General features: G+C 43.0%; 5 protein-coding genes and 1 long non-coding RNA gene across 24 annotated transcripts; 2 read left to right on the plus strand and 4 right to left on the minus strand.

Annotated features, from left to right (window-relative positions):
- Positions 1-15,611: 15,611 nt before the first annotated feature.
- On the minus strand, positions 15,612-18,867 carry LOC123285784 (uncharacterized). Its single transcript, XR_011503500.1, has 3 exons — positions 18,711-18,867; positions 16,142-16,455; positions 15,612-16,029 (listed from the first exon to the last, which is right to left on the minus strand). It is a non-coding gene; the product is annotated as an uncharacterized lncRNA (long non-coding RNA).
- Positions 18,868-19,933: 1,066 nt separating this feature from the next.
- On the plus strand, positions 19,934-35,582 carry SYNC (syncoilin, intermediate filament protein). Of its 3 annotated transcripts, none has more exons than XM_070510429.1 (5): positions 19,934-20,135; positions 24,119-25,301; positions 33,006-33,130; positions 33,305-33,390; positions 34,520-35,582. In XM_070510429.1, exons 1-5 carry the CDS (start codon positions 20,083-20,085, stop codon positions 34,528-34,530), a joined length of 1,458 nt encoding a protein of 485 aa, XP_070366530.1. In that variant the 5' UTR covers positions 19,934-20,082; the 3' UTR covers positions 34,531-35,582. The 3 variants fall into 3 exon arrangements, with proteins under 3 accessions (XP_070366530.1, XP_070366531.1, XP_044626202.2); XM_070510430.1 differs by having other exon boundaries at positions 33,305-33,381; XM_044770267.2 differs by lacking the exon at positions 34,520-35,582 and having other exon boundaries at positions 33,305-33,591.
- A 140-nt stretch (positions 35,583-35,722) lies between these two features.
- RBBP4 (RB binding protein 4, chromatin remodeling factor) lies at positions 35,723-54,444 on the minus strand. The gene is made up of 12 exons (XM_014837899.3): positions 54,108-54,444; positions 53,380-53,527; positions 49,666-49,811; positions 43,819-43,992; positions 43,358-43,473; positions 43,080-43,240; positions 42,851-42,977; positions 42,642-42,719; positions 41,314-41,390; positions 41,145-41,202; positions 40,945-41,055; positions 35,723-36,698 (listed from the first exon to the last, which is right to left on the minus strand). The coding sequence occupies exons 1-12, from the start codon at positions 54,121-54,123 to the stop codon at positions 36,633-36,635; spliced, it is 1,278 nt and encodes a 425-aa protein (XP_014693385.1). The 5' UTR covers positions 54,124-54,444; the 3' UTR covers positions 35,723-36,632.
- Positions 54,445-54,812: 368 nt separating this feature from the next.
- ZBTB8OS (zinc finger and BTB domain containing 8 opposite strand) lies at positions 54,813-89,708 on the plus strand. Of its 13 annotated transcripts, none has more exons than XR_011503499.1 (9): positions 54,813-55,011; positions 65,753-65,777; positions 66,046-66,167; positions 66,386-66,468; positions 67,025-67,084; positions 67,374-67,426; positions 68,812-68,848; positions 78,047-78,203; positions 89,418-89,708. XR_011503499.1 is itself a non-coding variant. In XM_044770274.2 (8 exons), the coding sequence occupies exons 1-8, from the start codon at positions 54,879-54,881 to the stop codon at positions 78,083-78,085; spliced, it is 552 nt and encodes a 183-aa protein (XP_044626209.1). In that variant the 5' UTR covers positions 54,813-54,878; the 3' UTR covers positions 78,086-79,661. The 13 variants fall into 13 exon arrangements, 11 of the variants coding, with proteins under 11 accessions (XP_044626209.1, XP_070366537.1, XP_044626208.1 ...); XR_011503498.1 differs by having other exon boundaries at positions 89,422-89,708; XM_044770274.2 differs by lacking the exon at positions 89,418-89,708 and having other exon boundaries at positions 78,047-79,661.
- Positions 80,020-141,828, minus strand: ZBTB8A (zinc finger and BTB domain containing 8A). 5 transcript variants are annotated; one of them, XM_070510432.1, is made up of 6 exons: positions 141,768-141,828; positions 141,409-141,507; positions 129,872-129,974; positions 92,701-93,524; positions 89,179-89,348; positions 80,020-84,187 (listed from the first exon to the last, which is right to left on the minus strand). In XM_070510432.1, exons 4-6 carry the CDS (start codon positions 93,521-93,523, stop codon positions 83,855-83,857), a joined length of 1,326 nt encoding a protein of 441 aa, XP_070366533.1. In that variant the 5' UTR covers position 93,524; positions 129,872-129,974; positions 141,409-141,507; positions 141,768-141,828; the 3' UTR covers positions 80,020-83,854. The 5 variants fall into 5 exon arrangements, with proteins under 5 accessions (XP_070366533.1, XP_014693389.1, XP_070366536.1 ...); XM_014837903.3 differs by lacking the exon at positions 141,768-141,828 and having other exon boundaries at positions 141,409-141,767; XM_070510435.1 differs by lacking the exons at positions 141,409-141,507; positions 141,768-141,828 and adding an exon at positions 139,980-140,214.
- A 24,912-nt stretch (positions 141,829-166,740) lies between these two features.
- On the minus strand, positions 166,741-195,980 carry ZBTB8B (zinc finger and BTB domain containing 8B). The gene is made up of 4 exons (XM_014837905.3): positions 195,894-195,980; positions 189,853-190,874; positions 181,244-181,422; positions 166,741-178,210 (listed from the first exon to the last, which is right to left on the minus strand). The coding sequence occupies exons 1-4, from the start codon at positions 195,953-195,955 to the stop codon at positions 177,893-177,895; spliced, it is 1,581 nt and encodes a 526-aa protein (XP_014693391.2). The 5' UTR covers positions 195,956-195,980; the 3' UTR covers positions 166,741-177,892.
- Between the last annotated feature and the right edge of the window lie 18,256 nt (positions 195,981-214,236).

Below are 214,236 nucleotides of genomic sequence, written 5' to 3' on the forward strand. Positions count from 1 at the left end.
AGGTGGGTTGCCATGGAGACATGCTTTATTTCCCAACTGTCTGGCCACATCTGACAAGCACAAAAAGTCAGGCCAGATGGACACTGACCTGGGCTGAGAGAGCGGGGACTTCCTGACCCCATGATCCGCAGGGCTCACTGCTCTCCAAGGAGGGGGTTTCGTTCTGTTTTCACTCCCCAACCAGGAGGAGCACCAGCCTGGCCCGCCAGCTGATAAGGTTCGTGTAGGGGGCTGCTGGGTAGGGCCCTCAACGTGTTTGCAGACACCCACTCCACCAGCCCTGGGCAGTAAGACTGGCCCTGTGCCCAAGGGCAGGGCTAGGAGGAAAACACCCACACTCAGGGCCTTCTGGAAGCTGGGGGAGAGGTCAAGGTGTCTGGGCAGAGCTCCCTGCCCATGATCAGTGGGAAACAGCTGGATGTGGCTTCTCAGAGACTCCCTCCCCCCATCCACACAGGGGCCTACACAAACACACTGAGACACACACACGAGTTGACACACCCACATGCACACCAGTTCACACTGGCATACCCAGATACATGGATACACACACCAAAACACAAATCCAGATACACATTGACACAGCTAGCCTAGATACCCATAAACACTCAGGTACACTAAGACTGACATCTAAACACACATAAATACACACAGATATGGAACCACAAACTCGTATACACATGTACCATACACACACACACACTGAACACACCCAAACACATACTCAGTTATACACAGATATGCTGATCCACAGACACACATAGATACACAAATGCACACATTCCTGGATGCACAGACCCTCAGGCACGGATATCCATTGATACAAAAACAGGACACAAGCTGATACTCACCAGCCGGTAGACCAGAGAGAGAGACACAGAAGGCCCTGTTACATAAATATAGATATAAAGACACAAACAGTTACAAGTAGAAACACAGATACACAAACACCCCACCCAGATGCAGGCAAGGAGAAGAGAAGAGAAGGGAACTCACACCTGGTGAGGGTCAATTCTGCACCGGCAGCATGAAAGGGGCTTTATCTGTAGGATCTTTTTAAAATCCTTCCAACAATCTGTGAAGCTGGTAGCATTATCCTCGCTTTTTACAAATGCGATAATGTAGAATATACCTGCCTATGAAAGGCCCAAACAATGAAGTAAATAGAGGAAAATGTGCAAGTCCCTCTCCACACACGGGTTCCCCACCCCACCCCACCCCACCCCAGCCTCTGTGAATGTTAGTGGGCAGGATATGCTTTTTCTATGCGTTTGCATGCAAGCTTTCAAAGATACTACAAGTTTGAACAAAGCTGACTCAGAGAGGTTAAGAAATTTGACCAAGGGCTTACAGCTAGTTAGTAGCCAAAGCAGGAGTTGGATTGAGCTCTGGCTCGCTCCAAAATGCTCTTTCTGCTGCCTCAGCCCACAGACAACCACAGAGACACAAATTCACAAAGGGGAGGCCCAGGGGCAGGGGGAGGGGCCGCACCTCTGGGCTGGCGAGGAAGGCAGGCCCAGCAGGCTCTCTGCCTGATTGCTCTGGGTCCCTTGGGTGGCTCCTTGGCTGAAGGCGTTGTCCCTGTAAATTCCTGTTAAGGGGCAGATGTATTCCTGGGACTGAAACCTTTGAATCATTGACCCCAGGTGAGCACCCGGCAGGTGACTAAGTGATAAACACTGAGCTCCAACCCCCAGGACTACCACACCAGCTTCCCCCAGTCTCCTAACCTCTCCCTCCTCAATCTCTTAGCCACACACCCCACAGGGACCTTTTCTCAGGCTAAATCTAGACCTTGTGCTTCCGCTGCTGAAATCCCTTCCTGTTGTCTCCAGGATAAACCTCTTGGACACACAGAGCTCTGCGTTCTCCACCCGGCGACCTGCCTCTCCCCACTTTTCCTTTTAGCAAAGCACTTCTCCCCCTCTAAGGCCAGCGCAAATACTCCTCTTGCGGAACCTACAGGAACACACTGACCACCTCCGAGGTCCTGCCCTGAGTGCCTTCCATAATCACCTCCCTTAATCTTTACAACAGCCCTAAAGAGATAAGAAGTATTGGCCCTATTTTACAGATGGTTAAGTGGAGGCCCAGAGAGGTTAAGTCCCTTCTTCACGGTCTGATTTGTTTCTCAAAAGTCAGTCCTTGCGGGCCGGCCCGGTGGCGCAGTGGTTAAGCGCACACGTTCTGCTTCAGCGGCCCGGGGTTCGCCAGTTTGGATCCTGGGTGTGGACATGGCACCGCTTGGCAAGCCATGCTGTGGTAGGTGTCCCATGTATAAAGTAGAGGAAGATGGGCACGGATGTTAGCTCAGGGCCAGTCTTCCTCAGCAAAAAAAGGAGGATTGGCAGCAGTTAGCTCAGGGCTAATCTTCCTCAAAAAAAAAAAAAAAAAAGTCAGTCCTTGATCAAGCCACATACAACCACATAATAGCAAACATGTTTTCATCACCCTCCCAGCTAGACTAGAAGCCTGGAGAGTGGGACTGGCCCTCTTCATCTCTGAATCTCTGGTGCCAGCACAGGTTTGGCACAGTGGGGAGAGGCCCAGGGAATGGTTGTTGAATGGGGTACCCATCCATTTGCTGTCTCCCTGAGTGACAGAATAAGAGAGAATAGGAGAGACAGGTTGGGACCGTGGGGTACCCTGGGAGGACCCCTGCTAGCTGGGATCCCCCAGGAAGTCGCTGAAGGCAAGCGATCCCTCAAGATCTGGCTGTGGCTGCCCCTGGACCCCAGGGACATCTGTGCAGACCCTGCCGGGGGAGCAGGTGTCCTCTGGCTCCTCCACATGTCCCTTCAGTCAGGAGCTCTCAGCCAATCTTATTAAATATTTACTGTTCCCCACTCTTCTCAGCTTGGTGCCAGGCCCTGGTGGAGGGGACCAGAGAGCAGGGGACAGGGAATGGTTTACAGTTAATGATCACCTACCAGGTGCCATGGAATCCTCCCAACACCCTGCAGGTTGGGTTCTCAGCCCTGTTTTTGCAGCTGGAGAAATGGAGCTCAGAGAGAGGAAGACACTGGTCTCAGGTCACACAGCCAGTGAGCCAGGATCCAGAGTCAGGGGTGTGCGCATTGTCTCCCTGCATCCTGCACCCCCACCCCCGAGCCGGGGAGGATGTGGGCCGACTTGGAGGAGACTCGAGGAGGCCATTTTTGAGGTGGGGCTGCGGCTGGAACACAGCCTGCCCTGGTGGATTTTCTACAATAACAACAGCTTGTGTTTGTGCAGCACTTTCCCTTCCATTAGCTCATTCAGCCCTCCCCAACATCCCCTCGGGTGCCTATTATTATCTCCATTTGACAGATGAGGGATGGAAGCTCAGTGAGGTCAAGTGACTTTCCCAAGGTTGCACAGCCCGTGCACGGCAAAGCAGGAGTAAACTTTTGAACCCAAATCCTCCTTCTGGGTCTCCCTGCTGCCTCCACTTCTGCCCCCTCCCAGCAGTCCTCCATGGTTCCCCAAGGGAACTCTCTAAAACACAAACGTGAGCTCCCAGCTCTAAGAGCCCAGCCAGTCTCTGCGTCTCACACCTCACACTGCCGCAGCTTTGCCCGTGGTTGCTCTTGCCCTTGAGGAGTTCACAGTCTGGTTAGGGACACAGAAAAACAATTAAGTATAATAAGATAATTGCTCTGTTAGAGGTGTGTATGGAGGAAGCCAATCCAGGAAGCCTTCCTAGAGAAGGAAAGTGCCTGACAAGTGACAAGTGCCAACTCAAATGCCACCTTCTCTAGGAAGCCTTCCTGGATTGGCCTCCTCCATGCAAACCTCTAACAGAGCAATTATCTTATTGTATTTAATTGTTTTCCTGTCTCCCTCACCAGACTGTGAGCTCCTTAAGGGCAAAGACAATGATTGTTCAAGTCTGTCTTCCCTGCACACAGCTTTGCGTTCTCAGTAAGTGCTTGTTGAAGGGTTGAACGACATGCCTGAGGGCTGGACCTGGTGGAAGATGGTGGGGCATTAACAGAAATTGGGGCATCAAGAAGAGAAGCTGGGGGGCCAGCCCGGTGGTGCAGCAGTTAAGTTTGCACATTCCGCTTCGGCAGCCCAGGGTTTGCCAGTTTGGATCCAAGGTGTGGACATGGCACTGCTTGGCAGGCCATGCTGTGGTAGGCGTCCCACATAAAATAGAGGAAGATGGGCATGGATGTTAGCTCAGGGCCAGTCTTTCTCAGCAAAAAGGGGAGGATTAGCGGCAGATGTTAGCTCAGGGCTAATTTTCCTAAAAAAAAAAAAAGGAGAGAGAGAGAGAAGCTGGTGTTTGAGGAAGAAAAAGAAGGGATGAGATTTTGCTTTTGGCCACTTAGAGTCTGAGATGCCTCTAGACATCCAACTGGACATGCCCAGTAGGTGGGAGTTGGGGGTTGGACAGGAAGGAAAACTGACCAGGAAGAAAGGATATTAACAGCAACCACCAGTAACTGAATCCTTACCTTGTGCCAGACTCAGTGCTGAATGCTTTATGTGCATTATCCTTTTTGATCCCCAGGAAGTAGGAGATGTCATTTGATGGAGGAGGAAGTTGAGGCTCAGAGAAATAAACTAATTTATCCAAAATTACACAGCCAGTAAAAGATAGAGTCAGGACTTGAACCCAGGTCCACGTGATGCCAAAGTCCACGTGCTTAATCCCTCCTTCATATGATAGACCAGGAAGGACTGAGTTTATAGAACACATATCTTTATCAGGGAGAGTAGGAAGCTGAGATCAGAGAGGGAGCTGTCCAAGAGATAGAAGGGAAACCAGCAGGGTGGTATTTGAGGCCAAGAAAAGAGCTCCAAGCAGGGCCAGGTCAGCAGCCCCTACTGTCCCTGAGCGATGAGGCTGGGTTGGGTGAGGGATTTGGCAACTCAGAGGCAACCTTGCTTCCGTGTGCTTCGAGGAGTCAGTACCAGGACCTGCCGAGTGGGAGGTGAGGAAGTGGAGGTGGTTGGCTGGTAAGAGAGGGAGAGAACAGGGAAGGCAGGGAGCACCCTGTGGGTACGTGGGCCTGGGAGGGCGGGGCGAACAGGTTTGGACTAGCCTGGAAATATTGAGGATAGCAATACAAGCAGGTGGGAGGAGGACGGGGTGAGTATGTGAGCCTTTCAGGGTGAGTCAGCGACTCGACTCGAGGACACCCTCAATCTCTTCCTTGAAAGCCCCGGCATCATCCCTCCGCCTCCTTTCCTGTCCTTCCCCCGACTCCCCTGAGGTTGTTCAGGACCAGCTACCCCCCATGTCCGATCTGCTGTCTCACCCTCCCGCCCCGCCTGGGGAGGCAGGCAGGGAGGAGTTTCCAGGCAGGAAAGGGCTGAGTCACTTGGCCACACATCTGCTCTCAGATCTTGATACCCAGCTGGAAGGGGCAGGAAGGAAGGGAGCTCCTCCCCCACAAGCTCCCCTGGCCGGTGCTCACATTGCCAGCTGCATGGGACAGGCTGGGAGAGGAGAGCCCCTGTCATAAAACAACCAGTGTTGGCCGGGCTGCTTCACCCACTCCAGCTGGGGTCCTTTGCTTCTGTGATTGCCTTTAATGCCCAGCACAGCCCTGAGAAGTAGGGTTTGTCACCTCCCTTTCACAGGTGAGGAAGCTCAGAGAGACGAAGTGGCTTGGGCAAGGTCACACAGATTTGGAGTGCTGGTCCATTGTCCCCATCCCATGCTCTAGACACACAGGAGGGGGTGGTGTTTGGAGACAGTGGACAAAGGGGTAGAGGGGTTCAGGCGTGCCAGTGGGTGATGACTGCAAAAGCTGGGTACGGGGAGCATGGGTGGCCTATGCTCCTATCAAAATGGCCCTTTCCCACGTCCCAGTGGAGGGAAGACCCTCCTTCCTCCCCCACCCCCTGCTCTGGCCCTGCTGTTGTTGGCCCGGCTCTGAGCCACCCCTACCTCATTCCTCAGCATTGTCTTTCATCCTCTCCTCGCCCTGCCATGCTGAGAGGAGTAGCAGGGGCCTTGGCAGGCGGCGTCCTGCCATCCTGCACTCTACCAGGGCACAGTGTTCCCATTGTCCTGAGCAAACGGAGGTGTCCAGGTCCTGGGGACAGGCAGGGGGATCGGGCCAGGCCTCTGCTCTCTTCCCAGGCTGCTCAGCAACCTTCTCTGGGGCCCAGGCTGTTTTTTCACACAACCTCCAGAGTGACGTTGGGCAAGTCACTTTTCTCCTCCCAAATGGGGTATCCCACACGTCTTATACAGAGGAGCATGCAAATCAGCGTTCTTCCACAGACCCAGGCCATCCCTGAATTAACTTCTGATTGCTTAATTGTATTTAATGCGGCTAGAATCACAGCTGTGCCACTTGCCGTGTGACCTTCTGGACTTCCCTAAGTCTTGATTTCTTCCTCCTTGAGATGGAAATAGCAATAATAACACCTCCCTCCCAGAGTGGTTGTCAGGGTTGATTTAGATAATGCCTAAAGCAGGTACCACATAGTGTTAAAAAAAAAGAGAGAGCGAGCTAGTATCATTGACGAATTTCTGATTACAAAATGAATTCATGCTCAAGGAGAATCTGGGGGGCCGACCTGGTGGCGTAGTGGTTAAGTTCACACACTCCTCTTCGGTGGCCCAGGATTTGCGGGTTCAGATCCCGGGCACGAATGTACGCACGACTCATCAAGAGATGCTGTGGGGGGACTGGCCACCTGGCCGAGTGGTTAAGTTCGCAGGCTCTGCTGCAGGCGGCCCAGTGTTTCGTTGGTTTGAATCCTGGGCGCGGACATGGCACTGCTCATCAAACCACACTGAGGCAGCGTCCCACATGCCACAACTAGAAGGACCCACAACGAAGAATATACAACTATGTACTGGGGGGCTTTGGGGAGAAAAAGGAAAAAATAAAATCTTTGAAAAAAAAAAGAGATGCTGTGGGGGGCGTCCCATGTACAAAATAGAGGAAGACTGGCACAGATATTAGCTCAGGGCCAGTCTTCCTCGCAAGAAAAAAAAGAGAGAGAATCTGGAAAATGCAGAAAAGCACAATGTCATCAATAAAAACTACTTGTAATTCCACCTAGAAGGCCCTTTTTGTGATGATTTTCTTAACAGAGTAGAACTGCCCTCCCTCACCATCCAGGGGAATGACCATGTGCTTCCAGGCTGGGCAGGTAGTGTTGGGGGTGGATATAATCTGCAGTTTCTGCATCCTCTCTGGGCCTCAGTTTCCCTGTCTGGAAAGGAAAGGGCTGAGCCAAGCAGGGAATATAGATTTCATTTCATGTGCTAACTGCTGCCTCAATGAAGTGGCCCTGGGCTGAGAGTGCCATGATCAATTAGTCATGTCTGCCATGGATGAAGAAATGGGTGGTAGTACTATGTGTATCCTGTGTAGCCACTGTGCAGAGTTTAAGAAATTCCTAAGAACCACTTCAGTTTTTAACATTCTAAGAACCTTTCCTCCTCCTCATTCTCCTCCCTGTTCTAGAGCCCACCTTCCTCTGGGGAATGGGGAGGGAATGCTTGCCTCTTCTCCCACCGCAGGCCTGTCCTCAGCATACTTCTGGGGTCTAGTACTCCAAATAGCTCCTATTTAACATTCTGCATTGTGGTACCTTCTCAGCAGAGCCCACCTAAGGCTTTCCTCCAGTCAGGGGAGCTGGGGAGGGAGGAAGGTTTGAGTGTTCTCCTCACTAAAAAGGAACTATGCACATCATCACATGCATACTAGCACCCATTCCTCACCAGCCCCAGCCTGAATATTTGAATATTAAATAATCCTATGCAAATTGATGCAAATTAGCACCTTCTCTTTCATTAGCAGCCCCTGCAATTCTTTGGGCTATAGGGCCTCAGCCCAGCCTGAGTGCATGGGCCCAGGGTCAAGACAGCTCTCCCTGCAGGTGAGAAAGGACTCAACTGAAAGATTTAAAATTGGCTAGGGTTTGGGGGCCAGCCGGGTGGCACAGCAGTTAAGTTCGCACGTTCTGCTTCTCAGTGGCCCGGGGTTCTCTGGTTTGGATCCAGGGTGCGGACATGGCACCACTTGGCAAAAGCCATGCTGTGGTAGGCGTCCCACGTATAAAGTAGAGGAAGGTGGGTACGGATGTTAGCTCAGGGCCAGTCTTCCTCAGCAAAAAGAGAGGGATTGGCAATAGTTAGCTCAGGGCTAATCTTCCTCAAAAATAAATAAATAAATAGAATAGAATAGAATAAAATAAAATTGGATAAGGCCATCCCATTCTGGAAGCTGCCTCCAGCCTATAGGACTCCAGAGGTGAGAGGAAACTCCTGGGAAATAAGAAAACCTGGGCTCTCTTGCTCCCCATGTCCCTAGGCCAGTCCTCTCTCTCACTGGCCCCCATCCTCTCACTGAGCCCCACCTCTTCACTGAGCCCCCATCCGCTCACTGAGCACCTATCCGTTTACTGAGCCCCCATCCCTTCACTGAGCCCCACCCCCTCACTGAGCCCCACCCTCCTCACTGAGCCCCACCCCTCGGTCATTCCATATCTTCCTAATGAAGCCTTGTTGGTAAACCTCCGGTTCCCAGATGGGGCACTTGAAACTGCAGCTGTGGGACCAGTGTTGTATCCACCCAGTCTCTGGCCATAGCCATACCAGCCACATCCTTGTCTTTGTCATGGCCCAGGGCACAGGCCTTGAGATAGAGGAGCCAGAGGCAAAGGGGTCAGTAATAGCCGAGAAGGAGAGCCCAGCTAAGGGCCTTCTGGATTAGCTTGCACGGCGCTCTGGGCCGGCTCTGCTAGTGGAACGGATATTGTGACGATGCTGCAGGCAGGGAGGCAGCTCACCCTCTGGCCAAGACTCAAGCCAGGGGCTGGAACACAAGAGGAGGCATTGGTCTCACCCTGATCCCCTGAACAAGAGCTGCACTGTGCACACCCCCCCATCCCCCTCCCCCGCCCCTCAGGCCAGGACAGGGTCAGGCAGGGCCACCCATGGAGGCCGGAAACAGAAGGACACCCAGGCAGTGAGGGAGCAAGAAAGAGAGGCTGTGAGATACACAGTCAGACCTGCAGGCAGAGAGAGGCTGTGTGCTCACACCCCTGAGTCTGGAGGGGCAGGGGTGGCCACCAGGCATCTCCAGGACACAGAGAAGCAGACCCATGTGAGGGAGACCCAAGCCCACAGGTTTAGAAGCAGGGAGGTTTGAGGGGATGGTGATCCTGGAGTGCCCTGGACAAGGACACAGCAATTACAGGTCCCATTGCACAGCCACAGACTTCAACAGAGCCCCAAGGCTCCTTGGCTGACTTTATTCACTTGTCCATCAACAGAGTCACTGCAGCTCAACTCTGCCAGCCCTGTGTTGGGCACTGGGGACAGAGAGATGAAGAGGCACTGTCCACAACTTCATGGAAACAGCTGAAATGAAGGTGTGTGTTCAAGGGAGTCGTTTGTACTTGAAGTGCCTGCCTTGCCCACAGTCCCTCTAAGGTTTTCTTAAGTCACCATGCTCTGAACCAAGTGTCCCAACTGCCCGGCCACTGACTGGACCAGAGATGGGCCTGGCCCTCGCTCAGCTGGCTAGCAGCCCATGAAGTGGTCTGGCCGGAAACTGTCCTCCAGGAATCAGATCCGCCGCACCCAGTAGATCCTCTCTTGGGGAGGAAGGGAGTGAGCGACTGAAAGCTGTGAGCAAGATTGTGAGGCTGCAGGAGCCAAGCCCGGCAAGGACCCTGGGCAGGCAGGACGTGCAGGAAGACCAGAGTGAAGACCCAGGATGACCAGGTCTCTGTGACCACTAAAGCATCAGATTGAGCGTTGGGCACCTTCAGCCATGGAAAGACGTCAGGCCAGTGGAGCTGCTCTGCTTCCTGAACACCCACGGAGATGCCGAGGCCTGGAGGTGGGAGCACCCTCCCTGTCTTCCTCGCTTCCCACGTAGCCTCACCACAAGCCCTGTCTCCCTAAGCACTGAGGCGAGCGTTTCTCTGGTCCTCCTCATCCAAAAGAGCCAAGTGAACTCTGCCTCTCACATCCCTGCCTCTTGGCCTCCGCCCAGCGAAGCCGGCCTTGGGACCCGAGCGAGCCACGTATGGTAGCAAAAGCCCTGGACTTGAAGTCGGAAGAAGATGAGATTCAAGTCCTGTTTTCGCCAGGTATCTGCCTCTCAGAGCCTGTTTCCTCAGCAGAAATATGGGAGTGAAGCCGGCTGCCCGGAGGCTGTTGGGAGAATGAAATGCAACAGCAGGGTGAGAAAAGCTGTGCCAGCCTCCCCAGGAGTCCTCCCTTCACACTCCCTCTGGCCCCTTGTCCCATTTTCATTGCTTCCATCCCTATTCCAGAAGGGCATCCAGGACTTCCATCAGTCTGGGACCCTCACTCCAACCGGATTCCCTGAGGCCAGGTTTGGGCTCCAGACGCCTCCCGCGGAGCCTGGGGTTCCCGTCTCAAAGAGGAGCCTCGAAGGGGCAGAGTCAGTGGAATGGTGGAATTGCAAGCTCTTGTGAGCAGCCAGTGGGGAGGTTGCTCAAGCCTGGGCCCTCTTAGTCACGTTTTCCCTCAACCCGGTGCCTCAGTCCAGGGGAGGGGGCCCGAGGACAGGGAGCCCAACTCTGGTTAGAACAGGAAGTCCTGCCAGGCTGCTGGGGCTCACATGAGACTGTGTCACCTCTGCTCCGGGTGTGATATGCACGAGAACCGTCTCAAGCCACCTCTCCTCATTCCTACTCATTGTCTCATCATCTTTCCACCTCTCTCTCGGGGACTAGCAGGATTGACCCCGCACCCCAACTCTGCCCCTAGAAGCATGAGCTCTAGGGCTAGAGAGACCTGGGTTCAAATCCTGCCTCGGCTACTTCCTGACTGTGACCCTGGGCAAGCTGCCTCACCTCTCTGAGCAAGAATGAAGCCAGTGAAATGACAACATGGGAGGAGCCAAGCGAGTGGCTGGGGGGGCGTCCCAGAGTGTCAGTTCCCTTTCTCCTTCCCAGGTCCAGAGCCCTGGGCTGGGGCCATTGATGGGGCTGGAGGAGGCCAGGGATCCTACCTTGAGCTTAAACACTCGTGTCCACTGTGTGACCTGCAGCAGGTCACAGTGCTTTGAGCCTCATGTTTTCATTTGTCAAACGGGAGTACAATGGAACATGCTTAGCTGATGTTAGGTTCCCCTTCGCTGATCACAGAAGGCTGCCTGGAGGGACTGAGACCCACTTCGGGTGGGAAGATGGTAAACTGGGCTAGAGAGGGACTATCCTTGATGGCAGGAGGCTGGGGGAGGGGTGCAGGGTTGGCAGGGAGGTGAGTCACCAGGAAGGGAGTTGGGGCATGGGGGCTGGGCTTTTCTGAAGGGTGGGGCAGGCTTGATGCCTCTGTCAGTCAGAGGTCAGTTGGAGGAGGGCTGCTGGATGCAAGGGCTCAGACCTATTCTGAGAGGACTCTGCTGGTGACACACAGAGTCACACACACACTCGTCCACCCGGTCACACAAAGGCACTCTGGAAACATTCATTCACACGCTCCTGTGCACTCAAGGACATTCACATAGTCACCCAGAGACACAGAGACACACTCAGAGACGTTCAGAAACTCATCCACATGCATTTTTACACTCGAGTGCTCAGATATATCCACACAAAGGCACACATGCAGACATATTCACACAAGCTCCTGTATACCACATCCACACAGACAAGAGGGTAAAAACACTTGTACGACTCAAGTACGTTCACACAGACACCATAGGAACACACTCAGACACAATCATACTCACTTCTGAACACCAGGGACAGCCGCACAGACACAGAGGCACACACAAAGATGTGCTCAGAGACAGTCACACATTCTTGCACACTTGAGGACATCCTCCCAGTCAAAGGCAGTCACTTATTTTGTACACACCCCTGTATACTCTGGAACATTCACAGACGTTGGGTCAGGTATACTCACATGCACAGTGTCTCTCACCCACCCTGCAGCCACCCCCCTGCCCCCACCTTTAGCCAACTAGGCTCCTCTCTTTCTCCCCACCCACTTCCCACCGTCCTCTGGGGCCTCTGGGGCCTCCCTCGGGAGCTGGGGGAAGGGACGGGGCGGGGCTCCCCTTGCTGATGTGGCAGCTCTGCTCACCTGCAGCCCGCGGCCGCACCCTCCACGGAGAGAGGCTTAAAGGAACAGGAGTCCTAAGTGCTGACCTCTCCAGGTCTCTGGTTCTTCCTCAGATGGGGAAAGTGAGGCCCAGAGAGGGGTCAGACGGTGAATGGGACTTGAATCCAAGACTCTAGTGCCAAAAGCCGAGTGGGGATGGGATGCTTGTGCTAGGAACGGGGAAGACTGGGTTCTGGGCACGGCCTGCCTCCTGCCTGCCCCGGCTGGCCGCCTGTGGAACCTCACTGTTCCTGGTCTCCCTAAACAGGCCCTCCCCTCCTCTGGCAGTCTTTGTCTCCTGGCCAGCACACAGGCCTGAGCCAGAAACCTCTGGGGACACAACACACACACACACACACACACACACACACACACAGGAGCAGTCACTGCAACTTGTGGAATCTCTCCCCAGTGTTTCCCAAACCTGGGGGGAAGGCAGCCTTAGGGCAAGTTGCGGCTTTTCTCTGAGCCCTGGTTTCCTAATCTATAAATGGGGTGATGGTCACACCTACCTCCTAGGATTGGATTGGTGAGAGAATTCAACCACATAACAGAGGCGGAGCATTGCAGGGCCAGGCCCAGGGACTCCGGGTGGGTTGCGTGAGTGAATCCAAGATACATGAATGAGTTACCAGGACATATGGAGTCGGGCCAGGCCACCCCCTGCTGAAGCCTCTCTGATCCTGCCATCTCCTAAGGGATCCCCCAGGACCAGCCTCTCGCAGTGTGGTTTGCTGCTGCTTCCAGAGCCCCAGCAGCCCAGCCCAGCCCTAATCGCTGTACCAGGGTGGGAGGAGGCCCTGGCTGGTGCACAGGTGGCAAAGGTGGAGAGGGTCCGGGGGCACAGCCATGCCCTTGGGAGCCACCCGTCTGATGGGGAAGATCCAGCTCAGTTCTGCTCCTGTCATGGGAGCTTAATCAGACCCGTTCTGTCCTTGGACCCCAAGACTACTTAGTGAGAGAGACACAGCCCTGTCCCAAGGGCTCCACGTCCCATGTGGGAGACAGACTAACCCCAGGGCTCCCAGGCTGGGAGGGAAAGCACCCCTGGCCCAGGCCCCCAGACTAGTTGGGGAGACCTAACACTTCCCCTGAGCTTCCCAGGCTGACGGGGGCGAGCCACCCTCTCCTAGGGGCTACGAGGCTGGTAAAGGAGACTCTTTTTTTCTGTTATTATTATTGAGGTAACATTAGTTTATAACATTATATAAATTTCATCATTCTATTTCTGCTTCTGTATCGTCTGCATTTGTTCCCCCACCAAAAGTCTAGTTGCCACCCGTCACTGTACACATGCCCCTTTATCCCTTTTGCCCTCCCCCCGAGGAAACACGACTGTTGTTCTCAGGAATCCCAAGTCACAAAAGAAGAGAGTGAGAACACACTGGGGACACAATGTTACCCAGACACAGAGAAGCAGCAATGAGCACAGATGAATTCAGTTTTGTGCGTGTGCCTCTTGCGTACAACTATTTGTGACTCTGTTCCTGCATGTGACATGGCATGTGACTGTATGCCTCTCTTTCTGTGACTGTGCATGTGCCTCTGAGCTGAGGCTGTTGAGAAGGCTCAGTGAGGGGACCCAGCGGGGTCTGATCCCTCCCGCATTGGACATGCATTTATCGCGCGGTCACTTTGTTCCTGACGCTGGGCTCGGTGCTCAGATACTTGGAGCCCTCCATAGGCAGCGTTTCTGCTTTCGGGGCGTCACGGTGTAAGGGCTGTAGATAAAGCACTAAATAAGCAATCCCCTCTGCTGCGTCGTATTTGGAGGAAGCACAGGGGGCTGCAGGAACATAGGGGAGGAGGACTTCCTGGAATAAGTGGTCTTTAAGCTGTACCCTGAGTAGCAGGCTTTAGGGCTCGGGAAAGGGTATTCCAGGTGGAGAGAACAGCATATGCAAAGGCTGTGGACCTGGGGAGAGAGAGCCCAGGAAAGGTTTTCTGGAGGAGGTGACTGGATGGGGTTTTAGAAGAGGTAGGTAGACAAGAAGAGGGGGACATAGCTTCAGTTTGGGGGGGAGGGGAGCTAGTGGGAATAGCTGGAGGAAGTTTGCTGGCTTGGGGATGGTAGAGCCTGAGGGCCTGCAGGTGACCGGGCATCTCCAGAGAGGAGACGCTGCTGGGTGGTGGGTTTAGGGGGCGAGCTTCTGGACTGGCCTCCGGGCTGTGCTAGGAGAGAGAGACCCAGGAGGCCCCAGGGGCCGGGGAAAGGCCCCCAGTGCATCCTCAGCTGTGAAGGGAATTTATCATAGCTCCCTCACAGGGGAGATGTGGGAATTACAATAAATGCACGTGCCCAGTGGGCTCTCCAGGAGCCTTACTCCCCTCAGGAACGATATGATTATGTTTCCCATTTTAAAGCTGATGGAGCAGGCTCAGAGCGGCCCAGGTTACAGAGCGGAGTGTGAGGGGCAGCGGTCGGGACCGGAACCCGGTCTGAGACTAAGCCGGGCGCCTTCCCTGAGTCCCACAGCCGGCCGGCACGCGAAGACGCCTCCCAAATCGGCAGCAGCGGATTCCCGGAGCATCTGGGTCTATTACTGTTATTATTGTTTATTATCGATTACCACTGTAATCCGAAAACATCCTTGATCCAGCTCGGGCTCTGACCTCCCTGCCGCCCGCGCGCCCTCGGTCCCAGAAAACTCCGGGCCCAGGCGGCCCCGCGCGGCCGCAGCGGGAACAGCCACCCCTGGGGCGCGGGGGTCGGCGTGTGGTGCCCCCTGGGGGCAGCGCTCGGCATTGCCGCGAGGGCCCGACCGCTGAGCGCCGAGTCGTCTGCACCCGCCGGTCCGCAGGCAGGCCGGTGGCCCCCAGACAGCGGCCTCGGCGGGCAGGGAGGAAAGAGGAAATTAAGGGAATACATTCATCAAGCGACTCTTGTATGCTGCGCAAGGCGCTGGGCACTTCCTCCACATTTTCTCATTAACGTTCTCCCAACCTCATTTCCTGGAAGTGGAAGTTGAGGTTCAGAGAGGTTAAGTAACTTGCCCAGAGATGCACACGTGGGGATTTGAACCCAAGTCTGCGGCCATGCCTGGCTCCCTCCCGAGGAAGGCCGTGGAGGAAAAGGCTACCTGACTCTCACTGGACTATAAGATAAGCCTCTGGGGGCCGGCCCGTTGACTCAGCCACTAAGGGCGCATGTTCTGCTTTGGCGGCTTGGGGTTCCCGGGTTCGGGTCCTGGGTGCGGACATAGCACCGCTTGGCAAGCCATGCTGTGGTAGGCGTCCCACATATAAAGTAGAGGAAGATGAGCACCGATATTAGCTCAGGGCCAGTCTTCCTCAGCAAAAAGAGGAGGATTGGCAGCAGATGTTAGCTCCGGGCTAATCGTCCTCAAGGAAAAAAAAAAAAAAGATAAGCCTCTGGAGGTCAGGCATAATGACGACGATGAAGATAAAAAATAATTCAGTCACTGGTGGAGACAGGATACTGAATTGGAGGATACAGGCCTTGTGTGATAGGGCTGTGATTCTGAGGAGTCATTACAACAATGCAGCTACAATGCTGAGCTTAGCACCTGGCATGTAGTAGTTGCTCAAGAAAATAACATCTATTTACTCATTCAGTCACTATTTATTGAAAACCTAGGGGCCAGGGATACAACAACAAAGAAACAGATACTGTTTTGCTTTAATGACTTCCTAGTCTCTGTATTCCTAGGATCTAGCACACTGTTTGGCTTCATAAATATTGAAGTGAATGAATGAATGAAGGGACACACCGCAGTAAGTCAGTCCCCAGTTGCAGATTCAGGGAGAGTAAGAGGGAGAAAAGGGAGTTTTCAAAACAATTGTTAGGGGCCAGCCTGGTGGCACAGTGGTCACATGTGCACGTTCCTCTTCAGTGGCCGGGGATCGTCAGTTCGGATCCCGGGTGTGGACGTGGCACTGCTTGGCAAGCCGTGCTGTGGCAGACATCCCACATATAAAGTAGAGGAAGATGGGCATGGATGTGAGCTCAGGGCCAGTCTCCTCTGCAAAAAGAGGAGGATTGGCAGCAGATGTTAGCTCAGGGCTAATCTTCCTGAAATAAATAAATTAATTTAAAAAAATAAAAATAATCGTTAATATTTCTTGGGCACTTACAGTGCATCAGGTACTCGACTAAATGCTCTGTGTTCTCAGTTCATCCTCACGGCAAACCTGAGGTAAACAGTGCTATCTGATTCGACAGAGAGGAAAACCATCTCTGAGGCAGAGTGACTTTCCTGAGGTCACACGGTGAGTTAGTGCAGAGGCAGGTTTTAGGCCCGCCGCTGCCACAGCTTGGATTTGTCCCCTGGCTCCCTTGAAGCAGTGTGCCGGAGAGCCCTGCTTGGCATCCCTCACCAGCCTCCTTGCCCCTCTAGATCGCTTGCTGGAGCTCTTGACACGCGGAAACTCAGCAGAATGGCTTCCCCCTGCAGCAGGAATAACGGGGAACACGCTCCTCTCAGCTCCGCAGTGAGTGCACTTCGCTCGCTCCTGTGCTGAGCCTCACTGTTGGCTGCGTTTCACCGCGACCCTGTGCAGAGTATTCTCAGAGGGCACCCGCGGCGGCACAATGGAGACGGCTGCCCAGGCCGCGCCTCCGCCGCTGCCCTCTGGTGCCTACTTCCAAACTCATCCCCCCGCCGGGCACCCCCCATTCCTGTTCGCCAAGGATGGAGTTTTCACCTGTTCACAACTTTTCCAATTCTGGTTTTGGGTGGTGATTTGGAAAGAGGGTCTCCCCAAATTCTCTGCCAAGGGCTCATCTTCCCTGGTTTAGTTCTCACTTTAGGGGTCTCAGTGGGAAACAGAACACTCAAAGTGTTTGCCAGAAGAGGGTTTAATGAAGGGACTGTTCAGAGAGGTGTGGGCAGGAATGGTGAAGCACCCTGGGGCTCGCGACCATCGGATGGAGTCACTGCCCCCAGGCCTGAAGGGGCAAAGGGAGGAAGTCTTGTAACCACCCTGGTGAGGGTTGTACCCATGGGTGTAGGCCACTCAATAGGAGCTGTTGCTTTTGGTGGAGGTGTCAAAATCCCGGAGGAGGGCGTATACATATCCTCATCTCACTCTCCTCCCTCCCTCTGATCTCCTGCCAGTGTCTCCTGGGCCAAACTCCACCTGAAGCCATAGGCAAGGGGGCCCAGGTGAGAGTGTCAGCAGGAGTTGGCCCCAGGACACGTGCAGGGCAGAGAAGCAGGGAGAACAGAGGTCAGGTCAGGCAGAGGAGCTGGCCCAGGGGCTTCTCCTTCTCTTCCTGGACTCAGGCTTTGTGGAGGGGCTGAGAGACAGAATGGCCGCATTTTTCTTTCAAAGCAGTCTGTGCCTGACGCCAGAACACCATTTCTCATCCTTCCAGGCCCAGGTTGCTTTGTCCACAAGACTGTTCTAGAATAAATTCCCCCCACCCCCACCCCCTGTTTCCCTGGGTCTCAGTGCCTATCCCATCTCTCTGCTCAGTGATTGGGCATTATTCTCTGCATGGGTTTGTCTCCCCAGGAGACAGTCTAGCATCCTCTACCCCGAGAGCTCTTTGCAGGCAGGGGTCTGGGCCAAGTAATGCTGTTCACTCTGACACAGGGCCCAGCACAGAGCAAGTGCCAATGTTTGCCGAGTGAACTGAGTCCTGTGGCCTCACTTACCTCACTCTGCCCTGGTAGACACAATCTGGGCACAGGTGTATGTCTGTTTCCCTGCGCACACAGGGCTCCTTGGCGGGGAGTGCCCAGGCCTGGCAAACAGCAGGCATCAAACGTTGCCTGAATTGGCTTAGGGAGGAACTTCCTTCTTTCATTCACTCACTCAACAACTTTTTCGAGATCCAGCTGTGTGCCAGGCCCTGTGCTGGGCCCTGAGGACATAGCAGTGAAGGGGACACAGCAGTGAACAAGACATACAAAGTCCATGCCCTCATGGGGCTTCCATTCTAGCGGGGGAAGCAAAGAAGGAATTGAAAATAATATTATTGCAGATTGTAGTAAGTGCTGTACAGAAAATAAACAAGGTGATGTGGTTAACAGCAAATGGGTGGACATTTATGTGGGGGAGTAGGGGACACATCAGGGAAAGCCTTTCTGAGGAGATGACACGTAAGCTGAGACCTGAGGAACAGTAGAAACTGGGATGTGAAGAGCTGGGAAGGGTATTCTAGGCAGAGGGAACAGCAAGAACAAAGGCCTGGAGGTAAAGGAGTCCCAGGGACCCTGAGGGATTCAGGGTTTCAGCCTAAAGAAGGGCTTAGGGGAGGTTAGAAGGGGTGAAGAAATTCAGTCTTGGGGACTGCACAGGGCCAGCTCCTGGGCTAGGGGGTTGGTGGGGAAAGGATGACCCTTCTTAATGCCACCCATGCTGCCGGTTGCCTAGTGCCGTCAGCAAACAGTGCTGCTGGCAGGCCTTACCCTTGCTCCCTCAGCTCCCCTCTGACTGGCAGCAGCTGTCAAATGACCAGCAGCTGAGGCTTTGCCAACCTCCTCCCCTGGAATATTTCAAGAGTAAGTCAGAAAATGACCAGCAGCCTCCAAAATCCAACTTTTTCTCATGCTTACCTTACAAGGGTGTATTTGGCTGCCGTGGGTGTTAATCTCCCACCCCCTTGCTCTAGACAGAGAGATATAAATATACAGCCACAGGCAGCGCACACACATCTGTGGATTAATGAACACTTACTCAGGAGTTAAACACTTACCCAGTTGCCCACAGAGGACACGTCACACATCTGCTTCTGAGCACCCTCCCCACTCACACACATCAACCCCCAGTCACTCAGGCATACACACACAGGACCATGCACACACCCCACAAACACAGTCACAGTCACAGTCAACTACATGCACACACACTCCACAGCGGGCACGATCACCACACTCTTAATCACTGCCTCCAGGATTATACAATCACACATCCACATGCCCACACACAGACATGTACCCCCGCAGTGGGCACACAGTCCCACAATATCCCCTCCACACACCACACACACAACCCTGTGGTGTTCATACAGCCAGCAGTGGGCCCACGGATACAACACACAGTCCGGACACGTTCAGCACAGCCGCACCATTACCCCACCCCGTACTCGGCACCTCCGATTAAACACACAGGCAGCCCCTCGCTTGTTATAGTGCACATTCTTCCGCGATTGAGTCAAAGACCGCTCCAGACGGAGGGGCTCAGTGGAAAAAAGGCATCAGAAGGGAGAATGCTCGAGGCCCGGCAGCTTTTAGCTTCGGGAGAAAGACCTCAGCGTTGAAGCTGGCTCCGACACCGATGAGCTAAAGACTTGGGAGAGGGGCATGCCTTGGAGTGGACGGAAGAAGGGCTGGGTGGGTTGACAGGTGGAGCAAGCAGAGAGACCCCAGGAAACCTCGCAGAGTGGGGGCGGAACGCGAGTTAAATATGGACTCAACCTTACAGGCATAAACCCCTCCCACGCAGTCTTCCCACTGCCCTTTCCTAACCCGGCCACAGGCTCCCAGGCTCCCGACTGTCCCCAAACGCACGGGGTGTGGCCATTAGCCATCCTCCCCCGAGCCCTTCACGACAGCTGCGGGGCACAGTGCTCAGGGCGCGGGGCCCGCTCCTCCCCCTGCGCCGGTGGGGATCTCAAGGCGATGAGCAGCGGCCCGCGGGGGTGCTGGGTCCCTCCTAGTCCCCTACCCCCCACCCCGGCCGGCCAGGCAGGGGAACTGCTCTCCGGGGGCTGCAGAGCCACCCACCTGCCCTGGCCCCCGCAACTGGGACCCCTAGAAGGGAAGGGTGGAGTGAAAGAAGGTTCGGGAAGATCTCGGGGCTGGCTAGTTTTGGAGACGCCGATAAATCACCCCCCATCCCCACCCCCGAGCCTGGTCCCTGGAGGGGCGGCCTCTCCCCGCCCCCGGCCGCGCGGCCCGCTCCCTCCTCCCGCGGGCAGGAGCCCAGGCCAAGTGGGCGCGCCCGGCCCGGGGCGGCCGGGATCCGGTGTCGGCTGCAGCTGGCAGTGCGGCGGGCGCGGGTGCGGAGCGGGCGGCCGGCAAGCCGGCTATTAATAACGCGGCCGCCGAGCCCGGGGTCGCTCAGCCATGGCCAGCCCGGAGCCCCGGCGCGGCGGGGACGGCGCCGCCCAGGCCGCGAGGTAGGACCGTCCAGGGCCCGCGTGGCCGTCCCCGTGGGGAAGGGGCGCTGGAAGAATTCCCTGCCCCCACCCGGGAGAACCTTTCGCTTTGCTGGGGGGGGGGGGGCGGTGGATAGTGGTCCAGCCGGGGTGGGGCACGGGGCGGAGCCACCCTGCGAAGGGCGATAGGGGAGTGCTGGCCCGGGGTCCTTGGCACCTCCTTTTGTCTGTGGCTTTTTATAATATCCCCTCACCCTCTGACGGGCTGTGTGGGATTAACCCTTTCAGACTAGTGGGCATCAGCCGTCACATGCCATTTGGCCCATAGTAGCCAAAGATGGTACTTGTTTTCTTTCATTTCTCACCCCAAATGCAACTGGAGATGGAGGCCTCCAGTTGCTGAACTCGCTGTGTGGAGGATACTTGGTGCAAGGTGGGGCGTCTGCCAGCTTGGAGTTAAGAATCTGTTCAGGCAGGCAGCTTGTCTCCTGTCTGTGGCCTGGGATGAGGGTTGGGGGACAGGGTCTCCTGTCCCAGACCAGCAGGAGGGCCTTGACTGGCCAGGGACTGTGGAGGGGAGGCCATCTCCCATTGGTCCACGCTGTCAGCTTACCTCTGCTTAGGGGAAGGGACCTGTGGCTGAAGGATTTGGGACAAGTAAGGAGTGTGTCCGTCCCAGGTCAGACTGTAGCCCTGGACTTCCCAATGTACCAAGAGGTGGAGATGCAAATACACACACCCTCACACCCATTCACTGTCGCACACCGCACAAAGCTGAGCATAGTTTTAGACATACACTGCCTGTACTGCCATACACACATGCAGGTACACACGAGTCAGACACACACCAGCTCAGGCCTGCACAGTGTCCCAGCCACAGCCCTCAAGGGCAGAGCTGCTGGAGTCCTCTGGGGACAGGGACAGAGTGGCAGAGGCAGGCTGCTGCCTGGGGCCTAAGGAAGCCTGAGGTCAAGGGTCCCAGCCGAGCTGGCTCCCTTGCCCCTAGACCTCCCATAATCTACTTTTTCTCCAGCTCCTTAGAGAGAGGCAGGCGTGTGAGGGCAGCGTCTAGCAGTGGGCTGGCACTGCAGGTGGGGTGACTGAGGCGACATGGTGTGTGGTAACAGCACTGCTTCGAAGCCAGGAGGCCTGGGTTCTACTTCCAGCTTTGTCACTCGACCTTGGGCAAGTTTCCTCCTTGGATCTGCCGGTTTCTGCCTGCCTGCCTTCCACAGAGCCCCACCCTGGAGATAGAGAGAAGAACTATACTTGTCCTTAGGAAATTGGCTGTCAGGGGAGACAGACACATGCACTTGCGTAACACAAAGTGCTATGTGCAAAGATGAGCTGCAAACAAAGTGCCCATGAGAACGCAAGAATAGGTGTTGTCTGGGAAACACTTCTCAGAGGGGGTGGAGTTTGAGGGGGCTTTGAAGGAGGAGTAGAAATTTGCTAGGTAAATAGATATAAATATATTCTGAATGCTATGTGCCCAGCCCTATTATACACGCTGTCGTGCCTCTTTTAGACCTCACACTTACCCTAGGAGGAGAGTGGTAAAAAGGAGCTTGGCTGTGCCAGCCTTCAGGCTCCACCACTTACCAGTCGTGGACACTCGAGTGAGTTCTTTACTCTGTGCTTTGGTTTCCTCATCTATAAAATGAGGATAATAGACCAACATTATATCAATGAGGATCCATGTAAAGTGCTTAGAATATTGCCTTGAACACGGTTACGCTGTTCCAGGGTGGAGGACTCAGCAGGCGCACAATGTGAGAGTCGTCTGCTGGGAAAGCAGGACTCTGTTGACCATCAGGGTGGGTCTGGCTGGCTGGGCAGGTACCTCCTTCCTGGCAGTGGGAACTTTACCTTTCCGGGTGGTGCAGGACTGTTCCCTAGTCAGGAGGTTTACAGTGAGCTGTATTTTCTCAGCTGGATCCTTTAGACGCTGTGGGCTAGGAGTAGGAGATGTAAAAAGTTAACGCACGTTCCAGATTGTCAAACGGTGGCTGGGTTGTGGGGAGTAATGAGAGATGAGGCTGAAAAGGTATGTTGGGGCCACATCTTTAAGGGCCTTGAATCTGCGCTAAGCAGTTGGCTATCTACAGGGGAAGTGGAGCGACGTGGTTTGCTGTATGTTGTACAAGCTGTGGCACTGTAGACAAGAGACCAGGATGAGAAGGAGGAAGGCGCATTAGAAGGCCGGTACGAAAGTGCAGGTGAGAGTAATGACTTGGACTAGGGGCGGCGCCCTGGAATGAAGAGGCGGATGGAGACTGGAGACTTTCTGAGATAGAAAGGCCAGTTCTCAGTGAATTGGCTATATAAGGAGGGAAAAAGCTGTTGAAAAGTTTCTTGCTTCATCAACCTGGTGTAGAGTGATGTGTTTCTCTGAGCTGGAGAACACAAGTGCAGCAAGCTTGGGGAGGATATTTTGGGGGCAGTTGAGTTTGAGGGGCCAGGAGACATCAGGTGAAGATATCTAAAAAACACTTCTTCTCTGGTAAAGTGATGTGAATGGACTAGGTGATTGTTGAGGTTGTCTTCAAGCTTTAAGCTTTGGTGCTCATGCTAGGTTGAGTGAGGCCAGTGATGTCTGGGGCCTGGTGAAGCCACACCTTTGTGGTTTCCAGAGGGCCACCCTGAGACACAGGAAGGGAAGCCTGGGATTCCTGGGGTGTTAGAGACAAGGACAGAGTACATAATGACAGAATAAAAATAATCTTTAGGAATTTAGAGTTGATATAGAGCTTAAAACCTGCACACAAGTAGGCCTTTTCAAGATAGTTAAAGTCTTTGATACGTGGGGGCTTTTCACTTATACTTTATATCTAAAAAAAAAAAAGAAAGTTTCTTGAAAGCTACACTCAAATTGAGTCTGTTATATGACTGGTGCACACTGAGTATCTGAGTAATTGAGAAAATTAACCTCTTTTAACCTCAGATTCCTCATCTGTAAGATGGGGATAATAGATGTAACTACTTCGTAGAATTGTTGAGGATTAAATGAGTTGATACACGTAAAGCATTTAGAACAGGGCCTGGCACATATAACACCTTTATAAGTGTAATTTATTATTATTATTTCCATGGTATTTTATATTTTCAAAGAATTGCTGAGAGACCCAAGGTAGGTAAGATGCATTTGAAACAGGAAAGACCAAAGCCACCTGAATGCCAAAGAAACAGGAGAGCATTCCTTAAGAGGAACTGATTAAGCTAGCAGGCAACAGGCAGCTGGTTAAGGGGCTTCCACGTTAGAATCACAGAATCTGAATTCAAGAGCCTTTTACGGCTCGAAGGATGGGCTGATTCTAACAAGAGGAATGAAGTCTTATTGGAACAAGAGGTGTAGCTCAAAAGCACTTGGTGTGAAAAAGTCTTCAGGATTTTAGTCAAACTCTGCATTTGGCAAGCACATGATGGAGCTGCCCTGTATGCTAAGGGAACCTTGGCTGCATCAATAGGAGTATAGTGTCCAGAGACTGACTGCTCAGAGCACACCTGGGTACTGCTTTCAATAGCCATCCCTAAGAGACAGTGACAATTTGGAGTCTGGTTGAAAGGAATTGACCCAGATGAGGAGGGCACTAGGCATGCATGGAACAATTGAAAGTTAGTTCTCTTTAGGTGTTTAAAGAACTTACATGTCAAAGAAGTTAGATTTGTCTGATTCTAGAAAGAAGAATCAAGTCCAGGTAAGAGCTGCAGGGAAGAAGGCTTTACCACAACACTAGAATTTTCTTATGACAGTGGAACAAATAGTGGTGGCTCAGGTGTGAGTTTCCTGTCCTTGAAGGTATGTAAGCGGAGAGTGACATTGACATCATGGGGATGTTGTCAGGGGATCTAAGCAATGGGCTGTGTGGGGATAGATCGATGGAGGGAAGGGTACAGACAAGTGTTAGAACCTGACGTAATCTAGGCCTGTGGCCCGATGGCTCCAGTCACGAACCATCCTGGGATTGTGGCTACCCTCTCACTTTAGGTCATTTCTCTTGCAGGGAAACAGAAGCAGAGGCCAGTTCTCCTCTTCAGGAGGAGGAGAACTCTGAATCCCTGGATGAGGCGGGGACCTTGAACCCAGAAGTTACTCTATCTTTGGAGGGGACCTTGAGTTTAGAGGACATTCTGTACCTGGGGGACACGGATGACTTTGATGAGACACTGTTCGTGGAAGAGACTGAGAGGCCTGAGGAGACACTGTATATTGAGGAGACCAGACAGCCAGATGAGGCGCTGTATGTGGAAGAGCCTGTGAAGCTGGAGGAGACACTGCACGTGAAGGAGGCTGTGAAGCCAGATGAGATACAGTTTGTAGAAGAGCCCGTGAAGCCAGAAAAGACCACAAGCCCAGAGCAGCTTGTTTATGGGGGCGAGACAGTTACGAGTGAAGAGAAACCTAACCCTGAGGAGAGCCTCAGAGCCGGGCCTACGCCCAGCACAGAGAGCCTCAGCGTCGAGGACCTGGAATTGCTAGAGGGCCGTTTCCAGCAATGTGTCCAAGCTGTGGCCCAGCTGGAAGAGGAGAGGGATCAGCTCATCCATGAGCTTGTGCTGCTCCGGGAACCCGCCCTACAGGAGGTGCAACAAGTCCATGAGGACATCCTGGCTGCCTACAAACTGCATGCCCAAGCAGAGCTGGAGAGGGATGCGCTGAGGGAGGAGATCCGGCTGGTCAAGCAGAAGCTGTTCAAGGTGATGAAGGAGTGTGTGGCCTACCAATACCAGTTGGAGAGCCGCCGGCAGGATGTGGCCCAGTTTGCCGATTTCCGGGAAGTGCTGACTAAACGGGCAGCCCAGCTCTCGGAGGAACTGGCCCAACTCCAGGATGCCTATCAGAAGCAGAAGGAGCAGTTACGGCAGCAACTAGAAGCACCTCCAAGCCAGAGGGACGGGCACTTCCTCCAGGAGAGCCGGCGGCTCTCTGCCCGGTTTGAGAACCTCATAGCAGAAAGCCGCCAGGGCCTGGAGGAGGAGTATGAGCCTCAGCTGCTGCGACTCCTAGAGAGGAAAGAAGCTGCTGCCAAAGCTCTGCAGAAGACGCAGGCCGAGATCCAGGAGATGAAGGAGGCTCTGAGACCCCTGCAAGCGGAGGCCCGGCAGCTCCACCTGCAGAATAAGAACCTGGAGGACCAGATCACGCTTGTGAGGCAAAAGCGAGACGAGGAGGTGCAGCAGTACAGGGTAGGCCCACTGGGCAGGAAAGGAAGCAGGGTCATTTAGCCTGGGGCAGGAAGCGTGACCGGGTCACATGTCTTTTGGGCTAAAGTATACTATCATCCGCAGGAAGAACTTCTTTGGGGCCATTCACTCACTTCTTCACTCCATTCTTCATTTCATTCATTCAGGCTTGGGCTAGGGGCTGAAAATTATCTGTACTTAGTTTACACAGCACTTTTATACCAATGATCTCATTAATCCTCCAGGTCAAATACTGGTGTTTTTTGTGTTTTTTTTTTTGTGGAAGATAAGCCCTGAGCTAACTACTGCCAATCCTCCTCTTTTTGCTGAGGAAGACTGGCCCTGAGCTAACATCCATGCCCATCTTCCTCTACTTTATATGTGGGACGCCTACCACAGCATGGCGTGCCAAGTGGTGCCATGTCCGTACCCGGGATCCAAACCGGCAAACCCAGGGCTGCGGAAGTGGAATGTGTGCACTTAACTGCTGCGCCACCCGGTTGGTCCTAAGTTTTCCAGTCTTAAAACTGGGATGAAACCTATAAATCTCTAGCCCTCATTTTCCTTTTTGGTGCATTTGTCATCATTTCCTTTGTATTCAAGCTATTCCTGATTGTGAGCCAGTTCTAATCCCTTTATAGAACTAAGTGGGATATAAACACTAAGTGAATAAACAATTATGTTTGTTTCTCCCACAGACTGTGAGCTTTCAGAAGTAGGGAGTAAGTTTTACTTCTCTCTGCCACTCAGGCTCAGAGTACACATCAGTTAAGTGCTGATTTACGTGATGCTGGACACTATGAGAAGACTACAATGTGGTGCCTTTCCGAGCAGTATTTGTCTTTTGAAACACATTCCTTTGGATAAACTTAAAAACCCTATGCCTCCCAGAGATTCTGATACATTCCCAAGGGAACATGTCTTCTGTTGAAAATGGCTGCATTCACTTCACTCAAGGTTTTGTCAAGCTTTCTGTAGCCTGTATGATGAAAACAGTGGGTTTTTTGTCATAATATTCAGTGTTTTCAAAGAATGCATGTGTGTACTACCCTCACCCACCCAATTCCCTTCACTGCTTTTTTATTGGTCCACAGTCTAATGAAAGGGCACTTATTATTTTTTTGCATGAATACTATCCTTAACAGCTTATACTCAGACAGACATTACATTAATAATTGTAACCCAGGGGGCCGGCCCCATGGCCAAGTGGGTAAGTTAGCATGCTCTGCTTCAATGGCCTGGGTTTTGCCAGCTTGGATCCTGGGTGTGGACCTACGCACCACTCATCAAGCCATGCTGTGGTGGCATCCCACATAGAAGAACTAGAATGACTTACAAGTGGGATACGTACTGGGACTGTGGGGAGAAAAAAGAAAAAAGAGGAAGATTGGCAACAGATGTTAGCTCAGGGCCAATCTTCCTCACCAAAAGGCATACCTTTAAAAAAAATAGATTAAAAAAATAATTGTAACCCAGGGTAGTAAGTAACATGTGATTTACGAGAGGTGCAGGAAAGAGTGCTATGGATAATGAGATTGTTTTTAGCCATGGGTTAAATCAGAGAACCCTTCGTGGAAGAAATATAATAAAACCATATACATGATTTTAGATTTTCTAATAGCCACATAAAAAAGAGAGATAGGTGTGCGTAACTTAAATATATCTTTTTTTTAAGGATTGGCACCTGGGCTAACAACTGTTGCCAACCTTTTTTTTTTTTTCTGCTTTATTTCCCAACCCCCCGCCCCCCGGTACATAGCTGTATATTTTAGTTGCAGGTCCTTCTAGTTGTGGGATGTGGGACGCCACCTCAACGTGGCCTGACTAGCGGTGCCATGTCCGTGCCCAGGATCCGAACCATGGGCTGCCGCAGCGGAGCGCGCAAACTTAACCACTCGGCCACAGAGCCGGCCCCGAATATATCTATTTTTTATTGCAGCAACACTGGTTTATAACATTATATAAATTTCAGGTGGACGTCATTATATTTTGATTTCTGTGTAGATTACATCATGTTCACCACCCCAAGACTAATTACAATCCATCACCACACACAGGTGCTACACACCCTTTTGCCCTCCTCCCTCCCCCCTTCTCTGGTTACCACCAATCCAATCTCTGTTTCTATGTATTTGTTTGTTGTTGTTTCTATCTTCTACTTGTGAGTGAGATCATCCGGTATTTGACTTTCTCCCTCTGCCTTGTTTCACTTAGCATAATACCCTCAAGGTCCATCCATGTTGTCACAATTGGCTGGATTTCATCGTTTCTTATAGCCAAGTAGTATCGCATTGTGTATATATAGCATGTCTTTATCCATTCATCCCTTGATGGGCACCTAGGTTGCTTCCAAGTCTTGGCTATTGTGAATGGTGCTGCGATGAACATAGGGGTGCATGTATCTTTATGCATTCGTGTTTTCATGTTCTTTGGATAAATACCCAGCAGTGGAATATGGATCATATGGTAGATCTATTCTTAAATTTTTTTGAGGAATCTCCATACTGTTTTTCATAATAGTTGCACCAGTTTGCACTCCCACCAGCAGTGTATGAGTTCTCTTCTCTCCACATCCTCTCCAACACTTGTTTCTTATCTTGTTAATGATAGCCAAACTGATGGGAATGAGGTGATATCTCCTTGTAGTTTTGATTTGCATTTCCCTGATAGTTAATGATGAACATCTTTTCATGTGCCTGCTGGCCATCTGTATGTCTTCTTTGGATAAATGTCTGTTCAGATCTTTTGCCCATTTTTAAAATTTTTTGTTTTTGAGATGTATGAGTTCTTTGTATATTTTGGATATTGACCCCCTTATCAGATATATGGTTTGCAAATATCTTCTCCCAGTTGTTAGGCTATCTTTTTTTTTTTTACTGATGGTTTCCTTTGCTGTGCAGCCGCTTTTTAGTTTGACGTAATCCCATTTATTTTTCCTATTGTTTCCATTGCCCAGTCAGACATGGTACTTGAAAATTATGCCGCTAAGACCAATGTCAAGGAGTGTACTGCTTGTTTTCTCTAGAAGTTTAATGGTTTCAGGTCTTACATTCAAATATTTCATCCATTTTAATTTTTGTATATGGTGTAAGATAATGGTCTACTTTCATTCTTTTGCACATGGCTGTCCAGTTTTCCCAACACCATTTATTGAAGAGACTTTCCCTTCTCCATTGTATGTTCTTGGCTCCCTTGTTGAAAATTAGCTGTCTGTAGATGTGTGGGTTTATTTCTGGGCTCTCGATTCTGTTCCATTAATCTGTGTGTGGTTTTGTGCCAGTACCATGCTGTTTTGGTTACAATAGCTAAGTCAGGGATTGTGATACCTCCAGCTTTGTTCTTTTTTTGTCAGGATTCCTTTGACTATTCGGGGTCTTTCGTTGTTCCATTAATGTATTTTATTTAACCCAACATATCCAAAATATAATTAGTAACTTGGCTGTATGTGAAAGGTGAAAAACTGAAAGGTAAGTTGAACTGAAAAGGTAGGTTGGGGCAGATCACATTGGACTCTGAAATCCACTAGGGATTTTGGACTTTATTCAGTGTTACTTACAGCATTAAAGGTATTTCATCAAGGGAGTAACATGATTCTCTACTTCAAAAAAAAAAAAAAACTGGTGGCAACGTGTAAAATGGTCGAGAGACCCAGAGGCAAGGGACACTAATTATGAAGCTACCGTAGGTAAGAGGAAACAATGGTGTGGGAATAAAAGGAAGGGGGAGGCTGCAAGAACAAATGGGGAATATACTTGGCGATTGAATGGATGGGACAGAGAGGTAAGGAGTCAGAGGATGCTGAGATTTCAGGCAAGGCGAACTAGTATGGTGGTGTCACAAATCAGGAATTCTCTGTACTAGTTTTCTGACACAGTATCAGAGTTGTAGGATTTTTCTCCCCAGTGATTTTCATCACTATACTGGATTTGTTTCTGACTTGATGATCTGCGCCTCCTTCCAAAGATCATTCTATGAAGACGCTCTTGAAGAGTGTCTCCTATCACTGTACCATAATAAAAGTACGAATGAAGGTCTGAAGGAGCTAATTGTTCTTTCTGAAATGGCTTCCTAACTGTGTCTGCCAAAGGTCATTTATGGCATCCCATTACTTTTCAAGGGTACACTTCATTCTTTTTTTTTTTTCAGGAAGATTAGCCCTGAGCTAACATCTGCTGCCAATCCTCCTCTTTTTGCTGAGGAAGACTGGCCCTGAGCTCATATCCGTGCCCATTTTCCTCTATTTTATATGTGGGATGCCTACCACAGCATGGCTTGCCACGTGGTGCCATGTCCAAACCTGGGATCCAAAGTGGCAAACCCCGGGCCGCCAAGTGGAACGTGTGCACTTAACTGCTGCACCACTGGGCCGGCCCCACTCTTAAAATTGTAAACTTTGCCTCTTTGATTGTAAGATGCATCCTGATCTGAGATGATAAAATGTGAAACTCAGAGTCAATGAAATAGTATACTTGAGTATACTTCAAGTGATAATATACTTCAACGTAATAGTTGTAGGAATAAGGCATTGTACCGATGAAGCAGGTATAAACTACCTGTGCCCAGAGCAACAAGGGGGAAGCTTCATAAGAGGATTACCAATAGCTAGCACGTACTTGAAGTTCTTTACCTGTAATTCATTTAATCCTTACCTAAAAGGTACGAACTACTGTCATCATTTGAAAAACGAGCAAGCAGAGGTAAGACAGAAACGTCAAGTCATTTTCCAGCGTTACACACCTAGGAGGTGATGGAAGGATACAACCCTGTGCAACCCACCTCGAGTCCACACTCAACCACTACAAGGTGTCTGAGCTGGGCCTTGAAGAACGAATTCATTGGGTAGACAAGGGAAAGGCATTCCAAGCAGAGGGAACAGCTTATACAAAAGCACGAAAACACAAAGACTTGTTATGGGAAGTGAGCAGCTTAGTGTGGCTGGATTATAAGGAATGTGAGAAGTAGAGTGATGAGGCTGGAGAGGTAGACTGAGACCACACTGTCAAGTTTTATGTATTTTAGGTTGGTGGTTTTCCAAAAAGGTTTTCTCCAAAGCCAGACTCTTTTCCCCAAACAGAGCTTTATGTGAAATGCCAATACATAAAACAGGTAAAAGTGGAGCCCGCTTCCGATGAGAGTGGCAGGGGCACTCCAATTTGGCCTCCTCCTGGGGTTTCATGGGAAACAGTTTGAAGACCACTAAAGAGCCTATATATATATGAAGGCAACAAAGCAGTTAAGAACATGAGCTCTAAGCCAGTAGCAAATCCTGGCTCTATCATTTCCTAGCTGGGAAAACCGTGGACAAACTACTTAACGTCTGTGGCACAGTCCCCTCACATGTAATACTACTACTTAGACTTCATAGGGCTGTTGCAAGGAATGAAGTAGTTATTTGTAAAGCATCTGCAATGGTGCCTGGCACAGAGGTATGCACTCTTGAAAGTGGCAGTGTGGAGGGTGGATTGAAAGAGCCTGGAAAGACCACTTAGACCTTATGAGAGAGAATATGAGGTATGTGAGGTAAATGGGTAGGATTTGATGACTGGTTATGCGGGGGGCGGGGAGGGCAGGGAGTAGGGAGGGGGGGTAGGGGCGTGGCGGAGGAATTTGCTGAGAATGATCTCACAAGTTTGTTAGCTTGAAGTTGGTAGATTGTGAATGCTGAGTATGCTTATTGTCTGCCTGTTTCACATCAATAAGCGTTATGTGTAGGGTGCTGGACATACTAAGAACCAGGAACCTACAATCAGATTGGGAGTTAGACATAAAAAAGATACACAGCAATATAATAAAGCAGATACCGTCTAGGTGACAGAAGTGGCAGGGGTGAAGAAGGCACACCGATCTGTGAGCTGGTCAGGCTAGAGAAGTGCTGTCCAATGGAAGTACAATGCAAGCCATAGATTTTATTTAAAATTTCGAGTAGCCACATTAAAAAAAATTTTAATAGGTGAAATACATTTTTTTAGCCAATCATATAAAAAATATTTCAACATGTAATTAATATCAAAATTTGAGGAATTTTACATTCTTTTGGTGCCAAGTCTTAAAAATCTGCTTATACTTACAGCACATCTCAATTTGGACTAGCCATATTTCAAGTCGCGTCATTAGTGGCTTCCATACTGGACAATGCAGGCGAGAGGAAAAGAGTCACGTGAAAAGTAATGGAGGTTCTAGTTAGAGGTAGGGGTCAAACTAGAGGGGGTCTGAATGCCAGACTAAAGAAAGCAGAAAGCCTTTCAAAGACTGGGACGGTATCAGTTTTTAGAGTTAATCTAGTGGTGCTACATAGGATTAAGACTGGAGATTGTCCTTAATGCCAGTCAATGTAGCAATACTCCCTTTATTCCGTGACACTTCCTGTCAGAGCACGAACAGTGCAGGGTGCCTTCCCCAGCATGTCCTTTTGTGCCTCACCAAAAGAAGAGGTTTTCTAGATAGTGAGGATTGGGAAATTGGGGCACGGAGGTATGCAGATGCTTCCCTTCAGATGACATGCTCTTAGGTGGTGAGGCTGCATCTCTGTGTGGTGCTAAAGCATGGCTAGGCACTAATAAAGGCCTTTTGACAGTGTTGACGAAAGGTGAGATTCAGTCAGAGTATCAAACACTGCAGACTGACGTGCCACAGGTATATCAAGGATGACTCAGAGAACAAAATATTTAGATCCTTCTAATAACAGCATGTTCCCAAACTGGATTCCTATCTTCTTATTCTTCAAAATCTAAGGTGAAGTCATTGCCCCTTTAAAATAGGCCTTCCAACTTCAGCCCTCCCTCCCCTTCCCAACTCCCTCCTGCTTCCTAAGGATCCATGCCAGCTGCGACTAAGCCAGAGACAGATTTGCTGACATCTTCCTTACCTCATCCCTCAGGCATTAATCCTAGGCAGAGACAATTTACAGAAAGCATCCTGCCTGGATCTCGGAGAATGGGAAATGGGACAGTGACCTGAAGGCTCCTGAGGGCCTCCAGGGCATAGCATCTTCACCTTCCAACTTAGCACTTTTGAACAAATTCAGCCTTTTTGTGTAATGAGTTAAAGATACAGGAAATTAACAACCATGAGAGCCAACATCCTAATAAGCCATCTATTCGCATACGATGTTCCAATAAGTACCAGGTGGCTATCTCTGACTTCAAGGAGCTTCAAATACAAAACTGTATTTACTGTTTTCCCTGTAAACTAACAACTCAAATATCTTCTAAACATGGACTTCTGGTAGCTGAACAACTCTCCTAGAATTCTAGTTAATATTTAAAAATAATTGCTTACAGAAAGACTTGGTTTCTTTCAACTTCAATTAAGTTGTAGGATATTATAGACGACTTACTATCTTAGTGGAAACAAACATGCATAAGGAACCAGAGGTCTAGAAAATTCTCAGCTCACTGACTAGAGGATCAAAACCCTCCCCAACACTTCTTAAAATTGTAAAGTTACAAAGTCCCTCTGAGTACCTGTCCACCCTTTGCGGGATTCTGTTAAGAAGCTGTGGTTAACAGACAAGACTCCTTTCAGGCCACCATTCTGAAGAGCAGTATCACTTTGTCAAAACACTACCTCTGTGAATCTCAGTCTCTCAACCTCAGTACTGCTATGAAGACTAAACACTGAACAAGAAAGTGCTTTATAAACGATAATGGACAATGTCAGGTTTTTATTGTTTGGCTCATGAGAAATGTTCTTGGCGCTCTCATGCAGGAACAGCTGGAGGAAATGGAAGAACGACAGAGGCAGTTAAGAAGTGGGGTGCAACTCCAGCAACAGAAGAACAAAGAGATGGAGCAGCTAAGAATCAGCCTTGCTGAAGAGCTCTCAACTTACAGGTCAGTTTTTGCTGCTACCCAAATCTCAACTAACACTGGCTCAGGGGATGATGGGGAGGGCCGATGTTGCTCAGGGGATATTTTACTTAACAGTAAAAAACAACAAAAATGATTTGGGAAATGATTTTCAAATGTGCTCATCCATCAACAGAAAATGGCTCTCTTTTTTTCAAGGGCTATGCTACTCAAGAGCCTGGAACAGGCTAACGCTCCCACTTCTCAGACAGGTGGAATCGAGACACAGTCTCAAGGTGATCCTTGTGGGTACAAGAGTGGTGTTTGCATCATTGCTGCTTTCCTAACAATACTAATGCCTTAAAAAAATTTAAGCGTGTGTCTAATGACAAATAAGTCACTTAAGGATAACACATACCTCCAAATTGCCTGGTTCAAGCATTCAGGGTTCACCTGGAATGTTTCAACTTCTAGTAGGACTCAAAATATGCCCTAATTATCACTAGGAATTCTGTAACAGGATAAAACATCGAGGCTCTGTGCATTCTTACTTTCCTCACCACCCCCAACCCAATGTGCTGTTCATAAATAGTTTCCTTAGAATAGCAGAGAAGGCAGTAATGTTACCTAAGACTTACTCAGACTGTGACAAAGGAGGCCAAGAAAACTGAATTAATCTGTAAGTCATAAAGCTGAACAGGGTGTTGTTTATAGGATGAGGGACAGGATTATTGCTTAATATGTGAAAGCAGCAGCACGCCTATCCATTAATTTCTTTATATACCAATATGTTCTCATATTCTTTATAAAGTCTTAAATTCTCTTGGATAAAGAAACTAAGGATAAAAAAGGTCTGTGTCGAGTAGACAGATGCCCATTAATTTTATTCCTAATTTCCTAGTTAATCTTACATCTTGGATACAAATTCTCAGATAACTATTATAACTGATGCTTTTCCTCTCTTACTAGTATTTTCTTTTACTGTTTTATCCAGGGATAAATGATTACACTTATTGTTTGTGAAATTAGAACCTTGTAATTGAGGAAAATGATCTGCTAAACACCTTTGTGTGGATCAGATTAAAAGCGCAAGAGGGAAAAGGCAATGATTAATCCAAAGAAAAGAAACTACAGAATTTCATGCACTGTAAATTAATACCTGTGTAAAGTTAACCTGGGCAGAGAAGTACTTTAGCTAGCCCCTCCTATCACCATCACATAGCTTACCATTTATTCTATTTTGCAAATAGGAGGCACTCAAATATTTGCTCGGGGAAAGTCATCCCTGATCATACAAAAATCACACTCGAGCAATCTCTCTCCAACACAGCATGCACTAACTAAACTTTAGAAGTTCACTGTTAAAAACTTTACACTGTATTATTTCAAGTTGCAGAAAGTGTAAACTTATTTTTTTTTCTCTCAACCTTACAGGGGCTGTTTAGAAAGGTATGGCCAAATCTGTAACCCAGAAACAAAAAAGACTTCTTAGCAAAGGATCACTGAGTACCCTTTGGACATTTTTTTCCCCCAAACAGAAGGGAGTGCCAGGGACTTGGCAAGCAATTCACCCTGGAAAGTTACAAATACTGCCTGACCTGTTTAAAAAGATTCTAGGCCTGGCTGGATGCAGAACACCATCAGTCAACTCTGAGCTGGATTCCATTTCACAGGCTGCTGGTACTGATCTCAATGCACTGAGGAACGGAAAAATGAGCTTCCTGTCCTCCAGCAGCAACGCTCACATGCAGACTGCGGAAAAGATGAATGTACGGACACATCTTATAGTATTGTGAAGAATCTATCTTGCCTTGTGTTGACCCAAACCAAAAACATTTTTTTGGAGCACAGATGGGGTGAAAAAGGCAGCCGATTTTCATTATATGGGTTCACAATTTGAATTATTTTGTGCAATGAGTGTTAGAATTTAAATGAATTCTTTTACAAAATTTACTTTTCTTTAAGTCTATGCTCACTCATACAGTTTACTCTTAATTGTGTCAAGATAATTCTCACCATACTCTAGAAGAACTACTGACTTGGGAAAAAAGAACCAATCCAGATTTGAACCTAAAGGTTACGGATTTTAAGATTTCTGCAAAGATATTACCTAATGAAAATGATTTGGGGTCCGAGTGATCTACTCAGTTAAACTGAGTGATTAGCAAAGAACCAGGCGTTTTACCTGGTTATGGCACTTGGCGACAAAGGCTATCAAGAGCCTATTATTTCTAACGTCTAAGTACAGGCTCTAGTGAAACACATACTGCGGAGATTCAACCTCTCTAAGAGAAAAGGTTCAAACACCTTTTCCAAATTTAAATTTTGCCTTAAGTTCTTTCTGCCACATTGCCTTTGAGAATATTGAAAGTCCTGGTAGTTCTCTAGGGATGGACTTCAAAAAGATGTTATTTTATCAAAGACTAACCTGAGCACCTCTGATTCAGTGTTTTATGTCTTCCGCTTTCCCCGGGAAGGAGTAAAGCTCTTTTCTATAGCTCTGGGTCTATTATATTTAATTCGGTTCTTGATAGTCGAAGACCACAGAAAATAACTGTCATCTGAGCAACTTTTCTAGAAGCCAGAGACTGCTGTTTGATGGATGTTATATACTAAATAAAACCCATCAGCATGGGGTTATGTAGAAAAGCAATTTATTCCATTATAAGCACTTACACAGTTAGTCATGAAGAGTAACAGGCCTGCTGGTGAAACAGGTCACCCAAAATAGAGATGGTATCAAACTAGTGGTCAAGGACTAACTCCTAAAAAAAAAAAGCAACTCTTATCCAGGATTAATTTAATTTTAAAAACAAATACAAGCTATTGATTCACTCTTCTCAACCTAACTGGACAGCCTACCTGTGCTACAACTGTCAGGTAAACAGACATCTTTACAACTTGGTGGTCCCAAGTTTTTTTTTAAAAAGACCATTTCACAGAAAGGAAAGAAATAATATGAAAACAGCTCAAGAAATACACTAACAAGCAAAAATATATGGGGAAAGAGGAACACGTAGTTTTGACTTAATTGGAGAAACTGAGAGGTCTACATAGGAAAATGTGCATCCTGGAAAGTCAGGTGTGAAGATTTTAGAGTAGGAATTTGTATGACTTGAATCTCCCCTATTTCCTGAATAAAAACAACACCTTGCAGTATTTATATTTCATGGCTCAGACACCTACCTCACTTGGCAATATTCCTTACTCACCCTAGCCTTTACTTAAATGAGTCTGAAAAACTTGGGGATATAGCATTAAGAAGAAAAATAACCACACACAGTGTTCCCCTTTCTGGGGCTACTTTAAACGTTTGTTACTAGAAAATTCCTGAAGAAAATTTAAATATAAGTCTGTGGCTTTGCTGAATCAATTCCCCCAGTTAATATTTAGAAAACACCCTCTGTTTGGGCTAATAGCATTGTTGAGGGTACCTATCAGAGAGGGGTAGCCAAACAAAGTCTGTGTCTCAAAACCAGTGTTATATCAATCTCAGGGTTGAGAGGAAAAAAAGGGGAGTCTAAAATCACAAGAAGTGCAGACATATCTAGGACCCTTGTCCTTCTGGATCCACGCTTCCTTCAGGGTCTTCATCATTATAAATATTCTCTGCCTGCCCAAAAACAAGAAAAAGAGAAAAGAGTATTTAGTAAACATAAAGGCTACTTCTGGAAGTGAAGGTTTCAAACAGATGAGGCCAGAGAGGCAGACTGTGGGCCATACAGTCTCTGCTGCAACTATTCAGCTCTGAAGTTGTCGGATGAAAGCAGCCACAGACAATCTGCAAATGAATGGGTATGGCTGTGCTCCAATAAAAGCGGGCAGCTGGCCCACAGGCCAAGCTCACTGGGGGAGGACATTCCCACAGAACTAAGTATGGTTACTGTTTGTCTTGATAATCAACCTTCTTGAGTTCTTTAACAAGACATTATTCATAATAGTCAAAAAGTAAAAACACAAATATCCATCAACTGATGAATGGATAAATAAAATGATACATCCATATAATACTATATTGTTTGGCAATAAAAAAACGTAGTTACATATTGTATGATTTCATTTATATTAAATGTGCAGAATAGGCAAACCCATAGAGAAAGTAGATTGGTGGCTGCCTACTGCTGGGTGGACTGGAGGAAAATGGGGAGTGGTGGCTAATGGGTATGCAGTTTCTTTTTGGGGTAACTGTGTTGATAGGTGCACAATTCTGTGAGTATATTAAAAATCACTGAATTGTGCATTTAAAAAGAGAGAGAATCCCCTCAAAATTGCATGTTCCAAATCTCAATTTATTATATTTTTTTTGAGGAAGATTAGCCTTGAGCTAACATCTGCTGCCAATCCTCCTCTTTTTGCTGAGGAAGACTGGCCCTGAGCTAACATCCATGCCCATCTTCCTCTACTTTATATGTGGGATGCCTACCACCCAGCATGGCTTGCCAAGCGGTGCCATGTCCGTACCTGGGATCTGAACCAGCGAACCCCGGGCTGCCGAGGTGGAACGTGTGCACTTAACTGCTGCACTGCTGGGCCGGCCCCTATAATAATTTTTAAAGGAAAATTCCTCTTGCATTAAAATAAACTCTACTCCCATCACTTGATGAAATACCTGTCTCCCAAGGCATAATCTTCAACACAGAAATCACTTTTATTTGGGCAAAATTTACTGTTCTTAGCATCTACGATGCACAAATCGCTAGGCTGGTGCTGCAGAGGACAGGATAGTCTTGTCTTCAAAGAGTCTGTGATCTGACTGCAGGGATAATGGATGTATACAAATGTGTGGTATTTTCTGACAATAGATGTATGTTTCTCCCTGCCACCAACTGGGTGCCTAACAATTCAGTTCTGACACTAACTACCCAGAGGCAGCATCAGACCTCATAGGTCTAAGGGCTGTGACTAAGGGTTCAGTCTCATAAGACTGTCCTCACTTTTAGAGATCAGTGTCAAACCCTGAGTGCCCAAGATACCTGCACACTTCTGTCCAACTTGGCTATCAATTTGAGGGTTTCCACAAGCCCCGCTCAGGTTTGATAATTTGCTGGGATGACTCACAGAACTCAGGAAACTGCTTTACTTACTATTACTGGTTTATTATAAAGACTACAACTCAGGAACAGCCAAATGGAAGAGATGTATAAGGCAAGGTGGGGAGGGAGCACAGAGCTTCCATACCCTCTCTGTGTAGCACTGATACATGATGGAGGCTCATCAAATCAAGAGCTTTTTCAAGAGTTTTTTTTTTTTTAAAGATTGGCACCTGAGGGGATGGCACCGTGGCTGAATGGCTAAGTTTGCGCACTCTGGTTTGGCAGCCCAGGGTTTTCGCTGGTTCGGACTCTAGGTGTGGATATGGCACCGCTCATCAGGCCACACTGAGGCAGCGTCCCACATGCCACAACTAGAAGGACCCACAACTGAAATATATAACTATGTACTGGGAAGATTTGGGGAGAAAAAGCTGGGGCAGGGGGGAGAAGACTGGCACTTGAGCTAACAAGTGTTGCCCATCTTCCTTTTCTTCCCCCCTTCTTCTTCTCCCCAAAGGCCCCCAGTACACAGTTGTATATTCTCGTTGTGAGTGCCTCTGGTTGTGCTATGTGGGACGCCGCCTCAGCATGGTCTGATGAGCGGTGCCACGTCCACGCCCAGGATCCGAACCAGCGAAACCCTGGGCAGCTGGAGTGTGCGAACTTAACTACTCAGCCACGGGGCTGGCCCCTCCAAGAGTTTTTGTAGAGCTCAATCCCACCCCAAACCTATGCCTGTGGTGAGTGGGACTGAAAATTCCAACTCTCTAATCAAGTGTTTGGTCTTTCTGGAGACTAGTCCCACCCTGAGCCTGTACAGAGGTCCCTTAAGTCACCTCCCTCAGCCTAAAACTCTGGTGTGACCAAAAGGGGCTCCTTATAAATAGCAATAGAGACTCCTATTGAAAATCCCAATGGTTTTAGGAACTCTGGCAGGAATCCGGACAAAGACCAAATATTTACTTTTTCTTATACCATAATAATTCTTAAAAAATTGAGTAAAATAACAACCTGGCCTGGAGGTAATGGCCTTGAAAGTGGTATAGTTCAACCTCCTACAACATTCCCATGGCCAACTACTAAAATACCTTTAACTGACAGGCTATCCAAGGCAGCCTATTTCACTTTTCTGTCAGAATTCTTAACTTTTTATATTAATTTTGTATGGGTATATCACAAGGAGAAAAGGGTGAGGTGGATTTTCTGTTTACATATGTAACACACCCTTATTATAAAAAATTACAATACAGAAAGGTATAAAGAAGAAATCAAGAACCCCTTAATGTACCAACCACATTTTGGCAAACAGCCTTCTAGATAGACATAATTAAACACAAGATTAGATACACATAATTTTAATATGAAGGATTCAATCACGCTGTTCTGCAATGTTTTCTCCCTACTTAATAAAACTAAGTGTACTTCTTTTTATCCAAATTTTCCAAAGTATGGATGTAGTATGTAATTTGTTAAGCCCGCTGGCGCAGCGGTTAAGTGCACACGTTCCACGTCGGCGGCCCGCAGTTCCCCAGTTCGGATCCCAGGTGCGGACATGGCACCACTTGGCAAGCCATGCTGTGGCAGGCGTCCCACATATAAAGTAGAGGAAGATGGGCACAGATGTTAGCTCAGGGCCAGTCTTCCTCAGCAAAAAGAGGAGGATTGGCAGCAATTAGCTCAGAGCTAATTTTCCTCAAAAAAAAAAAAAAAAACCACCCACAAATATGCTCATTTTACCTTTAATAGTGCCATTCTGTAAGAAAGTTCTGATTATTAAAACGTTTTCCTTCATGTTGAGCCAAACTTTCCCCTGGAGCTTATTCCTGGCTCTAGATCTACCCTGAGACACCACAAGTTTCTTTTGAATTCTTTTTCATTTATCAGGCTACCAGCATTCAAAAGTTATGCAATTATTTTTTTAAAATTGTGTTAAAATACACACAACATAAAACTGACCACCTGAACCACTTTTAAGTGTACAGTTCAGTGGCATTGAGTCCACTGACCTTGTGTGCAACTATCACCACCATCCATCTCTACACAGTGACAGTTTCTTATATTGCTCTATATTAGACATTACTTATTTTTATTAAATTCCAAAAGCTATGAAAATTCAAAAAAGGGCAATCACCTCTAATTGGAGTACTAAAAAGGCAGGGAATGTTTCTAAAGTCTAGTAAAGTTTCATGGAGAAATGGTAGTATTCAATACTGTGACATTGTGGCAGGAATTGTACCAGGCATGTTCACAAGTCATTTCAAGGGAATGACCATTCCTAAAGATTCAACTGCCAGCAAAGAGGGAAAAACAGGAGGCAAGGGAACAGTGAGGAGGCTATTTCAACAGTCCAGCAAGTGGTAATGAGAACCTGACCAGAAAATGAGAGAGTAGAGCAGAAAAAGAAAGTTGGGTATGTACGTTTGTATTTGTAAGATGAGTACAGACTGGAGAAATGAGATAGACGACACAAAATCTGATACTCAAACTAGACCTAGAGGCGAGCAGACAATGGAGGAGAAATCTTGAGTTTTCAAATCTAGCGAGCTGGGAAAACATTGGAGCAATATAGAAAACAGGAAAGGCAGGAGGAAAGGGGAGTAAAGAGACGGGGAAAAGAAGAAAAGTTTGATTTTGTTGAGTTTGAGATACCAGGGGGACAACCAGATAAAAAGCAGGCAGTTGAAAATGATAACGTGCAGACAAGTACTAAAGGCACACTTGGGAATAAACAGAACAGGGATGCCAATTGCATTCATGAAGTATATAAATATGAAATGATACTACATCTCATTTATCTAATCTCCCCCAAATTGACTAAACACTTACCATTTGCCACACCTGCATGATATTGTCTTCTGATACAGAACAAATCACCCAAGGTTCATTGGGATTCCAGGAGAAATCAGATATCTTGGCAGTGTGACCACCATGAATAAACTGAAAGAGAGGAAAACAAAGATATGAAAAGCAGACAGAGGACAATAAGTTACAGGCTATTTCAATACTGCTCAGCGTTTGTAACTTACCAACAACTCTGGTGGCCCATCTTCTGCATCTTCTGGGGACTGTTCCTCTCCAATTTTACTAGCACAAGAAGATTTTTAAAAGTTAAAACAGAGTTATGCTGAGTAACTAATTTTGGAAAGTAAAAATAAACAAAATAACTCCACAAAGAGTAACTAACACAAGACTTACCTTAAATCCCAGACATTCAGCCTGCGATCAGTACCACTGGAAGCCAAAATCGTCTCATTGTGAGGTGACCACTGAACCTACACATAAGAATGAAGGAAACAGAAAGCCATAAATTAGAAAACTGAGGAGAAAAAATACCTAAAATTGTATGTAATTTAAAAAATTTGTAAATAAACGGGAAGAAAAAGTATTTCAGACGTAATTAAAACTGACAGCTAAGTAAGATAATTTCCTGTATGAAAATAACCCACGACTAGACCTAGGCTATCAGCTTTTGTTCTAGTTCATCTTGTATTTTTGGGATCTCATCTTATCTGTTCTTATTGTCTAATTCTGGCCTCTAGGCAAATGTTATCCAATTCTGACCTAAGAAGTGAAGTACAGAACACAAACACACACAAATTATTTTCCCAAGTACTTATTATGAATTCAGTATCACACGTAAGACTGATTAAAAATGACTCCTTCCAACAATGATTTTATAAAAGTTACCTCTACACATGCAACAGTCACATACTGTTACACTGTTTGGTAAGAAAGTCCTAGCTTCACAGTACAGATAAGCGAGCATTAGCGACCAGTATTTAGGGAAGAATCTGGATACCCTCCAGGCAAGAACACCATTACAAGAAAGGACAAAGATAGAGTGAAAACAAAATGTTTGTTGGAGTAGGGTGAAGAGTAGAAAATGAGGTTAAAAAACTAAATGCATATGAGTATGGCTCAAGAGCCCAGTTCAAATGCCACATTCATACACAAAAATTTTGACTACCCTTAGGTTCTTAACACTTGACAAAACAATTTTTTATTATACTGTTTCTAAATGGGCCTTTCCTTACTATAAAATTTTAGGCACTTCGATAGCAAAGACTATAATGTATTCCTCATAGTGCCCTAACAATGAGCTTTGAACACAGTATAACAATTACTTCCTGAATTGAGTCTGAGGGCTTTGTATGTTAAGAAAGGAACTTAAACTGATCAAGCAGAAAACATGGAGCCAGTACTTGAGGCATGAACTGTGAAATCAACAGACATGGCAAGTTATAAAGGATGAAGGAAGAGACAAGTGGCAGGAACAAGGCTGATAAAATAATCAGGCACTAGTTTTCTTAATACCTTAAGAATGTAAGCAGCCAATGACCATTTTGAGAAAGTAAAGAAATAACGCAGAAAAAGTAATCCCAATTCCTAGAGAGATTAGCATAGGCATACAGAAGATTTCCATTATTTATAGTAATAAGATAAAGCACAAATGTGCCCACTCACACATCCAGGCTTTCCTTTAAAAAAAAAAAAAAAACAAAACAGCAGCATTAATTTCTTACCTGAAATATTTCATCCTTATGTGATTCAAAGGAATGCAACTTCAGTTTCAGATTTCTCAGATCCCACAAGGCAACAGTCTATGTACAAAAAGGAAAGCAAGAGCAATCAATTTTTTTAATCAGAAGAAAACACCCATAACTAAAAGATCTCTGCATTCAAAAGAAGCCAGAGAAATTCACTGTTTTCTCTTAAAATAAATCAAACAGACCTTGTCAGCTGATCCTGTGGCAAGAATGAACTCACTATAAGGATTGAAAGAAAGGCAGTTCACTTCAGCTGTGTGAGCATCAACTGAGTGGCTTGGTTTGGAAGTATTGTTTGAACGAGTATCCCAGCTTCAGGAAAAAAAGAAAAAGAGGAAAAAAGCTTGAAAGGAGCAACTAAATATAAATCAGATAATATATGGAGAAAAAAATTAAAAAATGGATTCTACTCACATCATAAGCTTCTGATCATCAGCAACTGACCCAAACAGAGACTCATGGAGCAGATGCCAGGAAACGTCTTCTACTACTGCTGTATGCCCTGTAAAGATGGTCTTCGCATCCACAACTTTTCCCTCCTTTGGAACGGCACTGATGTCCCATAGGCAGATGGTCTTAAATGTAAAATTAACTATTATATAAAAGGAAGATTCTCACTCCCCCACACACCCTAGAAAAGAAACCAACTGATAACCAGGCCAGTTTTGCTTCAAAGTGGGAAGGATACGCACGTGGTCATCTGAAGCACTAAGTAAGTGCCCACTGAGGTTTGGGTTCCAAGAAAGCCCATAGCCTTCCTTCTGATGTCCTCGGAGACGCAAGTCTGGATTGCACTCTCCAGAAGGGTCTGCAAAGTACCACACACATCAAGACTATCCAGTTCACTGCCTCTTTGAGACTACTAAGCATAAAGGAATTTTGATCAGGAAGTCTAAAGCTCTGAATATCTAGCAATACAGACCCATTATGACCAAATATGTAATGGTTAAGCTGCACCATCATTCTGTTCTATGTAAAGAAGCATTTTTCCCCACTTAAGGAAGAATGAAGGAAGAATGTCCACACATATCAATATAGATCATAAAATGTTAAATTATACAAAAAACTAACAAGCAGCTAAACTCGGACTGAGTGGAACAATGTATTCCCATAGTGACTCATTATTTGTATTTGAATTGAAGAGGGCAGGTACCTGGTTTAGAAGGATGTTTCGTATAGTCAAAAACAAGAACGTCACTGGACGGAGTCTTTGTTGCAATGATGCAAGGGTTCTGGGGCATATAACGTGCCCTGTTTACTTCTCCTTCATGGTTGATCTTGATTTCTATTTCAATTTTTCCACTAACGGAGCCAAAACCTCCAAATTCTGTAAATAAGATAAATTGCAAATGAGGACAAAGCAAGAGCTACTCTCTCTATATGTCACTCAAATGTATGACCCAGGCAAGGCTTTTTATCGGTGAACTGGTATAATACTACAAGTAATCTAGACATTTGTTAGCACTATAAAGTGCTTTCATACCCCTTATTTCATTTGATTCTTACCACAACCCTACATAGGAGGGAAGATGGTTATCTCCTCCAAAAACTTTACACTGGAAACCAAAGCTCAGAGTACCTACATTAATTTGTTCATGGTGACACAACTACAGCAGAACCTAAACTGAATCCCTATCTTTCTGACTCCCAGGGAGTTCACTTTCAGCTATACCTACAATGACTCTAGGTAGTTACATAGCTAATAAGAAGTATTATATCACTACCTAAAAGTAAGGAACATGACCAACTCCACTTCAAAAGTAGGTTCTCAATAGGCAGTTTTCAAACCTCATTTAAAGTAACAAAAAAGTGTGCTGAATAAATTAAACCTAAGTTACTATCTTAATGAATATTAAGTACACAGCGTGCTAGGTACTAACCAGTCCCTCTTCCACCATTTATTTGAAGCTCTAGTTTGGAATGACCTCTCCAAAATACCACCACACCCATTCTTCTCCCTACACCATTTCTCTTAGTCAGGTGAGGAAAAACAGAGCTACAACAGCTAGTTCCATTTTCCTGACCTCTCACTTACACTTGCCAACCACAGGCCTTGGTTGAAATAAACCAGGTAGGCAAGGACTAGACAAAAACATTTTCTTATTCACATTTGACTACTGTATGCACTCAGAGGGTTCTCCCAAGTACCATTATAAAATGTATAATATAATTTGTGATTATGTCCATCTTGGCAGAGCAATGTATAAACAAAGGTAGTTAATAATTAGTCCAACACTATAGAAGGTAGCATGATAAGGTACCTAAGAGCCTTGACCTAACTGACTCTGCCACTTATTGTCTTGGTGATTTGGGGAAGGCGTTCCATTTCTCTGAGCCTCAAATACCTTATCCATAAAGCAAAGTTGTGAGAGTAACTTGTAAACGAAAATGCTGTCAAAGGCATTGTTATACAAGGGTTACACTTCGAAGGACAAAAATCTTTTCTAAAAGCAAGGATGTAGATGGGTAATATGGCTGGCATATTAGATAACTTTCAACTTCAAAATAACTTTTATAAGTTGAAAAGCAAATGTTTTAAACAGGCTAAAAACCTAAAAATAAAAAGTTCAAAATAGTCTCTAAAGGAGGAAAAAAACCCCAAACAACCCACATTAAAGGAATTTCTTCCAGAACTCTAGACCATGAGCATCTACAATGTAAAAAAAGAAGGCACAATATGATACGTGATCTCAAGGAACTTTTGGTCCAAGCACAGGGAGAGAAGCACACAACTATAGATGACTTATGACAAAAAAACCTAACTGCCAGAAATGAGACACCAATAACAAGGGAAGCGCAGCAGCCGGCATGGAGCCCACAGACAGGGGGTAATCATTACATAATGTGGGTTATTTCGGTATTGAGTATCTACTAAAGCATACACTCCTTAACTGCAGATAAAGTACAGTAATAAGAAGTCAGCTTACAGAATTCACAACTGAGTTTTTATGAAGATGAGTATTTATTTATGGAAAAAATAATTAAAGGTTCAGAAGCTGACATTCAAAAGGCCAAATCTGAAGTAGGAAAGATTGAGGTATCAATGTACCATAAGGTGAATGACTACCAAGGTCCAACCATATTTCTATTTTGCTTGCTTCTCTCCATTTAAACACTATTTAAAAACTGAGGTATAACAAAACAGTAAAAGTATCCAGCTTGATGAATTTTTACATATGTATACACCAGGGGAAATCACCACCCAGATCAAAATATAGAACATTTCCAGCCCCCCAGAAGGCACCATCATGTCCCTCCCAACCAACATTCCCTCCATAAACTAAGTAACCAGCATTCCAATTTCTACCGAGCCACCGTTTGAGCTCATACACATTTTAGGACTAAGAATAAGTTCTAACATCTTGAGCCAGACATTCAATTATTTCATCACGATTTAATAGTTTATAATTCAGACAAAAGACTAAAGATAGCTTTTTTAAAAAAACATAAAACCATTCCCCCATGTAAGTTGCTAAAAATAAACTTGTTGATATTTGAAGATCTTGGTAACAGAGTCTGAAGTAAAATTTTACATCTAATCTATTTTCAGTGCTTGAAATATAACTACAGCTAGACTGAATCTAATATAAACATACAAATCCTTTAAAATGTCAAAACAGGTCTAAGCCAGTTTTTAGTTCTTTTACTTAGAAAGTTCAATGATCTTTTGAAGCTGTCTGCCACCAATTACCTCAAACCAAGTAGAAGGTCAAGTAGATGGTAATCAATCAATGGCTCAATCTGAGAATTCAGGACATTTTATCTGAGAGCAAGGAAAGACTAGGAAGCCATCTACCTAACAACCACCCCAGAAAGTGAGAGACATCAGGATATATCTACTTCCATCACTGTTGAGATTATATGGAGAGAGCACCCCCGTGCCCCTTTTATTTATTTATTTTTGAGGAAGATTAGCCCTGAGCTAACATCTGCTGCCAATCCTCCTCTTTTTGCTGAGGAAGACTGGTCCTGAGCTAACATCCGTGCCCATCTTCCTCTCCTTTATACGTGGGATGCCTGCCATAGTATGGCGTGCCAAGCCCACACCCGGGATCTGAACTGGCGAACCCCAGGCTGCCGAAGAGGAATGTGCTCACTTAACCACTGTGCCACTGGGCTGGCCCCCCTACCCCTTTTAAGCACCAAACCTACCCAGTAATCTGAAGAATATTTGGGAGGGGGAGGTAAAAGGAAGAGGAAGAAATGGGAGATACACTGTGTAAACCTAGGGAAAGTTACAAAACACCTCTATCAATTTCCTTGTGAAGATTAAACAGGATGACATATAGTTGTACAATATATCACACATATTACTGGTATTTTTAATTATTCCTCTATTATTAAGCATTCGCAAGAGGGATAAAGGTATTATCAGAACATAAAAGCAAACTGGTTTGATGCCACTCAAACAACTTGGTCACCAGAAAAAGTTTTAAATATATATTTAAGATACCATTTCAAAAACCAGTGGAGAAAACGGATTAGTCAGCAAATGGTATTAAAAAAAAAAAACTGCTAACCACTTAGAAAAAAGCTTGGATTCCTATTCCATACCTAACACCATAACAAATACCAGAAAATTAAAGCTTTAATGGTCAAAACAAAAATATGAGAAAACAACAGCTAAATATTTTTAAATCTTGAAATGATAAAGGCCTTTCAAAGAATGACACAAAATCTCAAGGACATCAGAGGACACTTGGACAATTAAAAATTTACAGCTTCTAAATAAGATTTAAGATTATAAGATAAACTGGGAAAAAAATCATCTGCAACCTATTTGTTGGGGATAACTTATACAGAAAGAGATAACCCAAAACAAAAAATGAGCAAAACACATAAATAGGCAGCTAAATGGAGAGGCAGACAAAAGACATATATATATATATATATATATATATATATATATATATATATATTTTTTTTTTTTTTTTGAGGAAGATTAGCCCTGAGCTAACATCTGCTGCCAATCCTCCTCTTTTTGCTGAGGAAGACTGGTCCTGAGCTAACATCCGTGCCCATCTTCCTCTCCTTTATGCGTGGGATGCCTACCACAGCATGGCGTGGCAAGTGGTGCCATGTCCGCATCTGGGATCCGAACCAGCGAACCCTGGGCCACTGAAGCAGAACATGCGCATTTAACCGCTGTGCCACTGGGCTGGCCCGACAAATATTTTAACGTAAGTTCAACACCACAAATAACTTAAAAAGCAAAGTAAAATAAGATTGTAGTATCAAGTCCAATGTTGGCGAGGGCACGGAGAAACAGACACACAGATCTGCTGCTGGTGGGATTGTGAATCTTTTTTGAAGGGCAACTTAGCAGTATCAATTGTACTTGAAAATGTTCTTGCCCTCTGATCAGCCCATTTAGGAAATTATTATACAGCAAAACTATGAAAGATGTATGTACAAGAACGGTTTTGTAGCCAAAAGATTGGAAACCACCTAAATGTCAATAAATAAGGAATGGTTAATTGCAGCACAGTAAATAGCCATCAAAAGGAGCAGATCTCTAAATGCTTACACAGAAAGATATATAAGATACGTCTGGCTGAAAAAGCATATTCCATGCTTTGTCTTCAGTACCAAGAAAAATGCGTGGCATACAATACTTAACATATTTACTGAATGAGTGATTCAGTAAATGGGATAAATCATTCAGAAAACTATTTATCAATTTAATAGTGACCTATAGGGAATTGGTTTATGGGGAGGGGTCATGTTGTTTTATATTTGCTTTGATTTTTTAAAGTAATTTATTACATTACCAATCAGAGTATTTGCTTTGTGCCTAAATAACCAAAAACCTTATTTAAAGACAATTTATCTTCACTTAAAAGGAAACTGAGGCTCAGAGGCTAAATAATTTACCCCAAACCAGACAGCTCGTGAGCGGCACAACAGGGTCTCAAGCCCAGCTCTTCTGACACTTAAGCTCCGCGTTCTTTTTCCTCCATCACTGATGCCTACTTAGAGAATAACTTTCCGGTAACCATATCCTATAGTTACACACTTGGGTCAGCGACACAAAATCATGTTTGCTGACCTTTATCCTAAGACCTTATTTTGCATTCTGCATCATCCTAAGCTAAAAATGGAATGATCAAAAGATTGCCCATTACAATCTTGGCAAATAACTGGAGCCCACAAGAACTTAGATAAAGGAATGGATTCCGCTAATCAGGAGAAATCTAAGATAAACATTAAACAACCATTTTCTGGAGCACAAATCTCAATAATGAAGGCTCATCTTCCACCTCTTGTTAAGAACTTGAGTTTAAGGACAACAACAAATGAAATTCACTCATTTCTACCTCTTCTGAAAGGGATAAAGTATTTCATGAACAGTCAAACCCTTAGGTTACCTCGTAAAAATAGGACATAATTAAACAGTTCATTTAATTTTTTTTTATATACAGCAAGCGTCATGGTTAAGTCATTTCTACCACTTGAAACCTGGAAAGAGTAATTTAGGCCAGTGCTTCTCAATCTTTTTTTCATTATTGCCCCTCTAAGAAACCTTGTAAGACATTTTTTCTGACCCTCCCCCAGACGAAATTTTAATGCCACAGAGAGCCTATGTATGCTGTGTGTATCTGTGCTTTAGACATTCAAAGAGTAAGACTGTAGTCACACACACCCCGCTCCCCCTAAGGACCACTTTTCACTTCCTTAGGGGGAACATATCCCATGTTGAGAATGCCTGCAAGCACAGCAATAATACATGGTGGATCTTTGCTTCTTTCAAGTTTAGAAACTCCCCGCCACCAAATTTAGTAAAGAAAGGTTTATAGAAAAGGTACAGAACCAAGCATGTGTTAAGTATGTCTTCTGACATCTAATACCTATAATTCAAATTCAGGCTTTCCAAACTTTAAAATCTTGTTTCTAACTCGAGAGACTATTTTATTAACCTACACAACGTTTTTACGATAATTCAAAGATATCAAAGACATAACCCATACATCATTCCTTCTTTCACCTTTAAGATTCCTACCTCCTTTCTCACTGTCGTAGTGTGAAGCATCAAACTGAGCATCATCATTAGGGAGCTGCACACTGGCTATCACAAGGTGGTTTTGTTCATCCGACGTGTGTGTCCCCAAGACAAGTCGATGAATGCTGAAATCTTTCCCTTCTGGCCTGTAACAGAGATATACGGTCACCATTCAAATTAGCAACACTAAGAAAGACTACAAAGTCAGTGATATAAATGTATGCAAAAGGCACTATTACAACCAGGTTTTGAGGAGAAAGTCACTAAGAGTCACATTTTCTGCTTTTTGCTGAGGAAGATTCACCCTAACACCTGTTGCCAATCGTCCTTTTTTTTTTTTTTTTTTTTTTTTCCATGAGCCACCACCACAGCATGGCTGGTAACAGACGAGTGGTGCAGGTCTGTGCCTGGGATCTGAAGCTGGGCCGTTGAAGTGGAGCACAGCAAACTTAATCGTTAGGCCACAGGGGCTGGTCCCACATTTTCTACTTTTAATTAATCTTCCACAGAGCACAGTATAAGGAGAACTATATAGCACTTAATTTTCTAAGTATTTCTTGACTATGCCAAAAATTTATGTTTTAGGGAAAAAGTCTAATGTAATAAAATGTGGATTACTCACTCTTTTACAATGAATTGGAATGAAAGAAACAATTGTTAGGTATACTAATACTTTAGGTTACTTCATTAGGTTTACTTCACTAAAAAGGAAAGGAAAGGAAATAACATAGGTAAACTAACTGTTCAAACATTTACTCAGCGCTTAATCAATGGACACATTACTCCAAATTCTAGAGAAGTGCAAGATTAAGATGTGATTCCTGTCATCAAAAAACCAGGGGCAACTTGGCAGTCACATAGAAAAATAACTAAAATACAAGTCAACATATCATTTGAAGACCCTAATAATGCTATGAAGCATTATTCCAGTTTAAAGATGAAGGTACTTGAGGTTTAGGAAAATTAAGCAACTTGCCTAAGATCACACAACTACTAGGTAATAGAACGAGGACTGAAGACCAAATCTGACATTGCATATGGGAAAACACAGCAGGAGAAAAGGCTAGAAAACAGATTAAAATGAGACTCTAGCATACTGAATCCCAGCTTAAGGTATTCTGGACTCTATACTGTAGACAACAAAGGACCATGGAAAATTTCTAAGGGACATAGCATCACTTGAGTTATCTCAGATGGATTAATCTATCAGTGTAAAGCAGCGATTCTTAAAGTGTGGTATCAGGAGCAATAGCGTCAGCATCACCTGGGAAGTTTTACTAGAAATGCATATTCTCAGACCTATTCCAGATCCACCGAATCAGAAACTCAAGGGTGGGCACCTGAGGAGCTTGACAATCTGTTTCACAGTCTCTCTAGCTGATTGTGATGCTACACAAGTAGAATTCATTGGGGCTTATAAATGGACTGTCAAGTGACGAAAGGAAAAAACCTAGGAAATGTCAAACCAAAGTCAGCTATGATAGGGAGAAAGCTGGGGTGGGACCTCCATGAAAAGAAAGAATATACTCAGTTTGGAACATGTCATGTTGGGGAAGCCAGGAAGATACTCCAAAGACACCCAGTAGGCACTTGAAAGTTCGACAGAGCTCAGACGTTGGATCTAGAGACACTAATAGGAATTCCTTTTGGGAGAGGTTTAACAGCCATCTACAGCCTACATAGAAAAAGGAAAGGAGAAAAGTGGGCTGTCAACAGAAAATCGGACACGGCTGCGCTTAGAAGCTTAACGAACCAAAGGAAGTGAGGGAGGGAAGCTGAGTATCATAGATGTACAATTGTGTTTTGTTTTTAAAAAAGATATGAAAAAACACACAAATAAACAAAAAACTAAACACTTGGCATTAGGGATGCTTGTTTATAAGTAATCCTCATCTCAAAAAAGTTAACACCGTTACATGAGAATACCAAAAAAGGAAAGAAAAAATGCAGGGTATCTGACTAACGTCAAACCTCGCAGAAAGGTTTATTTACCCAGATCTGCTAAAGGAGAAAGCTACGAAGATGACAGCACAGATTCCAGCCTTGGGGGCTTCAGTCTAATCCACTGCTTTCCAATCACTACATAATCTGGGCCAATAGCTGGGATCCACTGGTCCAATATACATAATTTAGCACGTGACTACAGTAAATCTGGAATCACCATTCAACCATTGCTCATCAAGGACTCTGCCACAGGTTCCTAAAGTGTTTGAACCCTCACTGAACTCCCGACAGAAATGACTCCCTCCACTTATCCTGAACTCAAGTAATTCTGACGATCAGTTGAAGACGGGAACTCTTGGTCGTGATAAAGAAGCTTCCAACCTTACGTCTAGGTATTTATTGCGGTTGTTTAACACCCTTAGGACAGATTTCTTCTTCTTTCTTAAATGCCACTATGCAAGGAGCAGCCTCATTCTTGAATTAATAAAATTTATATGAAATTTCTATTACTGGGGCCAGCCCAGCAGCGCAGCGGTTAAGTGCGCACGTTCCGCTTTGGCGGCCCAGGGTTCGCTAATTCAGATCCCGGGTGCCGACATGGCACTGCTTGGCATGCCATGCCGAGGTAGACGTCCCACATATAAAGTAGAGGAAGATAGGCACGGATGTTAGCTCAGGGCCAGTCTTCCTCAGCAAAGAGAGGAGGATTGGCAGCAGTTAGCTCAGGGCTAATCTTCCTCGCCAAAAAAAATAAATAAATAAATAAATAAAATCTGTTACTTGTTGAGCTGAAGAATAGCCTAATAACCATATTTTGCAAATACCTTGACTTCTAAAGATCTGAGTTTTGAAGGGATTTAGTTATTTAGTACACAATTTTTAAATGTTAATCTGAATTGAACAGTGAAGCAATTTTATAATTAAAAAATCCATTATTCCGACAGGCACACTGGTTTTGCTAAAACTTCTATTATCCAAACTCACCTTCATCTGTGCATGGTCAGTTCCTCCTGGAAGCCGTTCCTGATATCCCAAGTCGAGGTAATTTTTGTTTCCTCTGATTATTTTATCTGCGCCACTCTTAGACTAATTATTTTTATTGTTATACGCACGAAGTCACGGCAGGGAAGCTGTCTTATGTAAATTTATACATCTAAATTGATACATGGCACCTAGCACACCCTCAATACAACGTAAGGTAAATTAGATAATATTTTCTATTAGAAATAAGCTACCTGTGTGTAAGAAATACACGTGACTGACCTCTCACTAGGTAAATCCCCTTAATCGTAAACCATCCCTCCTTTCAGGTGTGAGTCTAAGCATCTCTCTAAAACTGCTCTGAGCACATCTAACTACAATCACTAGTCTACATCTGCCTTTCCAACTAGACGTGTGTTCCCTGAAGGCGGGTACCACATCTACAGTCATCTGTGTGTTACCCAGCTACTACCAACGAGATTCGCACGTTTTGTCAAAAGAACTGGATTCACCCTTACACTTCGTGAAAGCTGACACGGTTTCCGTTATTATCCGACAGACTACAGTTATAATACGGTTACTCAATTCAGCATCAGAAAAAGCAAACGAGCTTTCTCTTATCAGGTTAATTACAAAATAATTTCACATTTCGCCTAGAAGAGAACGTCACCAATAGGTTGTTTTGATCGCGTGCCTTCGACGGGTGACTGGCGAGAGGAAAACAGGGAAAATCAAGGAGAAATCGACACTGAGGACACCACAAAGTAACGTTCCAGGGATTCCTGTTACCTGGTCACATCTGGAAGCCACTGCGCAGTCAGGCTGGGCCACTCCAGGGCATGGGTCATCACCAAATCGTAAAGAAAAGGGGTGTTCTTTTTCCATATTTTGTACTCTTCGTTGATCACACGTTCTTCCACTGCGTCATCAAAGGCTGCTAAAAAGTTAAAAACAAATGAAGTTAGCGAACACGAATGGAAACCGAGGGAACCCATCCAAAGCTGCCAGCACGGGTCCCGATTCTGAAATGGCAGCATCTGTCTCAAGCCCCTCGAGGCGGAGGCAACGCCGCGCTCCCCACCTTCGCGGGCCCGGAACTCCGCTCCGGGCATCCGGGCCAGACGCTCCGTTAGCCCTTCGGGCGACGGCCCGGGACTCGGGAGCCCGCTCCCTGCACGCCAAGTGTGCGGACCCGGCGAGGAGGCCCGAGCACCGGCCCTTGGGGGAGGCAGCGGGGCGGGCAGCCCCGGGAGACGCGGGGGCACCGACAGGGGAGCGCTGGCAGGAACCAAACCCCGCCGGGGCCCCGCCGCCAGCTTCACGCCGCGGCGACGGGCCTCCGCTCCCTAGGAGGTGGCGCGCCGTTAGCCCGGCCCGCGGGGCGGCGACTCCTCACGCCGTCGATGGTGGGGACCGCACTCAGCCCTGTCGGGCCTGCCATCACTGTTAGGCCGTGTCGAGGCCGCGGCGCAAGCCCGGCACCCCCCGCCGTCCTGGGGCGGCCCTGGCACCCTCACCTTCCTTGTCGGCCATGGCGGGCAGGCGAGCCGGGGCGATCCCGGGGTCGAGCGTTGCGGGAGGGGCGGGGAGGCTGCGGGCGCTCGCTCTGCGCGCGCGGCCTCTATTGTTTCCTGCCGCTCCTGCGTGAGGGCCGACTCGCGCACCTTCGCGCCAACACCGGCCAATCGGAGCGCACCGAACAGCGAAGTGGGCGGGGAAGCCGTGATCGCAGCCTATCCCGACGCGCGGAGTCGCTTTCCGCGGGGCCGAGGCGCGCGCTCCGCCCCTGCCCCCACAGGGCCCGGAGCCGACTTCCTTCGATTGCGCGCGCGCGGGTCTCGGGGTAGTGCGCCTGCCCGGGGTCACGTGAGCGGTTTAGTCCGCACTCTCCTGGGGGCAGCCATTTTCTTAAAGGCTGTTAAGCTAACGACCCTTTCAAAGTACTCAGATACGAAGTCTAGGATGCTTTCAGGTCTAGTTGTCCACTCGGGGTGAGGCGGCGAGAAGAGGCCTCTGTCACTCAAACCTAGAGGTGTCTAATTCAAGCGTCCTCTATTCCTAGGTCCTCCAATTTATTTCCTTAGTCCTTAGAAAAACCATTGTTGAAGCAAGTGCAGAAAATGGGGCCTTCGCCTTTGAAACATGTGTTCCAAGCAGCGGGGCCTAGAACGCAAGCCGCAGGGGATCAAATACGTCGTCCGCGTGAATGGAGTCCTGGTTCTTTAAGAGTGTGTGTCTAGGGGCGGAGTCCAGAGCGGAAGTTGTAAGTCAGGGCCGAAGACAGGCTGATGAAGGGCGGAAGGGGAGTATCCAGTGCCGCAATCATGGCGGAAGAAGGGGAAGATGTTAGAGACTACAATTTGACTGAGGAGCAGAAGGCGATCAAGGCCAAGTATCCTCCAGTCAATCGGAAGTACGAGTGTGAGTAGGTGGCTCGCTTCTCTCATCCCCTCTCCTTGCCCGGGGCTTCCGGCCTCACCTTCTGCTCTGCCCCATAAGGTGCTTCAAGGCACGATCCCATTTCGCCCTGGATTGTAGTCTCTTGTACTTGTCCGGGGGATGCTGATGGAAGAAGCCACCTGGTCTAAGAGTCGGGAAGCTTGGGCTCCCACATTTACAGTCTCTTGAGCTTTTTCCCACATATGCTTAATGACATTTATTTTGTGGGAATTTTGCTAGTGTGTTAATTCTAAAGATAGCCATATTTCCAAGTGTTTGCGGGGTTGTCGCCGCCAGGGATCTCCAAGAGTGGGCTAGTTAAGAGTGTGGGTAGGTTAGAGGACTCGGAGAGCTAAGTGGGGAACTTCTAACCTGGTGTTTTGCCTGGATCGTGTTGTTGGGAAAAAACCATAACCTAGTTTTGCCATTTATTAGCTTAGTAACTGGGCAAATCATATAATCTCTCTTTGCATCCCAGTTCCTTTATCTGAGCAATAAATGAGATAATAATTATGAAAGTATAGCGCAGAGTCTGAAGTTCAATATAAACGGTAGACGACTATCCCTAAAGGTTGCTGTGGTTTGGGAAGCACAAATCGGACTCTTATTTCCCCGCTTAAAATCTTTCATTAATCTCCCGTTATCCTCTGTACAGAGTTCAACTATTTACCATAGCATCCTAGGCTCCGTACTTTGTGGACCCTGCATATCTCCCTAGCTCTCCTTTCTCTCACTTAAAACAATTTTTTAAAATTACTTTTAAGGGTCATATGTATGATTCAAAGTTCAAAAGGTACAACAGGTATGCAGTGAAAAGTCAGTCTTTCAGCTCTGATTCCCCAGCCATGTAGTGTTCCTCTCTAGATCAACCATCCTTACCATTTTCTTATGCGTACATGCACACATGCTATTTCTGTTCTTTTGCTCTTAGAAACAATGCAGCAGGGAATATACTGGTACAGCCATTGTTTTGCACATGTGCAAGCATATCTGTAGAATAAATTTCCAAAAGTTACATTGCTTTGTCAAAGCATTCATGCTTTTTTAACTTCAACAATTATTGCCAAATTGCTCTCGGTTGAGATGCCAACTTATACTCTCCGTAGCATTGTATTGTGCCTCTTTCCTCACACTTGTACTAATTTACTGTTGCCATACTTTTTGGTCTTTTCTAGTTTGTTGTGTCTTGTCATACTAATTACATTTTTGTTATTATAAATGGAATTGAATTTTCTTTTTCTGGAAAAGGTTCACCCTAAGTTAGCATCTGTTGCCAATGTCCCTCTTTTTTTTTTTTCTTCCCTAAGCCTCAGTACATAGTTGTATATTCTAGTTGTTAGTTCTATGTGAGCCACTGCCACAGTGTGGCTACTGACAGACAGGTGGTGGGGTTCTGCCACTGGGGACTGAACCCTGGCCACCAAAGTGGAGAGCCCCTAACTGTAACCACTGGGCCTTTAGGGCTGGCTTGGGTTGAACATATTAGTACGTCTGGAGCTGTTTGTATTTCCCTTCTGGGTTGTGTATATTCATATTCTTTACCCGTTTTTCTGTTGGGTTGTTGGTCTTTTTTACTATGCAGAAATTTGTTTTTATGTAGTTAAATTTATTAACCCTTTTTATGACTTCTGGGATATTATACTTAGGAAAGCCTTGCCCACTCTCAGATTGTAAAGTAATTCTCCTGTGTTTTCTTCTGGGACATTTGAAAATAAAACTTGTATTGAAGTACAATATGAGTATAGAAGAATGCACAAGGGCCAGTCAGGTGGCACAGTGGTTAAGTTCGTGCATTCTGCTTCAGCGGCCTGGAGTTTGCAGGTTAGGATCCCAGGCGTGGACCTACATATTGCTCATCAAGCCATGCTGTGGCGGCATCCCACATACAAAATAGAGGAAGGTTGGCACAGATGTTAGCTCAGTGACAATCTTCCTCAAACAAAAAGAGGAAGATTGGCAACAGATGTTCGCTCAGGGCCAACCTTCCACACCAAAAAAAAAAGAAGAGCGGTGCACATATCCCAAGTGAATTTACACAAACTGAATACATTTTTATAACTAGAAACTAGATCGATAAACAGAATATTACAGCGTCCCAGAAGCCCCTCTCATGCTCCTTTCCAATCACCATCACTCTCCCTGCTTCTCCTGTTAGCCTGACTTCTAACGTCATAGATTTGCTTTGTCTGTTTTTGTACATTATATAAATGGAATCATACAATATGTATTCCTTTTGTGTTTGGCTTTTTTCCCCTCATATTTGTGAGAAGCATATTTTTGCTGATATAGATTTTTCTTGTTTCTAGTATTTATGGTTTTTTTTTTTTTAACATTTAAATCTTGAATATGTCAAGATTAGGGTAAGGTGGAAATTAAGTATCCAATTTAATTATTTTCCAGATGACTTACCAGATATTCTAACATCGTTTATTTAGCAGTCTGTCTTTTTCCCCTGTAATTGGAATTCAAGGGGCCGACTTGGTGGTGCAGCAGTTAAGTGCGCACGTTCCGCTTCGGCGGCCCGGGGTTTACTGGTTTGGATCCCGGGAGGGGACATGGCACCGCTTGTCAAACCATGCTGTGGCAGGCATCCCACATATAAAGTAGAGGAAGATAGGCACGGATGTTAGCTCAGGGCCAGCCTTCCTCAGCAAAAAGAGGAGGATTGGCAGCAGATGTTAGCTCAGGGCTAATCTTCCTCAAAAAAAAAAAAAAAGAAATGCGACATGTTTATCATATATATAATATCCCTGTCTATATTTAGGTCTATAGCTGGACTTACTATTCTGTTCCTCTTTTTATGTGCGAGTGCCACAGTTTTAATTATTAGGGGATAATTCTATCTTTTCATATCTTGTAGCACAATCTCCCCCTTAGTACTTGCCCATTCCCTGCCATTCTTGCTTTGTTTTTTTCTGTGTGTAGTTAAAAATCAGCTTCTCAGATCCATAAAAATTACTACTGGTATTTTTTTAACTTTTCATTTTAAAAGTTCCAAATGTATACGAAACTAGGGAGATAGGATGATGATTTCTGTGTACAGATCTCCCAGCTTCAGCATTTATCAGCTATCAGCGTATCTTTTTTCATCTTTACCACTAGCCAGATTCCCCTGTGGGGGAGAAAAAAGAAATCTTTTTCCTGTACTCATCTGAGATTCATTGGCTGGCACTACAAATTACACTGACGAAAGGCAGATTAATGAGAGAATAACACGCAAGTTCATTAACAAGTGCACATACGCATAGGAGTACTCAGTGATGAGTAACTCAAAGGGCTGTTTAGAACTTGAGCTTATATAGCATCTTAACAGAAACAATTCTGTAGAGAAGTGACAAGACAAAGGAAAAGCACTTTGCACTTTTTTTTAAAAATTTTATTTTTCCTTTTTCTCTCAAAGCCCTCCGGTACATAGTTGTGTATTTTTAGTTGTTGGTCCTTCTAGTTGTGGCATGTGGGATGCCACCTTAGCATGGCTTGATGAGCAGTGCCATGTCCACTCCCAGGATCCGAACCGGCGAACCCCTGGGCCGCTGAAGCAGAGCGCGCAAACTTAACCACTTAGCCACTGGGCCAGCCCCGCACTTTGCACGTCTGGGGCAGCAAATTGTGGGACGGTAAATATATGGGGGAACTAATAGAAGATAAGGGCTGTCATTAAGTTTGTTATGTAGATTCCTCAGGTGCTGACTCTGGGCAGATGAGTCTAGAGTTTTCTTCAGTGATTAGTTTTTGTCCTTGTTGATAGAGAGGTGAAGGGGAACACCTTTACAAATTTATGTCCTACTTTTAGGCAAATAGTGGGAGGGCAGAGAATTTTTCTTTGTTGTTTTTCATTTTTTTCTTAATCTTCTCCCCAATGCCCCCAGTACATAGTTGTATATTGTAGTTGTGAGTGCCTCTGGTTGTGCTATGTGGGATGCCGCCTCAGTATGGCCTGATGAGCAGTGCCATGTCTGTGCCCAGGACCCGAACCAGCAAAACCCTGGGCCGCCAAAGCAAAGTGCTTGAACTTAACCACTTGGCCACAGGGCCGGCCCCCAAGAATTTTCCTTGTATCTGCTTCTCTCAGTTGTCTTGAGCTCAAAATAATCTTTATGGTAAAGTGGCATTATTTTGGGGTAGTACATTCTCCTACTTTTCACCTTCTTTCCTGTTACTTTAAAGAAAACCACAGACAAAAAGTAGCTGTTAGTATTTTTTCAATCATATTGATGCAGGCTAGGTGAGCCAAGGAGTCCAAAGAAAGATTTCTTGGACTCTCAAGGTCTGACAGTAGTGCTCTTTTGTTCAGAGAATAGCATGGGGACAGGACCCATGGGCAGTGAAGAGCAGCAATGGGTTGAAGGTCAGGCTAAATTTATAAGGCATAGGTATGTGAATTATTTCTTTACAAGACAAAGGAAAGATCGAGTAAAAAAGTCGTTAAAACTGTACCAGTGTAGGTGGGGTCTGGTTATCGCGTGGTCGTATAACTTTGGATACAAGTCAGGCTGAATCAGGTCAGGACATCCTATACTTCCCGGAGGATGATATAGATCGATGTGTAGGCCAGGATGCCTTGGGCTTCTCTCCCTGGGGCAGCCTTGATCTTCGTCAATGTTAATTCTAAACAGGGAGGATTAAAGCTTTGCTATTTATGTGAGTCTTTTTCTCCAGGAATGAGATATACCTTTCCATTTTTCAAATCTTATTTTATGTAACTTGAGAAGGTTATTTCTAGGTATTTCATCTTTTTTGTTTCTGATGTTAATGATCTCTTCCATGATAGTATCTCTATGGTTATTGATTATATTGGTGAAAGCTGTTGAATTTTATAATTAACTTTTTTACACTGCCTCTTTATGAATTCTATTGTAGTTAGTATAATTTTCACTTGATCCTCTTGGTCAGTCATCTCCAAGCTTTTTTCATTGCACACTCTGAGTTTTGTATGTTCTTCTGTATTATCACAATATATGCATTATAAACCTGTCTTTGCTTTCCTCTGACACCACTTCTGACACCAAATGTGTGGTTTTTCCAAACCAAGCAATTCTCCAGTTCTCTGACACCACCTGGGTGTCCAGCAATTCAATTCTGCCACCCTGAGTTAGCGCAGACCTCACAGGTTAAGGGCTCAGTCCCACAAGACTGCTCCCACTTGAGATGCCAGCCCCAAATGGAATGCCCAGGCTACCCACACTTCTGCATAGCCAACTGCAAATTCTGGTGTTCTCATGACCCCCTTCCTGAGGCTCAGGTTCACTCATTTGCCAGGACAACTCACAGAACTCAGGTGAACACCTTACTTATGCTTACCAGTTAGTTTATCATAAGGCATACAACTCAGGAACAGCCAAATGGAGGAGATGCACAGGGCAAGATATGGGGAGAGATGCATAGGGCAAGCTTGGAGAGTCCATGCCCTCTCTGGGCTTTTCATCCTCCCAGCACCTTGCTGAGATCACCAATCTAGATGTTCTCCTATTCTCTGTGTTGAAGAGTTTTTGTAACCCAATCTCCTGCTCCACCCTCCATCTGCCTGACACCCCACACTCATCCGTGGTGGGGGGTGGGGCTGAAGGGTCCCACCCTTTAATCTGTGTTTCATCTTCTCTTCCTGGTGACTGCCTCATTCTAAGGCTATCTGGGGGCCCCATCCTGAGTCACCTCATTAGCATAGACTCAGGTTGGCAGAGGGGGAGATCATTGTAAATAATGAAAGACACTCCTATCACTCAGGAAATTCCAAGGGTTTTAGGACCTCTGTGCCAGGAACCAGGGACAAAGATAAAATATGTATTTTTATTATATTTCAAAGACATTCAGTAAAAAACAGCAATAAAGAATGAGAGAGGGGCCAGCCCAGTGGCGCAGTGGTTAAGTGTGCACGCTCCACTTCAGTGGCCCAGGGTTTGCTGGTTCAAATTGCTGGGATGGACCTATGCACTGCTTGTCAAGCCATGCTGTGGCAGGTGTCCCGCATATAAAATAAAGGAAGATGGGCACAGATGTTAGCTCAGAGCCAATCTTCCTCACGAAAAAAGAAGAAAAAAGGAAAAGTCATTTTTACTTAAAAATGCCCTTGATGAGTTGGTAGAAACTATTTATTTTGTTAAATCTTGACCATTGAGTACATACCTTTTTGATATTCTGTGTAACAAAATGGGAAGTATGCGTAAGTGTTTCTGCTATGTGTCAAAGTATTGATGATTACCTTGAGGAAAAGAATTTCGGTAACTGTTGGAGTTGTGAGCTGCTTTTTTTCACTAAATACTGCTTTTTTCCCAAAATACTGACTGGAAGACATACTATTATTATTCAGACTTGGGTGTTTGGCATACATTTTCTTGAAAATAAAGTGATCTGTCACATTAGTGAAAATAATACAACATTTGTTGGCAATGATAAAATTCAAGCTTTCTGGGGCAGGCCCCGTGGCCAAGTGGTTAAGTTCGCGTGCCCTGCTTCCGGGGCCCGGGGTTTCACCAGGTTCGATCCTGGGCCTGGACATGGCACCACTCATCAAGCCATGCTGAGGTGGCATCCCACATGCGACAGCTAGAAGGACCCACAACTAAAAATATACAACTGTGTATGGCGGGGGTACTTTGGGGAGAAAAAGGAAAAATAAAATCTTTAAGAAAAAAAAATTCAAGCTTTCAGGTGAAATTAGAATTTTGGGAAACTTCTATCTTCCACCATGACCTTGACAGTTTCCCAGTACCTAAATAAAGACTTTTCTGATGAGATATTGGTGGTGATATTAGCAAATTCTATATAATTAAATTTATCAACAGTATCATATAACTCACTGAACTAATGTTTTCCAAAAAACCAATGCTTGATGTTATCCAATCAGGCATGAATAAGATCCGTTCTAAGCACAAGCTAGAACAATGGGTTTTAATGGTACAGAGTATGAAAAGTTCATTGTTACAGCTCCAGATTCCACATTGCGATTAACCTTTAAAAAACTACATTTCCAGATTTGGTGTACTATCAAGGAAGACTGTGTAATTTTTTGAAAAGCTATTAAAATACTCCTCCTTTTCCTTGGTTGGATTTGATTTATGTACTTCGACTAAATCAACATATGGCAACACATTGAAAGTCAGACACTAAAAATATTTGGAAAAATGCGAGACAGTGCCACTCTCTAAGTTTTTTGGAAAATAGTTATTTTTCATAAAAATGTACAATTTATGTTAAAGTGGGTTTATTTTTTTAAATGAATTAATACATATTTAAAAATTTTTTCAGTTAGAATTTCTAGCATCATTAATATTGCCAGATCCAACCCATATAAACAAAAGCTCTAGGGTCCTCAGTAATTTTTAAGAGAGTAAAGTGTTCCTGAAACCAAGAAATTTGAAAACCACTGCCCTGTAGCAATCTGTCATTGTCTTTTTAAATTGTTTTTAAACTTGAGGTATAATTTGCGTATAGAAAAGTACTCAGATCTTAAATGTAAAGTCCACTGAGTGTTGATAACATCTGCGTAACCAACACTCCAGTCTAGCTTCAGAACATTTCCATCACCCTAGAAAGTTCCCTTTTGCTCCTTTCCAATTAGTCTCCTACTCCCTTACCTTAAGGCAAACACTGTTCCGATTTCTATCGCCATAGCTTAATTTTGCCTGTTTTAGAGTTTCCTGTCAGTGGAATCCTGGTGGTCTAGTGGTTAAGATTCAGTGCTCTCACCGTCTTGGCCCAGGTTCATTTCCCAGTCAAGGGACCACACCACCCGTCTGTCGGTTGTCCTACTGTGGTGGCTGCACGTTGCTGTGATGCTGAAAGCTATGCCACTGATATTTCAAATACGAGCAGGGTCAGCCATGGTGGACAGGTTTCAGCAGAGCTTCCAGACTCAGACAGATGAGGAAGAAGGACCTGGCAACTCACGTCAGAAAAAATTGGCCATGAAAACCCTATGAATAGCAGCAGAGCATTGTCTCATATAGCTCTGGGAGGTGAGAGGATGGTACAAAAAGACTGGACAGGATTCTGTTCTGCTGGACACAGGGTCACCAGGAGTTGGAATCGACACGACTGCGCCAACAACAACATAAGTGGGATCACATAGTATAGATTCTTTTATGTCTGGCTTCTTTCAATATCAAAGATAAACATAGCCAGACGTTAAAGTGGTGAATGGATTTTGTTCAGTAATTACTGACAGTAGACGAAAGAGCTCAGCTCCATTCTGATTTATGCCGAGGTGATTGGGCCTTTTAAAAGGGAGAGTGAGGGAAAGAGGAGAGCACGGGGCTCAGCAGAGTCAGTGAAATGAAAAATTACAAAAGGTTGGTCAGTGTAAATTCGATTAGGCCAGCTATGTTTGCTAGCTGGCAGTTAGGGGGTTAGGATGCTATCCTCCCAGAGAGACTGGGAGTCCTTCCTGATGATTACATTTCAAAGGAATGGCTCTCGAGTCCTTGAGAAAGACACTTGTGAGTTGTAAGAGATAAATATTCTCAACTGTAAGCCTTTTCAGTAAATGCTCTAAGGGAGGTCAAGGGCCTATTGTCAGGTGGTGGCTAGAACAAACACCAGCTTCTCCCGGCAGGCAGTGTGGAGCTTTCTGAGGCAGGCGTTGTAATGGGGAGCTGGGCTGATCTAGGAACACAGCCCTATTCTGCTGGAAGCCATGCTAGAGTTTGGTCAAGTCTCTTAGTGCAGGGGAGTGGATGGAATTGTCACGTGCCGGGGTTCTGCAGTTTTCACTTAACACTTTTGAGATTCATGTTAATGCATGTATCAGAAGTTCCTGCTTTCTTATTGCTGAGTACTATTGCATTGTATAATTATTCCTCAGTTTGCTTAGCTGTTCTTTTATTGATGAACACTGAGTTTTTAATTTTGGGGAATAAAATTGCTGTGAGCATTCTTGTATGTTCTTTTGTGGACACATACTTTGATTTCTCTAGGGTTAATACCTGTCATTTTCTTTTAAATTACTTGTTGTCTCTGCTGGTCATTGAGCCCCTTTGTGCTTAAAATGTATTAAGTCCTCAGTAATATTTTTGAATGAATTAGAGAAGAATTTGAACCTTGAGTGCCACCCAAACTCTGTTATGGTGCGAAGTGTACTAAATTGGGAGTCAGAAAATCTAAATTCTTGTCACAACTCTGCCTCTAATCCACAGTGTAGTCCTGAACAAGTCACACGGTCTCTCTGGATTTCAGCTTGCTTTCTTTTTTTTTTTAAGATTTTTTATTTTTTCCTTTTTCTCCCCAAAGCCCCCCAGTACTTAGTTGTATATTCTTCGTTGTGGGTCCTTCTAGTTGTGGCATGTGGGACGCTGCCTCAGCGTGGTTTGATGAGCAGTGCCATGTCCGCGCCCAGGATTCGAACCAACAAAACACTGGGCTGCCTGCAGCGGAGCGCGCGAACTTAACCACTTGGCCACGGGGCCAGCCCCTCAGCTTTCTTTTTATAAGTGCGGGAATTATGTTAAATGATCTCCAAGACTTCTAACCTGAATAGTCCATGGTCCTGAGTGGGAAGATTGATGGAAATCATGACAGGAGTGAAGAACAGACTCAGAAATGTTGAGATAACACATCCAATGGGAGCTTGCTGTAGTAGCAGTTGAGAATTTCTGGTATTCCTGTGAGAACATCAGGAAAAAGCTCGTAATACGTATGGTAGAGGTTATGTTCTAAAACTGTTTTATCAGCCAAGGACGTCATCAAGAAGTACTTCAAATGCAAGAAATCAACAAATAAAAAACTTGGCTGTTAAAAAACACACACACACAAAAACTCCTATTTTATCTAGGATTTGGCTAGCTGTTCATGAAAAGGGTAAGACAGAGAAATCTGGAATTTTATATCTCTGATGATGTCGTTCCTAGAATTTTGATCCTTCACACAATAGATATTTAGAAGAGATGCTGTTGTTTTATTGAGGAAAAGTAACTAATGTCAGGAAATGGCATTTGTTTATTGAGAAATTAAAACATATTAGACATTTTTTAGATCACCCAGAGGCCGTGGTCCTGCTGCCTTCCAGAAATTGTCTTTCATTTATATAAACCTTGGGTGCCGGCCCCATGGCTGAGTGGTTAAGTTCGCGCACTCCGCTGCGGTGGCCAGGGTTTTGCTGGTTTGGATCCTGGGCACAGACATGGCACCACTCATCAGCCCATGCTGAGGCGGCATCCCACATGCCACAACTAGAAGGACCCACAACTAAAATATACGACTATGTACTGGGGGGATTTGGGGAGAAAAAAGCAGAAAGGAAAAAAAAAAAGAAGATTGGCAATAGTTGTTAGCTCAGGTGCCAATCTTTAAAAAAATAAAAAATAAATCTGGGCTTTTTAAAAAATAACCCTTAACAAAGCAATTAACTTTGTTGTGTAAATGAATAGCAAAAGGTATGGTCTGCTCCACATTTTCTTGCTCTTCAAGGATGATGTTCTTTTTTTTTTTTTAATTAAACACATTTCTTTTTTTTCTGAGGAAGATTAGCCCTGAGCTAACGTCCGTGCCCATCTTCCTCTACCTTATATGTTGGATGCCTGCCTCATTTGACTTGACAAGTGGTGCGTGGGTCCACACCCGGGATCCAAACCGGTGAACCCCAGGCTGCCAAAGTGGAACATTCAGACTTAACCACTGTGCCACGGGGCCAGCCCAAGGATGACATTGTTAATAATGAACTAGAATTATTTTCTTGGGATTTACAAGTCAAATCTAGTGACTTATAAGTGTTTTTCCCTCTCTCCCTCAGATTTGGATCATACTGCGGATGTCCAGTGAGTATAGCTGGAGTTTATGCCTTTGAAACCATGTGCTTAAATAGGAAAGCTGATGTTTTGGTCTTGATGTCCCTGGTTTTCATTTTTCTCCTCCTGTTTTGGGTCCTTAGAACACGAAAATGAAGTTTAAAAGTGCCCGGTTTCAGTGCCGTTCCATTGATTGAGGCCTTTGGTTTTGTGTTGATCATGTTGATTTTATTTGTGCTGTCAGGTGTTCTCTCTTGCAGTGGATTGTATTCCACAGGGCATGAATGCATCTCTTTAGGTTACACGCGTGGGGAGATACTCTGGAGGAAGCATTTGAGCAATGTGCAATGGCCATGTTCGGTTACATGACAGACACTGGGACTGTGGAGCCCCTCCAAACAGTAGAAGTAGAAACCCAAGGTAACCAGTTCATTCACAAGGAAGAAATTGCTACACAAAGGTGCAGCATTCTACATAATTTCAGTATATTTTCGCACTAAGAACAACAAAATTGATTATGAGCCTGTTCTTCCCTCCACTAGTCTAAGAAATTCATTGCACTTTTAAATTCAAACAAGTTTTTAGAGACAAGAATTATCAAACATCGTACTATTATGGTTCTTTTTGATCCTATGTAGGAGATGACTTAGAATCTCTTCTGTTTCACTTTTTGGATGAGTGGCTTTATAAGTTTAGTGCTGATGAATTCTTCATACCCAGGGTAAGCAAGGGTTTTGTTTTGTTTTTTACTGAGCAAATGGGTTCTTAGTGCATATTTTAAAATAGAACAAGTGATTTCAAATAGAACATGTGGTGCAAGACCAGCCGTACAGATATGTAAGACGACATTGATTTGCAGAAATGGTAATCCATAGGCACTTCTTGGTTAAGCTGAGGTTGCCTATGTATATGTATTTTGCATTTAGATGTCTTATTAACTTGTCACTAATCAGGATTGTGTCATAGGAATGCACCTACTGTCTTCATCTACCCTTTTTGTGTCTCCCAAGTTTGAGCTATATTTATGTCCATCCATATGTTCCTTTTGTCTCATGTGAAATTTAGCAGCTCTGCCATGTTGGCCTAAGTTAAAAAATTGCTGCTTTTAGTTTTTCTTGACGTGGAAAAGGAAAAGCCAAATGGAGATTGCTTGTTGCCATCAACGTCTAAAAGGGAACACCTCTCCAACATCCTTGTTATCTAACACACGCAGCCCTCCCTGCTTCCATACCCCTCCGTTCTCTCCCTTACCAGCTCCACTACGTCTGCTCTTCCAGCTGGGTCATTCATCCTACAAAGTTCAAGTGCCTCCAGTATTATATGAATATAGACTGAGAGTGAGTGAAATCCCACATCATCCTACTCTATCTATCTTACAGAGAAATTCTTTTGACTCATGTTTTTAGATTGTACATTTTTCAAGAATGCCTTCCTTGACTATATAAGAAAAAACTTTCTTACCTTGAAATATATTTAGTTCATTGTCCTATTTTAGTTAACATTTTAATTTTCTTTGCTTCAGAGAAGTTGTATTATTTTGTAGGAAAGATGGTAACCTAGGCAGGTTTTAATAGATGGTCTGTTATGAACATTTTTTAAAATTTAAAAAAATGTTTTTCCTCTTAGGAAGTGAAAGTGCTTAATATTGATCAAAGAAATTTCAAATTACGGTCCATTGGGTAAGTTTTGAAAATCTTTCTCTTTCCTTTTTTCTTTTTGGTGAGGAAGATTGACCCTGAGCTAACATCTGTGTCAATCTTCTATTTTGTTTGTGGGATGCTGCCACAGCATGGCTTGATGAGTGGTGTGTAGCTCCACACATGGGATCCAAACCCACAAACCCCAGGCCACCAAAGCAGAGCGTGCACCCAGTGAGTTTGCCACCAGGCTGGCCCCTGAAAATCTTTTAAGTAGCAAGTCATGAAAGATGTTAAAGTTATATTCTTCACTGAAGAAAATTCTGTCCTCCCAGGAGGACAGAAATGTTAAGTCAGAGGACCAACTGCATCCCATGGGGCTTTGCAGGTTAAGCTTCATGAGGCACCTAGGAGCAAGGGCTCACCTCAGCTTTGGCAGACCAGAAACTTCTCAGAACAAAGTTGATGTGGGTTCTTAAACCTGATTCCCTATTTGGTGATTTTTAGCACAAAAAATATGTAATTGCTAGATGGCACAGATATTTGCATAAAACCCAGCTTGGCGCTGGGGAACACTGATGCCTGCTTTCTCATGCATCCTCACCCTGGACTCCTTTCAAACCAGTCCCTCCTCTCCACAGACTATACTTTGCCCTCCAAACATTTGATTGGCTCACTTCGATTGGACTTGGTGTTCCCCAAGCTTCTTCAGTCACTTAGTGATATCTTTTAGGTTATTTCTATATAAAGCTATTTATATAGCTTGAATTTTATTCGTTTTTATTTGTTTCTTTTTATAAAGTGAGGTCTTTCATCATCTCCCCCTCCTTTTTTTTTTTTTATGGGTAAGGAAACAGGCTTATCCAAGGGTACTTAGCTAATAAATGGTCAAAGAGAATTTTTAAACTTTGCTCTCTACTCCTGCTACTGCTTCTGCTACTGCTGTGATCTTCAGCCACATTAGTGTTGACGGGAGAGAGGATGCTCATCCCAGGTCCTAGGAAGGTACCTTTCTAGGGCCTTCTCTATACAGACCATGGACATTTTTTTAAAAGTTATAAAATATAAGTCAAGTTCAGACCGTAAGTCTATAGCCCTGAGTACACTGAACATTTGAACATGCCACTCATTATGAAACAATATTTATTAAATAATGTTTATTGAGGCTCTACCATACGCACACTATACCAGGGCACTTTTTTTTTAGAGCAGCTATCAACCTTGTCACAATGGCTGTGGTGCATAAGTCCCTCAACAGCTGTATCTGCCGGCAGTCAAACTGAAATTTATAGCTTCCTTACCCTTCCCATCTCTTTTGGCTTTCTAGTATCTTAACCACGTTTATAAGGCTTATTTTAAAATATATGAAGAGAGAACAAATATGAAATCTTGGCAATCTTAATCATGTTTTAATTTTCCTTCTCAAGGTGGGGAGAAGAATTCTCATTGTCCAAACACCCTCAGGTAAGGTTTTAAGCCAGCCATTAAAAACATTTCATACTTTCTCACCGTAAAGTCAGTATACGCAGCAGTAAACTTCGGCGGGTTCTCCTAAATCGGTGTGAAGTGGTTTGTTTTTCTCAGCCTTCTCTGCCCTGTCTGGACTTGTTCTGTTCAGACACTGATCTCACCACACATGTGATTTGGTGGGTGAGGAGTCAGCCCTGGGTTCTAGGGGCAGTTTTGTTAAGGATTGTTGTCGGGCTTAAAAGCCCCTTTGCCTTTTCCAGCTTTGACATCTTCCCCTGGAATGCATTGCTGGACTGGATGTTCTCTGAAGTCCCTGCTACCTTCTCTGCTTCTCCAGATTCTGTATTTGCCAGCCTGTGTGGCTTCACTCTATACTAGTCAAATCTGTTGGAATAGGGGTAGGCAAATTTTTTCGGTCAAGGACAAGATAATGTTTTAAGCTTTGTGGGCAGAGAGTGATGGAAGAGCAACTACTCAGCTCTTCTATTATAGCACTAAAGTAGCCACGGACAATAAATAAATGAATGAATGTGATTGTGTTGCAGTAAAACTGTATTTACGGACATCAAAATCTGAATTTTATCTCATTTTCAAATGTGAAATATTATTATTTTTTATTTTTCTTCAACCATTTAGAAATGTAAAAACCATTCCTGGTTTGTGGGGCTGCACAAAAATAGGTGGCAGGCCAGATTCGGCCTGTGATTGGTAGTTTGCTGGCCCCTGTGTTTAGGCCAAGGAGACTTAAATTAGTTGGAGGTGACTGGGAAATCCTGGTTGCTTCCAGTGGCTGCAGTGTCATTTCTTCAACCACAGTATAATGAAATGAAGCCTGGTGAGGGAGTCTCAGGGGAGAGAAGCTTAAAAAGAAGGGAAACCAGTAAGGGGGGGAGTGTGAATTGAAAACAAATCATTTTTATAATACAAATGACAGTGGAACTTTCTTTTGAACTTATTATGTTTGAGATGCCTATTAGACATCTAAATGGAGATGTCAGATAATAGGCATTTGCTTGTGGGATGACTGTGGTTCAGAGGATAGGTGTATCTGGAAATATGAATTTAGGAGTCACCACTGAATAGATGATATTTATAGCCATAGGGCTAGATGAGATCACCAAGGAGGGAGTGTAAAGAAGAGAGAGTAGTAGAAAGGACTGAGCCCTTGGGTACTAAGTTTGGAAGAGAAGAAGGGAAAAAGGAAAGAGGGGGGCTGGCTCCATGGCCTGGTGGTTAAGTTCGGCATGCTCTGCTTTGGCAGCCTGGGTTCGGATCCCAGGCGTGCACCTACACCACTCGTGGGTGGCCATGTTGTGGTGGCAACCCACATAGAAAACAGAAGAAGACTGGCACAGATGTTAGCTCAGGGCAAATCTTCCTCAGCAAAAAAAAAAAAAAGGAAAAGAGGGAGGAGAGCCTAGTGAGAGGGGACAAAAGAAGAGGGGTGCCCTAGAAGCCAGATATGTAATGCTCTTGAGACTGCCCAGAGGTTGAGTGAGATAAGGGTTGGGACTTGAGCATGGATTTACTAATTGTGGAAAGATGTGTATAAATACTTGGGGTGGATTAGGGAGGGAGTGAGAGGTGGGAAAGTAAAAGCAGTATGTGGAGACAGTTCTTTTGAAGAGTTTGCAGAAAAGTGGAACATACGGCTAGAACGTTAGTAGCTAGAGGGGAATGTGGCCAGTCGGGGAGGAGTGTAGAAGTGTTTTGTCTTGTTTTAGCGAAGAGGTTTTGTAGCACCCTTGTGTGCTAAGTGGAAATAATCTAGAAATTGGGAAAAATTGATCATGCTGGAGAGGGAGAGAATAATTTCAGAGCAAAAGACTTTAAGTTGGTAAGGAGGGGTGTGGGATAGAGTGTTGAGGTGTCGAAGTCTGCCTTCTGCTATGAGCAGGCACAGGCCATTCACTGTGACAGGAGGAGAGGCTACTGTGAGGCCACGTACAGGCGGAGGGTAGGTGTGATGGGGAAGATGCGTCAGTTCTTACTGATGGCTCTTCTTTTCTCGAGGAAGCACGGCTGATCGAGAGTGAGGAGGAAGGAGGGGCGCTCGAGGTGAAGATGTGAAATAATTGCTCAGACAGTGAGAAAGCGAATTTAGTGGTAAATGTAGGGATTACTGGTCAGTGCTGAGTAGCCTTTTGAGATTTGTGGACATACATTTAAGGTGATACCAGCTAGCACGGTGCTCCTGTAGGCAGAAAGCTGAATTTGATTTAGGTTGTAGTTTTTTCAGGTGATTCTGACAGGGGGAACAAGTGAAGGTGGGCGCCATTCAATTGTCTGTGAAATCTTCAAATTTCTTTTGTGCTCCAGAGCCAGCAATGCCAGTCAGCTATTCTCTGATACCTTTTGTGGTGCACAGAATCATTGTAGACTCTTTTCTCGAACTGGTAGGAACTAAGAGCACATGTAATCGTGTGGTTCTAAACTGGGCCAGGGAACATCAGAAACACGTGAGGGAGAAGAGCCCCACGAGGTAGAGGGAGTATCGGCAGCTGAGGAAAGGAGGACAGGCCGAGTTCCTAGGGCGCAGGTTAGGCTGCAGGGAGGAAGTCTGGAGAAGGAGCCCCGAGCCGAACAGTAGGAAAGCTTCGTGTTCTTTGATTCAGCCCACTTGACAAGTGAAGGAGAGGTCGGACAGCTTCCATATCCAGGTGGAAACAAAGCCAGGATTAGAATTCCATCTCCTAACTCCAGTTCAGTGCTCTTTCTGCTGTGCTCGTGTTGCTGCTCGTTTTTGTTGGATCAGTGTCTAATACTGTACTAATTCGATAACCAATTGTTTTATGTGAGTTTTGAGTTTTTCAGAATAACATTAACATTTTGACTTTCTGCCAATTGTTGCTAGAGTTAATGATTCTGATTTCAATATCCTTTTTTTCCTATTTGTTTTTTCTCTGACCCCAACTTTAGGGAACTGAAGTCAAGGCAATTACATATTCAGCAATGCAGGTCTATAATGAAGAGAAGCCAGAAGTTTTTGTGATCATTGACATTTAAGATACCAAAAAAAAAAAGACTCCTATGAAGCACTGTTTTTTCTCTTCCTGTTGAGAAGATACCGTGATTTAAATTCTGCACTACAGTATCTGTTGAAATATGGAGATTTGCAGAGAACATTGTAACATTAAGTGCGACTTTCAGAAATGGCAAATCAGAGCACAGCCTTGATCTGTGTTACCCAAATATTCAAACTTTGAGGAATTCTTCAGGTGGCAAGTGTGGTTCCTCCTTTATTAATTTCCTGATGGAACAGCAGGTGCGTCCCTCTCTTCCAGTGGAATGCAGGCTCTCCAGCCTGGTCCCAAAAGGAAGCATTGATGTAAGCAGCAACCCAAGAGACTCAAGCCTCTGTGTTCTTACTGAATCCAGTTTGAAAAAAATAATAATTTGAGAAATCCTACACCCAGGAGTTTGCTTTTCTTCCAAATTGGTTAAGACATCTATTTTCTATATGTTCATTAAGAGAGGCTGTGTTTTAGATTGCCGTAGGACAGAGCCATTCTGTAGTCCAGTTGGTTTTCTTTTTTTTTTTTTTTTTTGAGGAAGATTAGCCCTGAGCTAACATTTGCCGCCAATCCTCCTCTTTTTGCTGAGGAAGACTGGTCCTGAGCTAACATCTGTGCCCATCTACCTCTATTTTATATGTAGGACGCCTGCCACAGCATGGCTTGATAAGCAGTGCATACGTCCACGCCTGGGATCCAAACCGGCAAACCCTAGGTCACTGAAGCGGACCGCACAAACTTAACCGCTGTGCCACCAGGCCAGGCCCCTACTTGGTTTTCATAGAAGAAATACTTGGTTGAACAATTGGAAGACTTCTCTAGGAAGAACCCCAAGTTTCTCTTTCTCTCACTTTTTATAAGCAGTGCATCTGTACTGACACCTTCCTATTTTCCCACAAGAAAAATTTGATGCCCTTACAAATGGGTCTTTCCTTCTAGCATGTAATTTTATAATAAAGCCAGTATATTTATACAGTTAGAGAAGAAAAGGAGAATTTAAAAAAAGGTTTTTTTAAATTACTTAAGCCCTGCATTTCTAAGAAGACAGGAGGCCAGGGAAACATCTTTAAAATGATCTGAACTTTTCAAAGGAGATAACTTTTAAAAAATGAAACTGCTTTCATTTGATTTGCAACATTATTCTATTCTCTCTTCCTTGATTGAGGTATTCTTTCTTGTGATACAAGAGTTTGCAAAGTTGCTGTTTATTCACAGGTACATGAGAAAAGATTGTCATTGGGTGGTGCCAAATATCTGATAGTCTGCTGAGCTTAACCTAAAAGGAAGAAATTGTCTGTGAGCTTTCTAGGTGTTCTTTCTGAGCACCGCATTCTTTTTCCCTGGGTATTTAACAAAGAAGGGTAAGGAAGACTAGGCCAGGAGCCTGTGGTTTCAACAGTAACTCTTCACATGAATACATAGCAGGATCACTGGGGTAGTGTGCTTCTTAGCCTGCTTTATTGTCAGGCATATTTTGTAAATTTGAATTGTTACCCTCCACACAAAAAATGTCTAGAAGAACCTCTTTGCCTTTTGTTCAGGTGGGGCTGAGATGGGGCTCTGTTTTTTGTGGACCTCTTTGCACATCATGGGCTGCTTGGGGGGTTGACTGTGAAATGAACAATGGGTTACCATGAGGGCACTGGAAGAGCTGAATCCAGAGTAAGAAGAGCTCTTGGGATGTATTAAGCCAAGTAAAGTACAAACTTGACTAGGGAAAAAAGCATAGCTGTATCTCTTGCCACCAGTGCTATATAATGGGGCTCCGTAAAAACAAGTCAGATGTAATTATGCAATACAAATTATATTTATTTTTTTTTTATTTTTTTATTTTTTTAAGATTTTATTTTTTCCTTTTTCCCCCCAAAGCCCCCTGGTACATAGATGTATATTCTTCGTTGTGGGTCCTTCTAGTTGTGGCATGTGGGACGCTGCCTCTGCTTGGCTTGATGAGCAGTGCCATGTCCGCGCCCAGGATTCGAACCAACGAAACACTGGGCCGCCTGCAGCGGAGCGCACGAGCTTAACCACTCAGCCACAGGGCCAGCCCCCAAATTATATTTATTTCTATTAAAAAAGATGACTGACAAAGACTGTCCCATTTTCCCCGACACTTATTCTAAAAGTTCAAAAGCTAATATTTAGGAAAAATACTTAAATTCCAGAAATATATGGTTTCTTAGGACAAGAGCGTAGAGAATAGTGGATTTCTATTGTTTTTTCCCACTGCCGAATAAATATACAACTGTATGTGTTTTGAAAATTACCTGCAAGTATAGACTTTACGGACAGTAGAGTCATGGATTCAATCTTGACCCTGTCATTCACTAGCTCTATGACTTTGGGACATTTTCTTAACCTCTCTGAGGCTCAGTGTCCTCAACTCTGAAATGGAGGTAATGCCTACTCACAGACCAGGTGTCCCTGGCATTGCTAGGATAGTTAAGAATTTTATTTTGTAAATGAAGAGAAAGGGAGTCATTTTGGAATTACACTTGGAGCTGTGGAATTTAAACGCTACTGTGCTAACTTTTTATTTCGAGGATTTTGGGGATGTAGTGGTTAATAGCACAAACTGGGGCCAGATCACTGGGGTTCAAGTCCTGGTTCTGCCACTGACTAACTGTCCATTTGGGGCATGTTGCTTAACCTCTCTGTGCCTTATATCCTCATTTTAACTCGTGATTGTAGTACTTGTAGGGTTGTTGAGAGGATTAAATAAGAGGTATACACTTAAAGCTCTTAGGACGGTGCCTGACACATGGTAAATGCTGTCAGTGAGGGCTGGTATTATTATTGGAACAAGCAGAAAAGCTAACAGCTCCCTTTTCCTCCTTAATTTTTGAAAAAGTGCACAGTGCTTGGTTAGGGGGTGTGGCCGGCCTAGAAATCACTGGTAGCCAGTGCCCTTCTGCTAGTCTCTGTTTTTTAAGAAGGGCAAACAAAGCTACCCTTTCTGCCTTTCCCTCTCTTCTTTCTCTTCTGTCTTCTTTTCCTTTCCTGCTTCTCTACTCCAAGTCTTTCCTGTGTTAATCTAGTTTTCTTTCTTCCATATCTGAGTTGAGCATCTGTTTTCAAAAGCTGTGCCTGTCCATTTATGACAAACCAATTGCCCTTCTAGGGGGCTCCCTTCCATTTATGGTCTCTTGCTGATTCCCTTGCAGCTCACAGTATTAAACATTCAAGGGATGTGTCACAGCGAGAAGAAAGACAAATCATTGGGTGACTGTGTTTCTGCCTTCATCCTTGTTCCCATGGCCTCTCCAGAGTCTTCTCTCAGTACCAGTTCAGCCCACCCACTATCACCCACCAGGCAAGTTCACACAAAAACTCACCAGTAACTACCTTTGAATTTTTGCCCAGATTCTTTTTCTCTTTGTTTTTATAACAACTTTATTGAGATATAATTCACATACCATACAATTCAGCCATTCAACAATTTTTGCTGTATTTTCACAGTTGTGCAACCATCGCCACAATCAATTTTAGAGCATTTGCACTCCAAAAAGAAACACACTACCTTTTAAGCAGTCACCCTCCCCCCAGCCCTCCCAGCCCTAGGCAACCTGATCTGCTTTCTGTTTTGTAGATCTGTCTATTCTGTTGCCCAGATTCTTACCTGCCAATCTTGTCCTTTTTCAATATATGTAACTGGAAACTCACCTCTTAGAAGTTATTTGGACTCATCCCGCCTGCTCGATCCCTGCTTTACTGGGTCCTCTCAGTCCCAATGGAATACATAGACAACATCTTACATTTACTGATGCGTTGCTGCGTAAAGTTCCTTGAGTCAGTTAATACACGTAGCCGCAACTCCCCTGTGAAGTTGTAAGCACTTTAAGGAGCGAGGGAACTGGCTTCTGGTTGCTTTATATACACCTCCTTTGAACCTTCTTTTAGTGGTCTGTTTCAGTGACGCCTAATCCAGGTCTTCCTGATTCCAGAGCCCCTGGTGACATGCTCCTTAGGGAGAGACCCTTATTGTCATGTTTTCATATCCAAATTCCACTTCCTTTATTTTCATCAGTGGCGCCCTGACCCGCCCACTCTCCAGACTGGAATTGCCTTGGACTCCTCTCACACTTCCGTTCCCTGCACTCAGCTATTTGCTAGTTTTCCTCAGTTATGTTGACCGACTTTCTTCTTCCTTCATTGTGTCTCCTAATTGGATGTTCTTTCCATTTGTCAAGGCATGGCTTGTAATTGCCCTTTTTTAAAAAAAAAAAATATCAACATAGGTTATTTGCATGTTGAGATTAACAACCCTTTTTATCTATATTCATTTTTGTGTAAAAACAAAACTCTCCCTGCCCAAACGTACTTCTGGCACCTGGCACCTCCCTTCATCATTGGCCGTGTCTGTCTCCCCAGCTGGAATGTAAAGTTCCTCCAGGGCTTCATTTCATTGCTCTGCCTGCATGTGATAGGGGTTCCTCAAGTCATTATAAATGCCTCAGTTTGCAATATGTGGATATTTCTGTGTGTGTTACATAAAGATAGGAGCCAAGGCTTCCAGTTTTTCATGAAACTTCCAAACTCTGATCTTGGTTCTTTCTTTTTAATTTTTTTCTATTTTATTTTTTATTGAGGTTATGATAGTTTTACAACCTTGTGAAATTTCAGTTGTGTATTATTATTTGTCAGTCATACTGTAGGTGCACCACTTCACCCTTCGTGCCCCCCCCCTTCCCCTGGTAACCACTAATCTGTTCTCTTTGTCCAGTGTTTAACTTCCACGTGTAAGTGGAGTCATACAGAGATTGTCTTTCTCTATCTGTTGGCCCATTCTTTTCACCACTCTAAGCCAGTTTCTTCATCTGCCGTTATAGTACCTACTTTGCAGGGCTGTCAGGTTAAAACACTTGTTGCTCAGTGTTTCTCTTAAAGAGTTATGAGCCCCTGAAAAAGAGAGGGCAGGAAGAGAAGAAAGGAAGAGGGGGCCGCCCCTTGGCCGAGTGGTTGAGTTCGTGTGCTCTGCTTTGGTGGCCCAGGGTTCCACCGGTTTGGGTCCTGGGCACGGACATGGCACCGCTCATCAGGCCACAACTAGAAGGACCCATATCTAGGATATGCAGCTATGTACGGAGGGGATTGGGAGAGAAAAAGCAATTAAAAAAAAAAGAAGAAGAAGGGAAGAAAGAAAAGGCAAGCACTCTGGGTAAACTTGAGACCGCCAGCGAGGTAGGTGCCCCTGGCGAAATGTGACCAGCAGTAGCTTCCCGAGCAGGAGTCGTTCTCCAACGCAGGGTCCAGGTTCCGCCCCGGGTGTCTTCCCGCCTCCTGCTGGCTTGGCTGCAGGGAGCGCCGAAGGCTCTCATTGGCCCCCAGGCCGCCTCTCGGAGCGGCGAGGCCCGGGGCGCTGTCCCGCTGTGTGTGGGAGGGGCAGCCGAAGGCGAATTCGGAGACGCCCCAGGCAGGGAAGCGCTTTGTGGCACGGACAACAGTGTTCTAATCGAGAGTCGGGATGAAGTCGACTAGCCCTCTGGTTGTAGGGCAGCGGTTTTAGGCACCGGCTACCGCATCCTGCGTGGACTCGAGTCCCCGCGGCGCTCTGAGTCGTGGGTGGCTTTGGAGTCGGTCATTCAACTTCTCAAGCCTCACGTTATTTGTTTTAAATGGGGACAGCGCCAGTGCCCGCCTCAGAGGGCTGGGATCTAATAGGTACCGCGCGAATGTGGGCTCCTTATTGGGCGCTCACTACGCAGGACAGAAAACTTCTATCCCGCCCCAGTGTAGCCTTAGGGGTGTCTGGTAGGTCGGGGGTCTCTCCGGGGGGCCAGCTGCCTGACTCTGCGATAACTTCCAGGAGAAGTAGTGTAGCGGAAAACAAAGGGTCCTACTCCTTAATCCCACCCACTGGTGTACTCATCCCGGAAAATAAAATATAAAGCCAAGCCGGTCACCCGCCTGAGCGTGAGAGTGTGTCACTGCTGGCTAGGAAAAAACCCAGACTTTCATTCTTTAACATGGCCCCAAAATACTAGAGCACCTGGTGCCAATACTTATAGGCGTCGTTTTCCACTAAGTTCCGTGTGGATTTTTTTCCTCCGGGGAAAACGCTTTAAGTCAACTCAAATGCGCAACAAAGGACACAGTATCTATTTTATTTCAGCATTTAACTTTTTTGAATTATGTAAAAAAGAGCCACTTCGTTATTGGATGAAATTCTCTTTTGCAGGAGACAGCGAGGGAGTGTCTGTATCTACAATACTGCTAAAGGAATATACTTGTGTTTGAATTGCAAACATAACCTTAAAAGTGGAAAGGAGCATGGTACTCAAAAGTCGTTTAAAGTTATTTTTAAAACAAATTTTTAATGACAATAACTTGAAAAGGTAAAGAAGAAATTTACTTTTGTTTCCAAATTTGTCCGAATGCTTCTTTCAATAACATCTCTACGCTTCTTTCAATAACACCTCTTAGAATTGAGTCCTGCTTCCCTAGTATGACATTTAACTTGAATAAAAAAATGATTTAGAGGGCTGGCCCTGGGCTGAGTGGTTAGGTTAGCGTGCTCTGCTTCGGCGCCCGGGGTTTCTCTGGTTCCGATGCTGGGCACAGACGTGGCACGGCAAGCTGTGCCGAGCCAGAGTCCCACATAGCACAACCGGAGGGACCTACAACTATGCACTGGGGGACTTTGGGGAAGAGAAGAAGGGCGAAAAAAAAAAACGAAAAAAGATTGGCAACAGATGTTAACCCAGGTGTCAATCTTAAAAAGAAAAAGATTTAATTCAATTCATTGATAGATTTATAACGTGTAGCAGTTACGCTCCATAGTGCTTAGAGTGTATTCTGGCTCCTTTTTCTTTCTTTTTTTTTTTTTAAACTTTAAATCAGGGGGCCAGCCCGTGGCTGAGTGGTTAAGTTCATGTGCTCTGCTTCAGTGGCCCAAGGTTTCCGTGGTTCCGATCCTGGGCTCGCAACTAGCACCGCTCATCAAGCCATGCTGAGGCAGCATCCCACAGAGCAGAGCCAGAAGGACCTACAGCTAGAATATACAACTATGTACTGGGGGGCTTTGGGGAGAAGGAAAAAAGAAAAGAAGATTGGTAACATGTTATCGCTCCGGTGCCAATCTTTTTTTTAAAAAAACAGCTTTCAATCAGGAAACATACATAGTATCTTGAAATTTCACAAAAATCAATATTTTCTTGGACTGGGCTTCATGTCGTAAAATTTTTTCCATACTGATAGGGTTGAGATCCAGTGGCCTGGAAGGTCAAATGGTCCAACTGCCCATCCCTAGCCTCTATGTGGGGAGGACAGGAGGAAATCTTGCATGGAGGACCTATTTTGCACATAAAAAATGCTGGGAAGATTTTAAAAAATACTTATGCCCAGGGCCCATCTGCCAGAGAGTCTGATTTTCCTAGGCATCTGTATTTTTAAAGGCTCCACAAGTGATTCTCATGTGCAGCCAAGGTTGAGAACTATGGTTTAGGCAGAAATGTTCCATTTTTTTTCTCTTATGGGCTGAATAAAATGTTACTCTTTAATAAAGGAACTGAGTAGTTGTAAATAATATTAATAAGGAATTAAAAGATTTTCCCAACGGGAACATCAATAAACTGTGTAATGGATTTAAGTATCTAGAAATCTGAAAGAGCAAAGCAAAGTATAATCAATTCTTAGATGTCCCTTATAATCTGTATTCAATGTAATATTGTTTGTAAATGATCTAATCAAACTCAAAGGTAAAGAGGTGATGGCATTATCCTGGTCACTGGTTTCCTATCTAAAGGTGATAAAGTGTCCAAAGGCTTTTGCTGGTGTGAATAAAACAAAAAGGGATGGCGAAAAGTGTTTATCATGCTATTTAAGTATGTACAATTCAAAATAATTTGCTTTTAAAAGTTAAGAGGCCCTTGGCTTCTCTTGTGTGTGGTTTATTGCTTATTAACATATTTGACTTCTTGTTGGCATTAATACAAGTTCTGTAGGGAAAAGGCTAACATGTTAGAAAGTGAAGTTTATAGATCCCTCTGTGGATTTCATTTTCCTGGTCTATTCATGGTTCCATTAGCATGAATAGTAAAGAAACACCCGTATCAAAAGAAAATATTAATTATACTTCACAATATATAAAGCCGCTGGCTAAATAGTGCCATTTCTGTGATAATCTGAATTTTACCATGGAAACTCTTGTAATTAAAGTCTCGTCCTTTACATAATATTTATTCTGTATAGGATTTATCCACATACAATAATGTCAGTTTTAAAACAATTGACTGTTACTTGTATAAAGTCATCTCACAAAATAGAATAATACACAACACACCTCAGTGAATTAAGCTGATCTTCTAGGATTCAGAAAACTTGATCATTCTAATTATTCCTATTTTTGCCATGGTTTCACTGGGTTGTCTTAGGTAGGTTGCTTTACTCTCTGTGCCTCAATTTCTTTACCTTTTATGTGGGATAACTGTCCTATTTCATAGATATGTAAAGAATAACAAAAATTATTAAATACTTTTCAAATATAAAATGCTATATAAATGATAAATAGTAATACTGATCCACTCCAATATAAAATAACATAGAACTTTCCATTTAGAATCTAAAGTTTGGTCCTCCAGTACCTATTTTATCACCCTTCCCAGTTAAACACATCTTATGCTGTACTGTTTTTAGTGATTTACCATAGTATTAATTTTAGGACTCAAAAAAATAGATACATATACAAAAACACAATATGAGTGGAAGTTTCAATATATCTTAGCATGACTTGGCAAAATAACTTTAATGACTTGAGTTCTGAGTTCATAAGTAACTGAAACACCAAACTTTTTCATCCATTGAGCAGTAACTTGGCCACATAAAAGCAGTAACTGTTTGTTTTGATTTCATTACTCAAAAATACAATATTGAAAAATTTCTTCTTGAAAAGTCTTAAGATATGATAACTATAGAAGGAGCATTGTCTACCAAGGAAGTGATTCGCAGCTCTAAGAGACCCTATGGTTACTGGCTCGTAAGCACAGTAAGAGGAGTAAGGCAGAGAGACTGCAGTGCTGAAAGGGAATTCAGTTACCTTGTCCCACAGTTGTCAGTGCTGTGCTCCTGAACTCTGCAAAGGTGTCTGGGGAAAGGCTCGCAGGGAGCTTTAACCAGAGCACCTCTGATTTTAGAGTTTCTCCCTTAAATGCTGAACTTCTCTATGAAACAATTCATTTGGAGAAAGGGTTTCTCGGGTAAAAAAAAAAAAGCCTTTAAACTGCTGATCTAGTCCATTACGCTTCCTCCACACATGAGGCACAAGTGCACTGGTGCTTTATTTTTACAAAACTTCATCCCATCAACCAGACACTCGAGGACCAGCGTTAGAAGGGCGTTCAGAAGCTGATAAACAGCATTACTGTAAGAGCAAACTTTGGTCTAACCAACTTATTATTTTCTTAAAATTCAAAAAAGAAATCCTTGGCATAAATAAAGCTTATATTAACAGATTATACCCCTATGTAATATTTTCCCACATTTAAAAGCCAAAGAATTCGGTTTTCTTAGAAACCATTCATGGACAGTTTCACTCTAGGAAAGAACTGGTCTCTAAAGTCTTAGATATATATGATATGATAACTGGAGTTATTATTTACAACTTACAAACATCACAAATGTTCTTTTATGATCCTAAAATAATAGAACAGATGTGCTGTGTAGTTAGGTGAACTTGATAGCTGTTTTGTGGGGATTGCTTGATGCTTGTTATAAACAATTATGAGAAAGCATTATTTCTGATAAGGCTCTACAAGTGCTGGTGGCACTGTGTTCAGTGGACTTTGTGGACATTCATGCCAATATATGTAAAATTTGCATGCAAAAGATAATAGCATAAAAACATTTTTTAGATCATAGACTAAAGTGCGTTAGAGTGTACACATGCAAGCACTACTTCATTTCTATGAATAAAGCTCAAATCAGTCATTTTTCCTATGGGCTCCAATGACTAAAAATCAGATTATAATTTTGAAAGATGTTACCATCATCTGGTGAGACGAGAGTATAAGTGTTCCCTCCCTCATTTGGATACAACTTAATTGTTAACACTCCTGATTCAGGAACAGTCATGTTGGGAGAACAATGGACTCATGCTCATCATCCAGTCTTGAAGCAACTGGAAATTTACTATCAAGGGAATCTTGAAAAAGTCTCAGAATTAAGTACCATAAAACAAAGTGGTTATTCATCTATTTATAAAAAATTTTAAAGATATTAACCATTTTAGCTCACAAATGGGTATCAAGGACAATCATTCATTAAAGAATAAGAGAAGATAATAACATAGAAAGTATCATCTTGAGGTATATGTCATGGCATTTAAAAATAGAGTATAGGGGCTGGCCTGGTGGTGCAGTGGTTAAGTTTGCACGTTCCACTTCTTGGCAGCCCGGGGCTCACCAGTTCGGATCCCGGGTGTGGACATGGCACTGCTTGGCAGGCCATGCTGCGGCAGCGTCCCATGTATAAAGTAGAGGAAGATGGGCATGGATGTTAGCTCAGAGCCAGGCTTCCTCAGCAAAAAGAGGAGGATTGGCAGTAGTTAGCTCAGGGCTAATCTTCCTCAAAAAAAAAAAAAAAAAAGTCAGCCTAAAAAAAAATACAGTATAACTCATGGAGCCTCTCCCTATCAAAATTAAATTATATCAAGCTTAATTGTGATATCTTGCAGAGACCTTTATGAAGGTCAGTTCTTCTGGTATTTATATTTTATCTTTAGAACTAAGATAATCCTTCTCCAATTTAACTGTAATTTTGCAATGTTTCCTAATTCATACAGGGCAGGAGTTTAAACTTAACTTTGTATCCTAGGAGAAAAGTTTGTTGAAAAATCATATAAACAAGAGAAGCAAAAATGCATAAAGCATTTAAGAGAATAATTTGTTCAAATAGTTTTATATATAAAATTTACATATAAATAACATAAAAACATGTCAATAGATACTGTAGGGACATTATTTAGGATTATTTGAATAACTACTTCAAGATGTTATATATTGTTGAAGATGATGAAATTCTTTCTCTTTTACACTTTCTAATTCTGATAGGCTTCTTTTTATGATTACTGCTGATTGCTAAGGTTTGACCTCAATTCTTGGCCATTTCAGGAGACAACACAGGGAGAGAAAGTTGAAAAAGGACTGTTTAAAATCAAAATCTGTCCAATCCCACCCCTTAAACTTTCTGACCTTACTTTGCTCATTTGTAAATCAGAGACAATAATATTTACCTTGCTGCTTAGGTGAGAAAATGAGAGAGAGCACTTTATAAATAATATAGCAGTACATAAACATTAGAAATCACTCTTAAGAACTGGTAAAAGTTCTTCACTCTACTTTAGGTTTTGGGGTTTTTTTTAAACAATACTGACTACATCAGAGTAATTTTTAACTTAATGAAAAAATTTCAAAAATGAACAATTTCAAACATTTTAGATTTGTCTTCTGCCATAATCCTAAAACATTTAGGATACTGGAATGACGATAGGTTGTTTTAGATCTGAAGTTAATAGAAAGACTTAACAGTTCAGTCAGGAGGGTGCCAGGCCTTTAAATGTGCTCTTACCTGGTCCCCTGTGAAAACTCAATATTGGTAGTTTATGTGTTTTTGAAACACCTTGAAATTATCTTACGTAAACTTTGGTTGTGGTAAATTTATTTAAAGTACTTCCTTTGAAAAGAGTTTGCTAAGTAGATCTTCCAATATTAAAAGAAAAAAGGTATCTGTGTAGTAAAAGTAAGAGGATTAATTGTTCCTCCATCATACCAACTCAAACTAGGTCTTTCTTCCCAGTGCAGCAACACATTTTAGGGCAACAAAGTTCAGAATGGACACAATGGCCTGTTCAGAAAGCATGCAAGTTACATCAGGTCACTACTTTTACGTCAGTCTGATCAATCTGTTAACCAGACTCTGACCATGGAAAGGGAGAGATACAGAAAGTCAGTGTAAGTTGCAGACATGCCAGCTCTGTCGGTTCACATTACAACTACCTAATGTTGGGCTTTATTTCCTTTTCTTCTTCTTCTTCACTGTCATCAACCTGTTGTATGACCAGATCAGCAGACCCATCCTCTACAATCTCCACGTATGATCTATTCTCATCTTCACTCAGGTGCCATCTGGAATCCTTGTCTCCATCTGATGGGGACATAAGATGCTGTTCAGCTTCCAAATCAATGGGGAGGCTGTCTATGCCAACTTCAGCGAGGCACTCATTACACAGCCTGTAGCGCCGGGTTCCTTCCTGGACCACCTGACCCGTTAGATCAGTCACATGGCGTTTGCATTTCCTGCAGATTAGTTTGCATGCCTGGTGAATCTGTGTAGAGATTTAAAGAGTGAAACAAAAGGATTTTTCAAAAGCAGGACAGTTTGATATTCTAGGTACTGGTTCATAAACTTAAGATGTTCAAAGCCAAGCATTAATATTAAATTAACATCTAGTTTTTAGAAAAAGATCACAGGTTTTGGTGATAAATTGATGTCACAGAAATATTAACACCAGCTTTCTCTAAATAATGGCTATAATGTTTTTACGATTAATATTACATATTTGATAATTTCACATATTCCTTAATCCAATAATATTTTAATATCTGCGGTAACAAGGGAAACCTACGCAGACTAACAATAATTGCAAACATTTAATATATGCCATGTTCTAGTCTAAGGACTTTATATATCTTAATTCAGGGGGAAAAACCCTCTCATTTCATGTGAGTATTACTTTTTTGTTATTTTGCTAGAGAAAGAAAAAAAATATTGTCCCAAATTTAAATTTATCACAAAATATTTTTGGACAGAAGGATTGCTTGCCACTTTTATTAAGGAAAGATCTGGAAGAAAGAGGACTGGACTACGAATTGGAAGGCTGGGGTTCTAGTTCTGGTTTTGTCATTTACTAACCTTGTCATTTACTAACCATGTATCTTGAACCAAGTAATTTAAAACATAAACCTGCTTCCAGGGTGATAGTCAAAATATTTAGCCACTGGTAAGGTATGGGCACCACCCAAACTGAATAGAAGCCTCACTAATCAGAATGGACACTGGTTATAAATAACCACTACGGTGGTTCTGTTACATATCAGCCTATTATTATCCCTGCCTGCCTCCTTACTGGGGAATACAATCCCCATTAATCCCCTTAACAGGGTTGCAACTCAGGTTGTGAAGACCAAATGAGTTAATATGTGTGAAATGCTTTAGGAAAAAGTTGTAATTGATGAATAATTATATATTATAGTTAGTAGTAAAAAACTTTGTTCAGTAGCTGTCAGAGCAAGAGATTATAGGTTCTAATCTAAAAATTATTACAATTAATTGTATAATGCTGAATTAATGTTTATGGTATATTCATTTAGATAAAGTCAGAACGGTATGGATGGAAGTAGGCCACCAAATACAAATAGTTAAAAAAACCAAGAAAACTAATAACGGTCTGGCAAAATATCTAAAAAATGTATGGGACTACCTCACTCAGTACAATTATCTTCTGCCTAACCACTGACATATCAATCAGTAAATATTGAAAGCACACAATTTGAGTGTGCCCTTATTTCTCCTGAGATAGTAATATTATGGTTATCATAGGAGGCATTGTTTTTGTTACAAAGTTCTGACAAAATTCATGTTCACCCTCCCAACTCCAATACAATTATGAAGTCAAAGAAATTAAGGGCCGACCCTGTGGCCAAGCGGTTAAGTTCACGAGCTCTGCTTCGGTGGCCTAGGGTTTCCCCCGTTCGAATCCTGGGTGAGGACATGGCACCGCTCATCAGGCTGTGCTGAGGCAGCATCCCACGTACCACAACTAGAAGAACCCACAACTAAAAATATATATACAACTATGTACTGGGGGGCTTTGAGAAAAAGGAAAAATAAAATCTGTAAAAAAAAAATTAAGATAAACACCATAATGTTAAAATTGAAAATATCATCATGAACTCATTGTTTAAAAAGTATAGATCTTCTAGCTCTGTCCACTGAAACAGTGTAAAAAGAATGACACCATAATGACAATGAGCACGCTAGCTGTCCAAATTTTGGTTTCTAATTTCATTCTCCACTAAAAGGATCCACAACTCCTTTGAGATGGCTGACTCCAGTTTTGTGGCAGAGAAAGTACAAGGTGAGCCTAGGGCTCTTTTGGAGCCAGAGAACAGGGACACTTTGAAAATTTAATGAAGTTGTGACAGAAGGACACAAGAGCCAGCTTCAAGGTATTCCCACTGGACAAAACTGAAAATTTGAGTATCCAAAAGAAAAACTGTTATGGATCCAAACACAATGAACCAATGAAAATTCATGAGACCGTATGCTACTTAAAAAACAAAGCCAGGAAAAACTCATATATCATTTGAGGCTACTAGCAAATCAACTCTGTTCTTTGAAAATTGGTAGTTAAAGGGAAAGAATTAAACATTTATCCTGCTTCTCCTGTAGAAACCCTATTTCACAGTAACCAAATAGCCCAAAGTGATGAGGGAAAGCTTTACTTTATAGAATTCCAGCTGATAATGAAGAAGGAAGGATAAAATTAGCAAATCATCCCACAACTCCACATAAAATTAATAATCAGGACAGAGATTATCAATTGGTGTTAATGTCATTGTTTTTTTTTTTTGAGGAAGATTAGCTCTGAGCTAACATCCGTGCCCATCCTCCTCTACTTTATATGTGGGATGCCTACCACAGCATGGCTTGCTGATCAGTAGCATGTCCACATGTGGGATCGGAACTGGTGAACCCCGGGCTGCCGAAGCAGAATGTGTGCACTTAACCACTGCACCACCAGGCCGGCCCCCAGGTCTTAATACCATTAAAGGGATGGTTGATGGGGAAATGGATAGTCATTTAATACCAAAATAGCTCCACACAGATTCCTTTCTAATCACAAGGCAGCACCTTTAACTGTACAATGGTGAGATCATGGTATTACCCTAATCCAGTGATCAATATGAACAATATGAATAATGGGTCCACTAGATATTGTGTGTCTCCTAATGTGACACAAAATGAAATATACAATTTCACCTTTAATGTGTTGTAGCCAAAAGTATTTAACTTGAATCCATTAGGCCTTTGGATAAAACCTCTAGTTTATAGAAAATGCAGGGGAGACAGAGGAACAAACTAAATGGCACCATGTGGAGGCAAGCAGAGAAATCCAGAGGTAGGATATTTTGTAAAACAATTGGCTCGACATCTTCAGTAAGTCAGTGTTATGAAAAAAATAAAGGGGGGGGGGGAACTACGGTAGTTTAAAAAGCATTTAAGGGAGCTAACAATGAGATGGAATACATGGTTCTGCATTGGACAAACCAGCTAAAAAAGGCATTTGGGGGATTATGGGAAAATTTGAAAATTGAACTGGGTGGTATATAAAATTTTACCAAGATGGGAAAGTAGAGATTGGTCACTAAAGCAAACAGGTTATAAAATAGCACGTACAGAGCTGGCCCTGTGGCCTAGTGGTGAGGTTTGGCACACTCCACTCCAGCAGTCCGGGTTTAGTCCCCAGGCGTGGACCTACACCACTCACTGGCAGCCATGCTGTGGCAGTGACCCACATACAAAACAGAGGAAGACTGGCAAGATGTTAGCTCAGGGCAAATCTTCCTTAAGCAAAAAGAGGAAGATTGACAAGGGATGGTCACTTGGGGCACATCTTCCTGAGCAAAAAATAAATAAATAAATAAATAAAGTAAAATAGCCTGTACGGTATGACACTCCCGGTCAGAGACTGGACTGTCAGCAGTCAGAAAAGGCTCAGGGAATTTTCTGTTCAGTGCTCTGATGGTTTAATAAGGTAGTGACACTGGAATTATTCTGCTGTTCATCTTGCAGCAAGAATTTTTTCCAAAATCTATGTTCTGTTACTCATCCTTCTCTTCCATTTATACGGGTCATTTTAATTAAAGGACAACGGGTCACTTAAGCTGATTTCTTCATGAGTTGCTTTATAGTTAGTTATTCAACAAATATGTTTTGAGCACCTCTGTGCAGCCCCTTTTCTAAGTGCTACGTATACAGCAGGGAGCCAAACAGACAAAATCTCTGCCTTCATTAATCTCATGAAGCTAGATTTTTTTAAAATTAAAAACAACCTTTTATTATTACAAAAGCAACGAAAATGTATTATAAAAAGTAAAAGTTAGGAAAAAATACCATATTTTTACCACCCAGATATTACCATTCTTTTTTTTTTTTTTAGGAAGATGAGCCCTGAGCTAACTACTGCCAATCCTCCTGTTTTTGCTGAGGAAGACTGGCCCTGAGCTAACATCGGTGCCCATCTTCCTCTACTTTGTATGTGGGACACCAACCACAGCATGGCTTTTGCCAAGCAGTACCATGTCCACACCTGGGATCCGAACTGGCGAACCCCGGGCCCACTGAGAAGTGGAATGTGCGAAGTTTAACCACTGCACCACCGTGCCAGCCCCCAGATATTACCATTCTTAATACTTTACCATGTGCATATATATATATATATATATATATATATATATATATATATATATATATATATATGGGTTTTTTTGGGGGGGGTTTTGGTGAGAAAGATTGACCCTGAGCCAACATCTGTTGCCAGTCTTCCTCTTTTTGCTTGTGGAAGATTGTTGCTAAGCTAACCCCTGTGCCAGTCTTCCTCTATTTTCTATATGGGACGCCTGCCACAACATGGCTTGGTGAGCGGTATGTAGGTTTGCACCCAGGATCTGAACCTGCAAACCTCAGGCCGCCGAAGCAGAGCACACGAACTTAACACCTATGCCACCCAGCTGGCCTCGGGTTTGTTTTTTTAACCAAATTAGATCGGCTCTCTTGCTCACCTTGCTCCCTTTCTTTGGGAGATTATAGAGAAATGAGAGACTAGAAAGGGGGCGTGGTGGAGAGAGGTGGGACAGCAGAAACTAGACTGAAAACCCACCAGATAAGGACTCAAGAATCACTAGTAGTTGCTGAGTCTCTGAAGTGGTGATTCTGACCTAGACAGTTAAAACATTTTCACAGTTTACATCGTCTTTGGCTCTGAAAAGGCCAGTATATAAAAACATTAGATGTTAAGTGTATTAAAGTGGATATTCAAAAGAATGTCTCTTCCTTCAAGGTCTCAAAGGAGAATAAAAATCAATATATGTATATTAAATTATGCATTGTGTGCAAGGTAAAAACATTAAGTTGGAAAATTTTTTAATACGGTAGAGTTGTGTGAAAAGATTTTCCTGAGTAAATTAGATTATCCTAAAGCAGATAAATGCACATATTTGTTAAGGAATAAAAGATGAAAAGTCATATACATACTGTTCGGAAATGGCTACTTAGATGGTCTAGCCTGCTAAATCTTTTCCCACAAGCTTGACACGGATACGGCCTTTCTCCTGTGTGACAACGAAGGTGGCGCTTTAGGTCTGCTTTCCGCTTCACCACGTGCGTACAGTATGGGCACTTGAATCGCATCCTGGGCAGGTCATCTGTCAGGGGACAGTTTGATTAAATCACTGGAAAGTTCATAATAACAATTCTTCTTTTTTCTTTTTGAGGAAGATTAGCCCTGAGCTAACTGCTGTCAAGCCTCCTCTCTTTGCTGAGGAAGACTGGCCCTGAGCTAACATCGTGCCCATCTTCCTCTGCTTTATACGTGGGACGCCTGCCACAGCATGGCGTGCCAAGTGGTGCCATGTCCGCACCCGGGATCCAAACCAGTGAACCCCAGGCCGCCGAGAATCGGAACGTGCGCACTTAACCGCTGTACCACTAGGCCGGCCCCCAATAATAAGAATTCTAATAACATAAAGCATCCAAAAGGAGTTGGTGAATCGAATCTAGGAAAGGTAGGAGAAAATAAGAAGAAAGAAATGTTATTAAGACTAGATTATCAATGTAATCGTAAGTACAGAACAATAACTTCCATGTTTGATATATTTACAAAGTCTGGGTAAATTTGAGACTGTCACACTCATCATTTTATATAATGTCAGAGTCACATTTAAAATTTTAGATTTAAACATTTTTTAATGTTTTTAAAATTAATTTAAACATTTAGATTTTTTTTTCTGTTTTCCAAAGCTTTATTGAGGTGTAATTTACATGCAGTCAACTGAACACCTTTAAAGTGTACAGTTTGATGAGTTTTGACATTATATATACATCTGTGAATCCATCACTGTAATCAAGGTAATAAACATATCCATCACCCTCCAAAATTTCCTTTTCCTCCTCCTGTAATCCTACCCTCCAATCTCTCCTTGTGCCCCCCGTCCCAAAGCAACCACTGATTTGTCACTATAGTTTAGTTTTCATTTTCTAGAATTTTATATAAGGAGAATCATACAATATATACTCCTTTCTAAAAATTTGGCTTCTTTTACTCAGCATAATTACTTTGAGAATTATCCATGTTGTTGTGTATCAGTAGTTCATTCTTTTTTTATTGCCAAGTAATATTCCGTTGTATGGATAAACCACAATTTATCTATTCACCTGGTTCTGGACATTTCCAGTTTTTGGCTGTGTTATGAACATTCACATTTATATTAGTGATTATAAATTATATTTATCATAAACTAATCCCTCTCTACTGATTCCACTTCCTTAGCATTTAAGCATTAAACATTTAGATTTTAAATGCAAAAAGGTAATACTGGATTTTAAAACTGTAGACAGATTTAAAAAGTAAAAGTATTTAATATTTAAGCTTTTAAGTAACTTGTTTTATTTACATATTTTTATCCCCTGGTACTATTCATATACTTGTAATATTTTTCTTTTAAACGTGAAAAAATTTCAAGGATCTTTAATTTTTGTCTTAAAACTCATATGTTTTCAAAATATTCGTTGTGACTGGAGGAAAACTTCATCAATTTATCAGCTGTTACATTCAGCTGGTCATTATTGAAGTTAGATTTAAATAACTAGAATTATAAAAGTGCACAGCCCAAATAAAGACCACTTTTTTGCTGTTTTAAAATGCAACAAAGATTTCCCATTTATGCACTTTCATTGCCTTCATCAATGGTTGGAGCTCAGCAGGACCTTCAGTAAGCTCTATAATATGGCACAATTTCACATATTTTCAAGTTAGTAACCTACAGGAAAATGTGATTAGTAAAGATAATCAGGGTGCCTATTGTTTTAAAATACATTAGCTAAATGAAATTATTTTTAAAAATTTATATGACAACCAGGGAAACATGACTACTGACTAGCTATTTAGTGGCTGTTAAGGAATTGTTAATTTTGTTTAGGTATGATAATGGTATTGTAGTGGATTTTTTTAAAGATCATATTTTAAGGATACCTTCTGAAATACTTACAGATGAAAACTTCTGATGTCTGAGATTTGCTTAAAAATAATAAAGGGAGGGGCCAGCCCCACGGCGCAGTGGTTAAGTGCGAATGTTCCACTTCAGCGGCCCGGCTTCGCCAGTTTCGGTCCCGGGTGCAGACATGGCACCACTTGGCACACCATGCTGTGGCAGGCGTCCCACACATACAGTAGAGGAAGATGGGTATGGATGTTAGCTCAGGGCCAGTCTTCCTCAGCAAAAAGAGGAGGATTGGCAGCAGTTAGCTCAGGGCTAATCTTCCTCAAAAAAATTAATTAATTAATTAAATTAAATACAGGGAGGGGTTAGGAGTAGAGGTACAGATGAAATAAGATTGGCCATGAGTTGAAAGTCGTTGAGACTCAGTAATGGGTACGTGGAGGTAAATTATACTATTCTCTTTACTTTTCTATATGTTTGAAATTTTTTTAAAGTAAAAATTTTAAAATATCCAATCTAAATCTTATAATCTGCAGGAGTTTCATTTTATCATAATTTTCCTTTAAATTCACATGTAAACTATTAAGCAAATTTGCCAACTGATTAGTTGGGGGAGAAATCGGGTGACATGCAGTTCTTATCCCTATTTTCTACTTCAGTCTTATGGGGGTGAGGAGAGGATGACTTTGAAACTGTCAACCTACATAATCTCTCTGCATTTTGCCACTATCATAAAAATGAGATGTCTCACGTTGTTGCTGCACATAGAATTACAGCATCAGTGTTATGGGTTGTGTGTTGTTTTTTTAAATTATGTATTTATATCTTAATGTAATCAGATGTAGTCTTTTTTTTTTCTTTTAAGGAAGATTAGCCCTGAGCTAACATCTGCTGCCAATCCTCCTCTTTCTGCTGAGGAAGACTGGCCCTGAGCTAACATCTGTGCCCATCGTCCTCTACTTTATATGTGGGATGCCTACCACAGCATGGCTTGCCAAGTGGTGCCATGTCCACACCTGGGATCCAAACCAGCAAACCTCGGGCCAGCAAAGCAGAATGTGCACACTTAACCGCTGTGCCACTGGGCCGGCCCCCAGATGTAGTCTAATTTCTGTTAGATCTTGTGTCTGGGAACCTTTGCAAATATGCATGGTTGCTCTATTTAATTTTTCCATATAAAAATACTCCTTCCCCAGGGAATACTCAGAAAAAAAATACTTAAAGTGAAAATATGTGTCTTAGGAATTGAACCATTTAGAAAAGAGCTTTAAACATTTAACCGTAATCTAATCACCCACAGACACAGGTTTAGAAAATCATGGGTTTTGAATCTCAGAACTCTAGTGTTCTGACTGTTACTAAATTTATTCAATATTATTTTTAATATAAAAATTTTAAATTTACATTTTTTGAAATAAATTTTTTTAAAAATTAAATTAAAAAAAAAATCACTTGGTTCAACTGCCCATAACACCTAAAAGTAAGGCCATGTTGAGATAAGTTGATTTATCTAAGAGTCTTGGAACCTGACTGAGGGAGTGATTCTCTTTTTGGGTACCTGGAAAATTTCTGGATGTGACATCAGATCCTTGACCATACTGATAGCCAACAGGAGTAGAGTCCATTTCAGCATCAATTTGTGCTTGTTCTTCAGCTTGGGAAATGTGGCTGGAAGAATCAGATGTCCGTGCTTCTCGTTTGCTTGACTTATAATGAGCAACTTCAGAAGGCTGGGACAACCTCAAATGTTTGGACTTTTTAATGGCATCTTTCCTTTGCTCATGCTTGGCCAACGGCTGCTGAGTATTCCTTTGGGACGCTGGATGGTAATTATACTTACTCCAAGATTTTCCACTTATTATACCTGTTCCTCGATCTGGGCTTAGGTGAGAGTGTGGAGAACTGCTTTCCTCTTGCCAGCCACCGCTATAAAAAGAGGAACGTTCTATACCATTAGAATTGGCATCTTTATCGGAGAGACTGAAATAGCGATCTTTTTCTTTCTCGCTAATGTCTAATGAAGATTTAATAAAGGTCTTACATACACTAATGACATCGGTCATCTGAAGGAAGCTAGCAGCTGACATCACTTCTATGACATTCTGACCAGTAAGAGAGAGTTTGCCGGAATAGACGAAGTCCAGGATCACTGTAAAAGTGTCAGGGGAGAAAGCCTGAAACGTAGCTGTGGTTGGCTGACTCGTCTCCTTTGAATTCTGAGAAAGAAGCATTTTAAAGTAGCCACTACTGGCAAACAATACATTCCGGTGCGCTTTGAAGACCTTCCCTTCAACGAGGATGCTGCAATCACAGAACACGTCCTGCCTGCGCTGCTCATTCAGCTGTTGCAGGAGGTGCGACTGATGAGAGGAGATCTCCATTCTGCAGAGGAAGACACACGTGGTTACCCAAACGGAGCAACACTGTTCTTCTAAGACGAGTCAACTAAAGTAATCATCAGAAACCTCGATCTTTTTTCCATTAAAACCACTTTCTTCTCAGAGAATATAGTCTCCAAGACACAGAAGACAATAGATTTCAAGATATCATTAAGACTACCCCATTGGTTATTAGATTGTTAGACAATTATTTGTTCAGTCAGTACACTTTATTGAGCATCTTCTATCAATCGAGCCTGTGGCTGTATGCTGAACTAAACAGGCTTGATTCTTCCCTTTGTGTAGTTTTCAATCTAGAGGGGGTATCGGGATTAAACAAATAGCCAGATGAAGTTATAAATGTCAAGTGAAGTGCTAAGACAGAAAGAGGGCCTATGAGCAGTATACAAGGGTAAACTAGTTTCGATTGGGATGGAGAGGGTTAAGGAATACCTCTGAGAAGTAACATTTGACTTGAGACCTCAAAGATGACCAGGAATTAAACGAATGAAGAGTGAAGGGAAAGATTTCGGTCTGAGCAAAATGGTGGTCTAGAAAGTGCTGAAACTTTCCTGCCACAAATCTCTAGAGATGCTTGCTAAAATATAAGCAAAATTTTTTAAATGTATGGCTGGGCTCGCAAGAAGGAATAAGAAATCTCTAGGTGGGGCTGGCCCTGTGGCCAAGTGGTTAAGTTTGTACGCTCCACTTCGGCGGCCCAAGGTTTCACTGGTTTGGATCCTGGGCGTGGACATGGCACCGCTCATCAGGCCACGCTGAGGCGGCATCCCACATGCCACAACTAGAAGGACTCACAACTAAAATATACAACTATGTACTGGGGGGATTTGGGGGAAAAAAGAAAAATAAGAAAAAAAAAAGAAAAGAAATCTCTAGGTGCCAGAAGTGGAGAAGAAACAGAGCTGGAGGAGCAACACGGGCTTGGGTTTATATCAGTAACACAAGCTGGAACGCTCCAAGGACCACAACCTTAATGAAAAGGGACTAGTACCCTTTGCCTGTAAGTCCAGGGAAAGGGTAAAGAAAGTTTGTCTTTGCAGGGTCTTTGGTGGAAAAAAAAAAAGTCCCTAGATGAGATATTCAAACCCCAGATTGTACTCTGTGAGGTTCTGGAGTGCCAATGTATTTACCTGCTTGATGTGGGAAACCTCAAGCTGAAAAGTAACGTGAGAATTAGTCCTGGGCTGGGGGTGTCCCTGGGGCACCTTGCAGGAGCAAATCCAAAGCTATCAGGAGGGACACTCAGAACCCAAGCCAGGTAGGAAATACACTCTGCTTAAGCTGAACTCAAAATCATTCCCCTCTTTATACAAAGTGGATTGTTTCCACCATCGCACCACCATGATGTCTAACATCTCCTATCTTAAAAACAAACAAGCAAATAAAAACTTTGCCTTGATTTCACATCTACCTCTGGCTACTACTCCATTTCTCTGCTCCCTTCACACAACATTCGTTGCAAGAGTTTTTTGTTTTGTGGTTTTCATTTGCCCTCTTCACTTCTTCTCCCATTCTCTCTTGAACCCATGCCAATCTGGTTTGCATCCCCATGCATCAAAACCAGTTTTTTAAGATCATTAGTAATTTGCATGTTGTCAGATCCATTGGTCATTTCTTTGTCCTCATTTTACTGACACAGTGGATCACTCTCTTCATCCTTAAACATCTTCTTCACTTGACTGCCAGGACACCACTTCTTCACCGTTCTTCTCCTACTGGCCACTCCTTCTCAGTCTCCTTTGCTGGTTCTTCATTTTCCTGATCTCTAAGTGCTGTGGGATTCAGGACATCCTACCCCAAAATGTGGCACTTTGGCATACTGAATATTTTGAATTGAAGGAGTTTGAGAAAACAGAAGCAGGAAGGTCACTCTGACACCCTCCACCCTTCTCCTCTGCAACAGGTCACAATCTCTCCTGTGAGAGGTGCCCTCCTTATACCCAGAGGAAGGAGCATCCTTATCTCAGAAGACAAAGGGATGCTGAGAAGAATCTGAACAAACACAGCTGAGTTTCCCCCAGTTTACTAAACTTACCTCATACTCCTTAACCTACCACATTCCTCCACGACTGTCGACTCTTCCTCAAACCTAGCATAAAAATACTCGGGTCTACCTGCTTCTTCAGGGCTTCATTTCCTTATGAAGGCTTCCATGTCACGTAAAACTTATATTAAGTAAATCTGTTTGCATTTCTCCTGCTAATCTGTCTTTGTTAGTTTAATTTTCAGACCCAGCCAGGAAGAGAGTCAAAGAAAATTTTTCCTCCTCTACAGCTGCAACGCCCCAGGCCTCAGGCCTCAGACCTCCTCCTCTCTACTGATGTCACTCCCTAGAGGAGCCCATCCAGTCTCACCGTTTCAAATACCATCTTTGAGCTTATCACTCACAAGTTTACATGTCTACCCCCAACCTCTTCCTGAACCTCAGACTCATGTGTCTATTTACCTGCTTCTCCACTTAGGCGTTTAAGAAGCATCCTGAAGCTCAACATATCCAAAACCATACTCCATTCACCCTCACCTGAAACCTGCCTTTCTTATGTCTTAGCCATCTCAGGAAATGGTAACTCCATTCCAGTTGTTGAGACCAAAAACACTGAGTCATCTTTGACTCCGTGTTGTGAGCTTTACCTTCAAAACAAATACAAAATTCTGCCACTTCTGTCCCTTACTGCTGTGACCATCTTGACCCAGGTCACCGTCACCTATCGTCAATAGCCTCCTAATTAGTCTCCCCGCAACTTCAGTCTAGAGTGACCCTTCTAAAACAAGTGAAATGACGTTACTCCTCTATGCAACACCCTCCCTTGGTTCCCCACCTAACTCTGAAGTTCTTCTCATGACCTAGACGGCCCTGCATGTCCTGCATCTCCCCCCTCCCGGTACCTCTCTGTCCTCACAGCCTCTGCTCCACCCTGATGCACTGCATTCCAGCTAAAGGCCCTCTGCTCATTCCTGAACATTCAAGGCGTGTTCCTGCCATGCAGCCTTTGTACTCACCCTTCACACTGCTTGGAAATTCTTCCCCCAGATATACATGTGGCTCACATTCTCACATCTTTTAGGTCTCTGCTCAAATGTCATCTTATCAGAGAGCCTTGCCTTCACCATCCTGTATAAGCACCCTCCCACTCTCTATCCCCTTATTGATTTGTTTATTGCCTGTTTTCTCCTACTAGGATTTAAGGTCCAAGAGAGTAAAGATTTTGCCTCTTGGCAAAACAAAGGTTTTGTTTAGTTATATGTCTCCAGTTCCTTGAACAGCACTTGAGCACACAGTAGATGCTCAGCCAACGTTGTTGCATGAATAAATCAAAAATGTTAAAACATACAAGGAAACCATTCTTTAGGAAGAACAATTAGCAGGCATAACAGGAGAATTAGAACCCCAAGAATTTCAGAAAACAGAACGAAAATCTGATAGACTATTACATATGTTTAAAATGGTCAAAGAGATAAAAGTTGATATAGACTAGCACACAGTTATGAACATAGACACGAGACAAAAGTAGCCTGATTTGCAAGTCTAGCTCCCCCACTTACTAGCTGTGTGAACCTGGGCAATTTATTTACCCTCTGTATCCCTGTTTCCTCATCTGTAAAATGAAACAAAAAACAGCACTTATTTCATATGATTATTGTGAGGACTGAATGAACTCAAAACAGAGTTGGGCATGTAGTAAACACTCCACAAACATTAGCCATTCTCCTTTTACTTTGCTTTATTATTATTATCTACAAGAAAAGAAACCAGGAAAAAAAGAAGAGGCAGGTGTGAAGAGGAACTGAATGTATTTAATACATGAAAAATATAATTAATGAAATTAAAATGCCTCATGTTGCAAAATGGCTGCCCATCTCCAGCCTCATGTTCACAATCCTGGCAGGAAAAAGACAAAAAGACAAAAGGCAATTGTCAGCCCAGTCTGTCTTCTTTTTTATCAGGCCCAAAAAAAAAAAAAAAAAGCTTGCCTGAATGCCTCATCCAGGGGGCTTACACTTGCAACTCAATCATCAGAACCATGTCACCTGATTTTTAAATGTGCCCTCACACTCACTAATAGTATATATTAATTTTCACTTTTTCATTTTTACCAACACTTAGTGTTAGCAGACGTTAATTTTGCCAGTCTTAAGGATGTGTAAGCAGTATATCACTGCTTTTATTTGCACGGACTGAACAACTTTTAATGTTTGTTGATCATGATTCACTGAACTGCTTGCTCATTACATTGTTCTTAACTAACACTGCATAACACTAACCACAAAAACAATGTTCTACAATAACAAATATTTAGTTAGCTCACATGCCTGTGGGTTGGCTGATTTAGGCTGGACTTACGAGGGCAGCTCTGCTAATCTAGCCTGGGCTCACTCGCATCTCTAGGAGTCAGCTGATTTAGGCTGGACGTCGATGGGACAGCTTGTCTAGGGTGGTTGTGTTATTACAGCCTCACATCTTCCTCCTGGGACCAGTGGGGCTAGCCTGGACAATTTCTTCTCACGACAATGGCAGAAGTACAAAAGACCAAGTGGAAACACATGCGGCCTCTTAAGGCTTAGGCTGCAACTGGCACACTGCCGTATCTACATAGTCTCCTAGACTACAGCGAATCACAGGGCAAATCCAAGGTCAAGGGAAGAAGAAAGATCCTCTGCTCTGTTAGCAGGAAGAACTGAAAAGTCACGCAAGAGAGGGTGTGAATATAAGCAGGGGTGATGAACTGGGGCCAATAATGCTATCTACACAATATCTTATTTTTTTAATTGGGTTGTCTTTTTCTTATTGACTTACAGGTATCCTTTATATATCCTATATACTAATCCTTTATCACTTATACGCCTTCCAAATATCTTCTCCCACTCTGTCTTTTTAAGTTTATTTAAGGTAGTTTTCATTAAAAAGAAGACTGGTTTTAATATAGTCAAATTTATCAATCTGTTGATAGCATATGTTTTCTGTATCTTGTTTAAGAAATCCCCTATCTCCAGGACACAAAGTTTTTTTTTTTGTTTTTTGTTTTTTTTGGAATATTAGCCCTGAGCTAACTGCTGCCAATCCTCCTCTTTTTGCTGAGGAAGACTGGCCCTGAGCTAACATTCATGCTCATCTTCCTCTACTGTATATATGGGATGCCTGCCACAGCATGGCTTGCCAAGCGGTGCCATGTCCGCACCCAGGCTCTAAACCGGCGAACCCCAGGCCACCAGAGCTGAACGTGTGCACTTACCTACTGCGCCACCAGGCCGGCCCCACAAAGATATTTTTTAAAGTTCTATTTTTCACTTTTGAAGATTTAATCTACTATTTATTTTGCTTATGGTATTCTAATTTTTTTCACATAGATAACCAATTTTTCTGGCACTATTTATGGAACAGTGTATCCTTTCCCCACTAATTTGTAACTGCTACCTCTGTTATACATCTAGTTTCCACAAATTCATGGATCTATTTCTGAGCTGTCTGTTCAGTTCGTTGGTCTATTTACCTGTCTCTGCACCAATACTTCACAGTATTAATTACCAAAACTTTAAAACAAATCCCCTTGGGGGCCGGCCCGATGGCGCAGTGGTTAAGTTCACACGTTCCGCTTCTCAGCGGCCCAGGTTCGAAGGTGTGGATCCCGGGTGCAGACATGGCACCACTTGGCACGCCGTGCTGTGGTAGGCATCCCACATATAAAGTAGAGGAAGATGGGCACGGATGTTAGCTCAGGGCCAGTCTTCTTCAGCAAAAAGAGGAGGACTGCCAGTAGTTAGCTCAGGGCTAATCTTCCTCAAAGAAAAAAAAAAAGAAAAAAAACAAATCCCCCTACCTAGTTCTTCTTCAAATAACATTTTTTAAAAATTCTGATTGGTCCTTTGTTCTTCCATATAAATATTAGGATAAGCTTATCAAGTTTCCCTAAAAAAATAAAAAGATACTCTATAGGGATTTTTTTCTGGAATTGAATTGAATTTATAGACTAATTTAGGGAGAGCTCACATCTTTGTAATGTTGAGTCTTACCATCCATGAACATGGTATAATTCTCAAGTTATTCACATCTACTTTCATATTCTTTAGTAATGTTTCCATATTTTCTCTATCAAGATCTTGCATGTTTTTGGTAGATTTATTTCTACTGCTTATAGGTTTTATTGCTATAGTGAATGGGTACTTTTTTCTACTGCATTATTACTGGTTTCTAGGCTTGCTATTGATATCTGGGTTTGTTTTTTTTTTGCCTCTAAAAAAATTTTTTTATGCTTTTTGGTGAGGAACGATGGCCCTGAGCTGACATCTGTTGCCAATCTTCCTATCTCTTTTTTTCTTCTTCCCTGAAGCCCCAGTGCATAGTTGTATATCCTAGTTGTAGGTCATTCCAGTTCTTCTATGTGGGACGCCGCCACAGCATGGCTTGATGAGCGGCATGTAGGTCCACACCCAGGATCTGAACCAGCAAACCTCAGGCTGCCGCAGTAGAGGGTGCAAACTTAACTACTCATTCATGGGGTCGGCCCCTGATAGCTGTATATTAATTTTGTATCTGGCAACCTTCCTAAAGTTTCTTATTAGCTCTAATAATTTATCCAAAGACTTTCTGGAATAGTCTCTATAGATCATTATATGCCTGCCAATAAGGACAGTTTTATTTCATCTGTTTCCATTTTTCATCTTATTGCTTGTGTTTGTCCTAACACATGGGCAAGGATCTCCCATAAAGTGTGGAATAGAAACCATGATAGCAGGCATCATTGACTGAATGGAAATGCTGCTAAAATTTCACATTAAGAATGATGTTTAGTGTAGAAGTTTGACAGCTACTTTTTAATTCCAATTTGCTAAATTTTTTATTATAAATGAGTGCTAAATTTTATTAAATGTTTACTCCGTATTTGTATGTTTTTTCCTCTTAATCTGTGTATTAGTTTCCTAGGGCTGCTGTAACAAAGGACCACAAACTGAGTGACTTAAACAATAGAAATTTATTGTCTCACATTCTGGAGGCTAGATATCCGAAATTAAGATGTTAGCAGGGCCACGTTCCCTCTGAAACCGGTAAGGGAGCAATGCGTCTTTGCTTCTGCCTACCTTCTGGTGGCCCCAGGCATTCCTTGGCTTGTGGCAGCATATCCCCAATCTCTGCCTCCATCTTCGCATGGTCATCTTCTTCCTGTGTGTTTCTGTGTCTTCACAAAGAATTCTCTCCTCATATAATGTTTTCTTACAAGGGCACTAGCCATCTTGGATTAAGAACCCACCCTACTACTCTAGGATGACCTCATCTTAACGAATTACATCTGCAACAACCCTATTTCCAAATAAGGTACTGAAGGTTAGGACTTCAACATGTCTTTTTGAGGGGAACACAATTCAATCCATAATAATTTGTTAAAATGCTCTACTACATTAATAGATTTTTTGGATGTTGAATGATCTCCGCATTCCTGAAATATTCTAACCCAGTCCTTACCTTTATTTTTCTACTTATTCATAGACTAAAAAGGTAAATTTTCTGGTTTTTCAATTCTCCAGTAATTCTAGGTTGAACTGTGTATCCCCTCAAAATCCACGTCTACCTGGAACCTCATAATGTAACCTTATTTGGAAATAGCATCGTTCCAGCTATAACTGCTTGAGATGAGATGCTGGATTAGGGTGAGCCCTAAAATCCAATGACTGGTATTCTTATAAAAAGAGGAGAGGACACACAAATACCCACAGGAAAGAGAGCTTTGTGAAGAGAGAGAGAGAGATTGGAATGATTCAGCTCTAAGTCAAGGAACACCTGGAGCCACCAGAAGCTGGAGGAGGGAAGGAAGGCTTCTCCTCTAGAGCCTTCAGAGGGAGCAAGGCCCTGCCCACAGCTTGACTTCTGACCTCCTGTCTCCAGAACTGAGCGAATACATTTCAGTTGTTTCTAAGTCACCCAGTTTATGGTACTTTGTTGCAGTAGCCCTAGGAAGCTAACACAAAACGCATGTAATTGCCAACATTCAACTGTTTTTGACCAATAAAAACAGTAATTTCATATAGTTGACCTAAAATCTTTATTTATTTATTTACTTATTTTTTGAGGAAGATTAGCCCTGAGCTAACATCTGCTGCCAATCCTCCTCTTTTTGCTGAGGAAGACTGGCCCTGAGCTAACATCTGTGCCCATCTTCCTCTACTTTATATGTGGGACACCTACCACAGCATGGCGTGCCAAACGGTGCCATGTCCACACCTGGGATACGAGCCGGAGAACCCTCGGCCGCCGAAGCAGAACGTGCGAACATAACCGCTGCGCCACGGGGCCGGCCCCTAAAATCTCGACTTAAAATGAATAGGTGAAAGGGAAAAATATTTATTTCTGTATTAACAGAAGCTGTTGCTATTTAAAAGCTGTCATTTTGTTTCAGTGGACATTTTTGTCTGCCACCCTGTTACATAATTTCCCTTCTGTTTATTCATTATTCTATTCGTAATACTCCTTCTACTCACTCATTGGCTTTCTCTGGTAATAGCTCCCCAACTTTTCTTAAGAGGATCACTCCTTCACCTCTTTGGGTTGTGATAATTTGGGAGATATTGACTCAAGTAATCACTCCAGAGGTCGACCTGTGACCTAGACCCGACAAATCAGAGCACTGCATTCCCATGGCCAGTTACTGGTTTTGGGATGGACACATCAAGCAAGGCAAGTGAAGGAGGTTCAATCAAAGTGAATCTTAGCATTTTTATTGGAGCAACTGGACAAGAAGACCACTCTTGCACAGGTGTGAGGATGGGAGCCGGTGGCTAACTGTAGCTGTTTTGCCACTGTGAGGAGAGAGCCTACATGTAAAAGGACCAACACTGAGGAATGCAGAGCAGAGAAAGAGAGAAAGGCCAGAAGATCCCATGGACATTGTTTTATTCCCCACACCAGAGGTTGGTCATTTTTTTTCTGTAAAGGGCCAGACAGGAAATATTTTAGCATTTGTGAGTGTGTGAAATTGTGATTTATAATAAATACATATTTTGGACTTCATCCATGGTTCCTGGCTCATAGCTCCCCAAACCCTTGGAATTTCCTAAGCAATAAGAGCAATGGGAGCCTCTTTCGTTATATTTGGTCTTTTGTCCTCAGTTCCTGAAATGCTCAGAGCCTTAAAGGTGAAATGGGTGTCTTGTTATTCATAAGAAGTACCTTTCAACCATAACTGTGTTTATGTTAACGAGGTGACTTTTGGAAATCCTCTAAAGATTGGGGGGGGGTGGACTGGTTGCCAGGGAAACCAACCATTCTATTAGATCAGACTAATTAGATGAGATTATATTAGAGGGTTGGAATTTTCAGTCCCAAGTCTTGACCTCTGGGGAGGGGAGAGAGGTTGGAGGTTGAATAAATCACCGATGGCCAATGACTTAATCAATCATGCCTATGCAGTGAACCCTATGTAAAAACCCAAAAGGACAGATTTGAAGAACTTCCAGGTTGGCGAACCAGAGTGCATCCAAGCTCCACAGGGGCAGATCCTCCTGCGTTGGAGACGCCATCCTATGTATCTCTTTATCTAGGTGTTAACTCATATCCTTTAATATCCTTTGTAATAAACCAATAATCTAGTAAGTAAAGTGGTTTCCCGAGTTCTGTGAACCACACTAGCAAACTAATCAAACCCAAGGCGGGGGTTGTGGGAACTTCTGATCATAGCCAGTCAGTCAGAAGCACAGGTACCAACCTGGACTGGCATCTGAAGTGGGGCAGACTTGCGGGACTGAGCCCTTAACCTATGCAGTCAGATGCTATCTCCAGATAAATAATGTCAGAATTGAGTTGAATTAGTGGTGGAGAATCGCTGGGTGTGGGGTAAAACTCACACATGGTGGTGGGCTACAGATCTCGCTCACAACTACTAATTCCACTATATCACTCAATTCTGCCACTGTAGCACAAAAGCAGCCACAGACAAGATGAGAAGGAATGGGCATGGGTGTGTTCCAATAAAGCTTTATTTACAAAAACAGCTACAGGCCACCTTTTGCCAACTCCAGCCCCAGACCCAGCCATGCCTTAAGCTTGGACTTTTCAGTTACTCAAACCAATGAATGCCCTTTTCCTTAAGCCAATTTGAGTTGGCTTACCCTTTACTTGTAAACAGAGAATCCCAATTTATAAGTGACTTCTGAAGACTCTGAAGTTTTGGGGGTAACTTCCATCTTAATTACTAGTGCAACTTTTCTTTGAAAATCTACTCCTAACCCTGAAAGCAAACAAAGTCCGTTTCATAGAGGAATGATTAATTGATGTCCAAGTCATTGCCAATTCTTTTCCAGACATAAAACTGCTATTTAAACACTTTAATTCTATTCTTAGAAGTTTTAGTAATTCGTTGGGGGAAAACACAGACTTTTTTTTTTTTAGTTGAAGTTTCAATAAGAATTTGCTTTCCAGGCAATCTGTAGAAGTTCTAAGTGAGCATCAGTATTGTTAAGAGTCACAAACAGTAGTCCGTGTGTACAAATTTATTTAAACAGGCTTCTAATTGAGAGTTGATAGGGAGTGGGAGGATGTTTAACAGTGAAAGCAAAATAGAAAATTATCTTCTCCTGACTGGAGAGACTTGGGCGCTGCCTTTGACAAGGGGAAGGAGCAACAGAGGACCTCTGAAGGGAAAGGCTGAGAGCTGTGGAGAATGACATCAGCAGCAGGCTATGTCCAACAGCGGTCACAAGATTATTCCCTAAAGTGAAATACCCAAAATTGGCAGCTGAATTCCTAGTTCTATATACTCCAGTCCTGAAAAGGAGGATACAATTTCAAGATAGGATTAAGAGTGAGTTTAAGGGGCTTAATGGAAAGACTCCAATAGATGAAAAGGAAAAGGAAATTCACATACACACACACACAGAGAACAACTGGGAGCAAACGTATGGTTCACACACACACACACACACACAAACAACTAGGGAACACATGTATGGCAGGGAAGAGACAGAGAACAAGCAAGAATGGCCCTGGGGTCAGCCCCATGGCTGAGTGGTTAAGTTCGCACACTCTGCTTTGGGGTTTTGCTGGTTCAGATCCTGGGCATGGACATAGCACCGCTCATCAGGCCACGTTGAGGTGGCGTCCCACATGTCACAACTAGAAGGACCCACAACTAGAATATACAACTATGTACTGGGGGGATCTGGGGAGAAAAAGCAGAAAACAAAACAAAAGAAAAAGAATGGCCCTAAAGTTTATGGCCTGAGTACTGGCAAAATGGAGCTGCCATGTATTGAAATGGGGAAGAGAAGGAGAGGGGCAGGTTGTGAGAGCTCGTGTCTGGAGCTCAATTGTGGACATATTAAGATTAACACGTCCTGCTATTCATCCAATAAGAGATAAAGAGTAGGCAGCTGAATATATGAGTAGAGTTGAGGAAATAGATCTAGGCTAGGGATATAAGATGGGCAATCATCAGCATATAGATGGTGTTTAAAGTCATGAGATTAGATGTGATTACCAAAGGAGACTGGCTGCTTAGACTAGAATGAGTCCCTGGCATTCCAACATTTAGAGGGCAGGGAGATGATGAGGAATAAGCAAAGGTACCTGAAAGGAAAGCCAGAAAGAAAGGAAGAAACACATATCCTGTAACAGAAGAAAGTGTTTCAAGGAAGAAGGGATGATCAATTGTGTTAGTTTTGTAGTAAGACGAGGACCAAGAGTTGACCACCAGACTTAGTGGGATATGTGTGTGTGTTAGAGTGGATTTAAGGGAGAATGGGATAGAGAAACCATGGGAAAAAAGCACACACAACTCATTTCAAAGAGTTTTACTTTAAAGAGAGAATAAGCGAGGAGGTGGAAGTAAGGGGAAGTGGGATCAAGACCAAAAAATCAAAAAATAGCTGAAGAAAGAAGTTTCCAATGAAGCAAGAAGGGATGAGATTAAGAACACAACTAAAACGGTTACCCTTAGAAAGGATCAGTGAGCGGTGGGAGGAGAGGGTACCCTCTTTGCAACCGGAAGAGAGAATGAAAACGTGTACAGATAGCTCAGAGAAGGGGCTGTTCAGATGGAAGCTCATTTCAGATGCCTTTGATCTCTACGTAAAATATAATTATTTGTGAAAATGATGAGGATGGGGAAAACGGAGTAGAATTACAGTAGTTAATATAAAAGTGTATATCTTACTTTAATCTACTCTGATTTATACTTTTCACTTAAATCATACAAGTATCACAGCACAAGCTGAGCTTGAACCACAGCAGATACTCAATAAATATTCAGTGGGTTTCTATTAGTGAAACTGTTTCATTGATAGACTATAGCAGCTGACAGGCAGAAGGTGCCATTTTTCTTTAACCTGCCCATCTATGGCTGAATAAGTTTGTTCTTTGCTCTTGTAAGGAAGCAGGGCTCTCATAAATAAGGCAACTGATTTTGGTTTTGGTTTCTGTACTCTTATTTACTCATTGTTTTTAAGCCCCACAACTGCCCTTTTATATTCTCTATTCTGATGAGGCTGAGAGTCTGCAGACTACATTACCCAGCATCTCTCATCAGCTGGCTTCCTGTAAGATATGCTGAATGGGTCAGTAGTGGGAGATCAGAAGACCAAAGAAAGAGGGAAATTTCCTGCTGCTAGCTCTGGTGATTGCTGGAGTAGCAACAGAATGGACCACAGCAGCTCTGGCGGATGCAGAATCTTTTTGGTGGTTCCACCTCTGATGGAGGTGGCACCTCTTCAGCAGATCCAAGACTGACCATGTCTCCAACAGTGCGGCACTAGGTACAGGCTCAACGGCTCCAGCTTCAAGGGGCATTGCAAATTGTGATCTCTGAGTATCATTTCCTTCTTTCTCTTTGTTTCTCTGGACCCCAGCCTCATTTGTGCTCCTCCAGGCCTTCCCACACCGTTGTAATTTCCTGTATTAAATGATCTCTGTCTGGAATATCTAGAATGGCTTCTGTTTTCGGAATAGGACTCTTACTATATAATCTTGGTGACAGAAAAGGTCCCAGGAAATAGACTCTGCAAAATAAAATTTTGGGAATGGTTTGCTGATTTTCTGAGCTTGAAGAGAGTGATGGCCTTATTGCCAATGGAAAATGGAAATACAGGTAATCAGTGTCACATAGCAGCATTATGATTACTTACCTTATCACCAGAGTTTGCTTAGGATGAATTCCTATTGAAGGCAAAGCTTTGGGAGACCAAGTGGCTGCTGCAATGGACCATCGTGATAGTAACGATGACTACAAGGACTCGGGAGGCTAGCTGCTTCCGACTGTGCTGCAGCACTTAGAGAAAGGAGACGACAAGCTCCAGGCTTTAAACTCTCAGCTCAAGTCACCATCAGAGAACCGAGAACTTTGACGGTGGCCCTAAAGGAACCTCTTTGTGAAGTCACAGTGTGGATATAGTAAAAAATGAGACTCCAAATGTAATTGTGTGGGTTGCAAGATTACAGCATAAGTGGATTTTACATCCTGACCGCATCTCTTGTGTGAAGGAGACCCTGAGATGTGGACTATGAATATTTGAGTAGTTTCAGACAATCTGAGAACCTCGCACCTCTAAATTCCCATGAGCCTCCCTTGCCAGAGGAGCAGCCTCTCCTTCTTTGTCTGGGGAGACTAGCTTTCCTCTTCTTGAAGACTCTGTAATAACTCACCTAAGACAATTACCCTGCAAGGGGAGGCCAATTTCCCTCCAGACACACGTCACCACCCCTCATTGCCGTGAGACTATAACCAGAGTCAGATCCCAGTATTTTCCAGGGGGGAAAATGCAAAAATATCACGCAAGAGGAGATAATTTATACATCAAAATTAGATTTTTCTAATTTACCTTGGCACAAACATGAGAATATGTTTGGTAATGGATTCTGATGGATAGAATGCTGAAATAGGCTGGGTTTACTGATACGGGTGCGCTGACCAGACATTCTGGATTTTATGTGTCAGTTCAATTGGGAATGGCTCTAAAAAGTTGTTTCACTGGCTGACTGTAACTTGAACTCAAGGGTAGAAAATATTCAATGAGGTTGAGATGTCAGAACTTCTGGTATAATGTGGAGGAAAAAACTCACATGTCCAGAGGACACTTCCTTCACTGAGATGCTGTGGCTCTCATCTGTAGGATGGGGATGACAAAGGCAGATGTCCTCACTAAAATGGGGATGATGAGATCCCCACATGGCAAAGGCCAGGTGACAGTGGTTAGATGCCAGAGACAACTATACACAATTACCATAGGTACAGGAGATGTGCATCTTTGGTGATGGCTAATTGATCGCGTTGTTTCTGGGACTTGTCTAGATGAACACCCAACTAAAGTTTGAAATTGATTGTTTAACCAAAAAACCAACCAACAAACTAAAGCAAAAACAAACAGAAACTCTAGGTCTATTGAGCAGGAATCTGACTTGATTTGTCATATTGGAGCATGAAAGCCTGTCATCCATACCTCAGATCTAAGCCAATTTATGGAACTGAATTTTTATTATTATTATTATTTTTGCTGAGGAAGATTTGCCCTGAGCTAACACCCACTGCCAATCTTCCTCTTTTTGTATGTGAACCGACACCACAACCTGGCCACAGACAGACGAGTGGTGTAGGTCTGCACCCGGGAACCGAACCCAGGCTGCCGAAGCAGAGCACACTGAACTTAACCACTAGGCCACTGGGGCTGGCCCCAGAACTGAATTTCTAGAACCTTTGATTGTGTTCACTACCACAAGTACATACTGGAAAATTTCCTTCAAGTCTTCCTCAAAGGGACCTGAAATAATGTCCTAGTAAGTCATTACTAAACAAATGTAAATGAAGCCATTTTCTAGGATGAATGAACACTGGGAAAAGGGAAATATCTAGACATTTCAGGGATTGCTAGACATTCATTGTGAATTGTGGCTACTCCCCAGGCACCCAAGACACCACTGGGATCCACCGAAGTAGAGGCTTATCGAGGTCAAGTGACAAATAGAGTTCTGGTCTGAGTCCATCTCACCCTATGGCTATTTCCACAGTTTCTGAAGTACAGCTCCGAAAGTCCTACTTAGCAACAGGCAGAAGCCCCATATTTGCTCCCTGATCATGGTGTGAGGGCTATTATGGTAAAAAGGAACAGACAGAAGTTCTTAACCTCCCCTCTCTACCAGGGTAAACCAAAACCAATACTGCATCTCTCAGGGATATGCAGAGATTAGTTTCCCACCAAAGGCTTCAAAGATATTAGGGTGGTGTTTCCTATCACTTCTGCAATTAATTCGCCTATTTGGCCCCTGCAGCAGGTGGATGGGTCTTGGAGACTGACTGTAGATTACAGTATACTTAATCAGTGGGTAACTCTCATTGTAGCTGTTGTTCTAGGTATGATCCTTCTATTGAAACAAATCCACATAGAACCTGGCGCTTAGAATACAGCCATTGACCTGGAGAGATGCTTTTGTCTCTATATGGATTAGCAAGACACACGAGCAGCAGTTTGCTTTCGCCCGTCAGGGACAGCAGTTCACAACAGTGATGACATAATGCTGACTGGACATGATGAGCAGAAAGTAGCAATTATCTTAGACACTTTAATAAGACAGAGCATGTTAGAAGGTGGCAGATAAACACCATGAAGATTAATGGTCCTGCCTCCTCACTGAAATTTTTAGGGGTCAAATGATCTGGGATATGTTGGGATTAGTCCAATCCAAAGCAAAAGAGAAACTGCTGTACCCTGTACCACCCACCATAAAAAGAGAGACAACAAGTTGTAGGAATCTTTTGATTTTTGAGACAACTATATAGTTCAGTTGGGTGTGCTATTCCAACGTATATACTGAGTAACTCATAAGATGGCCAGTTTTAACAGGCCCAGAGCAAGAGAAGATTCTGCAGAAGGTCCAGGTTGCAGTGAAAACTGCTTTGCTACACAGATCTTATGACATAGTAACTCCAAAGATGTTAGAGGTCTGTGGTAAATAGGGGATGCTATATGGAGCCTCTGGCAAGTCCAAATAGGGGAATGATAACCCAAATTTGGGAGAAAATCCATGACCTCTTGTATTAGTCAGGGTTCTCCAGAGAAACAGAACCAATAGGATGCACATACATATAAAAAGAGATTAATTATAAGGAATTGGCTCACGTGATTATGGAGAAAAAAAGTCCCAAGATCTGCTGGTTGGCAAGCTAGGGACCCAGGAGAGCTGATGGTGTAGTTCCAGTTAGAAGGCTGGCAAGCTCAAGACCCAGGACAAGTCAATGTTTCAGTTCTGAGTCCAAAGGCAGGAAAAAAAAAATGTCCCAGCTCAATGCAGTCAGGCAGGAGGAAATTTCCTCTTATTCAAGAGAGGGTCAGCCTTTTGTTCTATTCCGGCCTTCGATTAATTGGATGAGGACCACCCACATTAACAAGTGCTCTTTGCTTTACTCAGTCTATTGATTTAAACATTAAACTTACCCAAATCACTCTCACAGAAACACCCGGAATAATGTTTGACCAAATTACTAGGCACATTGTAGACCAGTCAAGTTGTCACATAAAATTAATCATCATACCTCCCCCGCAGATAGCTATTCTCCTTTTGAAAGAAAGCTTTTGGAATGCTACCAGGCTCTCTTAGAGCTTGATACTGACCACGGGACACCAAGTGGCCACGACTCAGTTGCCTGTCATGGGTGTTACTAGTGCATCAAATGGGACATGTGGGCATGTGCAGCAGCACTCCATCATCAAGAGGAAGTGTGACAAACAAGACTGGACTGAACAGGTCCTGAACCCACAAATAAGTTCATGAGCAGGTGGCACAGTTCCCACAGCACCTATTCCTCGCACACTGCTGCTTTTCCTCAACTCGCACATACGCCCCCATGGTGAGTTCGCTACAACTAGCTGACCGAGGAAGAAAAAGTTAAGGCCTGATTTAGAGATGGTTCTGCACGATATGCTGGCACCAGCTGGAACTGGATGGCTGGAACATCACAATTCCAATCAGGAGTGTTTCTGGAAGACACTGGGAAGGGAAATCTCCCCACTGGGTATCTGGTTGTCTGCTTTGCATAGAGATAGACACAGGTGTAGATTTTACTCTGATTCAAGGACAATGGCTAACAAGTTGGCCAAATGGTCAAAGATTCAGAAAGAACCAGATAGAAAGATTGGTAGCCAAAAGGCATATGGGGAAGAGGCAGGTGGATATTCCTCTTAGAATGCAAACAGGGTACAAGGTTTTAGTGTCCCATGTGAATACTTAATAAAGGGTACCTAAAGCAGAGGGGGTTCTGAGAAATCAGTTGGACAAGATGACCTGTTTTGTGGATGTCAGCTGACTCTTTCCCTAGCCACCACGAAGCTTGCCATGTACTCCATCACCCAGAAGCAACTTGCCTGTTAAAATGGTAGAATAACCAATTGAATATTCCATCATGGCCCCATCTGAGAGAGAAGACCTTGAGAGATTGGGGTGCTGTCCAAATGGATATGGTATGTGCTTTTAACCACTGACCAATATATGACGCTATTTTTCCCCATAGATAGAATACCCACTTCTAGAAATCAAGGGATGAAGGTGGCAGTGCTTCCTTGCACTTTTACCTCTAATAACCCACTCACAGAATTTTTGTTTTCTGTCCCTGCAGAGGTCTTAGCTCCCAAGATAGGAATGCTTGCACCAGGAAAACATTGCATGGTTCCATTAAATTGGATTGTGACTGACCTAAAAGAAGAATTAACAGCACCCATTTTGGTGAGAGGGGAGGATGCCCTTGGTTGTATGAAGGATAGTTGCATTTTGTAAGGCAGACTCACAAACTTGTTGTTTAGAATTTTAAATATGGGAAGAGCGGTGTGTGTAGATGCCAAGTAGCCAAAAGGGTGGACTATGCTGGTCATTTACCTATTGTCTCTCAGCTCAACACCCGCCACACTCTAGTCTACCCTCTACTGATGGAATCATAACGCAAATGATATTTCCCAGGCTTCCTTCCTTGCAGCTGGCTTCCTATTAGATTTTATCAATAGAAGGCACTAAGTGGAGATTAGAAAAAGGAAAAGAAGTTTCCTGCTTTGGGCAATGGAAATGCCACAGTTGCTGGTGGCTGCTGGCTGTTGGTGTAGTGGCAGCAGGAGTGGGGTGATCTGGGCTCCAACAGCCTTTCCATCCTTTGGGCTTTCTATCACCGATAGAAGTGGTACTTCTTTGGCAGATCCATAACTGAAATTCCAACTGCAGAGCAGCTGGCACAGACTTGTGGCTCCAGCTCAGGGTTACAGAAGCTTCTATCTATGATTAGAATGCTTCTAGCTCCCACTGGCCCCTCTTTTCCCTTTTGCTGTTCCAGCCCTTCTTAAACTTTTGGAACCAATTTCATATTCTAAATTCCCTCTCTTTGAAATACTCAGAGTGCTCTCTTTTCCTGAGTAGACACTGACTGATAATGTTTCCAGCACCACAAATAGATAAATTAGCTTTCTATGAAAAGGATCTATCCTGAGACTTGCCCTTCTGGACAAATGACATATAATCTTCCCTCTCAGCTTCTCGCTTACCTCTTACTTCCTGTAAACAATCGTAGACAATTATAAACTGAATTAATTTTGTTTCTGCTATTGTTGGTGTTCTGTTTTTGTCATTAACTTTTTAAGCAAAGTTTTAAACACTCACCAAAGCAGAAGAGATAATATAAGAAATGCTCATGTACTTGTGACTCAGCTTTAACACGGATCACTTTTGTCAATTTTGTGTCTTCCATCTGCCTCCACTTTTCCCCCCAAGAATATTTAAAAATTGAATCCCAGGCACCAGGTTATTTCACCCACAATCTTTCAGGTGTGCTTCTTACATGAGCCTCCTTGCACTTCTGTCACACAGCTGGACCTCTGTTGTCTTTTGCCTGCATGGCATCCCTTCCGCCTCCTCAGCAAGGGATTCCTTTTTCTCTTTGGGAACTGCCTTCTAGAATTTGGTGGTGCTCTTCATCCCTTGGCCTCCATGACCCCATGGGCACATGACCTACACTGGCAGTCTGAGTCCTTCTTTGGGTGTGTCATGGACGCTAGAGATGAAGGTCTCGCTTCATGAGAACATGGGCCTTAAGAGTCACATAAGCCCAGAACTGCAAAATGTTACCTTCAGCAAGTGAGAAAGCCCACCTAGAAATGACGCGAACACAGAAGAAAGCCAGACAAAAAACTGTTTTAGAGAGAGTCCTGATGACATTATTTTAACTCCTGGCTCCAGCTGTGCCTACAGCCAATGCTCGCTCTGGATTTTTAGTTATGTGAAAAAATAAATTTCCTTTTCTGCTTAAATTTAAGTTGGATTTCTATTATGTGTGACCGAGAGTCATTTATTCCTGATTTGTGACACTCTCACAGCTCCAACTATAGTCCATTCCAGAATACTCTACTTAGCAGGGAGAACACATTTTTATAAAGGGGAACTTCAGCGGAGTGCCATTAAGGTCATCCTATCACTAAAACAGAGTTTCTCTGTTGTTATACTGCAGGTGTTTCTTCCTTCATACCCTCAAGTCCTGGCATGCCTCCAGGCAAAAGTTTCTTTCAACTTTGCTCATTCAGATAGCTGTGAGTCATTTCTTCTCAGGCTAAATAACTTTTATGATACCTTTCATGAAGTCAGAAGTCTTCCACTAAACTCTAATTAACAGCCCATCAGTTTTTTGAAGGTGTTTTCCTGGTTCAAGCCGCCGTAAAATATCGATTTTAACCTCCAAAGTAATAATTTCGTTTAGTAACTTCCGCCTGAACACTTGCACACGTGGGATAAGTCATTATGGATGAACACTATTCAGTAGAAAATAAAATAATAACAGAAAGTGAGATCCTGGCCTAGAAACACAAACAGATTAGCGAGGCCCCTCAGATTCAGGAACATACAACTTGCTAAGTTAGCTCTCATTAGTGCTAATTGGATTGAACTGGCTGAGCAGTTATTTTTAAAATGCATTAACTACAATTCAGTACTGTATCAAATTTATAAATATGAACATATAGAGAGATGAAGAGCACTATAATAAATTAGTGTTCAAGGAGTTATGTTTATAATGAAGTTTCTTCCATGTTTAATGTAATCCAGGTTCTAGCTAATAGTAGGCTTCAAAATCCCAAACCTCCTAGAAATTATTATATAAAAAAGATCGAATCACTTGGCTAGAGACTGGGGACTGCAGAGTCTCATTATGTGCCCAAAGACCTAGATTTTGCTGAGTCCTTATATGACCATGTCTCCTGAGTACAGACAAACCAGAGATACTATGCTAATAGGGGTAAAATACATTCAGGGTTATGTCAGACAACTTCTGTAGCAAGACGTCTGGGAATATTGCTAGAGAATAATCAAATCAATACGCAATCTTTTATTATCATATCCTGTCAGTTAAAATTTAATAATTCCTCTGTTCTCATTTGAAACCTGGTAGTGGGTGATGACTTTACAATTTTTTGCTATTATAAATAATGCTGCAACAAATAACTTTGCATGTAGATTATTGAGCATTTGTGAAATAATTTGATTTAGAAATAGACTCGCTAAGTGGGTACTGACAGATTACCTTCCCAAATTGTTATATCAATTTATATCTTCACCAACCACATATGATAGTGCCCTTTTCCTCCAACACTTTCATTAACTCTGATAATTACCTCTTTAAAATGTTTTCCCATCTACACTTAGGGAAAAATATCAGGAAAATATCAATACTATTATTTAACATTGTCCTGGAAGTACTAGCCAATGAATTAGGCAAGATAATTAAATATGAAGTATGAATATTGGAAAGAATGAAACAGTTACTGCTATTGCAAATATTATATATCTTTAAAATGCAAAAGTAAAATTAGATAACTAAAGTAAAATCTTAGGCTTTTGCCATGTTGGAATAACTAGTACTAGACCTGGCCTTCTGCTATAAACAATTAGAAAACTGGAAAAAAAATTGTTTTCAGACAATGAAAACATGCAAAGTGGGACTGTGATCTTTGAGAGAAGAGAACCAAATGAGGTAAGCCTATTATCACTTTGGCTTTCTGGATTGTGATACACGGAGGGGAAATCAAACTGGATTGAGCAGAGTTGGTGTTTAGGAAGGCTGAGGTGTCTGGAAGTTGTGGAGCAAAGTACCAGAGGAGGCAACTAGATAGGCAAAGAGATCAATATATCTGCATAGAGTATTCCAGAGTCTGTGCTGAACACTAATTTGTGCATGGGTAGAGGGAAACTTCAGGAGTCTGGGTAAAGAACTATTGGGGAAAATTCCCAGAGAACACGCAGGGTTGGGAGACAGTTAAGTTTTGAATAGCCAGAATAAAGATTCTTCACTGAACACCCAGGGCATTTAACAGAGACCCCAGAAGAGTAACACCTTAGTAGTAGGACTAACCTAATTCAACAGTGAAGATCACTCTAGAACTGCCTCAAAGCTCAAAAACAAGCCTCAAATTCATCAAGCTGATCCACTAGCAACTTAACTAACAAGTAAACCAAAATTCAAAAAAGAAAGATAATTAAATTCAGACACACAAAAACACATATTTACAATGTCCATCATTATACCAAAAATTACTCGACATGTGAAAAAAAAAAGTCACCCTAAAATCAAAAGAAAATTCAGTCAATAGAAATAGACCCAGAAATGAAAGAGCTGCTAGACTTAGCAAAATAGCTGTAAAAACAGTTATTATACATATATTCAAAGATTTAAAGAAAAATATGAACATATTGAGAGAAATAGAAGATATAAAAAATAATCAAACAAAATTTCTAGATCCAAAAAATACAATATGTGAAATTAAAAATTCATTAGATGGGCTTAATAGCAGATTATAGACTGCAGAAGAATAATCCATGAATGTGAAGATATAGCAATGGAAATTTCTAAACTGAAGTTAAAAAAAAAAAAGACTGACAAAAAATTAACAGAGACAATGGCATACAGGACAATATCAAGTGGTCTAACATGTTTGTAATTGAAGTTCCAGAAAAAGGAGGGGAGGGCAGAAAAAATATTTGAAGAAAAGAGGAGAAACAGAAATATACGTTTTAAGGTACTTGCACTATATATCAGAGGTTGGCAAACTCTTTTTGTAAAAGGCCAGATAGTAAATATTTTAGGTTTTGCAGGCTAGTGGTCTATGTTGCAACTACTCAACTCTGCCACTGTAGCACAAAATATGCCATAAACAATATGTAAATGAATGGCCATGGTTGTGTTCCAATAAAACTTTATTTATAGGGGGGCCAGCCCAGTGGCACAGTGGTTAAGCGTGCACATTCCACTGAGAAGTGCCCCGGGTTTGCCGGTTCGGATCCCAGGTGTGGACATGGCACCTCTTGGCACACCATGCTGTGGTAGGCATCCTACATAAAAAGTAGAGGAAGATGGGCACGGATGTTAGCTCAGGGCCAATCTTCCTCAGCAAAAAGATGAGGATTTGGCAGTAGTTAGCTCAGGGTTAATCTTCCTTAAAAAAACAAAAAACATTTATAAAAGCAGGTTGTGATCCACATTTGGCCTGAAGGCAATAGTTTGCCAACCCCTGCTATATCTGAGTGCTATAATATGTGATGAGTTATAAGTGAAATGCATATTGTGATGAAGGAAAATCCATATTGTAACCCTTACAGCAACCAATAAATATAAAACAAAGAGATTAATAGCCAATAGTGGCAGGGGCTGGCCCCATAGCCGAGTGGTTAGGTTTGTGTGCTCCGCTTTGGCAGCCCAGGGTTTCACCGGTTCAGGTCATGGGTGCGGACATGGCACCACTCATCAGGCCATGCTGAGGTGGCATCCCCCAGAGCACAACCAGAGGCACTCACAACTAGAATATACAACTACATACTGGGGGCTTTGGGGAGAAGAAGGGAAAAAAAAAAAAGAAGATTGGCAGCAGTTGTTAGCTCAGGTGCCAATCTTTAAAAAAAAAAAAAAAGCCAATAGTGAAGACAAAATAGAATACTAAAAATTACTCAATATTCTTTTATTAAAGCAGGATAAGGAAAAGGTGGGAAAAGGACAAAAAACAGATGGCATAAATAGAAAACGAACAGCAAGATAGTACACTTAAATCCAACTCTATTGATAATTATATTAAATGCAAACACTCTGAACACCATTTAAAAAGGAAATTATCAGACTGGAAGGAAAAGGAAGACTAAAATACACGCTGTCCTAAAGAAATGCACTTTAAATATAAAGATACAAATATGTTAAAAGTAAACAGATGTAAAAAAGTATACCATGAAACACTAATTGTAAGAGAGCTGGAATGGTTATATTAATATTTGATGAAGTAGGCTCAAGACAATATCAGAGCTAAAAAGATATTTTATAATGATAAAAGGATTAATTCATCAAGAAAATATAACGACCATAAGTATGTAGGCACCTAATTACGGAGCTTCAAAATACATAAGCAAAAACTGGCAGAAAAGAAAAGAGAAATACTAAAATTCATAATTATTATTGTATATTTCAACACTCCTCTCTCAGTAATTGTTAGAAGGAATAAATGGAAAAATCAATAAGGATATAAAACACTTGACCAATACTATCAAGCCACTGGAACAAACTGACATTTATAGAACACTCTAAACAACAACAAAAAAATACACATTATTTTTAAGTGCATTTCAAATATTCGCCAAGATAGATCAGAGGCTGGGCCATAAAACAAGTTTTTAATATATTTAAAGGGTTGAAATCACACAGAGCATGTTCTCTGATGGTGTGAAATTAAATTAGAAGTCAAAAGCAAATGAAAATCCCCAAATATTTGGAAATTAAAGATTAAACTTCTAAATAACCTATGTGTAAAAGAAATCACAAGAGATATTAGAAAATGTTTTGAACTGCATGAAAACACACCATATCAAAATTTGTTGTTTGCAGCTAAAGCAACGTTTAGAGGGAAATGTATAGCTTTAAATGCTTATATTAGAAAATGAAAAAGTTCTAAAATCAATGAGTTAAGTTTCTAGCTAAGAAGCTAGAAAAAGGAGATCAAATTAAACCCAACATAAGTAAAAGGAATGAAGTAATAAAGACAAGATCAGAAATGAACGAAATAGAAACCGAGCAAATGACAGAGAAAAATGGATGAAACCAAAAGCTGGTTCTCCACATCAATATCAATAAATTGATCAATAGCAATAAAAGTCATATCAGTATCAATAAAACTGATCAATCTTTAGCTAGATCAATCACAAAAAAAATAATAAAGACAGAAATTCCCAGTATCAGGAATGAAAGAGGGAACTATCACCATAGATCTTAGAGACATTGAAAAAACATATACAATGTTACCTCAATTAAAAAACCCAGAATATTAGGAACAATTCTATGTCAATAAACTCAACAACTCAGATGAAATGGAAAAATTCCTTAAGAGATATAAATGATCAAAATTGATATAAGTAAAAACAGAAAATCTGAATAGATACATATCCATTAAAGAAATTGAAAATGTAATTTAAAATCCTGCCCATAAAGAAAACTTCAGGGCCAAATGGCTTCAGCATTAAACTCTATCAGACATTTATTTAAGGAAGACATTATAATATCCGTCCCATACAAACACGCAGAAAACAGAGAAGGAGGAAAACTTCCCAACTCATTTTATGAGGCCAGTATTACTCTGGTACATAAACAAAAGACATTATAAGAAAAGAAAACTACAGGGTAATAGCCCTTGTAAACACAGACACAAAAATCCTTAACATTATATTAGCAAATCAAATATATAAAAGGATAATAACAAGTAAGGTTTATCCCAGGAATGCAAGATAGTTTAACAGTTGAAAATCAATCAGTACAATTCACCGTACTAACAGAACGAATAAGAAAAAAAATATGGTTATCTCAACAGATGCAGAAAAAGCATTTGAAAAATTCAACACCCAGGCATGATAAAAACTCTAGCAAAACAGGAATAGAAGGGAACTCTGTCACCCTGGTAAAGGGCATCTCTAGAAAGCCTACAGCTAACGTCATACTTAGTAGTGAAAGACGGAACGCTTTCCCCCCTAAGATAGAGAACAGGGCAAAGATTTATGCTGTCACCACTTCTATTCAACATGGTCCTGGAGGTCTCGGTGAGGGCAATAAGAAACGAAAAAGAAAGAAAAGGCAAAGAGGGTGAAAAGGAAGAAGAAAAACTGTCACTGTTTATAGATGACATGATCGTGCACATAGAAAATCCCAAGAGATCTACAAAGACTCTTCTAGAACTAAAAACTGAATTTAAGAAGGTCATGGGATACAGGGTCAACATATGAAAATCAATTCTATTTCTCTAAGTTAGTAAGGAACAATTGGAAGACGAAATTTAAAAAACAATGCATTCATAAGGATCAAAAACATGAAATACTTGGGGACCGATTTAACAAAATATGTGCAAACTCTGTATACTGAAAACTCCCAAATGGGCTGAGAGAAATACAGAAGACCTAACTAAATGGAGAGACAGGCCGTGTATGTGAATTAGATATGTCACTTCTATCCAAATTGACCTATAAAATCAATGTAATTCCAATCAAAATCCAAACAAGTTTCTTTTTCTAGAAAATACCAGGCTGGGGGCTGGCCCCGTGGCCGAGTGGTTAAGTCCGCGCGCTCCGCTGCAGGCGGCCCAGTGTTTCGTTAGTTCGAATCCTGGGCGCGGACATGGCACTGCTCATCAGACCACGCTGAGGCAGCGTCCCACATGCCACAACTAGAAGGACCCACAACGAAGAATATACAACTATGTATCAGGGGCTTTGGGGAGAAAAAGGAAAAAAATAAAATCTTTAAAAAAAAAAAGAAATTACCAGGCTGATTCTAAAATTTATAGGACACGCAATGGAACTAGAATAGCCAAAACAATTTTGAAAAAGAAGAATAAAGGGAACTTACCACACCTGAGTTTAAGACTTACTGTAACTACAGTAACCAAGACAGTGTTATATCAATGGACTAGAATAGAGTGTAGTAATAGACACACAAATATATTATCAATCAATTTTTCTAGTCAGGTTCATTTTATCAGGCTTTTGGGTTTGTTTTTTGTGGGATTTTTTTGGTGAGGAAGATTAACCCTGAACTAACATCTGTGCCAATCTTCCTCTATTTTGTATGTTGGGTGCCAGCACAGCATGGCTTGGTGAGCAGTGTGTAGGTCTGCACCCAGGATCTGAACCCACAAACCCCCGGCCGCCACAGTGGGGCATGAGAACTTAACCACTACACCAACGAGCTGGCCCCTTATCAGGTTTGTCTGGACAAAGGTATCACAGTAATTCAATGCAGGAAATAATATTTTCAAACAAATGGTGCCAGAACAACTGAATATCCATTATAGAAAAAAAAAAAAAAAGAACCCTGACACATACTAATTTTAACTCAAAATAGATCATAGAATTAAATGTAAAAGTTAAATTTCTAGAAGAAAACACAGAAGAAAATCTTCAGGACCTGAGAGTAGGGAAAGACTTCTTAGGACACAAAAAGCATCAACTGTAAAGAAAAATTTGACAAATTCTGCTCTTTGAAAGATACTATTAAGGAAATAAAAAGCCAAGCCATGAACTAGGGTAAAATATTTGCTATATATATCTACAAAAGACTTGTATCCAGAATATATAAAGAACTCAAAACAACCCAATAATAGGACAAACAAACCACTGGCAAACAATTTGAACAGATATTTCACAACAGAAGATATACAAATTAGCACATGAAAAGATGTTCAACATTATTAGTCATCCAGGAAATGCAAATTAAAACCACAATGAAATGTTATTACATATCCACTATAATGGCTAAAACTAAAAAGACTGACAGTACCAAGTGTTGACAAGGATGTGTAGAAACTGGATCTCAGGGCTGGTCCCGTGGCCGAGTGGTTAAGTTCACATGCTCCACTGCAGGCGGCCCAGTGTTTCGTTGGTTCGAATCCTGGGTGAGGACATGGCACTGCTCATCAAACCACGATGAGGCAGCGTCCCACATGCCACAACTAGAAGGACCCACAATGAAGAATATACAACTATGTACCAGGGGGCTTTGGGGAGAAAAAGGAAAAAAATAAAATCTTTAAAAAAAAAAAAAAAAACAGAAACTGGATCTCATCCATTGCTGGTGGGAATGTAAAATGGTACAATCCATAGCTTTGGAAAATTGTTTAGTAGTTCCAATAAAGTTAAATCTACCCTATCACCCAGTACAAGTCTTTTTGTACAAGAATTTTCACAGCAGCTTCTTTCATACCAGCTCCAAACTGGAAAGAAAATGTCCATCAACTGGTGAATAAATTGTGGGGCATCCATAACATGGAGCAGTACTGAGCAATAGAAAGGAACAAACCTCTGACACACGCAATGACATGAATGAATCTCAAAAGCTTTAGCCCCAAAAAAAGAAGCCAGACACAAAAGAATACATATTGTGTGATTCCAGTTACATGAAATTCTAGAACAGGAAAAACTAATCTACAGTGACAGAAAGGAGATTAGTAATTGCCCGAGGCTGGGAATAGGGATGGGGGTTACTACAAAAATGCATAAGAAAAAAAAAAAAGGAAATTTGGGTGATAGAAGTGTTCTATCTTATTTATGGTGATACACATGAAGACATATCAAAGTGCACTGAACTGTACACTTAAAATGGGTGCATTTTATTGTATGTAAATTATACCTTAATAAAGTCAATTAAATAAAACACCTAGAAACAACAGAATTTGGTATTATAGCCAGTTCTAAAATTAATACACAAAAATGAATAGCTAGTCAGCAGATACAGTCAAAGATCCCTTTTACAAAAAATAGTTGAAATTAAATATTTTAATAAGAAATATGCAGGAACTTTATAAAGAAAATGATAAAAATCTACTGGGAATCATAAAAGAACACTTGGGTAAACAGACTACTGTATGAGCTTCCTCACTGGTCTCTGCTTTCACAGAGGGATCTATTCAAATGTAAGTCAGACCACATGATTCCTCTACACAAAACCTCCAATGGCTTCCACCTCACTTGGAAAGAAATCCAAAATCTTTACCCTGGTCTAAAAGGGTTGCAAGATCTCCTTTCCTCCCCTCTCCCTGACCCCAGCTCTAACCTCACTAGTTTTGTTTTGTTTTTGTTTTTGTTTAGGAAAATTAGCCCTGAGCTAACATCTACAACCAATCCTCCTCTTTTTGCTGAGGAAGACTGGCCCTGAGCTAACATCTGTGCCCATCGTCCTCTACTTTATATGTGGGATGCCTGCCACAGCATGGCTTGCCAAGCGGTGCCATGTCCGCACTGGGATCCGAACCAGTGAACCCCAGGTAGCCAAAGTGGAACGTGAGAACTTAACCGCTGTACCACCGGGCCAGCCCCTAACCTCACTAGTTTTGAAGTTTCCCACAGCACCAAACTCACCCGATGGCCCCTGCGTCAGGAACACTTCTCACCCAGGTCTTCACATAACTTATTCCCCAACTTTATACAAGTCTTTGCTTCCATGTCACTTCATCAGAGGTTATCTTGACAACCTCATGGTTAACATGGGAAGTTTTAGTTGATCCCCATAACTCAATAGCTATTGTCATAGAAACTATGTCATATGAGGCATCATTTAGAAATCGAGGAAAAGGATTAAAAGGAAACATGATAGTTCTCTTCCATACTGCAGGGCAGTTTTGTGGAAGAGGAAGCAGAATTACTCTTTTAGTAGCTTCAGTAGACTAGTCCTCTGGCCTGAGCATTAGCATGTAAGCTCCACAAAGGCCATGACTCTGTTTTGCTCACCTCAGCATTCCTAGTACAGAGCATAATGTCTGGCATATGTGCTCAATCACTATTTGTTGAATGAATGTTCAGCGTGATTCTGAAAAGCAAAATGGACCAATGGACTGGACTAAAGGGAGACAGATGTTAGCTCAAAATAAAGAACAGCTTTTCATTTTATTTATTTCATTTTATTGTTATTATTATTATTATTTTAAAGATTTTATTTTTTTCTTTTTCTCCCCAAAGCCCCCCAGTACATAGTTGTATATTCTTCGTTGTGGGTCCTTCTAGTTGTGGCATGTGGGACGCTGCCTCAGCGTGGTTTGATGAGCAGTGCCATGTCCGTGCCCAGGATTCGAACCAACGAAACACTGGGCCGCCTGCAGCGGAGCGCGCAAACTTAACCACTCGGCCACGAGGCCAGCCCCTATTGTTATTATTTTTAAAGATTTTATTTTTTCCTTTTTCTTCCCAAAGTCCTCCAGTACTTAGTTGTATATTTTTAGTTGTGGGTCCCTCTAGTTGTGGCATGTGGAATGCGGCCTCAGCATGACTTGATGAGCGGTGCCATGTCCGCACCCAGGATCCAAACCATTGAAATCCTGGGCCGCCAAAGCGGAGGGCATGAACTTAACCACTCAGCCACGGGGATGGCCCCAAGGACAGCTTTTTAAAAATGAGAACCTAATGGGATTTTTTGAGTTCAGGCGCCCTTCACATGTATACACAAGCAAACTAAGGTTTGGTAAGTTTTAAGTCAACAGTTATCACAGTGCTGCCTCAATTCATTAGTGGGTTCTGAAATCAGGTTAGTGGGCCACAACTAGGATTTTAAAGAACACAAAATAAAATTTAAAGTTTGAAATATTAGAGCTTATATTGCAAGTATAAGAATTTTTGCATGATTTTTTGTTTCAGATAGAGAGAGAGATTAACATGCAGAATCACAGGTATGTTTGTATTGGGTCATTAGGTAAAATGTATTTCTTACTGTGGGTTTTGGTAAAAAAAAAAAAAAATTGGGAAATACTGAGTCAAGCTGGTCAATAGCAGAATAAGCCCCCTTGCAAAGTAACAAGTTCTATGTTGCTGTGGCAGCAGAGGCAGAATGTCACTGATTTAGGGTGACTGCACTCGGGGAGTAGTGGACTGGATCTCTGAGGATTGTTCCAACTTCTACACTTATAAACTATTTTGTTGTAATTAAATATTATACTACATATGTTCATGTTTCTTACAATAAGATCCTGAAATAAATCAAGTTATAAGATGTCAGTATAAGTTTTTTTTTCATTCTCAAAATGATAGAAACTATTGGTTTCACTGTACGTGTCAACTGTTTTAGGTATATTTTGCTGTTGAACATGCGTACTTATGATATATTTAGCCTTTTCTGGATGTGAAGAGATTATAGACAGAGGAATGCATCCTCTTTCCTAAAGAAGCATAGGCCAAAGGCCTGCGTGGGTTAGGGGATTTGTCAGATATATCTGGCAAACAGCAAATAAAGAATTTCATTTTGCTTCTGAATAATTCTGTTGAAAACAGGCACTTTGCCTCATTTACTTAGACATCTGTGTTGCATTTCCACTTAGCTAACAGAGCTCCAGCCTTAAAGGGGCCAAAGGGCATTATGGTTGCATCACAGCTTATAAAATAAAAATTCTAACATACCAATCATACTAAAAAAGTAGTAAAGATTCTGGCACTGTGATGGAGTAGGCATGGTAAAATCCTATTTATCTAGAATTCTTAGGGATGAATCATTCTGGTAGCACCATTTTCTAGGGAGTGAAAACCTACTTAAAGTAATAAAGTCCTTTGCAGCCCTAAGCTAAAGAAGTTACAGAGGAGGTCACCAAGACAGCAGAAGAGGAAGCGCCTGACTTTCCGTCCTCCTACAGGTGCACAAAATAGACAGCTACACGTGGGTCAATTCCCCCAAGAGAAATCCAGAAACGAGTTAGTGACTCCATATTGGATGACTCTCCCTGAGGAACAAAGGATTTGGACCACACATCTTGCACTCCAACTTTTAAGTCTGCCACCCAGGGATTGGGCCCCCCAAATCAGCCCCAAAGAGCTGGTGAACACTTCCCCCTCTGTCTCCCTCTAGCTCACTCCACTAATAAAACCAAGTTGCAAGTTTCCCCTGGAAGGAGCTTGTCCACACATCTAGCACCCGAATTTTTCTGGCTGCCACCTGAAGGATGGGCCCCCAAATCTCCTAGCTCTGATGGTCAAAGGGGCTTGCATGCATGAGTCCCACAGGACTCTACTAAACAAAGAAGCAGTTTTTAAACAGGCACTCAGCACTTCCCTTGGTCCCTACCCCCCAGGCCCAGTGCAGAGGGAGCAGGAAAAACCCCCATCTCCCAGTTTCTCCCTGGAAGGGATTTGACTTCACACTTTCCCAGCTGCTGCCTGAGGGTCCAGCTTCTAATCAGCATGTGGGTGCTGCCTGGAATCCTCCCAGGAGCCTGAAAGAGCTGGTGGGCACAACCCTCACCTTCTCCCCTGGCTTGCTACAATAGAAAAACCAAGTTTCCAGCTTCTCCCTAGAAGGAACTTGTCCACATATCTAGCACTCCAACTTTCATGGCTGCCTGAAGGTCAGGCTTCCAATTAGTCTGCATGGGGAGCTGAAGGGGCAGGCAAATTAGTAGTCCTCTGGGAGCCTGAACAGGTGTGTGGACATTCTCATGCCTTTGGGACATTGATGGGTCTTGGCACACCCTAATCTCCTGGGAGCCACTAAGAACAAAGGCGGCAGCATAGACAAACACAAAGGTTTGAGAAGCAGTCGGGAGCTTGGGCTCACCTCCCATTCTTAAACTATATGGCAGTTCCCAGGCATGCTATACTCTTCATGCTGCCAAGCTTTTATACACATTGTTCCATCCTTCTCGATCTGAGAAACCCTTAGTCCTCCTTTAGAGTCCACTCAAACAGGGCCTTCTTTGGGAAGCTTTCCTTGACTTCCCTGGGCTGACGTTAATTGCTGTTTCCTCCATGGCCCCACTGCACCTTCTATATGTACTTCACGGCAATCGCTGGACTGCATTTCATCTGCCTGTTTTAATGTATGTCCCCCTGCTACACTATAACATCTGTATGAGCAGAGACCATGTCTATGTGTACGCCCAGGCTTTGTTTAATGTTCGGTATGTCAGAGGCATTCAATAAATGTCTTCACCAGTGTCCTTACTGAACTAACAAAGGCTCTTTATATGACTTTCCCTATATGTTGCTTCTAAAGTCAAGGTCATTCTGTAATTAATTCAATGAAAACATTTCAATAGCAAACTAAGTTAATATGCTTCGAGTACATCATTCTTTGGAATTTTATCTTGACATGAGGCTCAAGCTGCTTAGCTATCTTCCTTTTTGGTGTCTCCATTGTATCCTGTACATAATTTACTGTGACACCTGTAACACTAATGTTTGTGTCTGTCTTCTCCTGTAAGCTCTTTGAAGGCAGGAGGAGTCATACCCATTTTCTTTTCTTAATATCTATTTTATGGCATAGAATCTCGTCTATAATCTGTTCTCAATAAAAGCTTGTTGGTGATAAAATATATCTATTTAAGTCCAAAATCTTCACAGAAGCATTCCAGTAAAGTTAGCAACAGAACAAAAATGCCCACTACTACCACCATTATTTAACACCATTTTGGAGGCATTGGCTAATGCGATTAGACTTAAGAAAGAAATCAGAGAAAGGACTACTGGAAAGTAGGAGATAAAATTATCATTATTTGCAGATAATATGACTGTATACTTGGAAAATGCAAGAGAATCAACTGCAAAATCACCACAAACAAGAGCAGCATTCACAGGGGGAAGGAGCCATAGAATATTAGACATCAATAACCTTCATATATACAAAATACCCCACACTAGGTAAGAGATATAATGGAATAAAAGACTCCTGTTTATAATAGCATAAAAAATATAAAATGCCTAGGAATAAATTTAACAAGAAATGCACAAGAGTCACATGAAGAAAACAAACAGACACAAAAGAAGACTATGGAAAGCCAAGCCCTTTGAAAAGGAAGATTCAGCATATTAAGATGTCAGCTCTGGGGCTGGCCCCATGGCTGAGTGGTTAAGTTCGCGCGCTCCACTGCAGGCGGCCCAGTGTTTCATTGGTTCGAATCCTGGGCGTGGACATGGCACTGCTCATCAAACCCACATGCCACAACTAGAAGGACCCACAACGAAGAATATACAACTATGCACCGGGGGGCTTTGGGGAGAAAAAGGAAAAAAAAAAAAAACCTTAAAAAAAAAAAAAGATGTCAGCTCTTTCTAAGTTATTTTCTTTTCTTTCTTTTTTTAAAGATTGGCATCTGGGCTAACAACTGTTGCCAATCTTTTTTCTGCTTTATCTCCCCAAACCCGCCCTGTACACAGTTGTATATCTTAGTTGCAGGCCCTTCTAGCTGTGGGATGTGGGACGCCGCCTCAACGTGGCCTGACGAGGGGTGCCATGTCCGCACCCAGGATCCGAACCCTGGGCCGAGGCAGCAGAGCGCACAAACTTAACCACTCGGCCACGGAGCCGGCCCCTCTAAGTTATTTTCTAATACAACATGATCATAGTAAAAATACCACCAGGTTATTTTAAGATCAATAAAAGTTGATGCTAAGTTTTTATGGAAAAATAAATAAACAAGGACAACCAGTTAAATTCTGAAAAAGAAGAATAAAGAGAAGGAATTAGCACCAACAGATAAAAAATTATATTTCCTCAAAAATTAAAACTGTGATGCTGGTAACAAAGACCGACCAGTGGAATATATCAGAAAATCCAGAAATATACCCCAATATATGTGGAAATTTAATATATGATGAAACTGTGGTGAAAAGCGGAGCAATTTAATAAATGGCACTGTGACAATTTTTAGCCTTCTAGAAAAAAAATTAAGCTCGATTTACACTTCCCACCTTATACCAGGATAAATTCCATACGGATCAAAGACTTAAATGTGAAAACAAAAACATAAAAGTTCTAAGAGAGAATATAAACTCAGCATGGAAAAGGCTTTATAACCATGACTCAAAATACAAAAGCCACAAAATGAAAGATTGATACATTTGATTACATAAAGATAAAACAAAATTCTCTATGGCAAAAAAATACCACAAAGGCAAAAGACAAATGAAAAAAATGGCAAAAATATCTATCAGGGAAAAGGGTAATCTCCCTATATACCAAGCTTCTAAGACACTGGCAAGAAAAAGAACAATAACCTAAGACAAAATAAGACAAAGGACAGTTCATAGAAAAATACAAATGTCCCTAATCATCTAAAAGGATGTTCAACCTCAGTCATAAAAACACAAATGCAAATTATTTTACTTTATTTTATTTTTTCTAGTGAGGAAGACTGGCCTTGAGCTAACATCTACCGTGCACCTTCCTCTTTTTTCTTGAGAAAGACTGTCCCTGAGCTACCATCTGTGCCAATCTTCCTCTACTTTATATGTGGTACACCACCACAGCATGGCTTGATGAGCAGTACGTAGGTCTGTGCCCAGGATCTGAACCCACAAACCCCAGGCAGCCAAAGCTGAGTGCGCAAACCCAACCACTAAACCCCATAAATACAAATTAAAACCACACTGATGTATCGTTTTTCCCCTCTCAAAGTCAGCAAAAATCCCCAAGTTTGATAATATTGATAAGACTGGAGAAACAGCCACTCTCAATCATTGCTGGTGGGAGTATAAATTGGTATGACCCCATGGAGGGCAATTTTGGCAATAGTTCTCAAAATTACGAATGCCTATATTCTCTGACCAAGCAATTTCACCTCTGGGAATTTATCCTGCAGGTACACTGGTACATGATCGAAATGACACGTGTACACGGTTATTCACTGCAGCGCTGTTTGCAATAGCAAAGGATTAGAAAAATGACCATCAATGGGGGATAGTTATATGGAAAGATGGCTATGATACATAGCTAATTTTTTAAAAAGCAAGGAATAGAGCATATCTACATATGTAATACAAGGGAAAAAATAATGGAAACTCTGGAAGGATTAACAAGAAACCTAGAACAGTGGTTGCCAGTTAGAGGTGAGGTGCAAGCTGGGAGACAGGAGACAAGGACGGGAGGGAGCCTTTACATGGCATACTTTTCAATATTTTGAGTTTTGAGTCATATGACTATATTTAAAAATAAAATTTTTTAAAGTTTGTCAAACAAGTGGGTGAAATATTAACTATCAGTCTCACATTTAGCCAGATCTAGGTTGTAATTCAAGATTAACATATCTTGGGAGCTCCCAGAGCAATGATATTCTGTGTCTTTACTTAAATCAAGATTCATGTGCAACATGAATAAGTGACAAGTTGACATTCCATTATGAAAAATCAACAGGGTTGTATTTCTTGGGAGAAAGAGAGAAAGAGAACTAACCAAGCTACTTCCAGGTGACCAAATAGCTATTCTATTGCAATTGTCAGTCTGGTTAGTGGCCTGAATGAACACGGTGATGACGGCAGGAATGGAAAGGAAGAAAAAGATGCAAAAGACTTGAATGGGAAATAAATCCATGGGTCTTGATGGCTGATGGGCTATGGAAGGCTAGGGAGATATAAAGAGAACACAGTGATTTTTAAAGCCTAGGTGTATCACTAACAGAAATTAGGAAGTCAGGAGGAAGAACTGGTTTAGAGGAAAGGCGATGACTTTTGTTTTAAGTATTTCGTTTAAGTATGTTTGAGGTGAGTGAGAAATCAGGTAGAGATGGCCACTGGGCCACTGGAAATGCTGATCTGCAGCTCAGAGGGGAAGGCAGACGTGAAGATGCAGATATGGGAGATATCTGCAAGTAGAGATGAGGGGCACAGAGGAAACACGGGCTGCGACGAGACCTGGAGGACTGCCCACAACTGTGGAGCAGGATGGGGAAGAGAAGCCAGTGTCACAGACACGGAATTACAGGGAGACTCAGGAGAGCACCGTGACACATCAGCCAAGGGTGGGAAGTCTCAAGAAGCAGTGACGGGGTCAACACGGTGAGAAAGGAAAGGGCCACAGGCAACAATGACAGTGGCAACATGCATTGTCTCCTTTAATCCCCCCACACAACAACCTATCAGGTAGGTGGTATTACTAGCCTCATCTTACAGAAAAGGGTATTAACCCAGATAGTGAGTCCAAAGCTGCAGGATGTAACTGCTGAGCGATACCCCGTCACCACTGTCGCGGGGAGAGCTGGGAGATCGGAGCTCTGACGGTGGTTCTACCACTAAATTAGCTATCCATCCACGGACCAGTATCTACCCTTCTAGGCTTACTTTCCTTCTCTGCAAATTGAGGGGATTGGTCTAGATAGTCTCCAGCCCTGATGTAATATGAGTCTTTGATTAAAGTAGAACGGAAGAGATACATACACAAGAGAGGCAATGAATAAAAATGTAGCAATAAGCAAACTGGGAGACGTGGCCAGGAAGATCAGAATGCTGAATGTTTTATAGTGAATTTGCATGTAATAAATCCATTCTCTGCTCTATAAAATCTACAACTGCAAAATTCTACTTTTTATCTATGTATTTAAGTTAGATGTAATATCAAGAATGAAAATTTTTCATACCTGGAAATTACAAATGCTGCTCTTGAAATCCTGCTAAGCCAATTGAATGGAGTGAAAAAGGGAAGATTCCAAGTCAAACACAGTCTGTGTGTGAAGGATTGTCCTGTAGAGAGAGAAAATAGCTATTTACAATGTATTTTTGTAATAAAAGACAAAAACATTGGCTAAGGTACATAATATTTATTTATTATTATTTTTTTTTTTGAGGAAGATTAGCCCTGAGCTAACTACTGCCAGTCCTCTTCCTTTGCTGAGGAAGACTGGCCCTGAGCTAATATCCATGCCCATCTTCCTCTACTTTATACGTGGGACGCCTACCACAGCATGGCGTGCCAAGCAGTCCAAACCCACAAACCCCCGGCCGCCGAGAAGCGGAACGTGCGAACTTAACGGTTCCGCCACTGGGCCGGCCCCCCATAATATTTATTTAGATAAATTAAATGGGACCACTTATTAGGTATCATTTTTTAGCATGTAAAAATAGATAATCTGGCACAGATTATTAGTTAATGGACATTTATTTATTTTTAACCTGAACCTCAATATTAAAATCTGCAAGAAGAGGTTTCTGATATTAAAATATATAATGGCAAATTGAAAGCAAACATACTTCTTAACTTTGACAATAACATAGACTTCTTAAGACAACAGCTATTCAAAGGCAGGCTAGCAGATGAGATACCAAGACAGCAACATACGTACTATTTCCCTTTTCCTGCAAGTGGCATCAATAAGATTTGCAAGAAAACCAAACAGAATAGCTTTAAAGATTCAACTTGAAAAATTCAACATGTCTTTAAAACTGTATGGTTAAGAAGGAAGTGGGGGGCCGGTCCGGTGGTAGAGGGGTTAAGTTCACACGTTCCGCTTCAGTGGCCTGGGGTTCGCCAGTTTGGGTCCCGGGTGCAGACATGGCACCGCTTGGTAAGCCATGCTGTGGCAGGCGTCCCACATATAAAGTAGAGGAAGATGGGCACTGATGTTAGCTCAGGGCCAGTCTTCCTCAGCAAAAAGAGGAGGATTGGCAGCAGGTGTTAGCTCAGGGCTAATCTCCGCCCCCCTAAAAAAAGAAGGAAGTGGGGAAAAAAAATCCTACTATGTATGTTCAGAACGCCCCACTGCAGTCACCCAATTTTTTATGACTCTTATTCGATTTGCCAAATTGTCCCAGAGTCTACCACAATTTGAAACAGCAGCTGTAACAATTCACTCTTGTTATAAAGAAGTTTCAGTTTCTACTACACGTATTCCAAATTTTTTAATTACAAAAATAAAAAAAATCTATTCAAGTACTTTTTTCATTGACCATGAAGTTTTGTTAACATAGAAACTGTTAAGGCTGTATGTCAACTGGCAGCGGAAAAAGGAATTTGATGCTTTTAAACCAATTCAGTTAAGCTAAGACTTCCCGCCAAAATAATTTTGACTAAATTAATGGAATCACCTTTTCAAATAATGTGTATTTTTTTCCGATTGCATAAGTATTATACACTTATAGAAAATTTAGAAAATATAGGCAAGTGTAAAGAAGAAAACAAGTTGAAATAACTTTTAAATGAGCATCCTGAAAACACCACCAGAGAAAGGAGAACTGCTCAAATATACTTAAATTAGGAAAACAAATGTGTCAACCACCCACTCATAACGCAGTGTGAATTCTGGCAACTTAAATCATTCAAAATCGATAGAGAAAATACCCAAGATGACCTGAATTCCATACTGTATTCTGAGTATTCCATAAAATGTAATGTGATTCCTTCTTTTTTCTTTTTTTTTTAGGAAGATTAGCCTGGAGCTAACAGCTGCTGCCAATCCTCCTCTTCTTGCTGAGGAAGACTGGCTCTGAGCAAACATCCCTGCCCATCTTCCTCTACTTTATATGTGGGACGCCTGCCACAGCATGGCTTGCCAAGCGGTGCCATGTCCCCACCCGGGATCCGAACCAGCGAACCCTGGGCCACCAAATTGGAACGTGCGCACTTAACCCCTGCGCCACTGGGCTGGCCCCTACCAACACTTTTTAAGTATTACATTTAAAGTACAATAAAGAAGAGAATTGGCTATGAAAAGGATTTTAAGAAACACCCGTAATTAAAACAGCAGGATCAAATTTAAGGATAAACTAAGATTTTGTAGTTGGGAAAACAAAATTAGTAATTTTGCTCATCTACCACGTAGCCCCAGTGGCTAGGAGCGCACTGGGGAAAGGGTATTCACTTTGATAGCTTCAGCCTCACTGTTTTGACAGTGCTCCCAAGAACTAGAACCATCCAGTGTCCCGGGTCTGTGCAGGGGCAAGCAAGAGCTAATTCCGTGCTTTCTGAACACAGTCTGTGCCTTAAACAGTGTTCACATATGGATGAAATGTCATTGTTAGAGATAACCACCAAGTTCTACCCTAGCAGATATCAGAGTAGATTTGTGTATCAACCCTCAGCAACCTTTCTAACATCCTTCTGGAAAGTTTAAAAGTACGTTTCCCAGACTCCTTTACAGTTAAGTTTCCTCATGGGAAATGGGGTCCAACCACCAGACGTTCTTCTGTGAGATTTGGAAAGCAGAAACGAGGCGGAAACCATCTTTCTGCTGTTTGGGCTGTTAATACTGGCAAGCACGTTTATGGAAACATTGGGTTTCTCTGCAGCAGCATTCCAGCGTCCAGAGCCTCACGGCTGTCAAGAGACAAGTTTGCTGGAGACAACCATCACTAGTTGGTGGGTGTTCAGGGGCAGTCTCGGGGCAGCAATTTCTTGACCCTTGAATTACAGCTAACAACGTCATCTGGAACTCAGGCAGTGCCAGTGGTGGCTCCCTGACTCCCTCGCCTGGAAGGCCTGGTTGGCAGTCTGGTTCTGGGAAGCACTTCTGAAGGCCCAGCCTGGAGCCCTCTCCTCCCAGCCCTTCCAATGATTTTGTAAGCACTCAATTCCGTTCAGTAAACACATGAAAACACCAGAGTGGTTTCTCTTTCCTGCAGCGAGATCCAGACAACATATTAGTACACCATTTACCTCAAAATCTAAGCACAAGGGTGAGTAGTCTGTGAGTGGTAGTGTTGGGCAGTGCGCTCAGGCCCCGGGATCAGCCTGCCTGGGTAGCAAGGGAAGCTAACGTTCCTGTGCCTCAGTTTCTTCACCTGTAAAATGGGAATAGTAATAATACCTGACAGAGGTGTGGGAGAGAGTAAATGGAAAGAAAATCTAAGTAAAGTACTTACAATAGTGCCTGGCACATAACAAGCCCTTGATAAATGTTAGCAATCATTATAGTAATAATAATAATCACTATTATTATTATTAATTATGCAGACCCCTTTAAAACACTATTTTAACTGAGAACAAAATGTAAACATTTTAGAATTTTATTACCACACATTTTCTTGTAGCCTGTAGAATGCTAACTTATACAAAGGTGAACACACAAAAAAATCGACTGCTTACATCCTATTTGTGTACCCAGAGAGAGTGATCCCTTCAAAACTGCAGTGTACTGGAGGATAGCAAAGCTCTGCTCTAACTAGTCAGCTAGTTGGAGTTACTCTAACTAGTTATGGTAGACCTCACTCTAAGAATTATTCTTTAGAAGCAATTTTTGCCATTTTTCCATTTCAAAAATGCTACCTCATTAATTATGCTCTATGAACAAGTAATAACGTAACAAATAACAAATAATGTTTGTTATTCAGATTTTTTCAGCCTTATTGAGATGTAACTGACATATAAAATCGTAAGATAAAGATATTTAAAGTCTACATCGTGGTGATTTGACACATTATGAAAGGATTCCCACTGTCTAGTCAATTAACACATCCATCATCTCACATATTTATCTTTTCGTGTGTGTATGAGAACATTGAAGTTCTACTCTTTTAGCAAATTTCAATTATACCATACAGTGTTATCAAGTATAGTCACTATGTTTTACATTATCCTCAGACCTTATCCATCTTGTAGCTGAAAGTTTGTACCCTTTTACCAACCTCTCCCTATTTTCTCCACCCCCAGTGAACCACTGTTCTTCTCTGTTTCTATGAGTTTGACTTTTTTTTTTTTTTTGGTTTCCACATGTAAGTGGTATCACGCAGTATTTGTCTTTCTCTGTCTGGCTTACTTCACTGAGCATAATGCTCTCAAAGTCCATCCATGTTGTTGCAAATGATAGGATTTCTTTCTTTCTCATGGCTGAATATCGTTCCATTAGTTTATACACATATATCACATCTTCTTTACCCATTCATCCCTTGAGACACTTAGGTTGTTTCGTTATTCAGATTTTTAAAGTGTTATGACAGAGGAGATTTCATGAGAATGGAATCTGTAGTCTGTAACATTTGTAATCTTATAAATCTTGAAAGTCTAAAATTTTAGTGTTAGGATTAGAATACTATTCTAATGTACATATTAAGAAGGTCTTTGATAAAATTCTGGCCTGGTTTGGTTTGCTGGTGTCTTTTTTTTTTTTCTTGGTAATTTCAAATATTTACTCAATTCTGACCAATGCAGAAAGTAAAAGGAAAGAGAATCAAATTCACCAATTAGGGGCCAGCCCGGTGGCACAGCGGTTAAGTGCACATGTTCCGCTTTGGCGGCCTAGGGTCCGCCAGTTCAGATCCCGGGTGTGGACATGGCACCGCTCGGCAAGCCATGCTGTGGCAGGTGTCCCATGTATAAAGTAGAGGAAGATGGGCACGGATGTTAGCTCAGGGCCAGTCTTCCTCAGCAAAAAGAGGAGGATTGGCAGCAGATGTTAGCTCAGGGCTAATCTTCCTCAAAAAAACAAAAAAATTCACCAATTAGATAAAAATACACATGACCCTGATCAGGTGGAAAGGTGTACAAGCTGAATGAAATAGAACTCTCCAAGAGTTATTGGGAACTGTCAATGTGATGACTCAAACCACCACCATCACTAGTAAAGTGTTACTCATTAAAGAAAAAATTGGGAAGGAGGCTTAATTAGAGTGTTCCTACTTTATATTTTCATGGGTGGTTCTAATTTTTTTTTTTTGAGGAAGATTAGCCCTGAGCTAACATCTGCCAATCCTCCTCTTTTTGCTGAGGAAGACTTGGCCCTGAGCTAACATCCGTGCCCATCTTCCTCTACTTTATATGTGGGACGCCTGCCACAGCATGGCGTGCCAAGTGGTGCCATGTCCGCACCCAGGATCCGAACCGGCGAACCCCAGGCCACTGAGCGGCAGAACGTGCGCGAACTTAACGGCTGCACCACTGGGCTGGCCTCTAAATGTTTTGCTTTGATCAGAGAAATCATTCAGAAAGTTCCCCAACTGAATATTTAATGCTACTGGAAATAGGCCTGGACAATAGGCATTTGAAAGAAAAGAGCACTTTTCTTTCTTTTCAGCTAGTTATAAAGTCATAATTTCTCGTCACACAAAATTGGAAAAATATAAAAAATTATTCTTTGGGTTTTGGTTTTTTTACTCTCTTAAAGATAGTATATTTTTGGCTTTTTTTAATTGAAGTTGTATTGGTTTATAACATTGTATAATTTCAGATGTACAGTATTATACATCAGTTAAGTGTCTTCTGATGATGAAAAATACATTGTAGATTTTGGAATAAAGCTTCCCCCAAATATTGTGAAATTGTAAGAACCATAGGTTGCACCTTATCCATCAGCACCAGTGCGATAGAGGGAACTGAAGCTGATACAAAGGTGTCTGTTACATCTTTGATGTTTCAGATGCTGCTGAGAGCCAGCGACTCAAAGCAGTGGAGGTTTTCTGAAGGGTGAGTAAAACAACTGAAAGAAAGCAACTTCACCCTTTGATTCAGTAATTACTTTTACACTGCTATGAACTTCATAAGCCATACATGTTTTCTTTTCCTATTTTTTTTAAAGCAAAAATCTTTTATTCTATTTTTTATGAGAGGGCAGATATTCAAACTGAAAGGTGAAATATATTCATTCAATATGGATTTATTGGGCACCTACTTTGTGCCAGGCTATCACTGGCCCTGGGAATACAAAGATGATGACATGTCAAAGGTCAGCGCTTTCCAACACCTCAATGTCTATCAGGAGAGAGAGAATCAGAGAAAGAGAGAAACAGAAAGGGAGAGAGATGGGCTTTTAAACGAAGTTACAATACAAAGAAGAAAACACTCATAGTAGAAGGGAACTGTAAAAGCAAGCAAACGATTGTATCCACAGCTGTCCAGAAGTTTCCAAAAGGCAGTAACAGTTGAGTTGGGTCTTGAAGGATGAGTAGAAGTTCATACATGAAGAAGAGGACAAAGGGCATTTTAGACAGAGCACCAAGGGCAAAGGCACAGACAGGTATTAAACAGCATGACCTCTTCAAGGATGATAAAAAATTGGGGAAATTTACGCAAAGTTACAAGCCAATATGACCTCAATAAAATAATTTTTTAAAAAATTTGGTACATGCCTAGAGACTTAGGGCCCGTGGAGCGACAGTGGAAGATGAAAAGAGAAAAGTATTTAGAACCAGATCCTGAAGCCCCTCCAACTTTTGTAGGTTCAGGGTACTCTTAAAGGATTTGAAGGGTGGCATGATTATAGGTCTGCCAACGACTAGCTGCATGACTTAGTCAAGTTACTTAACTCTAAGAATCAGTTTCCTTTTTGTAAAATGAGGATAGTGACAGTTAAGAGGAAGTCTGTTAAGAGGATTAAATAAGATAATAGCTAAGATAAATAAGATTAAAAGCAGTAAGAAACAAAGTAAGGCAAATAGCAATGAGCACATAAAGAGGTGTTTAATATCATTAGTCATTAGGGAAATGCAAATCAAAATCACAATGAGATACCACTTCACACCCACTAGGATGGGTAAAATAAACACAGACACACACACACACACACACAAGAAAATAACAAGTGTTGACCAGGATGTGGAGAAATCAGAACCTTCATATATTGCTGGTGGGAATGTAAAACAGTGTAGCCATTTAGGAAAAGAGTCAGGCAGTTCCTCAAATGATTAAATGCAGAGTTACCACAGGACCCCACAATTCAGTTCCTAGGTATGTATCCAAGAGAAATGAAAACATGTGTCCCCATAGAAACTTGTATACAAATGTTTATAGCAACATTATTCGTATTAGCTAAAAGGTGGAAACAACCTCATGTCCATCGTGGGAAAATGGATAAACAAAATGTAGTATATCCACACAATGGACTCTTATTCAGCCGTGAAAAGGAAGTACTGGTACATGCTACAATGTGGATGAACCTTGACAACACTATGCAAAGTGAAAGAAGCCAATCGCAAAAGACCACATACTATATGATTCAATTCATATGAAAGTCCACAAGAGGAAAATCTATAGAAACAAACGAGTGGTTGCCAAGAGCTAGGGAGGAGAGAATGAGGGGAGGGGGAAGGGATGGTGGGAGGTGATAGCTAAAGGGTACAGAGCTTCCTTTCGAGGTGATGAAAATGTTCTAAAATTGACTGTGGTGATAGCTGTACCTAACTATGAATATACTAAAACCATTGAATTGTATGCTTTAAATAGGTGAACTGCATGGTATGTGAATTATATTTTAATAAAGCCGTTCAAAAAACCGGTATATGATCCACTGAGTCCACTCCTAGATATATACCCAAGACAAATGAAAACCCATGTCCATATAAAAACTTGTACCCAAATGTTCATAGAGGCATTATTCATAGTAGCCAAAAAATGTCCCAAACCACATGTCCACCAACTGGTGAATAGATAAGCAACATGTGGTATATCCATACAATAGAACATTATTCAGCCATAAAAAGGAATGAAGTACTGACACATGCTACAGCACGAATGAACCTTAAAAACCTCAAGCTAAATGAAAGAAGCTAGTCACAAAAGACCATATATTTTATCATTTCATTTATACACAATGTCCAGAACGGGCAGGGGATAGAGACAGAGAGTAGATTAGTGATTGTCAGAGGCCAAGGAGATGCGGGAATAAGGAGCGACAATTAATACCTGGGTACAGGGCTTCTTTATGAAGTGGTGAAAATGTTCTGGAATTAGATGGTGGTGATGGTTGCACAACTTTGTGAATACACTGAAAACAGTGAATTGTACACTTTAAAAGGGTGAATTTTATGGCATATGAGTTATAGCTCAATCAAAATAGCTAATATTTGAAAGTTTACTAGGCACTGTACTAAACACTTTACACTCATTATCTTATTTCAGTCCTAAGATATAAACCTAAGATATTACCAGCCTAAGAAGGTCATTGCTGCTGTGATCCACATTGTATAGAAAAGGAAACTGAGGCACAGAGAATCTCCAAGATTGTACGAGGAGCAAGAGAACACATTGGAATTCAGGCTGACTCCTAAGTCTCGCACTCTTCTGCTGGCTATAATGTAGGCACAATGCCTGGCATGCAGCTAGGGCTCAATAAATATTAGGGATTATCGTGATGATGACTCAATTTGCATACCCGGAAGAAAACCTGAGACAGCACGGAGGAAGAGAAACGGTGGGAGAGGCAGGGCCAAGGAGACCAATTAAAGGCTTAATGAGATTGTCCAATGCAGAAATGGTGAGAAACTGAACTATGATAGATTGCGCAGAGAGAGGAAGGAGCAAAAATAGAAACTTTTCCAAGAAAATAGGAACTGTCCTATAGATGGGAGTCATTTACAACTTGATAACATTTACATCTACTGGGTATTAACATAACTTGCACTCATAGTAGCACTCTTGAGTCATCAAGAAAGGTTTAAGGTTATTCTCAAAATACGTTTTAGGTCACGGAAATGGCTCATAGTTTCAAATTTTCTTCCTGCAATAGATTGGCCTTATAAATTGAAACAGCAAGTTATCCTAATTCATGTGGGACATCCAAAATTCAATCAGAAACACTTTAAATATCTGTAAGATCTAGATATCTACAATAATCCTAAGAATATTAAAGAAATCAAGATCCTCATCAACTTCAAAGACCTTTAAAAAGGTAGATGGAAAAGACAATTACATATTTTAAAAACCATTAAGTTCAAAAGTCTTTGGAAAAGACAAGTATTTCTATGAGTAGACTGAAGATTTAGGTAACAAGTGTAACTTTAATTAAGGCTGTGCGCTAGAAGACCATCTCTTTTAAAATATATAGTCATTAATCTAGAATTTAGTGTGTCCCATCAGGGTCACCAAAACAAACCTTGTTATTCTCCTTAGCAAAAATCCCTGGGTCAGAAGGAACTTCAGCTAACTGAACGGGAGTTGTATTCTTTCGTGGATAAACATCTTTTAACCCTGGAAAGATTTAGAATTAAGTATAAAAACATTTAAGAGAATCAAAACCATTGTTGGGAAAGTCTCACTGAGAAGATGGCATTTAAGTAAAGTCCAAAGGAGACAATCATGTGAGTATCCCGGGGAAGAGTGTTCCAGGCAGATGGAACAGCAAGTGCAAAGGCTCTGAGATGCAGCAGGCAAGTAGGGTTGGAGGAACACCAGAGAGGGCTGGGGAGAGCAATGAGATGGATTCAGAAAGGAAGGGCAGATTGACAGGGCGGGCAGGACATCATGGGACCAGTTTCTGTAGGGCCTTGTATACTATCTGGGGGCCTCTGGCTTTTAATCTGAGTAAGATGGGAAGCCACTGACTAATTTCGAGCTAACAAGTGACAAAAACTTCCCTCAAGGGGAATCAAAAAACTTACATCCAATCCTTTAAATATTATAAATGTATAATTATGTCACTGAAAGGGTTAAGCCTATTAGACAGAAATTGTTTTATCTAGAAAATACAATTTAAATGATAGAGGATGAATCAAGGATTACCCTGTCTTACAAAGTTTTTGTGGGGTCCAAATCATTATCAACAGCAGGGCTGGTAATTTCAAGGACATGAGATAAGGTCTAGCAAGGTGCTCTCTTCAACGGTGTCAGAAATTTACCTGACCTGGGAGTCCAGGCACTCGTGATGCCTCCTGCTGACATCTATACAGCCTAACCGACATGTACCCGCTTGGCCAAGGGTTGCAGGTTAAATCCTCACTTTCCATTTACTGCTTGTGTGGCCAGGAAGGTTCCCAAGAAAAAGACAGGAGATCCCCGGTGATCAGTGAATGGCTCTTGCTCCTGGGCTCCCACAAACCCATCCACACCTGAGGCTTGCGGAAGCTTAGACTGGAGAGGAAGTTTGGGCCTTGGTTCTTCTGATGAGGATTTTGGACTTTTTTTCTGATAAAGCTCAGTTAAGGTTTTCAGAGCAGGGAAGCGATGTGACCGACTTGCTTTGCATAAGACTCCGGAGGTGCCTTTAGGAGGGAATGAAGAGCAAGACCAGGAAGCAAGGCGGTTGGGAGGCTGCCATCGTCCACCTCCTGGCTTAAGGCTTGAACTCGACGCTTAACGAGTTCCCTCATCAGGAAAGTGCAACAACCATCGGTCTGACTGGGAGGTTGTTTTATGTGAAACAATTCATACAGGCGAAAGCACTCCATTTACTAAATAAAGTTCTGCAAATATAAACGTTTATTAAGAATAGAAGTAATACTGACGTGTGTGGTTAAAAGCCCTCTAGGTGGGAATCTCCCGCTTCCAAACACGTCTTGGACTAAAACTAACGCAATATGTCAATTACATCTCAATTAAAAAAAAGCAACAATCGAAGGAAAAGACGTCTTTGAAAGATGTGGAGTCTGGCTCCTGGCACAATCGAGAATAAATGAGCGCATCTGAAGGGGAAGGAGCCAAAGCGCTAACTTACAAAAGGGGCCGTCTACACGGGTAGAAGGGGCGCCTGTGCGCTCCTGTCATGAAATAATTATAGCTCAGCGTTTGTTCGGTGCAGTTCAGTCCGCCTTCGGTTCTAATGCGGATCTGTCGCATCCCGATACAAAACCGAAGCATGGAGCATGCACCGGACCACTGCCCCGGGAGCGAGCTTCCCGAGGAAGCGCCCGGGGCGGCGGGGGAGAAGCCCGGGGCCCCCCGCCCGCCCGCCCCCCGACGCCCCATTGGGCGGGCCGCCCGTCACTCGCCGCGCAGCCCGAGCCCGAGCCCCGCCGCCGACCCTCCGGGAGCCCGCGGCGCCCGACGGCTGCAGACACGCCCGGCGCCGCCGCCAGGAGACTCCGCGCGCCTTCCCGCCTTTCCCCGCGCCGGGCCGGGCCGGGCGGGCGGCGAGGCGGGCCGTTGTCCGCAGCCCCTCCCGGGGCGCAGGAGGGCCGGGCGGGCGGCGCCGGGGCGCACCGGCTCCGGGACTCCGCGCCACCCCTTCCCCGCGCCCGCCAGCCGCCGCCGCCCGCGCCTCCTTTGTGACCGTCTCCAGCCCCTCGGAGCCGGCGCGCCACCGCCGCTGCGCCCGCGGCTGCAAATGGCGCCCGCGCGCCTCGGCGCCGCCCGCCGGCTCTCGCGTCCCGGGGACGTCCGGGGCGCCGCCCGCCGCCCGCCGCCCGGGCGCTCGCAGCCCGCGCCGCCGCCGCCCCCCGCCCTCCGCCCGCAGCGGGGCTCGCGGCCGGTCCCGAGCAGCCCCGACGCCCCGCCCGCCCTCCGGCCGCGCCGCGCCGCGCCGCGCCGCACAGCACTCACCGCGGGCCGCGGCGCTCCGGCGGGTCGCGCGCGCGGGCTGGGGGCCGATCCCGGTCCCCGCAGGCGAGGCAGCCCGCTTCGCAGCCGCTCCTTGGCGCCCTAAAACAAGTAGCCCCAACGTGAGAGAAACAAAAGGTATTTGCTGACGTGGGCGTTGGACAGAAACGCCCGAGGGCTGGGGACACAATTAAAGGGGCAACGCACAGATTTCAGGCACCAACCAGCGGCGTCGCCCACTCCCCCTGCCCGTGCCCACCCCGCGCGGCACCCTCCGCAGGCCCCGGGGCGCCCGGATTCCCCGGCAGCTGACTACGGAATCATCATTTAGTCAGGAGCTGAAATTTAAAATTGTACTTTACGTTGGGAAAGGCGCCTCCGGAGGGCAGAAGGGCTGGATTTCTAGGATCTGGGGAATTTGGTTTAGGAAAGAGGGAGGGACTTAGGCGTGCCCACAATTACTGTATAAGTCCATGTGACATTATTGTACTTAAGTTTAGCAACGTCAAATGTAAGAGATTTCCACCGAATTGCTCCCTTTATTGCGACACTTATTTTAGTCGGGGATAACCTTTTCTAAACCTTTACAGGCCACAAGCATTTTATCTGAAGAGGAAAATCCAGAGAGGCTGAGATGAGAGAAAATAAATCTTGGTTAAGTTCAGGGAAAATATAAAACTAGTAAAAATAGCAGGTTTTGTGTTTTCAAATACCGAAATTCATTGTACATCAAGCCTTTCTTCTGACATATTTATGTCCTTAATATTTAGAGTACAAACAGGTTGTATATTTGCTAAACTCTTAAATCGCCGAACTTTCACTGTTACTACAGAAACATTAATTCTATAAACCAAGTTAGTTTCCTGGTTCCTTATGCTAGGGTCAGGTACTGAAAAGTACTGTGATAGTGTAAAATTGAAAAAAAGACTCAAAATTTCAAAACATTTAGTTTTTTGATAGATTCCTCTCCTATGTCGTACTCAGTCATTCTAGATAAAGTTCATTACTTTGGTCTCGTCAGTAATTAGCTATGCATTTTGAAGATCATACTGTCTATCAGAAGGATACAAAATATTCAGAACTCTCTCTTAGTGTCACTTCTGTGTTACTCTTGAGGTGTTTTCCTCTGGAGTGGCATTTCCTCACATTCTGAACAGGTAAGTGGAAACACGTTTGAAAACCACTGGGTATCAGGAGTGTTGAGGTACTCAGGCTCCTCTGCTAGCATCTGCACTGAGAATTCACTCAGAAAGACCTGGGCATTGTTCTAGCAAAAGGTTTTATTTTAGCCTTAGTTAATTAAAAACATGCAAAAGAATTCTATAAACTTGTTCCTCAAGAGAGCACATCAGATTGGTGATAAACTCAGTGTTGCCAGGAAGAAATAATGTGAGTTTTTTCCTCACTTTCCCCCTCCTAGCTTCTGAAGCTCATTTATATATTTGAAGAATTCCTTACAAATTCCTCCCTTAATTGACGGGAGGTTTCTGCAATAGAATCTGGAAATGCTAGTGACTTGATTTCCCAGATTCTCTTGCAGCTAGGACAATGGCCATGGTCTGCATTTTGATAATCAGATCCACGCGCCCAGGGATTTTGAAGAGAGAGCTCTGACACCAGAAAGCAGGAACCTCAAAGGATCTTTTCTGGCAGTGGTGACAGTTGCAGCAAGATAATATCTCCAGGTGCCCTAGGGGCAGTGCTGCTGGTGGCAGCATCCACTGTGCAGTGCCAATGCTGTCAGTGGTGCCTGCCGCCATGTCTCTGTTTGTGGAAAGCAGTGTTGATATCCTCACCAGGCAGCTCTGTGTGATGACTTTGGCTGTTGTTTCTACAAGCTCAGCCCCTGTGCTCTGCTCTTGCTGCGATTCTGTGAATTTTTAATACATTCATTTCTGCTTGAATCTGTCAAGGCCAGTCTCTGTCCAACTAAGAACCCTAACTAGTGCAAAATGGTAAGAAGGTATTTGGACATAGGACCTGGAGCTTAATGGATAAAATTGTTTGAGACAAGATGTTGTCATCGATGTCCTGTAGGTGGGAATTAAAACCATGGATATGGATAGAGAGAGAGAGAATATAAAGAAAGAAGAGAAGGCTTAGAACCAAGTTTGAGGAAATTCATCATCTAGTGGCTGGTTAGAGGAAAGTGAAATTACTAATGAGACTGAGAGGTGACTAGAGAGGAGGGAAGCGACCTGGGGTAATGTGGTGTTATAGAAACTAGGAGAGGAGAGTAATTCAAGAAGGAAGAATTAGGGCCTGGCTGAGTAACCTAGTGGTTAAGTTTGTGTGCTCCGCTTTGATGGCCCAGGGTTTCGCTGGTTCAGATCCTCGGTGCAGAGCTAGTACCACTCATCAGGCCATGCTGAGGCGGCGTCCCACATAGCACAACCAGAAGGACCACAACTACAATATACAACTATGTACTGGGGGGCTTTGGGGAGAAGAAGAAGAAAGAAGAATTGGACAAGTGTCAAATCCTTCTCTTAGCAGTCTAAGGGAAAATGTCTATTAGATTTAACAACTTGAAGATCATTGATTTCAGAGAACATTATTAAGCTTGACAGAAGGGAGCAAAATCCAGATTAGAGGAATAAGTGGAGGATGAAGAAATAGAGGTAATGAGAATAGACAACTCTTTTGAGAGATTTAGTTATAAATGAAATGTTCCAGTTACTATTGCTGTGTAGCAAACCAACTCAAACTTAGTGGCATAAAACAAAATTATTATTATATTATATTATTATGCTCATGGATTCTGTGGGTCAAGAATTTGGCAAGGCACAACAGGGATGCCTTGTCTCTATTCCACGATGTCTGGAGTCTGAGCTGGGAAGACTTAAATAGGTGGGGATAGTTTGACCTGCTGGGAACTGGAATCACATGGAGGTTTGTTCATTCCCAGGGCTGGCACCAAAACTGGGATCACTTGAAAGATGGGCTCAGCCGTCACCATTATCTGGAGCACATACACATGGCCTTTCCATGTGGCTTGGGCTTCTTGCAGCATGGTGGCTGGATCCTGAGGCAGAGTGTCCTGAGAGAGAGCATACCAAGAGGGAGTATTCCAAGAGAACTAGGAAGGAGCTGCATGATCTTTCATACCCATCTATAGAAGCTATATCGCCTAGCTTGCCATATTCCGTTGGTTAAAGTAGTCACGAGCCTACCAAGATTCAAGCAGAAGGGGGCATAGCTGCTATCTGTTAATGAGAAAAACGTCAGAGAATTTGAGGCTATGTCTTAAAACTGCTACAGGCAAAGAGAGAGGGTATTAGCTAGAAGGAGATACAGATAAAAGACTTAAAAATGTTTGAATGCTGATGGAAAGTATGAAGACGAGAGGGAGATATTGAATACATCAGAGGAATAATTGATAGTGGCTAAATTTCTGCAAATTCAGGGAGAAGGAGATCAAAATCTCAAATAGACGAACAGCCCCTAAATAGGAAAAGTGATAACTCCATTATCCCCGTTGAAACTGGAGGGCAAAGAGAAGAGCATAGGTCTGCGTGATGGCTTTGACATGCCTACATTCTTTGACACTGCTCCCTTCAAGAGGTAGGTCCTAATTCGCCTCCATGTGAGTGTGAGCCAGACTTAGTGCTTCTAAAGAACAAAATAAGGCAGAAATGATGGTGTGTGATTTCAGAGTGTTGGTGATAAAAGTCAAAGCAGTTTCTTGCTTGTTGTTTCTCTATCTTGGATCAGTTGCTCTAGGAGAAGCCAGCTGCCTGAAGATACTCAGGCAGCCATGTGGAGATGAATTGTGGCTTTCTGCCAACAGCCATATGAGTGAGCCATCTTGGAATCATCCTCCAGCCCCAGACAAGCCTTCAGCTGACTGTCGCCCCAGCTAACAGCTTGACTGAAACCTCACGAGAAACTCTGAGCCAGAACCAATCAGCTAAGCTGCTCCCTGATTCCCGACCCTCAGAAACCTTGTGAAGTAATCAGTGTTTGTTGTTTTAAGCCGTTGTGTGTAGGAGGGGTGTAATTTGTTATGCAGCCATAGATAGCTATTACAGATTGTGGTCCCTAAAAGTGCTACCATGACAAAAACCTAAAAATGTGCCTTTGGAGCTGGGCATTGGGTGGAAACTGGAAGGACTTTGAGATGAGTGTTAGTGAAAGTTTGAGCCATTCAAAAAATAGGAGAGTCCTGGGGCTGGCCCCATGGCCGAGTGGTTAAGTTTGTGCATTCCGCTTCAGCTGGCCCAGGATTCTGCTGTTTCAGATCCTGGGTGCAGACATGGCACTGCTCATCAGGCCATGCTGAGGCAGCGTCCCACATAGCACAACTGGAAGGACCTGCAACGAGAATATACAACTATATACCGTGAGGGGGGTTTTGGGGAGAAGAAGAAAAAGAAAAAGAAAAAGAAGAAAAGAGATTGGCAACAGATGTTAGCTCAGGTGCCAATCTTTTTTTTTTTTTTTGAGGAAGACTGGCCCTGAGCTAACATCTGTGCCCATCTTCTTCTACTTTATACGTGGGACGCCTGCCACAGCATGGCTTGACAAGCAGTGCATAGGTCCGCACCCAGGTTCTGAGCCGGCAAACCCTGGGCTGTCAAAGCAGAACATGTGGACTTAACTGCTGCACCACCAGGCGGGCCCCTCAGGTGCCAGTCTTAAAAGAAAACACAAAATAGTAGAGTCCTGATAGCCCTTGAGGAAGCTGCAAGTGAGAGCTTAAAGGAAAATCATAAAATTCTTATTGGACACTGGAGGAAAGAGGTTCCTTCTTATGTGTTGTCAAAAGTTTAGCAACACTATTGCCTGCAGTAAGGGGAAAAGTAGAAACTGTCCCTAATGAATTGGGTGATCCAGCTAAGGAGATTTCCAAGCAGAGTGTTGAAGGGGTCACCTGGTCTCTTCTTGCTGCGTGTAGTAAAATGTGAAAGGAGGGAGATAAGCCAGAGGAAGGACTATTAAACGAAAGGAAGCCAGAACTTACTGGTTTTGAAAATTCCCAGCCTCTCTAGGTGGCAAATGATGCTAAAGTCAAGAAATGGTTTCTGAGCAAAGATTAAATCTAGGGCAATGCAAGGAAAACACAGTCTAAAGACGAAGTCAGGAGAGTGGCTGTGAAACCTTTTGTTAAGACCTAAGAAAGATCTAAGTTGCTACCTCAGAGTACTGTTCAGTTAGATTAAAAGTCCTCTAAAGGTTTTAGGATATGATTCATGGATCTTCTCAAACAATAGAGTTCTAAGAAGCTTCAGGGCATTGACTCTCAGCAGAAGCCCAAGATAGAGAAAGGCTTATCTTGAAGAGCTTTGTGAGGGTGGCTTTTTTCTAATGGAGTGAACCCCAGGAAGATTCACAAGAGACCCATAACATTTTTAAGAAAGGGTTCAGAGGAACACTGCCAGCTTGGATTGAAAGGGTCAAAGGCAATACAAAATTAAAAGATGTCTTGTGACCCCCAAAATCCTACTGGTAGGATGCAATCTGTGAAAACTACACTACTGCAAATATGGGCTGTCTTTCATGCAAAAAGAAGGATGACCCAAAGGGCAGAACCAAGGGCCCAGAGGGTAGAACCAAGAACCATGGATGATTATCCCCAGGTCTTGAGTCCTAGTCAAGGAATTTCTAACATTTGCCCTGCTAGATTTCAGAATTGCTATGGACCAGTGGTTCATGAGTACCTTCATTTCTGCCCTTTTTGAACAGGAATGTCTATAGTTGTTATCCTACCTGTTCCATCATTGTCTTTCAGGTGTGTATAAGGTAGATAACTTGTATCTTTAGTCCTTAGGTCTTCAGATCAAGAGGAATTGTACTCAAGGAGCTGTACAGAAGAAACTATACCCTTGGGAGTTATTGTGAGATGTGGATTATAGTGGTCAGAGACTGAATGATAGGAAATTTTAAACCAAAAAATTTATTTTTCTCTCATGTAAAAATGCAGAAGTAAATGATCCAGGGCTAGTATAGGAGCTCTGTTCTATGAAGCCCTTGGGAATCCAGGCTGTTACCAACTTTCTGTTCCACCATCCCTATGTGTGGCCTTCATGCTCCTATTCTAAAATGGACCTCCAACCCCACATTCCAAGCAGAAGGACAGAGGAAGGGGGAAGAAGGAGTAAAGGAGTAAAGAGACAACATGTACTTGTCTCTTAACAAAGATTGCTGGAATCTGCAACATCACACTTTTACTTACATCCCATTGGTCAGAACTTAGTCACATGGTCACATCTAGCTGCAAGGGAATCTGGGAAATATAATCTTTATATGGGGTAGTAATAAGTATAGCTAAATGTTCTATTACTGAGGGGGAAAGAAAAAAGGTATTAAGGATAGCTAACAATCTTCTATGGTCAATATTGTTACTTGTAGAGAATAGAATCCACTCTAGGTAGTTTAGACAGAAAGAGCTTTATTAGACAATATTAGGTGGCTTATGAATCTCCAGAGAATCATGTTTAGATACTGGAAGTTCAGGACAAAAGCAGCCAGGAGAAGTTCCCAAACACATCACATGGCTATTGTCATAGGAACCCCAATGCTACCACCTCCTGATACTGTGATGTTAGGAATAGACACTGACGTCTCTGCTGGAGCTGCCCCAAAAAAAACAAGTACCTTCAGACTATGCTTGCAAGAAAAACTGATCTACCCATGAGCATGGCTTCTGCCTCACATTTCTTATTTCCTCCTTTCCAGTCTCATGTGGATCTATCTATTTGAACTATAGCTGCAGGGGAGTCTGGGAAATGTAGTTTTTAGCTTTCCATCCTATGCAGTATAGGAAGGCATACTAGAAGGGAATTGGAAAGTGTGTTGAGTGATCCAATACACAGTATATGCCACAGTCCATCATGTTGTATACTACTTATCCATACAAACTTTCCACACTTAAACTTCAAAAAACAATAGCAACAAAATGTTCCCATGTAATATAATTCCACTATCATTATAGGAAAAAAAATCTTTCACCCTTTTTGTGAAAGGGAATCCAAATGTTTCATCAGGACTGCATCAATCTCTGGGAAATGTTCATGTCTCATCTGTTCAGTCATGATATGACATTCTGTAATCAAGAAAGAAAATGTGCGAGCCAGCCCTGATGGCCTAGTGGTTAAAGTTCCACATGCTCCACTTGAGTGGCCTGGGTTCAGAGCCACACCATTGTCTGTCAGTAGCTATGCTGAGGCAGCAGCTCACATTGGAGAGCTAGAAGGACTTACAACTAGAACATACAACTCTGTACTGGGGCTTTGGGGAGGAGAAAAAAAAGAGTGGCTGTTAAAAAAAAAAAAAAAGAAAAAAAGGAAATCTTAAAAAGACAAAAAAAGAGGGGCCTGCCTCATGGCCAAGTGGTTAAGTTCACACACTCCACTTCAGCTGCCCAGGGTTTCACCAGTTCGAATCCTGGGTGAGGACATGGCACCGCTCATCAGGCCATGCTGCGGCAGCATCCCACATGCCACAACCAGAAGGACCCACAACTAAAAATATACACAACTGTGTGCTGGGGAGCTTTGGGGAGAAAAAGGAAAATTAAAATCTTAAAAAAAAAAAAAAGAAAGAAAATGCGGGTAGTAACCACAATCCTTGTTTCTAAAACTGATCACAAGGCAGTAGTTGGCATTTATCGTTTCCTTCCTCTACTCCCTATTCTATGTTTCATAGTACCTTTTGTCTCATGATATTTTTTACTTTAAATCCTATTTTCTTAGCTATTAGGATTACTATCTTCTGAATTCTTTTGGTTTGTATATGCCTGGCGTAGCTTTTTTTCTATTCTATTTTCAACCTTTCCATTTCTATCTGCTTTAATAAATCATGTTGTCGGATTTTTAAAAACGGATCTGAGTCTTGCCTTTTTGGTTTTGAATTTAACATAAGTACATTTATTGTATTTACAATTAAACTGGGATTTACTCCTGTCATATTATTTTATATTTTACATTTGCTTCAAGTTTTATGCCTTCTGTGCTGTTGTTGTCCTTCCCTATCGTCCGTTGGCTATATTGAGTTTTCTTCCGTTCATTTAAAAGATATATGTTTTTATTTTGTTTGTATTGTGATTGCCCTTAATTTGTTACCTATATTCATGTTTTTTTACCCTTATGGATAATTAAAAGTGTCAATATCTATTTCTTCCCCTTAACAAGTACTTAAGCATACACTCATGTCTCTTCTTCTCCACCCTGATCCAATATTGATATTATTTGTTATGAGTGTGTTTTCTCTTTTTATCTTCTTTGCTACAAACCTTTTTCTTTAAACCTTTTCTTTAAAGACAAAGATAAACTTTACCAAATTATTTGAACACTCTTATTTCTCCTATCTCTTGGAGCATCTGCTTGATTTATTTCTCATCCTGAGTACCTTGTTACAAGATTGTTTTCAGTGTTTGTCTTTGCGTGGCAAAGCTTCTAAGGCTTTGTGTGATGGAGGATATTTTTTATTATGCTCTAACATTTGAATGACAATTTGGATATAAAATTCTAGAATCAAAGTTCTCTTCTTTAAGACATATTGCTCTGTTCTTATCTTGCATCTAGTGTTGCTGCTGAGTATCATGACATCGATTTGCTCTTTCTACAGGAACATTTATACTTTTCTCTTTATCCTTGAAATTCTTACATTTTATATTCCTACGTTTTGTTTATAATATGTTTAAGTGTAGATTTTTTTCCCTAATGCTCCTCTTTGGCACTCTATGGGCCCTTTTAATCTAAGACCTTTCATCCTTCTTTTTTTTTTTTAAAGATTTTATTTTTTTTTCCTTTTTCTCTCCAAAGCCCCCCAGTACATAGTTGCGTATTTTTAGTTGTGAGTCCTTCTAGTTGTGGCATGTGGGACACCACCTCGGCATGGCTTGATGAGCAGTGCTAGGCCCACACCCAGGATCCGAACCCTGGGCCACCGAAGCAGAGAGTGCGAACTTAACCACTTGGCCACAGGACTGGCCCCTCATCCTTCTTTAATTCTGGGATGGTTACCTTCATTATTTAAAATATTGTTTACTCTCTTTTATTTTTTCCTCTTCCTTCTGGAACCCCTAATTTTCTAGATGTTGAGATTTCTACTCCTATCCTCCATATCTCTTGACTTTTCTTTTTATATTCTCTATGTCTTTGTCCTGTCTTGCTATCTCATGGGAACGGTCCTCATCATGATCTTGAAATTTACTAATTTTGTCTTCAGTCATATGTATCCTTCCATTTATTCTATCTCCATGTTCTTTCTTTCAACTATTACATTTTCAGTTCTAATATTTCTTCATGATTCTTTTTTGTGAATTCTCATTATTGCCTCATATTGTTAATATAATCTGTTCTCTAAGTATATTTATCATTGTTATTGTAAGTTTGATCCTTCTAGTCCAATGACTCTTAGATTAATGTAATGTGTGTGTGTGTGTGTGTGTGTGTGTATAACATAGTTTATTGTTTTTCTCACGGTGGTTCTATTTTGGCCTGTGAACTCCATCTGCTAATGCAGTGCTTCCCAAACCGTGGTGAAGAACCAGATTGCTTTTGTTCCCAATCTGTTGCAGGCCTGTTTATTGTATAAAACTTTTTAAATGCCTACTTTCACTTTCTGTACTTATTATAGACCAGGGACATCAGTCCTTGAACCACACTTTGACTACTATTGTCCTAATGTATCTTGGGAAAGGATATTAGTTCAGGGTTGTATATTGTACTAGCCTTTCCAACTATTCCTTTCCTTCACTCTGAGAGGATTATACGTCACCAGCCATTGCTATGTGACTTTCAGTGCCTCTCTGGAGACAGTGCACTTCCCTACCCTATTGTCTAGCTTGGTTTGGTGACTTGCTTGGGCCAATGAAATATGGGCAGTGTCAGCAATGCCAGTTCTGAGCCGGAGCTTTAGGAGGCATCATGCATTTCCACCAGCTCTCTTGTTCTTCCTCTCTGCTTTAAGAATACTATGACCAAAATAGGGGCTGCTCCTACGCCCAGCCCAGGTCCTAGAGTGAGGCACAGGGAGCCACAGAAGCTGACCTGCAATCACCAACATGTAATGTCAGCAAGAAATATATGTTGGTTGTTGTAAACCAAGGGTGGGCAAACTATAGTCCACAGGCCAAATTCAATCTACTATCTGTTTTTGTAAGGCCCATAAGCTGAGAATTCCTTTCATTTTTGAAAGGTTGAAAAGTAATCAAAACACACATATGTGGTCAATTAATTTTGTGACAAGGGAATCAAGGATATGCAATGGGGAAAGGACAGTCTCTTTAGTAAATGATGTTGGGAAAACTGGATAGCCACATGCAAAAGAATGAAACCAGACCACTATCTTATACACAAAAATTAACTCAAACAGATTAAAGATTTTAATGTAAGACCTGAAATCATAAAACTTCTAGAAGAAAACATAGGCAGTAGCTCTTTGACGTGGATCTTAGTGATGATTTTTTGGATTTGACACCAAAAGCAAAGGCAACAAAAGCAAAAGATAAACAAGTGGGGCTACAAAAACTAAAACGCTTCTGCACAGCAAAGGAAACCATCAACAAAATGAAAAGGCAACCTCCTGAGTGGGAAAAAATAGCTGCAAATGGCATATCTGATAAGGGATTAATATCGAAAATATATAAGGAGCTCACATAACTCAAATAGAAAAAAATAAACAGTACAATTTACAAATGAACAGAAGATCTGAATAGACATTTTTCCAAAGGAGACATACAGACAGCCAACAGGTACGTGAAAGGGTGCTCAACATCACTAATCATCAGGGAAATGCAAATCAAAACCACAATGAGATATCACCTCACACCTGTTAGAACGGCTGTTGTCAAAAAGATGAGATAACAAGGGTTGGCAAGGATGTGGAGAAAAGGGAACTCTTACGCATTGTTAGTGGGAATGTAAATTGGTACAGCCAATATGAAAAACAGTATGGAGTTTCCTCAAAAAAATTAAAAATAGGGGCTGGCCCAGTGGCGCAGTGGTTAAGTGCGCATGTTCTGCTTTGGCGGCCCGGGGTTTGCCAGTTTGGATTCCAGGTGCAGACATGGCACAGCATGGCGTGCCAAGCTGGTAGGAGTCCCACATATAAAGTAGATGAAGATGGGCATGGGTGTTAGCTCAGGGCCAGTCTTCCTCAGCAAAAAGAGGAGGATTGGCAGTAGTTAGCTCAGGGCTAATCTTCCTCAAAAAAAAAATTAAAAATTAAAAATAGGGAGGAACGCTCATACGCTGTTGGTGGGAATGCAAACTGGTGCAGCCACTATGGAAAACAGTATGGAGATTTCTCAAAAAGTTAAAAATAGAAATACCTTATGACCCAGCCATCCCACTACTGGGTATCTATCCTAAGAACCTGAAATCAGCAATTGCAAGAGTCCCATGCACCCCTATGTTCATCGCAGCATTATTTACAATAGCCAAGACGTGGAACCAACCTAAGTGCCCAGCAACTGATGATTGGATAAAGAAGATATGGTATATATACACAAGGGAATACTACTCAGCCATAAAAAGGACAAAATCGTCCCATTCGCATCAACATGGATGGACCTTGAGGGTATTATGTTAAGCGAAATAAGCCAGACAGAGAAAGACGAACTCTATATGACTCCACTCATAGGTGGAAGTTAACATATAGACAAGGAGAACTGATTGGTGGTTACCAGGGGAAAAGGGGGGGAGGGCACAAAGGGTGAAGTGGTGTACCCACAACATGACTAACAATAAAGTACAACTGAAATTTCACAAGGTTGCAAACTATCATAATCTTAATAAAAAATAAAATAAAATAAAAATATAATTTACCTAAACTAACAGAAAGAAAAAAAAATTAAAAATAGGGGCCAGCCCCATGGCCAAGTGGTTAAGTTCATGCACTCTGCTCTGGCAGCCCGGGGTTTCACCCGTCTGGATCCTGGGCGCGGATATGGCACCACCCATCAGGCCATGCTGAGGCAGTGTCCCACATAGCACAACCAGAAGGACCTACGATACAATATACAACTATGTACTGGGGGACTTCAGAGAGAAGAATGAAAAAAAAATTGGCACAGATGTTAGCTCAGATGCCAATCTTTAAAAGAAAAAAAAACTAAAATTAGAACTACATTATGATCCAGCAATTCCACCTCTGGGTATTTATCTGAAGGAAATGAAAACACTAACTTGAAAAGATATGTGCACCCCTAAATTCATTGCACCATTATTTACAATAGCCAACCAACACATGGAAGCAACCTAGTGCCCATCAGTGGATGAATGGATAAAGAAAATGTGGTATATATATATGGGATAATATTCAGCCATAAAAAAGAAGGAAATCTTGCCAATCACAAGAACACAGACAGACCTTGAGGGCATTACGCTAAGTGAAATAAGTCAGAGAAAGACAAGTACCATATGATCTCACTTATATGTGGAATCAAAACAAAATAAAACAAAAACAGACAACAGATTTCTGGTTGCCAGAGGTGGGGAGGTTTGGAGTGGGTGAAATGAGTAAAGGGGGTCAAAAGGTACACACTTCCAGTTATAAAATAAATGTCATGGGGATGTAATGTACAGCATGGTGTCTATAGTTAATAATGCAGTACTGTATATTTGAAAGTTGCTAAGAGAGTAGAACTTAAGAGTTCTCACCCCAAGGAAAAAAATGTAACTATGTTTGGTGATGGATGTTCACTAGATTTATTGTTGTAATCATTTTGCAATGTATACAAATGTCAAGTTATGTCGTACACCTGAAACTAATATATTGTTATACGTCAATTATATCTCAATTAAAAAAGTAACTAAAAGAAGAAGAATATTTTGTGACATGTGAAAACTATAGGCAGTTCAAATTCTAGTGTTCATAAAGCCTTATCAGAACACAGCCGCACTCATTCATTTACGTGTTGTCTGTGGATGCTTTCATGCTACAAGGGCAGAGCTGAGTAGCTGCAATACAGACCATATGTCCTACAAAGCCCAAAATATTTACTGTCTAGCCCTTCACAGCAAAAGTTTGCCAGCTTCTGTAGTAAGCTACAGAGATTCCGAGGTTAGTCAGCAAAAATGACTAATGTGGTCAAGATGAGTTTAAGGAGAGAGAGGGGAGTAGCTGCAGAGAAGGGAGTGCCAGGCACCACAGAACTAACTCTGGATCATTCCCATTTGCTGTCACTGTAGACTGGTGGCCCTTCTGAGCTTTTACCTCTCAATTCTTTGGGAGAAGCAGCACGGGGATGTGTTGGTCTCTTACCTTGTAATTTCTTAGCCTTGAGTATCTGGAGGAGAGGCTGGCAGAGAGAAGGCCCGCCTCCCATCTTGAATCCCCCAGCAGGACTTGGCGCTGCTCAGATATTTAGTTGGTCAGTACTGGCAGCCTGGGTTTTTGCTCTTCGTAGTGCAGCCTGAACCCGTTGAAAATATTTTTTATTTCTCCAGGTCCCACTCAAAATTGGCAGTCCTTTGGGTTACTTGGTAAATGGATCAGAGCAGGACCACAATGTGCTACACGTTGCCTCTGAAATTCATACTCCTACAAGTGTGCTTCCTAAAGGTAGGTGCTGCAAAGTGCAGCAACTTGCTTTTTACTTAAAGGAAATAGCCTTACATGCCTTAGGCCATTGGAACCTGGAGGGTTCATCGAAGTGGCGTGAATTATCATGGAGTTTACCTTGCATCCTTTGAGCCTTTAGTGGTTTACCAGCGCATCTAGGTCCTTGTTCCTTTCTCTTCACTAGGTCCGATTGCTACGATGTCATCATTGAAGAAGCAGGCATCTTGTATGAGTGACCTCACTGCCCAGTGTAACTGGTTGTAGAGAAGTCTCAGTGGAAGGCTGGCCAGACCACCAGCCAGCAATGGTGGTGCCTGTGGTTGGGCTCCAGTATCCAGAACTATGGTAGGTCATTCCACCCAAGGGAGCTACAAAGAGTCAAAGATGATTCCAAGCCAAATCCTTGGAGAACATTCAAGATTAAGCCAGGGAAACAAAATTCAAATGGTGGAAATGGGATAAAAATGTGGTATAGGAACAGACCAGGAAGAAGGTAATGTATGAGCCTTCACATATAAATAGTATCTTGGTTGGGTCTAGAATTCTTGGATTACAGTCCTTATTTCGCCATGGACTGTAATGTTCCATTGTCTTCTAGATTCCAGTTTTGCTAATGAGTTGTCTGATGCCAGTTAAATTCCCTTTCCTTGGTAAGAAAACTATTCTCTCTATTTGGAAGCTTGTAAAATTTCCTTTTGATCCTTGGAGGTCAGAAATTTCACCAGAATTGGTCTGGATGTGTGTCCTTTTTCATTTCTGTTTCCTCTCTCTCCTCATCCACTTGACTCCAGCCACCATACTAGCCCTCAGTCTGAAAAGCCAGTTCCTACCTCAGGGCCCTTTACTCACTCTTTTTAAAAATTGTAGTAAATATATACACAACATAAAATTTACCATTTTAACCATTTTTAAGTGTACAATTTATTGGCATTAAGGATGTTCACAATGTTGTGCAATCATCACCACTATCCATTTCCAGAACTTTTTCATCATCCCAAACAGAAACACAGAAACTCTGTACCCATTGAACAAAAATTCTCCATCCTCCCCCCACCACTGCCCCCGCCCCATCTAATTACCTCTAGTCTATGAATCTGCCTATTCTAGATACCTCATCAGGGCCCTTTACTCCTGTTCCCTCTGCCTGGCTTCTTCATATTCAGGTTATAGTTCCATTGCCACCACCTCAGAGAAGCCTTCCTTGACCACCTCAACAAAGCAGCACTCCCCTATCAGGTAAGTCTCTATCCGAATACTCTAAGCTTATCACCATCTGAAAATTATGTTGCATATGTTTAGTTCCTGTCTATCTTCAACTGAAATGTATGTTTCACGCCTTGTCTGTCTTGATTACATCGTATCCTTTGCATACAGGCCAAGTCTTATCAAGTGTTTTTTGAATGAATGAGTAACAGTGGAATATAAGGTGTATGTTTTTTTCTCCAGTGGGCTTAGAGTGAACAGTTGGCAATCTGGGATCTCTCTATTGAAGTATGTGGAGGTGTTCTTTCTACTTGCTGGGGGCCAGCAGGAAGAGCTGAGCTCAGCCTAGTACAGCAGCTTCCTCCATGCTGCCTGCACCTGGGCCATAGCAAGCCTCTCCCAGAGCTGCATGCAGCAAGCAGGTGTCAGTATCTTTGCCCTGGCAGCCTCCTGAGAGGAAATTCTGTTTTCAAACCTTGCATCCTTTGACCTCTCCCCCAGCTGTACTCCATTCTGCAAATACTGATGGTCTATGCCTTCTTCCCGAAAACTCAGGGTCTTAGATGTACCTGAGATCTCCTCCAGACTCCAATAGTTGGTTAGTCATTTAGCGGTTTGGCTGTCCCAGCAGAGAGTCAGAGAAGGTAGAGGGGAATGTATGCATCCTGATATGTTTTCTTAAATGGAAGAGAGAGAGTTAGAGTTAGATCCAGGAATTTTGTGTAACACACAGCCTGTCTTATCTATGCCATGGATGGTAATGAGCAACCATTACTGAGGTTCCCTTTATCATTGCAGGAACTATGAATTACAGATGCTTTGCTACACTCTCAAATTAAGGGAGGGTGTTTCAGCAAAAACCTGGCACAGGAATGGAACTGTTATAAACATGACCATTATCTATTATGAGTGTCTTGGTGCAAAGTAGGTTGAAAATCTCTGGCCTAGAGCCCTAAATCCAAACCACTTACAGTGGCTCACAAGGTCTTTCATGTTCCTTACCACCCTCTCCAGCCTCCTCTTCCCCAGCCTCATGGAACCACCCCACTTACACTCCGCAAAATGCAATGTGCTTCCTCTCACCTCTGCACATACTTTCTTCCCCCCATCTGCATTATGCTACTCTCTACCTTTGTTTGCCTGGAAAACTCCTATTTTCCCTCAAGATTCCCTTCAGACATCTTCTCTCCTGTGAAGCCTCATGATAGCCCAAGAGGTCAGTGCTCCTGCCTCTCTGCTGCTGGATGGCCCTCAACAAACATTTCCATTGCTGTTCTCATGAAATGTTTAACTTTCCCTCTGTCCACTTCTTTCACCTACTCAGGGCAGGCATTTTATCTTGTTTTACTATAATCATCTTCATGGATGTACCCTGTATCATGTATGAATTATCACAAATTTAAACATGGAAACTTTAGTATAAAGAATTATTAACTGGGGCCAGCCCCGTGGCCGAGTGGTCAAGTTTGCACCACTCCTCTTCAGCAGCCCGGGGTTCACTGGTTTGGAATCTGGGTGTGGACCTGTGCACTGCTCATCAAGCCATGCTGTGGCAGCATCCCACATAGAAGAGCTAGAATGACCTAACCTAGGAGGTACAACTATGTACTGGGGCTTTAGGGAGAAAAGAAAAAAAATAGGAATATTGGCAACAGATGTTAGCTCAGGGCCAATCTTCCTCACACACACACACAAATAATAAATAAAAAGTCCTTTAAAAAAAAGAATTTTTAACTAGTGAAAGGTTGAGAGAGAGAGAGACCTTATCATTAACATTTTACTAGACTTGCTTTATCTCTTATCTGTCCATCTCCCTGTCCCTCTGTCCATTCATCCATTCATTTTCCTTCAGTGCATTCCAATGTAAATTACAGGCATCAGTACATTTCCTCCTTTAAAAAATCAGCATATATATCATTAATTAGAGTTCAATATCATATACTTTTTTTCGTTCAAGGTAAAATTTATATAGAATGAAATGTACAAATCTTAAGTCTACTTTTGCTGAGTTTTAAAAAATTCATACACTTGTATAACCAAAACCCATATCAAGACATGGTACATTATCATCAGCCCCAGCAAGTTCCCTCATGCCCCTTCCAGGTCAATTCCTGCCCCTAATCCCCCATAGGCAATAATTGTTCCAATTTTACTCCATCAAGGTTTAGTTTACCTGTCCTAGAACTTCATATAAATGGAATAATAAAACACGTGCTCTTTTGTGTAAGAGTTATTTCAGCATAATGTTTCTGAGATTCACTCTTGTTGGATGAAGCAGTAGTTCACTCCTTCATATTGTTGAGTAGTGTTCCACTGTACGAATACAGGAGTTTACATAACTGTTTTCCTACTGATGGACGCCTGATCTGTTTCCAGGTTTGAGCTGTTAGGAATAGAGCTGCTATGCACATTCTTGTACAAGTCTTCTTATGCACATAAGTTCTTCTGTCTCTTGAGCAAATACCAAGGAATAGAATTGCTGGTTCATAGGGTAGGTGTATGTTGAGTTTTGTAAGAAACCGCCGTGCTTTTTTCCAAAGTGGCTATACTATATACTATCCAAAAACAACATACGTGGGTGCCAGTTATGACACATCCATGCCAACATTTGGTGGTGGTGTTTTTATTCATGTTAGACATTCTGGTGGGTGTGTAGGGATAATGCATTGTGGGGTTCTCATTACTTTTAAGGGCTGCCTAGTATTCCATGGTATATGTATACCATAACTTTCTTGACTATTCCCCTGTCAATGGACAGTAATGTTGTTTCCAATTTTTCCTATCACAAACAATGCGGCATGGACATGGATCTACTCATGTGTCTAATTTGTAATGTGTCAACTTGGCTCGGCTAAACTACATTTTCCAGAATTTCCTTTCTTGTGTGTTTCCTTTAGAGTGAGCCATAAGGGAGACTCGGGAGAGATCTGGAGGGCAGAGGGAAGCAGCAGCGTTTTGTGGTTCACACACAGTGTGGTGATCTGCCGATTCACCACCTTGGAGGTGAGGCAGCAGCTGGACCTGCAACGTCTCTACCTTCGCCCGGATCCTCCTCCAGCTTCTCCATCTCTTGGGTCCCCTGCATGTATTTTGCTCTCTGACAAAGGGCCCTGGCTTCTGCATGACACCCACGTCAGCAAGACTGGAAGCAGTGAAAACTGATGTGGGTTCCATCCCATCCCTGTGGGGTGCTAGCTCTGTGGGGTGAAGCAGGCTTCAGCCTGCTCCTGATCTCCCCACTTACATCCATCTTCCCTTCCCCATTGCCTGCCAGCATTTCTGTAAAAGAGATTCCCTAGAAGGAGAATTGCTAGGTCAAAGGGGATGCATATTTAAAAATTTAACAAACTGACAAATTGCCCTTCAGAAAGACTCTACCAACTTGCACTCTCACAAATGATGTATCAGCTTGCTCATTTTCCTGCATCTTCTTCACAACTAGATATTCTGAATCATTTTAATTCTTGCTAAGTTGGTTAAAAAATAGTAACTATCTATTGTTTTGATTTGCATCCTTGCTGATCAGTAAGGCTGAACATCTTTTCATATGATAACAGATGTTACATTTCTTCTTCTGTAAATTCCTGTCAATAGCCTTTGTCTTTTCTTTCCATTGAGATATTTGGGCTTTCTCTTAAGGAGTTCTTTATGTGTTATCGATATTAATCCTTTCTCTGTTATGTATGGCAAATATATGACTACAATCTTTCTCATCTTTTAGCTTTCCTGATATCTTTCACTCTACAAAAGATTTTATTTTGATGTAGCAAAACCTGTCCATCCTTTTTTTTTATGGTCTCTGGATTTTATGTGCTTCCTTAGGAAAGATTTCCTCACATCAAGATTATAAAATATTGTCCTTTGTTTTCCTTTGATACTTTTATAACTTTGTCTTTTTGTGTTTAGAACTCTGATCCATCTAAATTTTGTTTTGCTGTATAGGATCTAATTTGTTTTCCAATATAGCTGTCCAGTTGTCCCAATGATATTTACATAATAAGTCATCCTTTCCTTATGCATTTAAAAAGCCACTTTTATCAGATATTAAATTTACATATATTCAAGAGTCTTTCTGGATGTGATATTCTGTTCTATACCTCTATTATCCATTGATGTGCTAACACCATACTTCTTTTAATTACTGTAGCTTTGTATTATATTTTACAACATTAATTTTAAATGGAATAAGCTTTTTATTAAGGCTTAATAATGTACATTTCCTTTTCTGGCCATTTTGGTACTCATTTTTACATTAAAATTAATATCTATAATTTCAGCAAGTAACCTTGTACAAAAGCACCAAGAAAATGTTTACTATTGTCATTACCTCCTATGCAGTCAACCGACTTAGGCTTATTGCCACAACTGAGTGGGATTTTCACACTAGCCTACAGTGATTAAAGTCCCTTGTCGCAGGCTGGGTTTTCCGGGAAGCAGATGCTGAGACAGAGTTGGGAGTATAAAAGAATTAATGGGTAGGAACACCCGTGAAGGAAAGCGAGCAGAAGCAGGATTGAGGAAAGAGAGCAGTCAGTGACAAAGTCTGTGTCAGCCCATTCGGAATCCCCAGAGCAAACATCGCTGGATGGAGGAGTCCCACGCTTGGGCTGGGCTTCTGGAAAGCTGTTGAATGCACTAACTTTCATGAAGGGGGATCTCAGTGGCACATCTCTCCACGTCTGCCACATCACTCTTCTCAGCTCTGTGGTGGTGAGCATGGGGAGGTCTTTCAGTCATTCAATAAACATTTATGAAGCAGTTCTTATATATCAGGCACTAAGCTAGGTACTAGTGCCACGAAGATGACTGGAATATTTTCATTGAGATCTCTTTCTCAAATGAGCCTCAGTCTCTGCAAGAGTAGAATAGGAACGGATGGGACTCTCATTCCTTAACTCAGGATATTTCACCATAATGCTTCACATCGATTTAAGAATGACGAGCAAATTCCCACAAATTTATTTGCATTTTAAAAGAAGAGATATTTGAACACAAATCACTCTGAAATTGGAAGAGGGGCGGGATGAGCACTCTTGCCAACCACCAGGACGATCACCAACACTATTTCCTCCCTTCTTCAGAAACGCCCTTTCTTCCTTGGGAGTTAGAGATAAAGTATGTGCATTTAGCCTGCAGCCTCGTCTTACTGCATCTCCCCACTTTCCCAAGCAAACTTGGGAAGAATATCAGAAGTACCAAATCTGGGGCTCCTGGGGCTTCGGACAGCTGACTTCTGTGTATGTCATTCGATGGCTCAGGCCTTGAGAGGATTGGCAGATGGGGCTGCTCAACCAGGGACATGGCCCCCAGGATTGCTATTGTGGGAGAATTGTCTCTTCAGAGTGGCGCAGGCAGAGGTTACCGAGGGAGGAGCCTACTGGGGAGTTTTCAGCAAGGGACGAGACTGCTGGGGATGCACTAACAGTACACTATTAGTATTAGGGGAAAAGAGAGAAAGGGTTCCTAACATCTGTACTCACTCTCCCAGTGAGCTCTGCTTAAGTGCCCCCAAAATAAAACTCAGCCAATGGCTGGCTGAGGCTGAGTAAGCACAGGGACTCATGGCAAGGCCTGCCCCGTGCTGACTTCCACAGTGACCTCTTGAAGGAAAACAGGATGGGACTAGAGAGGTTGTGAAAGAAAAATTGGCTTCCCCAGCACTGGGTTTGGTTCCCCTCCTAGATGCCCCCAAGCACTGTGCTTCGGCATTTAGCAATCTGTATTAAAGTGCCTCTTTAATCTGTCCATCATCCCCACCGGACCACAAGATGCTTGGGGGCAGAGCTGTATCCCATTCACCCAGGTATCCCCAGCACCTAGAGATACTCAATAAATGTTAGAAGAAAGAACAGTGTTGAGGGCCCACTACGCAAAGAATAAAGCATGGCTCCCACCCTCTTGGAGCAGGGATTGGAGAAAAGGAAGTCCACTGGGAATGAGTTTTAAAGGAGAAGTAAGTTTTCAGCAGGATGAAGTGTTTATGGGTGTGTGGAGTGAGGAAGAGATAAGAGAGCAGGAGAAAACGAGAGCAACTGCAACATGAAAGGGAATGGCATTTTCAGGGAGTATTCCAGAAGATGCAAGTGAGGGGGTGAGGTCACCTTTGAAGATGATGCCAGTTTGGCTGCATTAGCAAGAATATGAGTCCCTTGAGTTAATATTTTTACAACTGCTCATTATGATTGTTTTAAGATTTTTTAGAAGTCTGCTCATATTAAGGAGTATATTCTACTTGGTGGAAATATTATACTATTTATTTGATGACGGCTGCTCAAGGCTGGAAACACCTACCCTTACTTTTTTTCAGATCATGGTGTAGAGCTGCACTGTCTGATATGATAGTCTCTAGCCACATGCGGCTATTGAGCACTTGAAATGTGGCTAGTCCAAATTAAGCTGTCCTGGAAGTGTAAGATGCATACCAAATTCCCGAGACTTAGTACAAAGAAAAGAAAAGAATGTAAAATATCTTGTTAATGATTTCTTTTTTTTATATACATTTTATTTTTCCTTTTTCTCCCAAAGCCCCCCAGTACACAGCTGTGTATTTTTAGTTATGGGTCCTTCTAGTTGTGGCATGTGGCATGCCACCTCAGCATGGCCCGATGAGCGGTGCCATGTCCGTGCCCAGGATCCGAACTGGCAAAACCCTGGGCTGCCGAAGCGGAGCGTGTGACATGAACTCAACCACTCAGCCAGCGGGCGCGCCCCTCAAGATTATTTTTTAATCTGGCTCCAGTCTGTGGCGCCCCCCACCACCATGTTGAGGTGTTGTTGGCACTGCCACCTTCTTTTCTTGTGTTTTAAAGCATGTAAGGGACTACCTTCAATCAACATGAGAGAATTCTGGCAATCCAGATATTCACCAGAAAACTTATCTTTTAATTAATTGGCTGCTGACAAGCCCTTGCCAAAAGCCTGGTTGATAGGATTGCTTATAGGATCAAAGGAACGTACAACCATTCATTCCTCTAGATTATACAAGCTCTGTCCCTGAATGAAGCTACACACTTAGATGAGTCTAAATGAGTTTATGATTTAGTGTTGTGTGCTTGGAGTTTATTGATGGGCCATATCAGAAACAGCCCTTGTGAATTCTATAAAACTGCTGATAAAGAACTTGCCCGTTACATTTTTCAATACCCCTTACAGAGGGAACTGTTTAATAAATTTAAAGTTTAGTGCCAGAAAAACTTCCTTTCTCTTGACAAATCGCCATCTTTCCTATTATTATACAATGAGAACTATTATATTTAGCAATCTTTCTGCTTATACTTTTAGTTGCTAGAAAACTCAGAACCATATTTAATATTCAGTTATACTAACTACCTTTAGCTTTAATTATCCCTCCACTCTCCATGGCTTTTTATTGTTTATATTTATTTTATACACAATATAAAGTCATATATAAGGTTCTTTATCGAGAGGATATTATTCCAGTTTCTACTGCTGCACAACATCCATCCGAAACTTAGTGGTATGAAACAACAACCATTTTATCATGCTTCTTCTTTTTTTTTTTTTTTTAATTGAAAGCTCTGGGCTTTATTTTTTTAGGAAGATTAGCCCTGAGCTAACATCTGCGGCCAATCCTCCTCTTTTTGCTGAGGAAGACTGGCTCTGAGCTAACATCGTGCCCATCCTCCTCTACTTTATATGTGGGATGCCTACCACAGCATGGCGTGCCAAGCAGTGCCTTGTCCGCACCCGGGATCCGGGCCAGTGAACCCCGGGCCGCCAAAGCGGAACATGCGCACTTAACCCGTACGCCACGAGGCGAGCCCCTATCATGCTTCTTGATGCTGTGGGTTGGGAATTCTGAAAGGGCCTAGTGAGGCCTGCTCTTCTCTGCTCCACCCTGTCCGGAGCCTCAGCTGGGGACTAACAGCTAGGAGCTAGAAAGGCTGGGGCTGCAGGAGTCACTCTATAGTGGCTTCCTCAGTCACATGGCTGAGCCTGTGCTGGAAAGGCTGAAGGCTGGGCTCAACTGGAACTGTCCTACACAGCACCTAGACATGACTTCACCATACATGGGTGGGTTCTATGGGGGAGCAAACCCAGAGAGAGCATCCTAAGAGCCAGCATTCCAAGAGAGCGAGGTGGAAGGTACACGGCCTTTCCTAGCCTCAGAAGTCACACTTCCGCCATACTCTACAGGGTATAGCAGTCACAAACCCACCTAGATTCAAGGAGACGACAAAGACCCTACCTCTCAATAGGGGAAGTATTAAAATGATTTATTGCCACTTTCAAAAACTACAGACATAAACAATGAAAATTATCAACTCATGACTATTCTTTGTTCAAAGAGATCTAAATAGAAGGTGTCTCAGCATTTATCCCTGCTTAGACCACGCAGCTGAGGGTTGGGGGAGGGACCAAGGTAGGAGAGGCCTCTGCAGCTCCCTACCGTCTTCCCACATTTGTTATGGAGCCATTTTTAAAATTCACCAAAGCTTCTGCAAAGCTAAGGGAAAGCTAACTAAAATTAGATGTATTACTAATTTGGTAGCCACAAGATTATTTTGGCCCCATATAACTTTTTTTTACCTCCCCAAAGCCCCAGTACATAGTTGTATATTCTAGTTGTAAGTCCTTCTACTTCTATGTGAGCTGCTGCCACAGCATGGCTACTGAGATGAGTGATGTGGTTCCACGCTGGGGAACCAAACCTGGGCCGCCAAAGCAGAGTGTGCCGAACTTTAACCAGTAGGCCGTCAGGGCCAGCTCTCAAATAACTTTTTTTTTTTTCAAGATTGGCACCTGAGCTAACATCTGTTGCCAATCTTCCTTTTTTTTTTTTTTTTTTCTTTCTTCTTCTCGCCGGTACATAGTTGCATATTCCAGTTGTAGGTACTTCTAGTTCTGCCATGTGGGACGCCGCCTCAGCATGGCTTGATGAGGATCTGAACTAGTGAAACCCTGGACCACCAAAGCGGAGCACATGAACTTAACCACTTGGCCATAGGGCTGGCCCCCCAAATAACTTTTTAAAAGCACATTTCAGAAGCTATTATTTTAGCCATGAAAGATTGATAAAAGACATCTTCCTTTTTAATGATTAGTGAGAAAATGTCTTTTCCACTGGTTGGGAATAATAAATTCAGCAGATGCCTGAAAAGATACATGTCTAAGAACCATTATCCCTCTTCCTCTTCTTCCTCCTATTCCCTCCCCTTCCTGAATTAGTTGGAAGAAATTCCTTCATTAAGCACCTAAAATGTGCTAAGTTTATTATTGTCACTCCCATAACATTTCAAAGATTACCAGCCAATTTAATAACATGGATAAGATACAATATTTCAGGGGTTGGCAAACTTTTTCTGTACAGGGCCAAATAGTATTTTATGCTTTGTGGGCAATACAGTCTCTTTTACAATATTCAACTTTGCTGTTGTAGGGAAAAGCAGCTGTAGACAATATATAAATGAATATCCATGACTGCGTTCCAATGAAACTTAATTAATGGACATTTAAATTAGAATTTCATACAATTTTCACATGTCACAAAATATTATTCCTCTTTTGAGTTTGTTTCAACCATTTAAAATTTAAAAACCAGTTTTAGTTCATGGACAAAAAGAGGCAGTGGGCCAGGTTGGGCCTGTGGGCTGTAATTTGCCTACCCCTGCAAAACTGAGTGAAAAAAGAGTACAGAACTGTATTTACAGTGTGATTTCCTATAACTCAAAAGAGGAGACCCACACACAAAGAAAAGACTGAAAGTAAATCTACAAAATGTGGTTGTATTTTTATGCTGAGATCATGGTTGATTTTCTTCCCTTTACTTGTTGGTAGTTTCAAACTTTATTCAGGGGAATATTTTATTTTAATGATGGAAATAAAATTTTTGAAAGAATAAATATAGTAGGGTTCACCTTAATAGCACATATACCAAAAATCATGAAGAGGGAGAAAATTAGAGTGAATCCTGTGGTGTGGGATTGGACCTGGAGTTATTTATCTATATATCAGTCTTTATCTAGATATCTATATCTTGATATCAATCTATCACTCTATCTATGGAAATGTCCACTGAGACAGCATGAAAGCAGCAACATTTCAAAAGCAATGAGCACACCTAGCCTCCAGATCTTGGTTTCTAAATAATTGCTCTCCACTAAAAAGAACCAAGACTCCTTGGAGAAGTATCTGATTCCAGGGCTGGGGCAGGGATAAAGTACAAGATAGCCTGGAACGTCTTGTGCAAGAAAGGAACCCTTTCAGTAACGATAGAGACATGTCAAATGGACACAAAGGCTGGCTTGGATGGGCTTCCACTGGCCAAATCTGGGGCAATTTGAGCATTAAAATAAATGACAGCAACAGATTATAGCCCAATGAACAAAACAGGAAACCATGAGTCCATATGACATAAAAAGATAAATGAATAAAATTTAAAAGGTTTGATGAGAAACGGGTGACAAGTAATTTCAAAGTACTTCCCTATATAATTCTTTACAGAAGGAAAAAGCATAACTTTACAGTGGAGAAATTTGTCAGACAGCATTTTAACCAACGATCAAAGTGAACATCATCAGTATTTGAGGCAGGCTGACAAGCTGAAATTGGGTGCCACCTGATATGATGCACTGAGAAGAACGCAGCGCCGCTCTTGCGATGGTGATGCATAACCCGAATCTGGTCAAGATGAAACAAATAGAGGGAGAGTCTGCAAATTAGCTGGCCCGTCCCCCGACGCCCCATTGGGCGGGCCGCCCGTCACTCGCCGCGCAGCCGGAGCCCGAGCCCGAGCCCGGCCGCCGACCCTCCGGGAGCCCGCGGTGCCCGATGGCTGCAGACACGCCCGGCGCCGGCGCCGGGAGACTCCGCGCGCCTTCCCGCCTTTCCCCGCGCCGGGCCGGGCCGGGCGGGCGGCGAGGCGGGCCATTGTCCGCAGCCCCTCCCGGGGCGCACCGGCTCCGGGACTCCGCGCCGCCCCTCCCCGTGGGCCGCGGAGGCCGGGGACGTCCAGGGGGCGCCGCGACCGCCCGGCCCTCCTGCGCCCGTGAATGCCTCCGGGAGTCCCAGGAAGGGTAACTGAATAGCCTCTAGTTAACACTGCTCTGTGACATGTATGAAAATTAAGAGAGTCAATCCTGAGAGTTCGCATCACAAGGAAAAAAATGTTTTGCTTTACGTTTTTTTTTGCTTTCTCTTTTTATTGTATCTATATGAGATGACGGATGCTAACCAAACTTACAGCGGTAATCATTTCACAACACATATAAATCAAACCAGTATGCTGTACGCCTTAAACTCACACAGTGATATGTCAGTTATATCTCAATAAAACTGGAAAAAATAGACTTTTTAAAAAATTGTAGTAAAATACATATAACATAAAATTTATCATTTTAAAGTACAGCTCGGTGGCATTAAATACACTCACAGTGTTATGCAACCATCACCACTCTCTAGTTCCAGAACTTTTTCATCACCTCAGAGGGAAACCTGTGCCCATTTAGCAGTCATTCCCTCCTGCCCACCAGCCCCTAGCAACCACACTCTGCTTTTTGTCTCTATGAATTTGTCTGTTCTGGATATTTTATATAAATGGAATTTACCATATGACGTCCTTTGTGACTGTCTTCTCTCACCTGTCATAATGTTTTCAAAGTTCATGTTGCAGCATGTATCAGAGCTTCATTCCTTTTAGTGTGTGAATAATATTCCACCATATGCATTTACCCCATTTTGTTTATCCATTCATCAGCTGGTGGACATTTGGCTGTTTCCACCTTTTGGCTATTGTGAATAGAGCTGCTATGAACGTTTGTGTACAAGTTTTTGTTCGAACACCTGTTTTCAAATTCAGTTCTTTTGTGTATATGTAGCTAAACAGGTTTTTGCTCCCCTAGTTGTTAGCGCCATCCTAGCGACCCTGTGTACAGCAGAGCAGAACCCTGCCTGGTCCTTTCACGCCATCTTCTCAATTTCTAGCGCTCTATCAGACTATGCTGTGTTTCATGGACAATTTTTTCAGAAGCGGGTGCCCAGGTCTTAGTCTGTCTTAGTCTGGAAGCTCCGCTGAAACCTGTCCACCATGGGTGACCCTGCTGGTATTTGAAATACCGGTGGTATAGCTTTCACCATCATAGCAACATGCAACCACCACAGTATGACAACCGACAGACGATGGTGTGGTTCCCTGACCAGGAGAATCCTAACCACTAGGCCACCAAGGCTGGCTTCCCTACTAATGGAAAATCCTACAGCCGTCTGCAGTTTTCCTCCCACTCTGGGAACTCCTGGAGGTATATCAGGCATGCTCCCGAAAAATTTCCTGTCTGCCGTGATTTTCTTGATATAGGAGACATGTAGGTCAATATTCCTGCCCTCTCCAGGGCCCCTTCTCAGGAAATCTGTCCCCCATCCCACCACCCAGCCCCAACTTCCAAGTAACACTCTCCTCCCCCTCCACACCTCCACCTCTGGCGAGAGCCCTCTGCTGCCTAACCCAACGTGCTATGTGACCCAAGAGAACCCATCTTTTGCTGGGCAGAAACTGAGGTATTCTCCTTAGGAGGATTTTAACTGAAGCTCAGGGCAGTGGTCAAGTCTGGGCTGCGTCAGCCATTTAGAGCTGATGAATGGGCAGAAGAAAGCTAGTCTTCTGCAAGTGGCTGGGGAACGTCGCACAAGCAGAGAGAGAAGTGGACAAGGAGCAGGGACAAGGACCACGAGAGACCAGGAGCAGCCTCAGTCCTTACTTTCTAATTCCAGGTGACCTGATTTCCTCTCCTAGGATGCTCATAAAATCACTCATTTCAATCTTGAAACGAGTCCTTTTAAAACTGCTCTCAAATTTCAGTTTGGATCAGAATCCCCCAGGGCATGAAGCGGACGCTGCTGGTCTTAAGCAGCCTTAAGCTTGCTTGAGTATCTGTTCCTTAAAGCCAAAAGTGCCCTGACCAAGACAGGTGCTCTGATGTCTGCTGCTCAATTCGCAGGTGCCTGGAAAAACTGAAATCCTAGCTGTGTCCCGTGCTCACCGTTAGAGCCCATCCAGCAGAATTTAACCTCTCTTGCTGCTGCCTGTGAGCCACAGCTGTGCTGAGAATACACCGAGGACAGAGTTGCAGAAGTGCAGGGCAGTCAGTACTCCTGCCCTCCCACTCTGCATCATGCTTTGGCATGAGGTGTTCAGAGCAGTGCAGTTTGAGCTTCCAGCATCTCACCAAGATTTTGGATCAGGCTCCTTTAGTTCCAGCCTGTAGGTTCACATTGAAGGCTCAGGCACACTTCCTTGGAGCTGAGCCAAGTGACCACCTTTTCTCCTGGTCAGATCTTCCTAGCAACTCCCCAAAACTTAATACAGATCAGCTGTGCCCCTCCACTGACCCTCATACATACTAGACGTGTTTAAAACTTAGGGATGCTCACGGATCGGTCCATATACACCAGCTTGGTTTAAATCCTAGCGATGCTCACCAAACTGGTGAGACCCACCCCACCTCCATCATCCCTACATAAGGAAAAACAGATCTCTTGTCTCGACCAAGATTCTAAATCACCGATGGGCAAACTGTAAAGCACCAGAGAGTAACTACTTTGGGCTTTGCAGATGAAAGATGTCTATCACAACCATTCAACTTTGCCATTGTAGTGCATATACGATATGGAAAGGAATGGGTGTGCCTGTGTTCCACTAAAACTTTATTTGCAAAAAACAGGCAGCAAGCAGGATTTGGTCCAATCTCCATTTTAGATAGAAAAAGAAAGTTACTATTACTAAATGAAGTTAATGAGTCTTCAGACAATTGGAAAGTGTATTTAGTTTTAGCAGTTCTTTATTATTATGGGGACTCTAAAAAATCTATAGGCTATAAATGCTTTTCTCAAGAGCTGGCAGTGAGCCCAGCCAATCTTAAATAAACCCAGCCTTGACATTTTTTAAAAATATAAAATTATATCAATATATTGCTAAAACTGAACCAACTTCCTATCTTCAAAAGATAAATATTTCAAACTGTTATTTAAGCAGAAATAATTTTTAAAGCAAAAATATGCACATATGTCTTAAAGATTTATATTTAAAATGGGATGCCAAGACAACAGAAATGAGAAGTCAGGTCTAGATTATATACATTATAGCCACTAATTTATTACTTTATTCTCTCTTATTTTTAGTTCTTTAAATATAAAAAGTAAAAATATCAAAACACCACACAACCTGGACAACACTGAACCATATAAACAGATTTGGTACATAACCACTTTGACATAAAAATTAACTCAGTTCCAAAAAGCAGAAAGTTTCCCACTCCTTAAAAAAGGTACAAGTTGCTATTGTTTTAACGGTCAGGATCATTTCCAACTTTATCTTCTCTCTTTTTTTATAGCAGTTTTGACAAGTGCCTTTGTAAGAGGAATTAATCTACTTGGAAAGTTGGGAGCCAAAGATAAAGCCAGCTTCTATTTTTCTTGTAAGAGTTGTTGGAAAGTGACTGTAGAGCTCAGAGCTTAGAATCGTTGTGCCTTTTCTGATTTTGGTGTTGTCTGCCATCTCTTTTTGCGAATATTGCCCATTCATCAAGCAGTGGTCAGCCTTCTTTCACAGAATCTAAAACAACCTGGCTTGGGATACTCTGCCCAGAAACTGTCTCATGTAAGGAAATAATTAATCCTGACACCACGGGACAGAGAGGAGGGAAAAGATATTTGATGGAAGCTGTTTCTGTTTAGAGCTCTCTTTAATAGTTCTCTTTATTTTGTGGGTTTTTTTCGTCGTTGTTGTTACCCGATATCTGATTCATAAAATTCCTCATTAGAAGTTCCTGTAAATTAACTGCACTGAGAAAAATAGTTAACTGAATTTAAATTATGAAAGATTATTAACTCATCCATGTGATCAATCCTCAATTTATTTCATTCATTCCAAAGCAACTGTTTTAACCATTTTGATCTTAACCGTTCTAAAATTTGCCGTTTTCTAATTTAGGTCAATTTTAAATTCCAGAAGGTGCAGAAAATAGTTCAATTGCACTTGTTGCTGAAGATAAAATGAGCAATAAGTGAACAAAAGACTCTTTCTTGATCTTGGCTGAGGCTGTTCCTATGCAAAATTCTAAATTTGTCACTAGGGTGTCTCAGTCTCACTTATGTAAATCAAACAAAAATTTAGCTGGAGACTATTTCTTGTTTACTCCCAGGTTGATTTAACCAAATTAAAGATGATTTGCATTCATTTTAATCCCAAACGATAAATATTTCATTAACAACCAGGATCACTGCTTCTAGGTATTTTTAGATCGTAAAGTGGCTAATCTGTTTTACTGATAACTGTTATATATTATCACAGACCTTTAAATAAAATTAGCTTTTCATAGTAAGTTTATTTCCACTGAGTCAAGAAATACCTAAAATACATTTCACTCAATACCATAATATGATATGGACCGTGGACTTAAAAATATGTAGCTTTTTGTTTCAAATAAGATTATCCTTGTCAGCTTCCCCGAATCATGCCAAATTTATATCAAAAATCAGTTAGAGAGGTTGGCAAAAGTAATTTCAAGATAATGTTGTATACTTTTTCATTTTGAAAGTTTTTAACAAACAAAATGAATATATTAAAATCAAATACATGATACATAATAAGTGGACAATAAAGATTTCGATTTGCTGTGTGTGCGTGTTGATGGTAGTGTATATTATTTCAAACGTGTGTGGGTATTGCAGGCAAAGAATTTAAATTGACTCCTCCACACTCAACAAGTGATTTTCCCCCTCCCTGTCCAAGCATTACAAGAATTCAGGCCATGATCATGTAAAGCCACATGGGGCTAAAACAGCATTTTCCTCTTCCGTGGTTTTAGTCTGATGGGCACCCAAGGAAACAAATGCCACCTAAGGATGGTCTTTGCTGCCTGCCCAAACATGTTTGTTTGTTATCGGCATTGGCCTGGCAGGATCTTGTTTCTGATCCTAACTAGCTGTATGGGAATTAGGAACCAGTCATTTCATCTCTCTGTAAAATGGAGTTGGACTAGACTATCTCGAAAGTCCCTTCTAGTTCTCAAATCCTTTGATTTAGTGGTTCTGTTCCATAGCTACCTGATTTCTGGGGTATTAACTAGTCTACATGGCCAGCCAAGACCCAATCCAGATGCAGTGGAGCTTCTTCACATCTGTCATAGTAACAATACCTTTGTTCTGTCTTATTAGATTGGATCAAGATAATGGGAAGTTATTTATTATTGTTGTTGTTTTTTAAATCAGAAAATACCATAGCATCTAATGCATATTTTATAAAGACAAGGATATTCTGAAATGTTTATAGTATTTTTACATACCTGAATAAAACAGGTAATTTAAACAGTGTTAAGGTCCAAAGCCACCATATTTGGAAAAATAGGAAATGTCAGAAGCTATTTAAGTTGCTTATAAATTGTATTCCAAAGCTAAAAGTTTACTGGATGGGAAGGACCACGATAACAGTAGTTTAGACAAGAAAGCCTTCTTGAGGCTCTAAGACTGGGGTTGGGGCTCTGCCCAAGCTCTCTCGGAGCACCCTGTCCTTGCCCCTATTGTCACAACCAAAACTGTGTTGTATCAGCTTATTTGCTACTGTCCCTGACGACATACTGCAAGTGCCTTGAGGGCAGGGATTGTGCGTGTTCACTGCTGTACCCCTAGAGCCTAACACACAGCAAGTAATTGTTGGATAACTGTTGAATAAATAACCAGCTATTGTCACTTATTGATCTGCCAAGGGGAACAGAAGCAGGCAAGAGTAGCACCACATGACATAGCAATAAGAGGGACTGTTACCAAGAGCCTAGTGTCTGCTGGTTGCCAGGTGGACACAGGTTCCCATCAAAGAAATTTCCATTCAGTAATGTCCCTACAGGGGCTGGCCCCGTGGCCAAGTGGTTAAGTTCGCACACTCTGCTTTGGTGGCCCAGGGTTTCGCCAGTTCGGGTCCTGACGTGGACATGGCACTGCTCATCAGGCCATACTGAGGTGGCATCCCACATGCCACAACTAGAAGGACCCACAACTGAAAATATGCAACTATTTACCAGGGGACTTTGGGGAGAAAAAGGAAACATTTAAAAACAATTAAAAAAATAATAATGTCCCTACAGTATGTCATACTATACCAGCCTACTATGAGTGGCACCAAAGGATACATGACATTTTGATGGGACCATTTCGACTATTTATCCAACTCTTACATGGACCTCTGCAAAATTTGCAAACAGTGTATTAATCACAAGCAGCTAAGCACAAAGAATGACAACTTTTCAAGAGAGGAGGAATGAGTTAGTTTTGGCTATATTTCAATAGGAAATTCCTCTGGCTATATTTTATAGGAACTAGGTGGGGCATCTACTGTGCAAGTGCTTCGCATACTGTTTGGTAAAGGATTAACAGAACCTTTCCCCCCTCTGTGTGAGAATTTGACCTTTGGTTATCTTTCTAGCTCTGTTCCCTGGCAACCTTATAAAAAGTAGTACATCAACTATGTTGCTAGGCAACATTACATATGGTAGAAATGACCCCTAATTGGTAAACTCCATCCAGACTGGGAGAATTATAAATACCTGATAGGAAGCCACAGTTCTAGCTTCCCTGAGTACAGTGACTCTTGGAAGAGACATGTCTCTTACGGGGACCCTGGAAACTATGTCTATGGAGTTGTTCTAAGAGATGCTTGTTCCCGTGGGACAAGAGGCTTTTAAGTCAGGAGAGCTTCCATATGTGCCTGATGAGGGTCTATCTCCTTGTGCCTGAGCTATGACACATGGACAGCTGCAGAGACTGACAGAAGAGCAACATTTGGTTCTGTCCTGCAGGCAACCTCTGCTTCCCATCCTATATCCTTCTAAGTGAATCTGACGCCATGTGTGGCAGTTTATAAGTATGAATGTTTCTAAACAGTCAGTTGAGCCTCAGTAGACCTCTGGAGAACATGGTTGTGCTATTTGCTTGTTTTTTTCTGGTGGTAGTAGACACTCCACGGGGACTATGGATAGTAGAAAGATGTGAAACGGTCTGGCATGTTTTTCTGCTTCCAAAAAAATCCTGATCATACCCTTCACTGTCTGCATGACAGATAATCCACATCCTTTGCACATCACCAAGACATGTATCTCAAATCGATGCCCTCCCTTAAAATCCCCAGGCTTGTTACCACGAAACCTTCTTCATTCAAGCACATAATCCCCACCCCAACCCCCACTGATTTTTAATATGCTTACTGACAAAGGTGCAAAAATCAAATGATGACTATAAAAATCGCTCTCCCAAACCACAGTTGTCAATGAAGAACTGGCAGTAGTAAAATTATCCACCTGGAGGGTCAGAACAGATGCTAAACGTCCTCCCTAAGTTATGAAGGTTCCGTGTCATCTGATCACAATGGAGTGAGTCAGTGTCACCTTTTAAAACTAGCACGTTAGAAAACAACCAAACTACTCCCACCAAACAAAAAGCTCTCACTTATCTCTACAGAAGCATTATTTGAAGAAAAGAATCCAAATTCCCAGTGCTATAATGAGAGGTTTGAGGAATATAGTCATATTTGGTGGAAATATTGAACAAAATCCAACGAAAACATTGCCCATCATAAGCAAGTGAATAAAGTGCCTCCTTTTTGGGATTAGAAGATAGTGTGACCACGTGAAAGCACAAGGCAAGCTACAAGAGACCACCAACGACAGGAAGTATAGTGGTAATGCTTAAAACAGAGTTAATAGGAACTTTCCACCCACCCCAACCCTTTGCCCATCTACTCCATTGCACTAGACTTCACAGAGAGAATTTTATTGTCAATGCACAAGGGACCCACAAGAAAAGCCTAGACGTCCAAATGAAACAGTCTGAATTCACTTGACCGAAGGCCACTGCAGCCTTCCCCACTGCCCTCAGAAGGAGCACATGCAGCCCTCTGTGTAGCCTTTCTCTCCGTGGGCTTTATCACGACATCAATTAACAACAAGAACACGAAACCCATCACAGTATGTCTGAACCTCCAGAATACTCAATTTCACAACATTTTTCAGACCACTAGGTCAGTAGCTTTCTTAAGGGATATTCAAAGTCTAGCGACCACCAGAGTATTTACATCAGAATGGCATCTTTCTGCCAAATGACCAGAAGTCATGATGCTCTATGTCATTTCTTAATTTATTACAGATACGGGCCTTATTTACATTCCTTCCCAACCCTTGCTATGAAAGCCTGTTCCCTACCCTCAAAAGAAACATTTTCCCAAGGATTCCATTTTTTAATTCCATTACAAGTAAGAATCCTGTTCCCATCCATGCAATATATCTAATATAAGACAGAAGCATCCCATTGTGAACTTGGACTGAATGTGCCAGAAAGATGCCAGAATATAAACTAAGTCACTAATGGTCTGTGTTGGGCCCAACTGTGAATCTACTTATAAAAATATCACCAACTCCATGAATTAAACCTCAAAACACTGTGATTATAAATACTGACCACCAAATGTGAACATAAATTTAAAACAGAGGACAGTTGATGATCTGATAGTCCAGACAAAGGAAGTATCTCCTTTAAAAATGAGAGAATTCAGTGATCCAGTTATTACCAATGCCAGCACACAAACTCCAAACAGCCAACCAGGAATGCAACAATCTGAGACATTATGGAAAAAAGACAATCATTTAAATATTAGGCTTCATGTTCCATTTTCCTCCCTGGATCCTGCTGCTTTAATCTTTAATAAAGTGATCAGAGCCTAGTAAATGGTTCTAGGGGTATGAATCAGAGTCAGAATTTGAAGTTTCCACATCACAAACCTGATCAGATCTTGGGCAAGTTGTGAACAGTATGGCCTCAGCTCCCCACTATTTTCCAAAACTTGTGGGAATATAAGGGCCTATTAAACAGTATGAAGGTAAAAAGCAGCCTAAAATATAACACAAAATTAAGTGACAGCAGGGATTTTGGACTACATCATACTATGTTGTAAGTGGCCGTCCTATGCATTCAGCAAGTTTAGCAACATCCCTTTCTTCTACCCACTAGTGCCGGCAGCACTTTGCCCTGAGTTATAACAACTGAGAATGTCTCCAGACATTGCCAAGTGTTCCCTGGGGGACAAAATCACCCCAGGTGAGAATCACCGTCTTCCAGAGAAATCTCTAATGTAAATTTCTACTTTGCACCCAGTGATCAGAATAGGTCATGGAAGAGGGTCATTGCTCTGCTGGAAAAGCAGGCAGAGAAGTTGAACTGTGAGGTAGAAAAGTCACATTAAACATCAGAAGTGAATGAAAACAGAGCAAAAATGTCAAACATAACTTCCTGGCAAAGTATATCTTCTATGCATACATTTAGGTTTCCCTTTCACCAAGATCCCTCTTTTAAAACAATAGCTAATATTTTCACTTCAGGTAAGAAAAGTGTTTCTGGTCCTCAATAATTTTCAGTTTGTAACCAGCAGCTGTCCACCGGCCACAGTTTGAGGAGCACTGTTCTGGAGTTCTAACTCCTCTTGAGAAGTATGGTTTATACACCTTCTGAACTCTTCAATGGTCAACGTTCACAAGCCAATTTATAATGTTTTTGATTATCTTTTTTGTTCAAGAGGCAGAAAGAAAACTATTTTTCCACCTTTTGAAATAAAACTATGCTAAAAGGAAGAGGGATTTCTTTTAAAAGCCACTTTGGATACTTTAACACAAGACAGAATTATGAAAGTGCCTTAAATAGCCTTAATCTCTAATATTTCCTGCCCTAGCCCCTTAAAGAAGTATAACCTCTTTTGTTAGAATAATTGTATAGCTACAAAGCGGGTAAAAAGCAGACTGGTTTTAAAAACCTGTTCTACTAACCTTCTCTTTCCCTCCAGAGGATCTTTTAAAAGGTAAACAATTTAGAAATATAACTTGTTTATATACGCTTACTCTCTCTCTCCAATTAAAGTTCTATTTATAAATGCAGTTAAAGAACATCAGCAGTGGCTACATTTCCAGGTTACACAGCAGTGGCTCTTGGAAATGGCTGGAAAAAGCAGGGGACCATTTTGAGTTTAGCCCAGATGACTTGTTTTATGATCATAAAACAGGTTATCCATGTGTGTAGAATTGTCAAATATCAAACCAGACAGGGAAACCACCCAGACCTGGGATCACAGGCTCCCTTCCCAGGGCTAACTTGACATTTAACTCAACAGGGCAAGTCAGAAGGCCATAAGGAGTCTTTCAGCTCATTTCCATGCTTGTCTGCACATAATACCTCCAGCCTTTAAAATTGCAGTCTCAGATTTAGAAATTAGCTTTTACAACCATGTAGCCAGACAGCCCTGCCTGCTTTATATCAATGAAGCTTTCTCTTTAAAACTTCACCAGAAAATTAAAATACGGAATTCATCAGGAGAGGCTTGGCAGAGGCAAGATGGATCTCAAAACGTAATATATTCCTGCCCACCTTTTGAGAGAAAGAGGATGATGACAAAGGAATGCAGAGGATTCAGACAATGTGAAAAAAAGTATGAAGATTTTCTTATCTTTTTCCAAACCAGAGTTTGGATGCACAGCAGGAAAACACAGGAAGCCTCAGGGCTGGCTTGATTCACTCAGAAAGCTCTCAGAAACAAGGGCACCACACTAACAAGTCATTAGTCCTCTGAGTCAAAATCCAACCTCTGCCATGTCGTCTAACAAAAAAGCAAGATACTAACAGTGAAAGAATGTTCTTCTCAGGGTTCCACAAAACTGGACAAACGGTGGCTTTCAACCACAGAATGAGTAAAAGCAAATTTTAAAACCTCTTCCCCATCCATTGACTGCTACGTAAGTGTCTCTCGATCTGAGAAATACGGCCGAATTTGTGGTCTGTCGTCAGATTCATCTCCAGCAGCATCGTTTTCCTCACCAGACTCCACATAGATGGGCCAGTCATTGTCTGTGTCGCTCCTTTCTTGGCTTTCGGACGAAGCCTCCACCAGGCTAAGGTTGATGGGTATCAAATCGTCCTCGTCATCATGTGTGTCTGTAATGCAGGTACAGCTGTCGCACAGCCCAAAGCGCCGCAGCCCCTGTGACAGGTGACTCGTGAAGGTTCTTCTGCAGCCCTTGCAGACGATTGGACGGTTGGATCTGTGGACCTAAAGTCCCAAGAAGACACAGTAAATGTCACAGAAAGGGGGTTGAGCCACGGTCTTCAAGGCCCCACATGATCTGGCCCCTGGCTGACCCTCCAGCCTCATCACGTCTCGCCACTCTCCCCCTTGCTCTCTCTCACCAAGTCTCAGCCTCACCAAGGTCCTTTCCACCCCAGGCCATTGGACACATGTGCAACGTGCCTTCCTCCCCATCGCCAACTCGTTCCCTCACTAATGCCTTTGAAGGAAGTCTTCTCTGATGCCCCAGACCAGGTAGGTCCCCCAGCTATGTATTCTCGCCTATACTCTATCCTTTGCTGTATTTCTAACAAATCATTGGTAAAATTCACTAGACTGTAAGCTCCAAGAGGGCAGGGACTTCCTTACTCACATTCTCTCTCCTCTGTCACATTTGTTACTATATCCCTAGTCCCTGGCATATAAAAGGCACTCAGTGAACTGATTAGAATTTTAGGCATGGCTTATGTACCTTGGATTGGTCAGTTACTAGGAAGGCAGATTTGCTAGATAATGTATTCCCCAAATGTGCCAGCAGATGCTTCACCCTTGGCTTTTCTGTTGATAAATGCATTCCTTATTTATGAGAACTCTGCATACCAGGGAAGAAAGCCTGATCTCTTTTCAGCAGCTCCAGGGGTCCCCTCTGTATAAAGACCTCTCCTTCTAATGTGTGCACTCTTCAGGAACTGCAGCCAACAGGGGATCTGTGAGCCAATCAGAGCCTCTCTTTTAGAGAGCTCTGGATGCAGGATACCCACAAGAGGCAGAGACACAGAGAAACTGGTGCAGAAGGGCCAGCAACACAATACCCAGGTTGCTGGAGCTGCCATTACATCCTGACCAGTGTCCCTGCTTTCCATGAGGTTTCCTGGGCTTCCTACACTGAACTCCCAACACTTGAGCCAACCTGAGTGTCTATCTGACCTTTGCAACCTGACAGGGCCTTTGAATACCACCTCTTTGGGCTGCCGTAGACTGGACTATGTATAATGTGGAAAGACAGAGGGAATGAGGATTCCAACCAATGAAACATCTTAGAGGTACCCAGGGACCTACTGCTGCCAAGACAGACTGAAAATATAATTTGAAACTAAAAGGAAAAAAAAGATAGACAAAAACTTAAGGGCTTAGGATGAGGCCGTTCTCAGTGTGCTGGGGCGAGCACCGAGAGCAGAGGCAGTCGGTAACGTCGTGCTTTATCTTAAATCTGGATTCTTTCAAAATCATAATTCACATATCATAAAATTCACCCTTTTAAAGTATACAATTCAGTGGTTTTTAGTATATTCACAAGGTTGTGCAACCGTCTAATTTCAGAACATTCTCATCACCCCATAAAGAAACCCTATACCCATTAATAGTCATCCTTCTCCCATTCCCACATCCTCCCAGCCCCTGGTACCCACTAATCCACTCTCTATCTCCATGGGTCTGCCCATTTTGTACATTTCATATAAATGGAATCATACAAAATGTGGCCTTTTGTGACTGGCTTCTTTCACTTAGCATAACGCTTTCAAGGTTTATCCACGGTGCAGCTTGTATCAGAACTTCATTCTGTTTTATGGCTGAATAACAGTCCATTATATGTATATACCACATTTTGTTTATTCTTTCATCAGTTGATGGACATTTGGGTTCTTTCCACTTTTTGGCTATTATGAATAATGCTGCTATGAACATTCATGAGCAAGTTTTTGTGTGAATGTATGTTTTCAGTTCTCTTGGGTATATACCTAGATGTGGAATTGCTGGGTCCTATGGTAGCTTTATGCTTAAATTTTTGAGGAACTGCCAAACTGTTTTCCACAGGGACTGCATTATTTTACATTCCCACCAGGAATGTATGAGGGTTCCAATTTCTCCACACCCTCACCAACACTTTGTTATTATTATTATTATTATTTGTGAGGAAGATTGGCCCTGAGCTAACATCCATACCAATCTTCCTCTACTTTGTATATGGGACGCTGCCACAGCTTGGCTTGATAAGAAGTGTGTAGGTCTGTGCCCGGGATCCAAACCTGCAAACCCTGGGCCACCGAGGCAGAACGTGGGAACTTAACCACTATGCCACCAGGCCAGCCCCAGTTATTATTTGTTTTTTGATTATAACAACCCTAGTGTGTGTGAAGTGGCATCTCACTGTGTCTTTGATTTGCATTTTCATAATGACTAATGATGTTGAGCATCTTTTCAGGTGGTTATTGGCCATTTGTATATCTTCTTTGGAGAAATGTCTATTCATATTCATTGTTTAGTTGAGTTGTCTTTTTATTGTTGAACTGTAAGAGTTCTTTATATATTCTGGTTACTAGATCCTTAGCAGATAAATGAATCACAAATATTTTCTCCCATTCTGTGGGTTGTCTTTTCACATTCTTGGTAGCATCCTTTGTGGTCCAATCACATGTTTATGTTGGATTTCCCAAAGACTGATTGACTTGCTCAAAGATGATCTTAAATGCAATGCCTTTCTAAACGGCCTAAATGCTTTTTAAGTTTGTGGGTATCACTCACTCACATGGGAGACAGAATCCTAGGGGGCAGCCAGTGGGAGGGGAGGTCCCCTTGGGCTGGGGCCCTCTTTGCTGCCCACAGGTAGCACTATAAATGGCAGTCTAGCCCTCCTCCACTCCCGGGTGCTGGGATGCTGGGTGGGAAACTAAGCATACAGCTTACATTTGGCATCACACCAATGGGAACAGACCCCCAATCCCATGTCCAACCTCCAGTGTTCTCTGTCATATGACAACCATCCCTAACTAGGATCTAAACTTTCTTGACTCTTCTCCTAAGAAAACTAGTCTGTTACCATATAAATTCTCACTTTCTCTAAGTGCCACCAACCCAGCTTTAATTTAGTAATAGAAACATATGTTTAAAATTCTCTGAAAATACCCGACTGGACAGAGAAGTGAAAGACAGGCTGGCTTTATCCTCACATGAGACAAATATTATGAACCACCCCCTCCCACCACCCACCATGAGAAAATTGCCAGCCTGGACACTTACGCTCAGTGCATGGCTCCGCAGATGCTCCTGTCGAGTGAACCTCTTGCCACAGGTCTCACAGGGGTAGGGCCGCTCACCCGTGTGTGAGCGGATGTGCCGCTTGAGGATGCCCTTCTGTTTGGCAGTGTAAGGGCAGAAAGGACACTTGTGGAGCTTAATGGGGACCACCAGCACATCACCTGGGGAGCCAAATGGATTGATTCAGTCATACCGTAAACAGCAACAATACCAGCCACCCTCCGACGGATGGGATCCGGAGCTGGGGAATTCCACCATCCAGATGGAGAGGGAGGGTATCAACCGCCAGCTAACCGCAAGAGATTGTCTGCAAATTTCAACTGTGTCGGGCTCCCAATCAGCCAGAGGGTAAAGCAGGCTTCTGATATAAAGTTGCAAGGAATGCCATAAGGCACTGGCTTTAAGATTCTCTGTGACTCACAGTTAGGAACACAGCTTACACAACCACCTCAGAACACACGTGCCTTCATGTGGACAACTGGAAAAGCCTCCCAAAACAGGGCTCACTCTGATAGCATCTGTTCTACTTGATTTCATTTTAAGACGCTACTGATTGAGACCCTGCTATGGCCTGAATTGCTTCCCCCCCAAATTCAGACATTGCAGCCCTAACCTCTAATGGGACTGTATTTGGAAATAGGGCCTTTTAGGAGGTCATTAGGGTAAATGAGGTCGTAATGGTAGAGCCCTAATCTGATAGGCCTGGTAGCCTTCCTTATAAGATGAAGAGATACCAGAGATCTCTCTCTCTCTCTCTGCTGGTGCACAGAGGAAAGACCACGCAAGGACCAGCAAGAAGGCAGGCATGTGCAAGCCAGGAAGAGAGCTCTCACGAGAAACCAACCCTGCTGGCACCTGATCTCGGACTCTGAGGCTCCAACACTGTGAGAAAATAAATTTCTATTGTTTAAGCTACCGAGTCTGTGATATTCTGTTATGGCAGCCTGAGCTGATGAATACAGACCTCCTGTCAAAGGAAGTGAATACAGATCCTCCAAAATTTGAAAACCTCTGTTAGGACGCAGCCGACCGGTGGACCAGGATTCATGCTTTCTGTGACAGTAGTTTCTAAGATGAGCTTCCAGGCGTGTGTAGAAGAGGTTGGCTATCACGCAGACCCTAAACTGTTTGGAATTCATATTAACTCTATATATCAGAAATCATCAAATATCTAGGAATTCACTTAAATTTTTTTCCAACTCCTTTTTTTTTTTTACCTTGCTCATACAACCACTAAGGTGACAAAACGATTGTCATCCACATTTACAGAAACTATTCCTTTCCTTCAAATTTTCTGAGTTACCCTTATTGCAGTATTCCAAGATTTGCTCTTTCTATTCATGCCCTTCAGGATTTTACAGACTCTGTTCATATCATATCATCTATAAAGCCACTAGTGATCATACTTTCCAGGCACAGAAACCTGGGTTCAAGTCCTGGCTCTACCATTTACCAACTGTGTGACCCTGGACATCTCACTTAACTTCTCTGTGCTTTACTTTACTCATCTGTAAAATAGGGATGATAATAGTTCCCACCTTACAGGATTGGGGTAAGAATGAAAGGAAGTAATACATAAAATACAGCACCTGGCACACAGTGAGCTCTCGTAGATGTCAGCCATTTTGTCACCATCATCATCTCCTCGGTGTTTCTTTACTGATTAAGCAGGCCAGGATCTTGTGGTCTCTCTCAACACTGGAGACCACATTTGCGGTCTCTCTCACCTCCTTTTCTCTGGGACCTTCTCTGGACACCTAAATGGGCTTCGTCTTTCCTGAGGGGCTGCCAAAAAAGTCTGGCGAGCTGAACTCCAGGTGAGAACCCATCATTCTGTGTAAAGGTGGGGATGGTCGTCTTTGGTTTCCAGCTCCCATCCTGACAATGCCTAACACTCTGCCTAATCTATAGTGACTCCAAAACCTGTTTCCTAGAATAAAAGCAGCAGCTCACAGCTCATCCCTGCACACGTGTTGGATTATTTCTCACTGATCACACTGGTACCGAGACGCCAGGTCCCTACTCGCTCCTCTGGCATTGTGGAATGTCACGGTCATTCATCCCCATCAGCCTGGCACTGTACTAAATCTTCTTCCCAACTACCTATAAAAACGGAATAAAATGGGTCCACTGTTAGTCCTTGGAAAAACCAACTGTTAAGTATTTCTCCATCAGAAATGTTATGAGTTATTGCAACACTTTGCTTCCTCTCTCATGATGTGATTCCCCACAACACAGCAGTTCACTTGAGTGCCTAATGCACCAGGGACTGTCAAGGTCCATCTTTACCAAGACACCTGTTTCCTCCCTCAAGAAGTTAAGTCTAGGAAGAGAGAAAGACACATAAACAAATTCATCTGATACAATGTAACACATGCAAAGTTCAAAGTGATGAAGAAATATAGACAAGAAAGTAATGAATTCTCTCTAGGAGTTCAGAGAAGATTTCATAGAAGAGGTGATCTTTGAGCAAGGTTTTGAAGGATGAGTAGGAGTTCACCAGAAGTCCAAGACAGAGAAAGATATCTCAGACAGAGGAACAACACATGCTTAGGCATAGAAGTAAATGAGACTATGGAATATAAAGTGGGCTGGAGGGGAATGAGGACTAGGAAGGGGCAGGAGCCAAACTGTAAAGGCCACTTTCATTCATTTATTGAACAAATTTATACTGAGCACCTACAATGTGTCAGGCTATGTTCTAGGCCCTGGGGATACAGCAGTGAAAAGACAAACATCCCTGCCTCTGTGCGCTGACATGTTAAGCAATAAGGACTTTATTCCATAAGCAGCCAGGATGTCAAGCAGGGGAAGTACATGGTCAGATCTGACTTTTGAAAGATCCCTCTGGGGACAAGACAAGGGAAGGATTTAAGAGAGAGGCGAGATTAAAGGCAGGAAGTCCAGGTGGGAGGGGTGAGAGATGACATGAACTAAAGCAGTGGCCGTGCAGGTGGAGGAGAGGAGATACATTTGAGAGAAGTTAAATTAACAGGATTTGGGGCCGGCCCCATGGCCGAGTGGTTAAGTTCGCGTGCTCTGCTTCAGCAGCCCAGGGTTTCGCCAGTTCGAATCCTGGGCGTGGACATGGACCGCTCATCAAGCCATGCTGAAGCGGCATCCCACATGCCACAACTAGAAGTACCCACAACTAAAAAAAAAAAAATACACAGCAACGTACTGGAGAGCTTTGGGAGAAAAAGGAAAAAAAAATTAACAGGACTCTATGACCACGTGGGGGAAGGGAGAGAAGGGAAAGATAAGATTTTAAGTGACACAGATTCTGGGTTAGCTGACTTGATGGATGATGGTGGAATAAACTGAGGCAGGGAACACAGGAGGAAAGGCAAGTACAGGAGGAATGAGGAAAAAATACTAATGTCCAATCCCCGTCCCAAGCATCATAATTTTTTCTATTGCGGTAACATTGGTCTACAACATTATACAAATTTCAGCTGTACATCATTATATTTCAATTTCTGTATAGACTACATCATGTTCACCACCCAAAGACTAATTACAATCCATCACCACACACACAAGCATCATTTTTTTTTAAGATTTTATTTTTCCTTTTTCTCCCCAAAGGCCCCCCGTACATAGTTGTGTATTTTTAGTTGTGGGTCCTTCCAGTTGTGGTGTGTGGGCCACTGCCCCAGCATGGCTTGAGGAACAGTGCCATGTCCGCGCCCAGGATTCGAACTGGCGAAACCCTGGGCTGCCAAAGCAGAGCGCACGAACTTAACCACTCGGCCACGGGGCCGGCCCCAAGCATCATGTTTTTAAAGCACCCTTCCCATTCTAATGTACAGTCAGGGATGAGAATCACGGCCCCATACCTAGATACTGCCAATAACTGTATTCACTCCATAACCCACATTTCAAGCATCCATTTACCAATCAACATCTCATATCTTTCCAGCTCATCCCAAATGTCCCTTCTCTCTAGGACCTCCAAGCCATGGACTATATCACCACTTTACTGCCCTCCCCACCGCCTTCCCCAGTTTACTGCCTATGGTCCATCAATGAAATCACTCCTTTGCATAGACCCTCAACTGCCTCGGTCCTCTCTCTCCCTCTATCTGCATTCACCTGGTTAAAACTAAACTCTGGTTAAACACAACTCTGCCTATTCCAAACCTGAAAGAAGGTAAGTTAACATCACTGGAGAAAAATACACAACTGCGTGTTCCGGTCTCACTTTACATCCATCCAACCATCACAGCTGACCACTGATATCAAAAGAGCCCTTGGTTCTGCCCAGGCATCCTAACTGTTCCCCTGTCATTCAGGCTCCCACTCTTCTCCATGACTGTTTCACGTCTTCCTTCTGCTCAAACCTCCAACCCCCTCCTCACTTTCAGCTGCTGTCTTGCTTCTTATGTCTTTGAGAAGGAGAAACAACCAGAAGAGAACGTCTACTTTCTCCCAGGATCCCCCAACGTCCTGTGCGAACACATATGATCTGCTTTCACTTCTATTACTATGAATGAATTGTCCTTCGTCCTTCCCAAGGTGAGACTGCCCTCTCCACTTGTACACAGCGTCCCATTTCCCCTTGCTCTATCAATTGCCCCTCTCTCTTCCGTCAGCAATTATCCTCCTCTCTCCCGGACCATTCCCATCAGTAAATAACCTTGCTTTTAGATCCTCTGCCTTAATAAAAACCTTGACCTAAAATCCACCTTCAGCCACCAATGCATCTCTCTGTTCTCTTCACAGCAAAATTCTTTGAAAGAAGCATCTGGACCCACTATCTTCACATCTACTTCTGCAGTTCTCTTTCAAGCCTTCCCCATCCAGGCTCTTGCCCCACCACTTAGTGATACTGCTCTTAAGCTCATCAATGACCTCTCCAATATTAAACCCAGTGATCAGTTCTCAAAGTGCCTTTATGCAGTATTGGACATTGTTGATTTCTCCTTTTTCTTCAAACACTTTTTCCTCTTGGCACCCATCGCTCTTTCTTGATTCTCCTCCTACCTCACTGGCTGTCCTTTCTCAGTCTCCTTTGCTGGCTTCTCTCTATTTTCCTGACCTCTAAATGTTGGAGTTCCCCAGGGCTCAGTCCTTAGATCTCTTATCTTCTCCTTCTAGATCTATAAGTTCCTGGAATATAGAGGTTTTGAATTCCACGGACCCACTAATGACTCCCAAATTTATATCTCAGCTCTGACTTCTCCCCAGAACTCCAAACTTACAGATGCAATGGCTTACCAAACATCTCCACTTGGATATCCAATAGGCATCACAAACATAACATGTTTAAATCAATTGCTTAAGCTAAAAACCTTAAGGTCATCCTTAGCTCCTCACTTTCTTATACCATTCATGTAAGCCATGAGCAGGTCTGGTCGGCTCTACCTTTGAGAGGCACTATAGTCCTGATCCAACCACTTCTCACCTCTCTGCTGCTGCCACGCTGATTCGGGGAGCGAATCTCTCCCCTGGGTTATTGCAGTAACTCCGAAGTGATTCCTCCTGCAAGGGCGGAAGCAAGAGGACCACTTAGGAAGTTACTGCACACAGTACCCAGAGGGATCCTTGTAATATATGTCATTTCAAGTCACTCTCTGCTGAGACCCTGTAGGGGCTTCCCTTCTCAGAGTGATATCAAACGGTCTTCTCATGGCCTTCAAGGACCTCACCCAAACTCTCTGACCTCATCCTGTAACACTCTCTGCCTTGCTCACTGCACGCCAGCCACCCCAGAATCCTTGCTGTTCCTTTAGCTCACTCGCCAAGTGTGATCCTATACCCGGGCCTTTGCGCCTTGCTCTTCCCTCTGCCTGGAATGTTCTTCTCCCTGATACCAGCACAGTTTGCTCTCTTACTCCCTTGAGGTTTAAGGAAGGCCTTCCTGGTCAACAGTAAATACAATACCATCCCCTTCACTCTCTATCAAGCTTTCCCTGCTTTTAGTTCTTCTTCATACTATATATTTACTTATTTCTCTATTGTCTGTCTCCCTACACTAGAATGTCAGCTCTACGAAGACAAGGACTGTCTTTTGTTCACTGTGATTAACCATGTCTGGTATGTAGTAAGTGCTCAATAAATATCTGTTAAATAAATGAACAAACAGGAATGATAAGATGTTGAAGGAGCAAGCCAAGGATGGAATGCTGGACACACTGACATTAAATAACCCCATGATGAGGCTGAAAAGGAATGGGCAGAGGGAAGAGCTGTGGATACTCGTGATGTCAGAAGCCAGGGGAAGAAAGAATTTCAAAAAAGAGAGAAAGGTCAGAGTCAACTACTAAGAAAAGTCAAGTGAGATAACACTGGAAAACCACTCATTGGAATAGCTCTAGAAATGCATAGCCGACATCATGACTGTGGTTTCAGTGGTGCATAGGGGGCAGAAGGCAGACCGCTGCGGGCTGAGAAGAGAGTAGGAAGCAAGGCAGTGGAGGCAGCCAATGTGGATGAACTCTCCAAGAAGCAATGGGAGGTGCTGGAGCTGGGGTTGGGAGGTCTCGGGGAGCAATGACAGGAGCACCCTCTGCTTTGACAGCGTCTGCTAATGTCAGCGATGAGCAACACGGACAGCGAACTCTTGCAGCAGCCTCGGATGGTCTCCCTGCCCTGGTCTCCCATCTCCACACCATCTTGCGCTGAGGCCAAGTTCATCTCCCTGAAGCACAGATCCTGTCTACTCCTAAGCTCAGAAACTATGCAAAATATCCCCATGCCTACAGATGAAAGCTTACCTGTTAGCATTTAAGATTTCCCATGATCTGACTCCTATCAATTTCTATCAATGTCTCCTTTTCTTACCCTCAGAAGCCAGTTTCATAAAGTCCCCTCCTATCTCCCAGGGTTTAGAAGCCGGTTCTCCTGCTTTGGGGCTACTCTGAAACTCACATCTCCGTCTGTCTCCCAGCCCTGATACCTTTCCACCATGTGCTGCCAATTACACACATCCTGTCTCCTCTAAGACACCATCAGTTTGAGGGCTGGATTCATGTCTGACTTATCTTTGTATCTTCACAAGGAAGTTGCTTAATAGTTGAGCAAATAAGTGAATGACCAAACAAATCAGTCCTAATCTGTGCCGTGGCAGTTGGAATAAATTTACCCTGAAGCCATGTGAATGGAATCAAAACCTGGCAGACAACAGACATGGCCAGGGGCCATGGTGGCTGCCTTGCCACAGCCACCAATGGTCGGAAACCTGACTTTACACACTGACAGACCGGACGTGAATGAAGATGGCACAGAGCTGAATTACTATTTCCTGATACTTGTACTGACAGGCAGAGGGGCTGAAAGGTAAAATCATTGCACCGAAATCCTCTATCCACGTGGGCTGCCTTTACAATTTGTTTAATGAATGAAATAAGCCCAGGTTTCCAGGGTTAACTGCACCACTTACCAGCTCTGCAATCTTAGGGACTTCACTAAACCCATCTGGGTTTCAGTTTCTCCACACTTCCTCTGACAAATTCATGGGGCGTGACAACACCTAATGGACGTGAAAGGGCAGTCACAGTCTGAAAGTGCTATTACATACACGGAAATGAGATTTCAACAAATTCCCATAGTGTGTTCACTGAAACAGCCACTACCTTCTAATCGCTGGTTAAGCCAGTGTCTCTGAGGACCAGAAACAGCATTTTCCAGTTTTTCAAGTCCAGATTTAATCAGACATACAGAACATTCTTGCTTAAAAAAAAAATGAAATTAAAAAGTCTCAAGACAGCCATTTAGTAACAAATAACAGCAGCTGATCTCCTCTGATGTAAAAACTTTCACTATTCAATACTGAAGGGTGAATTAGAAATGTGATTCATTTATTTCTTGGCTTGAGGTTCTGGAAGCTACACGGTACATTTATTAGCCATGTTTATTTCTGTCTCCTATAAGACACTTTATAACACAATTACTTCACCTGTTAAGAGAGTTAACCATGTTAACTCATCTCTCAGAATCGTTCAGGGAAACAACCAAGTTCTCCTAGAACAGAAAAGCCTACCAAAGGATATAAGAAATTTACTCATATGAAGCCAAATGCCAACTCTCAAATATTCTCAAGTAGATACCACCGTCAACCACAACATGTTAACTGAGTGTCTACTATGTGCTAGACACCATGGTTGACACAAAGAAGTATAAATTTCCTACCTGTCTAGACCATGTTATCATACATGAGAAAAAATTCTGAAAACCTTCCATTTGGTCCTCAACCCTGTGAGAAAGGCAACTCAGGGATGATTATCTCCTGAACAAAACAGGTTCAAAGAGATGTAATGATTTAACCAAAGTTCCATTGCTGTTAGTGGAAGACAGTAGATTATTTTTATGTCTTCAAACTGCCCTCAACACCATTATACTCTAGCTGTAAAGGTAAAAATACTAAGATATGCAAAGAGACATTGCCCTGGACACAGCAGGTGCTCAATTAACACCTATTGGTGGTGGTGGTGGTGGTGGTGGTGGTAATATGTTGATCGTGAGGATGATGGTGGTAATGATGATGGTAGGACAATGACAATGATCATGCTCATGATGGTGGGAGACTATAAGGCACAGATGTGTGTGCTAAATGACCAGCAGAGATGATGAGTGCTAATGGAGCTCACCTGAGTCCTCTCCATACCAATCAGTCTGGACATCCATCATGGAACTCATGGCTCCTCCTGCACCATCTGGTCTTCCCTCCAAACTCCGAGAAAAGCGATGGTCCACATCATCTTTGCTCTGGACAGCACTGTTGCACAAAAGTGCCTCCAGGAATTGCTTCACATGGTAGTTACTGTAAGCCAAGTCGACGGCCTGGCCACTGGATAAACCCTCCTCCATGTGGGCCAGGCCCAGTGGGGCAGCATATTGCTGCAGCCTTTCACCAACCTCCACCTCTACTTCATCAGCATCAAACTCCACCTTGGGCTCTATCTGTTTGGGCAAAGTAGAGAGGTCACTGTCAGCTGAGCTACTGCCCTGGCTGTCTTTCGCCACCAGTTCTAGGGGGTGGCAACCTCTGCAGTCACCACAAGGGGACTCTCTTGGACAGTCCACACTCTCCACTAGAGAGGAGACCAAGCTCTTGGTATCACAGGAGGTCCCTTCTCTGCCTGAACTGGGGCTTCCACTGTCAACCTGGTGAGCTGCTGCCGCAGCTGCAGCCGCTGCCGCTGCAGCCGCTGCCGCCACCGCTGCAGCCACCGCTGCCTCCTTCTCCATCTTTCGGCAGATATCAAGGGACGACCTGATGTAGGTCTTGCAGAAGTTCACCACATCGTTCATCTGCAGGTAGCTGGCAGCTGACATAACTTCAATCACATTCTCCCCACACAAATCCAACTTCCCAGAATAGAGAAAATCTAAGATGGTGGAGAAGGCGTCGGAGGTGACAATGTCCAAGGAGGCAGTGCTGTGCCGCCCACTGTCCTGGATATAGTGAATGAGCAGGGCTCTGAAGTAGCCGCTGTTGGCAAACAAGATGTTCCTGTGGGCCTTGAATATCCGCCCTTCCACGATGATGCTACAGTCACAGAAAAAGTCCCTCTTTCGCTGTTCATTCAACTCCCCCAAGAGCTTGGCATAATAGGATTGCATCTCCATTTCTCCACCAGGTGCTGCTGTTCTGCGGTAGCCTGTAACTCTGCCAAGATTTTTTTCAAGTTAATTCACAAATCCCAACTTTACAAATAAGATGCTCATTTTTAATTAAAAAAAAATTCTTCCAAACACATGGGTCAATGGTGTCTTTATGATATGGGCTGTTTTGGAGCTACAAAAATTAGAGGTTGTCCAACTGGGTTAATTTACGAAAAACAACAAAAATAACTAGAGCTAACTGCACTCCTGTATGTAGTGGTTTATATGGATTCTTTCAATGAATTTTTATAAAAACCCTAGGATAAAACATCAATATTGTCCCCATTTGTCTGATAAGGAAATTGAGACTCAGAGAAGATAGGAGAGGACCCAGCTGTACCAGAGCCAAGACTCAACACCAGGTCTATGAACCTCCAGAGTTCGTGCTCTTATGCACTACACTCTACTTTCTTGAAGGCTCAAAATATAGATAATACCCAAATCTAAGAATTACTGTTTAGTCTCCGGGCTCCTGATACAGAAGTTAGAGACTGCAAGTGCAATCTCAGCTCACACCTCTTATCATCACTTTGTGGAAAAATTTGGTGGATTCTTGGGCTAGCCAGGACACATTCACCATTCTTACGGGGTTTAGCACACTTTTCGTCTTGGTGGAACCACCCATCCCCCATTCTTGGCCCACGTGCTTTGCATCATGCTGGTACCATCCCCAGGTTCCAGGTGTGTAAGATGTAACACAGGCCACCCTGTGATCACAGTGATTGGCTCAGAGATGGCCATGTGGCTTGGTCAGAGCCAATGAAAAGTCATGAAACGTTTGCTGGGGGTTCCAAAAAAGAGCAGTCTTTGCTCTGTGGGATGTGAGGAATGCCGCTGCCACACCTCCAGGGGAACCAGCCTAACAAGGATGACAGCCCAGCTCAGGCAGGAGCAACAGACAGAGCCCCGGGGATAGCATCTGAGCCCCAACTCATGCTGTGCCAGACGCCACTTAAGTCCCTTCCTGCTTTAGCTGGTCTGAGTTGGGTTTTCTATCTCTTGCAGTTGAGAGACTCCTAACTGATTGATGCCACCACCTCTGGTTTACTCCTCCGTATTTTTATGTGCCGGCCCTTGTCTGTCAGTCACTCCTTTGAAGGAATCAGCCATGCCTTATTTCATTTGATATCCCCCACAGCACCTGGCAGAGTGCTTTGGATAAAGTAGGTTTGCTAAGTACAAAGGAATACTTTCTTAACTGCTAAGTAAAACAAGTATAAATCAAGTTTAAAATCCTTCTGTTAGTGAGGAAGACAGGCACTGACCTTCTTCCCAGGCTCTCTCCTCCATCTTTTCCTGTCATACCACCCACACAGCCATCCATCAACTACCCCTTTTACATACTGACCCATTGAGCTCAGAGAAGTTTCTACAACCAAGTACATCATTTCCCTCTATTGGAATCACGAAACACCTAGTTAGAGCTGCCAACCACGGCTAACTACTCTTTAGCACGCTTCCTTTCTACAAATGGAGCACCAACAATACCCCACCCCCGCAGAAAACAGGCATCCCCCACCCCCAAAAGCGTCCTTCCATGGGCAAAATAGATTCCCCAAGGCCTGTGTACTAACTGCATGAACTTTACCCATAAAAGACCCACAACAACCTTACTGAACGGCAGGTTACACCTATTTAATACGTACAGTATTTCTAACAAGTGATGCATTAAGTTTAGACGGGTGAGAACCAATTAGGGAGAGAAGTGGAGAGTGAACCTGCCTCATAATAAACTCACCCCAATTTTGATTTATAGATTGATTATGGATTATTTATGTTGACAAGTAGATATTATCACGTTGAAAAATGTGATTTTACCAGTCTGATAGTTTTTCTTTCGTTCTGAGGAAGGATAGAATGTGACATTTAAATGTAGCATTTTCCTGTATCTTGATTTTCCCTTAATATTTTGATTGCCAAAGGCAGTAGTAGCAACTGCTGGGGAGGCTTGATTGGAGCAGCTGGAAGAGGGGAGAATGGCGGTGAAAGCTTAGTCCTGGGAAAACTTTCAGGGTTGATTTATTTGGGAATAGTAGAACTTTTTGGATATCTGACAGCTCTCTTCCTTGCAGAACCAAAATGTTTTTACCTACTTTGGATGAAAAATTTTCCAAAATTATGACATAACTTCCTTGAATTAGAAAGGAGCATAAAAAGATAAGAATCTTCTTGATGACTTAGGCCCATCAGTTATAGCCCTGGGCTATGATTTAGTGATGTCCTTAGGCCATTTTGAATACTAGGACCATTTAATACCTTTAGCTAAATGGCCTCAGGCTGATATTTCGAAAAAATTCCTAGGTCTATTTTTTAAATAATCTAATACCTTTTCCTAGTTGTCCTCATTTTTAAGATTGTCGGTTTGCTTGCTTATCCTTAAGGGAATGCCGATAAGGGGGAAGATACATCCTTATCTTTAAGGGCATCATTCTTGCCTTTGAGGCACTGTAAACGTTTAAAGCAGATGTACAATGCATGCTCAACAGGCCACGTCAGGCCCTTTTGGAAAAACAAGGTCAGGTCAAATTAGTTTTAAATCACATGGCTTCCTCATATACTCCAATATATCCTACTGCTTTTCATTTATTTATCACACTGCTGATGGGAATGTAGTTTGGAACACCATTTTAGAGGGGAATTTGGCAATATTTATCAAAACTTAAAAGATACACATCTTTTGCCCCAGAAATATCATTGCTAAAAATTTACCCTTTTGGATGTATTTGCAAAAATACATCAAATTGTAAATTCAGAGATGTCCATTGCATGAGATTTTTGTACTAGCACAAAAGTAGAAACAATCTGAATGTCCACAATAGGGGACAAGTTAAATCAATGAGGTACATTCACAAGTGGAACACTATGCAACTACGTTTTTAATGAGCTAGAGCTCTGTGTGTTCATATGAAAAGGTCACCAAGATATATTAAGAGAAAAAAGGCAAGATGCAAGACCAAATATACAGTATGATCCCATCTGTGTATATGTTTCTGCTGGTGTACGTGTGAATTTTTTTCTAGAAGGTTAACAAGCAAGAGTTAACAGCAGATATCCTTGAAGAAAGGAACTAGGAGTAAGAGGTGTGTGGAGGGACCTTCACTTTTCATTTTCAACCTTTCTGTGCTGTTATGATATTTTACTATGTGCATGTATGGCTTTTTTTTTTTCCTTTTTAACAAAAAATAAAAAGGAGGAGAGGCAGAGGAGTAATGAGTTAGCAAACTAGGGAAACAAATGTCTAAGTAGGCACAACACTTCTTTCTTTTTTCTTTTCTTTAACGGTATGCTTTTTTTGGTGAGGAAGATTGGCCCTGAGCTAATAACTGTTGCCAATCTTCCTCTTTTTTTCTCTTCCCAAAGCCCCAGTGCACAGTTGTATATCTTAGTTGTAGGTCCTTCTAGTTATTCTATGTGGGACGCCACCTCAGCATGGTTTGACAAGCAGTGATAGGTCTGCACCCAGGATCCGAACCAGTAAACCCAGGGCCGCAGAAGCAGAGCACTCGAACTTAACCACTACACGACCAGGCCAGCCCAGCACAACACTTCTTAACTTGCAGAACAGTCTTATCTACAGGGTCTCGTCCTAGGGCACTCGCATTTTTCACTGGAAAATGCTCCTTTCCAGCAATAGCACCCCAAACCGATTTCCTTTGGCTTTCTTTCTGCAAATACTCCAGATTCTACTGGGTCATGTAAAAATACTCCCTAACTTTGCAAAAAGGCTATCCACATACTTTCTTCACACCTTTCCCCAATCCTGCATTTGATACATAACATGGAAATATTCATTCACATCAAGTCTGCTTGCCTCTGGGCTCTGCAGCCTTTACCCACACTCTGGCAGGGACCCTGCCAGCCTTCCCACAGTTCCAATTCAATTCAACAGTTACTGGCTACATACAATGCCTGACACAAGGAAGATGCCAGGAATAGAAAAATAAACCAAGTATAGTGTATGTCCTCCAGGAGAGGGCAGATGCCAACACTACCACTTGCAATAAACTCTCACATTCCCCCGAGGGAATCTTAGCCAGATCACAAGGCTGTCTTCATACAGGCGCCAAAAGCAGCCTTGAATTCTACCCACTCTTTCTGACAAGACTCCTCCAGTCTCACCAACCTGAGAATAATGAAAATCTACTCAATTGTCAGCATCTACTGAGCACTACTCCTCAGGAAGCACTGTCCCAAGTACTTTCAAGTGTTAATTAAATTTAACCCCACAATAACCCAGTGCAGTCGATACGATCATTACATCCTTTTTTTCAGAGAAGGAAATTGAGGTTCAAATTTACAGATAACACGCCCAAGCTAGGATTGCAACTGAGATGTTTGATCACAAAGTTGACTTCCTTAACCACTATGCCAACCAGACTCCCCAAACCCTCCAGGACACAGTGAGAAGGGTTGGGGATGTCACTCCGTTCCCCAGCGCATGGAGTGGAGGTGAACGACAAGGGAGAATTTCCATCTCCACAGAAAGAATTTCAGGGTCATTTGCATCTTTGCTTCACCTGCTAAATTGTTCGCAAGACAAGGGGATCCTCCCCCGTCCAGAGCCAGACGACGCTGAGAAGATCACAGGAACCAGTTACTGGAGATGGTCTTTGGCTCCCGAGGGTGGGGAACCGAGGCCTTGCCCCTCCCACGGCCTCCCGTGGACAAAGTGACCATTGCTGCGGCGGGCATTGCCCCAGCCTGGCCGAGCCCTCGCACCCGGCACCATCAGAATGAGCTGGTGCGGGGACCACCTGGCTGGACCACGCGGGGGCAGGGGACCAACCCAACGCCAGGGAAGTGGGGGGCATCTGCCGCCGCGCTACCCCTCCCCACGCTGGACGGCAGGGAGGGGGTCGGTCATCCAGCACTGGTTCTCTCGGCGGGGGTCCCCAGAGTCCGAGGGAGGTCGACAGAAAGGGGGCATCCCTGCCCGCTGCCCCCTGGGCCGACCTCCCTGGATGCCCTGAATCCGCCCCAAACCAATGAAAGCGTCAGCGTGAACCCGCTTCTCAGCTCTCACCTTCCAGCGGGTTCCAGCCGCGCCGCCGCCGAGCTACACGCACCGACACGCCCCCCTTTCATTCACCTGTCGCCCCCTCCGATGAGAGGCGGGACAGCTGACCAATCATGGGGGTTTCTGGGCTCAGGAAGGCGGGCCCTTCGGCCAGCAGGTTAGTCAATGGTGCTCGCCCCCCCTCCCGAGGATGCGCTCTGAAGGCTCCAGCGCTCGCGGGGTGATGGGAGTTGTAGTCTCAGCGTTCGTTTTTCCGACAACGATATACTGAACAAAACTACAAGTACCAAGATGCCAAAAGGGACAAGAATCAGCGCTTGTAAAAGCTGGAGCTTGGTTCGGTCTTCTGAGCCCCACTTGAGGGACCTGCGAAGTATTAGTCTCTTTGTCCGCATGACTAAAAGCGCGTCGTGCGTCTTAATGCAATAAGAGCTATGACTTATCAGTCCGCACACATTTTACTTGCCAGAACTCTCCGCAAAAAATCCAGAAACCAGTGAAAGGGTTTAATCTACTCAACAGGTTTTGACTGAACACTCGCAATACTCTCTTTCCTTGAGAGGTTTTCAGGTTTATAAACACAAGTGAAACAATTAAATAGCGCTACAAGGTGCTGAGTAACAGTCCATATAGGCACGTTCTGGGACGCTGTGCACAAGCCAAACCGGGTTACCTCTCAGGGAGCTTAGTTCTAATGAGGGGTGTATCAGTTTGCTAGAGCTGCTATAACAAAGTGCCACAAACTGGCTGAAACAACAGAAATTTACTGTCTCACAATTCTGAAGGCTGGAAGTCCAAAATCAAGGTGTTGGCGGGGTTGGTTCCTTCTGAGCACTCCAGGCCTCTCCTTGGCTTGTAGATAGCCATCTCCCCGTTCACGTAGCATTCTCCCTGTACACTTCTCTGTATCCAGATTTCCCCTTTTTATAAGGATACCAGTCATATTGGATTAGGGGTTCATTCTTCTCCAGTAGGACCTCATCTTAATGAATTACACCAGCAACAATTCTGTTTCTAAATAAGGTCACATTCTGAGGTACTGAGGGTTAGGACTTCAACATCGGAATTCGGGGAGGGGGGCACACTTCAATCCATAACAGGGGAAGATGGCCAATAAATAAATAAACAACTAAAAAAAAAGAAAATACATGAAATGTCTGGCAAAGAATTAAAACAAGGTGGTGAAGAAACAAAGTGATTTAGTGGTTATGTTAGCTTGAGGGTCAGGGATGACCCCTCTCAGTGGGTGACCTTTCAAGTGAGACCCTAATGAGGAGGAATGAGCCATGCTAAGATTAAACAGAAGAGCATTCCGGGCAGAGGAAGAGCTGGTACAAAGGCTCTAAAACAGATTGGTATGTGTGGAAGAAACAGGAGAACGACCACTGGGGTGAGGGGGTGGATAACAGGCAGACCAGCTTGATGGGCATGCAACCTGCACAGCTGCGCAGAACCCTGCACTCAGAAGGGCCCCATGCTTAGTTTAATGTTCTGCTGTAACCCTCTTGCAATTCTTAATTATTTTTGAACAAAGAGCCTTCTACATTTTCATTTTGTACTGGGCCCCACAAATTATGTAGCCCAGTCTAGGTGACAGGAAATGTGAATGGATAGAGAGGCAGAGGCCACATCACAAAGGAATTTGTAGGTCAAGTGAAGAGGGTTGGATTTTTTTTTTAAGTGGTGAGATGCCTTTGAAGGATCTTAAGCAGGGGAGAGATAGAACAGTAGTGGTCCCAGTGGAAGATGCTGATAGCTGGGGTTAGGGTCACCTCGAGGTGATAGAGTTGGAGAAGGTTGGTTTAGAATATATTTTAGGGGCTGGCCCCTTGGCCGAGTGGTTAAGTTTGGGCGCTCCGCTGCAGGAGGCCCAGTGTTTCGTTGGTTCGGATCCTGGGCGCGGACATGGCACTGCTCATCAAACCACGCTGAGGCAGCGTCCCACAAGCCACAACTAGAAGGACCCTCAACGAAGAATATACAACTATGTACCCGGGGGCTTTGGGGAGAAAAAAGAAAAAAATAAAATCTTAAAAAAAAAGAATATATTTTAGAGCTTGTCAAAGACTAAACTGCAGTTTACTCTAAAGATAACTTAGATAATTTAGATAAAGGTAATTTAGGAGGTAACATGTGAGCCAAACACCACTGTACGGTCCACCAAAGGAAAGCAGTTTACTCATCTCTTTCAAAGCCAGATACCCAGAGAAAACAGCATTCATATCTTTACTCTCAGTAAACTGCCACTCAGTTCTCAATGTCCAGCTCAGGTCCCAGGGACGCTTGATCCTCATGGCGGTGGAGAAGTCATCAGGAGTAAGGAGATTAATTCCATGGATTAATTCCACATTTTCTGCATCTAGGATCCAAATTTAAGATATCGAATTTCATGGCTGTGGCACATGTGCCCTGTGCTAGATAACTTGGTAACATTGCAGACTGCTAAAATAAATGGGCTTTTTAGGGTGGCCTGAGTAGGGGACATCCCTAGCAACTGGGCATAGGGGGTATTCTTATGATCTCTAGATTTGATCTAGTCTGTTGTGGGGCTCATTATCTCCATGCAGACCAAGGAAACCTTTGGTATTAAATGCCCTCAACCTTGGTATATCATTCAGGGTTCACTTGTAGGAAGCAGAAACCGCCCTGGCTAGTTTTTTGGTTTTTTTTTTTTTTTTTTTTGGAAAAGATTCATACAAGGAATTAGGTGATACAAATTACCGTGAAGCCTAGAGAAGTCGACCCTGTAGGAATGACTCCAAACTCTCCCACCTGGGTAGCTGTGATCTTTGCTGCAATCAGAAAAGAGAGAAGTCAGGAGGCGACCACCGTAGCTGTGGAGTTCAGCAATCCTGTGCCACCACTGTGGCTGTAATCCAGGGATCAGGAAGTCGCCACCACCATTGCTCCCTCCAAAACAGCCTCTTGTGGCTGGTGACTGGTACCTTGGAACCCTGGCGCAGAAACTCCTCACACCTCCACTGCTGTGCTTACCATTGGCAACAATGAGCAGGAAGATGCCCCCACCTCACTTTCGTCTTCCAAATGGGTGTTTTAGCTTTCTAGTTTTTGCAGCACAGGAATGGAAACTAAAAGGAGGCGGAAAAGGATGCTGAGTGACAATCAACAATATCCAGCACACCCAGCACCATGAATGGTATAGCACCGTGATCCTGAAGCTAAAACCTAGGAGTTCTAAAGCAAAAATATAGACTTAAAAACTCCCAAATGATTATTTCCTAGAGGACAATTGACCCTATCTTCCCAAAGGAATATTAGAAACTGATGCTGCTGGCACCATTTCTTTCGCTTCCCTATTCCTTAATCATTTTGATTTAAAAGGTATTAGGATATTTTGAGCTGCTGATTGTTACTAGTTTCTACCACACCAGAGCAATTGATTTAAGTATCAGTGTGGAGCCCCCTCTTTGGTAGCTAACAAGATATTGAGCACCGTCTGATGTTGGGAGACTGCTTCTGCCAAGAAGTTGACCTCTTTCTTGAATGCTACAAAGGGTACATTCATGAAAACCTCTAGTGGTTAGAGACAAATTGTGAATACCCACAGGGTGTCTTTTGCTCTATAAGAAAGGAAAAAGGAAATCCCTGCGCCTAACATCAGGATGTATTCTGGCCTGATGGTGCCCTGTAGAAGCACTTGCTCCAGCTGGGTGGAGGGACAGTGTCATGATGCTGGCTGGCTCCAAGTAACTAATAGTGCAAGTGCCTGGCCCAGGATAGGACACTGTAGACTTATTCCTCAGTGAACCACAATACTCCTCCCACTAGTATATGCACAGGGCCAAGGGTTTCATACTTCACCTAGATGGACACCAAGTAGAGTGAGAAGCAGATTTCCTTTTAATGCATGTCAATGCTTCGTGGAAACACACTAGGAGAGAAATGTATGATGCCTCCTTTTCTGACCTGTGAGTATCCCTCAGGAGATGTCTGGTTAGGAATTATCAGCTGGCTAAAAACAACATTTTTCCTGTCTTAGGTGGCCTGATCCATAGTCTGTGAAAAAGAGATTTCTAGGAAGGAATGTAAAGGTGGCATTTTATGATGATATCCAGGAACTTTCTCCCCCAGGTCCTTTATAGTTAGATTGTCTTCTCTATGGATGATACATTTGCAAGATGTTCATTTTCCTAACTTCGTGCCATGTGGATTGTGGATAGAGATGCACAGGGACCAATAGACCCCCAGAGTCTGGGTACAACGAAATCACTGAACAGAGTAACCACAGGACAATATATATTCCTCCAGACAGAATAAAGAGTGACAACCATGGCTGCATGTACAAGACCATGGAGCCCATCTGGACATACTCAGCTACTTAGATTGTATATTAGATTGTACGTTAACTATATTTGATTTCTGTTTTGAGAAGATTAAAAAAGGCTACACTGTCTCACTAAGACCATCTATGTTTCTCCCCAGAGCAGGAGGGGCCGGAACAATTGCAAATGTACCATATCTGGAGCTACCCTGGCAAGTCACAGAGCATGTTCTGATGTCAAGAAGAGGCCACCAATAAAACCTCTCCAATCAGCATTCAGACAGCCTTGGCAATTACCAAAAATTTATGATACTCAAGCTTTCACCGAGCAGCCACACTACTGGTGCCCTGATTCAACAATTCAGTTCCTCATATTATCACTCCTTCAGTTTTTTTTTCAATCGTGAATGGATATTGAATTTTGCAAACATGTTCTCTACCTTAAAGGAGATGAATGTATTATTTTTCTCACAATTTGCAAATACAGTAAGCTATATTAGTTGATTTTTTAACAGACAAATGAATCTTGCAGTCCTGGGATCAACTTAACTCGGCCATGATTTATTCTGTTTTTCCTAAATTGCTGGATTTGATTTGCTAATATTTTGTTGAGGACTTTTTGCATCCATATTCATGGTTGAGATGGATCTTTATTTTTATTCTTGTCCTATCCATCTCAGGTTTGGCTTCTTGGTTATGTCAACTTCATAAAATGCATTGGAGAATGTTCGCACATTTCCTCTTCTCTGGAACAACCTGTGTACGATGGTAATTACTCCATCTCTACATAGTCCACCTCTTTGGCTACCCCTCATCCACTCTCCCTCTCAGACATAAAACACCCTCACCTCCTCGCCGAGAGACAATCCAGATACTGCATCTCGCTCAAGTCTCCGTGTGACGTGCAGTCTTCTCTCTCTAGTCCAGATGAGAAAGCTTTGTCTGCCTATCATTCAACTCTCCTGATATACAACGGTAAAGAAGAAACAGAAAAACTGCAATAAGGAAAAACTGTCATTCAAAGAGGAAAGATTGTGAACCCCTAGAAGTCATTGTCCATGGCAATTATCAAAACCTCTGGGGCAGGAATACTGAGGATTCCTTGCCCAGGCAGTACTGTAAATTCTTGATCAGCCCTTCAGCCAGCCCCTGGACCTCTTCTCTGCAAGGATCTTTCTAGTCCATTGTTCTTTGTGTCCACTTTGGAGGTGGGCATTGAAGAAAATGTCCTTCTTGGCAGCTGCCCAGCTGTTCTGGTTATTAATCTATTGTCTCTCAGCTTCAAACCCACCCTCTATGCTCTGCTTTATGATGCCGGAGCTGAGATTCAGACAACCCCAATTTCTCATTGCCAACTGTCAATATGGGACATCAGAGGGAGATGGCAAGCTGGAAGAGGGAACAGGGATATCCTTCTTCCTGTCTAGCTCCTCTTCCTGCCGACATCACCGCAGCAATGGTTTTTCACCCTGGCAGCTGTAGTTTCTTCCAACAGAAGCTACTGATTTCAGTTTGTACTTTTCTAACATTCACAGAATCTGTTTCATTGTGCCCCGCGCTGAGACACCAGTTGTTGCCTCCTCTCCTCAGAGGTCTGAGTTCCAGCTAGAGTTGCTAGATATAGCAAGAAAAACACAAGACATCAGTTAAATTTGAATTTCAGATAAACAATGAATTTTTTGAGTATAAATATGTCCCAAATATTGCATAAGAAATACTAAAAAATTATTCATAGTTTATCTGGAATTCAAATTTCATGAGTGTCCAGTGTTTTCCTTTGCTAAATCTGAAACCCAACCAGTTTCTAAGTTGAAATAATTCCACCCTCTTCCCTGTGACCCCCAGCAGTACAGGTGGTAGCTACTTCTTGCAGCTATTCTCTTGGTGACACTTCAGTTTCTCTTTTTGCCTTTTTGAAAGATGACATGAGTGGAGCCGTATTAAAAATAGAGCCAGAGCAGCCATTTCAGAGGAATTGTTTTCTTTAGTTTCCAAACTGGACCAAACCACTAACATTTCAAGAAGTCAGTAAGCATAAGAATATCCTGTTTGTAAGGACTGATAAAACTGGACTTTGCTGATGACTGAATCACTAACCAATCAATGAAGTACAACTCAAGTCTTTTGCCTGATGACCAACTCTCAAGCCAATCTATGAAGTACAAACCTAGCCTTCCCGCATCTAGCATCAATGAACTCTTTCTTAATACAACTTACCTATCTTCCTCCCTTTTTCCTATAAAAACCCTGAGCTCCTCTCCTGTAATCGGAACACAGTTGAGTTTCTACTCAAATCTGTGTCTCCTGAATTCCAATTCTTAAGACTCCGGATAAACTTTTTGCTTCTCTTGCAGTTTATGCCTCTTACTTGTTGACACATTTTTGGTTTTCTAACACCTGGTTAATAATTATATGTATTAAACCGTCTTAAAATAATTGATACATTTTCTCCTGATTGGATCCTGACTGATAGACGAGCACAGCATACTTCCTGGTGGTGTAGATTCCCGGGACCCAGGAATGGCCTTAAAGGTTAAAGAGTTACACGGGCTTGCACCAGCCAGGCATAGCATGTTGTCTGGCGATAAAGGCCCTCAAATTGGTTTCCAGTAAATTTGCTTTATATATAAACAGCTCTAGCCCAAACTCTTCTCTAGAATTGTTGGCTCTGTGTTGCTGACCTCTGAGCTCTGCCCACAACCCCTCTCTTAATGGCCACCGCCAAAGAAACAACATATGAGCTCACTCTGGAGGGCTGGCAGGTGAAAGGTACTTTAAAGTCTTGGAGCCATAGTCTTATCTCCTTCCAAGGTAACCACTTTGCTGCCATCACAGATAGCCTGTCAAATTTGGGATACAGAAGCAGGTGGCTTCCTCAGCTGTGCAAGGTGTTAACCTAAAAATAAAGAGCCAAAATGAGAGGCAGAGAGGCATTTATTTTGGGACCAAAGAGTTGCAATTCAGGGTACACAGATTTGGGGAGCAACTCAAATAATATCTCGCTAGGGAGTAAGAGGGAGGGGCTTTTAAAGGCAAAGGAGGGAGGCTCGAAAGACAAAGAATGTTAATTGGGATTGGCAGCAGAGAGCTAATCTTGGCTAAACATAATGGATTGCTAAGGCTAGCTGGAGGGGGCAAAAGTCTGTCACTGGGATAAGCCACAGGTTTCTTGCAGGGTTGCTCAGTTCAAAAGCTCACAGTCTGCCTAATGAGGATGTGCATAAGATCCATTTGTTTAACGGCTCCCCAGCTCCATTTTAAAGCCCTTGGACATCATCAACTCTGTTTTGTTACACATTTCACATTTTACCCTTTCGATCAAGATCTTTCTCTGAAAGCATCGTTAATCAACCATAGATTTGTTTAGTCCCACATCGTTGGGATGGACCTGACCCAGTAAGTCCTGTCCCATGTAGGGGGGGAAATTTTTTTCTTTTTTTCTGATGGTTATTCCAAGGAGTCAGTGTCATAAGGGTTAGGCCACATTTGAGCAACAAAGAGGCATTCAGGAAATGACTCAGGCAGTTTCCTCACCCAGGAATTCCATCCGGTTACCTGAAGGCTCAGGTGAGTAAGCCTTATTTACCATTTCAGTATGTTGATGACCATAATCTTGGTGTTTGTGGAAGTTCTGGAGCAGATCTGAGTGAGTAGTAGCATAAGAGGTTTAAATAAAAGTGTTCACAGCAAAATTCCAATAATAATCTTAAAAAAATATTTGAAGTCCTTACCTCGTCCAAGTACCTATACTTGAAGGAAACCAGCTGAAAACATCCATGGGGAACCAGAGGGTGTCATTAAAAGACATTGGACCAGAGAGGCCCTGTGCTATTTTTTTAACTTTTCCAAGTTCTAACTCACCTTCACCAGAAGAATTGATCCAGGTACAGCAGGAGGTGTTGGCTATGGTACAAATGCCACCCTGTTCTGCAAGGAGATAATCAAGTGCCATTCAATCATCTAATACAACCCTCACTAGGGAATCCAGGGATCATGGTTGTTGAGCAAAGTCTCCAGCAGTAGAATTTGCCAGTTTAGCTATTGTTAGAGTTAAATGTTTTATCAATTTTTTGTCATTATAGACTACACCAATCCAAGGGACAAATCCTTTGGCAATGGTAATGGTAATCAATGGAGAGCAGATGAGATATAAAAAGGGAGTTGCCAAGTCTCGCCCAGACCTATGAGATTGCAGTTGGGTTTCTTCTTTAACAAGAACTTGAAATGGAATATTATCCTAAGAGGCATTGTCCCGCCATATGCCAGCTGTCTAGACATTCACAAGCCCATGGTTCCCTGTTGCAACCACACTAAGGTGTTCCCAGAAGGGGCATATAGTATGCAACTCCTTCTAGTTCTGTAGCAGTGTCAGTGGTCAGGAGCACCTGGGAAGGTCCTTTCCAATGGGGTTCAAGGGCTGTCTTCCTCTGATGATGTTTCTAGAATACCCAATCACTAGACTGTGAGCAAAAGGATTCTTTAAATTGGAATCTGGGAAAGCTTCTTTAACCTGTTGATGATAGGCTTGAGCATAGGACATTAGAGACTTACAGTAGCTAGTCATACTAGCATAAGACAACAAGGGATCAGCAGAAGGTTGTGTACCAATAAACTTTGGTCTGCTGGTGATTATCTCTTATGGAGTGAGCTTATGTTTTCCAAAGGGGGTACTGTGAACAGTCGGCAAGACCAAAGGCAATACCTTAGGCCAGGGGAGTCCAGCCTATAGGTATATAACAAAACCTCAAAGACAATTAACAAGACTAGAATCTAATACCCACAAAGGTGCAAACATAATTCTTCTCTCTATAATTGCCCCCTCGCTTTTTTTTTTTTTTTTTTACCAAGGATAGTCACAGTAAAAGTAATTTGTTAGCTTATTATGTATATAAATGAGAGTTTCTGAATTTTGGAAGGATCAAGTAGAGAGAAAAAGTAAATGTTTCATCTTTGTTCACAAAGTTATCTTACCAAAGAGAAAAGATTTCTTTAACTCTGGAAAAATTAGAGAATCCTCCTCAGTTCACACAGTTCCATGTAATCAACACTTGCTCTGTGTGAATCTAGTTTTTCCATTGGTTTTCTCTACTTTGCTTGATGATTAAGGATAAAAGCGACAGTGATAATTCTAAGAAGTTTGCAAAGTTTTCGTTAAGGCTCATATGATCTGCCCAGTAAAGTGGGTGCCTCCATCACTGCAGACTGTGGAAGGTATACCCTAACAGTTTCTTTGTCACTGTGAGGGCATCAGCTTGGTGACAAGCGAGGTCTTTAACCCATCTGGAAAGCAGACATCTAATAACAAGAACATATTGATCACCCATATTAAGTGTCAATTGAATGAAATTTAGCAGCAGGTGCTCAAAGGACACAGAGGGAGGAGGTCTGAGGCATCTAGGGACAGAAATAGCTTTTCTTAGCACTATGGTGAGTGAAGGAATGCAAAAAAACAAAAAATGGGGTTTGCCAGGGAGCCAGGAAGAGCCAAGTGGCCATTTTGGATTTCCCATATCACTGACTATTCAATTAATTTACAGCCATTGTCTACTCATCTTAATTTCTCTGATTCAGCAGACTGTTGCCATGTTACAAGGATATCAGGATGGCAAAAGTCTTGCAATAGAGGTCTTTTTTTTTTTTTTTTTTGCAGAAGCAGGATGGACTTTATCCACACGTGCCAATTTTTATAGATTCTGTTGTTGCTGCCTTTACATGACTATCAGCTAAGGTATTTCCCTGATATTCAGATTCAGTCCTTTCAGTGTGACCCTCAATTTTGATGACAGATAACATTTTATATCAGGACATATTAGACTTCTAAGAATTTCACAAAATTTCTGGAACTCTTAAAACATATACAGGTACAACATAAAAAAGACAATGTTATTTTTTATTTGACAGTGCTTCCCATATAATTTAACATATAAAACAAACCTAATTAGTTTAATACCCATCTTTTTATAAGAAAGAGAACAAATCTTTTGAGATGTTTCAGGGATCCTCCAAAAAATCCCAGAGTTAGCTAGAGGTCAGAAAGACGTCACTTAGAATCTGATTTGGGGAAGTTTGTCAAAAAATACCAAAAGGAGGTTTTAAAACTCTTGGTGAAATAGGATCACAAGTCACTGTGAAATAATACTCAGTTATCCATTTAACCATAATGACAATTAAAGCCTTTCAGGCAAACACAGAAAGTTAAATGGCTGTAAGAAAAACCTTAGTTCTTGTGATTAAAAACCTGATAAAAATAACACAGGAAATTGTTTTGATAAAATCCCTGCCTTTTAGGCATATTACTTAAAAATAAATAAAAATCTTTCATAATCTCTTTATCAAAGCAGACTAAAGGCCCAAGAAAACCTTGTCCTTATAACAGAGAGAAAACTGAATTCTAATTTTGCACCAGCTTACTTTTGATATTAAAATGCATTTACTTAATTAAATTCATTCCAGTCTTAGCCAGCTTGACTATGCATAAAACTTCTTTTCTCAGGGTTCCTTTTCTATAAACCTTCTATAACTTTCTATTTCCATTTTAGTTTGTCCCTTGTTCTCTTTCTCATTCAGAAATAACTAGCTTTATTTTGGGACAAAATTATTTTCTTTCCCTCAACAGAAGTGTATATTTCCATTCCTCATAATTTTTCTTACCAAAAATATACATGTTATTTTCCTTGCCTACAGAGATTTTTTCCTTATTATTTTTAGCAGTTTTAATTACATATATTAATTAGAATTCTTAACCCTTAGAAATCTTAATTTCCAGTGAAAACTAAGAAGTAAAACAATTGTGAACTGTGTATTATACCCATATTCTTTAGATTGGCAAGTTTATGAATACATTTTGTAATTTCTAGAAACATGTTTCTTCATAGTGCATTCTTTCAATAAATCACAAAACATGTTTATTAACAGACCCAAATTTATCTTTTAGTTTTTTTCTACTAAGAAGCCAAAAGTAGATAAATGTCTGTTCAGTAATTAACGTTTTACTATTTTATCTCATCTGTAAATGATCTAGATATTCAGTGAATTTCCCACCATTTAATTTAACTTAACAAAACTCTTAAGTTTCAAGTTACTGAAAGGTTTTGAAGTTATTTTTAATTTAACGAAACTCTAAAGTTTCAAGATGCCAAAAGGTTTTGAAGTTATTTTTAAGTACATATACTGATATCGAACCTGAAGTGAGTTCGCTCACCTGATATCAGTATCTGACACTGGGCATAGTGGAAGAAAGTAGGCATTTTATTATTGCACAGGTGCTGAGCAAGAAGAAAAGGCAGCTAAGGCTGAAATCCCGAATTCCTTGAAAAGCTAAAAGTATGGGTTTTCATTTGGGGTTTTAGGTAGGGGAGGGGGCAGTGGCCTTCTTGGTCAGCATTTTCCCATCAGCCTGTGTCTGGGGCTGCTTCCAGCAGAGGAGACAAAGGATTTCTTTTTTTTTTTTTTTGAGGAAGATTAGCCCTGAGCTAACTGCTGCCAATCCTCCTCTTTTTGCTGAGGAAGACTGGCCCTGAGCTAACATCTGTGCCCATCTTCCTCTACTTTATATGTGGGACGCCTGCCACAGCATGGCATGCCAAGTGGTGCCATGTCCACACCTGGGATCCGAACTGGCGAAACCCGGGCCACTGAGAAGCAGAACGTGAGCACTTAACCACTGCACCGCTGGGCTGCCCCAAAAGGTCACGTTTTGTATGATTCCTTTTATATTATATATCCAGAATAGGCAAATCCATAGAGACAGAAAGCAGATTAGTAGTTACCATGGGATGAGGGAGGGGAAATAAGGAGTAACTAATGAAGATGAGGTGTTTCCTAGGGTGATGGAAGTGTTAAAACTAGAAGGAGGTGGTGACTGTATAACATTGTGAATACACTAAATGCCACTGAATTATACACTTTTAAATGGTTAATTGAATGTTATGTGACTTTTACCTCAATTTTTTAAAGAGGTGTGGAGAAAAAAAGTGGTCATGGAGATATCAGTTAATCCAGCATGTCACTTAGGTGTAGATCAATTAAGAGAGGTTTTTCTTGGGGCCAGCTGGGTGGTTTGGGTCCTGGGTGCGGACATGGCACTGCTGAGAAGCCATGCTGTGGCAGGTATCCCACATATAAAGTAGAGGGAGATGGGCATGGATGTTAGGTCAGGGCCAGTCTTCCTCAGCAAAAAGAGGAGGATTGGCTGCAGATGTTAGCTCAGAGCTAATCTTCCTAAAAAAAAAAAAAAAAAGAGGTTCTTCTAATAAATTTAATCCAAGTTATGAGACTGGATTGTCTACTGAGTTCCAAGGAAGTGTTCCCTCTTCCCTTACCCAAAGAATTTGATCTTCCCTTAACTGAGAAGATTGAACCCTCATTGCTGGAGAAAACTAAAAAGTCCCTTCTTGCCCCTTGGCCAGAACCAATGTCCAAACCTAACTCGTCCTGGAGGATGAAAAGTAGACAAAAAATAGGGAAAATGAGGTCTGCCCAAAGAAAAAATTGCAGGAATTTCCTATTTTATTTAATGAAAAAGCAGGCGAATATCTATGGAGGTGGATTTGAAGGGTACTTAACTAAGGAAAGCCTGAATATAATTTCAGCTCAAAATGAATTTATTAATCTGAGCGTACTCACTGGAGAGTCTGCATCCAATGTGCTCCCTCTGACAGTTGGCAGCTGTTATTCAAGCAATTTGAAGTGTGAGTTCATGTACAGCTGGGGACAATATTGACCCATCATTAATTTGTACAAGAGTGGAAATCTCTTGGCATAAACTAGAAAAATAAACTCAAAGATCTCAGGAGGCAGAATGATTTATTGAATCTATATATGCATCTTGCTGACCAACCAACCATATAATTATATTCCTTGGAAAGGCCCAGAATTTACCTCCTTTAGCAAAGCTAAATGGTGATTTATGGAGGAAGTGCCAAAATTATTAAAAAATACTTTGTTGGCCATCCTCTCTCAGCCAGGATTGGTGGCAGATGGATCTACAATTGAATGGACTCTCATCTCAAGGAGGATGGGAAGATTCAAGGGTGGTAGATCCCAGGTGGTGGCAGTTACCCAACAAATACAAAGTGGGGAGGTGTTACTAATGATCAGCAGAGTTGGCATGAAATCAGAGTGGTCTGATCCACAGAGATCTTTGGGATCAACTAAATGATCATGGACAGCCTATTAAGTTCCCACTTAATTTTTGTAACAATAACAGAAAAAACAAAGAAAAACCTCCATACCCAGTGAACAAAGGCCTATCTTGACAAAATAGATAATTTTGATCTTTCATCCAATACCCATATCTGAACCAATTCACAGGTTCACAGACCACTGAATAAAAAGAAAGTTAAGGACCTTTAAGGAAAGATGCAACAATAACACTACAAGACCATATTGTGAGTCTTTCTCTTGCCTTTCTCCGAAGAACTTGGGCTTGGAAAAACACAACCCTTTGGGAACAATCAGATACTGGCCACACTAATTTCTGGACACCCAGAATGCTTCTGTACTGCACTAGAGAGTGGGCTTATGGAAACGGACGCATCACTGTCCAGTCAGGAAATTAGAGCCCATCCTGTATATTTCAAGCAGAGAGGAGTTTAATGCAGGGACTTGGTCACAAAGATAGTGGAAATGCTGAGGAGCAAAGGGGAAAAGCTAGTATTATCCAGAGCTCAGGAAACTTCTACCACACTTGGGCTGAAGCCTACAACCCCACATTCGCTACTGACTATGCTGGAGGACCCACTGCTGCCAAATCTAAGGTACCTCCTGAAGCAGAAAGGCTTCTCCCTTCTTCCCACCTTCAAATATAATCAAGTGCTCCCATTGGCAGAACCTAACTGGGACCCAACTATCAATGGAGTCTGGGAAATGTAGTTTGCGGGCTTCTAGCCCTGACAGTATAGGGGAGATGACAGAGGGACAGTCGAGAGGCTAAGTACCAAGAGACAATTATGAGGCATAAGGAGTCAGGAGATAAATGGAGTTTTGACCAATGTCCATCAAGGGTCTAGCCCCCAAATCCACCTGCTTGTTTTGTCCTCATTTGTATAATTGGAATAAATATCTTAAACTACTGGCAGAATCCTACCTTGGCTCCAAGACCTTACGCTTAAAGTTTTATTACAAGAAAAACAAAGTAGAAGTTAAGGAAGTACCTTATTCCTACCAGAATGTAACTTAAAATAAAAACCCCTGAGAGCTTTGCAAAGATTAATGCCACCATTAAAGACTTAAAATATGCAGAGGTGGTGACTTCTGTTACATCCACATCCATGTCTTTGTTTGGACAGTAGAAAAGACAGATGGTCTTGAGGGAGGCAGAGGAATATTATTGACTTAATCAAACGGTGACTCCCTCAACTGCAAATTCTGTTCCCACTGTGGCTTTTGGGGGGGAGTATATTAGTACAACTCCCAAAACGTGATTAGGCAAATGCATTTGTCTCTATTATGACAGAGAATATAAGAAACAATTAGCTTCATAATCCTGCCTCAAAGAAAAGCCAACCCTTCTTCTCTGTGCCCTAACTTAGTCTGCAGGAATCTTGACCCTGCCCCGATCTGTGGCAGTCAGTTCAGTGCAGGAAAGAGAAACTACCCCAAGTATTTCAAGCAGATCTTGCTTGCCAGCAGCCATGGCTGCAGAAAGTTGACTTCTGCCTTAACTTCTGTTTTTCCAAATCTCACGTGGGTGCATCTACTTGAAGGAACTTAATTCACATCCAGAACCTTAGCTGCAAGGGAGTCCAGGAAATGGGGGGGGGGTTCTGTTTTTTTCCCCCCAGATCCTCCAAGTATATAGTTGTGTATTTTAGTTGTGGGTCCCTCTAGTTGTGGCATGTGGGACGCCGCTGCACCATGGCCTGATGAGCAGTGCCATGTCCACGCCCAGGATCTGAACCGGTGAAACCCTGGGCCACCAAAATGGAGTGCACTAGCTCAACCACTCAGCCATGGGGCCAGCCACAGGAAATGTTGTTTTTGGCTTTACTACTCCTCAAACAGATGGAGATGGAATAGAGGTCAAGAGTCAATCCAAGGATCTGTCACTTCATTGCATAGGGTGTCACGCTGGAGGCTCTGTGCTAATAGAATGGTGCCAAAGGGTAGGAGATAAATCTGGTGAAAATATAGCACCCTGACACTTTATTAAAATTCTGGGAGTCACATGGTCTGAGACACATCAGGACATTCCCTCCAAAGCAAGGGACAGGTTGCTGCACTTTGGGCTTCTGGCCTCTGAGAAGGAAGCACAATGTGTGGCGGGTCTCTTTGGATTTTGGAGGCAACATATGACATAATTGGTGCACCACTCCTACCTATTTTCCAGTTCCTAGCTTTGAGGAAGGCACGCAGCAAGAGAGGCAGGAGAGCCCCCTCCAACCGGTCCAGGCTGCAGTGCAAGTAGCTCATCCTTTTGGCCCTAATGACTGAACAGATCTGTGGCTCAAAGTGCCTTAGGCAAATTAGGATGCTACATAGACCCTATTGAAAACACAGTCGAGGGATCACTGCAGACAGGCCTTAAGCGTTTGGCAGCAAAGTCATGCTTCATTGATAAGTGAATATTTTTCTTTTGAGAACTAGCTCCTGGATTTTCACTGCTTCTAGTAGACTGCACACCTGACTGCAGGGCACCAGGTGACCTTGTAGCCCGAGCAGCTCATTGTGAACTGGATGTTTTCAGACCCCTACGCCCAGCAGTTTTCAAGGGGAAAAGGTCCACATAGAACCTGGCCCATACAGCCCTGAAGGGACAATGAGCAGGTTGTTCTCACTCACTCCCAGTTCTTGCCACACAGTTACAGTGACTTCAACTCAGGTGATTGAGAAGGAAAAAATGCGGAATTTCTTAATGCCTCATTCCATATGATGCGCTGGTACCAGCCATAAATGGATTGTTGTGGCTTGAGCACCCCACGCAAGACGACCCTGAAGGAGAGCAGAGGAAGGAAATCACCCTGGTGGCAGAACTTTGAATAGGGCATGTGAGTTTCCACTTTGTCTCAAAGGAGAGATGGCCTGAAATCAGGATCGACACTGAATCATAGGCAGTGGCTACTGAAGGAAAAAGGATTGAGAGGTTTAGGAATGAAAATTCTGGGTCAGAGGAACGAGGCTTGATCTGCTGGAATAGCCCAGACTGTCAGAATGTTCACAGCTATGTGAGTGATTGTGACAAGGCTCCACCGCAAAGGAAAAAATATTAGAGCCTGGTTTTCAGATGGCAGATTATGAAAGAATAAGAAATGGTTTCATGGAAATGGTGATATGGCCCCAAAGGATAGTGAAGAAGGAAATCCCTCAGGAGGCAGAACTGTAAGCTGTATGTCTCATTGTCCACTTTGCCTAGAAGAAGAGATGGCCTGAGGTCAGGATCTACACCACTACACAGGCAGCAGGCAGCTCAGAATCACAAAGATTGGAAGTTCATGACAAAGAGGTTTAGGAAAGATAGATTTCTTACAATGGTTCTAGATAGTGAGACAGCAGGTATGCCATATAAATGATGACCATGGGACCCCTCTGTAGGGGAAGCTTTTAATAATCAGCAAATAGGGGGCCGGCCTGGTGGTGCAGTGGTTAAGTGCGCACGTTCTGCTTTGGCAGCCCAGGGTTCGCTGGTTCGGATCCCGGGTGTGGACATGGCACCGCTTGGCAAGCCATGCTGTGGCAGGCGTCCCACATATAAAGTAGAGGGAGATGGGCACAGATGTTAGCTCAGGGCCAGTCTTCCTCAGCAAAAAGAGGAGGATTGGCAGCAGTTGGCTCAGGGCTAATCTTCTCAAAAAAGAAAAATCAACAAATAGGATGTTCTGTAGATGTTAACTAGATGGCGTTCCCCCTCTCCCCCAGCCAGTCCTGCTCTTGTTCAAGGGATTCATGGACAAAGACCTATGATGAAACAAGTGGAAGTGGAGACTATTCATGGGCTCAGGCACAGGACATGCCCTCGCCAAGGCCAACCTGGCAACCACCACTATTCATGCCCAGTTAGCCTGCAGCAGCAACCAGCCCTGGACCCTTCCTTCAGTGTCGTACCTTGAGGGGACCAGCCAACCATGTGGTGGCAGATTGATTACATAAGACCGAGTCCCTCATGGAGGAGGCAGGAATTTGTCTCCCTAGAAGGGGCATTTACTCTGGATTTGGCTGTGCTTCCCCTGCCTCACATATCTCTGCCAGAACCTCCATCTGTAGTCTTAATTCACAGTCTCGGTATTGTTTCTGACATGGAAGTCATTGCACAAGAAAAGAAGTGAGACATTGAGCTGACACCTGCAGGATTCACCCATCTTACTGAGCGCTCCATCAGCCAGCCTTCTAGAACGGTGGAAAGGCTATTGAAGGCCCAGGTAAGGTCCCAGCTGTCAGACAACACTTTGTGAGATAGAGAGCCATCTACAGGATGCGGTAATGCTCTGAATCAGTGTGCTGTTTCTCCTTTAGCCAGATATATAGCTCAGGGACCAAGGGGCTGGCTGTAGGAGCGGCTCCTCTCATAATGAAACTTTTGACTCACTCAAAAATTATTTCCTTCTTGGCCCCATGACTGCAGGAAGAGGAGGTAAGTGAAAAGCTTTTACTGTCCAAGGGAGGAATGCCTCCACCAAGTGACACAGTTTTTCCACCAAACTGGAAGTTGCTAACCTAAACATAAAGAGCCAAAATGAGAGGCAGTGGAGCGTTTATTTTGGGATCAAAGAATTGCGATTCCGGGAGCACAGATTCAGGTAGAAACCCACATTGTGTCCCAATTACAGGAGACGGGCTTAGGGTTTTTATGAGGAGAATGGAGGATGAGGCAAGCTGTGTTAAAGAAGTGTTCACGGGTCCTTCATAGGGTAAGGCTATGCTTGTATTTCATAGATTGGCTCAAGATTTGGTCATCAGGCAAAAGGCCTGACTTGTACTTCATTGACTAGTTAGTGATTGGTCACCAGCAAAGTCTAGTCTCATCAGTCCTACAAACCGGATATTCTTGGCCTTACTGACTTCTTTGGCATGTTAGTGGTTTGGTCCAGTTTGGAAGATAAAGAAAACAAGACATGCAAGACAATTCCTCTG

The sequence above is a fragment of the Equus asinus genome, chromosome 5 (assembly GCF_041296235.1).
Source record: "Equus asinus isolate D_3611 breed Donkey chromosome 5, EquAss-T2T_v2, whole genome shotgun sequence".
Classification (NCBI taxonomy): domain Eukaryota; kingdom Metazoa; phylum Chordata; class Mammalia; order Perissodactyla; family Equidae; genus Equus; species Equus asinus.

Bases quoted from the DNA above. Each gene is read 5' to 3' on its own strand.
- SYNC (XM_044770267.2), top strand. From the start codon at position 20,083: ATGGCCAGCCCGGAGCCCCGGCGCGGCGGGGACGGCGCCGCCCAGGCC. The intron at 25,302-33,005 runs GTAGGCCCACTG...GCTCTCATGCAG, and splicing joins AGGAGGTGCAGCAGTACAGG to GAACAGCTGGAGGAAATGGA. The intron at 33,131-33,304 runs GTCAGTTTTTGC...CTTTTTTTCAAG, and splicing joins GAAGAGCTCTCAACTTACAG to GGCTATGCTACTCAAGAGCC.
- RBBP4 (XM_014837899.3), bottom strand. The intron at 41,391-42,641 runs GTAAGAAATTAA...TCTTATGTGTAG, and splicing joins ATAAGGATGAAATATTTCAG to GTTCAGTGGTCACCTCACAA. The intron at 36,699-40,944 runs GTAAGTGTTTAG...GTTTTTGGGCAG, and splicing joins TCATGCAGGTGTGGCAAATG to GCAGAGAATATTTATAATGA.
- ZBTB8OS (XM_070510436.1), top strand. From the start codon at position 54,879: ATGAAGGGCGGAAGGGGAGTATCCAGTGCCGCAATCATGGCGGAAGAA. The intron at 66,168-66,385 runs GTAACCAGTTCA...GATCCTATGTAG, and splicing joins AGTAGAAGTAGAAACCCAAG to GAGATGACTTAGAATCTCTT. The intron at 67,427-68,811 runs GTAAGTTTTGAA...TTCCTTCTCAAG, and splicing joins TTCAAATTACGGTCCATTGG to GTGGGGAGAAGAATTCTCAT.
- ZBTB8A (XM_070510431.1), bottom strand. From the start codon at position 139,812: ATGTCAGCAGGAGGCATCACGAGTGCCTGGACTCCCAGGTCAG. The intron at 93,525-129,871 runs GTATGAAAAATT...CTTCCTCTGCAG, and splicing joins GCAGCATTTGTAATTTCCAG to AATGGAGATCTCCTCTCATC. The intron at 89,349-92,700 runs GTACCCAAAAAG...GTCCCCTGACAG, and splicing joins CACATCCAGAAATTTTCCAG to ATGACCTGCCCAGGATGCGA.
- ZBTB8B (XM_014837905.3), bottom strand. From the start codon at position 195,955: ATGAAAGGGGGGCGTGTCGGTGCGTGTAGCTCGGCGGCGGCGCGGCTG. The intron at 190,875-195,893 runs GTGAGAGCTGAG...AAATCTTGGCAG, and splicing joins CGGCTGGAACCCGCTGGAAG to AGTTACAGGCTACCGCAGAA. The intron at 178,211-181,243 runs GTAAGTGTCCAG...TTGGGACTTTAG, and splicing joins TGCGGAGCCATGCACTGAGC to GTCCACAGATCCAACCGTCC.